General features: G+C 40.0%; 3 protein-coding genes and 1 pseudogene across 8 annotated transcripts; 1 reads left to right on the plus strand and 3 right to left on the minus strand.

The window, feature by feature from the left end:
- Positions 1 to 11,594: 11,594 nt before the first annotated feature.
- Positions 11,595 to 42,692, minus strand: Purg (purine rich element binding protein G). 3 transcript variants are annotated; one of them, XM_085680794.2, is made up of 3 exons: positions 42,610 to 42,692; positions 41,450 to 42,325; positions 11,595 to 12,369 (listed from the first exon to the last, which is right to left on the minus strand). In XM_085680794.2, exons 2-3 carry the CDS (start codon positions 42,317 to 42,319, stop codon positions 12,352 to 12,354), a joined length of 888 nt encoding a protein of 295 aa, XP_085536920.1. In that variant the 5' UTR covers positions 42,320 to 42,325; positions 42,610 to 42,692; the 3' UTR covers positions 11,595 to 12,351. The 3 variants fall into 3 exon arrangements, with proteins under 3 accessions (XP_085536920.1, XP_085536919.1, XP_085536917.1); XM_085680793.2 differs by having other exon boundaries at positions 11,595 to 12,501; XM_085680791.2 differs by having other exon boundaries at positions 11,595 to 42,325.
- Positions 42,693 to 43,172: 480 nt separating this feature from the next.
- On the plus strand, positions 43,173 to 144,324 carry Wrn (WRN RecQ like helicase). Of its 4 annotated transcripts, XM_048456539.3 has the most exons (35): positions 43,173 to 43,354; positions 43,512 to 43,556; positions 56,518 to 56,652; positions 57,251 to 57,363; positions 61,086 to 61,231; positions 61,713 to 61,861; positions 62,520 to 62,669; positions 63,265 to 63,334; positions 67,112 to 67,226; positions 73,158 to 73,584; positions 75,354 to 75,434; positions 77,086 to 77,224; positions 78,456 to 78,531; positions 79,937 to 80,004; positions 80,219 to 80,327; positions 81,104 to 81,172; positions 81,675 to 81,757; positions 87,218 to 87,324; positions 94,131 to 94,318; positions 96,891 to 97,065; positions 99,779 to 99,960; positions 103,773 to 103,874; positions 104,128 to 104,220; positions 107,697 to 107,838; positions 116,336 to 116,506; positions 116,582 to 116,679; positions 117,421 to 117,493; positions 118,205 to 118,275; positions 126,463 to 126,538; positions 126,712 to 126,824; positions 128,743 to 128,857; positions 130,075 to 130,206; positions 132,469 to 132,631; positions 139,231 to 139,433; positions 142,186 to 144,324. In XM_048456539.3, exons 3-35 carry the CDS (start codon positions 56,557 to 56,559, stop codon positions 142,303 to 142,305), a joined length of 4,215 nt encoding a protein of 1,404 aa, XP_048312496.3. In that variant the 5' UTR covers positions 43,173 to 43,354; positions 43,512 to 43,556; positions 56,518 to 56,556; the 3' UTR covers positions 142,306 to 144,324. The 4 variants fall into 4 exon arrangements, with proteins under 4 accessions (XP_048312496.3, XP_048312495.3, XP_048312497.3 ...); XM_048456538.3 differs by lacking the exon at positions 43,512 to 43,556; XM_048456540.3 differs by lacking the exon at positions 43,512 to 43,556 and having other exon boundaries at positions 67,115 to 67,226.
- LOC125414288 (meiotic nuclear division protein 1 homolog pseudogene) lies at positions 47,343 to 47,868 on the minus strand (annotated as a pseudogene).
- Positions 144,325 to 152,842: 8,518 nt separating the features above from the next.
- On the minus strand, positions 152,843 to 153,162 carry LOC125414295 (large ribosomal subunit protein eL38). The gene has a single exon (XM_048456146.3). The coding sequence runs from the start codon at positions 153,106 to 153,108 to the stop codon at positions 152,896 to 152,898; it is 213 nt and encodes a 70-aa protein (XP_048312103.2). The 5' UTR covers positions 153,109 to 153,162; the 3' UTR covers positions 152,843 to 152,895.
- Positions 153,163 to 288,358: the final 135,196 nt, after the last annotated feature.

The raw sequence follows: 288,358 nt of genomic DNA on the forward strand, positions 1-288,358 counted from the left end.
CATTGGATGATGAGAAAGGCCTGCCTCAGGGAAACTGAGTGCTGAGGAAAAGAGAAGCCTCTGTTCTTTTTTTTTTTTTTTTTCTCGAGACAGGGTTTCTCTGTGGTTTTGGAGCCTGTCCTGGAACTAGCTCTTGTAGACCAGGCTGGCCTCGAACTCACCTAGATCCGCCTGCCTCTGCCTCCCGAGTGCTGGGATTAAAGGCATGCGCCACCACAAGCCTCTGTTCTTAATTGCCTGGAACGACTTTGAAAGGTTCCGAAGGAGCGTGGATGAGCACTTTGGTGGTGTGTACGATTGTGGAATTAGAAAAAGAAAATGTGGCAAGGGGGTGGGGGTTGAGGGGAGGACTGAGAGCCTGAGTAAGTGACTTGATTTATTTGTAGCTTTCTTTGTGGCCATGATTTGAGGCAATAACACAATATGCGATCCCATGAAAACTCTTTCCGAATGAGCCACGCTCAGTTCCTCTTCTCTAAGACACCCACTGTTATGCTTCTTGTAAGCTCTTTCAGACATATTTTGTGTGTATAAAAACAAAAGTGAGTATGTAATCCATTTTGTTTTCTTTTCATGCAAATGGTATCATATTATGTGGAGAGAAGACACTGAAAATCTTCTGTAATCAATGTTATAAGTTTGTGGAAAATACATGGGTTGGTATTGAATATAATCAGATAAACAATAAAAGATCATCTATTTGTCATAGATTAGTTCCTCTGGGAAAAGACTCATGTGTGGGTTATTGTAGCTACTTAGGTTTTGAGCATCCTCAATCACATGATTTGAGGGCCAATATTGCAGTGAGCATTTCCTGTTAATCCACTTGTTCTTGTCACTCATAGCGTTCACAGTTGGGGGAAACCGATGATTGCTTTTGTCTTCCAGCACAGCACCTCCCAGCAATACACAAATTACCTGGTCAGGATGAAGCTTCCAGATCAGCACCAGCTTGATAGCTCTACATTTTATGCTTCAAGTATGTCATAGCTTTAGCAATAGGTATTTATTGTGAGGTTGTAGGGGTTAACCAAGAGAATTTGCCATACAACCTATAATATTTTATGGTCCATGGAGCCTTACTGGCCAACAACTACGTAAGTGGTAACCTATTCCTGGCATTAGGCTTTTCTATTTATTTTGTTAAACTGTGCTGACCTTACTAACCCCATTATAAGGTAATTCCATTTAACCATATATTTTAAATAAAAATGGAGTTGTATATTGCACACACACACACACACTTTAGGAAGCTTCTAACATAGCAGGTTTCCAAGTGATTGTGATTACAGGGAAATAGTGTCTTCTGGACACAGCAGGGCAGCTGCACATATAAACTTGCAGTGGTTATGACAGCAAGCACAGACTATGATGAAACCAGAGACTGGTCATTCATTTCCCGGCCACCTAGACACAAACAAGAGCTAGGGAGATGGCTCAGTTAGTTAAGCACTCCTGTGCAAGCCTGGGGACCTGAGTTCAAGTCCCAGAACAAATATAAAAAGGCCGGGTTTGGTAACAAGCCCAGCACTGGGAAACAGAGACAAGAAGATCTCCGTGGCTTGCTGGCCAGCAAGAAACATCTAGTCGATGAGAGAATCTGTCTCAAAAAATAAACCCATCAACAACAAAATAAAAACAAACAGATCCAGTGTATCCATATGGTAGAACGACACATCAATACAAAGGCATGAGATAGTGATACACATGACAGTATGGATGAATCTCAAAATAATTATAGTGAGTAAAAGGAATCAGGCAAAAACTGTTTTACGTGAATCAATTAATATAAAATTGTAGAAAATGTGTACTTATTTGATGCAAATTCATTGGATGGAAACGAGATTGACAGAGGATAGAAAGGAGGGGAGAAAAGAGAGAAGACTTTGTGCAGTGCTAATGGTTGAACTCAGAGCTCTGTGCATGCTAGACCAGTATTCTACCACTGAGTCCTGAAAGTCAAATCTTCAGGTGACAGATAGACATATTATTCGATTTTAATGGAGTTCTTGTGGTCACATACATAATAAAAAGTTATGAAAATGTACACCGGAACTACAGAGGGCTTTAAATGTTACTTTACACATCACTAAGGGTAGTTTAAACATATGTAACTTTTGATCAAATAACTCTAGTAGCAACATATGTGTGAAATGTTTACTCCATCTAGGCTAGCATTGTAAAAAATGTCTACCATAAGGCAACAATTAAATAAATTCTGATGCTTTCATGTAATAGTTTATTACTGATTTATTAAAATAGTTTATTAATATTTACACATAAAGATATTCAAGATATTTAAAACATGAAAGGTAATTTACTTGTTGGTGAGGACATAAAATGGTATGGCACTTGTAGATAACAGTTTGACTTTTCCTCAACATTGAACATGAAATTACTAAATTACCTCCAAATTCATGTTCTAGGTACACATCCACAAGTGTTGAAAACATATGTCTTTGTAAAAACTTGGACGTGAATTTCATAGCAGCATTAGTCAGAACTGCTCAACACGAAAGGAATCCAAATGTTTTACTGTTAAGTGAATGTACAAAATGTGGATTACACAATTACAGTGGATTATAGTTGACTGGGAGAGGGAAGAAACCCTGGGGCATTCTGGTTAGCATGGATTAAACTGAAACCGCAAGACATAAGAAAAGAGCTGGGCATGAATGCCATATATTATATGAGTCTACTGATATGAAACATACCTAGGGTCTTCTGAGGGTTGAATAGAATAGAGACCTGGAGGAAGTGGCACATGCCTTTAGTTTTAGCTCTTGGAAGGCAGGGGCAAGCAGATCTTTGAGTCAGAGGCCAGCCTGGTCTACAAAATGAGTTCCAGGACAGCCAGACTCCAAAGTGACTGCAGAGAATCCGCAGTGAGTTTGGATCCAGGGAAAGGAGTTGGAGTCTCACTCTGGACATAGTAAGACATCATATCTAACTCATACCATGTGCATTAGGCCTGATCATCTGACAAACAATGAAGAGCTCACTTGAGGTAGAGGAAGAGAATCCATTTCTCTCTAATATTATTTTATAATTCATCCTCAAAATGTTTTCATGATTTTCCATTTTATCTTGAGTTAGAATCCATACCCTCTTTCAGCTCCTCTGTGCTTATGGACTTGGGCCCCTGTAGAAGGAGACCTAAGGATTGGGCTCCAGATGAAGCCAGTTTATCCACAGTCCATGACACGCCAAACGGGGCTATGTAGGAAGTCATCTCCACTGTGAGCATCCTCAGCGGGTCAAGATTGCTTGGCTTTGCTTTGCTCTGACAGTCTTGTTAATTGAGCACTTAGTGTAAACAACACGGAGTCCTTGGACAGGTGTTTCATGGCAGCCTGTCACTGACAGGTAGATCATGGCTCAGTCTCTCTTGGTATTGGATGGACACAGCCTAGGGTTCCAAGAGAATGTGTTCCAGATGCAGTCTGGTGACTTACCTTCTCATTCATGTTTGCCACTCCCTTCTGCGATTGTGTTAACTAGACAAGTCCTTCCTTATTTGTCAATCACAGCGCAGACCTGCTTTCCTGGTCCAGGCTGCTGTAAAGATGGATAAGGACCCCGAAGCATACTGTTACCTATGGGACTGGTTTGTGTGTACATGCGACCACCCTCATTATCATTATGGATGGTGAGAGACATGTACATGAGCTCAATGAAGAATGTCATCACTGCTTACCAGGGTAGAGAGGGCATGGCATCAATCCAGCTGAGTCCATGGCTTGATACTGATGCCTTCTGAGAGATTTCAGTAAGTCTTTCTGTCACCATTAAATAAATACTTGGTTTGGTTGACAACAATGTGTATGTTTGTGCAGAGTGGTTTTGTGTTGCAGGGCTGTAATGTCTGTCGTGAGCTGAGTCTTGGCATGTAGACTGGTGTGGGTGCCATATAGCATGGTGGCCACATGAGAAAGCAGAGCCGATCTCTTTGCCTACCCTCTTTCATTTTTCTTTTTTTACTTTTGAGAATTTCATATACAAACAAAATATGATCACAGAGGCACAAATCTGCCATTATTCTCCCCTATGGCTCTCGGCCAACTGTTCCACAACATGCCTGCCTTCTAGATTCATCCAAATAAGTCCACTTAGTGCATGGGTATGAAGCCATTCACTGGAGGATGGGAAACCTACCAAGCCATAGCCTCAAAAAAGAATGGTTCTCCCTTCTAAAGCAACTATCCACTGCCAATAGCCCTTTAGTAAGGGGTGGGACTTGGACATCCTTTCACATCTGTTTTATTTTTATAGTTTAAGTTGCCTAGGCTGGCCTTGAACTAGAAATCCTCGTGATTCTGATTCCTGAGTAATTTGGATTATATATGCATACATTACCTGGGTTTGCTCACTTGGTGTGTGTGCGTGTGTGTGCACATGCAGGTGTGAGCACATAAGCTTTGCCCATTTTTTTTTTTTGAGAGTCAAAGTGCCCGTTCCTCAGTTGGGATAACTAATTAGTAGCTAGCTAGCTAACTAACTAACTAACTAACTAGTAACCAGTTACTAACAGCCATGTAAGTTAGGTTTCTCCCTTACTCATAGCCACAGGTAGCAGTTTTGCCAGGGATACTGTGGCATCAGAAATGGGATACCTCCTCAGAATCAAGGATTCATGTTTTAGAAGCCAGTTCCCTCTTGGCTCCCATGCTACCATAAATCACGCACACATGGAGTTGGCCTCACGCTTCTGCCGTGTAGTTTCCTGAAGGCCTGAGCTCTGTCCTGCTTCTTATGTCTCAAGTCATCCAGTATGTTTTCAGATCCATGGATAAAATGCTGGCATGCCACGCACAAAGAGGGACAGGATGTCCTACGATCTGGAACTCTAATGAATACACACATGCTCTGTGAACTATTAAACCTGGCACAGAAGGGAAAAGTCTGAGGTTCCTCCATGTCTTGTCTCCGTCATCGCCTCACCAGTTTTTACCTTCAGTAACCCTCTTACATACCTAATCCTATGCGTTGGTTACATACCACTGTAATACACATCTGAGGAAACAACTTAGAGGAGGATTTATTTTGGATCCCAGTTTGAGAGTTTTCATTGGTCCTGACTGGCTCCATGGCTTGGGAGAATACCTGGGCAGCAGGAACATGTCGAGTGGAGCTGTTCAACTCATGGTAGCAAGGAAAAATAGGAAAAGGGGTTTTCCAGAAGGTGCTTCAGCAGGAGACATCTCCTAAGAACCATCCCTAGTGACCTGCTTTCTCCTAGAACTTCCCAGAATAGAGCCACCACCGTGGTCTAAGCACCTAACATGGCTCTGTGATGACATTTCATAGTCAGAGCACAGCATCTGTCTTGGATTCGTTTCTCAGGTGACCTGACCTAACACAAGCTGTGCCAAGAATGTGCCGAGAAGACAGGTAGTTAGATGTTAACTTGAAATTTATTCACTAACTGTCCAGCAGGCAAAGAGGAGGGCAGCCTGGTTGACAGCTGGTAAATAAACAGTTCCTATCAAAAGGCAGTGAATCAAATACAAGAGCTTCCATTGACGGCAGACTTCAGAATGTAGCCTGGCGGGGAAGAAGGATGCAGATGTGCTAGCTGAGGCATCTGAAAGCTATGCAGTGGGAAATATCTTCAGAGATGACGGAGTTAGGCTTACAGCTGCCAAGCTGAACTCATGAGAGTGGAGGATAAAGAGGGTACTTACGCACCGACCTGGCGAGGCATGGTGTCTCCGGAGAGGCTTCCAAAGAAGTTCTTACCTTCGATGATGTGGCAGAGCAGACTGAACTGAGCAAGCCGAAGACCAGTTGGGATTGCAAAGATCTCTCGGTGTGTGGGTGTCCATCCGGGAACAGATGTTGGGACAAGGGGCAAAGAGATTATGGGATTCTGGGAAAACCCTGCTCTGAAAACTGAAAACTGATATGTAGATGGATGCCTTTGAATATGTATTCTAGGAAGACATACTCTGTTCTCCCCCCCACCCCCCGCCCCACTAAATCTCTTTGGCTTGTATGGTGTCTCCTCCCTCCTGGTAAATGTGAGTGCGTGTATTGTGCATGATGCTGCTCTCGATAACACAAAAAAGTAGCACATGCTTTCCTCAATAGCTTCCCTGCCTGGTTATCAAGGTTCATACTCAGTGAAGCCTGGGTGGGCACCTGCTGGAATCTGTTAAGGAAGGAGATGTTACAGTTAAGTTTCAAGAACCAGCTTCAAGCAGGGTGGCGTTGGCGCACGCCTTTAATCCCAGTACTCGGGAGGCAGAGGTTGGCGGATCTCTGTGAGTTCGAGGCTAGCCTGGTCTACAAAGCAAGTTCCAGGACAGCCAGAGTTAAACATTGGAACAGGGGAACCCTGTCTTGAAAAACAAAAAACCAAACCAAACAAAAAAAAGGAATCAGTTTCAAGAGTCAGCTATCCTGACAGGAGTTGAGGGAGTATCCTTTAGGCTGTATTTTTTGAGAGCTTGATTCCGTGTCCTGGAACTCAACTTTCTCAGGATCCAAATCCTATACCTCAGGGAACAGGGAAAACTAACTACCATGGCTTTAGCTAAATAAAGTCAACAGAAACACCTAGTGAAGGGGAGATTTTTGAGTTGCTCTCCAGAGGAAAAAATTCTGTATCCATTGTATCAATGGGGTTGTAGTGCGAGTAACACTGGCCAGAGGAACGGATGAGGAGGCTGAAGAAAATGAAGGTTCCAGAATGTACCCTATGGACGTTCAGAGCCCTGCCATGACAGTGAAGCTTTTGGGGGATTTGACAGTCAAAACCATGCCAGGACATCTTTAAAGAAAGGACAAATATGTGTATCCTGTGTCCCTCCTACACGAAGGAAGGTCAACCTGTGAAACCTCTTTGGATTGAAGGACAATATGGCCCACAAAAAAGAATATTTTTTGACCTATACCTATGTACTGTGTGATGGAGATATATAACTGCCAGTCTTTAGTAAGGCTCAGAGCAGGGCATGGTTGTGTGGCATGTACAACAGTCATATTGCTTAGGCCAGGTGCTTGAATACACCCAATGGCTTGGAGCTGTTGATGTAGAGAAAGGATGCAGTGGGCAAAACTGGAGCGATGGCAGGTTTTATGTAGAGAATCAGCTCCCAAAGTGCTGCCCCTGGGACTCTGGGATAAAACCATGCCAACCACTGTAGAGAAGAAACGGTAATGGAAATATTATCAAGCTTTGGCAGAGATAATGATTCTGGATTATGAGACCAGAACGGCCCATTATGGTTTGGAGTCTAATGAAGCTTCTAATTCAGAGCTGGACGCATGCAGTGGAAGTCCATGATCACATCCTGGTACATCCAATTATAAACCTGTGTAGGACCAGAGGCTATGACCATGTGGTATGAGCAGTCTGCCCAAATGGTCTCATCCTTATCACTGTTATACCTGTGGCTGTGTAAAAACTTCAAGTTAGGTATCTGGTCTTATGCTTTTTGTTTCCAGTTCCCAGATGCTGGCTAACAGCCGAGTTATCTGCTTAGGCACTTAAAAGGGGAGGGACCAGAAATTTGAGACATACTCGATTGCAAATGCACTATAACGAGTTTCATGTCATGTGTTGTCATGGAAGAGGCACGGAGCAACCGAGTAGACAATGTGGCTTGGCCAGCAGACCTGACTAACGCTGCCTCTGTTTACCTTAGAACTGACGCTGGAGCATGGTAGCAGAGATAGATCTCCCACAAGGGCATTTGCCTCATAGAATGCAGAAACGGCCTGGTGTTCAGTCATGCAATCTACAGTAGGAAATCTGAAATCTGAGGGATGGATTTCCTCACAGCAGTCATGGTCTCTTGTATGCATTGTCCAGATCTACAGCTCTACGTAGATGACCCACTGACCCAGCTGTCGTGTTCCAGAATCAGTCACCGGGTTGACACTGCCATGTGCTTCCCCTCAGTTGGTTTTTTTTTTTTTTTTGGACAAATGACTAAGTGTGATAGTGATGCTCGGCAGGGCTGTACCTGCAAGATGCTGACCTTTTCTAAAGGGTGGTTTTGCTTTAAACTCTCCCCACAGCTTGAATTAGATTTGCATAGAACTGCATTGCAGTTTAAGAAATGTGTTCCCTATCTTTTATGCTTTCTCCCCTGCCCTCTACGGTTTTTCTTCATAGGAGAAGGACCTTATTTATGGTCTGCCGGCTTTCCCATTAGTTCATTCTCACTGGCACTTCCCTTAATAAACAAAGCTCTTGTACAAATAACCTCATCTTGGCATCTGTACCTTGGAGGATCTGGACAAACACAGATGGCTTGGACATGTGCTGGTGGGTGTCTAGGAAGGAAGGGCAAATATGCCAATCCCGCACACTGAGTGTGGTCAGTTTGCAATGGCTGCCAGGAGCTGGGAATATAACTCAGTTTAGGCAGAGTGATTGCTTAGCATGCGTGAAGCCTTGGGTTCAATCCCCAGCACTGTATAAAGGCAGGGATGGTGCTGCATGCCTATACTGAGGAGATGGATGCAGAAAGTTCATCTAGATCAGAAGTTCAAGGTCGCACTGAGCGTGAGGTGGCCTGAGATAAATGAGACCCTGTTAATAGAAACACCAAAAGCAAAAGCCAAACCCAGGAAACAAATAAAAGGAAAGTGGGGGGCATGGTTAGAGAGCCACTGTATGTAAAACTTTTGTAATGGCGAAGGATATCCTTAATGACAGTGAATGATCAATGCTGATGGTTAATGAATAACACTTGCATTGAAAACTAAATAATATGTCATTAATTATTTATGAGCAATAGTAATGCTTAATGATAACCGTCAATTGTATCATATCATTAATGATCCTAAATGATACTGAATGAAGGAGATTATGTGACTGAATTATATAAGCCATAATAGCCCCACATTGGAAGATGCTAAGTCAATGGAATCTAGAAAAGAAAAATCAAAGTGTAAGGATTCATTAGTGTTCTTCCTCTTGAGCTAGAGGGGCTGTGCTCTGTTGTGAACTTCTTTGGAGGTTTGCCTCATGAAGCCATCAGGACAGGATGCTGTGTGTGAATATCACACATTCTCCTTTATACGAGTTTGTATTTGCCAAGGAACATCCTATGTATTTGAGCAGAATTTTCGACTGAAAAAAGAATATGCTGACCAACTGATTAAGAAATTCTAGTCTCTCTCGCATTCATTTATTTCCTTTAAAATGTAGTTTCTAAAATTAAAAAATAAGGCTTATCATAAAATAAAAATGACGAGGAGGAAAGCAAAATTCAACATCTGCTTCTTAGACACAGCTTTTTCTAATTTCCCCAGGAGTAACAATTTTTTGTTGTTGTAAATTACTTCCTTTCTTTACTGGATATGTGGCATTCAAAATATTTTCTTCACGACTTTGTTTAGAGGGACTTACTTATGCTTCATTTGGAATGAACTAACAAAACCGAGTTTTTAAATACACAAAGCTGGGAGCCAATCCCTCCATTCAGAAGCCACTTTTCATTGCATGTCATGTCTTTTGTTGAGTGTTTCATGGCATCAAACACCATGTTCTGTAAAAAGTGTAAGCTTTGTCTACCATTCACAGGCTACAAGACACCAATTTGCAAAGAATTATGTGTACTGTTGGGCTCCCTGCGCTCTGTGTTTTGTTCAGCCTGATGAAGTACCATTCGTTTCTGTATGAATTCTACCACATTTTACATCCACCTCCTCCTTCCAAGGATAAAGAAGAGTTCAAGGAAGATAGTCTTAGTTCTAAGTGTGAATCTGCACTTAGACCCACTGCAGCAGCATGATGTGATAACGAACACGGGACAAGTTTGCGATGACCTAGAGAGCCACATTGTTTCTTAAGACTATTGTCTCTTTTAAGACTCAAGACAATTCCTGATGTGAAAAATTAGTTTCCGAAAATGAATAAGCCTGGGCTTTCAGTGTTCAAAATTTAATAAGATTTTTCCTTAATGGAGAACATCTGAATTTTTTTTTCTCAAAAATGTTTCCCTGCAAGGATTTAGAGAAAAATAAATCTTGAGCTTTAAGATCTGCAATGCAATTATCACTTTGGGATCAGATAAAACGATGTCCCCAAATATTTTTGATGCCTATGGATAGACATGCAACTGTTAAATCCTTGAACCAGTGTTTTGCTTAGAGAGGGACTGATTTTTCTTTAAAAAATTATTTTAAGTCAGATGAGTTTTGTTCATTTGAATTAATTGTTTTGGGGTTCCGACGGTTGAATCTTAGGCCTCATCTGTGCTAGGCAAACACTCGACCACCAAGTAACATCTCCAGTCTTTCTTGGACTTTGAGGCATAGTCTTACTAAGTCAGAGCACCTCCCAAAGATGATAACTTTTTGATGGTGCGAACACTATAGTGAACAGTAGTACAGAAATCTAATTGACTTCAGGATTAAGGTTGGAAATCTTTTCATATAAAAAGCCCCCCCCCCCCAAAGAAATTTAGTCTGTGGGCTAAATTTACTCTTTCTTGAAGGTAGAATTAACTTTCATGTCAATGAGTATTACTAGAAATATTCTCCAAAATATTCGTATATACCCTTACTCCCTCTTCCATGAGAGCACCGTGGGATGATTGTGTAGCATACGCAATGAATGCTGTGCTGTGAAACAGAGGCTGTGATTTAGGAGCACAGTGTTTACTCAGGTAGTCATGTTTAGTTTCTGATGTCAGAAGCCAGATGAGAGCCAATAGCTATTTGAGATAAAATTAATGTGTAACAACAAACTTCAGCGGTATAGGAATGCCATTTCAGTTGCCAGACCTACTGACTAGATGATCTTTTTTTTTTTTTTTTTAATGTCAGTCAGTGACTGTGGGCAGAGAAGCTTTGGTAATTTGCTTCCATTTTGTTTTTCTTCAAAATTTAATATCCCCAGTGGTTAGGTAAGATACAAGGTTGTGGAATGCAAATCTGCATATGGCCTGCATATGGCTTTAGTATCAGATTTTATCTCTGGCCTGGGAGACACGTTCCCTGATTTCAGCAGCTTTCTCAGTATAGCTTGCAAAGTTTAACGTCTCATGAGACTGTCATCACGAGTGTCTCTATCATCCACTCTGAAGAACGATATCGCTTTGCTCTGAGAAGCTGTAGTTTCATCATTTCTGTCCTTATGGTCACAATCGGAGAATTAAATGTTCTTTCGGCCTCTTGCACTGCAGAAATCGAACCCGAGGCCTCATGAGTGCTACACAGGGGCTCTGCCACCGACCCACATTTCAATTCCCAAACCCTTAAATATGGCTTTGGAGAAGTGAGTTTTTTTAGTGTGGTCTGGGATGAAATCAAGATTTAGAAGGTGCACTCACTTTTCTGCAAATGTTTTCTTCTGGCTCAATTCAATGATCAATTGTCAATAAACCACTAAACCAGACAAAGGCACCATATTGGTACATAGATGCTCTTTTCAACATACTTTGAGGAATGACAGGGTTTGATTATATGTGCACTCTCTGAACATAGTTCTCAAAGTTAGACCGGCTGGATTTAAATTTCCAGAGACAACATAAACTTGCAGGCACAAATGAATAATGACATAAACACATGGCAAGACCATCATCTGGGACCCAGTGTGACTGAGGTGATTTCTGAAAAATTAGAATCCAAACCAATGACACATAGAAACCAGTTTATTGGATTGTCAATGATACTTTGAGACAAATTCAAGTTATTTTATTTACTTCATATAAACAGAGGAAGGGCGGGAAGTTTGAATTTCAAGCTTTGTTCGGCATGTATGCAGTTAGCATCCACAACAGCACCATTGAGTCATGGAGGAGTTAGCACCACAGGATTTTAGGACCTAACTGTGAACATGCATCACTGGGAAACTTGGAACATGAGAACTGAGTCAGTATGTGTTATGGTCCATTATAAACAATACAAGGCAATTTCCGACTTCTTTTCATACAGTACAATACAGTCACAATCGATGAGAACCTTTGAAATACGATACAGGACAAAAACACCTTGTACCCTGTTAACACTAAAGCAGTTACAGATTTTTTTAAAAAAATGTTTCTTATATGAGGCAGCGGATTGAAATGACCCCACCCCCGTCAAAATTTAAATTCATAGTTATATAGTTACATGGTCTCTTTAAGAAAGCATTTTCAAGTCTACCTGTCTTCTCCCTCAAAGCTGGCAAACAGCGATTTGGAAACTGAAAGGCTTAAAGAATTAAAGAAACAACCCCACCCACAGCAAACCCGACTGAGTCAAGAAGTCAGTCCTCCAGTGTGGTGGAGGGCTTTCTGCATAAGGTCAGTTTGAAAATGATGCCAATGGCGTTGAGACCTGTCTTCCCTTCCGTGCAGGAATGCCAAGTACAGAAGCCTTGCACTCATGATGAACTTCGGTTCATTTCTTTCACCGAATGCCTTTATTCTGGAGTGGAACATAAGGGATTTAGTCCTTAGTCCTCAACTGTTTTGTAGTATCCTAGGGCTGTTCCTTATGCTTGGTCTGACAACAGTGAAAAAGGCTGAGATTCTCTCTGGCTTTAGGGTAAGTTGTGAGCTAAAGAAAAAATATTAATTTAAATTTAGCGAGTAAGAAATTATAAAGGGAGTTCCACTATTTTCACAGTATAAACCCACTAGTAATGTCACTGAAAACCTTTCTGGTAGAAAGCATGTAACAAACCCTTCAGTTTTAGCCTAAGCGAATTTTGGCAAATGAAGATACTGTATAAGAAATGCGCAATAAGCATCAATACAGGTATATTCAGACCTCAGTGGACTGATGTCATAGAAAGTACGTTTTTACTTGCCAAGAGAAGAATATACCTGGGAATCTTTATGCAGACACAGGGCTCAATTATATATCTGCCCAACATGTAATCCTGGAATAGTGATAACAGGGTCATTAGGAAAATGTACTCAGTAACGGTATGGCAGCAATGTTCCGTGGTCTATAGTTAACAGTGAAACATGTCTGAAAATAGAATCAATACTGTATGGGAAGTTTACGATTCACCATTTCTATATTTGTAATACATGCGTTTGTTTTCCAGTTCTTAAAAAAATCCCACTAGGACCAACATCTTTCAGAACAACAATCTAACATTAAACAAACTTTCTAAGGAAAATTCTTAGCATCACAGAGTTTGGGAAAACCTGCTACTCAGCATCACAGAATACGCAATAGATCTACATTTAAGATTGTTCATGCCTTGACATTAACACACCTTTGGGTTAATAGATCTTATTTTAAAAAGAAAACAAAGACACAAACCAAACAATTGACACAGAATTTGTTTTTAGTCTCTCCTTGGTAAGGGAAGACCTGTTAAGCTTGACCCTTCTATATCACGAAATGATAACCTTGTCTGGGAAACATTTACATTTATTAAAATACTTAAAACTAGAGAGAGAGAAAAAGGGCTAAGTGTAGAAAGACTTAAAACAGGGTAATATCATGGAAAATGTTTCCTTAAAATGTTTAGGTGCACTGCTTTCAAATGAAATTGGAAAATATTAGCCTATCATTTTTACGTTGGCAGATGTCAGGGGATCAACATGGGGGCTTGATACTTTTGAGAAAAAAAAAACCTGTAAGTTTTTCTGCTGACTAAATTCATTGTATAAATTGACTACTGATTGGCCCAAGAGGAACCATTTATATACCAGCATGTTTACAGGAATGATTAAAATAAGGTAATTATCAAGTCTGGATGACTTGAACAAATAAGAAACAAAATGGATTCTTAATGCTTTACGGTTACATTGAAAAAGCTCAGTAAAAACAAAACAAAGTTATGATAGGCTAGTTTAATAGTTCAGATTGCCCTCTTATTTGGTAATTATTTCAAGATAAGGTAAAAATAATTAAAAAAGAATTAACCAATAAAAACTGTCTAATTTTTTTTTTTTTACTGAAAGTCTTTATATTTTACATGGTAATTTCAAATGACTGTATTTAGGCAGTTTTGCCATTTTCACATATACTTTTTTAAATATTTTCATTTCTGTATCATTCATTGTTTATACTATGTAACAATTTTCTGTTAAATTAAAATAGTTTACTTTATCACTTTATATTCTAAGTGGCTTTAGAAAAATGTATACCTAGGATAAATTTATAAAAGGATAACGACTATTTTAAGGGATTTTTAGACAAGTTCTATATAGATAAATAGTTCCAGATAATAAAGTGCCTTCTTTTTCCAGGTAATTTTTTTCACTAAAATATTTTAAGGCCTTGTAAGAAACCCAGCACTATCAGAAGTCTGATAGCAAATGGGGCTGCATTATTAATTAGCAATCTTTTTGTAGCTCTTATAACATTTAATCTTTCAATATAGATGGCAATTTTAACAATTATAAAAGCTATGAATTTGCATCAATTCTGAATGCATTTTGAAGGGAAGGGGAAATGTATAATTCCTAAGCGCCGTGATTTATTTGTAAGACTCAGAAGTTGTTAGTAGTCATTGAACCTCAAAAAAAAAAAAAATTCAACAGAATTTTCAAACTGTGGCAAATGAGGCCATTTTTTTTAAAAAAATTATTTGTTCACAGATTCTATTTTCCTTTATTTAAAATGACTGTGTAGCCTTAAGTGGGGAAGGCTAGAGAAGATCAATGGTAAATTATTCAGATATAGGCATGATAGATGCCTTCTATTGCAATATGTTTATGCATAATTTATGCTGATGCCAACCCCTAATGTTGCATTTATACCCACTTTGTTTATGACCCATTGGCATATCGCAGCAAAATGCCTGTGACTGAACAGAAGGTTATAGAGATAGGAGCCACAGCCACACAGAAATCCACTTACTATGCCTTATTCCCTTTGGGGGAATAAGGGTGTGCTGTAAGCACAACTATATCCTTGTTTGTGTGGGAAAATTTAGATTTTGGGATAATTTTTACCAAATTATCTTTGTTCAATAAACACTACTTTAAACGTTTGAATATTGTTTTAAAGACGGAGGGGGAGGGAGGAGGGTGAGTGAGGGAGCAGGAGGGGAATGGGAGGAGGGGAGGAAGTGTAAATTTTTGAATGGAAAAAATTAAAAAAAAGAATTTTAACAAGAAAATTGCTCATATTTAAGTCAGCACGAGAGCAAATGCTCACGACACCGAATGGTCATGGTTTTCCTGACCATCACTGGGTTCATTCAAACTGTTCTTTGAAGGTGTTGAGGTCAGGACACATGAAGAGAAAACTCAGTGGGAAAATAGTCTACGTGAGACATTCCACATCACAAACCGAACAGGAACTACCGGTAGGAACAAAGTGCTAGATTTAGTAAGAGTAATTCTAGGGTTAAAAAACTGTCAAAGTGGTATAAACCTTATAATTGCACATTCCTTTTTCAAAGTGCCACAAGTTACCATATATTTTTCTAAGATGCACACAATTCTACTTTTTCAAACTCTAAATACGTACACAGGTTCATCTTTTGCATACTAGTACAGTCTCACAAACGTCACGAATATAACCAGGAAAGGTGAACTATAACTGGAGAAAGCAGCATAGTGCTTTTAAGCGGTAACGGTTAAGAGCCCACATCTTTATGAGGATTCATGTCCAAGTGTAGTGAAAGCATTCCACAGACCCTGACGACCCCCGGAGAGCTTGTTCAGGCAAATGTTAGTAATACTCTGCCATGCGATGCACAGAAGTCTTACACTTTAAAAAACGTACCGGCTTAGCTATGTTTTTTTTGTCTATTTGACTACATATTATATTTACTATCTTCACTCAATGGAGCGACGGTATGAGCTAGTAACCAATTTGGAAAACAGTATTAAATACCGAGGTTTCCCATCTTAACTGTTCATTCCTATGAAGTACAGCAAAAATGTGTGGTATTGATCCTACATGACTCTATCGCTCTTATTTAAATAGAAACACTAAATGGAAGTGTATTTTAGGAGTTATATTTAGAAGTTATCTTTAGAAGAGACAAAATAAGGATAAAAGGACAATAGAGACCAAAGCACCAAAATATAGAACAGACCAAAGAATTGTGTGGAAGATCCCCATATTGCTGAATTTCCATTTCATTAGGTGAGAACTAAAGATGGTTCTTTGCCATGTAATAACTGTATTCATATAAAGTTCAAATGCCTGGCATGTATACAAATTTAAATTTTGAACATTTCTGAGTGTGATGAAATTTAAACTTGAAACCATTTCTCTGAAAACTGGGATAAAAATGCCACCACTCAGGGACAGTGAGACTGTGAACCCAGGGGCCATGAGTGCAGGGTACCTGGGTTCTCTGATGCCAGAGGCTAGCTGGGCAGAATGCTCCATTTCCAGTGAGAAGGTTAGCTAGAACATGGAAGTACTGCTGCAGCAATTAGGACTAGTTTATCATCACAGAACACCAAATGGCTCTCCAGAAGGATCCTTTCCTTTTTCTACAGTTTGCGAACCTCCTTCTACAGCAGTGCTTCTCAACCTTCCTAATGCTGCGCCCCTTTAATACAGTTCCCTATGCTGTGGTGACCCCCGACCATAAAATTATTTCGTTGCTACTTCATAACTGTAATTTTGCTACTGTTGTGAATCATAATGTAAATATCTGATATGCAGGATATTTGATATGTGACCTCTGTGAAAGGGTCACTAGACCCCCAAAGTGGTTGCAACCCACAGGCTGAGAACCACCGTTCCACAGTGTAAAAACGACTTAATAAAGGCGTCTGAAATAAAAACGCCCAGTTATATAAACGCTCCATCTTTTGTGGCTAGAGCATGGGACAGAAACTGATGTGGCAGTCTTCCAAGGAAGCTGACAAGACAGAAAGGAGCATGCATGATAAATCCTTGGTAACACTCTCCCTCCTCCACCAACCCTAGCTCAATACACTGACAAGTTAACCACAGGACAGGTAGATAGCCATCCTCAGAAGCTTCTCACAGCTTTTGAGCATAAAATTAATCTTTTTAATGTTAAGTAATGGATTTAGATAGTTTCAGCATTTAAAATTGGTTAGAGAAAGACTTATAAAACACTGAAATGCATGGAATTCTTAATCAAAATTGCAGACATGGAAACTCTACATTATATACAATATTCCAACTATATCTAGCTGATTAAACACTCCAAATAATTTCACACTGTGCAGATTTTCTTGCTAATAAATGCACTTTTTGACAGTTTAGGAGCTAGACAATTGTGTTTACCTAAAATATAGTTGGTGGTGGCAGTTCTATGCATTGCTAGAGATACTGACCATCTGCAAGAGACCATTCTTACTCCACTATTAAATCTCGTCTGTCTTTTCCTTAGCTGTTGTAGTTAGAGAACTCTCAGTTGTAAAATGCCTCACAACAGTTCTAGTATGCATTGTTCACTGTATCTGGTTGAGGCTGGCGACATTAATCAGTTGTGTGGGCGGTGGTTGAACTGCATAGAACTTGTAAGAGGGGAGCTTCTCTGCTCTGTAGGTAGTGACATGGTATCCATCACTCTATGCCAAGTATATTTTATGATATTTGGGGCTGAAGACTGTAGTAAGTTTTTTCTTTGTGGGACCAGCTCCCTAAATGACAACACAGACATTATTAATTATGAAAGCTTGGCCTTAACTTAGACTTTTCCCCAACTAGCTCTTATGACTTAATTAACCTGCTTTTATTAATCTATGTTTAGCCATATGGCCGGTTACCTCTCCTCTGTACTATATGCCTGACTTGCTCTGTGTCTTGATGGCATCCCTCTGCCTCTCTTCTTCCCAGAGTTCTCTCTCTCTCTAGAAATCCCACCTCTTCTCTCCTGCCTAGCTATTGACCATTCAGCTCTTTAGTAAACCAATCACAGCGACACATCTTTACACAGTGTAAAAGACAGGATCTTGCAGGTCTGCTCTAATAGTTAGACCTAACAGAAGGATTAGCTCATGGAATATACAAAATAAATACCCGCTGATTTAATGCATTTGAAACAGGACTGAGAAAAACGACAAATAACATTTATATGATGCTCTGTCTAGCACTGTCTCTCCATGAAGGGCTGTGCTGGCCTCCATCACAGTATGGTAGGCGGCACTGCCACTGACGAGCAGGGTAGGTCTACTCATTCTTACATCACTGTGACATAGCTCTTTGAAGGGTATTTACCGTACCAGTGACACCAGTAACTACAACCTCCCCTAAAACTTTGAACTACTCATCTTTATCTTTGCCAGGCCCAAAGGGGAGCTGCTGCACATAGCAGTCAATGCTTTCCTGATGCTAATTCTGACACAGAAGTGAATCAAGACAATAAGCCACACAGCTGCAGCCACTAGCATGCATGTGGAGGCTATCAGAAGGAACGGAGAGTCAGTTACATATCCACACGAGTTGGGATTGGAAGACTGTGGTTAAAGTGGGAAAGCCAAGGCCAGGAGAAGATCGTGCTCTCCTTGGACTGAGCAACTTCTGAGATTAGACTAGATGCCAACAGCCTTTCTTAGCTCTGAAGTTCTTTATGGTACTAACTGGTTCTTACACTGACAAAATGGGAATCTGGGTGGCACTCAAAAATGGTTTTTCTTCTCAAGGAACAAAAAAGCAAGTTAAGCCTCAAAAGTTTGATGGTTTGAAAGTTTCACCCAGCTCTGAGAATTAGACAGTTTCTTTCAATAAATCATCACTATACTTTCTTTGGTAGCAATTTTGAAAAAAGTATTTTAAATCCGGAATAATCATATTTAAGTTGCAATAGTATGTGCATACAATAATACTTTGTACTGTCAATAAAATTAGAATTTAGGAAGCTGCCCTCCTCCCACCATTTTCCACAAACTCACTGGCTGAAGACAGGTCATTTTCTGACCTCATTTTCCACTGTAAAGAGAGGAAGGTGAATCACCTCTTGTGAAAAATCAGAGTTGTGGTTTTAAATAAAATTAGTGGAAAGACTGCGGCTTTTGATGTTTAAGTTTGACTTTCTAACTTAAAATTACTCAGATGTACATAAAACCAGCATTTTTTTTTGTGACATCATGTTGACTGAGAAGCAGCAACAACAAAAAGGTAATAAAAACCTTAAAAATGAGAAGTCAATTCTTCTGGGTGAAGAGCATTAAACCTAGAGCCCTGCATGTGCTAAGCCCATGCACAACCACTGAGCCAACACTTGTAGCCCCATAAAAATCCGGTTTTTGCTCTCCAGAACCACAAGTAAAAGGAAGGTATTTACTATAATGCCAACTTCAAGCTATGCTGAGACTTCAAGTCCCTCAAGCAGTGTATATGCACCAAGACATGAAGTTTGTAATTCTCTCACCCATGAGCTCTTTACCTTTCTTCCATTAAGCTGATATCATTTCTCATATTCAAATGGGAATAGGGGTATATTCTCATTCTTTCCATCTGGCGAGAAATATTATTGGCAGCTAGTAAAAATTAATTATGACAACTAAAATGATGATGAACTGGTTAGATATTGCACAAAAGAAGTTAGCAGTCTGTAGAATTGAGGATACATCCTTGAGGCTTATTCTGATGGTTCTGGAAGTTTTCCTTACAGGTTAGAGGACACTAATGAGGCTCTCTTGGTAATTCAAATCTAACCAGCCTTTTAAAAATAAGAAATACAACGTAGGCCAAATTCTACACTAAAGTAGGTCACATTAAAGAGAAGCTTTATTTCAGTATTTTTGACATTATCAGACTTAAATATGGAGAGTGAAACCAGGAGAAGAATAAGTATGAGTGGGTAAGGAAGACAGCCAAGATGGCTCAGAAGGTAAAGGCACTTGTTGTACAAGCCTGGTGACCTGAGTTTGACCCCCCAGAGCAGAGGGGACTCTCTGCAGCTGTCCTCTGATCTGCACATGCGCACCCTGGCATGTGTGCCCACCTCCAGACATCATACACACATACACATGCATTTACAAAAGACCAAAGAGGGACTGTAGGGGTACTGAGTGCTAGGTAGGAATGTAAAAGGAATAAGAACACAAGTGGATATGAGATTTGGATAACTAAAATAACATTAAGTTTTATTAATATCCTCTTACCACTCTGGCTACTTTTTATCTCATTTGGGTACCTTTTCCCATGAACTGATATAAGCATTATGTTGCTATAAGACTCTTTTCTATTGCCAAATAATTATTTAAACATTGAAAATGATGTGTTATCCTTCTTGAATGGCTAGAGAGTACTGTTGTGTGTATGTGGTTGGTACATGACAACATGCTGGAATCCCGCTGTGCTCCTAGTGTTGAAGATGGAGGTAGTTAAGGATGCAGGGTGATATCAAATTCAGTTATTCACAGGACACAGATAAAACTCTCTTGCAAAAGACAACAGCGAGGAAAACTTTCACCCTTAGGTATACTGGAATATAGCATAGCATGCAGCATTTGCTCAAACTTACTGGCTGGCAAAACTCAGAATATCATTTGGATGTTTAGAAAAACCCAGGTGCAATCTTGATGCCCATCTTAATGTACCTACTCACCTCGGATTTATGTACCCTTTTCTTGGAATTACAGATCAAGCTGGATTTTTAACTATAAAGCCGAGCTTTCTGGTCCATGTTACATCATCTACAGTGTATAACAGCTACCTAGGCATCCCCACATCGATAAACAATGGAAGCATTCTGTCTATCAATTTTCTTCATAAGACAAAGTTAGGCCTAGGCTAGTATTGAACTTGCAATTCTCCTGCCTCAGCCTCCCAGGCACTAGGATTGCGGGTTTGCAGCACCAGGCCCAGCTCTAGTCCAGGGTGTGTTGATAAACTAGACGCTACAGTAAGAATCTCCTCCCTTGGGATTATCGCTAACATTTACTTTGTGAAACCACAGCACAGCTTTCAGTGAAGGAAACAGTTTGGTGGCCACTGTCATCGCTGATGGGTTCTCACCCACTTTCTCATTTTTAGTAGAATAACTCAAGCGTCCCAAAGAGTATTTCTTGATCCATACAGACCCAGTTAAAGTGGCAGAGGTGCCTGGAAGTTACAGGGACTGTCACTTACTATTGGACAGTATTTTCTCACCTTGTATTCTTATTAAATGTTTACTGTCAAGACATTAATAAATTAGATGCATAGCTCAGATTTGTTTTAAGAAGGTATCAGCAATACAAAGAAACTACTGTCAAACTCAACAACATGGATGGTCTCAAAGGCAAACGAAAGAAACCAAAATGAAAAAATATAAGCTAAGTTAAATAAAATTCTAGAATAAACAAATAATATGTGTCAAGTTAGATCAATGGATGCTTGTAGAAATTAGGAAGGGAAGTGGGCTGTGGGGATGGTGATTGGGAGTGAGAATACAGGAACGTCCTGGGTAATGGTAATCTCCATGTCCCCAGAGTCATGGAGTACTGACGGAAGGGTACAGCATTTGGCACCATGTCAATGCGCACACACACACACACACACACACACACACACACACACACACACACTCTATTCCATGTTAAAAAACCTTGGGATGCCAGTGGCTGGGTCCTAATTTATGACTACCTCACTATTATGATTTGCCCTGTGTTCATCAGTTTTAAAGAGGTTACTTTCTGAGTCAAATATCCAATGGATGATTAGTTTCCTAGAGAAATAACCTTATTACACTTTATGATTATTCTAAAAATAAAATAAAATTATATTAGTTCTGAGAAGAAAATGCTAATACACTGCGCAGAATTTTCTCAAAGTGACACCACATATTCATCTGTAAAGTAAAAACTGTAATCAAAAGCCAATCATTTCTCCAATTCATTCCTTTTGATAATTTCGACTACAACCTACCAAAGACTTAATGCTGCCCCACATCCACATGCCATACAAAGACATCTAACATAAAATCTTACCATTCATAATCACTCCACCCGAGAGTAGAGGGACAAAATGAAAAAGTTCAATGTCCCTGCATAATGAGGGCTATGGTAAGGGTGTGTTGGAAAAGTAAACGAATAACCCAATTTCCCTTAAACTGCCATTCCTACCTTGAAAAGTGGCTTCTTACTCCACATCACAAATTCTAATTGATTAACAGTGAAACTGCAAACATTAATTCATTTAAAACAAAAACAAACGAAGGCTGACTTTTCTAATCCACACTTATGATCATAGCCGTTAACAGAAGACTGTGTAAATACTAAGCTGATATAATAAACAATAAATTAGTAAGAAGATAATGCAGGTTCTTAGCTACAAAGTTTTCCTCCGACAGTTCAATGACACTAACAGCCCATGCACCTCTCAGAGGAAACACTCGACACTTGTGCAACCAACACAATGGACAGTCAGAGAAGATGGTTCCAGCAAACATTCCCGCTAGTTTTACAAATCTCTAAGTATCAAAAGAAAACAGGGCTCCTGCACAAGATAAAAGAAAAAAAAATACAGATCATATATCCAAGGGGAAGGGCAAGCCCGTGATCTGCACAGCGTCCTATGACAACCCCTGGGGCCACACTGTCGCTATTCCCTGTATCCCAAGACCCAGGAGTTTACACGTGGAAAGCGTCTCCCTTTCAAGGACTTAAAATGAGCCCACATATGCTCTTATCACTTTCTATTTTTTGGTTTGAGGTAGGGTCTTAACTTAGTAGCCAAGGCTGGCCTTGAACTAACTCACTCTGTGGCCTTAGCTGGACTAGCGGTCCTCCCTCTGTCTCCGGAGTGACTGAAGTCACAGGTAAAGATGAACACTGGCTAGTAGAGAAAACACTTTACAAGATCTAGGGCAAGTTTTGAAGTGAGTAGTTAAGTGGTTTTGAAGAAACCACGTAACATCTTTGAAATTTCTCCCTATCTTTTATGAGGGTAAAGGGCATTCCTTCAGAATGAATTCAAGAGGATGGCATATGCAGACATGGATGTCCAGTCACTATGGCTACCCATGCCAGGGTGAGGAAACATGCAAAGTAATTCTTTTAGTGCAGAGGCACCTCGTCTTCATGTGAACTACCCAGTGCTTGCCTTTTTATTAATGGAAACATTTTTTTTAAAATTTCTTAAAGAAATCTTATTCATTTTCTTAATGATGTTTTTGGATGAACAGGAAATTCTAATGGAGTCTTACGTATATATATTTTTTTCTTGTACAGTTAGCGCCTTTGGTTTTCTGCCAAGCAATTTTCACTTAAGTATCCATGCCCTTTTTACAAATAACTAAAACACTTCTAATATTAGAAGAAGCTCAGTTTTCCTTGCCACTGCTCCTGGGAGTTTTTGTGGTAACTGAGTGAGGCTGCCTCCCAATTCTGCATCATTTTGCTATACTTCCTGTGGAACCATGCACTTTTATGGGTTGGAAGAATTAATAATGTTGCTAACGTTTCTTAAGTGTCAACATGTGACAGAAATTTTGCTATGGTTCCATGTATCTTAGAATGTTTAGTTTTCTTAAGGAGGGTGTGGCTCACCAGCAGTTCTTGCCTTGGAACTGATACACGGCCACGGAGACAGAAGACAGTTCAAGACATCGTGGATAATCATCAAGTACAAACTGAATGCTGAATGAATATATTTTCAGAACACTAGTTTAGTAAAAATGTCCCAAATTATACATCTGATAGAATTCAGACTTCAAGCCAGGACTGGCTGCCACCAATGTCTGTACTATTTACTACGCTATACTAGTGCTTGAGGATTTAGGGAGACTTGGGACCTAGAAATATTAAAATCATTGCTATTGCATAAGAGCGGAGAAAGTAGATTATAATGATTTTTGTCTTATTCTTTTCATAGTAAAATGCAATTGTTGAATTTCTATTAAATTTCTTGATAATTCTAGTCATATACAGCATTTCAAAGTGCAATTTACATATATCATATTTAAATATATGATAATTTATAAATATATGATAATTTTTGTAGATTAGGCCAACCTGCACAGGGCCATAAATATAAGGTCAAAATAATCCAATTTGCATACAAAACATAGAAATTAAGATGGCTAATTCCTCAGTAATGCTACCCCTCTGGTAAACTGGGAATACCAAGGATGGGGTCATTGATTTTGTGGAACTTCCTATTCAAAGCTTTGATCACACTGTTATTATCCCTACTGAAATGGAGGTATTGCTATTGTGTTTCTTCCTTGTTCTGATGGAGACGGCACAAGGAACATGACTGACATCGTGCGTATGACTGAGGAAGTTGCAGTGTGCTGGACTCTTCACTGTGGACACTGGTGCAGGGGACAGAGAGGGGACAGATCTCAAGCTAGTCTGATCAAAATCTGACACATTACCTCCAAATAGATCTTTGAAAAAGCCTGCCTTTAACTTACAATATAGTCCCTTGTAAATCTCCTGTTCATAAGGGCACAGGGCCACAGCATGCATGAAGTCCTCAAAAATATATTAAAAAGCCAATAAATTAGACATGAAAAGTGAACATAGGGAAAAGATTCATTAGCTGATTTATGAGGCCTATGTGCAAAGGAGGAGGCTAAATCACAATGCAGTGCAAAGACAGTGAGTGATGAGGACAAGGAGGGATTAGGTGGCTCAGGCAGGGAGAGTAATGCTAACTTGAAGCTGGAAAGCCTGGCTACGGTGTTGAGAGGCCAGAATCCAGTTAAGTACTCTAGGTACTGACACAATCACCACAGCACCGAGTTGCTGTGTCTTCTACCAGGGCTCAAACCCCCCAAAGCTAGTGCAGACTTGAGCCTAAAGACCACGTGAAAGCAAGAAAAGCATCAACAAAGTTAACTTATTTCTAGCTTCTTTCCTTTTTTTTTTTTTTTTTTTTTTTTTTTGGTGATAGACTTTCATGTAGACTAGGCTGGCCATGAGCTTGTGTTCTCCCACCTCCACCTTTCTCTCAGGTGCTAGGATTATGGGCATGCACTAACACATCTGCTTAGAATGCAGTTTTAGCAACCCTTTAAATTAACTACAAAAACTGACCAATTTCTGTTTTCAAGTTTGCCATCTCAAATGTGGCTGTTAGTATGAAGGCTTTAATTCAGTGGACCCATTAACACCTTGTTACTTTAATATCAGGCAGGCTGGTGATTACTGCATGTCACGTCACCCGCCAGGACCTCAGCTTTGTGTGTCTAAGTAAGATTAGCAATATTCACCTAATTAAAATCAGTATAAAAGGAGGGCGAGTACGGGAACAAACTTTGAAAATGATTCCAAGTCATATATAAATGATAATTTAAAGTTCTGTATTCATTTAGCCTTAAACTTAATTAGAAAATATTTAATAGTTAATGAAGAGGCACAGGAAAATGTTCAGGATATATTAGTTTCTTATGCCACAAATAACTGAATATCTGAGTGGTTTGCACAGCAATGCTTCCATGTGAGAATTAGTGTATCTGCTGACAAATCAGGCTTGTTCCTGTTGGCTCATCAGTGACACAGCATAGTAAAGAATATTGGTGGATGTTTATAAATTCTATTACATGAACAGGAATCTGTGACTACCCAGTCAATGAACTAAAAACTAAAGTTAGGCAGAACACAAAAGCCCAAGGCAGGGAGAGTAACTATGGAATACATGTAACCACTTCTTGCCTTCCAACTACAGAAATCATGGCAGCATTGTATGATGAGACTTCATGGGGCTGCATGATCACCCCTCATGCTTGTGGTTCGGGAAGTCATTACCACTTGAACATAGTAGGCATGAGAGGGAACAGATTGTTATTTTCATCTTAGGGCAGCAAGAGAGACTTGGAATAGAATTACTGTTTAAAATAGTACTGTTGTATTTATTTGTTTGCATGAGTGGAATATATTTAGAGCACTGACAGAATGTAAACAATCGCATTTAAAGGATCAATTACTAAAAGTAAAATACAGCAAATTATGACTTCAAATACTCTTCTCATATGTATGGACACACTGCCTGGAACATGGCAGATAGAAGAAATATGTGTTGAAAGAAAATACAAAGTTGATTAGGCTCCAAAAGGTGTTTAGAATCAAGTAACATTGGACACGGCCCAAAAGTGTCTTAAGTTGAATTTAGAATGTGTAGGATACAGAAGACCCTCTATCAAATTGCACCTTAATTTGTGAGGCAACTCTGAAACAAGAATGACATAGTATTCCCTAGCAGGTTTTAAATGATCACTTTCATTACTGCTTGCCACCATTTAGAATTCTGTTAAGTACTGTGATTCCAAAGGCAGAAAAGGAACAGGAAGAAGAACAGTGGTGATTAAATGAAGAGAGATGATTTATGCAATCAGCACGGGGCAAGGTGTGGAGGGGAATGCAAAGGAGGAAGAAAGAGGCTCTTTGCATTTATATTCAAGTCAAGGAAATAAGAGTTTTCATATGGGAAACTAAGCTTAAAGTTTATTTAATCAAGATTTAGGTTACATGTCTAAAAATCTCATCAAACTATAAGAACTGCCTACTTAAAGCTTTTGTGTCTAGTTAAAATTTATATATGACCATCAACTAATTTCTGTGTTAGCTTCAACACACACACACACACACACACACACACACACACACACACACACACACAGAGCTAATCATGGGGACTAGGCAAATTAGAAGTGAAACTGTAAAACAGACTAACGAAATAAGAAGAAAGCTAATGATAGAAAGGCCAATAAATGTCAGATACAACAAAGAGTGGCCGGAGAAGATGGGGGCCAGAGAAGGAAGCTGAAGAGAGCGAAGAAGGTGATTGGCTCAAGGAATAGAGACATTAGAAGGGACTAGAGTCCTCTCAAGTGATGAGTGAGCAGACTGATGTTCCAGAGTTAGATGACTTGTCCTAAGCCCAGGCCCAGCTAGAAAGTCCAGATATAGCTCCAGGACATCGGGCTATCACTTCTATACAGCACTGTTGTACATCATGAATTCAAAGGCAAGATGAGGATTCTTTTAAATTCCACAAAGACTTAAAATAACAGTGGAAGTAATTAACACCTAAAATTCTTTGGCTTTCTTAAGTATAATATAAATACAGCATTTAGCATTTGTATGCACTTTAGTTTAAAGCTATGCTGTGTAACAAATTCACTAATAAAAAAATTCACTAATAGTAACTTATCATTGAGAATTAATTATTAAAAGTCTAGAGAATCAAGTTCTGTGTTTACCCAAGATTATTCTTTCCTATATAAAATGTAAGTTTCTACAAATAATATGTAGATTCTATAAGCCTAACATCAGATGCAAATATCTTAATGGAAGAACTGCTTGAACTGCACTGTGCTGTATCTTCAAATATAAGTTAGAGCCTTTAAAAAACATTGACTAATAAATGGTGACTAACAAATGGAATGACACATACTGACCTAATTGCTCATAAACTCCCTTGAATTACAAATATGGTTTATAATGCTTATAGAACAAGAATTCAAACTAACATTGTTCCCATAAGTGCCATGGGCATTCTATATCCTAAATAAATTTAGTATTATAATAAGGTAGGTAAATGATTTTAAAATGAAAGCGCAGAACTTGGGGACTTTCCAGGCTGGAATTCAATGTCGCCTACAAGTTCTTATTTGTAAAATATTAGCGATAATCCTTCATCAGAGACTACGAAGGGAGGGACGGCTAGATTGTGGGGCTGCTAGCTTGAACTCTGGAGGGTGTAGAGCACGAAAATGGAGCTCTGGGATTAGGTCTGCTAATAATATACAACACAGGAAGGCTGAAATAATGGGGGGAGCTCTGAAAAGGAAAGTAATTGCTTGCTTTGCTATAGAACCAGCCAGTTATAACACACCTCCCTAGTTAAATCCTTTTAAATTAATGAAAAAAAAATTCCTTAATGGGAAGAGAAAAGAGAAATACTTTGCTGAGTATTCTTATGGCCAGGGTCTCTGAGAATAATATTTGAGACCTTACTGTCAAAAAGTTCATTTTTATTTTATGCTGTTATTTTATACCCAAATATATTATTCCCATAATAGTTGTTTTATGCTAAACAGTTTCACCCTGTATTAAGCACAGATTTTCGAAATTATCTAATGAGTGTTAGTACTGTCAAGCTCTAGGAAAACCTCCAATCTGATACATGCATTGCTGGAAGAACATAAACCTCTGCTGCCCACTGGACAGAGCCACACAAAGTCTAGTATTTAAGCCTGGTGACTGCAGTTTCAATCTCGAACAAATAAATAAGCACAAAATGGCCACAAGTCCCCCAGTTCTCAGAATCAAAGCTTCCTCTCATTGGGAGAACTCCCAGGACAAAATACCCTCCACTCAGTGGCAAGTGTTATGTGGGCAATCTTCAGACGTGCACAATGGCTTTGCGCTTCCAATTCTTTTTGCGTGTTAGAACTGTAAGTATATAAGGTTCTTATTTGGTGCAAAATGACAATAACTATAAAACCATTATTGAGAGAAGAGGGGTTAAGAAGCTGTTTGCACATTTTTTAAAAAGCCTGTGAGGAAAACATGATAGGGCTGGACTAGGGAGAAGTGGGGGAGATTAACGGTACCGTTCAGTTTTTCCAGACAGAAATGTAGTTCAGATTGGCTCTGTACAAATAACACAATTGAACAGTTGAAAAATATTAAATGTCTAATTTTAAGATACGCATTTTTGAACACAGAAAAAAGCTACTACTGGAAATGAGGCATTCAAAAATATCCCCCAATTAAGGATTTTTTTTTTATTCCTAATATTTTAAGAGAAAACGCTGAAAAATTGTGTGAGACTTGGAGGGTCAAATTGTGAGAACCTGGAGAGACTTAATTCAGGCTGCTGAGAATTTCCGAAACGTTTGGGCTGTGAAACCTAGCGAGGATGCAACCAGTGGGAAGAAGGGAAGGGCTGCTGGAACTTGAGTTACAGGTGGGGAGGGGAAAGGAGGCTGACACTGGGGTCCTCAGGATTTACTGGCTATAACAAAAAGCTCGCTAATGTGACACCACAAACTTGGACACCAGGATTTACACCTTAGGTCTCATGTGTTTAAAGCAAGCAACAAATATTGCTTGTTAACACCGGTAAAAAAGATCACCATCTACAATGTCATGCTACAGTATTTGAATGTAAGCCATTTCAGCAAGAAAAATGAAATGAAAGTTTACAGTCTAAATTGATGGTAATAAACAGCTCTCAACTGGAGGTGGTGGCTGACACCTATATTTCTAGCATTCTGGAGGCAGAGACAGTGGGAGCAGGAGTTTAAGGCCAGCTAAAATTACCTAGATACTCATGGACAATATGAGACCTTGTCACAACAATCGCCACCCCTACCATTACCAAAAACACCACCACCCACACTAAGCTTCCAGATAACAAGATATGAACAAGACAATTAAAATGCCAATTTCAGAACTGCTCTACAACTAAATTATAATCCCTCGAGATGAGAAAGCAAATTGACCTTGTTAATAAACCATGTCACTAATGTCTGAGTATCACTGGACTAAAATCCTCCACTTTAGGGATTTTGAAATTTACTTGTGCATGTGTGCATGCATTATGTTATTGGATGACACCTTGCTGGGGTTGGATCTTTCCTTTTACCAGGTGGGTTCAGGCTTGGCACCAAGCACCCTTCCCTGCCGAGAAAATATATGCTGTTATTTTCATGGTGCTTAGGACTCTCCAGAAGCAAATACAAACGTAGCATTTAAGGGTATACTCTCTGACCTCATTATGGTACTGGCTTTTCTAGTTCCTTAGAGCACATGGATTCTGTGCTGCTTTGACGTTGGGATGAATGGCATATATTTGGCATGAATGTTCCCCCCCCCCCCCGCCTAGATACAGATTTCCAGGCTCAATACAACATTTTATGGCAGGTGATCAAATAAAACCACAAACAAGAAGAACCCTGTTTCTACTACTTCATCAAGAGCAAGGCACAGGGGCACAGGCTTGAAATGTATATGAATGCCAAAGCTATTTGTGTATAGATAACTTATAAGCAATTCATGTAATTAGTAAAGCCCAAGAAAAACTAGTTCTCCTTTAAAAACATTTTTTAGTGTTGGAGGTGGAAGCCAGCTTGCAGACACTAGGCAAATGCTCTATCACCGAGGTACCAGTGATACACACTAGTGTCTGTAGTTAGAAACAGGTGAAAGGGTATTGATTTGGATCATGTTTTCAGAACAATACTTGGCAATTTGATATTATATGCCTTTATTCAATTTGGCTAAATAACAGATTTGAATGCAAAAATCCTATGTATTATTCCTAATAAACTCTCAGGGTTGAAAAGACCTACATAACAACTCCTTCCTCTATGTATCCTATACCAAGTACCCACCTGGTCTGCTAATACAATCTCTACTAGGCTGGCAAACATGGAGTAAGTAAATTATTAAAAGTTAAGAATTTTAAGTGTTATTCATTTAATTATTTTATAATTTGCTTAATGAGTGCCCCAGGGGAACAATCTACATTGAAAGCAATGGGTCCAACTGTTCACTAAGTAGCATAAACTACGCTATATTGTTCCTCTAACTTGTAAATAAATACAGGGAAGCCTCAGAAAGATCGTGAAGATAGTGGTGTTTTAAAGGAAATGAGTTTATTTTGTCTCACGTATATATCTCAAGAAATAATCAGCATTTAAAGCCCTTAAGGATATTTACCTAACCCATAAATCATTCATATTACTTGATACACATTACAAAATGTAAAATTTGGAGACTAAAGTAATTTCTAGGTTCCTTCAGGTCTTAATATCTTACATTCAATAAGCTTGTAAGTAGTTTTTTGAGCAATCATTCATTTTCCTTTAGTAAGATTTATATGCCAGAATTACTTAATAAATTAAAAACATGCTTCAGTATCCATATATTTGCAAGGTGATCCTCATGTCTTTATAATTCATCCCTGCCAGATATATCCTGAGATAGCTGCTGAAGTGAGAGGGAATTGGAAAGGTCACTAAACGAAATGAGTATAAAAAGAGAATAATTTATCAAAACTCTTGTCAACTTATAAAATGTTGCTTTCTATTTGTGAATCTCTCAAGTCTGTATAAATAGCAGTGTTCTTCCTATCAGGATACTAGTTCTAAATTTGTCTACTACTATCTTTGTAGGTCAGACAGTCTCTCATCTATCACAGTAGTATTAATGCCTCAGATCCGTAGCAACTATTTTTCTGCGATGTGTTAGAAATGCAGTCTTAGACTTCTTATTCCATCACTCCCAGTGCACAGAGATGGAGGTGAGTATCAGCAGTCTGGTGTTTAACAAGCCTTAAACTTTTTGAAAACCATCCTCCTAAAACAATGGAGGAAAACAAGGGCCTGTCAATGGAGCACTGGTCTTGTTGGCAATTTCATGTGACAGGGACTGGAATCACGCAGCCAGGGTATGGAGGAAGGGTGAGCTGTCAGTCAGATGGCAGGAAAAAGTTGTAAGAAACAAGCAAACCTCTCAATAATATTGATAAGTTTTATTTTCAAACTAATTTAACATAACCAGTTATCTTCAGTCCATGAACATGAAACTGTGGCCCTATATAGTGAGCAGTGCCTTTTCTGTCCCTAGGGATAGAATCAGGATGATCCATCTATGGTCCCATCATCAGAACCCTTTAAACATTACTGATAATTACTTGAAATAGTCAACCAGGATTTGAAGTTCAGTCTATAATCTATTCTTAAGATCAAGTACGTTCTATTTATGAACAGCAACTTAAACCAAGTGAATAAACCTTCCTTTAAGATTGGTTAGATTAATAATCCCATTTATAGTTTTGGATAAAATAGTTCTCCATAATTTGAAACTAATTCATTCTGAGTGGGGACAGATTATGTTTTACTATAGTTGGTGTGTGTGTTTCTGAGAAAGTCTTACAGATAGCCTGGCCTAACTGAGCATAATCTTTGTTTTGGGTGTCAATTTGTTTGACAAATATACTAGTTGGGAAATATGGAGACAATTTTTAAATCTCTGGAAAATTATAAAAAAGATAATGATGTTATATAGATTACAAACCATATATATGAAGGGTACAGCAATGTAGTACACTGACTATTAGTACTAATACTGACGCCCACCTCCAGATTGGCCTAATTTGTTGTGTAGCCAAGAATGATCCAGAACTTTCTACTCATCCTAAATTATTAGCTAACTGTGGTAAGGATGCCAAGAGTGGCCAAGTGAAGGACTAGCCCTCCTTTCTTACAGTCCACATAGAGCTACGTTATTTCGAAAAGCAACTCTGGCCTTATTACGTTTTAGTTGAAAAAATAAATAGGGTGAAAGTAGGGCCATGGTGGTAGAAAGTCATGCATGCTCTTACTGAATTCCAGCCGGGTACAGTAAGTGGGAAGGGAAGATTACTGGCGAACTGAATTCTAGAAATCTTTTTATACCTGGTTATAACATGCTAAACTTTTTAGAGTACTTACTAAACAGCAATAGATCTCATCCTGTTAAGAGTTCTAGATTGTGAAATCATTGTTACAAATTTTACTGCCAGTGGAAGGGCGTAGAGGCTGATAAAGCAGGTTCTGAAGCAAATTAGCAAGAACATTCTGGATTTAGGTCCACGTTGTTTTCTTTATTCTTAGCTCATTATTGTATAGTTCTGATCCACTGTGAAGTTTTCACACTTCAAGCCTGTACTTTTAGGGAAAGTTGCTTGCTGTGTTTGGCAGTAGGCTGAAGGAAATCTCTACACAACGACAAATGCAAAGAACTAACAAACCACAATGCTCTCTCCTGTTCCACTGAGATTCCAAACGCCACCGAGAGGAGCAACTGAGAACCTCAAAAGATACCTCTATTTTGAGGAGAGGGAGGAGCAAAGAAAGACTTCTGTCTATAATAGTCAATTCACTCTACGGAATTTGTTCGAAACCAACCAGCTAAATTGCTACTGTCAACCACCACCAGGTCAAAGACGTGGAACTTTTTGCAAAAATAGAATTGTATGTGCACCAGTGTTTTTAAGACAATCAAAATATCTCTGTGTGTGTGCTCTTTAAAACACAAGGTTACTCCTAAATGCTGTCTCTGATAAATAGTCTATCAAGAAAGGCATCATTCTCTTAACATGGTTTTGGCAAGTGGTGGCACTGCAAAATGGAGGACTAGAGTGCCCGCAAAAATGCCCTTATGACCACAGCCTACCTACTCTCCACTCAGCAACCCTTGTATTTTCTCAAAGCTTAAACAGCAAATAAACCATTAGGATATTTAATTTTTTCACGCTCTAGCAAGCACAGACGTATACAAGAGGTCCATTCTGTTCCAGGTAAGGGTTCTTCCTTGGGTTCAAGATTGCTATTTGAAGGATAGTATTCAATATGGCCAAGGGACAGATGACCGAGGTCAGCACCCCACTCTCTGGGACACTATGATGACACGAGCCACATATGCTTAGCATTGTATTTTTGATCATTTCAGGGGTAGCATTTGGATGATGCTAGGTTTTAAGAATTACTTTGTCACGCTGAATTAAGAGATGACTATAGAATATATAGAAGAAACAAGCCACACTCCTTCAAAAATGAGACTTCACATTTAAAAATGCTCCCCTCAAAATATAAAGCAGAAGATAACAGTTGTATAAAGCGTAAGACAATGTAGTTGGTATCCAGCAACTGGTCTTAAGGGTCCAAGACAGGACTTGTATTTTGTGTGGCCAAGGAGATCCACAGATGCCACGTGACTGACACCACCGTGGCTTTTGGCTAATTTTCGCATCCTTCACACTCCACTGATGCAGATTTTAAGTTCAGGAGTGAACCCAACACAGTCTATTTTTTTTTCACATGAAGAATATACCTCACAGAAATTGAATTATTTCTCCAGGGCCAGCTCATGTATTACAGATTCAGGTCTTATGACTTTCTCAGTTCCTCTGTTCAGGGTTAAGTCGGGATTGGGAATAGTTTTCCTTATTCACATTAGATGGATTTCTTGTTATAGAAAAAAAAAGGGCTACTGTCTTTTAGTTTCTTTTCTTTTTGCTACTTTTATGCAACCTCATAAAATATTTACCCTTTGAACAACTCAAACTCTTAAGTATTGTAAGAAACTTTAACAGTCAGTTCCTTTGTTTTTGTTGTTGTTGTTTTACTCTTATTTCCTGAAACCCAGAAACTTTAAAGAATAGTAGTAAAAACAAAGTATAAGAGGGTAAAGTAAGAAGACACACAACTGCTATTGAGCGCCTGAGTCAATCTTAACAGAGACACTTTTATTTCAGCAAGCTATTTTCATCATGCTTGTATAAGGAAGTACCTTCCCTGCCGCAGTGACTACTGCGCTCAGTGTGCTGGTGGCTGTCACTGTATCCAACAAAAACGATTTTCACAGAGAAAACACAAACAAGATAAAATTTAAAAAGGATGATTTACCAAGAACATCAAGGGAACTCTGACTAGGAATCAAAAATTGCTAATAATTTTGCTCTAAATTTAAGCACAATGAATTTTTAAAAATGAATTTCCCTTTTTTTGGGTCTATTCTCTATGAATACTGAAAAATATGAACACACCATTGAAGTTTAAACAATTTATGAAGATCCTGGCCAGTTTTACAGATCCAACAAAGGATGGTGAATTAGTCATTAAATATGATGCAATTCTCTCATGATTTTAAAATATTTAAAAGATCATGTCTACTGACACCATATCTCTTTCCTGAACAGCAAATTATGCCGCCAACCACACAGATACTACTATGAGGTTTAAACCATGCCTTTCCACAGTTTTCATATTTTGTTCTCAGAAAGTTTGCCAATACCAATCTAGTAAAAGAACCCCTCCGGGGCTGAACGATAGCTCAGTGGTTAAGAGCACAGACTGCTCTTATTGCACAGATTGACCAGGGCTCAATTCTCAGCACCCACATGGCAGCTCACAATTGTCTGCAACTCCAGTTCCAGGGGATCTGACACCCTCACACAGCCATACATGCAGATAAAAACACCAATACACACAAAATAAAAATAAATAATTAAAAAAGAATCCCTCAATCCATGTTTAAGCTATAGTTCTAATTCTGTTAGATCTTTTACCCTGGCTGCTTTCACTTATAAAACGGAGGGGTTCAAGGGCAAAATATTTAATGTTTCAGGTTTTTCTTTCCTTTTCTGGGTAGTCAACAGAAGAGGAGAGGTCTGATAACACACACCTGATGAACAGGACTTCCGTTCCCCCTCCCCCCAGGAATGTGGAAGAGCTACTGAAGCAGCTCTAATACTTGCCACTTTCGTGCTTCCTTTTGTCTAACCTTCCCTTTCAACAGTTACATCTGCCACGTCACATTCGTCCAGCAGGTGACTTAGCTGTACTCACAGCCTCTTCCCGAGTTACCCCCTTTCCCCAAATCATCATAGTTCCAGGATTTCTGACAGACTCTAGGGCATTAAAAAACAAGGTTAAAAAAAAAAAACGGCCCAACTTTCTCAGGGTTGGGAATGTGGCTTAGTGGCAGAGTGCTTGCTCAGCATTGGCTTGGCCCTCAGGTCCCCAGACCCATCTCACACACATGCGCACACACACACACACACACACACACACCAAAACAAATTAAAGAAACAAACAGAAGAATTAGTGCTTTAAATGATTAGCAATAGTGCTGTTTCTTTGTGGAATCTTGGATTTGAAGAGCTGTTAAATCAACTTTATACCTTTCTTATACAGATAAATATTTCATGTTAATAACGCAAGGGATTTCAACAAAGCCATGACATAAAATCTTTCACGGCAGTTCTAAAGCTCATGTACTCATAATGACAAGGTCTTTGGATGAAAAACAGTAGCACAGTTAGTAAAAACCGAAAGCTATCATTTGTTAAAGCTTTTAAATATCAGTGCTTTTTATTAGAGAACATAGTTAACCTCACGCACCACTTGGCTATGTTATTTAATATCCAGATCCCCCAGAACTTAAGGAGAAAACAGCAATAGTTTTTGAGAGAGGAAAATAGGGTGATATGGAAGGTGAGGTGGTTAGGGACGGGGAAGAAAACTAGGATGTGAAACTGCATATTTGTACACTGAAAAATAAACACAGACATTTGTAATCTAAGTCAATATAATGGATTTACATACTATTTTCTTGATGTCTTTTCTGTATAACAAAAACTAAACGATGCGCTAACCAAATAAAACATGACATTTAGTAAAAAGAAAAAAAATTTCTTAAATGCCAGACCTAAAGTCGATACAGTCAGGTATGGAAGGTGCATATGTTTAAGCATTTAAAAAGAACATATGTACACACATGTTTGCACATGAGAACGACTCTTAAAGGACACACAAGAAATTGGTAACACTGGTTGCTACTTTTCGCTGCAGCTTACTATTATTTTAGAGACAGTTTCATGTAGCTCAGGCTATCCTAAGAGTTGCTAAGTAGCCGAGGATGGCCTTGAACTTTCTTCCTCCTGCCTCATCTCCCCAGTGTTGATCCATGTGACCCGTGGTGTGGCAATCAAACCCAGGGCTTTTCTCATTCTAGGCAAACATTGCATCAACTGAACTATATCCTCAGTCCCATAAACTTGGTACTATATGAATATTTTTCCTCATTAAAAATGTTAAAACTTATTAGTAAAATAAATTTAAATGACTGAAATGTCTCATCAGATTAGGAACAAAAACTGACTTTTTCCATTATACAAGAAAATAGTAAAAATCTCCTGTAAGATCTACCTATGCATATGTGACCATATTTCCTTTATGGCAGACATATTGTGATTTAAAAACCCAATTTTCATACAATATTGAATTGGGAAACACATTTTTCCTGTACTCCAGGACGACAATACTGTAGACTATATACGGTCTCAACAGTATGCTAATTCTGTATCACTTCCTTTGACGAGCTAGCCGCTAGCCACAATTTCTCCAAGAAGCCAAGACATTGCTAAGGAAACATCAGAAAGATTTCAATAAATAATTATCTGGCAATGACAAAATTTTTTATCTGTACCATTCTGGAGGCACAGAATTAATGTTAACTTCTTTTGACAAAACATCTTGCCAAAGATGTTTGATGTTTGGGTAAAGACAGATTTCAGACTAGGTGGCAACTCACCAAAGCCTTTACCTAAAATTTGGAAGAGGATTTTATGGTTTCAGTGAAAGACACTTGGAAGGAAGCAAGAAAAAAATTTACATAAAAATCTCATTTTTCAGAAAACCAGTTAAAATTCAAATGAAGCCTTGTTCATTTAAATATTAAATAAACTATAAAACAAATGTAAAGGAATGACAATAAATACATCAGTTTTCAATGGTTGCTGCTGATTAAAAATGACTATCTGAGAGTATAGCCCAATCCCATCCTCTTCAAATTGTGCAGCTCAGATAAATGTTTATTTTACTGAAAATATTTGCAAAATTACAATATAAATACATGATTATATTAAGATAAGATGACTATATATAATGTTTCTTATCTATAGATATAAAATGAATGCAATAAATATAGCACACTCTTGATGAATTGTTAGTACACAGTGTTTCTCAGTAAAGCACATACAACCTATTATTAAGCAACAATTATCTAGTTTTCAAATATACATCTTCAACTGTGTTCAGGGTAGAAGGATACACCAAATCCCCCAGTTCCCTTTTGAATTGGTGAAGGTCAATACTTTCGCAGATTTTAAAATATCCTATTTATTTAGCAACTTATAAAGCTCTTTATATTCCTTACTTGAAACTTTATTTCTTTAGTCTGGTGATTTTAAAACTCAGCTAACTGTACTTTTAATTCTAGCGCTGTCTCATGTACTGCTTTTTTATTAGTAACTTAAAACACATTTTAACAATGAAACAGAATCATTAAAAAAGTTATCTCGCCAGATTCCCCAATTTCATTTTTAGAGTATTATGGGAAGCCTCAAGCAGATATAGTCTGAACTGCAATACTAATCTGGATTCAGAATAGTTTGATATTATTCTAGTCCTTAATATAAATATGAAATCTACTTTAAAATTCCTGTTAAATGAGATACGTTTTAAAACCATCTTCCATCCTTCTCCATCACACCGACTTCATGGGAACCTGTTACAATAGTTCTTACACAAACATATGCATGCAAGAGATCACCCTACAGATTCTAACTACGTAGTTACTGAAACACATTCGGCCTGCCAAGTGGCATAAATGTACATCTTCTATATACAAAAGGTAAAGTGCATTATTAAATTAGTGAACTGACAGATTGTCTGCCTGGACCATATAGCTTTCAAATAGACAAATGTGAAATTCTCCCATTAGAGCCAATTATTTCAATTGGCTCTAAACAGCTTTTCCACCCTGTCATTTATTTATTTACTTATTTTTTGGCCATGCTCTTTAGTGCAAATAAGCTTGTGTTTGACTCAAGTTTAAGGGACATGGCAGTTTGGGGCTTTGAGAAGGAAAATAATATAATGTGGCAGAACTTGAATATCTTTATAATACATTGCATCTTTTGCATATAAGCAGCACGTTCGTGTTGCTTTCAATTGCTAGGAGCACACTGCCAACGACTGAGGAACCCGTTTCCAGATTTTATACTATTAGCTTATATCATTACAGTTTGAGTCTGTCCACATTATGCTCGATTACTATGTGCAAACATCATCAATGTTTTAGCATTATACAGTGAACTAGTAATTTTGGTTACTAACTTCAATGCTCTTTTTTTACTGCGAACATCCAGTTTCCTTAAGAGTTTAATGCCTTCAAGGCAAGGATCCTGTTATTTTGAAGAATAACCATGTACATTTGCAGCTCCATTTACGTTACAAATGACAATAAATAAAATTTATATTGCACAGATAAAAATAGTAGTAGCTTATACGATACATGGCAATACACATCCTAAATCCAGATGTTTGAACTGGATCACACTTAATTATGGCTAATGAACTCTTGGGAATTTTAAGTATCAAAAAAATCATACCATCATACCATTTTTCAATGAATATAATAACTACATAAAGACAAACAAAGGATTGGTAAAAGTCTTAGTGATTCTAAAGTGTGTTCAATTGCCAGTATATATGTATCTACCCAACTTGTAGCTTTGAGATGGCGAGGACTTTGAAGTATACATACAACATAGAAAACCTGGCTATTTAACTAGTTCTTTACTTAAATAATTAATGTGAAATGAAGCTAATAATATGTATATACAGTGAATTAAATATATTTATCTTCATGTCTGACGTAGTAATGTGTGTATGCATACATGTAGGTATATACACACTCAAACCTTATCAGACTAAAAATCAAAAAGAAATCAGTTGGTCCTAATGGATAGATATTTTAAAAAGGAAGATAAGATTTTAAGAGTGCATCCACTCACAGCAATAGTGATAGGAACAATTGAATAATGGAATCTTCACAGCTTCAGTTTGCCGAAATCTGACAGGTTGATTACTATTAATAGGCACTATGATGGGCAGCAATAACAATCAGTAGTACAGTAATTCAGGTGCACACCACTCCTTCATATATTCCACGCTACTTTTTAGCAAGCCTACATAATACGTTATTTTACAGTTAGGACTGCTTAAGAATCCTTGCTACTTTTATAGCCACAACACCCACCATGTGCTATTAACTTCAGAACTAACAGTATCTTCTAACCTTCAGGTGTTCCAAAGTGATCCAGATGGTCACGATGATAATGAACTGAGTGAGATTCCATCATAGTACTTCAAGAAATGTCAAATATAACCTGCAACCAACACCACTATGTGTGTCTGGGTTACTAGCTGCTTATTCTTCAGTAACGTAAACCAATGAAATCAATTTTCTTAATTCATTTCATAGTTTCCTTAGTGACCCAAGTGTAACATGCTTGGGAAAAAGTTCTGGAGGCAAAATTGTTAAAAATAAATCCTGAATTACTTAGAGTATAGAAAAGCCACGAGATGACCTCAATCCTTGCAGCCAGCTCTCATCAATGAGAACTGTATTTGGGGAGCTGAAATCAGTGTCTGTTTCTGAAAAATGATTATATGGACTTATGCTGGGGCAGTAACTGATCCCAGAACAAAACACAATTTCATTTAGAATAAAATGTAACCAGACAGATGAAATTTCAGTCGGATAATAAGGGGTGTTGGTACATGTATAGTCTATACCCACTTGTTTAAAAATTGCTTGAGTGTTTAAAAATTCAGGTGGCATTTTCTAGACAGTGATTTTTAATACAGACAAATGGATAAGTCTTGTATAGAATAAACCTCTTTAGGAATCCTAAGTAGGGAGCACCTTGGAAATTGCCTGAATTTTCCTTTGAAATGTTTAGAATCAATCTTATTTCCAAATATTGTATTTCCCAGACTGTAATTTTGTATTCTAAATGCTTTTTTGCTTTTTGTTTTTTTTTTCTTCTCAGCAAAAAAGGGTTTTTCTTCTGGAGTTAAAGTTTCTGTATCAATACCAGGTTTATACTGGAAGTTTGACACGGTCTTTAAGTGCAGCAAACGCTAAAGTGCTACTAAAATATATTAGGAGATGTATTTTTACATCACTCAGCTGTGCACCAACCCTATGAAATACATGAGTGGGAAGCATAAAATACAACACTTGAGAGTCCATGACAGAGTTTAAGGAAAAAAAACGACTGCAAATTACCATGAAAGGCTAAAACATCAAAATCTCCATAGCAAAGCCACTGGGTAAAGCCTCCCTCTCAACAGCGACAGAATCCTAATTCCCAAAACTTTGGAAAGTCAACAAAATACGTAGTATAGGAAACAAATGAGATTGTAACTAGCTTGGAATAATCCATTAAAACTTTTCCATGGCTTTGATATGGCAACTAAAACTGTAGGGTTACCACAAAATTTGAAATTATCGAACACTCTATATAGTAACTGTTAAGAAATATGATACCGTATTTTAAAGGTTTAATTATCTAGTAAGATTTGATCTTTTAGACTGGTGCTAGTTAATATTCAGTTACCCAGTGAACATACTCCTACTTGTACTTTCATAGACATATACTATACTTGAGGTCAATTTCTATTTCTGTGGTAACTGTCTACAGGTAAACTTCGCAGCTTCTAATGAAGCACAAGCGGGACTTCCTTTGGGGCGAGGGTTTGTTAAACAGAAAATTCACGCTTTTGATAGTAAGTATATGCATCATTTTCAGGGTCATGTCATAGTGCAATGTAAATCTCAGCTACGGTGTTTAAAGGTCAGAATGTCACACTTGGTGCTGATCTGCATACTTCAATCGTCTGGAGCAGTTGGAGCAGCTAAACTATTTAGCTCTGGGGAGGCTGGAATCCCCATGAGGGGTATAGTGAGCTATGGATAACATAACATGAGAATCAGACTTCTTGAAGTATAAACTAGTAGAGGTATTACTAATAACAAGGGGCCCAAAAAGAGGAAAAACTTCTTCAAATGATTACGGATCAGTACTCGTTAGCCAATTAGTGATTTTTAAATTTTGCCTGATGGAGTTCAATGTCACGCTAGTCGAGGCATTCTTGTTCTTCACCACTGGCCCTTCTGCCATCCATTCTCTTTTCTTTATGGCTGTTGCAAATTTTCCTCATCTCTTCTTCATACTTGATAAAATTCTCCCCAAACCTTGTCCAAGCTTTGAATGGAACAGTAATAGTATTACGGTAAGGTGGCCTCACCTCACTTACCTTCAGGAAAATTCCATATTTATTAGAGCCCACATCAAAGTAGAACCTTTTATTGTCCACTCTGAAAGAGGTCCCCTCGGGGAGGTCAAGGGGCTCGTCATCTCCACATCTTCGTTCTTCTATATCTCCTTCGCCATAGTCTTCAATCAGCTGAACCAAGGCATCGCGAAATTCAATCATTCCTTGTGCTGGGAGGACAATAGTCTGTTCCTGACCCAAACTGTGGCCAAAATAACCTATCATGCCAGTGCCCCGCATCATGGTTTGTCTAATCCTCAGGAAACGACCTCGCTGATTCTCCTTTAGGTCTAGGTAGTATTTCCTATTGTCCCTCTCTATATAGTCCGTTTTGAGGACACTGTGAGGATGCTCTTCGGACCCAACCGACACTGGTGGGGAGGGTGCAGAGTGCTTCTGCCGCCTCCTGGAGACTTGCTCTTTGCTCTGGCCATGCTCTTGCCTGTGGCCTTTCAGGCCCAGGTGGGCATAGTGTTCGATGAAGTCGCCTAGACAGTCCTTCAGCTCTGCGGCCACTGATAGGGAGAGGGTCAGTTTACTCTTTCTGATATTGTCCTGCCGGCCTCTCCCTATCCAGACTTCAGCTATCTTTAGGAAGCGGCCCCGGGAGCTTTGCTTCACGTCTAGGTAAAACCTCTTTTTCTGGATGTCCACGCGTTTGGAGGCCAGCTCCTGGATTTCGGATGCGCCTCCAGCCTGATTAGGGGTGGCTGACGCGGAGTAGTGGGGGTAGTGAGAGTGCTGGGCCTGGGGATAGAGTCTACTCTTGCTTAGGCCAGAGCCCCCTACATTCTTGCCTCCGCGGCCACGGCCGCCGCCACCGCCGCCTCCCCTTCGCCTGGCTCTTTCCATCTTCAGCTGCAAGTGACAAACAGACACACGGGGTGGGATGGGGGAGGGGTGTTGAGAACAATCGCAGACGCCCCTGGGTCCGCACTGCCCCCGCCGCCGCCGCCGCCCGGAACCCCCACTCCGGCCCGGCTCTCGCGCTCCGGCCTCGGCCGGCTCCGCACCGCACCGCACCGAACCGCACACGCAGCATCCCTCGGCCGCCCAGGGCCTCCCGTCCGAATCCCGCAAGCCGCCGGCCGCCCAGCTCGGGCTCGGCAGCCCCAGGGGTCCCCCAGCCAGTCGACACTCACATCATCTCCGTCACCGCCACTGATGCCCTTCACGACCACCGCCGCCGCCGCCAGCGCTCGGCCCCTCCGCCGCAGCCGCCGCCCCCCGCCTCCTTCCCCGCCGCCGCCGCCGCCGCCGCCGCGCGCTCTGCCCCCCGCCGGAGCAGCGGGGCAGGGGCATCGCCTGCGGCGCCCACCGCCGCCGCCGCGCCTCCTGCGGCCGCTGCCTGGATTCGGGCACCGGCCCGACGCCGCGGGGAGGGCGGGCAGGCGGGAGGGAGGCGGGGAGCTGCCGGCGGGGCCGGGCTGCGGACCCCGCCTCCCCAGCCGCGCTAGCGGAAAGAGGAGGGCTCGGGCTCTGCCTCCGGGCGCACCCTGACGGCAGCCAGCGCGCGGGGACCCGGCGTGCGTGAGAGCCGGCTGGAGAGGTGGCGGGAGCCTGTGACTTCCCGCGGCTCGCCCGCACCTGTTTCGGGACTACATTTCCCGGCGTGCCCAACGGCCGGCAGCTTTGAGCTTGCGCGCTGCGCTGGCCTACAAGAATGGCTGCGGCGGGAGGGCGGCGGGGCTCGGGAAAGCTGGGCGGGGCCGCGGGCAGAGTGCAGGGGAGGGCAGTCTTCAAGGCAGAAGTGCACCTTGGCGTCTGCTGGTGTAAAGTTAGTGTGTGCGGGGCCTCGCCCGCAGCCTGGGTTGTGGGCTTTGGTTCTCCACCTTCCATAAGTCATCTTGCTGAAGGAGAAGACCCATTGATGTGGCTGTTCTCAGGGTAACGTGCCTTCCACGCTTTTGCTTCTCCTCTCAGCGTACCCTGGGCTGTAACTACGCACCTTGCACCCTTGGTGGCCCTCTGGCCCCCAGGGCAGACCTCAGGGGTTCTGTTGGGGAGAGTCCTGGAAACGAAACCTGTCTCCTTTCTCCTTCAGATCCCGGGGAAAGGGGCCTCGGAGCCACAGGCCTCCTCTGATCCGGTCAGTTAGTAGACTTTCCCGCCCCTTCCGCCCGCTGCTTCTGCTGCTGCTGTTGCTGTTCCTGGAGCCCCTAGAGTCCGGCTTTCTGATGAGGGCTGATGCTGACAGAACTAAGTTAGAGGAAGCAACCGGCTCTCCACAATTGGGCAAATTGCCTTGGATCTCTTAAGTTCAAGTCATTGTACTTAATGGGTTATTTATTTATTTATTTATTTATGTCTTGTTCAATATGAGCTGTTCTCCGATAGAAGTGATGTGTAAAAACCCTGGAGAGCACTCTTTAGGATGCTAATTCAGAGTCCCCAAATTATAATACTTTAGGCTTTATTTTATTTGGATTTTTGTTGAGACAGGGTTTCTCTTTTTGTAGCCCCTTATACTTTCAGCCCAAGCTGTCCTCGAACTGAAGACAGGCCTGTCTACTCAGGGATGCCCTCCTGACCTTGTGTTAGAGGCTGCAAAGTCTGGATGGAATAGGGCAGTTGAGTACTTGATGTCGTTGAATTCTTGTCTTCCTTCCTTTTTTCTCTTGCCTTGAGGATGGAAGCCCCAAACTACTCACCTCTTTATTACAGCGCTCTGCTATAGACTGACATCCCAGTTCTGTGTGAATTAAGCATATCATTGTTGAACTCTGCTCAAGGCATTAGAGATAAATAAACAGGGAGAAAATTTATCCTTTTAGAGCTTAAATTTTAGTGGGAGGAGACATGCAAACGCAAAATGTCAAATGTAGTACGAAGAAAGTAAAAATGAAAGACAGAGGAATGAAGGCCAGTGGATGCTGGGAGCTATAGTTTCCTAATAGGTCCTCCCTGTGAAGGAAGTGAGGAAAAGAAAAGTGCAAACGCCGGAAGGAGGCCGCTTGTGGTTAAGATCAACCTAGAAGGACCTTTAAGGCAGAGAAAATGAGGCTGCTGGTTGAGACCAGAGAGTCTGTGCAGGGTTTGTTGACTGTATTTGTTGAGGAATTTGGTACATCATGCTGAAGAATTGGCAAGCTATTGGAGACCCTTCAGGGAAACAACTTTATTAGAATAATCCTTAAAACCACGCGGTGGTGGTGGTGGTGGTGGTGGTGCACGCCTTTAATCCCAGCACTCAGGGAGGCAGAGGCAGGCGGATCTCTGTGAGTTCGAGGCCCGCTGAATTACAGAGCGAGTTCCAGGACAGCCAGAGCTATACAGAGAAATCTGTTTTGAAAAATAAAAAGAATAATTGTAATACACACACGCACACTATAATTTGGCAGTTTAATAATGTAAATACAATTCAATGATGTTAACTACATTGTTCATGTGTAGATATCACCAGTATCTACTTCTAAAATATATTTTGTGTTGTTGTTGCTTTGGGTTCTTGTTTGTTTTCAGATGCTAAATCTCTTTTACTGAGCCACACCCTAGCCCTATTTCCAGAACTTTGTCTTCATCCTAAGCAGAAACTCGTTAACCATGAAGCAATAACTCCATTGCCTCATCTTCCCAGGCCCCAGGAATTTGCAGCATATCTTTTCTCTTATGAATCCACCCATTTCAGATAGTTTATGTAAATAGGACCATAAATGTTTGTCCTTTTGTTTCTGACAGATGAGGCTCAACATGTTTCAGGGTCTCTCTGCTGTGGTTTATAGCTGGCCTTAATTCCCATTTTAAGGGTGAATTCTATTTCATTATGTATATGTACCATATCTGCTTATTCTTTAAACTATTGATAGATAGGTTGTTTCCTCTTTTTATTGTGAATACTGCTGCTCTAAATGGTGTGTGCATATCTGTGTCCCTGTTTGACTTTTTTTGACATATGTCTGTATATGGGAATGGACTTTCTGCACTATATGATAAGACCAGAGGTTGATGTTGGCTATGATCCTCGATCCATTTTCACCCTAGCTTTTAAGACAGGGTCTTACGCTGTGCCTGGAGCTCACTAATTCAGCTAGCCTGATTAGCTAGCACGTGCTTGGAGCCCCTGGGCCCTGCCTCCCCTGCATCAGGATCACACATGGGCGCTCCCTTGTCTGATTTCTTACTTTATTTTTATGTGGGTATTCATGCTCTGACTGAAGTATTGGCTGAAGTATGTATTGCCCCAGCCCCTTGGTTCTTTTTGAGACAGGATCTTACTTGCCTTGGAACTAACTCACTAAGTAACCCAAGTTGGCCTTGACTAGTGACATTTACCCTTCCTCAGCCTCCCCAGTGTCCAGATTACAGGAATAAAGTGGCATTTTGGGCAGGAAATGTGCTATTAAGATGGAAGTGGAAGGCCAAAGTGAGATTGGGACTAGTTAAAAGTTCGCCAACAAGGCTTTCTTCCCATCTCTGCTGTCTTCTGTGTGCTGGCTTGACTTTCTGGCTTTTACCCCATGCAGGCTTCATTCATGGCAGCATAGTGGTTGTGGAAGGTCTCAGCTTTACATTTTCAAATAGAAGCATCACAGTAGGTCATTTTCTTAAGAGAGCAAGGCTATTCTTGTTAAAAATCGTCTTAGAAATCTCCAAAACTCTTCTTGTGTCTGTTTGGACTTGAATCGTGTATTTTGTTCTTAAACCTAATGCAGGCTATGGCTTTGGTCTCAGGCCCGAGTTTCCGAGGCAAGGGGAATGAGGGTCACCTTTTGGCCCACTGGGTCCACTACAGGGGCTGGCTTAGTAGGCAACTGTTCATTATCCGGAAATAAATTTATTGGTGTGATAAAGAGAGTCTAGTGCAGAATGGATGCTATCTAGGCAACTATGAATGTCCTCTTAAAAATGAGACCTATAAAATTTCATCTCAGGCTTTGTGAAGTAAGAGTAATAAATATAAGAAGAAAAGTAGACACCTAAGCAAGTTTTAAATGGACTTACTTGAAAACTTTCTCTGCTGTTTCCCAGTTTATAATGATTGATTTTAGCTGACTCGCTAAAGCTACTCACAGAACAGAGGAAATTCATTAAAAATAATGAATTATTTAGTTGGACGGTGAAATTCAGTTATAAAGTGTTTCCTTGTGCCATGGATTCAGCTCAGGTCAAGACATCTTCCTGGTTTATGGGCAGTGCAGCTCCTTAGCATTATATGGGAGAGAGAGGGGGAAGAGAGAGGAGGAGGGAGAGGGGGAGAGAGAGGAAAGGAAGAGAGGGAGGTGGAGGGCGAGCAGAGGAGAGGAGAGTCTTTTTCCTTTTTCTTTGTTGCTAGCCCTGTAATTTCGTTATCTTGTAATTGATTGATTTACATTTGTACCTTATTTTAGTTGGCCCTTATTAATACAAACCCATGTCTTATATAATATTTGACAGTTAGGAAATAGGCATCTCCAAAACCATCCTATTAGTACTCAGATTGCTTTGACTACCATGGTTGAGTGCCAGTAGGTAATTTTATTTAGATTTTCTTTTTTTAATTTGGACTGTTTGGAGGGAAATTGAGACTAACAAAATCTGTGATAGGTTAGTGAAAGTTTTAATATCTATTTAATTAAGGAACCTAATGAGAACTTTATTATAGATTTCTTGGTTGTTCTGTTTTCCTCATTCCTATCTCATTCTTATTTATATATCTTTAAAATAATCAGTAGGTTTGTATATATAAACATGTATATGCATACTAGTTGCTAGTAAGTGTAGCCAATGTGTACAGTCTCATTTTTTCTGAATATATGTAAATATAACAGAGTAAAAGAAATCAAGATCAGATTTTTTGTTTTTATCTATTTATTTTGTTTTTTCATTTTTATTTTTTAAATCAGCATATAATGCATTTGAATAAAGAGTTTTTGTGGTTCTCTTGCCTTTTGTCTTTTCAGCCCCTTTCTGCCTTTCTCGCCTCCAGACTCCTCCCCTCTCGCTCTCCATCCCGCCTTTTGTCTCCTTTCCATCCTTCCTCAGATTCTCTGTATTTTTCAACTTCTACCTTAAGATGATCCCTTTGGTTCCCGAAACGAAGAAAGTTCTTTTACAAGCACGGCTCGTTCTTCGGTCTCTTGCCGGCCAATCCTAGCTTTCTCGATGCTCTTCTGCAGGTTTGCAGGCTTCTGGTTTCCCTCCAGCAGCTGAGAGTTCAGAGCCTCCAGCTTGCGTGTCCTGGCATGAAGAGCTTTGCTTGTAAAAGCCCAGTAGAAATCGGAAGTTCCGATCCTCTCACAATCCACCATGCCATCGTCCACCTCTCTCTGAGGGACTTCCTTGACTGACATGGCAGTCATGCCTTTCTCTTTGGGAGCAATCTTCTCCAGGTCTTTTAGTTGGAATACATCTTTTGTCTCAGAAAACATCTCCATCATACAGGTCCTCTTTTCTTCCGCACTCAGTCCTTTTTTCTTTGACATGGTGCAAACCACCGCCTCCCGGTTTGACTCTGGCGCCGACAGCTGCCTCATTGAATTTTTTTTTTTTTTTTTTTTGGTGTGTGTGTGTGTTCCTTTCTGTATACATGAGCAGTTGGATGAGAATAAAACAATGATTTAAGATTGTAGTTGGAAGCTTCCTATGTAGAGTTTGGTCATATAGCACCATTGCCTTTATTGTCATCCTTGCACTGGTCTTCCTCATCCCAAATAGCCCTTCTATTTCTTGTCACTCTTTCTCTCTTCTAGATTCTGCATATGGGAGAAAAACACAATATCTGTCTTCTCTGATCTTAGTGCCATGTGACATGATTTTGTTGTTTTTTTTTGTGATTGAATTGTGCTACATTATGTGTATATTGACCACTGCGCTGGTTAGTTTTCTGTTACTTGTTTTGCTAGGGAGTCTCACTATTTAACCCTTGGCTGACTCAGAATCACTATGTAGACCACACTGGCCTTGAACTCGTAGAGATCTACCTGCCTCTGCCTTCCAAGTGCTGTAATTAATGGTATAAAGCTATAGCCATCTGGGAAGAGGGAACATTAGTTGAGGAATTGTTCCTATCAGATTGGCCTATGGGCAAGTCTGTGGAACATTTTTAAATTAATGATTGATGTGGGAAGGCCCAGTTCACTGAGTAGTGCCCCTCCTGGTCAGGTGGTCTTCTGGTGTGCTCAGAAAGCAGGCTGAGCAAGGCAGAGGGAGCAAGGCAGTGGGCAGAATTCCTCAGTGGTCTCTCCTTTCGTTCTTGTCTTGAGGGTCCCGCCTTGGCTTCCCTTGATAATGAACTGTAACCTATAAGGCAAATACACCCTTTTCCCCTCCAGGTTGCTTTTGGTCAGTGTTTCTCCATAGCCACAGAGAAGCAAACTAGGATGTTCTTTATCCATTTATTTGTTTATGGGTATCTAGGCTGATTCGATAACTTGGCTGTTGTGAATATTGTTATGATACACGTAAGTGTATAGTCTATTACATGTGGACTCTCGTTCCTTCAAGTATGTTTTAGGAGTGGTAGGGCTAGACCATATATTAGCTCTATTTTTAGGATTTTTTTCTTTTTGAGGAACCCCTGTACCAGTTTCCACTGTAGCTGCACTAATTCACATTCTCCCTATTTCAGTGACATACTGTTTGTTCATTCAAAAAAATATTCAATATCCACATGCTTGTATAGTTTCTGTAGTTAGTTTTGCTTTTGAGTTGTAGTTTTCTTCCATTATCTGAGTTATTTCAGTTGTTTTGTTATTTATTTAAATTTAAAGTCTGTTGTGGGGTTTCTATTGCTGTGAAGAGACACCATGACCATGACAACTCTTATAAAGGAAAACATTTCATTCTGGTAACATGTTTATAGTTCAGAGGTTTAGTCCATTATTATCATGGTGGGAAGCAAGGTAGGATGTAGGCAGACATGGTGCTAGAGAAGAAGGTGAGAGTTCTTACATTTTGACTCACAGGCAATTGTCTGAAACACTGGGTGTGGCTTGAGCATTTACGAGACCTCAAAGCCTACCTCCATAATGACATACTTCCTCCAACAAGGCCATACCCATTTCAACAAAACCACACCTCCTAATAATGCCTCTTCCTTTAGGAGCCATTTTCTTTCAAACCACCACAGAGTCTAAAATGTGATTTATTTTGAAGGTAGCTCATTAGACTGTTGAGTGAAATGTGTATTCTTTAGCTGTTAGTTTAAATATCCTATGGAAGTCTCTTCATTTGATCTGTGTCTCAGTTTCTTTGAAATTTCTTTGCTGATATTTTGGTCTGAATTATCTATCTTTTGATGAGAGTGGGGTATTAAAGTTATGCAGTCTGGATCTGGATGTGCTTAACCCATTATATCCAGTTGTGTGTATGTGTGTGTTCTGTGAGATTGGGCATATCAATGCTTTATACACACATACATATATTTATACACACACAATTAGAATCATTCTGTCTTCTTGGTGGACTTCCTTCTATATTACTATGTAGTGACCTTCTTTATGCCTTTTAATTTTGACTTGAAGTCTGCTTTGTCAGATGTGAGCATAGCTGTACCTGTTTGATTTGATTTTGGTTTCTGTTTGCTTAGAATATTGTTTCTCTATCCTTGCACTTATTTAAGTCTATTTATATATTTGCTAGTGAGATGAGTTTCTTGCAGACAGCAAACAGTTGCCTCACCCCAACCCCCACTCCCCCGAGCCTGGAAGATCAAATTCAGGGTGTTCTGTATGCTTGGCAGGCACTCTACTTACTGAGCTACATTCCTTCATTGATTCTGCGATTTTGCATGTTTTAGTTAGAGAGCTAAGATTATTTGTATTTAGAGTTATTATTTTAAGTAAATTTCTCTACTTCCTATATCAGACACTTACTTGTTTACTGGGGTAATAACATTTTATTCTTTTTCTTACTTTTACTTATTTAATTGATATTTATTTTAATTATCTGAGCTTTTGTGTTTATATATATCTTTTTCTTTTTTTGTATGTTGTATTCCTTATCTTTGTGATGCTTGTATAGTTATCTTAGTTTCTGCATATCATTGAAGAACTTTAAAGAATGATTTTGATGGTTAAAATACTAATCTTACAGGGCTTGATGTGTATATCAGTCTGTTATCTTCTAGCCTTTATGATTTTGGCTAAAAATCCAATTTTATTCTCATAGATTTGTCTTTGTAAGTAATTAGATGCTTCTCTTGTTCAGCTCCATCATTCCTTCTATTGTCCTTACTCTTGACATTTAACTTTAATGTGAAATAGAGATATTTCTGGTTGTATGTATTTGGGGTTCTACATGCCTTTTATACTTAAATGTGTATTTCTTTTTTTCTAGCTTTGGGGAGTTTTCTGTTACAATTTAATCAGTAGGTTTTATGTCTTTGTTCTTTCTTCTATATACCAGATTTGATCTCTTAATAGTGTGTCATTAGTCTTATAATCATGCTTACTACTTTTTATTTGTTGCTATCTGAATGTAATAAATTACTCAAACTTATTTTAACTTTCTAATGTTCTGCTTTGTATAGTTTATTTGTAATATATTCGGTTGTTCACTTGTATTTTTTTATTTAAGGTAAAGTTTTTAATTTTCAATTTTTTTCTTCTTTAAAATCTTTCTGCTGATTTTTGTTCAGATTGCCAAGTTTAGTTTCTAAGTCTTGAATTGGCATCTTTATTTTAGTCATGTGTTTATTGGGCTCATTGATGATTTTAGAACAGTGTTTTAAGTCATCAGCCATTTCTAACATTTCCGTATTTATGAGTGCAGTTATTACAGAATTAGGACATTTTGGAGGAGTCACATTCCTTGCCTTTTCATATCTCTTGTGTAACTGTGTTACAGTTTGCGTTAGATGGTGACAGTCACTTAATGAGCGCCCTTCTCTGTGAGCGCACACCTCTAGAAGTGCTGAGAGAGGGGAAAACACGCCACCATAACAACAACACTGAAGCAAAAAGCGGTGGCAGTTAAAAGACAACTGCTATGCTGGCAATAATCATGGAAAAGGAAGTGCAAAATCACATGGAATTAGCTGCAAAGTTTAAAATTTCCGAGAGGGCCTGTTGTGCTGCCTCATGCCTGTAATCTCAGTGTTTAAAAGGCTGAAACCGAAGGATCACTGTGGGTTCAAGGCAGTCCTGGGCTACACAGGGAATTCTATTGTAGCATGAGCTATAAAGTGAAACTGCTGAAAAGAAATCACTAAAAGAAAATTATTATTAATAAAATAATAAAGCAAAGGAACAGGCAACAAGGCTAAGTAAAAGGAAAAAAAATGAAGAGAAAAAATCAATATTCAGTTATGAAGTAGTGAAAAATATGTAAAAATTAAATAAAGATTTATAAAAAAAATAAAACATGAAAGAGCTTTTAAAAATAAAGGTGATACTAAAACTATTGTTAAAGAAAGGAACAAAGAGGCAAACAGAGAAGCTTGTGTTGAAACCCACCACGTCTAGATGAGTTGTGGATCCTCTTTGGGGGTCTATTTTCATTCCTTAATCTTCTCACTGTGGAGAGTGGTGCTGTATTGTTTGATAAGCGCTAGGCTGCCAGCCAGGAGTAACTTGTCAACTCCAAGACTGCATTCACTTTAAAGCTTATCTTATTTTATTTGCATGCCAAGAGCTGCTGAGGTCCTGGTGAGGCTTGGGGCCTAGGGTCCTCTGGGGTTGACAGTTGGGGCAAGGGCACAGAGCAGGGAATTTTGCAGTAGGAGAAGGAATCCGGGAGATCAGGCACTCAGTGTGTGAGTCTCCACACTGTTACATCATCCCCTCCCGTGCACCGCCTGGGAGAGGATAGGGCCTGGGCCAGGGCTCCTACACCCACCTAGCCGTTAACACACGTGCTAGTGAGGCAGCCTTAGAGGTCAAGCAATCCACAGCTAGGGCCTTTGACTTCTCAGCCTCTACCATAACCTACATGCTGTGTGGTTTGCTCTGTGCACATAGGGCAGGGAGGGCCTCTATCCACAGAGCTCTCCATAGTCTTGGTTACCTGCTGCTTAAACCGAGTGGGTCCAGTCCCTATCTGATTCATCTGTTTCCATGACTTCTTCTCTTTTTCATTTCCTACCCAGACATTGTGTGTGGTATGGTGTCCTCTGGCTCTTTGATCGGGGATTACTCCATGTTTTTAGGACGCAAGAGTAGCTCAGTACACACACACACACACACACACACACACACACACACACACACACACATGTATGTATATATACACACACACATACATACGCATATATGTATATTTCTTCTTCTTCTTCTTCTTCTTCTTCTTCTTCTTCTTCTTCTTCTTCTTCTTCTTCTTCTTCCTCTTCCTCTTCCTCTTCCTTCTCCTCCTCCTCCTCCTTCTTTCTTCCAATCTTTTTTCACTATACATACCAATCCAAGTTCCCACTCCTTTCCCTCCTCCAATTCCCTCCACATACCCTCACCCCACCCCCCATCCACTCCTCAGAGAAGGTAAGGCATATTGCTTTGGGGAAGGTCCAAGGCAATTCTTAAACTGAACAAAGATAACAGATTTCCAAAATAGTAGGATGCTCCTGCCACTTCAAGAGACTCTTGGATGCAGAACCATACATGGGGAGCAATACAATGAATTTCTTCTTCAGCCTGCTACACAACTGTCTCTGTCATACCAAATTTCTTGTTGGGCTTAAGGCTTGAGAGTACTGTGACTTTCTCCTGTGTCTAAGAACGCAAGTCTTTTGCCATGGGGCCATCTGCCTTACTCTGTGGGTACATCTTTGGTTTCCCTGTCACCTATCCTCCCAGGAAGCTGAGATTGGAGCTGTGGGTTATTTTTACTTTTCTCTGCATGGCCTTTCTGTTTCTCTGTTTTTTCTCTTTCCCCTACACCTCTCATGATTCCCAGTGTTCTCTCCTTCCATGGAACAGTCTGTCTTCCATCACCCTGACTCTTCACGCACAGTATTACACAAAGGTAGCGGCAATCTGCCTGGGACTCACCCCCAGAATTTGCCTGGAATCCTATACTCATAGAATCCCAGTCCTTACAAGAGATTCAAGTATACTGCAGGAGCTGAGACAGAAGAGCAGCAAAAGGCCATCACTGTTCATCAGCATTCTAGTGCACGCTCGACATGGTAGCACATACTTTCATACTTTCATTGCAGAACCTGGGAAGCGGAGGGTAGCAGGAACATCATGAGTTTGAAGCCAGACACAGAATCAAAAAGAAAAAAAAATACAGAAACCCAAAAGAAAACCAAAAACTCAAATATAACTAGAGTTTTTTTTTAAAAAAACTGACATCATGGCCAGGCAGTGGTGACGAATGCCTTTAATCCCAGCACTCAGAGGCAGAGGCAGGAGGATCTCTGTGAGTTCAAAGCCAGCCTGGTCTACAAGAGTGAGTTTCAGGACAGCCAGAGCTACACAGAGAAACTCTGCCTCAAAAAACAAAACAAATAAAAAACCAAAACAAACAACAAAACAAAAAGACCCATCTCAGTGGTAACACACACCTGTAAAAAAATCTGACATCATTTTTATTGGTGTTTATTAGCAGTGTGGTCAATAAAACTAATAGTATGTAAACTGGGCTTAGAGTTAGGGTGCTTGGCTAGCATGTCCTTTCACAGGTTCAATTTCCAGCTCTGAAAACAAAACTAAATACAAAATCCTCACCAGTCCCTGGATTTTGAGATACAATAAGATGACTAATGTAACAAAAGGGTGTAATTATATTTTGCAGTTGAGAAAATGAGAGTTTAGGAAAACAGTAGCTTGCTCAATGTCACATTAATATTATGCAATCATATGTTAAAGCATAACTTTCTTTTTTTAAAAAAATTATTTTTATTTTATTGGTGTTTTTCCTGCATATTTATCTGTGTGAGGTGTCAGGATCCCTGGCATTGGAGTTACAGACAGGTGTGAGCTGCCATGTGGGTGCTGGGAATTGAACCTAGGTTCTCTCGAAGAGCTTTCAGTGCTCTTAACTGTTGAGCCATCTCTCCAGCCCCCAAAGCATAACTTTCTAACATGATCCTTATACACATATAGAATAAACACAACCACATGTATTAATTTCATTAATGAGATCAGTATAATGAAATTGTTTCAGAAGGCAACAGAGATTACAAGTGGATAGAAAGCAGTATAGAATGAGATGTGTGGCTTTGGGTTATATTCTTGCATGGGACAGACTTCTGTTACACTTTCACCAGAAAAAGATTTAGAAGCTACCATGTACCTTTGCAGACTATGAGTTATGGAGCTGTGAGGCAATGGTCCAAGTGTATTCCGCAGGGAAATGATCCTAACGTGAAGTTGCTCTTATGTGGCATTGAAGGGCCCTTCTCTACTCGGTCTGTTCCATTTCACGTTCATTTTCTCAACACCAACCAATATCAGAGCCAGGTTCCTTCCCACTCTACCTCCTTGCTTCTTTACGTCATAATCTTCAGCATCTGCGCAGGCTTTTCTTTTTCAGAATCACTGCAAACTTACTGCCTCTAGTAAAATTTTCCTAAAGATCCATAGTGAGAAATTAAAATTATAGCATAAATATTCAAGTACTTTTTCCTAACATTTTGTTAGCTGATTTCAGAGTAATAAATATTTTTACATTAAGAAATGAGTATTTGCATATTTGACCAAAATAAAATTGAATCATCATAGGTAATTATTGAAACAATTTCCACATTAAGCAGTATAACTGCCTATCAGTTAATTGTTGAATATATTAGTTATTAATGTTATTTAGTAACAACTTTATCTTATACTAGAAATGATTATATTGGCCGCTTAACTTAATTAGCAGTTTCTCCCTTTTTTGATGCTATTAGAAAAAATTGGGATATCTTATTTAGTTTAGCCCTCAAGCAATTAGGCAAGGCAATTACCATGTTAACAGAAGGTGTTCATTTCCTTACCCTAGCTAAAGGTTTTAGGAACAAAGAAATCTCTCAGCTCATCCATTGAAACCCAACTTTCTCCTGAGACTGGCATTAAGTATCCATAATTCTCTAGAAGGTGGCTCAGTTCTGAAAGGAGGAAACTGCCCTGAGCTCTTTGTTATAGTGGGGTTGGAGTAAAATTCAGGTGATTCAAAGCTATCTCTTTTTAACTAGTTTGGAATGTGATCTTAACTTTTTTATATTTAAATTGAGAATTTTATAATGCATATAATGTGTTTTGATCAAATCTACCCTTCATTCTCCCTCCAAATCCCGCCCTTCCCCTTTCCCTTCCCGATTTCATGTGCTTCTTTTTCTCTTTCCTTCCTTTCTTTCCTTCTTTGTTTGTTTATTTCTCTTTCTTTGTTTCTCCTTCCTTCCTTCTTTTCTTTCTTTCAACACACCGAGTTTCCATTTTGCTGCCTATATATGCTGCTCCTAAATCTGAAGTGTTTCTGTGACTACCTAACACGACCTGATGTTTCCTCCCCACAGGACATTAGGTAATAGGAACTTAAGCCAAGGTTTGAGGAAGTTCCTGCTTGAGTTTAGTATAAAAACCAAGTAGGAACATGGATTCATTTCATTATTAAAAATAATACATTAGAATTTTCTCACTTGAAGTCTGGATTGTATTCTAGAGAATCCTCAAAAGTAGTAATAGATTAAGATAAATATTCCCAGAAACTCTTTTTATGGAGCTTCTTACCTCCTCAGCCAAGCACATACTGCAAGTCCTTAATATAGAAGAGCCGTCATGTCTTCAAAACTGATCTTCAAGTAGATTTGTGAGTCAATCTAACAGTTGTGCTCAGTCAACTTAGACCTTAGGGGAGATAATTATGCAGAAAATCAAACATGCTGAAAATATTAGGTACTTCATCTGCTCAGGGATTCTCTTCATTAAAGAGATAAAAGTTATTCTTTTGAGGGAACAAAGACATAGCAAATTAGAATTTTGAAACTGCTCCAGCCATAGAACTCAGTTACAGTGGCCAGTTTGTTTTAAAAAGAAGAAGTAATGCATAGTTAATAAACTTGGATTACTATATTTGTTCCTTTGTGATTCAAGTTCTGTTCTTGAGGCTGGGTGTTCTATCTTACACGAGGTGTGTACGTTTGTTTTGTTTTTCAGTCCTATGTGTGGGGGCAGTCTCTGAGCTTTCTGTCAATTGTTTGTCACATCTATTCATAGGTATTGCTTGTCGGGATTTGTAATGAGGGCATTTTAAAGATGAACGGAAATGAAATGGAAGCCGCATCACTGCAGAGGAGAGTTCCTGCATGGATGTCTGTGCAGGAGAAAATGTGCGCTGCAGAGGAGCAGAAGGTAGGTGTTTCGCTCATTACTCGCTCAGGTGGGAAATTTGGCTGAAATGTGGCTGTGCAGTGAGTCAGCATTGCTTTTAAGCTTCAGGTCATTGCTTAGGAAAACTTTCTGTTACGGTGTGAGTGAGTCCGGACAAAGTTGTTGAAAGGTAAATGGGACTCAATTTTATGTAAGTTTTTAAAATGACAATCCCTACTGTATATTTTCTCTCGCTATATCTAGCTTTCATGGTTGATATTGATTTATTCCAATTCATATAATAATTTTGACAGCATTAATGTTGGTGAATTTTAGTTCAGGTTCTTGGAGACTCAAGATCTGGTAATTTGCTAACATTTTAAGGCCACATTATTGCTTCTAGGATGTTAATGCAGTTATCAGAAAAAAAACAAGTAAATTAAATGTCTTTATGAGAAGAAGTTTAAACGTTTGAAGATATAATGGTATGGATGAATGATTCTACAGCTTTACCTTTGTTCCACTGACCTGTGGCTTCTTACTTTAGTGCTATGAATTTCTTCACGGGCTTTATTTCAGTGAAGGCTTCTATCTACTGTGATATTTATTTGTGCCTATTGTGAATTGTGCTTAACTCAAGGCCCGCATTCAGAAGAGTGTTCTTGAAGATGATCTTCCATTCTTAGAATTTACTGGATCCATTGTGTACAGTTATGAAGCTAGTGACTGCTCTTTCCTATCTGAGGATATTAGGTAAGGGATCTGAAATTCTTCTATTGAATTTAGACCCTTATAAGATACTTGTAAATAATAATGGGTGAAACTATGAGTGCCTAGTTTTACCATGCAAGCATGTTTCAGAAGTGTTTTTACATATGTCACATCTAAGTTTTACAATGCAAGCATGTTTCAGAGTATTTTTACATATGTCACATCTAAGTTTTACAATGTAAGTATGTTTCAGAAGTATTTTTATATGTCGTATTTAAGTTGCATTCTCCTTTTAAAATATAAGAAACTCATTAAATTAAATTAGTAAGCTACCTAGTTGTTAGTTACTAATCTTTTCTACTTTAAGTTTTGTTTCTTTTAGTGCTTGAGATGTAATGTGCAGTTAAAATATTGAACACTGTTTATCAATTTAGGGAAAAACAAAAGTATTATTTAACTTCTAACTATAGTTTTATATCTTACTAAAACATCAATATATTAAGTAATGGTTATGATTCTCTGTTTTATTTAAATTTTGTTTTTATTTTAACTTTTTAAAATGTGTTTAGATGCTTGGATTGCTGTATGTTTGCATGCCACATGTATATAGTGTTCATGGAGGCCAGAAGAGGGATTTGGAGCCCCTTGAACTGTAGTTACAGACAACTGTGAGGTGCCATTTGGGTGCTGGGAATTATGCCTAGGTCCTCAACCAGTTCTAAATGCTGAGCTATCTCTCAAGTCATTCTGTTTAGTTAGTGATAGTTACTCCAAATGGTCTGTAAAATGAGCATTAGAAATTACTGTTAGTACTTTTAAGAGTTGCCTGTCTTGGTACATAGTCTGGGGCTATAACAAAATTCTGTGGCCTGAGTAAATCATAAAAAACCCAAACATGTAGTAAATTTATAAGTAAATTTATTCCTTTCAGTTTTAGAGGCTGTAGAGTCCCAGAGAATGGGATTGACATCTGAAAGAGACCTTTGTACTGTATCTGTAATGTGGCAGAGAGCAAGAGGGGTTGAAATTAAGCCCATTCTTTGGATAGCTGCCTACTCTCCCCCCAAAAAATGTCTGTCTAGGAGGTAGAGACTTGAGGACCCAAACACTTCTTTTTATGCCTGCCCTCCCAGCAGTATTGCATTGAGGATCACATAATAACCATAGCTACTCATAGCCTAGCATCTTGTAAAACTGGGATACTGGAGTGATGCAGGTTAAGCCTCTTGAAGCAGTTAACATTGAGAAGTAGTGAGTTAGTTGAAATAATTGTACTGTCCTTCGATGTTTATCTATTTACATTTGGGTTTTACAAGGCGGAAGTAAATGAAGTTGTCAGTCAGTGTTCTCCTGGAGGTAAATGTAATCTAGAGGAGCGTTTAGGTGTCTTCTTCATTCCCACTCCAGGTATCTGGTTATTTCCAGGCCTCATTTTACTGAGTAAGATTAAACTCACAGGATAGGTCACTCCGTTATATATGGTTGCATAGTAACCTCATCATGCTACCTTTTGTCTCGTTATGGTATGTCAGATCTTGTCCTTTGGTTCTTTAGGGGACTAGAACTGATAGAGTGGATGCTTATATCTTAGGAGAGGGTTTCTCTGGTCCAACAATGATTACATCCCAACAGAAAGGCCAAGAATCTAATAGTTGTTCATTTCAGGAAGCTGGTTGTCTCAGCTGGTCTTCAGTCTAGATTAGAATCCTGAAGAAGTGGGTCCTAACACCAGTGAAGGAATGCCTCAGCAGTAAGATAGATGAACTAGCCAGCAAGAGTGAGAGTAAGCAGGCAAAAGCTGCCTTCTGCTATGTCCTTTTATGTAGGCTGCCTCTAGAAAGTATAACCAAGATTTAGGGTGAATCTTCTTCTTTTTTTTTTTCTTTCAAAAATTTACACTTCCTCCCCTCCTTCCATTCCTCTCCTGCTCCCCCATTCACTCTCCTTCCTCCTCCTCCCTCCTTAAGAGAGGGCAGGGAACCCTGCCCTGTGGGAAGTCCAAGGCCCTTCCCCCTACATCCAGGCCTAGGAAGCTGTGCATCCAAATAGACTAGGGTCCCCAAAAGCCAGTACATGCAGTAGAAACCAGTCCCAGTGCCTTTATCAATGTCTTCTCAGTCAGCCCGCATTGTCAGCCTCATTCAGAGAGTCTGGTTTGATCACATGCTCCTTCAGTCCTGGTCTAGCTGGATTTGGTGAGCTCCCATTAGAACAGGCACACTGTCTCAGTGGGTAGACCAAGCCCTCGTGGTCCTTATTTCCTTTCTCATCTTTTCCCTCCTTCTGCTCTTCAACTGGACCTTGGGAGCTCAGTCCCTTGCTCTGATGAGGGTCTCTGTCTCTATCTCCATCCGTCACTGAAAAAAAATTCTATGGTGATATTTGAGATAATCATCAGTGTGATAGTGAGGCAAGGCCAGTTCAGGCACCTTCTGTTCTGCTGCCCAAGGACCTAGCTGGGGACATCCCTGTGGATACCTGGGATCTCCTCTAGAGCCAGGTCTCTTTCCACCCCTAAAATGGCTCCCTTAATGTAGATATCTTCTTCCCTGCTCCTATAGCCGCCCTTCCTTCATCTCCACCCTCCCACTCCCCCAAGCTCTCCCCAGTCTTTCCCTTCTCCCTTCTCTCTCCCCTCTCCCCTTCCCACAACCATACCCCTACCCTTACCCTACCCCCATGCTCCCAACTTTTGCCTGGCAATCTTGTTTGCTTTCAATTTCCAGGAGGATCTATATGTTTTTCTTTGGGTTCTCCTTGTTATTTGGCTTCTCTAGGCTTGTGAACTATAGGCTTAATGTCCTTTGTTTATGGCTAGAGTCCACTAATGAGTGAGTACATACCATATTCGTCTTTTTGGGTCTGGGTTATGTCACTCAGGATAGTTTTTTTTTTTATTTCCATCGATTTGCATGCAAAATTCAAGATGTCATTGTTTTTTTTATCTCTGAGTATTACTCTAAGGGTGAATCTTCTCACATCAAATGACCCTATCAAGAAAGTCCCTCACAGATGGGTCCAGGGTTGGTGTTTTAGTTGTTTCCAAATGTAGTCAAGACTAGCTGAGGGTAGTAAGTTTAAGTGATTTATATAATTATATAATGTTTTGAAGCATTGAGTGCATTTTATTAAAGACAGACTTTGTTTTGCATTCCCTTTCATCTGGTCATTTTAAAGATTTTTGCATCAGGGGCTGGAGAGATGGCCCAGCAATTAAGAGCATTTACAGCGTCCATATTGGTGGCTCATAATTGTCTATGACTCCAGTTTCCATAGACACTTGTATCCATTTGCATATATGCACCCCTTCTTCATACATGCCTAACTAGAAAAATAAAAATCTTAAAAACTATTTTTACATCATGGCCAGTTAAATGGCTTATTGGTAATGGGGCCTCCCACTCAGCCTGAGGACCTGAGTTCCATCCCAGAGACACATGGTGGAAGGTGAGAACTGATTCTGAGTTCCACATGCATGGGCCCACCAAAAAAAATCTTAAAAAAAGCAAATAAATGTGTTTTTAGGTCATAGTGTTTCGACAATTTCATATGAAATACCTTTGTGTACTGAGGTTTGTGCGTATCCTGCTTGGGGTTCTTTTTTGCAGGTTTAATAATTTTCATTTTTTTCTCTATAGTACTCTCTGGTCATTGGTTTGTCCTTTAATTTGTGAAGGATGTTATTAGCTGTGGAAAAGTAAACCAAAGCAAAACAAAACAGCAAAAGCCCATGCAGTTAACCCTCACAACTTTTCCTTTGATAGCATGCGTCTGTCTGACGGAGATGTGGTTGGATTTGACATGGAATGGCCACCTGTATACAAACAAGGGAAGCAAAGCCGAGTTGCTGTGATTCAGCTGTGTGTGTCTGAGAGCAAATGTTACTTGTTTCACATTTCTTCTATGTCAGGTTGGTATCTGTTTTATTTTTATATGGCTGACAATAATATATCAACCATCTTACTGTAAAATTGTTCTTTCATTAAAAGGCCTTCCCTCATGATCTGGTGTTTACTTAAGTAATTATGTTTTACCTGACCTTTATATCTTTTTCCTGTGTTAGAGAATAGAGAACTGAAGTTTAGAGGTGTAACAATATATATTAGGTCTGACTAACTATCTATTTATATAATGACATATATATATATAGTCTAACAATAATAATTGGAGGTATAATAACAATAATTGTTAGTAGAGGTGGCACTCAACCTCATTTTTTCTAGTCGATTTTCAGTCAGGACTGCATTAGATAAGAAAGTAAAGAGTTAAGATGAATGTGAGTCTAAATTTAAGCTAAATATAAGCATCAGTTTAACATACATATAATATGCATAGGAATAGTAAATCCATTATAAATAACAGTGTTATAGAAATAATCAGTCATGTTTTAGTTTTCCCCCAGGGATTAAAAATGTTGCTAGAAAATAAATCAATTAAGAAGGCAGGCGTTGGAATTGAAGGAGACCAGTGGAAACTTCTGCGTGATTTTGACATCAAATTGGAGAGTTTTGTGGAGTTGACAGATATTGCCAATGAAAAGGTAGAAGTGATATCTGCATTATTTTAATGAACATGGTAACCTGAATTTCACAGAATATGCATTTTTTTTATATATTTTTTTCTACAAACATAATATAAGCTTCATGTTGATTTCGGTGGCAGTACACGAAGTTCAAGCTACGATAATGAAAACCTCCAGTTCTGATTTGTCCCAGCATGCACAGCAGCCTAACCAGTGTTCCTCCATCTTACCACAGCTCTCACTGAGCTCATGTGTCGGCACACGTGAACACTGTATTTCAAAGTCATTTATCCAGCTCTTTTGTGAAGAGGCCTGCAGTGCAGCTTCTGATATAGAGCTCTGCATGTCAGTTTGACTTTTAACACCATCACCTATATTCCAATATTAATAAATGAAATAATTAAGTGCTCATACTTAGCCAAGTATTCATTTGACCAGGAAGTCAAAAGTGTTCTAAACCATTCAGCTGCTTTCTAGGAATGGTATCTTTAAAGTTTAAGCATTTTAATTCCCACATTAGGGAATCTCAGAGTTAAATTCATAATGTAGACTATCAATGAGCTTTTAGTGATGGGAAGTTTGTTTATTGTGGTACTGGCCTGATTCTTTGGTGGTGCTTAGGCACAGCTGACATTAAAGGAGCATGTTTGCAACATTGCCTTTTCATTACTTCCAGCTGAAGTGTGCGGAGACTTGGAGCCTCAATGGCATGGTTAAACACATTTTAGGAAAACAGCTTCTGAAGGACAAGTCCATCCGCTGTAGTAACTGGAGCAATTTCCCCCTCACTGACGACCAGAAGCTGTATGCAGCTACTGATGCTTATGTATGTATCTAATGACCTTTAATTATAATGCCATTTTTTTTTATTTCTTGTACTGAATTGCTTTAGAGAAGTTTTACTGTGATAGTGTCATTAGCTAAAACATTTTATTTTAGTCTGGTATCAAAAATTGCCTAGGAATACATCAAGTGAAATTCTCCATGTTAATTACAAAGTACCAATTAATAGATTGTGTAGTGGTAGTTATGTTCACTGTCATGAAGCCGTAGTGATGTCCAATTTCTGTGTAAAAGAATGTGAACTTACTGAAATCATGAAAGGCTGAGGCTTAGCAGGCACGAATGGTTTGATGATGTATTTTGTATATAAGCAATTCTGAATAAGAAAAATCATAGGCTTTCTACATTTAAATTAGCCTTATTCCCTATACTTATATTTAAAATGTGGAAATTTAGAAAAATTGCCCCCAAATTTAGTTTCTGCTGTTCTTAGATGAATTTTATATTTATAATCTGTATATTCTGGAATCCATGATTGTATTGGAAGTTATTCTTATAGATTTTGCTAGAGAGATGACACACATATTTATTTTGGTTATCTTTAACTTGTACTTTGCTTTTCTGTTGCTTTTTTATAGGCTGGTCTTATCATCTATCAAAAATTAGAAAATTTGAGTGATACTGTGCAAGTGTTTGCTCTAAACAAAGGTGTGTTATGGCTCAAAGTAAAAGAGGAAATGTGAATTTGCTGTTTTGTGAGACTTGTTTCAAAAAGTCAATACATCTTTGCAAAGTATTATGCTGCTACTTAAATATCTGAATAGTATTGCCATGACAGTGAAATGCATCGGGATTAAGGACTGTACCTTGGTTTTGTTGTGTTGCTGCTGTTCAATCCCACAGACTTGATACTCACTGTTGTTGATAACAGTGAGCCAACCAGCTTCCTCTAGACTGGAAGCATACACATTCTTCCTGCAAATGGTTTAAAGTGTCTTAAATGTAATACTTTAGTGTGTATGAGATGTGCTAGAGCATTCTGATTTAAGTTGCTGTTTTCTTCATTCAACTTCATTGTCCTGGTCAGATGTTTTGATAGGGTAATGATTGCAGGAGTCAAGCAGCGGGGGGGCGGGGGGGAAGCATTAGCTTTTGCACTACATGGACTAGTAGTGGAATTTTCGTTCTCTTGTTTTTTCCCCCATGCTTGGAAAATGGATAATAGCAAGCTATCCATGGATTAGTTGTGAGCACTAAAGGGGTAGAGTATGCAAAGCCCCTCTGGTGATGGCCAGAGAGAATTGTTACGTAGATTGAGCATTCCTAATACATAATCTGAAATTGAACACTTTCTGAGCGATAACATAATTTACATATTCATTGGTATTTGAAAATATTTCCTGGAAAAGGTGATACTTGAAGGATACTTGAGGTAACGCCTGAAACAGGAACAGATGTTTGCTAACCAGAGCCAAAGGGAAAAGGGTAGACAGGTGCAGAGCGACAGGTAAGGTGTCTGTAACTTGTGCCGTATGGTGAACTGTTGACTAGGACTGTAATGTCGGAGAAGCAGAACAGTGAAAGAAGGCAGGCTGTGCTGGAGAGTCTACCTTCCTTCCAAAGAGCAAACTGAAGCTATGGTGGGAAGTGAAATGCATTGCATTTAAAACAGATTTACAAAACAAGCTCTAGAATAAAACAAACCAACAAAACAAGCCATAAAGAGAGAAAATGGATTGTAAAAGAAATGGGAACTTGAATTGATTATTTGTGTGGAGGTTTGACAGGAGTGAATAGTTTCAAAATATATTTAATGGAGATGCAGAGTCAACAGAATCTCAGGTAATGACAGTCATGTGCCAAGGTTTTGGCGGCCTGGCAGATTAAAACCCTGGGTAATTAAGAGCAGGCTTTAGGTGTGAAGTTTTATAGTTATTTTGAAATATGTTAAAGGGGAGAAATATCTCAGAGAGCAAGAGGGTGGTGGTCTGTGGACACCTTGATCTGTAGGTTGTACCACAGAGGACAGTTTGTTTGAGATAAAACACTAGGACTAAGGATCCTGAGAAACTCTTGGTGTCTATTCTTTGTGTGGAGAAGGGGACACTATAGCAGTTGCCCTAGGTGTGGAAAGAAATGAACAAGTACTGTATGCAGAAAGCCAGGGGAAGAATACATTTGAAATAGGAGGCTGTTATCAACTGTTTTGAATTTTGCTGAGATTTTGACAAACTGAGAGCCTACAATTAATCATCATTGACCACCTACTTCTAATACTTTAGTTGTGTTGGTGTTTTATGTGACAAAAGAGTATTGCATATAAAGGCTGTACTTTCAGAGCAAAAAGGGTCCAGAGGCTTTGGAAGTACAAAAATACTAGAAGCATAGCATGAATTGAGTAATATAATGATGTTGGTAGAAATTATGCTAAAATTATGTCAATCATACTAATCATATTACTTTGAATGATGGAGAAAGATAATCTAAGGAATATGATTTTAAGTGCATATAAATAATATTTTTTAGAAACTATTCACAAAGGAAAAATTCATTGATTCATATGGCATAGATTTGTCTAGTGTTTATTATTTATCAGTGTTTATTATGTATTGATTTCATTTGACAAGCAGGGGAAAATACAATATGGCTGTCTAAAGGAAGAGGTGTGAACACTTAGGTGAAAGTACAATGCTCCGAAGATAACTGCTTTCCTTGTGTAAGGGACAGAGAGTGTAACTGAAGAGGATGAGGAAGATTTCTAGCCAACAAGTCTGGAAAAGAAGCTTGGGTCAAGTTAGTTAGGGCATCCTATGTTGTGAATCCAACTTCATGTTTTTATACTAAAACAAAGAAAACAGAAACCCAATGATGGCCAATATATAACCCTTAGCTTAGGGGTGTGAAGCTATAGTTGGTTGTTTTTCACTCTTTTATTCTCTGGGGGCCCGCTACCCAGCTCCCATATAATCACACAGAGACTTATTCTTTCTTATGAATGCCCCGCCTTAGCTTTGCTTATTTCTAGCTAAGCTTTTCTTAACTTAAATGATCTCCTCTCCCCTTTGTCTCTAGGCTTTTATCTTTATCTTATATACCTTTCTTCACTTCTTACTCCATGGCAGGTGTATAGCTTTTCTAATTTCTTGATCATTCCTTCCTATATTTCTCCTCCTATTTATTCTCTTTGCCTGCCAGCCCTGCCTAATCTTTCTCCTGCTTTGCTGTTGGCTGTTCAGTCCTTTATTAAGCCAATCAGGTGTTTTAGACAGGCAAAGTAACACAAAGTGTTAAACAAATGAAACAAAAAAGAGCACAACACATCTTTGCATCATTAAAGAAATGTTCAACAGCATAAATAAAGGTAACAATTCATAAAATAATATTCCACAGCATGGAGCAGCAGAATAAAAGGATTCAGATTTTACCTTAAAAAGTTTTTTCTCACTCTTGAGAAAGAGGGTCAGGAAGTTAGATAGGGAAGTTAGGAAAGTATTTTAATTGTCCAGGAATAGAAGGTAATTGAATTTGGTGAATGAAGTATGGTGAAGAAGTGTAGACACAATAGGAATTTTGAGGGTACATACTGTGAAGAAATTTTAGATGAATTCTTAATAATGGACAGGGGGGAAGAAGAGACTGACAGCCGGGGTATTTTGATTGAATTCTTTGATGCCTGGTGGAGTTAGGTAGAGAACAAGGTTACATGAAAGTTATTTTTTGGTGAGAAGCGTCCAAATCGCAGCGTTGGCCCTGCAAAACTATAGGTGGTTTGGATACTCATGAACATCTGCGTTAGTTGCTTTCTGTTGCTTTGATAAAACACATGGCCAAAGGCGACCTTCAGGAATGAAGTTCATTTTGCCTTACAGTTCCAGAGGGATGAGAGTCTTCAAGAACAGGACAGAGGTGCAGCGTTAAACAGTAGGCATAGCATTGGGAGCGGGAAATGGTAGGCATGGCCCTCGGAGCAGGGAACGGTTAGATCACAAACAAAAAGAAAGTGTAGGCAGGCTTCTTGCTGTTGACTCAGAATGTCATATCAGATGGAGTGAAGTTGAGAGTCTAGAAGGTGGCCATAGATGTGAAAGGTTCAAATTTTTTTTTGCTGATGACTGATTAAGGCAATGAAGAGTGACTCCAAACAGTTTTAAGTCCCAGCTCACAGGGTATTACATTGATTTCTGAATCAGAGTAGTGTTAGTTGAGTTTAGAATCTCATTTCTCTTCACCTCTTTCTAGGTCAGTAAACTTTGAGTTTATAGTTTATAAATTTAGAATTATACTCTAAATTTTAAATAGCAAAAATTTGAAAAAGAAGTTTGAAAGTACAAGTGAGGAAAGTGATTTTGGGACTCAAGAAGGAAGTGTTTTCTTGGGTTCACTGTAGGGACTAGATTAAGATCTGGTACTAACGCTATTATGATGCAATTCACCAAAATTTCTGCTTTTTAATTTGAATATTAGTAGTGGTTTTTTTTTTTCTAGCAGAGGAAAGCCTTCCTAATGAGATGAAGAAAAAGCTGAACTCAATCTCTGAAGAAATGAAAGACCTGGCCACACATTTTCCTGTCACTTGTAGAAACTTGGAGACTCTACAGAGGTGAAATACTGTGCTTTTTAAAAATATTTATTTTATTTTTAAGTTTGTGTGTGTGTGTGCGTGCGTGTGCGTATATGCACGCTTGTCCATGTGAGTACTAGTGCCCGTGGAGGTCAGAGGTTTCAGATTGCCCCTGGATCTGGAGCTTCAGATAGTTGTGACCCACCTACACACCTTGTGTGTGCTAGGTACCAAACTCAGGTCCTCTGCAAGAGCAGAATGTGTTCTTAATCCCTGAGCCATGTGTCTAGACTCCAAACATACTACACACCACACAGAAAAGCTTTAGTTCTTTAACATGTGCTATTTGGTAACTGGAAAGCTAGCTCTCAAGTTTATATCAGCTGGTGTGTGTGCATTAAAACAAGTTCAGCTACATTGTGAGGTACAGCCTTGGTCACCTCTGGACCACAGCTTCTGTGTGCTGACTCCAAGGCAGTATATCTCAGAAGATTTCACCTCACTGATGCTGGTCTCTTCTGAACCACCACTATTTCTGAGCTCCAGCTGACCAGCATCCATTGTCCCAGTGCTGCAAAGGTTTCACGTTAGTGGTTCTTGCCTCTTGAAAAAGCACAGCTGCTTTTTCAGCTCCAGCTAACCAGAAAGATTCTCAACTCAAAACAGAGTCTGTAAGGATCTCTCCAACTTCCCTCTGGAACATTACAAGCTGGGTCTCTATAGTCTCCATTATTCTCAACATCCTTATCTTTCAAGTTCCCATAGAAAAGCTTGCCAAGCTTTGAACACTCATTGGCTTTTCTAGCCCAGAGTTTCAAAGTGCCTTCTCAGTCCTCCCCAAAACAAGATGTTTGGACTCTCATAGCAATACCCTACTCATGATACCAATTTCAATCACCTTTAATATGATTTTCTTAAACATGAATTCCTGATTTTACAGAAAACATGCTTTATATAAATTAGCTCTACCTGATAGTTTGCTTCATAACAGCCAGCTAAGTAGGCTTTATTAGCATCAAGAACTCAAAATAGAATAGTTTGAGGTTTATTGCAGAAAGGAAGGTTGTTTTTGTTTCCAAGGACCCTGATAGGATTGGTGTTATTTAGTATTGTTTAGTCGTTGACTTCAGTGTGTCTCTGCGGTTTTCCTGCAGTGGATTTGACTTTCTTCAGGGTGTTGAGCTTGTCTGCTGCTAACTGGTGAGCACTAGGATTCTTAAGGCAGGAAAAGTGTATGCTACCTTGTGTGCCTTCACACACCAGCTTTTAGTGTTAAAGTGCTTATGTCTTCCTCTGATATTGGTACAGGATAAATAAGACATTATAGTATTGTTAGCTGAACTGTGTCACTGTTGCTATAGCAACACATTTATTTCACAATTACATTTTATCATAACTGTTCCTACACATTTTTCATGCACATTGTTACATATGAACAGCTGTGTATATAGTAAGATTTATAAGATTGCCAGGCATGTTGATACATATATGTAATCTCTGTATTCAGGAGACTGAGGCAGGAGGATCACAAGATCAAGGCCAGTCTGACTAACAAAAAGCTTTATAACATTTTATTATTTTATAATAAGTCTGTTATTAGATTTCGAACTTAACTAAACAAATTTTAAGTTTTTAATATTATTTTTTGTGTATGGATGTTTTGCCTGCATATGTGTCCATGCACATATTGCGAGCCATGTTCCTGAGGAGTGCAGAGGAGGGTTGGAGCCCCTGGAACTGGAGTAACAGTTGACTGTGAGTTATCATTCTGGTGCCGGGACTCAAACCTAAATTTTCTGGAAGAGCATCCAGTGCTCTTAATTGCTTAACCATCTTTTCAGCCCTGACTTTAATTTTAATATTGATTTTGTTTGTGCTGTAATAGACTTTGACAGTTTAAGGTTGAGCCAAACTTTGGAGGGTTGTTAATTGTACAATTTTGTTTTGATTTTTGACAATTCCATATAATTTATTATGATCATATTTGCCCCCATTACACTCTCTTATCCCTGATACCTGCTGACTCACTTCTTCTTAAGTAGTTCCTTTTCTCCATCCATGTCTCGTGTGTGTGTGTGTGTGTGTGTGTGTGTGTGTGTGTGTGTGTGAGACACTCTGAATTTGATTAGGAGTATTTGTATGAGCATGGTTAGGAGGCTGTTGACTGGACATTGGCAACTTACCAGTGACTATACTGCTGCAGAGAATGCCTACTCCTTTCCAGGCAGCCATACACTGCAGAGCTCCTTAGGGGAGGATGGGGTCTCTAGTGAGGTTCCTCATCCATGGGGAATGTTGAAAGGCCCTGCCTTTTGCAGCTCCTATGCAGGTACCCACAGCGGCAGGCTGTGTGTTTATGATTGCAGTAGCCATGTCATATCCAGTAGGCCGTGTTTCTTACTATACTCCTCCACATCTCCTGACTCTTCCAGTCTTTCCATCCTTTCTGTGATGTTCCCTGGGCCTAGGAAGGAGCACCACAGAGGTCCTGCTTCAGGCTGAGCATACAGCAATCATTTATGCTCAGTACTTTGACTGTTGAGAATCTTCATTAGCCATCTCTCACTGCAAAAAGAAACTTCTCTGACCAAGCCTGAGAGCAGCACTATGATAAAAATATAAATATTTAGAAGGTAATATGTGCCTGTTTAGCAGGACGTCAACAGTAGGTCCCCCTGCTAAGACCCATGACCTCCCCAGTCAAAGGGTTTGGCCATGTTTACACCACCAGTCACATATTCCCTCCTGAAGATCCCGTCAGGATGCTGCTGGCCGCCCCACAACCGGTCATGTCACTATGTCAACAATAGGCACATCTTGCCTGGCAGGTTGGTTCTGTAGCATGGATGGCACACAGTTGGGTACACTTTGATGTTACCCCTCCTCCAACAGTTGGCATAATACCAATATCTCCAAGTATGAATACCAGCTGGCAGAATGAAGCCTCTAGTCAGTTCTAGCTTCATTTTTCTGTGTCTTGTAATAATGCAGTTTATAATGCGGAAACAATTCTTGGAACAGCTCACACATTGATAGTTTATTTTCATGGATGAGCTAAGTTTCATTTGCACCATTAACATAAAAATTTCCTTGAGGTACGTAAGCATTTCAGATTGTATAAATCATTGATTTAAATACTGAAAAATTAGAATACATATTCCAAAAGCTCTTTATAATAAAATGTATCTCTTTGCTTATGAAACTCCTTTGGCTCTCTCTAATTTCTTTGTTTATTATGTAATTTTTCTTTTCATAGTACTGAGGATTGAGCTTCAAGCCTTGTGCACTCCAGGCAAGCATCAGGGAGTTTTCATTAAACGTAGGCCTGCTGTTTGTCGTTCTGCACAGTGTTTCTTACTTAGGTTGCACTCAGAATGTGTTACCTCCAATTTCTAATTGTAGTTCCTTTAAAATTCAGATGGCTTAAAGTAATTTGAATACAGAGTCCTAAGAATTTTTATGTATTTTCTTATGAACTTTTGTATTATATTGACTATAGGTTATATTTTTATTTATTTTTTTATAACAATATTTTTTTAATCATTTTTCCCCCTTCCCCAACTCCTTCCAGGTCCTCATAACCTCCCTACCCACCCAACTTCAGGTTTGAATCCCTCCCTTTCAACAAACAAATAAACAAAAATCAAAGCAAACAACAACAGCAACAACAAAACTACGAGGAAAATAATAGCCAAACAAAATAAAACAAAAAGTCTACAGAAAAAGCATGGAGTTCATTTTGTGTTGGTCAACTAGTCCTAGGTTTGGGGCTTGCCCTGGAATGTCATTGACATGCGTGGTGACACTTTATTGGAGAAAACTGTTTTTTTTTTTTTTCTTTCCCAGTAGTCAGTATTAATTGCAAAGAATTTTTTGGTTGGGGGTGCAGAGATTTTGTCTCAATTGAACCTTTGCTATTTTTGTGCATGCTATCACACAGTCTCTGGGAGTTCCCATTTGCATCAGCCTTGTGATGGAAGACAGTGTTTGCATGTCCTTTTATTGTAGAATTTAGACCATTAATGCTGAGTTATCAATCAATGGACAGTTTTTTTAAATTTTATTATTTTGTGGTTATATTGTGGGTTTTTCACTTTTCTGATTTACTGTTCTGGTATTATTCCTTGCATTTTCTTGGGTGTGGTCAACCTTTTTAGACTAAAGTTTCTCTTCTAGTACTCTCTGTAGTGGTGGATTGGTAAATAGATATGCTTAATATTGGATTTATCGTGGATTTTTTGTCTCCATCTACTGTAGTTGATAGTTTTTCTGGGTATAGTAGTCTGGGCTGGCATTTGTGGTCTTTTGGAGCTTGTAGAACATCTGTCCAGGTCCTTTCTGGCTTTCAAAGTCTCCATTGAAGCCATTTTAATGTCTCTGCCTTTATATGCTATTTGCTCTTTTCTCCTTATAGCCTTTAATATTCTATCTTTCTTTTGTCTGCTTAGTATTTCAATTATGTGCTGTAGGGAAATTCTTTTCTAGTCCTGTCTATTTAAGTTTCTGTATGCTTCTTGTACTTTGTTATGCATTTTTCTTTCTTGACATTGGAGAAAATTTCTTGTATAATTTTGTTAAAATATTTTTTTGTCATTTTTTTCTAATTCCTCTATATTTTTTGTAAGTCTGGTCTTTTCATAGTATCCCAGGATTCCTGGATGTTTTGTGCCTGGATCTTTTTAGATTTAACATTTAACTGGACTGTCATTTCTTTGCCTTGTTTTCAGGACCTGAACTTCTTTCTTCCATGTCTTTTGATCTGTTGGTGAGGCTTACTTCTGATGTTTTTTGTTTTAATTATGGGTTTTCTGTGGTGATTCTATTTCTTTGTTAAATTCTAATTTCATTTCTTAATTTTTTTCTATGTAGTGTTTGTATTTCATGTACTGTTTTCTTTAAGGCATTTGTTTATATCCTCTTTAAGGTCCTTGAATAATTCATAATTGCTGTTTTGAAGTTCTTGTCTTGTGCTTTAGCTAAATTCCCTTTCTTGGTTCCTATTGTATTAGAGTTGCTGGCTTCTGGAGGAGGCATGTTATTTTTGCTGTTTACATTTGTGGGTTTTTTTGTTTTGTCTTGGGATCTAGGCTTCTGAGTTTGGCATGTTTCTTAGTGTAAATATCTGTCTCTGTTGGGTGGGTGCTCTGTTTTTTTGTTTCCTGCTCTGGTTCTTAGCCAAGTTTGATAACTGTGGGGTCCCTAATAGAGATTGTTCCTGGGAGTCAGCAGGTATCACAAAGCAGTGGAAAGGGGCTAGAAAGAAAGGCTGAAAGTCAAGTAGGCAGGCAAAGAACTAGGACCTAAGGTCCACACCAAGAGGCAGAGTCTTAAGGGGCTGAAGGTGGGCTGAGAGCAGGGGCTCCTGGGACTCTACAGTAGAACTAAGAGTAAGTCTGGAGAGATATAATGGAGGACAGAAAGGACAATAAAGATTGCTTCTAGCTTAGTGTGGCCGCTGGCAGTCCCTTGTATTGTGGTTCTGAGGGTTGATGGTTACCACATTGAATTGAGATGGGCTGGAAGGAAAGGTTGGAAGGGTTTGGGAAATGACTAAAGGACTCAGGGTCCACCATGAAACTTTTTTCCCCCAGAAATTTGCTATCTTTTCTTGTGTGTTTAGTTCAAAATTCAATGAAATAGTTTTTACTTTGTTGTTGTTGTGGCCATGTTCTATTGATGTACTTTATATTTCATTAAATTAATTATCAAAGAGAAAAAGAAAAAGCTGACACAAATGAGTTTGGGACCAAACTACTGACTCTTAGTGAATATGCAAGATGACTGCTAGGATCAGAAGTATCTAATTAGACAGGCAAGTAGACTGCTAATCCTATCTCATGTGGCCATGGGGAAACGAACAGTTTTAGATCAACGGGTCTTCTTTGTAAGCTTTTATTTAGCAAGAACCTTTAAAGCTTGTCTTCATGGTTTATAAAATTAAGCTTGAATAATGTTTCTTGAATTTTTTAGGGTTCCTATAATATTGAAGGATATTTCAGAAAATCTGTGTTCCTTGAGAAAGTTGCTATTTGACTCTGCAATCACTGACACTAAACTGAAGCAGGTCGGTAGTTCTAACCCGATGTCATCAGAGGATTCAGCTGCTGTGGGAGAACAAGAGAAACAAATTGGAGACCGTGGAACTTTTCATAAAATTAAAGAAGAGGCATGGGATCCAGAGCTTGACAGTCTAGTGAAACACAACGAAGTCAATGTGTTTAGAAATAGAGTGAAGCAAGAAGAAGGTGGCTTTGAAGATGAAGCAGAAGACAACCTGCTGGAAGGTGATGTGGAAAGAACTTGTTTGATGGCAGATATTTCAGAATATGAACTTCAGATTTTGAAACAACAGACTGAAGGAACAAAATGTAATGATGTTTCTCACCAACCTTCTGAGGTACTAAATCGAGAGGGAATAATATATCCATCAATAGCTGGCTTACTTTGTTGTATAAATTCACACACAGCACATACTTTAGGCTTTGTGGTGTGCATAGTGCCTGTTGCAACTGCTCAGTTCTGCTGTTGGATTGAAAAGTAACCATAGACACATGCAAAGAGCTGTGCACCTTCTGTGCTTCATTTAAACTTTACTTACAAACACAAACCAAGGGCCACCTTAACTCGTGAGACCCACTTAGTACAATAAATAGCATTGCATAGTTTAAAGAGTTTATATTGTCAAGAGAACATTTGTTGGAATTGCTGCTTGCTGTTTTACACTTTCTTTTCTTTTTTCTTCTTCTTCTTTTTTTCATAACAGGTAATAGCTTTTTGGTGGATTCTTCCTAAGTGTCTAGTTGTCCAGACTTGATTTGGGGAATAGGTTTTTTTCTACAAGCAGAAATTATTTGCTAGGGTGGAAGGTGGAAGGGTGTTTTATTTTAAAGGCATCTGTACTGTCCCCTGAAGAGTCAATGAGCTCTTGTTTCTTTCCTAATTTTCACTAGCTTACAAATTACTGGAGACATTCAGAATCTCTGGAGGTTTTGCAGTTTTTTGCAATAACAAATTTTATTTTAGATTTTGATGTGATTATATAGAATTATTTCTCCTAATTTCATTATAGAAATGGAAAGCGAATCTTAGTTATATTCCTTGGGTTTTATATTTTCTTCCAGTTGTTTCTGTTGAGCATGTAAATGTATGATGTTTTAAAAATTTCAAAATAATTTTATTCTAACCACTTGTGAGCCAGATTCTCTTTAGAAAATACTGACTCTGGCTGACATCTGCCTTATTCTAATTCTGTAGAAATTTTTCACTTTAATATTTTTATATAATAGAGAGTTATGGTCATGAGTTTGATTTGACTAATACTTTCATGTCAAGTATTACCATTTTATTATTTAAATTACTAGCATTATTTTTTATTTGTTTAAGACCCTATTTAGGAAGCAATAAAACCTTTCTTAGTTAAAAAATATATCTTAAAATCTTTTGATAACTTTAAATTAGCATATTAATTAAGACTATTTTCTTTTTCCCATTTTCAAATTAAATATTCAGCATTTAGGGATTTATTTCTACTCAATTTCTTTGTGTGTGTGTGTGTGTGTGTGTGTGTGTGTGTGTGTGTGTATGAGGTGGAGGGAGGATTCACATCTTTTTAGGCGTCTGATTTTTTGGGATTGCCAATATTGTAAATTCTTCATTTCCAAACATCAGCAACTGACCAAGTAAATAATATATCTGGTACTTTTTCAAATAGACTAATGCTGATTTATTTAAAAATAATATAATTATTATATATTAGTCTTTGGTATTTTTAAGTCATATATTAAAGAACAATTAATTTTCTTTGTACAGAGTTTTTCAACATTGTGTAGTTTTGTGTATTCAATAGATGGAGAGACTCAGTTTGACATTGATTGACCTTAGAACTTGCACTTTTGTTCTTATTTGGAGTGTAGATTTTATTTCATATCTGTTTATCTAACCTGCCTATCTTTTTAGCCATACAGCTTCTTTCTTTTTGGTTATATTTTAAAAGTCCCTCTTCTTCCTTTCCCTTTCCTTTGTCTCTCATCCTGTAAAGATATAATTATGCTTTATACATTTGCCTATTAAAGGAGAGGAAGATGTCTAAATACTTCTAGTGAATATGACAGAGGGTATAGAATTAGTTATACAGAAAATTAACCTTTGAAATACTTTTTTAAAAAGCATTTATCTCCCACTGATGATGAAAAAGATTCCTCTTATATAATTGAAAGTGATGAAGATTTGGAAATGGAGATGCTTAAGGTATGTTTGAACTTAAAAAGAAAATTACTCCAAGTTTTTTCTTTTAAAGAGCCTTTAAATAACTAAAATGTTTTCATTTCTAAATCAGATACTATTATAATGAATTCATACTCAATAATTTAATATTAGACAATATTTTTTCCAGTTTATCTTTCCTAATGTAAAATAGTGTCTTAGGTATAATGTCGTGAGTTCTCATGTATGCTCTGTGTTCCTTCTGTGTCTCTGGAATCAGAACAGTGACCAAGCACTTCAGCATGAAATTGGTTTCTTGTTCTTTGTGTACTTGCCACATTTTAGATGTTCTATTTTTACTAATTGAATCATTTACAGTTCCTGGTTTCTCTGACTATGGGATTTTAATACTAGTTACATGTAATTTTATAATGATTGTTTACTTTGTTGTGTTATCAAAGTTGAAGTATAAATTTGTGCATTTTCTATCCCTTACTAAACCTCCAGTTTATCAAGTGTCATGAATCAAATATGAACAGGAAAAACCAGGCTTAGAGAAAAGGGAAAGGCACAGTGTAGTTAAATCAAGTGACAAAAAAAGAAGAAAGAAATAAGAAAGGAAGAAATGAAAGTATGCTTTCTTATCTCTCAGTTTTAGCTTAGTTTGATTTTTATTTTTATGAAATGATAATGATGTTCTAGTTCTTTAGTTTTGAATCCTAGTAGTGACAATCACAGAGATAATAAAGATATGAATTCCTAATTAGCTTACAGATTTGAATCCTCCCTTTCCGTTGCTGCCCAGTGCTCCCATCAGAGTTCACCACAGAGCCTGGCTGCTTCCTCCCCCTTTCTGGGTGTCCTTTCTCTGGTCACTCTGTCCTAGTGCTGCAGGACATGCTACTCATTTTATACATTAAATAACCTCTGCTCTCCAAATGTAGTGGTAGAGCTAATGAAGCAGAATTACCTGGGCTTTTTTCATTTTCCTTTTATAGGATTGAAATATTATACTTTTAAAGCCATTCTTAGAGTCAAATTAAAAAAAGAAGCCTCATAAAAAGTGAAGATAAGAACTTTGATAAAAAAAAGAACTTTGATTAAATGAATCTTCTAATTTACTTCTTAGTAAAAGTTTTATATATAAAGTAATTTCAAATGTACTAATATTTTTGAAATAGGGAGAAAATATATGTCAAATAAAGAACTTTATTTTACATAAGGAGTATTTCTCTCCTTAAATTATTTGAATCTTTTTTTTGGATAATTCCAAAGCACATTTATTGCTTGCTTGTAATCTAAAAATGTGACTGACATGTAATATAGAGAAACATTATAAAAATAGCATTAAAATTTGTATTTTACCTCTTGGGAGTCTAAAACATTGAAGTTCAATAAGGAAAACTGTTTAAATTATGCAAATTTAAAATTTATGATAGATTTCCCAGGGGCAGTTCATTATATGCTATTAATGAACCTTGTTTATGCTGGCCGTGTTCCATCCTGGCCTTATGCCTTGAAGCCATTCTCCAGCACGTATTTATAGAGGAGCACACATGTTCTTTTGTGCTGTTGCTTGCACATCTGCCAGTTCTCAACAAAATTGTAGGCTTTGTTAATAACACTCTTTTTGTGCTCAGTAAAAAGATACGATATTGTCAGTGTTTTGCTTTTACAATTTCTTTTAAACTTTCAGTCTTTAGAAAACCTGAATAGTGACATGGTGGAGCCAACTCATTCTAGATGGTTAGAAATGGAAAGCCATCGGAGTCTTCCTCCCGAGGGGGAAGATGGAGACAGGAGTGAAGCCATTGAGGAGCAGTGGCAAGAGGAGGGTAAGAGTAGGCTGGAAACTTCTCACCTCTCACTGACCTAGGTTTCCTGCTGGTGTTTCAGTGATTTGAGTTAACGACTTGGTGGCATATAGTTACTTACTAGGTCAATATAGCAGCCCTTTAATTCCTTGGTACTCTTGTCTCTCAGGAAATTGGTGAATGAAACCTTTCATCCTTCCGTTATAGGTTGGTTTTGTCCTAGCGATAGTGGTGAAGTAGTTTACCAGCTGCTTGTATTGAGTACCATTGATCCGGTTATATGCAGTCTGTCCCCAGGAGCTGTTGTTAAGCAGGAGCCACACCAGAGAACTTTCTCATAGCGAAGGAGGCACCACTGAGTGTGCAAATGGTGCAATTATCATTTAAGTGTAAATAATCACAGTTTGTCAAATTGTAGAGTCTTCCCAACAAGTAGAACTCTCACTATACTCAGACTGTATTATTGTGTGAGAATGTGGAAATTTCAAGACATTTTGTAGGTAGAAGGTATTTATAAATATATTGCTAAAATATTTTCCTCTGCTTTCTTTAATGCAACATCTGTATGATTTTTCTTTCGAGAGTTGTTAAAGATGTGAGTTGTTAAAGATTTCATATGTCTAGTGCTAGCTTACTAGAGTCTGTGTGGGGCTTTGCATCTAAGGATGGACAGTGGTGGGCACTTTGGCAGAGCTAACATAGTCACGGTGTAGCGCAATTAAAAGTTTTGGCCAAAGATTTAGGTAGCTACATTTACCTAACTAAATTGGATAAGTAACTAAATTAGATCAGGGTAACTAAATTTAGGTAACTAGATTTAGTTTTAGACAACTAAAGTGAAGATTTGACTTTTTTATATACTTTATTTGGGATACTAATATAATTTATATTACCATGAATTGAAAATTGTTTTTGATATGAAATTTCTGTTGGCATATGGTTGCTTTGGTTTGGCTCACTCTAGATGCTAGATCTTGTAAGTGTATCTAATTGGAAAACGATGGGCATTTCCCCTCCAGAATTGGTAAAGTATGACCCATAAGTACAATTCTGATACTTTAATGGTAATGAAAGAACTTGCCTGGTCTTGTGACCAATACCTAGATGATCAAACTTGATTAGAATGGAAAGCATGTTACCTGTCACTGTGTTCTTTATAAGAAGCCAATGAAATGAAAATTTTCTGCCTCTTATATGATATATTTGTTTTTTGAACATAAATATCAGTTTTATTATTTTATTTGTTTTTAAGACCACTTATTGCCAGAACCCAATGCAAAGCAAATTAATTGCCTCAAGACCTACTTCGGCCATTCCAGTTTTAAACCGTGAGTGTGATCTCAATTAATTACATTATGTGCTTAACTTTTTGTTACCACGATAAAAATCTATTTCACAGTAACAACCTAACTTTACTGTAGTCATATGTGTCAAATGTATATTGTATGTGACACCAAAGTTATTTGAAGTATTAATTATAGAAGTTTCTTTGTTCTTTTAATAAGAAAGGAAGCATTGTTTTGTCTTTAACTGGGTGGTTCTATGTAGAGGCTACATAGTAAGAAATGAGTTTTCTATCATTGCTGATTTACCTCTCATTAAGTATAAAATTGGTGGGAATATCTTTCCTGTTTTCTGCAAGTGTCCCATAGCACCCTGTCCTAAATCTCTAGGAGAGCAATCTGAGGGACAGTGGTGTTTTCCTGTTTTAACATATCCAAATACCTGTGTTCCATCACTGCGAAGAGGCACCATGATCACGGCAACTCTTATAAAGGAAAATATTATTTGGGGTTGGCTTACTTGTTGAGAGGCTTAGTTCATTATTGTCATGTCAGGAAGCATGGTGGCATGTGGGTAGGTAGATATAGTGCTGATCATGTAGTTGTGAGTTCTACATCTGGGTCAGTAGGCAGCAGGAAGAGAAAGTGAGCCACTGGCCTTGGCTTGGGCTTCTGAAACCTTAAAGCCCATCCCCAGTAACACACTTCCTCCAACAAAGCCACACCTACTTCAACAAGGCCACATGTCCAAATCCTTTCAAATAATGCCACTCCCTATGAGCATATGGGAGCCATTTTCATCCAAACCACAACAAGGGCACAGTAAAAACTAGAAAAGTGAGATGATTAAAAAATGAGATTAGGAACAAGTAAATTTGAATAAGACCAGTAAGAAAGTAAAAATCTAGATTGAGTTTTGAGTATTTAAAATAGAATCCATTAAAGCATTTCTTCCTTTTTTAAAAAATTTAGTTTTTTAAAATTAAAATATATCCATGTACAGAAGGAACAAATAGATGCACAGAGAAGTGAGCTCTGGTAACTCAGCATGCTGGAATAGACAGCACTCAGATAAGAATAGGTTTGTCATCTGTATAAGCAGAAGGTCTCATCTCCAGTAGAGTTTCCCCTTGACTGTCACTTTGACACAGGTTTCTCATTTCACACCTACAACAGTGCTCTTACTTACTGTGAAATACTGGTTCTCCTGGGTCTATAGTATAAGGCTGGGAGCTTATTTTAGCCGTTAGGTGCATGGCATCTCCTCGTTAGTCAGTCAGTCTGAATGTGAGTGTGATAAATGGTGGCTTTTTTTGTCTAAAAGTTCTAGGATTTGCACATATTGACATAGGAAGCTCAAAAAAGTCTGAAAGAGTTGATTAGAGAGCAGAAGTTAAATAGGTCTGACATTGGATTGTTATGATAAAGCATTTTGCTTTTTACTTTCCAGGGTTCAGTGGAAAGTCATTCATTCTGTATTAGAAGAAAGAAGAGATAATGTTGTTGTCATGGCAACTGGTAAGTTACATTTAAAGTAAATAATTTAATCATTAAAAAATCATAAAGGCGTTTTTAATCTTTTACAAACTTAAATATAGGAGAGAGTGAACATGGCAAAGATTTTATATTTATGCATGGTTACCTTATAATCTATTTATTCTGTTATATAAGCTGTAAGAAGAAAGTAAAACATGAAGAGATTATTTTTATCTTGTGTATTATTTTTATAAAGGTTATGGGAAGAGTTTGTGCTTCCAGTACCCACCTGTTTATGCAGGCAAGATTGGCATTGTTATTTCACCTCTTATTTCTTTAATGGAAGACCAAGTTCTCCAGCTTGAGTAAGTAATGGTTTCAGTGCTACATCATCGCCTTTGATAAGCAAGCAAGGAAGCACATTTGAAGACTAGGTTTTACCATTCAGACTAAGCTGGCCTCAAAGCTCCCATTCTTCTTGGCTCAGTGCCCCCTTGCCTAGCTTTCTTCTTTGTTTGTTTGTTTATTGCGATAGATTCTTGCTGTTCATAGTCTAGGATGGTATCAGTCTGTCCTCTTGCATTGCCCTGCAACCATTGGGCACACAGAGCATGTCCTAACATACTTGGCTACATTTACTAGTAGCAAATGAAGTGTTAGTGGATGAGTTTATGTCCCTTCCTGAGTTCTCTGATTCAAGGCTACCAGATTGCTCTGATCATGTTTTAAAAAGATTTGTTGCTTTGTGCTAGTTTACTATGGCTTTTCCAGAACTTTTCTTTTGTTCTACTGTCTGGGCTCTTTAGCTTTATTGAGTTGTATTAAAAGAAATAATACTTTTAAAACTATGTTTTTATTAGTTCTTTGAAAATTCTATGCATGTTTTGACTATATTCATCCCTCCTCTAACTCTAAAGTTTACTTTTTAATCTATGAAAGACCTTTCAATTTCTTATTGAAAGACTTGCATTAAAAAGTTGCCTTTTCATTAGGCTCTTGAAGGAATATATCAAGTTAGCAAGACATGAAAAGAAAGAATATGAGAAAGAAGAGGAATGTGTATTATTACATCTCTTCTTTGAGAATGAAGTTAGTGTTTGTAATATGTGTATTGATGCAGAATATTTGTGTCTTTTTATAGACTCTCCAACATTCCAGCCTGTTTACTTGGATCAGCACAATCAAAAAATATTCTAGGAGATATTAAATTGTGAGTAATTTATATGATTTCAGATCACATTGTAAGATGTTTATAGTGTAAGACAATTTTGTGTACATTTTTATTTAAGGTATGAGTAAATTGTAACATATTTATATTTCCCCTTCCCTTTTTTCCTTCCAAACCTGCCCATATACCCCCTTCTGCTCTTTCACAAGTATAACTTCCCCACTAATTGTTGTTGCATGTATATAAATATATACAAAAAGTTTACAAAGACTTGATCATCTAGCTTGGGCATTTTGAGGGGGCGTGGACTATACTGTTAGATATCAGAATCTGGCTTGTAATACAACCTTTGTGGCGAATACTCCCTGACAGGAATTACTGCATTTTATTTTGATGAGTTGAAGATAAAGAACTTATACTCGTGACTGTGTGTGCATAACATTTCTTTGTCATGTATTTTGATTTTAATATGTTGCTCTTGCCTTGATTGCTGTCTTTATTGGGGTGTTTCCTTTTCTGTTTCTGTTTCGGTTTGTCTTTACAGAGGCAAATACAGGATCATATACATGACTCCAGAATTCTGTTCTGGTAACTTGGACCTACTCCAGCAACTTGACTCTAATATTGGTAAGTAACAAACTAGGACTTTTGTGAATACAAAGTAAACCCATGGATGAGACTAGATTCAGTAAGGTTGATTTCAGACATTTGCTCCTCTAGGAAATCTCTGATCCATTTTGTGTTTGCCCGTTTTATAGTACCCTATAACTCCTCATTCCATCGGGCCGTGGACTCCAGGGTTAGTGTTATATCTGTGTACATGCATGTATGTATCGCTTGTTACACTATAAACTGTTTAGAGACAAAAATACCGTTCTTCATTTCTGTTTTCTTAGTATAGGACTTGGCACATAGTTGTCTATTTCAGTGTGCCACTGAATGAGTGCTGAATCCTAGATTCTGGAATTTGTCTTGCTTCATCTGAGCCTAAATTAAATCATGAAAAAGTTCTTCATGCTTTTTTTTTTTTTTTTTTGAGCTACTCTTTATTGCCTTCTTCATCTGGGCTAAAGAGAGAGAAGGAGGAAGAGTGTCAAGTGCCCTCTGGTGGGGGTCTTACATTAATCTAGAGACTGGAAGATAAGAGTCTAATCTTCACCTCAACACTTACTCACTGTGAGGTGCAAATTTCAGTTCCTCTCCTATAAAATGATCTTAAGAAAGGAGCTATCTTACAACCACTGTTGAGAACATCATACAAAATGCATGTGCAAAGTAGCCTAGATTCGAGTTCTGTAATCTCTTTTATGCATGAGATATATCATAGTGTCTCAATATGAAAGTGACATCAGCCTTTAGGGTGGCAGAGCCTTCAGAAGACCTTTAAGTGTTCCAGGTTCCCTAGTGCCGTTATGTTGCATCGTGTTAAAACACTGCTTGTTGGAGCTGCATTTCTAGACCATCTCATAATGCTGAGCCAGGTTCTTCATTCTTGTTCGTAAGAATCACCCTTTGAACTTAAGAAAAATGTTGCTCAACATATAAATGGGAGTTTCTCCACCCCGTCTCACAACCACTTCTAAATAATCACTGAAGCTTAATATTAATTGCAAACTGTTGGCTGAGCAGCTCAGACTTATTATGCCATAGAAACTGTGGATATAGAATTGGTCAGGCACTGTGACTCTGTTTGTACTTAAGCACTTTCATTTTGTTTGTTTGGTGGTGGTTAGGTTCAGCTGAGAATTCCAAAGGAGACGAATGATGTCCATATTTGAAACCTTTATTTGAATTTTATCCGGCTTGTAGGATAAAATTGTTTCCCAACTTGTAGGATCTTTTTGAAGAATGAGGTATTAAGTAATTTTATATAGGCTATGTTTTCAGCATTGTACTGTGCTGGCTAGTTTTATGTCAACTTGGCACAGGCTAGAGTCATCAGAGGGGAGGGAACCCCAGGTGAGAAAATGCCTTCCTTGGATGTAGGCAAGTCTATAGAGCATTTTCTTAATTAGTGATTGTTTTGGGGAGGGCCCAGCCCACTGTGACTAGGGCCACTCCTGACCCTGTAGTTCTAGATTTTGTAAGAAAGCAGGCTGAGCAAACCGTGAGGAGCAAAGTCCGTAAGCAGCATCCTTCTGTGACCTCTGCATTAGCTCCTGCCTCCAGGTTCTTGCCCCAGGTTCTTTCAGTGATGAAGATGACATGGAAGTGTAAGCCAAATAAATCCTTCCTCCCCAAGTTTCCTTGATCATGGTGTTTTATCACAGGAGTAGTAACCCTGCCATGGACTTATAGGAATATATATTTATTTTTCTTTTTCTTAACAAATCTAGTGAAAACAAACTTTTATATTTTAGTATGTGATTAAAACCAACAAATAATGAGGGTATAAATTAACGTTTAAGTCAATGGTTCTCAACTTTCCTAATGGTGCAACTCCAATACCATTCCTCATGTTGTTGTAACCCCCAACCATAAAATTATTTTCATTGCTACTTCATAATTTTAATTTTGCTACTATAATATAAATAACTGTTTTCTTAGTGGTCTTTGGTGACCCCTGGGAAGGGGTTGTCTGGTCCTTAAAGTGATTGTGACCCACAGGTTGAGAACCACTAATTTAAGGACCTGTGTTATCAAAGTGTGCCTACACAATCTATTTAGCTCTTATTGGCATGTTTTTGCCTATAATGGAAAAAATTGAAATGTATCCTATTAAACTATAAAATTTCTTTAGAGCACTTCACTGTGTATTAAGCCCAATTACCTCATAAATCAATTTTATGGTTATATGTAGCCGAAAGTTTCTGTCCCTCCTGGTCCTGTAGCTGTTCAGTCCCAAGAAACACACAGAGGTTTATATTAATTACAAACTCTTTGACCTACTAGCTCTGGCTTATTATTAGCTAGCTTTTTCAACTTAAATTAACCCATAATTCTTATCTATTTTAGCCACATGGTTTGGTACTTTTTCTCAGTAAGTCATTTTTATCTTGCTTCCAATGTGTCTGGCTGATGACTGCATTTCTGCCTTTCCTCTTTCCAGGATTCTTCTAGTCTGGTTGCTCTGCCTATACTTTCTGCCTGGCTACTGGCCAGTCAGGATTTTATTAAACCAATACAAATGACAAATCTTTACAGTGTACAATGACATTATCTCACAGAAGTTATATCTAAAAAATTGGTATCCATGACTCTAGTATTCTGAGTATATTTTATGCCACCTTAGTACTTGTTTCAGTTTTATAATTATGTTAAATGAATAATTATTGTAAATTAATCAACATTGAATACTTTTTGCAAGCAATTAGAACTTTTTACTTTCTAACTGTTTATGCTGGGTAAATTGTGTATACTGCAGAGCTGAGGGTATAGCTCAGTGATAGTGCTTGCCTAGCATGCTCCTGAGTTCACACCTCATTATGTTTAACTTTTCTTTGTTTATTTGTTTCTTTGTTTATTTATTTGTGTGACTTGGAGAGCACAGAGACCTCTCCAAGTGCTGGGATTAAAGGCACATACTACCATCACCTGGCATGTTTAATTTTTTTTTAAATTAATTTTTATTATGTGTGTTGGAGTGTGTGTGTGGTCAGAGGATAGCTTGCAAGAGAAGGGGAGATGCCCCTTTCCTTCAGCCATGCTGGTTGCAGACATTATAAATTTGGGTTATTAGGTCTGAAGGGAAGGGCTTTCACACACTGAGGCCTCTTGTTCTCCCCAGACATTATATGCTTTGTTTATTGTGGTTTTCTTTTTCATTTTCTTTTTTTTTAAAGAAGGAAGTATTTGCTAGATATGGAAGTGTAATCTCAATTCCAGGAAGCTGATTCAAAAAGGTCAAGAGTTTGAGGGTAGTCTGAGCTCCCTTTTGTTTTAAAAACAAAAGCAAGCAAGAAAATAAACACACCCAAAACATGTGAATAAGTATTTTCATCATTAGAGTGGAGTTTTTTGCTTTTAATGGATGAAAATGTTTTCTTTAGGTGATATAGTAAAAGGATTAGGACAAATGAAAATTATTTTTGATATATTTCCTTTAGGCTTTTCTTGCAGGAAATTGTAAAATGCCTACAAAATGAATGTATCCAGGATATTATTTGTACAGTAGTCTGACATTTAAGTAATCAGATTTGTCATTTTTAGGTAAATGTTAAATTTTTTTTAAGGAGTCTGGATCTATAACAGAAATGGCAAACATACTTTTATATGGGGTTTTTTCCCAGCTGCACTTGTAATTGTCTTTTAACTTTGGAAATGAGACTTGAGTGACAGGTATACTTAAATGAAATATGTATAGGACCTGGGAAGACACTTGAACTTTTGCATTCCAAGTGAATGTTAGCCAAAGCTTAACTAACTGAACTAACTATGCAGGACAAAGTTCAACGCCATTAACAGCTTGTCAGATCTATATCTAAAGGCTTCTAATGCATTTAACTTAAAATCTAGTCATTTTAATTCCTAAAGTGAAAATAAGTGTGTGAGTAACTCTGGAATTTTCCCAACACTCATTGGTATTGCATATATATGTATTATAGATAAACACGCACACATATATACAAAGCAAAGAAGCATACACACGTGCACACACACTCAGGACTTCATTGTAGCTCATAATCTTAATGACTCGCCAGTCTTTCTTTTGTCTCCTCTTAAGAACTGTGAAATCTTTGAGGTCAGATGTATCTTAGTTATCTAGAAAAGGGTTAATTTAATAATTCCTTTAGACAGGGCCTCCTATAGCTCAGACAAATCTTGAACTCTCTTCGTGGCTGGAGACAGCCTTGAATCCCTGACGCTGGAATGTGCTACACATGCTGCTACATTGGCTCGTGAAAAGGCTTTCGATCATAATGGCCACGTAATGATAACAATGGTAGTATAGTTCTATTAAGCTCCAATTGATACCAGGCCTTATCTGCGTATTTTATGTGACTGTTCTAATTTCATCTTAGAGTAGAATAGTAAGAAGTGTTAGGTGCTATTACTTCCTACTGTGTATTATTTTAATTTAGGATGATGGTGATGATGACGATGATATGTCTGTATGTGTGAGTGTGCGTGCGTGTACAGATACCACAATATGTTTGTAGAGGTCAGAGTATAATTGGGAGTCAGTTCTTTCGTCCACTGTGGGTTCTCAGGGTTGAACTCAACTTGTCAGGCTCTCAAGACCTTTGCCCACTGAGCCGTCTCAGCAGCTCTATGTCGTTGTTTTGTGGAACCTGAGGACTGGAAAGATTTATAACTTGCTCGTGCTTTGTGCACAGCCAGTCTGATTGTAGAGCACAAGTTTGTAGTCATCTCCCTGAGAGAACATAATAGCAATTAGGAGAAAGTTGCTCTTCTCTTAATAGTATTAATTTGGTAATTAATGGAAAAGGCATTACTAGTCTATACTTTGAAATACCTGAAGATGTTTTGACAGGCACTATTGATCTTGTTTTAGTGTATGTATGGGGCAGAGGGAAGAGTTATATTTCTTGTTATCTACTTTGTACACAATGGGATTTAGCTCTTTCCATTCCATTTTATGTTCGACAGTGTGGATGTCGTCATGTCTTCATGCACTGGCCTTTCAGAGGAACTTCCTGCAATATGATATGTGCTCGATCATGGATAATGATGTATTTAATCTCAATAGAAATGTGCTGACTATTTATCTCTCTTGATAGCTAATCTATGAGATAAGATTAACATTATTGCCAAAGAGAAATAGAACAGTTCTTTTGAGCAGACATGGTTGCAGATTGTTTTGGAACAAAGCAATAGTAAGCAGTTCTTGTCTTTGAGGACTTGTGATGAAAGCTGAAGTATAGTATGTTGGTAAAATTAATATGTAAAGCTTCCTTTATTCTGTTCCCTTTTATTCATTTTTCTTCTTCTCTCCTAGTCTTACTTATGAGTTTTGATATTATCTAGTGTCATTTATGCTTCTTATCTGTGTGTGTGCCAAACACTTTGATTTGGGTTATACTTTCTATAAGGCATAAATTCTAATAGAAAAAAAGCAATATTGACTTAGATAGTGTTTTTTTTTCTTTTGAACCTTATTTTTCCGTGTATATTTTCTTTTTGTAGGGATCACACTTATTGCTGTGGATGAGGCTCACTGTATTTCTGAGTGGGGCCATGATTTTAGAAGTTCATTCAGGACCCTGGGCTGTCTTAAGACAGCGCTCCCACTGGTAAGCTTTACCTGATCCAATGGTTCCACCCCCATCCTAGGTGAGGTTTGAGCCCAGGGCTACTGTCTGGAAGTGCTTTTCAGACGGGGTAATGTCTGAACAGCGAATGACTGCTCTGTGAAAGAGAGGGTGTCAGATGTAAGCAGGAGAATGTCTTTGTTTTTAAATTCTAACGTTGGCTTCCTTTGGAGGTTGGCATGTGTCCTATTAAGGATGCTCTCTGACTGGAATGTGCAGCCTTTGACATTGAGCTATTCCATTGTCATCTGTGAAGTTCACTCCTAAGAACCATAAACGTGTATTATTAAAGCAAAAATTATCACAAAAATATCTCAGTGTTTATTTTGTGCTGTATTACATTCCTAGCTGTTAGGGTACAACTAGGATACTATTGGATGCTCCTTCCTGGGACAAGAGTTGGCAAACAAGTTTTGAAAATATCAGTTAAAACAGCAGTTATTACTCTTTAGTGACAGGGGACACAATTCCAAGAACCCCATTGGGTGCCTGGGTCTACCCCCTTGTTATAAATTAGACATAGTGGAAGAATTTAAAAAATGAATAGAAATGATGATATATTGTAATAATAATGTCCACAATCATTATTCTTGACCACGAGGATCATTGTTAAGTAGAATAAGGGGTACCCAGCCACAGGTGCTTCCTAACTTGACTGTTTGTCTGGTAAGTGAGATGTTAGTACGTGGCTAGCTGGTGAGGGACATGAATTGCGTGTGTCTTCTAGACTTGGAGAGAACAGAGTGACAACATTGGAAGCACAGTGCAAATGTCATCATGTTCCTCAGAGTGGTGAAGGGCTTAAGACATGAATTGTTTCCATTTAATGTGCCTAGACTATGGTTCACCACAGGACTCTGAACCATACAAGGCCAATGTGTAGGAGAGAAGAGGTATATAGAAATATATGTGGCTCTGAAATATATTTCTCTCATTTTCTTTTTTTAAACACTCCACAAAACTGTAGTTGCTCTGTGTTCCTCACTAGTGGGCCATTGTAAAATGGGCTGTGCACTATATCATCCTAGTCATCAGTTTGTAGAAAACATTTCGGTTGTTTCCTGGATTTAGGATATTGTGAATGGCGGTACTGTGAATATTTGTATATACCAGCAAGGTCCTTCAGTAGGTCAATGATTATATAGCTTGTGTACATAAGTTTTTAGTTTTCTGCAAGAAATGTCAGGGTTGTGGGTGTCGGGTCCCATGGGAAGTGCTTGTTTCATTTTTAGAAAGATCCACAGTATTCCTTTCCAGACTGGCTACAATGATTTGTCTCCACCCACCCTAGGAGTGTATGAGCAATAGTTTCTTCTCATCCTTGCACTGTTTTGTCTTACTACTATGTATTATTTTAGCAGTTATGATAGGAGTGGAGTGATAGTTTGTGTTTTCAATTTGCATTTCTCTAATAGCTTGTGGTTTTGAAGATCTTATTGCATGCTTCTTTACTGATTTGGTGAAATTCCTAGTTTAATTGGCTTGTGTTTTTAAACATTTTTTTTTCTGTTAAAGGTGTGTGAGAGAGAGATAGAAGGGAGAGAGAGAAAGGGAGGGGGGAGGGGAAAGAAATTTTCCCGCACCATGTTTGAATGTGTGTGTGTGTGTGTGTGTGTGTGTGTGTGGTGTACTCTACAGTGTAGCACCTGCAGAGCCCAGATGTTGATGGTGGCATCTTCCTCTGTTGTTCTCCACCTTATTTTATTTGAAGCAGAGTCTCTCACTAGTCAGGGAGCTCACCATTGTACTAGCAGGCTGGCCACCAAGCCCCTGGTTCTTTCTGCTCCTGAATACTGGGGTTATACGTGTGTGCTGTGTCTGGCTTTTGTGTCACGCTGGGGATATGCACTCAGGTCCTCATGCTCACTGAGCCATCTCCGCAGCCCTCTGTGAACTTAGAGAATTGTAAAAAACTGTTTATAGATGAGTCTTTGTTCAGATATTTAGCTTGTAAATATTTCTTTATAAGTTTTATTTTATCTTTCTTCAGTTTTACGTTGTCTTATTTTTCAAGGCAGGCTTGCTTTGTGTAGTCCTTGTTGTCCTGGAACTCACTTTATAGTTCATATTGGCCTTGAATTACAGAGATTCACCTACCTCTGCCTCCCAAGTACTGCGACTAAAGGTGTACACTACTATGCCTAGCTACATTGTCTTTTATAAAGAAAAAATTATAAATTTGTATGAAAATCAGAGTATTGATTTTTTTTCTTCATGAATTTTGTTCCTCAGTCTTAGATCTTGAAATTTTGCTCTTATGGTTTTTCCTAAAATGTGTATGTTGTGAATTTAGGTTTAAGAGGGTGCAGAGATGGCATCACGTTTCACAGTTAAATGGGTTAAACAGAGAAAAACACTGAATGTTGTTATCCTTTGATAAGGTTGTCTCAGTTTCACTAATCACTAATCTTACATATTAGTAGCAAATTGATATCTTTTTAAAATACTTCATTTTGTTTGGGTTTCTCATAAAGATTTGATTGAGCATTAATTAAGTAAGCAAAACAAATCATCAACAATAGCAAAAACTTAATGTTCCTGCTAGCATATATAATAGGAAGGAGAATAAAACTGATGTGGTTCAAGGTCTAAGTATGTGTCTGGCTTTGGGTCAGAAACTCTTGCCTCAGAAAACCTCAGGGACATTTGTCAAGATAGCCATTATTATCATCATATTTCTTCAGTTGTCACAGGATAGTGCATTTCCCTGGTTTTCTGGCTTTCCCACCATGCCCTTCTCAAGTCTCTTCTATTGGTTTGTACCTCCCCGTTTTATTAAGGTTAGTATGTCCAGTGCCTCACTCTTTCTTCTGTGTTCATCTTCATGATTGTCTAACATAGCATACAGATTTAAATACCATCCGTTGATGGAGAGCCCTCAACTTTACATCCCTGCCTTGGATCAATACCACCAAGATGTGACTGAGTTCCTCTCCACTCGCCAGCATTTGGTGCTGTCACTACATTGTGTGGCCTATTTCTTCTGTCACTTAGGCTACAACAGCCTCTTGGTTTCCATCTGCAGTGTGTTTCAGCACAGCAGTCAATGCCACACTTCTGAGTATCTCTAGTAGATTTGTGTCTTCTGGATGGTAACCACATCTCAGGAGTTTTATGTTAGCTAGTCTTTCATTTTCATGTCCCAGTGGTGGCATCAGATTATTAATGGAATCCATCACTGGATTAAATCGCTGGATCAGGTTAGAGCCGCCATGATCCAGTCACCTCTCAGTAGTTGGGTCTGTTTCACATGGATAAGACTATTTTTGTGTTTAAACTGTAACAAGAAGGAGTTTTTCTGTTTCTCTGGGTTTCTATAAGCAGGGGTAATACCTGACTTATAGCAGTTGGTCAATAATTACTTGGATAAATGAATGAATTCTGGTCAGAAAGCTTGGAATTAGTGAAGTAACTTTCCCACATAGGTAGTTATGAAAGAGTTGGGTGTTAAATAGCTGTGCCATAGTGTGCTGGGCTGATTTCAAAACAAGCGATCTGAAAGAGGCAAACCTGAAGTAGCGCATAGTCCGGCGAGGGAGCTGAGACAGACATGCGGGAAAGCAGAGGCAATAGAAACAAGTGCTGTATCATGCATAGAATGGTGCAGATCGTACAGAAAGATGACCACTGCAATAGCACAGCAGCACATAGAGGGGTAAGCGAAGGTGTTTCCATGGTGCAGGTTACTAGCCCCTGCTCTGAAGGTCTGGTCTCCAGTAATTTGGAATGGTTTCATGATGTAGAGAGAGCTACACAGTTGGAAGTCAGGAAGAGTGCTTTTGCTATCCTTCCCTAGGCCTTCGATGCTGGGATTGTGTTAAAGGAGGTTTAAATATTTTAAGCAGTTCTTGAATACTCTAAAGGTGGAATTAAATCTTTTATTATGTCTAGCTCTAGACATATGAGATCATTTTCAGTTCTTCCAGTGATTAAGCAGCATATTCCTTTAGCAGAGAATCCTGGCAGGTTCTTCCTCAAGGGCTGAGGATCCTTCTCTCCTTCAAAATATGCCTCCAACCAGGAGGAAGTGTTTTTGAAGTCCATGAGACACATTGGCTTGTCCCATTACGTTGTCCTAAGGATCCATTAAAAATATGAGCACACAGTAGACGCTGAGTAACTAGAACAAGAGCATAAATACCTAAAATCAGTGTGTGTTTTCCAGTGTGAACTAGTCACTTGATCCAATTTGGAAGCAGAATAGCCATATTTTTAACCTTTGTGTCATGGAGTGTATGATTAAGACCTGCCTAAATGTATGGTGACATAAGATTAATTTGTATTGTATTACTTTTTTTTTTGCTTATTTTGCCAGAAATTAGTGAAGAGACACTGATGATGGCAACTCTTATAAAGGAAAAAAAATTAATTGGGGCTGGCTTATAGTTCAAAGGTTTAGTCCATTGTTATCATAGCAGGAAGCATGGCAGTGTGCAGGCAGACATGCGGCTGGAGAAGTAGTTGAGAGTTCTACATCCAGATCGGAAGCAGCAGGAAGAGAGAGAGACACTGGGCCTGGCTTGAGCATCTGAAACCTCAAAGCCCACCCCAGTTGACACTCCCTCCATCAAGGCCACACCTTCTAAGAGTGCCTCCCCTGTGAGCCTATGGGGACATTTTCATTCAAACCACCATACCCGCCTAGCACATTTTGTCTCATTTGCTCCTTACAGCTTGATGCGATTGATACTATGATCACAGCCATTTTACAGAGGAGAAAGACTGCAGTTTAGGGCTATAGACAGCCGAGTGCCCCAGCTGATGAGCGACCGAAGCAGACTTGAGCTCTAGTACTCGGGCCCAGCTTAGGCTGCTCACTACCGTGCCTGCTTTTGTCTGATTTGTATGTATGATCATTCTCTTACTTTTAAAAACATGTTATCCACTCATACATTGTATTCCTTATAAGACAGCCTGGTCTCTTTTTAATAAAAGCACACCTTTGCTTCTTTTTAAAAATGGGCTATATCCTCAAAACTTCTATCTTTATCTTCATGTGTAGTTAAGAAAGGAGTTCGTTAGTACATTTATAAAGTGTTTGATTAAAAACCTTTATGGTGATAAAGTTCTTTGTACATGTAAGGTAAAAGCGTAAATTCATAGGAAATTGTAATGTTTCCTTTTTTAAATGTTAATTAAAGGTTTTCGTTTGTTTTTTGGTTGACTCTCACAGTGTGGCTGGGACCAGACTCCAACTTGCTGTCCTCCTCCCTCATCCTCCTGAGTGCTTGATTTACAGGCTGTGCCACCACACCTATAAGGTCCTCTAGATACTGGTCATTCCTTATTCTCAGACTCATGTTTGTTAGTGTTGTATATTAACACAGATATATCCATTTTAATGCTTGATTAAACAAACTAATTTCTTTGAAAATCGGGCTTTCTGTGACTTACTCACTAGCATATACATTCCCACTAGCAGAGAACAGTTCAATTATTAGTCTGAAATAAATGAAATTAATTTGGATTACGTTTTGAAGTGGTTTCACAAAATTTAATAATAAACAGTACAACAATGATTCCAATTGCTTGGTTTCATTGAATTAGTTTTATATGACTTCAGATTCGTTTTAATTCAATTAAGTTATTTTCATTTTAAGAGTAACTGTTTCTTTGTGGTGAGGCCCAAACCCAGGACTTTGTCCGTGCTGAACTAGCACTCTTCCCCTGAGCTCCCCTTCGGCCATTTAACTGTTCCTTTCTGTGTATGACTGAAAATAAGCTTTATTTTTCGTTTTGGAAACAGGGCTTCTCTGTGTAGCTTTGGAGCCTGCTTGGAATTTGGTCTATAGACCAGCCTGGCCTTGAACTCACAGAGATCCCCTGTTTCTGCCTGCTGAGTGCTGGGATTAAAGGTGTGCTCCAGCTGGCTAAGTTTTATTTTTCTAATCTCATGAAAATTAAGTAATACTTGAAACTTTATCTTAATCTATAGTATTTTTACTGGCAATATTTATTTTATATTGAACATTTTTAATTTTATTAATTTATATTTTCAGAATAATGGGTTTCATTATATCTCCATAACGTATTCATGGAACTTTGGTCACACTCATTCCCCAGGAAATTGTATTTTGCTTTAATTTTAAGTCAAATTGTATCCATATTTCTTTGCAAATTGGCAAACTGCACATGCATTTATACTTAGCTGCAAGATAAATGCTTAAATTAGTTTGTGAGGCAGTTACAATATATTTGAGTGATTAATTTTATGAGGATATTGTTTCCTCTATCTCCAACAGGTAAAAAAGCATTTTTAAAGAAAGTTGTATTCTTAGCAACAGAATGGCTAATGATTCAAAAATAAATTATAAGACAACCTATTTTTTCTGATAATGCAATGGTATCGTGGTTAATAGTGATAATGATAGTGATAAAATATGAGTCATTTTTTGCTCACCTACCTTTGAATTTCTGAAAGAAATACTAATTTTTTCTTGCTACCTTCTGTGCCTCCTGTCAAGAACTGCTAAACTGAGGATAAACTATGACTTGGTGTGGATTTACTGTTTAATTTACTAAGTAGGGATAATTTTCTCTTTTGAAAACATTTTTTTTTCTGTTTTACTCAGGGCATGTAGGTCAGTGGTAGAACACTCACATACCATGCCCAGGATCCTGGGTTTCGTCCCAAACATGATTAAAAAGAAATAAATATTTAAATAAGGCAATCATGTGAAAGTCTTGGTCATAGTTCCCGTGTTGTCGTGATTGTTGGTCTGTGAGAAGACAGTGGAAATCAATGGCTTCCTGTCACTTTAAGATCCGTTTATATTGTATTTTCCCAGGTTCCAGTCATCGCACTCTCTGCTACGGCGAGTTCTTCCATCCGGGAGGATGTCATACATTGCTTAAAGTTGAAAAACCCCCAGATCACCTGTACTGGATTTGATCGACCAAATCTGTACTTAGAAGTTGGCCGAAAAACAGGGAATATCCTTCAGGATCTAAAGCCATTTCTTGTCCAAAAGTCAAGGTAAAGATCTAATAGCAGACAAAATTCTTCTTAAATAAGTTACTTATTTTTTTAATATTTCTTATTTATATATGTTTAGTGTTTCAAGTTTTATGTAGCTTTGGTTTTAGATAACTGTAATATTACATAGCCAATTGAGTAGCCTAAGTGAAAGGACATTTAAAAATATTTTTATTCCTTGAGAATTCCGCAAAATGTATTTTTATCATAATTACCCTTTCTTACTTCCCCAGCTCCTCCCAGATCTCTCTGCTGCTCCCTAACTTCACACCCTCTTTCCTTTCCTTTAATAGTGCATCAGTTCTCATTTGGGCTAGCCATATGTTTCTAGGTAGGAGGCCATCCACAGGTCAGCTGGTTGGGAACTGTGTACACACTCAAAGAAAACCAGCCCTCCCTCTCAGATCCTGTCGCTGTTCGGAGTGCCTCAGTCTGGGATGGGGCTCGGAGCCCTTCTCAGGTCACACCAAGTGCTGAGCGGGTTGGTCCTATGCAGATAACCACAGCTTCTCTTGAGCTCAAGGGGGCAGTGGTCCTGTCATGTCCAGTAGACACTGCTTCATCCGTTTTTTCTGACCATTGCCTTTTGTAGTCCGTTTCTCCACTCTTCCATGATGTTCAAAGCGTCTATATTTTGTGGGAAGCAGTAGGTAGACAAGAACTAATTATTTTGATATTGTTCTTATTTTATACTATTATTTGAATAGGGCGTATGCTTTTAATAATTTACAGGTAAATGAACAAATAAGACATGAACTGTTCTTATGAGTTCTATTTACTTTACTAATTACAGACCCTACTGTAGATGGAGGCCACTCATTCATTTCCTGGCCACCCAGACCTGAAATAATAACACTGAAACTATACTAATTACAACACTGCTTGGTCAATGACTCTAGTGTATATCTAGCTAGCTCTTACCTCTTAACCCATTTCTATTAATCTGTGTATTGCCACATGGTTGTGGCCTACCTGGTAAGGTTCCGTCTGGTGTCCAGTGTCTGTCTCCTGTGGCAGCTACATGGCTTTTCCTTGACTCTGCCTACTCTCTATATCTTTTCCAGCCTGGCCATATTCTGGTAAGCCATTGACCAAAAGCAGCTTTTTTATTAACCAATGGCAACAAAACATATTTACAACATACAGAGGGGAATCGCATCACCCTACCTCTGTTGTAGGAACTTTTTTTTTTTAATAGTCTGCATGGAGTTTGTACTTGTTCCAAGGACTGTCCTAGGTGATTTATACAAGTGGGCTGGGCAAATCCTCTAACTGATGAGGAAGCTACCTGTGCCTTCATTTTACTGATGAAATTGTCCATTGAACTTCTAAGGTTTGTTTTGTTAAAATAAAAATATATTTATAAGCATAAAATATATTTATGTTTTATTTTGTATGCTAAGAACCTTTATAATGGCGTATTCTCTGACCTGCCTGCTGAGTGAGAAGTTGCTATTTTCATGATATGAAGTAGTCTGAGTAAAGTAAAAATAATTCTCTCCTATCAGTACAAACACAAAATAAATCCAGGTAAGGACTGAGAGTACTGTTAGTGTTCTCCACTTTCAGAAAGGCTAGAAGTGGAAAAGACAGACCTGAGGTTAAGGAAGCAATATTTCCTGTTGCGGATCCTAGGGAATAATTTAAGTAACAACTGTGTGATTGTTATTCAGAATAGAAAAGGAATGTAATTAATGTGTGTCTAGTGTTTTGCTACTCTAGCATCTCCTTGAATATGTTGTACTATACTTTCCTATTACAGTAAAGGGACAAGTTCTCTTGTCAAAGGCTTATTTTAAACTGGACATTTCTACAGTTATGTCACTACCTAACCCCTAATCTCTGGTCTTTTTTCACTACACATTATTCTCAATATCTATGGCTATTTCTCTTTATAGTGATCCTCTTCGTTCTTAGAGATATTTTTAAAAAGTGCCATCCCCCATCTTCTTTTGTGATGTTGCCTTTTCCCATTTTTCTGACATTGCTTGCCTTATAATATCTTATGCAAACACTTTCCTCTTGTTTTTATGTTAATTCCACTAATTTAGATTAATTTTTAGGTCAGACTACTGTTCTCTTTCCTAACACACCTATCTCCTTGGTGCTACCTGATATATTTCATAGATAACTTGCAGGCTTATCATCTGGAGACATATCTCTAAACTTTGGAGTAATATTTTATCTTTAAATCTTGCGTAATATTTTATGCAAGAATAAAGCTTTAGTTACCTCTTAAGGAAGTGAGGACGAATCTACTGCGCTGCCTTTGTAGAGGTATTTATATCATACCTTATAAGTTCTAAAATCAAGTTTTCTTCTAAAGCAGCCAGATTCTGATTTTAGCTCTGATTTGGGCCAATCTTGAATGCTAGAATTCTGAGTTCACACGGGTCATCTCCATGTTTGCTCACAATGTTGGGTTTCCGAGAGCTCCAGTGCTGACTTCCTGGCCTGCTGACTCCTTAGAGACTTAATAGAAAACAAAGATTTTGCAAGATAAATCCCAAACTACCCTGAAGCATATGTATAATACACATGTTTGCCTTCTCTGTCTCCACCCTCTCTGCAGTTCTGCCTGGGAATTTGAAGGTCCTACTATCATCTATTGTCCTTCCAGAAAAATGACAGAACAAGTAACTGCTGAACTTGGGAAGCTGAACTTAGCCTGCAGAGCATACCATGCAGGCTTGAACATTAATAAAAGGAAGGATGTTCATCATTGGTTCCTTAGAGATGAGATTCAGGTATGAGAACCAACTGTCTTTCTCTGATTTCTTTATAGGAAATAGACGTATCCATCAAATATTTACTCACCAGATTTTTCAAAGCTTCCAGCAAAGTCACACCAGCTATGAGTGTAGTTACTCTGATAAGGGTAATCAGTAGATAGTGAAAATAGGTGTAATAAACTACACAATTTAGTGTAAATAACAATTGCATCTATTACTGAGCAACACAGAGGAGAAACACTAACTCGGCCAAAGTAGGTTTTGTCATGAGCGTGACTGTCTAGGAATAGGAAACTCGAGGACAGTCTTAAGTTTGTCAGGTTAATAGATCGTAGGTAATGAGGGCAAAGGCATTGGCTGTGAACCGCAGGAAGGAGCAGCAGGTGCACAGGTGCTTGCCTCCCAGCTGACAGCACCGATTCTTGTCCTTACTCTTTCCAATGGTAGGAACAGCTCTTCTGCCTGCTTTTGGATTCTTGTCCACATTCACTAATATTTTTATTACTTCAGAGATAGGGCATTTTGTTGGACACATTTGGTTACTGCCTGGCTCGGTTATTTTTCTGTTACTGTGCTAAGGTACATGATGAAGGCAACTTACAGAAGAAACAGTTTACTGGGCTCATAGTTTGAGAGGTTGAGTCTGTGATCATCATGGTGACAAGCATGGCAGCCAGCAGGAAGGCATGTTTCTGGAGCAGTAGCTGAGAACTTACATCTTGATCCCTAAGCACCAGTCAGGGACAGCTAACTGTGATGACGTGGGCTTTTGAAATTCAGAACCTGCCGCAAAGCCTACCTCCCCCAATAAAACCACACCACCTAATTCTTTGCAAACAGTTCTGCCACCATCAATATTCAGTCACATGAACCTGTGAGGGCCATTCTCAGTCAAACCATACTGCCAATATATAACTTGATTGGAGCATTACGATCTTAAAAGATGGTTTAAAAATCTTCAGTGGTCCTTTCTAATGCAGGAAGTCACTAATTTGAGTCCATCTTGTAAAACGTAAAGTTTATATCAATAGTTGCATTCTAGTTAAACATTTGGTCGTGTTTTGTCTAACTGCTGGCCCTGTAGAATCCTTCCTGGCCATTAGTCAAAAGCTTCACATATGTTTTGAGACCTTTCCCTTTCTTAACATGGTGAAATACATGTTATCACTTGTGTACAATTGTTGGAGACTCTTGGAATTGGTTACTCTCTGTTAAGTGTTTATTGAGTGCCTGCTGAATCTGCCAGTGTAACAATTTGTAGTCATTTCTATCATTTTACAATGGCTTTTTATTCTATGACAGCCACAGAAGCTGGACTTTGTAGCTCTCCCTATGTTAAACTGATGTTTGGAATCATTTCCTATTAGATAAATTTTAGAAAAAATAGACTTTTCTTAATTTAGTATATACTCAGATCAAATCCCAAGTGCGTTTAGCTTTCCATTCTTTGTAACTGTTTGCTCTCAGATTTTTAGTTTTGTTCTTCCTATACTACAAGATACCTTTTCTTGAATGAAATTATGAATAACTTGTTTAGTAAAATAACTTTAATTTATACCTGAAAGTTTATAGGGGTAGTTTGAAAATCTGGTTAGTAGTTTAGTTGACATCAAATGAAAAAGTAATCTAGTTAAGGTTAGAATTTTATTGCTTATTAACTACTAGCTGTATCAAACTTGTTTTCTTTGCCAAAACTTTCACTTTCCACACTTGTGCCCTTATTACCATTTTCTCATCCTTATTTTGCATGTTTTAGTTTGATTTTCTAGATCCTTCCTTTCCTCATTTTCTGTCACTCTCCCTGCCCATCCTAGAACATGTTATTAACAATGCTTTAATTTTATCTGTACTTGCAGATAGTTCTGTTATGTCTTCAGTGTGAGAGACATCTTCCTGTCCCCTCTCCTAATCTGCCCCACTGACCCTGTAGGTATTTATTGCTCTATCTTGCCATAATTTGCTTACATTACTATCTTAATTTTTTGTTAGTTTTTATGATTCTCTATTTGACTCCCCACTTAAAATGTTGCAAGTTCTGCTGTCTTTCCTATGTGTTACTGCCCTTTCCTTCCCATGTCTGTGCATACCTAGACCCCTTTCCTTTCTGGTTGGTTTACATCATAATTTAGGTCAGCTGTTATATATTAACCTAAACATTTTATCTTTAATCCTTATATTGCTACATTTTTGCTTATTGTTTTGTATTCTTGTTATTAGAGATTTTTGTTTTCTGTGTACTTATCAGTAATTCTTCTGTGAGTTTTTTCCAAGCCATATAAATGCTGTTTTCCAAGGTTTATTCATATTATGTTGTTTGACAGTTTTATCTTCTTGGTATTATGCCCATCTAAAAGATGTAGCATCAACTGCATTTCACTCTACAGTCCGGAATGATGTAATTCTTAGAATAAGACGTTCTGTTATCAGATGAGGACACCTGAAACTTCATAATGATACACACGTTTTATTTACTGTAGCAACTGTTTCCCATAGCTGCAGTATCCAGAGAAGCCTCTTTATTGGCTGTTTCTCCCAGAGATGAGCAGAGATCACTCCTTATGATCACTCACCTCTATTTATCTGTATTTGGATAGATAATCTTTTGGTCTGTAAGTAATTGGCTGAAGTTATACTGAATTCAGTTTTGCATCATTGAAAAAACATTGTCTTATTTTTTAAGTTTTAGTTATGTTGAAATGTGATTTTCATTGTGTTATTGCATTCTCAGTGTGTTGTAGCTACTATAGCTTTTGGAATGGGCATTAATAAGGCCGACATTCGCAGAGTTATTCATTATGGCGCTCCTAAGGAAATGGAATCCTATTACCAGGAAATTGGTAGAGCTGGCCGGGATGGACTTCCGAGTTCTTGTCACGTACTCTGGGCTCCAGCAGACTTTAACCTAACTAGGTAAAAATGCTTATTGCTTTCACCTTACAAGTTTCTTTTTTACTTTCCAATAAAGTATTGGAGGTAGTGTCCAAATTTTGGGGGGAATCTGTGAGTATATTTAAAGGGGTCACAACTGAAAAGTAAGCTAAACTAACAGAACATCCATGAAGAGCACCGTGGTCTTCTCACATAGGGGATGAGCCATTTCTACCAATATCCAGTTAGCATTAGAAGCTGAGAAGGTCAGGACACCCCCTGGACATGTATCATAGGTCTTATGCATACTGTCATGTTGTGCAGCAGTGAGCAATGCCCGCCTTTTAAATAATGTGTCTCCAGATTTACTATTGTTTCCATGATTAGTCCCATAAGCACATGCTGTTGCTCAAAGACTGTGAAAATTGCCTTGTTGACTATATATGGATAATCATGTCCTAGTATATTGACAGAGTGCTATCATAAAATAGGAAGTGTTCACTGTTTAAATTTATGAAAAGGAAAACAACTTAAATACTAAGTAAGTTGTCACTTAAGTTCTGTCAGATTATATTTGAAAGAACAGCTTCAAGTTACAAAATCTTAGGGGCAATATTTACCTCTTTATCTATGGGGAACCAGGGAAAGAAGCCTGTACACCTCAACTACTGAGCCTGCTAACATTAAGGAGCTTTCAAATATTCTTCCAGGTTGATGAGTAAGTTAGGATCTTCAGTGGACACATTAGTTCATCTTAGTAGAATGATTGTTGAGCCTACTCAATGTTCATCTTCATCATAGAACATCTTCCTCTTAGAACACCATGTCCTGAGTGCCAAGGATACAAAGCTAAATAAAAGCAGGCATCATACCTGCTTTTGTAGGACTCCATATAGTTGAAGTGGGAGATCTTAACTAGAGAACTGTGTCTATACACATGCATAGTATTCTTTTTATTATTCTCATTTTATACTCGGAAGTGTTGATTTTTAATTTTTTTAAAAAGAGCATATAAATATATCTTTTTGTTCTTATTGTTTGTTTGTTTTAAGACAGAGTCTCACTCTGTAACGTTGGCTGGTCTGGAATATAGACCAAACTGGCCTTGAACTTGTAAACATTCCTCTTCTGGAATGCTAGAATTAAAGGTGGCCCAAATAATTTAATAAATGTATTTATCAGATTGTTAAGTGCTATGAAAGAAAGTTGCTTAGAGTGGAGTGTGCTGTTTACCAACTTGGAAAGTCAGGTGCTATTTCCCCGAAGAAGTGGCAGCTCAAGAGTTGGATTAGAGAAGTCAGAAGTTTTGTGATAAAATCTAAGGTCTTTCTTCTAGGAAAAATCAGTGTATTTTACTTTGTAAGATGTAAACTGAATTCTGGTTCCATGTAAGCAAGCGTTCTTAACCATTGAGCTGTCTCTCCAGGCTAGGCATCTCTGTCTTTATCAAGCCTTTTTGAAACTAATGTTAAATATGTTGGATAGAACACATCTGTGCAAGCTACTATTAAATTTGGAATATATCAAATAGCAGTTTGTTAATACCAGAACTTATTTTATTTGTACATTATGATAACATGCTGGAAACATTATAGGCCTAGGTTTTCTAATGCAAGCTCATCAATAGTTACAGTTCTGGTTTACTTGGGTTTTAAAAGGTGTGCTAAGAAGTTTATCTCATTGGGATTGATCAGGAAGTAGTAGTGGTGCCAGAACACCCATACAGTTGGCACTTATTAGCCAACTAATAATAATAATAGGTCTAGGACCCTGAAGATACCAAACCTCCCACCATGCTCAAGTCTCTTGTACAGAACAGCACAGCATTTGTGTACAGGCTGTGTATTCTCCTGTATTCTTTGTCTCTAGTTTGCATATATTATCTATTATAAAAATGATGGAGGAATTGTTTTATAATGAAATGTTTGGGAATAATGACAAGAAAAGTGTCTCAGCATGTTCAGTTCAGATGCATCCATCGCTAAGTCTGATAGGGGTTTCACTTGGGGCTAACCGAATCTCTAAGTGCTGAGTTAGTGGGTACAAAGGATGAGGTACTTGAACTTTTAGTACAGATAGAGTGCTCTGTGTCCATGACAAAGGGGCAAAAACTCTAGGGTAAGGATACAACAGAGTAGAGCAGGGGTTGAGGATGAAGTTGTACCGTCAAGATTTTGAACTTACATAAGAAAACAAAGGGTTTCTAGTGCTTAGCTGCAAGGGTTGCTGTGATTTATTAAAGTTTTAGGCTATCTTATGCTAAAATTCTGTGCCTGAGACAAGAAACTTGTCTAAATGATCATGCAGTGATTTCAGCTACCTCATGTTTGTTTATTTGTTTAATTCTGTGATGCTGGGTATCAAATCTGGACCTCACTCATTCTAGACAAGCATATGTAGGGCCACAGCCTCAGTCATTATTATGTAATTTTATATTCCTTGTTATGTGATTTTGTATTTCTTACTGCAGAGCCATAGCACAGGCAGTGTCCCAATGATTGTATTTACTATTTTTATGTTCATATCCAGTAGTTACTGCCATCTTTTGTTTCAAAGAGAACAATTTAGAGAATAATCTCAATCTAATGAATCCTTGACTATCTGCAACTGATTTCTCTTAATATTAATGAGTTTAGAATAGTTAAAATTTCTTTTTTGTGAAATAATATATTTCACAAAATATTATTTAGTAGTAGCAAAATAAAAATAATAAATATTTTGTTGAGTTTCCTTTTTTCAAATGAAATGAACATGGAAGAGATCATTTAAATATATTTAATCCCAATCCAAATGTACTAAGATACAGTTCTGAGTATAGACGTTTGTTTTTCTTGTTCATTCTATCTCAGAAGGATGGGGAAACTAAATAAAACTGTTTTTTTTTAAACTATGAGCTAGTAAGCGTGAGATTAAATAGTTTCATAGGAATCAGTGTTTTAAGTTTAAGGGATTTGGAGAAAGAATACATTATGAGTAGTGCCATCCATTGAAAACATAGTTTTGAATAATGGATCATTTTTATATTCAGACTTTCTAGAACCCCTTGAAAACTGTGTCAGATATTTTGAGTAATCAGAAGGCTGGGTATTGCAAACATTAATGAGTGTAGTCCATAATGATGAGGTTCAGCATTATCATATAGTTCTTATATATTAAATCAGAATTTCATATTGCAATATCTAAAAACCACTTCACACAGACTTTTTTTGATTCTTGGAAGGATGTGTAATACTGCCAGGAAGATTTCATCACCTGATATTTGAAATTCATGGAATCTGGTCACAGAAAGCTAGAAAGTAACCGTTGTGCCGAGCTGTAGCAGCACGGACTCTTGCAGATACAAACAAGCGTTCACAATCCAAAGCACACTCAGTGTTGTGGCCCAAAGATTAGTTGTAACTGTCTGAGGAAGAAACCTGATTCTAACACTTCCCTGTTGTTCTAAGTGCCCACTGTGCAGAGGGAAAGTGTAGGGCCGAGCTGTCCTCTGAAAGCCCGTGGGATAAAGGTTCATGCTGGAGTGATGAGCCGCCTCTCTCGGTGTTCCTTACATAGATGCTTTCAGTTTCTCATAAAACATCCATTAAGATAAAAGATACATTTCCTGTAAAATGTTCAGGGTCCATATATTAGAAAGTTCACTAGAAATCATGACATATGTGGTCTGTAAATCAAACTGAAAACCTTCAAAGTCATCGATGAAATTCTCTTGTCAGGGGGCATGACTGGGAAAAATACAGGCCATTCCTAGGGGGACAGAAATTGTGATGCAGTGGGGGATTCTGTGGGTTATAAAATTAAAATAACAAAATTGACAGGATAATTTAAAATGTCTTGTGATTTTTAATTTGCAGGCATCACTTTCTTGAGATACACAACGAAAAGTTCCGATTGTATAAATTAAAGATGCTAGTGAAAATGGAAAAATATCTTCATTCCAATCGATGCAGGCGAGAGTATGTATTACTTGTTTTATCGGTTAGAAGCATAGACCTTTAGATGCCACTTTAAAAAAGTTGGTTAAAGTGTTTTTAAAGAATATTTGCTGTATACATGCTGAATTTTAGGACGGGTTTATTTGTGTTTAAATAAATTGTTATGAAGTGATGGGGTCCCGAATAACTACAGTAATGGTGGTATGTAGCTCACTGGGTGGCGGGTTTAACATGTCCATATTTATTCTTTAATTTAAAACTTCCTCTTTGTCAGAATCATCTTGTCCCACTTTGAGGACAAACGACTACAAAAGGCCTCCTTGGACGTCATGGGGACCGAGAAGTGCTGTGACAACTGCAGGTCCAGGTAAACATTCCTTCTCGAGGAGCTTCCTGGAAGCTGTCTTCTCTTCCTCCTCAAATCATGCGTCCTTAAATTTCTATTGGCTAATAAGTAGTTTAGTTTTTAAAAATGGCATAGTTACTTTATTTAAAATAAAACAATGTAAAGAGGTTTACTTTTATACAATAAAGTCATAAAATAGTAAGCCTAGCTAGTCAACCGTTACATTTAAATATAAATAGCCTAAAATACTCATTAAAGGTATAAATTATCAAAATGTATTTCAAAAGATTACTATCCGATGTTTTCCATAAGGGCAAGTAAAGTTATTCAGATAGGTTAAAAATAACAAAATACAAAATACTGTGGAAATACTAATAAAAAGAACTTACGTTACTAATTTAGTATTGGCAGTGGGGACTTTGAACAAAGCATATTGTCTGAGATAAGGAAGGATGCTGGATAATGCAAATATGTCAGTTCTTCAGAGAAATGGCACCAAGGATAGAGCAAGAACATGAGCGAGGGTGTGCAGGAAGGGGAGAGGGCACAAGGGGAAAGGAGGATGAGAAAGAAAGAACAGAGAAGGGGGAGATATTGGACATTGTTGGCAAGTCTTAAAACTTACAGTGTAAGCCAGTGGTCTGGACACTACATCAGGCACGAGCTGATGTTACAGTGTTGAACAGAATTCCTTATACAGCAAGCCTGTTTTTGCTAAGACTTTCAACTCAAGAGAGTAATTATCGAGCATAGTTTTCTTATTTAAAGTCATCTGTTTATCAATGGTGTTCACATCTACAAATTACATTTGCCGTGGCATCCAGTTTATTGTCTGACCAAACAACTGAGCCCCATAGCATAGCCTCCTTGACACGTTAGCCATACAGCCCTGAAGTTATAATCCTACTTATGCACAGACCTCACTTAAGAACCTGCAGAACTAAAAGGGGGAACCCACAGGGGCATCTGGTGACATCAACTCCTGCTTACTAGTCACTAATAGCATTAGTGGACAAAAGTGGGTAAGGAATGCCAAGAGTGATGGGCATGCCTGTAGTCTCAGGACTCAGAGGTTCAGACAGGAAGACCAAGAGTCTGAGGCCCGCCTGCCTACAAGTGACTTCAAGATGAGCCTAGGTCCCACAGGGAGACTTGTGCCTTCACACACTGAGAGCAAAAGAAAAAGCAGGACTCAACCACAACCATGAGCCACCCCCAAAGCTCCAAAACTAACCCCCCACTAAGTTCATGAGGAGACAGAAGAAATGAAGAGGACTTCCAGCAAGCCAATTCTAATTAATTTCTTATGAGCATTTCACCCGTTCTTTTCAGGGGCAGTTGGAATACTTGGGCACATGTATTTTCCTCTGAATCATCCAACAAATCCTGACAAATGAAAATATTCTATTTGCATAAAGTATATATGTTTTTACTTTAATGGAGTTAAAATTAAGTTAGAAAGCAGCAGTGGGAAGAAAAGGGAACTCTCCAAACCCTTAGAAATAAAACAGTGTACTTCTAAATAATTTGTGAGTCAAAGTCATACAACAAATCAGAAGACGTTTTTGAACCATGTAATAAGAATATGAAATGTCTGGAATATAACTAGTATGATTCTGTCAAGATAATTTGTAGTGTTAAATGAAACATTTAGTAGTATACATTTTATACAAATAACTAAACATTTGTTTTAAGAAATAGGCAACTAAGCTGGACGGTGGTGGCGCATGCCTTTAATTCCAGCATTCGGGAGGCAGAGGCAGGTGGATCTCTGTGAGTTCGAGGCCAGTCTGGTCTACAAGAACTAGTTCCAGGACAGGCTCCAAAGCTACAGAGAAACCCTGTCTCAAAAAAAAAAACAACAAAAAAAAAACCAAAAAAAAAAAAAACAAACCAACAACAACAAAAAAAAGCAGACAATTAAGAGGAAACTCAACAGGAACTACATAATAAATATAGGTGCATAATTCAGTGAATAGAAAACAGAAGTGGTAGAGGAAATTCAGTGAACCCCAAAGTTCATTATTTATAAAAGTTAAAAAAGAACTTTTTACAAGACTGATAAAAAAAAGGGGGATCACGGATTATCAATATCAAACTGAAAGAATTTTACTGCAAACCCCATAGTCATGGGGACAAAGGGGACAAAGTCAGAGGGAGCAAAGAGAACTCTCTCAGTTTTCAGAAACTGAGTAACTCAAATCTTATGGGCCAGTTTCTCAATGTCCTCTAATGGGCAGTGTCCAGGCACAGGGAAATGCAGCCAGAATGCTCGTCTCACCACTATAAGGACTACTGACTTCCTGCTTTAAAACCCCTCTAGCCCACATAGCTTCAGTGACAAATTCTAGCACACGCTTAAGTGAAGCCATAGCCCAGTTCTACAGTGTGGTTCCACTAGCATCTTCTCTGAAAGACAGAACTGTAGGGAGGGTCAGCAGCTGGCAGAGGCTAAAAGCAGGGAGAACGGACTTGAGAGCAGTGCGCTGGCTGGGTCTTGATTGATGATTCTGCACATAGGGATATGCACAGCTTGACTGTATTCTACTATACAGAAAAGAAACACAAATGGTACATCTTTGACTTAGGTGTGTCTCTAGGTGCAGTAGCTATATGTCAGAGGCAGCATTTGGGGTTGGGTATAGAGTTTTAAAAACTTTTAGAAATTAGTGATAACCACAATATCATACATTTAAAGTGGTAAGATAAAGTATGGGTTATAGTTTATGGAAACTTTCTAACTTTAGACACTCTGAAGAGAAAGTCATATAGCATGGAGATAAATGAGAGAATAAACCTAAGCTGGGATTTTCTTCTTTAAATTCAAACAGAATGTTTTTTTATCTGGAATCTTGACTACATTCCCACTGCTATTTAAAGATATGTCTGATATGGAAAGTAGTTGATTTTGGTAATTTAGATATAATAGTTGATAGTCTCTGAGAATTTCTTTTGTTCTCAAGCTAAATAATTCTTATTTGCATTAATGATATTTTGCATCAACCTGGAGAGAAACTAATGAATTTAACTGGTAAACGTACCAGGATGACAAGTTCATAAGCTCCTGTGTTGTGTTTTAAAAATACGAGGTTTCAAGCTAGTATGTTGCTGCATAGCAATTTTTTTAGCTTAAAAACTTTTTTCATTAGCTTCCTTTTCTGGTGTAACTTAATACAAGCGTTCAGTATTTATATCATTGACTGTGTGGAGCTGCCTGAGCTGGGATCCTGCAGTGCTATTTTCTTGAGCCTGCTGTCTCCTGAATGCCTCCATGAAACTTAGGTTCTGGGTACAAGAAAGCACTCTCTGGAATGCTGTAATGTGATTTCTATGTTTTAGATAATGCCATGTGCTCTTGATTGTAATGAGCTTTACTTGTAGTTTCAGAAGCATTGGACACATTTGAGATATTTTTAACATGGTTCATCATTATATCTCTATTTCTAAAGGAACATGCTTTGTCTGTGATTTCTTAGTATGTTATTACTTTTCTTCAGATTGAGCCATTGCTATTCTACTAATGACACAGATGACACATTCCAAGACTTTGGTCCACAAGCCTTTCAGCTTCTCTCTGCTGTGGACGTCTTAGAGGAGAAGTTTGGAATTGGAATTCCTATTTTGTTTCTTCGAGGATCTGTAAGTGAATCTAATGACTCCGGTGACAGTTTCTGACTGTGCTTTCCGCTGCCGTGACTGTAACTCTGGCTTTAGATGACTTACTGGCAATTCAGAGTCATCTCGAGTTCCAGCTTAACCCTGCATTTATTGCTTTGAATAAATCCTGTATCCCATCAGATGCTGTTTTGCTGGTGGTGTTCAGCTGTGCACTGCAGACTGGAAATAATGTATTAGCTTACCATGCTACAATTGCATTAATCCCTAGACTGGTGTTTCTTAGGATAATTAAAGAAAGTTAACTTTCATTGTGTCAAGGGACTGGTAGAACAAAATTGTATCTTCTGGTGCCCAGGTATAATTGTGTTCTTTGTACAACATTTTAGTTTTGGGAATTATTTTGTAAGAGGCTGTGCTCAGTAACAGTATATGGCAGCATATTCTTGGCTCTGATTGTATTTCAAGTCAGAAGTATTTAACATTCCAAGAAGAGGATTTTGTTTATTTTGGTTCTTTATAAGTTGAATAACTGAGTTTAATTGAACTACTTTCTGTTTTGAGTGATTCATGCGCCCTCATTATGCTGGCAAATGTCAGCCACGAACATGCTTAAGACCCAATCCTCACACTTCCAGACCTGCTTTTCTCTAGTCCTTCTGCTTATATGGTAATTTTATTTCTGAATTAAAGTCTGTGAACTTAAGAACTATATATTAATATCACTTAAATAAACCAAGAGTAGAAGGCATGATACTTTGCAGAGATATCTCATGGATAAAAAATATGCTTTATAGTAAAAAAAAGTTCATTTTTATATAGAATTTTAAAATCCTTAAGGTAAACATTTTCTTGTTAAATAGTCAAGTGCTTCCTGTAGATGGTTTTACTTTTGCTTAGTATGTACTCTATGGAATTAGTTGTGAACTATTTTTAATGAAACACATTAAAACTTGTATTACCTTTCCAAATGTTGATGCTTTCAAGATAAAAGGGTTTTAAGATTTTGGTTTTAAATGGCAAATTTGCTTAAAAATTTTAGCAATAGAAGTGTTACCTAAGGAATGCTTACTTTTATCAGCTTTGCAGATCAGCTAAAATAAAACTAGACCTATACATTAATTTCTATCTTTGTCTTCTTTAAAACCTTATATCCAATGTGACTAATTTATAAAACTATCCTTGTTTTAATTTGGTATAATCTAGCTATATCCAATATCAATAAAGTTTATTTCTAGACAAACTTCAAGTGGTCACAAGAGGGATCGGGTTTCACTTATTATTGGAAAGCCAAGTCAGACCTCTCATACTGACAGTGCCTTCTGGGAGTCCTCAAATTAAGCAGCTCGCCCTCAGTGAAACTTTATACTACCCTTGCTAGCTAAAAGTGTAGAGCTTTGAAAAAGTGTCACTTAATGGAAATCTGTTAATGCTAACGATAGTGAGAACAAGGGGAGTCACCTGCTCCTGCATTCACTGATCCTGATATCTACTGGGATATTGTTGGAAAATTATAACTGTAATTCTCTCGAGAACTAAGCAAGTTGTTCCAATTTAGGACAAGTTAATACCTTTGTAGGTATTGTTAATATGTAAGATGATATACCCGCCAGTTTTGAAGTGACTTTGAAGAGATGATGTTTATGAACATACATATGTTTTCTGTAGGGCTTGATTCGGTCACTCATGTTTTTCTCAATTTTATGAACTCAGTTTATCTGTAAGTTTGTGAAGTGGAGTTTCAGTTTTTGTTTTAATGTGTCTCATTACGAAGTCACCAGTATTGCCTAGAGAACTTTGTTTTCACTGACTGAACAGCTCACTGTAAAAACCTCTCACATTGTTTGAACGTGTCAGAACATAGTCAGTGGCTGTAATTTAAAGAAAAACATGATCATTTACATACATAAGATTGGCATCTTTCTGAATGCCTTATCAAAGTGCTAGTTCTTATCACGGCCTCAGAATTAGATAACACTTAGACACTATTTTGGGATGTGTCTCTGTGTGTGTGTGTGTGTGTGTGTGTGTGTGTGTGCACGTGTGTGAATGCTCTCACCTGTGTGTGCACATGTGAACACCAGAGGTGGAATTTGAATATCTTCACCTGTTAACTCTTCTTATTTTTCTTTTGAGACAGTTTGCCAGTGAACCTGGAGCCCAGTGTTTTGGATAGACTGGTTTGCCTGGAGTCCTTGACATTGTCCCGACCCCAGTTCCTGCCACCCAGTGCTACAGCTGTAGACAATGCTACCACATGCACCCAGCTTGTTTTCTTAACTATTTTCGTTATCTTTTCAAGAGTTCATGCATGTATGCAATGTACTTTGATAATAACCACCCCCTCTCACACTATTCTCCCAACTCTTCCCAGATCCATCCCTCCACCTCTCCACCCCATCCCAACTTTATGCCCTTCCCAAACCCTGGTGATGAGTATGGTGTCGTCTACTGGCATGTGTCCAACCTACCAGGGCTACACTCTTAAAGAAGAATGTTTCTCTCCTTTCAAAGCTATCAGCTGTCAATAGGTGCTCAGTAGGGGCTCATGAACCTCTTTACCCCGTGCTGAAAATTGTACTAGCTTGATTGTGTGCAGATAACCACAGATGCTGTGAATTAATGGACACAGTGGTCTGTCATGCCCCAAAGACACTGTTTATTCCAATTCCAGTTCTGTGTGACCTCTGACTCTAACAATCTTTATACCCCCTTTTGGAATGAACCTGAAGCCTTGTAGGAAGGGGTGTAACATAGATGTCCCACTTGTGGATAAATGCTCTACAGACATGTGTTCTTTGTTCTTGGAGCAGTTGTGAGTTTCTGCATTAACACCATCCACTGCACTAAGAACCTCTGGAGGCTTGAGAGTGGCACTAACCTGTAGGTACAGGGATAGGAATTTAGAGGCGAGTTTTATTCTATGTCTGTTTAGCAAAATAATAGTAATAGATTCATCCCTGGGGCCTGTGAGCTCCCCAACCAAAGGTTCTGGTCAGATTTATCATGGATGTAGTTGCTCCTGTGGAGTGGTCATGGGAGTGGTAGGGAAAGGAAGATGCTTAAATCCTGTCAGAAAGTGCTTGGTTAACCCTCTAATATTCATGTCACTATTGTACCTTTGGGCATATCTGGACGTTCCAGATGTTAGTTTAGTGCACAGCATTAACACCTGTGTAGGACTTGACTTTTCTCCCTCTAGCAGGCTGCATAACACCTTCTAGTACTGTGAAAGCTACCCAGTAAAAAGGAAGCTTCCTGGTCAGTACCGGCTTGACTTCTCTGTGTCCTGTGGCCAAAGCACAAGTGTCTTTAGCAATGCAGCCTTACACCCAAGTTCTGGTGGGAAACTAAGAGTGGCAGTGGCCTGTATTGTATGGGGATCTATAGGACAAACTGAGCAATAGTTTGAGAGGAGGTATCCCACACGTGACACTGGGCTCTTTGGTTGGTGACCTGTGGCTTCCTTAAGTAGATTATCCCTTGTGTAGGGTAACTTCAGTTAATCTCTGTTATATAAGTGTGTGTGTGTGTGTGTGTGTGTGTGTGTGTGTGTGTAGGAAGCTTATAAGATAGTAAGTTTTGATATGGGCTTTTAAAACAACCTTTAGTGTTACCTTTCTCCCCACCTACTCCCTTCCCCCACCCCTACTAATGAGCCCTCTCTAGTTTCTTGGATTCTACAGATGTCCAAATGAAACACACTATTCTAAATGTTCACTAGTGGGATCCACTTGTAAGTGAGACTGTAATTTGATCATAACCACCTTCCACTATTCTCCCAACTCTTTCCAGATCCAACTCTCCACCTCTCCACCTCATCCCAACTTTATGCCCTCCTCCCACCTTGGTGATGGGTATGGGGTCGTCTGCTGGAATGTGCTCAACCTACCAGGGGCTACACCCTTAAAGAAGTTTAACACCAGTTTTCACTCCCACAAGTAGTACACAAGGGTTCCCCAGATCATTGTCTGCATTTCTTGTCCTTTTTTTTTTTTTAAAAAAAATCTTATCTTCAAAGTAGTTTCAACTTGAATTTTTGATGGCCAAGGATAGTAAACATTTTAAAAAACATTTCCTAGCCATTTGTATTTCTTCTGAAAATTCTAGTTAGTTCTGTTACCTACTTTTGGTTTGCTTTCGTGGTGTTTAATTTTTGAAATCTTTGTATATTCCCTATACACCCTCTGTCAGATGCGTGGCTGGTATTTCCATTCTATAGGCTGCTTCTTCAGTTGAGTAACTGTTTCTTTTGTAGTGCAGTCTTTTTATTTCATGAAATCTTACTTGTTGATTAGTGATCCTGTTTTCTAGATGACTGGGGTCCTTTTCGGAAAGTCTTTTCCTGAGTTTGTATTCTCACGTGTACTCCATACTCTTTCTTGTAGACGTTTCAGGATTTCAGTATAGCACTGAGACATTTGATTTGTTTGCAATTGATTGCCATATCTACTCTCTATGTCGGAGTTGGGGACACAAACTCAGGTCCTCATATTTAGACATCAAGTCCTTTATCCACTGAGTCCAGAGATTTGACCTATGCGGCTGTTAGAAATGTTGGTAGATTTATGCATGTGTTCATGTGTGCTTGTGTCATGTAAGTATGTCTATATGTATGCATTTTAGCGACAAGATCATGCTCAGATTGGCCCTTGTGATTCTCCTGTCTAAACCTCCTGGGCATGTGGATGTAGGCATGGGCTACCACAGTCAGTTGTAACTGGTGGTAGTTTTATTCACTGTCCAAATGTTTAAAATTATATGACAGGAGAGGGCTGTGCATTTTACTATTCTAGATGAATTATTTCATATGATTGAAATATATCACTGTGTGTTGGGTCTATTTAATACTGAATGTTTGTCTATAATGCACAAGGCCCTTGGTTCCCACAGAATTACCTACTGAACCGCTGAAATGTAAGCTGCGAATGTCTTTGGATTATAGGAACTGGAAAGAATGAGGAATGTTGGGGGAGGAAGAGTTAGCTAGAAACTTAACCCTTCTTGAGTTATTGAACATCTATTTTTATGTAAGGCACTACATGTATTTTGTAGAGCCTAGAGTACTGAACGAGATGAGGGTCAACACCTAGTGTAGATGGTGTTGCTTGGGAGAAAATAAGTATAACCTGGTACAGAAAGAGACACCAGACACATGGATGGTTGGGAACTATTGCTGAAGTCGGAAGAGATCCTGCATAGGGGAGTCAGGGAATTTGTGAAGGGGGAAACAGGAAGTTTCTGTCTTGTGAGGCTGTAGGAAGAATATAGTTGATGTAGAGATTTGAACAAGAAAAGAGAGAAGAATGATAAAAGATAATGCTATTCCCAACAAGAAGCAATTTGGTATTTGAGGAAGTTAATTTGGAGAAGTAGCATTTTTTCTCCCCTGTTTTCTGTTGTATCAGATGCTAGTGCAAAGGTTTTCTCTGCAGCTGCCCACTCCTTGGGTGGGGTGCCCTGGTCATCAGCTCTCTTTATTCTAGCTTTTATCATCAGTTCTTGGCTTTTGCACTCTGTAATAAGTCCACTTGTTGAACCTTATTTTTTTTTTTCAAGTCGAGTTTTAAAGTTAAAGAACAGTATGAAAATTTCCTTTGCAAGATTACATTCCCTAGAGTATATACTCTCAGGGCTAAAGATGACAAAATAGATACTATATTTTATCTCTGATGAGTAGTTTTGGTTATCCAGTGGATAACTTGGAAAATTAACTAGAACATTTTGTTTTGTTTTGTTTTTTGAAACAGAATTTCTCTGTATAGCATAGCACTCTGGCTGTCCTAGAACTAGCTCTTGTAGACTAGAATGGCCTTGAACTCATGGAGATTCTCCTGCCTCTGCCTCCCTAGTGCTGGCATTAAAGGTGTGCACCACCATCATCCAGTTTAACTAGAACATTTATGCAGTTAATGCAGATTTCTTGCTCAGGGTCAGATGTCATTAAGTATTTGTTTAAATTTTTATTGTGGTCGTGGGGAGGTGGCTTAGTGATTAAGAGCACTTTCTGCCCTTGCATAGGACCTGGATTGAGTAGCTAGTACCCACATGGCAACTCATAATCTTCTGTAAGAGGAATCTGATGCATTTGTCTGGCTTCCATAAGCACTGCATGCACATGGTGTACATATGTACATACATACATACATGCATGCATGCATGCATACATACAGGCAAATGCTGATACAAATAAAACAAAGAATAAATATTTTTTTTCCGATTTATCGATAACGATCTATTTATCGTTGTCGCCAGGCGGGATTCGAACCCGGAACCTCTGGCACTAGGGCAGAGCGTTAGGTGCTCCTAGCTGCTGAGCCACGGCTCAAGCTGATAAGAATAAATATTTTTAACAATCTTTATTATGGTGTTTTGAAACAGGTTGCTCAGTTTAGTTTGAGCTTCTAGCTGTACCAGGAGTGGGATTGTTTTAAAACAAAGATGTAACATATCAAGGAATAAAGAGACTTTGGTCTATGCCTGGTGGTTACCATGGAAACATGGTTACATAAATGTATTTACACAGTAAATTTATAGTACACCGTATTCACAATGGTTATTGATCATAAAGGGAAAAGATTTTTTTTTTTTTTTGCTGATCAGGAAAAACCTCATTACTTCATCCCACTAAATATGTACATTCAATTTAGTTTTTTTCCACTTAGGAAGAAAAAAGGCTAGAATAATCAATCATCTTTAGTGTTGATAACTAGTAATGCTAGTTAGGCACCTTAATCCTTTTGGTGTTAACTGTAAACAATAGAATCTCCTACTACAAAGTTAAGCCCCAGCAGCTCTTCATGGCTAATCAGGGAAACCTGATTGCATATAGAGGGAGAATATTGTGGACTACATGTATACCAAAATGGCTGCTATCGTCAAACAAAGTAACATCTTTTCCACAGTTTTGCTGTTTATTTGGCATGGGCAGAAACACATTCTTTTGTCAGAGGCGGTTACAGTACACTTCAATAGTTGTAGTCTCCATGTTGTGTATTAGTGCTTAAAACAAATTCAGCCGGCATGCATGTGGCTTGAGAAATTTACTTAGAATGACCACAATGAGGTTCGGCATCCATGAGGATTTTTAGTAAGTAAAGAGTGCCATGTCCACCTACATTAATTGCTTTTCTCATCGTGATGACCAGATGCCTGGTAGAAGTAACTTAAGGGAGAAGTTTATTTTGGGGTCATGGTTCAAGGGATATAGTCCTTTTGGTAAAGGAGGCATAGATTAATATTAATTTGTCCATAATATTGGGAATGTACAACTGACTGTATCACCGTAGCTTATCGGAAGCAGAAGAACTCGGGCTGGAAGCAATGGCAGGCTGGAAGTTTTGCCAGGCTGTAACGTCTCAGAGATCTGCCACCAGTGATCCATTTCACCAGCCATGCCTCCATCTCCAAAGATTCTACAGCCTCTCAAAGGAGTATCTCCAGCTGAGGACCAATTTTTCAAATGTATAAGCCTGTGAGCGATGATTCTATGTTGAAATTCCAACACTGCTGGGTCACAATTATGTGCAACCCTCTGTAATCATGCGTGCTTGCACATATTGTACGGGAGTGGGCTTTGTCTCCCATCCTGCCTGTACTTGTCATGCAAATGATAACATCTGATTAGCAGAACTCAGATCACGGTCAGAATTCTGGATGAAGCTAGGAATGTTTGTGACTTTCCAGTTGGGTGATAGAGGGCACAGTAGATGGCGGTTGTAATGACAGATGGATTTTAATCCATCACAGTCCCCTCAGTGACATCATATATACGTAATTTTCTGTGGTGCTGTGTGACGTACACTGCCCTGCACAGTTAAAGTAGTTAAATGGATAGAAGGAGTGAAATTGGCAGTAAGAGCTTGCATGGAAGAGACAAGTACTTTATAGTGGAGTCGCCTCTGTTCCAGGGCAGGAAACTTGCCTATGACAACTCATGTTTCTAGAACTTAACGGCTAAAGAGTCTCTCCTAAGACTTCCACCGGCTCTCAGAAGAAGTATCACCACTCCAAGATCAATGATTTGGCACGCACTGTTTGTGTAGGCGTTTCAGGTGGTCAGCATTAAGTAGACTTTGTAATGTGCTAGGAACACAGGCACACTGAGAAGTAACCACACAGTGAGAAATAACCTCGCAGGGGAACCCACGGATTTTTGCCCGACTGTCTGGTCATATTTTCTTTTATCACTCCTGTTCTAAAATTGTGGCCGTTTTTAGACACTGTTGCTCAGAGTTTAGAGTCATAGCAAAGATGAAATATTCCAGACATACCCAAACCCATCCACTGGGAAGTGCATCTGAATTATGTGAGGATTTTTCCATATTTAAGACAGAATACTATTTTCATTACACATTCGTCAATTGAGTGTTCAGAACCTAAAGGAGGGACATAAAAATCCAAGAGGTTTAAAAGCTGAAATTTATTTTTAAACCCAAAGAATTGCTAGGTAGGCTTTTTTGCTTTATATGACCCGTTTATTTGAATGTGTATTTTTAGACCCTTTATTTTTCGATTTCAGAATTCTCAGCGTCTTGCCGATAAATATCGCTGTCACCAGCTTTTTGGCGCTGGCAAAGACCGAGCGGAGAGCTGGTGGAAGGCCCTTTCTCACCATCTCATAGCTGAAGGATTATTGGTAGAAGTTCCCAGGCAAAACAAGTTTGTAAAGACTTGCTCCCTCACAAAAAAGGTAAACAGCACAGAGATCTACCCGTTTGTCTCAGTCCCTCCCACGGAGCATTAAGATTCTTCTTGTCTTTGATAGGGTAGAAAATGGCTTTGCGAAGCCAGTACGCAGTCTCCTCCGAGTCTCATCCTTCAAGCTAATGAAGAGATGTGTCCAAGGAAGGTTCTGCTGCCAAGGTTCTTCTTTTCTTTTTTCCTTCAGTTTTCCCCCCATTAACTTGAAATCTTCTGGTTTCACTTAAGTGAGTCAAATTCTAGTGGTTTATAGACACTGTACAGGGAAAATCAGTTGTCTCACGGAGTGTGAGTGGTAGAAGGGAGTGCGAGGGAAGGGTAGGCTATAGAACACTTTCATGGAGGATGTCAGGTATCTGACTGCAATCCGTAGGAAGCTGCTTTCAGATAAAAGAGCTTCTGTAAGGAATTTTCCTTACAGAAGAAATCGGGCTTGAGGAAATCCTACTTTCACCTTCCGTAACTGACGCTGTGCAATGTTGCGTGGTGCAAAGGGGAAAGGGACTTGGAAATGCACTTCTGTGCTTTTGTACATACTGCTGTTATATTGATGCTACGAATTACAGCCCCCCCATGGCCATATAGAATAAAAGGAAGAACAAGCAAGTTCTCTTGCCTATTGCTTAAGGCAACACGGGGTGAGGATAAGGAACTGGTGAATCACCTCCCTAGTGTTCGTGTAGGAGGTGGTATGCCTGTGCCTGCCTTTCAGTATCCGCGCAAGTGTTAGTGATCACGTGTCAGGGTGGTTTTTTTTTTTTTCTGAATCTCTTTTATCTGGGAAATCAGTGTTTTAAAAATATAGATTCTTAAAGGGTGATATAATCTCTAAGAGTAGAATGATGACTCATGAATTGTTTGATTACATTTTAACTTAGATGTTTTAATTTTACCATTTTTCAGTTCTACTCCTCTATCTTCAGAAATGAAGCAACATTCTTCTGATCTCAAGCCAATTGGATTAACTGCTGAGCAGGTTTGTTTTCAAGGTGGTTCTTAGTATTTCATTCATGGATGCAGCTCCTGGTTTAAAATCCTATATTTGCATTGCTGCTAGTTAGAACAGCACATAGAAAAAGCATAAACTACAGAGAGAAATTATGCAGCTAGAATAAAAATATGATATGACTTCTTGGGTTAATGGAGAAGTAGAAGTATTTTACAAAGTAATTTATTTTTCTTCTAATGTTTATTTTATAAATAATTTGTCTTGAGGCTTTTAATATATGATGATACTTACTGGTAATAAATAAACCTGTTTCCTAAATAATCTCACTAAAGCCCCACACCCATCCCATCTGCTAATGGACACATAAGTACTTTTTTCTTTTGCTAGTCTCTCAGTAACTACTACAGATTCTTTATGCATAGGCTGTCCTTAGCTAATTAGATCATGGTGATGGGCAAGTGGTGAATTAATTCTCCTAGTGTCCACTCCTGCTTGTTAGTGTCGACATGGAGTGGAATCCCCCTGTAACTCGGGCTTTTGTGTCTTCGGACTGTCTTTGGATCTCTCTCGTTAAACTGCCTTTAAAGTCTCCAGAGGTGGTGACTTGACAGCTTATTCCTTTGAAGACTTGCTTACTTAATTGTTATTGTGGGTTTTTTTTTTAAAAAAACTTCTTTTCTTTGTATTTAAATGCTTTTTAAAATTTCTTTTTGATGGACTTTATTTGTGGAAAAATAGTCTAATTTGGAGAGAATGTATTCATACAAAGCATCTGAGAAATCTTCTGGGAGTGACATTCCTAAAAAAAGGTACAGAGTTCCAATTTTAATATTTTATATTTGATAATATTACTGATACTACTATTTTCTTTTCTTTGCTAAAGAAAAATGACTATTAGTTGTTGGGTTGTTTTATTGCAAAAACAGGTGAAATCAGAACACAGTCTCTGTGGATCGAGAATGAGTAAAACAGACAAGTGGGAAGTTCGGGTAGTCGTTCATGCTTCTTAGGCATCTCCGTTCCCAGTGCATTTGATACACCATTTGCGAGGTGGCCACAATTATTCTCATTCTGAAGTCAAATATATCAAGGGTCAGGCCATTAACCTGTTTGTGAATATATTGCTAATGACATTACTGGCCCATATCTATATTTGCCCACCTCTAGCTTTTAAACACTCTTACTATGTATTTGGGAATACATATTCCCAACCCATTTTCAAATAAAAGTATTATAGTAATAAGACTGGAAATGTAAAAATTGTTAGAGAATAAAGCTAAAATGCCCATTGTAGTTTTAATTTGTTGTTTTCTCGTGCTGGGGAAGGAGCCCAGGACCTGCTTGTTCTAGATAAGCCCTCCATCACTGCGCTACAAACCCAGCCGTTCATACTTTTAATCATACTGTGTGACTTGCTGATATAATAGAAGTATGGGAACTGTATAGAATCTAATATCCTGTCTGAGAACCAGATAAGAGAAGTATCATGACTTATATTATATACAAAGGTCAAATGAACTGTATTTATATTCATATGAGGTTAAAGTAAACATGCTGTAAGACCCACACACTTTCTATCTTCAATCATTTATATAACACTCCTTTGGATCTGACAGAACATCTATCACAGTATTAATTTCCTTATCATAAGCAATTTCTTTTTTGTTTGACTGTTGACATGCAATTACTAAAGTTTTATTTAGGTAGTTTGAGAAGTATGTATGACAGTGTCCATCCAGTATCATGAAGCATTTCTACATTGAAGTGTTAACTGTGTTTTCACATGGCTGCTTTGTAATGCAGGCACCATTTGAGGCCCCAGGATTCAGAGGGAATTACAGTGTTGTTACCACACTCCCCCAGTGGGATGTCCAGAGAAAGGCACATAAAACTACAAAACTACAGTCCATGGGACTGGAGAGTGGACTAGTGGTTTAGAGCACTGTGGCTCTTGCGAGGACCAGGGTTCAGTTCCCAGCACCCCTATGGTGGCTGGCAACTGTTGGTAGATACAGTTGCAGGCAATCTGATGCCTTCTTCTAACCTCTGTGGGCACTAGACACACACATGGTGCACATACATACATACTCGCAGGCAAAACCTTAGTTAAATATAAAAACGTGTGTTATTACTACACAGCTCAGCAGTGGCTTAGAGATTCCTTAGTAAGTAAGAGCAGTCAACTGAAGCTGGAGAAGTAAATACAGGCCAGAATGTCTAGGTCCTGCTAAGTACTCAGGCCAATCTGAAGGCAGCTGAGAGCTAAGACATGTCTTCAGTAAGCTAGCAGTGACATATGAACACGGGCTGCAGACTGTTCTGTAAAGGGTCAGGCTTTGAGGTCAAAACTTCCTTTGCAATGGTTCTGCCTCGCAGTTGCCATCAAAGCAGTCATAGATAATTTAAAAGGCAATAAATGGGCTATGTTTTTGGAAAACATGAATTACAGACATTGGAGCTTTAAGTTTGTGTAACCTAACATGCTGTAAAATATTCTTCTCTTGATCTTTATTCTTTACCTTTAAGTCTAAGTAAAATAAATGGTTTTTTTGTAGTGATCCCTGGGGTGATAATTTTTTGATCATTTCTGTGAAGAATAGATTGTACAGAGCTCAGAATTGTGGTGAAAACACAAACAGGGAAGTTAACTTCAGTGTTTTTACAAGAGGCAATGGTACTAGAGAGGAGGAATGTGGCGGTGGGCACAGAGGAAAGAAAAACAATAGTCTCGTAAATCAGGAAATAGAGTGTTAGGACTCTGTGATTGAAAAGACAGTGAGTTAAGGAAAGGGAGATCTTGAAGGTGTTTTTTAGTACTGGATGATAATGTTGTCTTTCTTTTCAGTGGGCAGCATAAGAAATTGTTTGAAGGGATTTAGACACTTAGGAATTAAGGTTAAAAAAGAAGAGTTTAGGGATATATTGAGTTTGGGATACCTATGGAATAGTTCAGAAAATCATTTTAGAATATAGACTTAGCATACAAGAGTAAGCAGAAAGGTAACATATCTACAACTCTGTGTGTGTGTGTGTGTGTGTGTGTGTGTGTGTGTTTTTCCATGTTCCTGTGGGAGGAAAATTCACATGTGTGCATGCTCATGTTGAAGCTGGAGGACAACTTTGGGTATCATTGCTTAGGACCCATCCACTTTGTTTTTTTCAATTCTCTCTCTGGCCTGTGGCTAATCAAGTAGGCTAGGCTGTTTGTTTGGCTAGTGAGTTCCAGGGACCCACTTGTCTCTATCTCCCCAGTGCCAGGATAATAAAGTACACCACCACGCATGGCCTTCACAGTGCGTAGATTCTGAGGATCAAACTCAATCATCATGCTTACATGACCAGCATCAGCTATGCTCTCTTCCCAGCGCCTCCATTAATACGTGATAATACAGTTAAGTGTTCATTAAATAGTGCATATTAAGTCAGTTGATAAATTGAGGCTTATAACAAGCAGAACAGCCCATGCCCTCCCTCCCTCCCTAAATTTGTACTCTTCTATACTAGCAATCATTCTCAAATCTTCTAACTGATCTCTCTGGAGTTTGCAACCCCTTTTCTAAATGGCACACTTTTGAACACTAGGTTTTAATTTATCGATTATATAATAGGTGGTTGACTTTTTATTATGGTGAGTTTCTCTTTCCTCAGTTCCTTAAACACAATATTTGTCATTATTCTTTTTATAATTTTGTAATCATACAAATATTACAAATAGAATACTAAAACTGTGTTACTTTGACTGACACTGTTTTTATCTTTTTGTTTTTTCCTAGACAGGGTTCCTATGTGTAGCTCTGGCTGTCTCAGAACTTGCTCTGTAGACCAGGCTGGCCTCAAACTCACAGAGATCTGCCTGCCTCTGCCTCCTGAGTGCTGGGATTAAAGGCGTATGCCACCACTGCCTGGTGTATCTTTCTTGATATTAATAAGTGTCTCTCTTTAGTTTTTCTTTTTCTGTTTTTTTTTTCTGGGTGGTGTTGTTGCACACCTTTAATCCCATTACTCGGGAGGCAGATCTCTGTGAGCTCGAGGCCAGCCTGGTCTACACAGCAAGTTTCAGGACAGACTCCAAAGCTATAGAGAAGCCCTGTCTCAAAAAACCAAATAATAATAATAGTGCTGTTTTTTTTTTGAGGTGGCTTTAGGTTTTACTCATTTCTCTTCTCTTTAACCCCCTTTTGTCTGTCTGCTTTCTTGCAGCTTCCTTTTATCTGCTCTCATTTAGGGAAGATTGGAGTTTTGCAATCAGATTTTTATTTCTAAAAACTATTGTTCACTATCACCTCTCAGCCTCTCAGTTACAGTCACATGTAAAATTATTCCTGCTTCTTTAACAATGTGGCACTTGAAGGACGAGGTGTCTGCTCTTAACTGATGGTTTTCTGTAGTCACTTCGACCTTTTCTTTGTGTGCTTGTAATAATCATACACAACACTTTTAGATTAGGTTTTGTTTGGAATACAAATAAATGAGTTTTCTTAGGTTATTTTTGTACCTGCATCGTGTACTTCATTGTTTTTTACCTGCTCCACTTCCTCCATGCCTCCTCCCTCTACCCACTCCACTTCTTCCATACTTCCTCTCTCACCCGCTCCACTTCTTCCATACTTCCTTCCTTTCTTGCTAGACCCCTTCATCTTCCCTAGGATTCTTCCTGCTTTCCTGACAGTTGGATCCCATTGTTTACTGCCCCTCATCTTTCAGACCCTTGCCCCTGTTCTCATAGTGCCTTACTTTTGTTACACACACACACACACACACACACACACACACACACAGAGACAGAGAGAGAGAGATCTCAATCTGCATATGAGAGAAAATGTAAATAACACATTTATCACGATAAGTCTGGCTTATTTTGCTCAGCATAATCATCCCTAGTTTTATCCATTGTCCTGTGAATGTCATAATTGCATTCCTTACAGCTGAATAAAACTGCATTGTATACATGTATCTCATTTTCTTTATCCGTTCAATGTTGATAGACATCTAGTTTGATTCCATAGGCTGGCTTTTGTGAATAGTGAAGCCAAGAAAAAGGATGGACAGGTGTCTTTGTAGTATGATGATTTAGAGTTCTTTGAGTATATATCCCAAAGCTGTATCATATGATAGTTCTATTTTTTTGAGAAATATTCATACTGATATCCACAGTGGCTGCATTTATGTTCTCATAAGCAGTGAATATGGCTTTCTTTATTCCCACATCTTTGTCTGCATTGGTTGTTTGTTTCTTTGATGATGCCCATTCTGCTGGAGTGAGATGATATATCAGAACAGTTTTTTTTTCTGATGGCTGAGGATGTTGAACATTTCTTTCTAAATATTTATTTGCCATTTCTATTTTAACCCTTTGAGATCTGTCTTTTCAGTTCATTGGCTTACTTCCCTATTGATTTTTGGATTTTTGGTATTTTATTTTGAGAATTATTTATGTATTCTAGATAGTAAGTCACTGTTAAATATAATAATTGCAGGTTTCTTTTTACATTGGTAATTGCTCCCTTTGCTTTACCTCATGTGTAGTTGTGTCCTGCTCTGTGGAGTCTTTGCCTGTGTCTCTACCTCAAAGTATTTTCTTATAGCAATTTCAGAATTTTACGTCTATTAAAGGTGCCCTTTAATCCCAGTATTTGGGAGGGAGGCAGAGGCAGGCAGATCTCAGTGAGTTTGAGACCAGCCTGGTCTACAAAGTGAGTTCCAGGACAGCCAAGATTGCTGCACAGAGAAACCCTGTCTCAGAAAAAAAAAATTGTGCAGGGTCAGAAATACAGACATATTTTCATTCTTTCCATATCTAAATCTTTATTTGTATCTACCTATATCTGTTTTTTCTAGCATCCTTTGTTGTTTTTCTCTACTGTATATTTTCGAAGCCTTTATTAAAAATCAAATACCTACAGCTGTGATTTTATCTCTGCCACTCTATTTCCTTGGTCCCTGTGTCTACTTTTGTGTCAGTGCCCTCTTTGATTTTGTTTTGTTTTTTACTGTACCTGTGTAGTATAATTTGAGATAAGTTATTGTAATGTCTCCAATTTGCCTTCTGCTATTTGGAGTTATTTGTGCTGCTCTCTGAATTTTATGATTTTTCTCTTTCTATGAAGAGCATATTTTGAATTTTGATGGAGATTATGTTGAATCTTAGGTGTTTCTGTAATTTAGCTATTGTCACCATATTTTGCCATTCTGTGTATATTGCAGATGTTTCCATTTTCTAATGTCTTCAACATTTTTCTTCAAAGTTTAAAGTTGCAGAAGGCTTTTACTTCTTTGGTAGGTTTATTCCTAGCCTTTGAGCAACTGTGAGTGAGGCCCTCCTACCCCCAGCTTCTTAATTAAGTTCTTTATTTGAGGTGTAGGGAAGGTAATGGCTTTAGTGTGTTCATTTCACAACATACTTCATTGTTGAAAAAGTGTTTATCAGGTTTGAGAGTTCTCTGGTAGAATTATTAGGGTCTCTTAAGAATAGGATCGTATCATAATTTTTTTCTTTCCTATTTGTATCCCTTTGTTTCTTTCTCTTATCTAACTTAGCCTTTCAGCACTATATTGAATAAGAATGAAGAAAGTAGGAACTTTGTCTCTTTCCTGATTCTAGAGGAAATCTGTTAATTTTTCCTCATTTATTATAATGTTGACATTAGGTTTACAGTGTGTAGCCTTCATTATGTTGAGGTATGTTCCTTCTATTTGTTATTTCTTCAGGGCTTTTTTCATGATGGGCTGTTGGTGGCTTTTTCTGTATACATCAGGATGATCATGTGTCCTGAAGAGCATCCTTGTGTCTTTATATATTCTGTTTTGCATATATTGGACCATCATTGTAGCCCTGAAATGTAACCCTGGTATATGACCTTGTGTATTCTTTTTTTTAAAAAATATTTATTTATTTATTATGTATACAATATTCTTTCTGTCTCTGTATATGCCTGCAGGCCAGAAGAAGGCGCCAGACCTCATTACGGATGGTTGTGAGCCACCATGTGGTTGCTGGGAATTGAACTCAGGACCTTTGGAAGAGCAGGCAATGCTCTTAACCACTGAGCCATCTCTCCAGCCCCGACCTTGTGTATTCTTGAAATTTGTTTGCAAGTTTATTTTTGTATTTATACTCAATTCACAGACTCTCTCAGTCTCTGCCTCTCTGTCCTGTCTCTGTCTCTGTGTGTCTTTCTATCCCTGTGTGTTTCTTTCTCTCTCTTTGCCATTCTCTCTGTGTGTGTGTGCACAAACATATGTATACACATACACACACCCTTGTCTTTTATCCTACATGGTAGGGTCATGTTAGCATCATAAAATGAGTTTGGTAGTGTTATTTCTCTTTATATTGTATAAAACAAAGCTTTGATGTTTGTTTGTTTTAGATTTTGTAGAATTTAGCAGTGACTCTACCTGCTCCTGGGATTTTCTTTGATAGAAGATTGCGTTCATTATTTTCCATATTTCTGGGACAAAATACCTAACAACAGCAACTTAGGGAAGTCAGAGTTTATGTTGGGGCTCATTTTGAGGATATCCTCTATCGTGTGGGAAACTCATGGTAGTAGACCCTAGGGCAGTTGATCTGACCTGTAGTCAGATAGCAGGGGAAATGAATGTTCATATTCCGTTTCTTTCTCCCTCCCTCCCTTCCTTTCTTTATATAGTCTGGGATCCCAGTCCATTGGATGGTGCCCCCATATTCCAGTGGATCTTCCCACTCCACTTAACCTAGTCTCTAAGTGAATACCCAAAGGCTTGTCTCCCACGTAGCTCTAGATCCTGTCAAGTTCCCAGTCACCATCACAGAGGTTATTAGAGCTTCAGTTGTGCTGCCTTTTATAGCACATTTTTATTGAACCTTTTCTGTCTACACTTCTGTTAATGATGTCACTCAGAAATTTTCAAAAAAATAGGATAGTAGAATTTTGGTTTACTAAAAGTCACTATGCTAATAGCCTGTCCTTTTGAAGATTCGATGAAAACCAAGGTAAAAGTTGAAGTGGGCCAATGAGATGACCGAGGGATAAGGCGTGACATACAAGCCTGATGTCCTGAGCTTGGTTCCTGATGACCACAGAAGTGGAGAGGGAACTGGCTCCCCATGCTCTCTTCAAACCTATGTGCATGCACGGTAGTACGTGTGCACGTGTACACAATAAAGAAAATAATGCAAATAAAAGAACAGTTATAATTTTCTTAATTAATTCAATATCTCTTTGGGTTGCCTATGTTTTGTTAGGTGCAAGTCGATTTGATAAATGTCAGGTGCAATAGGATCTGATAAATGTGGGAATGAATTCTTACTTTATACTGTAATTTATGAATTCTTGGAAAAAAGAAATTTACAAACGTTTCTAGAATCCTAAATACATTTAGTTTCTTATTTTCAAGAAGTAGGAACTTAAAATCTGACATCATTTATAGAAGTCTATCTAATACAATTTCATTTTTACAGCTTTTCTTATTTGTAATTAGCCTATGAGTGAAAAGTTCTTCTCATGAGATATCTGGTTTGCCTCCTAGTACATTTCCTTTCTGATAATTTCATACATTCTCTACAGCTTTTGAAAATTCAAAACAAAATTGTATCTTTTTCATATATTTGCTTGTTTGATTTTGAAAAAAAATCTTAATAACTATTAATTCTTTGCTGTCGTTGCTTGCTAACCAGCGTCAGTGATTTCACAGCAAGAACAGACTATTTTCCCATTGATTAAAAAGCATTTTCTTCTCTGTGGATAAACAGTGCATGGTTGCAAAGGAAGACTGGTAGATGCTTCCCTTGAGCTGCTGTGAAAGAACTAAGAGACACTTTCAACTGTAGCATTATCGTGCATTATTTCATCCAAAAGGCTGAAAGTTGAGGCTGTTGCAATTGAAGCACAAATTGTCTTACTTATATTGTGAAGAATAAATGTTAGTTTTAGAAAGATTCTTATTTGATGTATGGAATAAAAAGTAAATGAGGGAAGAAGAAAAGTATATTCATTTTCTTTTAAATATTTTAGTGTTGGGACGCAATCACCAGGAAAATCTTACAGCTCCTCACAACCCATCATTTCAGCCCAAGAGCTGGACACAAGGGTAAGACTTCTCTGACATGGTGACTAACTCAGGAGTGGGTGGCCAGCAATCTAGGCTGGGCATCCGCTGGTCTCCTCTTAAGGAAGAAAGTGGTGCCTGGAATTCTAAAAGTAAAGGCAACTTCTTTCTTACCGCATTTTTAAAAGCCCCTTTGTTTCTTTGTTTCTTTCTAGACTGTATTATATGCCAAGTTGGTAGAAGCGAGACAGAAACATGCTAATAAAATGGATGTGCCTCCGGCTATTCTGGCAACAAACAAGATTCTACTAGATATGGCCAAAATGAGGTAAACTGTTTATGTCTCAATCTCTCTCATATAATATATTTCTAAAAGGTATTATTGCTAGGTAACAGTATGACCATGACTTAAGCCTGCGATGTGACTGTCACATGCCCCATGCTGCTGCCCTGATCTTAGGTGCCTTTAGTTCCTTGTCTCCATGTGAGTAAATCATATTCAATATTTATAAAACCAAATCTGTCACAACTCACCCTCTGTACCCAGTGGTCACCCGAACCCTTCTTCTTTCTATATTTCCAAGTTTTTAGTTATACTGTGATGTTCCTAATGCCATAGCCTTTCCTTGTATTCTGCTATCCAGGCCTTCCCAGACTTGCTTTACCACCGAAGCCCCTCTCCTGACCACTCCCTCACATCTGATATGCTAATAACAAATTAATTACATGATCTTGACTTCCTGGGCTTCGAATTCAAGTCCTTCTATTTGTTGACTTAAAACTGCTTTTTCATTTCAGTACAGAATCTGGAATGGTTTCTGTGACCTGAATTGCTTACTGTTTCTAGGCAGTGTCCCCTTCCTTTCCCTTCATGTGTGTTGTTTCTACCTCACAGTTCTTCAAGGTCTGGCTGAATTGTTGTTTCCTCCATGGTGTCTCCCATTGTGTTAATCAGCCAATTCCTCTCCCTTGAATTATCAGGGCCTTTCAGGTGACTGTTAAAGGTACTTCTATGGTGAAGGCTGCTTCATTTACTTTTCTGTATAATTAGTTGTAAACATATATCACACATCAGAACTTAAACTCTGTGACTAAGATTACCAATTTCCTACCTCATTGTGACTTTGATATCACCTAGCAAGAAACACAAGGGGTTCAGCTAGTTCTAAATAAGTTAGAACTTATTTCCAAAGTATTGTCTATCGGTTCCTTTAAAAAATTTGTTTCTGTGGCTGGAGAAATGGCTCAGAAGTTAAGAGCACTGGCTGTTCTTCCAGAGGTCCTGAGTTCAGTTTTCAGCAACCACATGGTAGCTCACAACCATCTATAATGAGATCTGGTGCCCTCTTCTGGTGTGCAGGCATATGTGCAGGCAGAACATTGTATACATAATAAATAAATAAATAAGATTGTTTCTGTTCTTAAATTTCACTTAATAGGAATAACTTTAATGCAGGATGTTCTAATGATAACACACAGTAACTCACATGTTAGTATTTTGTTAAGTAAATAAATACAGATTCTAAGATGATTCTTTACTCTGCAGAGGTGGTACTTATGGGGCAAGAATAATCATTGGTGGATTTTAGGAAGGAGACATCATGTAGTCTTTGATATACTGGACATAGCTGAAAAAAATGATCTCTATGATTCTAAGGGTATTGTTTAGGTTTAAAGGTACAGCATAGAGATTATAGAATAATAAGGACATTTAGTATGTAAATGTTCTAATTAGCAGCATGGACTTAAAGCAGACCTGTAACTCAAGAAACAAAGACTCAAGCGCATTGAGTTAAAGGCCTGGTGAGCCAGTTTGCTGTTACCAGAGACATTTCACAGGGAAGAAATATGAATGAGACTTTCTTCTGAGTTTCTTAGCCTTTCTTACTGTCCCCATTCAGAGCCTCATGGTTTTCATTTCTGAGAGTAATATGGTAACCAAGTGGAAACTGGGTTTTAGCTTATTTGTTTCTAATAATGGCTTGTTCACTACTTAATACCTGCACTGAGTTTTTGTGATGCTAGAAGTGAAGTGGTGCTTTCATTTGTTGATTGTTTATATAGCAGATCTATAGGTGAAGAAAGGGGTTATGTGGCATGACCATCTGTAGAAAGCTCTGGTTTTGATTGCAGAAATGTATACAGTTATCGAGTACTGTGTGAGACTGAGCATCAGCTGTATTCTTGGAGTGATTCTGTCTCAGTGACTTCTTCACAGTTCTTCCTTCCTCTTTTGTAAACAACAGACCAACTACTGTTGAAAATGTGAAACAGATCGATGGGGTCTCCGAAGGCAAAGCTGCTCTCTTGGCCCCTCTGTTGGAAGTCATCAAACATTTCTGTCAAGTGAACAGTGTTCAGGTAAAACCCTCGAGTTACAGCAGCTTTTAGAGCAAACACTTTTGACCATGTCAGAAGCAACACTTTCTCCTTTATGTGCGTTTCTACCTGGACACGTAGAAAGTGAGCTCAGGCTGTTTTATGTCAGTGGTTATAGTAACATGTTCTTCTGGATAGTTCATGAGAAACTATATCTAAGAGGGTTTTTAAAATATATCTTTTAAACATTTTATTATTTTTAATTGTGTGTGTGTGTGTGAGGATCCATCTGATTTGGTGCTCGAAATAAAACTCAAGTCCTCTAAAGAACAGCGCATGCTCTTACCCACCAAGCCATCTGTCCAGCCCTCTGTCTAAGGTTTCATATGGAACTTAAAGGCCAGAGCTCTAGTTGGGATGTATGTTTTACAACTAATTATTTAATGTTTGAGCATAAGTGCATGTATATGGATATACATAAATATATACATATATAGTTATATGTTGGAGGGAGACCACTCGTTCATCCTGGCTGCCTGGCTAGCTTAGACCCAAAATAATCACACAGAAATCATATTATTTAAATCACTGCTTGGCCCATTAGTTCTAGCTTCTTATTAGGTAACTCTTACATATTAATTTAACCCATTTCTATTAATCTGTGTATCACCACGTGTGTGTGGCTTACCAGGTAAAGTTCCCAGCATCTATCTCTGACGGCTCCATGGCTGCTCTCCAACTCTGCCTTCCTCCTTCCATGCTATAGGTCAAGCCAGTTTTCTTTATTCATTAACCAATAAAATCAATACATAGGCAGAAGGACCTCCCACACCAGTTATATACATATACCAGTATAGTGAGGGTATCTTTTCCTATGATGCGTGTGTGTCTGCCCATTGTGTGATTATAGCATGCAAACTTGTATATTCATTCTGTTCAGTGTTCATTTCCAGAGGATTAGGGAATTAATTTAGAGATATTAATTAGAACATTATATAGCTCTTACATATTCTTTCTTATGAGCCAAAGAGGAAATGAGAAGGTTTGTTGCATGCTTTTTAGCTTATTTAACCTTTTAAATCGACATGTAAAAAGTTCAACACCTTTTTGCATTACCCATGGAAACTTCGTTATTTAGAGATTTTGTGTTGTGTTCCTGTAATGCCTCACAGACAAATGTTGATCATTATGATGACTGATGGTATTATTACATCTGTCATGCTATTGTTATTATTTGTGCTGCATCTGAAATCCTGTAGACAGACCTCTTTTCGACTACAAAACCTCAAGAGGACCAGAAGAAAAGTCAGGAAGTGAAAAATGGAGAAAGCTCACTCTCCCAGTCTGTGGCTGTTACGTACGCTTTATTCCAGGAGAATAAAATGTCCTTGGTAAGTGTGCCTTCAGTGAGTTTACACTTGTGTTTGCTCAGCCGTTTAGTATTGAAGCTGGGACTTGGGGTTTGCTACTTCTTGGCATCCAATGAGTCTCATCTTTGATTTTCTGTCTCTGTCAGGTAACAGCATCTAGTCTTGTGTGACCACGGTTATTTTAACAGAGACTGTCTCACAGTTAGGGAGAACACAGCAGTAGCTCAGAGCAAGTGCTGCAGAAGCATTTATAACCAGTTTAAAACTATCAGTGTATATATTATAAGAAACATGAAACTAAAATATGACCAAATCATACCCAATATAGATACATCATTCTTTATATCATTAACTGTGAAATATGAGAAGTTTTGTATTGTGAATGTCTGTAGGCTTCAGTCTCTTGCGCCTTTACTTACCACCATGTGGGAGCCCCTGGGCTCTATCCAAGCACTGCCAGAGAAAATAAATCCTCTAAGTTAGACAGAAACAAAGCACAAAGCTGTGAAAGCGTGATGTGCACACTGTTTTTGAAAGATATTCAGAGATCCGAAAATAACTTTCTAAGAAGTTGTTTTCCATTCTGTGTCTTCCAGCATGCATTACTCCATTTTTTCCTCCACAACTATGTTGGCCACTCTTTTTACAATCTTATTACTGTGAAAAATGATCATAGTTAATATTTCTTCCTTGTTCTAACATAGTCTTTATGGCTCTTGAGTTTTTATTCTGTAAGATGGAGAGTATGCCACTAGAACAGGGCAGTATGAGACCCCTGCCCTGCATCCTTGACCTCTCTGATATTTAACTGATTTGCAGCAGCTCATGTGGGTCAGGGCCTGCTTTTCCTGTCTGCCATGCATCAGGACACACTTTATTTATCTTATGGTCGGATAGAAAGAAGGATGCACAGGCCTTGACGTAGAATATCAAGGTAGTCAAGTTCCTCACTTAAAATTAGAAAAACCACTAGCCAAGAAACCAAGATTCCATTAGCTACTTTTTAAATAAAATACATGGTTCATAGGAATTTAAGTTGAATCTTACATAAATGTTATTGTGTACTTGTTGAATATACTGTATATGTATGATTTGACCATGAATATACAGTAACTGAATATAGTTGCCAAGAAAGTTTGGAATGGGCCCCAGATTTTGTGAATAAAGTATATTCTGGTACTCAGTAATAATATATAAAATATATTACATTTTATGATTAATTATGTGATGAATGAAATATCTTTTATTTATGTCTTATGGTATTATGAAGTGTTTGATTTTGAAAAATGATTGTTGATTATCTATACCTCCCTGGAGTCTTAAGAGGGTCTTGCTAGTTAACCACAAAATTAAATGCATCTGAGGACTAATTAGTGATGAGCAATAATACAATTAGTTGGAGGTAATTTGATGCCTAGTATCAAATAACCCCGATATTATACACACATGGAACATACTTTTTAATGGAGATAGTGGAAATTTAATGAAAGCAATTCAACACCTACTTGTGAAGGATGAAAATAGTGCCCTAGATGGTTTGCTCTGTGAATGAATAAACATTCACACATACAGTCTAAATACAGACTTTGTAAATGTAGTGAAAGAAATATCATGACTGTTAGCATAATTGAGTACCAATGCTTTTTGTTTAAAGAAACATTTTTAGCTAATACAAATTTTAAGTGTATTTGGAACCACATATGTTTCAAAATCTTTATAGAATCATTTTCCAAAATTGATCATTATTATCTTAAGTTTAGTAGTATGATAAGGGTGAACAAGCATTCTTATTAAATTATAGCTATTGCTTTATGAACAGAGCCTATTTAAAACACTGAAGTCTTCTCAGTACCCTTCTAAAGAGAGTTTCTGCAGTCTTGCACCATCGCTGAGCACTGAGGGGTTGTCTTCTTGGAAATTCATGTAGCCAAAGCACCTTGTCCAATCTCTAGAGCATTACAGTACAGCTTTCTATGTTTTCAAAGGACTGAAACAGTTATCAAACTTATCATAAAGTGGCCGATGGCCAGCACCATCAGCTTTGTGAATACAGCGGGAAGGTGGGGGATTGAATTTTTGGCTAAAGTTGGTTGATTTTGTTTTAATCGGTATACAGAGTAGAATCTGTGGTGATCTATGTATAGTAGTTTTAAAGAAATACTTAAAATGAAAATTTTGTCCACTGCTTATTTCTCGGTGAATAGTTGCTGCCTGAAGATAGTTTCTTTCCGTGAGATGCGGAAGAAGTTCTAACTCACTGGTTCTTTTGCTATTTCCCCGCAGCACAGCATAGCCGAGAATAGGCTTCTGCCTCTCACAGCAATTGGCATGCACTTAGCCCAGGCAGCGAAAGCTGGCTATCCCCTGGATATGGAGCGAGCTGGCCTGACCCCAGAGGTTCAGAAGATTATTACTGATGTTATCCGAAACCCTCCCATCAACTCAGGTGATGAGCGCAGCCCTTTCTGCAGCCTAATGACCCAAGTCAACTCAGAGGAAGTAAACAAGTGATTTCTCAGAGTTTCTTACTAACAGCCCTCACCCTTTGCTGTGGTGAAACTTTACTTTGGTAGCTTTTTTATTTTAGGAAAAAAAGAATTATTCCTCAACAGGAAGTATACTGCAAATTTCTTTTCAGATTATAATCTTCCCATCATGTCCAAATCAGGCATGTTTTTACTACATTTTCCTTGTGTTCCTTTCCAGCAGCTGAGCGACTCTCATTTTCCCAAATGTCTGCCATTGGTTTCTCTCTGTAACCAGCCGTCAGTGGCATCAGTCCCTGACACAAGCTCTGTGGAGTCTTGGCCACACTTGATAGGCAGCTTGCCAGTTAAGAGTGCTGCTCTTCCAGAAGATGGAGGTTTGATTCTAGCACCCACATGGTGATCCACAACCACATGTAACTCCAGTTCCGGAGGATCTGAACCCCCTTCTGACCTCTGTTGGGACCAGGCACACATATGTTGCATAGACATACATGCAGGCAAAGCATCCATATCAAGTAAAAAAGCATTTGTTCTAGTCCCGCTGAGGAACCTCAGCTGTACCACGGAGCTCAGTCCCCTACTTGCCTTGCAGAGATATTTAAGAAGTGATGCATTTTTATTACAGAAGTAAAGTTAAGGCACATTAGAGAATTTTCCTCTTAAATTCACGAATATATGGTCAGAATGTTAATACATCTGATTTCTAGATTTTATGTCTGTTAGACTAGAGTAGTGGTCATCCTAGAAACAAGCAAACAAAACTTACCTGCAAAGCTGATAAATTCTTACTTTTTATTCCTTGAAATTCTTTCTCATGTGGAGACAACTCGAGTTGTGTCCCTCACCCCAAGGATTTGTAAAGTGATAAAGCAACAGAATTGCTTAGTGAGAGTCTTTCTCAAATATAGTCTAGCTATAATTTGATTTTCTGTACATATCTGTGTATAGAGAAAGCACGTCTAGACATGTAAGTCTAATACTTGTTAATGAATTGCTATTTTTGGAACTTGGTCAATATAGATCTGCTAAGGTTAAATTTCAGTTTGTAAATTTTAAGACCCAAGGGCCAGATATAGACTTTGTGGTAAAATGTCTAAGGTAACTCAGTTGTGAGTCATCCTAAGAGAAAGTAATGACTTCCTGACACTGGTAGCCAGTCTGTTAGACATGAAGGCAGAGGGAGGAGACCAGCGTTTGCCATGCAGGATTACAGTAAGGTGATATCAATCCTGTCCACTGCAAAATGACACATTGTTTTCGGGAAAGCTAAGGACTGGGATTTCTGCTAGAAATACATTGTCTCTTGGGACTCAGGCACATTTTGATAACATGTTTGGGCAGTGTTATGTAGCTTTTTTTTTTTTTTTTTTTTTTTTTTTTTACAAAAAATAAAATATTGGCAATCATGTTTGCTGCTGATTGGCTGCCTTCCCGAAACCATGGACTGACGGATGGTGTTAGCCTAGACAGGTAGATGCAAAGGCTTTGGCAGTGACACACTAGTGAGTCAGTCTTACCTCTGACAGTTCATGGTCGTGACCCAAACCTCAGGACTCAGTTTTTTCATGTATGAAACAGAAAAGAATACTATTTTTATCTTTTACAGAAGTGTGAGAAATACATGGGCTACCAGACAGAGAGCCTTGAGGCATGGTAAATAGTGAATCGTGGCATTAGTGAAGGATGGTGGTGATCGAAGTAAATGATAATATCTAAGAACATTCTAAAAATGTCCTTTAAGTCTCATTACTTTTATATTTCATCTTTTTGATAGTTAATTAAGAATCTATGAAGTTGGAGCGCGAGAGATGACTGTGGATAAGAGCACTTGCTGCGTTTGCCGAGGACCCAGGTTGGGTTCTCAGCATCCACATGGTGATCTCAAATGTCTGTAACTCCAGTTCCAGGGGATATGATGCCCTGCTCTGACCTATGCAGGCATTGTGCACACACATAGTGCAATACATACATTCAGGCAAAGCAGTCATACACATAAAATACAAATAGATCTTGAAAAATATATATGAAGTTAATAAGTAAGTGTATATAAAGGAAGATTTCAAAAATCACATAATCACTCTTCAGTATTGATTGTCTCTACAGGGATATAAAAGTCTGTAGATGTCCAAGACTCTTCTATAGTAACATTCAACATGCATGTAACACGTATTCTGTATACTTTAAATCACATTATATTATATATAATATGTAGCTATTGCACTATTAAATGTCTTGTCAGTTGCAATGTATTGTTTGAGAAATAGTAAGGAGAATGTGTGTGCATGTTTAGTACAGTTGCTGGTTTTTGTTTGTTTTGAGACAAGGTCTTGCTGTGTAATCTAGGCTGACCTTGAACTCACATCCTCCTGACTAAGTCTTCTGAGGGCTGGGACTGTAGGCATGTATCACCATACCCAGTCCGTGGTTGGTGAAACCAGGATATGGAACCTGTGACTTTTTAAAAGAGCCAATAGGTAACAATGATAAATTGTATTTTATAGAAGCGTGTGAGTTTGAGAATTCTACAAACTATAGTGGTCTTTTGCATATTTATATACTAAATAATTGAGCAATATTCTTGAATAACAACAACAGGGCTGTTCTAACCTCAACTCATTGCTGTGTATCTAAGAAACTGTCTGATTTGGCGGTGGTAAAGAGTTAAGTTGCTGGTAAGTTATGTGATTATAAAGTTATAGAACTTTTGACTAAGAAGCAAGAGTAGAAATCTTTTTCTCTTTTGCACTCCCAAGCGGTTTTGCGGCCTGTTGGGGACTTAGGGAGTTGCAAAAGTAGTTTTAGTGTCATGTATAGGATTGATGATTCGCCAAGTTTTAATTTTTACTATGCCATTTTAAGTCATACTACCAAATAACTTAAAATTAATTCAAAAGTTATCAAAATAAAATGTAACTTGCAATTTTTATTAAGATTCAGGTTTATTAAGTCTCCTGTTTGACTAAAGTGAATTAATTTTATTTCCTTTATATATTTTCTAATGTCTTTAAATATTGTCTGCCATAACTAGTGTCCTCTATAGTCTGAGCTTAGTAATATCAATTTCTGGTGTTAGATAATTAATATTTAAATCAATTTTTATCTTTGAGAATTTCATATACAAATACTGTATTTGCATCACTTCCACTCCCCCCCCCCCGTGCAATTCATTGCCATTTCCTCCATCCCATCTCAAATTCAGGACCTCTTCTTTCATTATTGTTGTTCATGTGCACACATGCACACTCGCGAGCGCATCACACACACACACACACACACACACACCATAGACACAGAATCTACTGAGTTCATTTAATATTCTCAGTGTGCATATGTGTAAGGAGAGCCAACTTGATAACTTTTTAAACGAATTCATTATTTTTTTTGCTTTTCTTAAAAGTCTTTATTATTAAAATGATGTGTAAATTTCTGTTAAAAAGATAAAAATGTAAATGGCATGCTCCATATGAGAAGTTTTGCTTTTTTTTAATAGAATAAAATTTTGTTTAGATAGTGTGTTTGACTTAGAAAAATTCATTATTTTAATGAACAAGCTTGTTTGAAATTTAAATTGTGCACAATCCTAAACTGATTTTTTTCTGTATTTTTATAATATAATATAATATTAACTCAAAAACAGAGTAACTGTGAATTGAAATATTATTTTTGTGCACTCTTGTTTCCCATCTAGATTTTCATTCTGTAACTTTGTGTTTTTATAATTCTGTGATTTTTGTTAATTTGTCTATATGTCTATAATTTTAAACTTCTTTTTTTTTACACTGAGTATTTTAACTATACTTATAAATTAAGTCAGTTATTTAATGAGGTACCTAGATAATACTCAGAATAATCTCTCCCATTCTTTATGTGCATGGAACTGGAAAATTAAGGGTAGCTTCTAAGGGACCTTCCACTAAGGGGTAACATGATCTCTTTTAAAGCACTGAAGGAGCACAGCTCGTGCTGTGAAGTGGAAGTCGGTAGATTCGAAACTGCAAGTGACAAGCCGAAGTGCAGGCTGACTTCAGGAAAGTCATATCTTAAAGATAGAGCATGCACAAGTGTGTGACATAGCACTGATGTCTAGATCCATACAGACCCTCTACATAATATCACTGTTGGTGGTTAACCTAGAAGCAAATGTTTGTGTACTATAATCTTTTTAAACATTTTTTAATTTTAGAAGTTAATTTTATTCAAAAATGAAGTAAGTTTATTTTAAAATAATCTTAGTATAACATTATAGTTCAATAGCTTTATGATTTTCTAAAAAATAGTTTGAATACTCTACTTCCACCATAAAATTAAGGATGTGTATTTTCATTATCTAATGTTAATAACTCACAGAAGAAAATGAATATAATATAGTATTGTTGTATTAATTGATTGAAATGTGGGAAAATTCAGTGATTTCTCCAGAACAGCATTACCCAATAGAAATATAATGCTAACTACAAGGACAGCTTAATTTTCCAATATCTACATTAAAAACAGAATGGATACAATTATTTTTCATAACAGTTTAGTCTGTCCTGTATACTAAAATATAATTTCAATGTTCAATTAATCTAAAGTTCTTAGCAAGCTTTTTTACAGTTTTTTCTCTACTAAGCCTTTTCAGGCATGCAATTATATTTATAACATGCCTTCTGATGCTAACGTTTAATTAGAAATACTTAGCCAGTGTGCTGGTTCATGTGTACAATCCCAGAGCCCAAGAAATGGAACTAAAGAGCATTGGTAGCTCAAGGTCTTTAATATCTACACAGTGAGTTCATGGCCAGCCTGAGCTAGATGAGAAAATAGCAGCATCAAAAAAAAAAAAAAAAAAAAAAAGTGATCAAACCACAGTGTATCTAACCTGCGAACCAGCAACCCCACCTCCAGCAGCCCAGAGATATGGAAAAAATACATGTACTATGATGTTCATCAGAACATAGTTTTAAAGAAAAATTGAAGACGGGGTGCTCACAGTCGAGCCAGCTACATGCAGAGAGCAGAGTGCTCACCCGCGGCAGTAGAGCTGGTGGGTTTCGTGATCATTAGAATGGTGCATTGACCCCAGGAATACGATTGTAATTGGGTTCATAGGATAAACTCATTAATCTCAGTACATATTTAGTGCATAGTCCTTTCTACGACTATGCCTAACACAAGTCTTACATTCTAAACCTGTAATTTATATAAGTAGCCAACCTCACTACTTTTTGTTAGGTGTATATAATTTTTATCTGTGCCTTAAGAAAAAATTGCCATTTTGGATGAGTCCTTGAGTAGCAAGTCACAGTCTTTGGGAGAAAAGAAAAAAAAAAAAAAACTTGAAAATATCAATATTTTAAATTCATGTTTTCAAGGTATCATTAAAAAATATTTGGCTTCTGATCACAAAGTTGAATTAAGTGTCAGGAATGCTTGATGTATTTTATAAAGTGGATGAATACATAGGTTCTAGGTTGCTTAATTCACTGGTGGTTGACAGTGACGATGACTATGGCGTGGAAAGGAAAGGGTGCTCCAGCGAGAGTCCTCCGTCATCTGTAGTCGGCCCTCCATGGTGCACACATGTGAATGACTGATACAACACGCGTTAATCGTGTTGCCACAACACATGCAAGCTCCTTGAAGCAAAATCCTGTGTCAGGGCTCTGTCACGGGGTGTTCTGTTCTGTATATATAGCAGTGTTGACCTTGAGCACTGCACATCTCCAATTCTTCATTAAAGCAATGTGGTGAACATAGTCTCCTGGGAAATTCACCTAGGATAAGCATTTTATGTAAATGGTGTGGTTTGTTATGCTATATATTGTTGATGTAATTATCCTAGGATATTATTTACAAGTGTCAATTACTTATATTTTAAGAATGTTTTGTTTTGTTTTTTGAGACAGGGTTTCTCTCTGTAACAGCCTTGGTTGTCCTGGAACTCACCCTGTAGACCAGGCTGGCCTTAAATTCACATAGATCCACCTGCCTCTGCCTCCTGAGTGCTGGAATTAAAGATGTGCGCCACCACGCCCGGCAAGAGTAATTTTTAAAAGAACTAATTTATTGTTTGTGTGTGTGTGCCCATGTGCATGTCTCTGCAGAGAGTATCAGATTCCCTGCAGCTAGAGCTACAGGTGGTTGTTAACTCTGGATGTGAGTGCTGGAAAGCGAACTTGGGTCCTCTGTCAGAGGGTGTGCTCTTGCCTGCTGAGTATCTCTCCAGGCCCAAGAATACATTTTTAAGGGAAATAAATTTGTAATCAACATTTGGAAATTGAAGCACAGTTTCCTTTAACGAAGGTCTGCGCGTGGTTGTTGTTACTCTCAGGGAGCCTACGAAAGACTGCTTACAGAATCCTTAATATTGACCTGTCCTTGAGCTAAGTTTGGATGGAGTCATGAGGAGGATCCAGAAGGTTACCCCATTTTCCTTAACGCTGTTACCATGTGAAAGACAGAAATTTTCTTGCGCAATATTCTTCCCTCCCATATAGTGTTTCATCATTTTCACCTGTAGTTTTCTAAACATTCTGCTTAACTTTTGTTGGTTTGGTTTTCTTATCTTTTCCAGATATGTATAAAGTTAAACTCATTAGAATGTTAGTTCCTGAGAACATTGACACGTACCTTATCCACATGGTGATTGAGATCCTTGAGAGTGCTGACAGCGGAAGCCAGCCTTCCTGTGACCCCAGCAGGAAGAGGTGTTTGCCCAGCTCTGAAGAGAGCAGTGTGAGCGTTAAGAAAAGCAAGGACGTGGTCACTGACGCCAAGGTATTTATTACACATTTACATGTTTACAAAGTGTCACCTTGTTCACCTTGCATGCTCAGTGGATACATTTTGATCTGTTGTAATATATAAATCTGTGTGTGCTATTCCCTTTGCTTTTCAAAATACGATGTGAGAAAAGCTGTTTTTAAAAGATAGTAAAGCAAGTATAATTTATTGTTCAGAATCACAGCTTAAATTTTACCTGTATTGTCTTTGTGATCTGGAGACAATAAACCTCATTCCAGAGATGTAGTTAATGGAGTTAGCTTTGTGTAGCATGGCTTCGTATGTGGTTTATGGACGTGAAGACAAACTTGACTATAAATGCTTCCCGCTGGCTGAGCTGCCATCCGTGTACTCTGGTGTGAAGATTGTACTCTGCATGTTGATAGTTACGGTCATGAGCATAACACGGGGGTCTTTTGCATAGTTAGAAAAAGTCCACATTCACTGTTATTTTAGATGATATTAAAAAATGATGTCTGTGCTATATGGCAGATGGTACCAGAGAAGAATCATTCTCTGGGGTGACTATATGCAGCGCACAACGCCTGCTGCGCTCTGTGTGCTACCATACAGTTCCCGAGCTCTGGGCAAGGGGCTGGAGGTTGAAATACACAAACACACACAGACAGAGAGACAGAGACACAGACCTCTAGTCACTGGTAAGAAGCCCTTTATTCAATAGCACCATGGAGGCTTATATACCCAACAGTCAGGTGGGCCAACAGGTGAAAACCTTATCCTCTGATCCTCAAGGCCAAGGCAACACGTGCTCGTGAAGCAGAGCTGGTAAACAACTTTGACACAGCTTTCAGTAACTCAGATCAGAAGGAAAGTAAAGCTCTCTAGCAGGGAAGAGCAGCTGGAGGCCAGGACTCCAAATGGTCCCAACAACTATACATTTGCAGGTGTGATGTAGTGATAGTAATTGCTGAGCTTTTAATAACTCACTAAGTGTTTCAGTTCTCCATGGCAAGCTTGCAGTGGTGGCTTGTAGTTAAAATTGAGATAGAAACGAGACTCCACGCTTTAGCACTGCGGTAATCTTTGTAGGGTTTCCAGCACTGGGCTCTCACTCTTCTCAATAGTGTCAAAATAAAGGGAGCTGATACTTTAAAAAAAATTACACTGGTCTTTTAAAATTCTTTACTTTAGTTAGCATTGTGTATTATCTTGTTTTCTTAATTATAAGATGTTAATATCTTAATATTCAATATGAAATTTCAGTATACAATTTCTTTTCCTAATTTTTTCCTTTAACTGTGAATATTTTGAAACCTTTTAAAGACAGAAAGCAGAATAAACTATAGCAAGTAATTGATAAAGCATATAAAGTTATCATTCTTAAAATGGTGTAAGTTATACACTATGCACATTTAACTTAAACAAAGCTGCCGTATTACAGAAGCCTTCAAATACTTCCAGTAAGTAAATTAACTTGGCTAAATTCTGAGTAGTGTTCTTATTAGCATGATTTCTGCCTTAAGACTAAGACTCAGCTTCGTGCTCATATTTGTACCATTGTAGGCTTGTAGAGCACTCCCTACTTCAAGTAGTAATTTTTGTTTGATTTATCATGTGTGGGTGGTGTGGCACAAAACATTCCTTTTATGTTATTAAATGTTTTTTTAAGGGACTTTTAACCAGGTCCTAAGGATTTTGGTAGATGAGACACTAAAATCATATGCAAAGCAGTATGCATGTGTGTACTTGTTCTTTTTCTGAGAAGGAGATCTACAGTCGTCAGGAAATTCTTAAATTATTCTATGAAGCAAAGACTTTATTCAGTGAGTGTTTTTGAGTGCTTGCTGCTTCTTGGCCACTGCAAGGAGCTGAACAATTACTGAGTCAGTCTCCTGGCCTCCTGCCACCACGGATGTCAGTACCTGTTTTCTTTTTCATGTGCTAAATAAACTTTCTGTGTGCACATGTATATACATCCTCCTCGGGGCATCACAGTCATCATCCTTTAGAGTTTTTGTTTTTATTGTTTTCTGTAGAAGCTCTTGGACTTGGGACCTTGTGCATGCCAGATGAGTGTTTAACACTGAATCCTTTAAATTCGCCACTTTGCTCAACCCAAAATAACTGTGTCGTGCTGTGTAGATCAGAAATAATGTTCAGTTTTTACATGGCAAATGAGTGCCTGAACTTGAGTATCTTGAAAGTCAATACTGAAGCCAGTGGGATGGTCAGTGGGCAAAGGCTTTCGAGGCCGGCGGTTGAGTTTGATTCCTAGAACCCGTATGAAAATGGCAGATCCAGTGGCATGCATTTGTGATCGCGGTATGCCTATGGCCATAGGGAGGTGGAGACAAGGAAAATGCCTGAAGCTTGTAGGCTAGCTAGCGTGGAGTCCACAATATGGCAGAAACAATAAGAGAGGCTGTTCTGCAACATTCTAGAAAGATCAGAAGGGAGCCTTGAATGATGCCTCTGACTTCCACATGGCCATTGTAGTCGATGTAGCATGTACACGTAGACACATACACACACTAATAATAATAATAATAACAAATCATCTTTAAAGTGGATGATATTGGGATTATAAGTAAATGCTTAAGGGAATGATAGATTTTTCTCTTTTATTTATTTATTAGATTTTTCAACCCCAAAAGGATTCTCTAGATGTTTCTATTTCACTTTGCTTGGTTGAGGAGAGTTGTTCAGGATGTCCGAGTTGTTTTTTACAGCTCTTATGCTTTTTTTCAGTTGTATGAATATTTCTTTGTGTTTCTGTTCTCTGTAGATGTCATCTGAAACGTCAAAAAGAAAATTACCTGAGTGGTTTGCCAAAGGAAATGTGTCCTCAGCTGATACTGGCAGCTCATCAATGGCCAAGACCAAAAAGAAAGGTCTTTTTAGTTAGGAGACAGCTGCAGACCAACTTGTGTGTCCTGCTGTCCTTGTTCCTGTAAAGAATGCAAAGAAATATTTTAACCTTAAAATTTCTTAAGGGTCAAAGTAAAACTCACTTAAGTATTGAGCACTGAGTCTTTAATCTCCCATCCACAGTTGAGGTGAGGCATCTGAATCGTCAAAGACCCCGAGTACAAGCTGGAGCCTCGATGTTGGTTCCCTTCAGAACCCTAGGTCTCATGTGCAGTCTCTCTCCTCCCCTGGTGATGGACGAGGGGAATGTAGGCTGTGTCTCTGACCTAGAGAGCGGGCTAGTAGTTGTATACTGACTGAGAGGAAGCAGTCTTGAGTTGCCAGATGGTGTCCTGTGAATGTACGCCAGCAGGCTTGTTTTACAGATTGTCTTTACTTTCTGTGTGCACTGCCAGATGATGCCAGTGCACCACACATTGGCTTCTGTTTAAATGGAGTGGGGAGTGTTGGAAGGGCTCCAGTTACAAAGGCAACTAAATGCTATGCATCTTCCACACAATGTGTATTATTTTTCAAGTAAAGCAATGTCTTCCATACTGAATATTAAATATATTTAATTTTCATTTATTTATTTACGATGAGTACCTTCAATGTTTGAAGATGCCAAAAATGAATATGTCTTATGTTTCACAAAGAACTTAAAAATTTAAAACTCAGCTCTGTTCTGTGTAAACTTTTGTTATTTAACTTTAAGCAGTTTACCATATGGCTTATTTCTTTTTAACCTTTGATTAATTTTTTGTAAATAGAAATGGACTGTTATTAATACAGAAGAAATACATGCTTGAATTCAGAGTAGCTGGGGGGGGAAGCCACCCAGGGTTCCACTGGGAGATAATCAAAGCCGCTTTTTGTAACCTGCCAGAATTTTATATGTGTATTTTCTTAACTTGTTACACCTATAATATGTGGATGAATTTTATCATAAAACATTCAGATTATACTTAAACATAAAATCCCCATGTTCTCATTTTCTGCTTCCTATTACAGACAGTAGCTCCCATTAAGTTTGCCATGGACATTCTCTAGATACTTCTATATTTCTGTGCCTTAATGTGCTTCTACAACATATGAGTTGGTGTTCTCTATGACCTCAAGCTTCATGCTGGATATAGTGGCCATCTGTAGGAAAATACCTGCTTAATTATTTGAATTATGAGTTGAATTGGACAGTTTTTTAATGGAACTGAAAAACAAAATTTGCTGTCAAAAATTTTAGACCTGATTATTTAGCAGATTTTTCCTCAAGACTGAATGAAGTTAGCCTATTCCTTTAAAGAAAATTACTTACTAACATTTATTCTCAGTGATAAAACTGAAATCTCTAGTAGAACTTAGAATATTGGTGAACTCAAGCCCTTCACTGGGAACCTGGGCAGCTTTCCTTGACATGAAGACTTTTCTAATGAGATGGATAAAATCAACACTTGATTTTTTTTGATGCTATCTAAAGTTTTTTTTTTTTAAATCTAGAACATCTAAGTAATCTAAGAAATCAGTGTTACATGGATGACTGAGACATGATGTAATATAGAGATACATTGTTTAACAGACCTGATGGAGGCAGAAAAGGGACCAGTAAATCTCAGTGTAACCAAGAATGAAAAGTGATGGCTGTAGTTTCCTATTACACGGCAGGAATAATCATTAAAACTCTGCAGTTGGTATAGCTGCAAAGAAGATTCTCTACTGTTATTTAAAAAGCTATGAAAATATCCAGTCTTTTCCAACTGCATATTTGTATGAACTTGGGTTTTCCTCACATACCTCAGGCAAAGTAGAGTTTCCAAACATACCGAATGTAGAAGGCCAGGACCCCAGCCTCTTCTCCTAAGCTCATCTACACAATCAGAACGTTTACAGAAATGGAACAGTGACGTCCTTGTCAAGTTTTGATGAAAATACCCCTTTAAAACAAACAGTATTTATGTTAAAATGTAATTGGTTTACTATGGCTGTTTTTAAATGAATCAATAAATCTTTGGAAAAAGTCTCAGATCTGAGACTATTTCTGTGTATATGAGTGTATACTGAGTAACTGCAGAAACCAGGAAAGTCTCAGATCTGAGAATATTTCTGTGTATATGAGTGTATACTGAGTAACTGCAGAAACCAGGAAAGTCAAAAGCAAGCTTGAGGGCACTGAAGAAGGAGCATGCGGGCAGGGCTAGGAGTGGGTGTGGGGTAGAAGAAGACAGGTGCTGTGAAGGGCAGTGGGAAGAACGAGGCAGGGACTTTAACTGCTGAGGGAGAGGAAAAGCAATACAGAGGAAGAGGGAAGGAGGAGGCGAAACTAACACTAACGATGTCTGAAAAGCCATAGGGAAGCAAGACTTTATGTTTATTTAAACGTATTGGGCTTGGTTTGGTTTCTTCACATGGTCTCAATATAGCCTTGTTCAGCTTGGAGCTCACTATGTTCAGCTGGCCTAGATCTCTCTCTCTCTCTCTCTCTCTCTCTCTCTCTCTCTCTCTGTACACGTGTGTGTGTGTGTGTGTGTGTGTGTGTGTGTGTGTGTGTGTGTGTGTGTGTGTATGGTTTAAATAAAATTATGCTATCTCGGGTGATAATGCTCCTCCCCTCAGGAACAAGAGACTACTTATAAAACCCCCAGTGTTAAGCATGAGAAGCCTCCCTTCAAGTTGTTGGACAATGAAGTCCAAGCAACTCCCTGATCAATACAGGCTATTGCCTTCGCTATCAGTTGCCTCCGGGAACTTGAAGGTAAGAGCCTGCTGCTGGAGATACTGCACATGCTGGGCACGGGATTTAGAGAAACCACACTGGAACTGACATGGAAGCTCCTCCCTGGGGACTAGCTCTCCTAGCACTGAAAGGCGCAGTGCAAACTGTCAAGAATGAAAAGCAATCAGTAATCCTGTCCAGCTGTGAAGCCTGTGAATCATGGCTATGACCAGTATGACAAGATACCTCCAAGGTACAGTAGTGGCATTTCTATCTCAGGGGTAACCAACAGCTGTCTAAGGGGCTTACAGCCACTTAGTTGGAGGGAATTCACATCCAGTACTATAAACCCACAGCTAGCTGTCTAAGGGCCTTACAGCCCACTTAGTTGGAGGGAATCCATATCCAGTACTATAAACCCAGCCAACTACCATGGCTGATGAGCTCATGGATCCTAGAGGAGTGCCTACCCCCACTGCTTTCCTAAACCAGGACACTTTCTAACTCCACCCAGAATGCTTAGTCTTTCATCCAGAGAAGTGCAGCTCTCACCCCTCATCAGCATAGTGTCCTTTTGCAGCAGACAGAGACCATTACAGAAATCCCCAACTGGCTGACGACTGTGGCTCCCACCCCAGCAGTGCCCAGTACCCTAACGACTGCGACTCCCACCCCAGCACTGCCCAGTACCCTAAAGTCTGTGGCTCCCACCCCAGCACCGCCCAGTACCCTAAAGTCTGTGGCTCCCACCCCAGCACTGCCTAGTACCCTAACGACTGTGGCTTCCACCCCAGCACCGCCCAGTACCCTAATGACTGTGACTCCCACCCCAGCACGACCCAGTACACTAACTAACGACTGTGGCTCCCATCCCAGGCATTGCCACAACAAAACAATATCTTGCCTGAATTATTTAACATTGTAATGCACTGCAGTGCAGTCTCTTTTACCTGTTCCAATTTATGAAAGTGTACCACATCCCATTTCCAATGTATTAGAAGTTGTGCCCAATTGTTTGTGTATGATGTCCCACTAGAATATAAATTCGACAGGAGGAGGAGCAATTTTTGTCTGTATTGTCCATGGCTATGTCTGCCACCTAGAAAATAGTAATACCAGGCAGGAAACCAGAAAACGCTGAATGAATGAATGAATGGGAGTATCCACATGCTATAGGATCTACCCGGAGCCGTGTCAGCTGGGGCGACATCTGGGCCCTTAGTCATCTCTACAATTCTGCTAGTCCTAGGTCTTACTTCTGTTGAGATAGCTGGGTTACGTCTGGTCTCAAATCACACGGACCACAAAAGCTTCCATTTGTAACCCTAGCCATCAGCAACACATAAAGTTCATAGCTCTGCTATTTATTAGCTAGGTGATTGGGCAAGTTACTTAGAAACATCAAGCCTCATTGAACTCCACACTAATGTTGAGAGTCAGATCTGGGCATAGTAAACTATGCATGCAATACCAGCACTTGGGAGGTGGATGCAGGAGGATGCAGGGTGCAGCGAAATGACCCGACTGTGGTGAGACCCTGCCTCAAACAGATAAGCAAACAGTTTGTCCCTGTTGCAGTTTTTCCTCCCTAACTGCAGAAGCATCTACGAGAGAAGACAGCGTCTGGGTATCCAGAGTCGGGCAGCCTGTCTCACAGACACTACTGCTGGACCTCCCCATGGTCCTGTTTCCGGTTCCTGTCTCGTTGTGCTCGGCTGGAGATCTGTGCCGGCAGCCTGAAGTGGACTCCTGTTTCAAGGCAGATTTTTGGCTCTTAGTTGATTTAATGCATTTAGTGAGTACTTGCTGTCTGCAGAGTGTAGTTCTGGAGCCCGGGACACCGTGACCAAAGGAAAAGCAATATATGGCTCCCCTTAAAGAGGGTAAGGAGGGGTTGTGGGGCGGGTAATAGCGTAGTGGGTGGAGACACTACAGAGCTGTGAGAATTGACTGACTTGTGATTCCAGCCTTGAGCACATGGATCCACCATAAGACTCTTCTTATGATCACTGTGTAAAAGAGGAAGCAGACTTGGAGCATTTGGAGAACAGAATGGCCTTGTGACCAGTAAACAGTAGCCATTGACACCCTTCCTACAGGCAAGCTGCAGGAGAAAACAATCAGGAGATTAGGAGGCCGCCTAATGGCTTGATGTAAGTGGATTAGTTAGACAGTTTGGACATTTAGGGGCACTCAGCTAGATTTCTCAGTGTACCAAGGTAATGTTTCTGTTTAATCATAACAACAAAAAAAGAGAGAGGGATGGATATTGTGGAAGGAGTTATCAAAATAATCAGTAATTGGTTTCCATGGAATATTCTGGTTCATGAAGTAGATCTCAATTAATTCTCAGTCTGAAATATACGTTTAATTCTCCCAAGTCTTATCCTAGCTGATTATGGATATTTAAACTAAGACAGAATGTTGACTAAGACAGGAGGAGAGGGTCTTGAAACCCCCCTACCCTCAAACGCTCTTAGTTTTGGTAGGAGTAATTTATAATTTTCTTTGACTTGCTTGAGTTTTATACTATTTTAAGCATCCTTTAAGAGCATGTGAGCCCATGTTGTGTTATTTATTTGCTTTGGCTTATTTTCACACTGGCAAACCGATCTAGCATTTTACCACACTGGTTCAAGACCACCATCTGCTGGTCAAAATTGGCAATTTCAGGTAATATGGTTGATAGGGTTTTAATTGGTTTGGGTCAATCCACTTAGCAATGTAGTCACTTATCTAGTACTAGTACAAAACTGAAAACCAAGAGGGAAAGATGGGCATGGTGTATACCTTTCTGCCTTGGAACAATGGGGACTCAAAAAATTTTAAATTTATAGCCTGCCGTAGGCAGTTCAACACTCACTGAAGAACGAATGTGACAACCAGCACAGAGGAAATGGGTCTGTGCTCGGAACCTGGGCTGGCTCGTTTGGATATGGAAATGGAGTAGAGAAACATGGAAGCCCTCAGAGTCTTGACTGAATAGACATAAATGCAAAAAAACATACACAGACTAGACAACTTGTTCACAGTACATAGTGGCTCTGGACAAGAGAAAGAGAGAGAGAGAGAGAGAGAGAGAGAGAGAGAGAGAGAGAGAGAGAGGATCTGTCCCATCTGAGGAAGTAAGGACTGTCCAAGTATGAAATAGGGAGGCATTTCAGGAACAGCCAGCCAATTTGCACACACACGGTATTGAGAGTGACAAGATGTGCCATTTTCCCAGAGACTGAAGTGTAAGGTGGGCTGTGCCTGGTTGGAAATCGGCAAGCAAACCCCGGGTGTGCTGGGTCAGGGAACTGGCTCCAGCCGCTCTTTAGCCCTTTTTCTTTTCCCTCCACTGTTTTGATGATTTCTTTTACTCACTGCAAGCCGTTTGAGATGCTTTGGAGGAGATGCCCCCCATAAGTCCCCGGCATTTAAATCCTTGCTGCCTGGGAGGCTTAGGAGACATAGCATTCCTGGACAGGGGGCGTCACTGAGGGCAGGCTTTGAGTGTTCAAAAGACTTCCGCCATTTTTGTGAGCTCTTTGCTGCTCTAGGTGCCTGTTGCTCTCCGCTATCATGGAATAATATATTATCCTTTCGGAGGTTTAAGTCCCCAACAAACCCTTCATTTTCTAAGTTACATTGGTCATGGGTTTTTAGTAGAGCAACAGGAAAGTAACTAATATGTCCTCCTTGTCCACACTTTAAGTCCACCAGCTACACGTCTCTCTCTGTTCTTCAAATCATGGTTCGGCTATGGTGAGATGGCTTAGATTGCCTGCTGTCAAACTCCTGGAAGGAGAGAACTGGCTCCTGTAGGTTATCATCTGACCTCCACACATAATTATGGCATTGTGCTACCCTCCTCCCCCAAATGAATAAAATGGAAAAATAAAAATTGTAAAGCACAGTTTAACAAGGAAAACTTTACTGTTGTTTTCATATAGTGAAGGTACTGTATTAAAATTTTTACTTCTCTTACAATACCTGATGGAAGACTTAAAAGGGAGACTTACTGTCTCGTGGTTTCAGAGGGTTTTAGCTCTATTTGTTTTTTTCCCCCCGGTCATTTCTGTTGCTGCGATCAACACTCCAACAAAAGCAACTTAGAGGAGAAAGGGTTCATTTTGGTTCACAATTCCAGATTTTCGTCCATCACAGGACGAAGGGAGGTGGCAGGAACTTGAGAGAGTCGTCCCATCACACCCATGGTCAAGAGCAGTGAGCACATGCAGCCTGCTTGCTCGCTCGCTTGCTTACCTGCCCTCAGCTTGACTTCTCTGCTCTTCTACAGTTTAGGACCCTTGCTAGGGAATGGTGCTGCCCACAGTGGGAGGAGTCTTCCCACATCAATTAAGTTATGGAGTTTGCAGAAAAATGTTAAGGGGAAATGGCAGATGCCATAATGAAACCCACTACCTTGTAACTTAGGGTTCCAACACTGAGATGGGGAGGCGGACACAAGCTCCACCACCTACCAAGAAGCTATTGGCAGTTTGGTATCTGCTGGCAAAGGAAAAATTAGTCTTCTTCAATAGAGTCTCATTGACTCTAACCATACTTTAGGGCAGACCCTGTGCTCAGGAGTGACCTGTGCTTAGATGACCAACACAAAATTAACAATGGTATTTCTGTAGACTTTTTGTCTTATGTTGCTTTTCTTGGACAGTTTTTGTCTTGTTGATCTTTTACTTGTATGTTTTGGTTTCCAGTTTTGTGGTGTGTGTGTGTGTATGTGTGTGTGTGTGTACATGAGTTTCTTGTTATTTGTTGCTGTCTTTTAAAGAGAAACAAGGGGCATGGAGTAGAGTTGGTGGGGGGAAGGGTAGGAAAATTTGGGAAGAGTTGGGGAAGGAGCAAAGTGTGATCAGAATATAATGTATGAATTTTTTTTTGTCAATGACAATACAAAGGAAGAAAGACTGGTCTTCCTAAGGATCAGCGGATTAAACCATCACTGGCATTATGAATTCCTTAAAAATGTTGATGCTGATTATGGCAGTGTCGTTTGCTTGTTGCCTTTGTTTACAAGAAACAGTGTTACATATTTCACTCATTTTATATTGCTTTCCTTTTTATTACATTTATAATAAAAGCATACCTTTGCAGGCTGACTGAAGGTGTCCTCAGGTTTACCTGCTGTCACTCAGCTCAGACAGGTGAAAACAGAAGGAAGGGGGCCAGCTTGGCCCTCACAGTCTAGGCTGAATAAAACCATCCATAGACCTGCCCGATGAACAAATATATATAATATGTGTGTGTGTGTGTGTGTGTGTGTGTGTGTGTGTGTGTGTGTATGCTGAAGAGATGAGAGAAAGAGCAGAATGGTCAGGTGCTATAGAAAAAGGCGGAACTGAAGAAGCGAGGGTGGCAAAGAACAGGCTGATGTGGGTGGTCTGCTTGCCACCCAATGCCAGGATGACATCCAGGCCCAGACTTCTGCCAGGGACCATGTCTGGGTCTGTGGTCCTACTGTAGCTGGGGTCTGTGTTGATATCCGTGACCCATGTGGCAACCACCAAGAGCCACAGGTTTCCTGGGGTCTGAGCTGACATCTACAGCCATGTTGGTGTTCAATGACCAAGTAGCCACCAGGACCATGCCAATCTTAGTGGGCTGCTACATGGGGCCATGGTGTCATTAGGCCCTGGTCTGCTGCCAAGGGCCATGTTTGGGTCCATGGCCCTACAGCATCAAGGGTCTGAGTTGATATTCGTGGCTCCTGTCACCACCGAGGGCTGTGCAAATTCCTGGGATCTGGTCAGCCACCTGAGAACATGTTGGGGTCCACAGGTCATGCTGCCACCAGGGCCAAACTGATCTGAGCGACCTGTGATGGCACCAGTACCACGGTGACATCCAGGCCCGGGTTGCTGCTAAGGGTCTGTTGTCCCACTGCAGCTGGGAGTTGATGTCCATGGTCCATGTTACCACAGGGGGCTGTAGGAACCATGTGTGGTTTTATAATTATGCCTAAATTAATTTTTAAAAGGAAGGAAAAAAATTTACCTGCTGTTATGAAAAACTACACAATCCTTTAGAAGAAAAAGAATAAAACATTGATTGCACCCTTCCTTTTGGGTACTGGCTTTATTCTTATGCCAAACAATCTTGATAACCCCAGACTAGAATTGAATCAGTATTTGAATTCCTTATGGTGGAATTCTTTAGTGGTTGGCTTTTTGTGTGTGCACCCCCCCCCCCCCCCACACACTCAAAGACACACAAATAAAGGTACATCCTGGACTTAGGCTGGTGTCTCTGCCTATTAAGATTCAAGAATTCGGGCCCTGTCTTTATTGAGAATTTACTGCAGTGCTCACCTGTAGGAAAAAATCAGAACAAGATAGAGGTAATTATTGATTTGTGGAGAAATAAAAAGTGAATGCTTCTGGTTCTAAGGCTACCCTTGGCTTGCCAATAATTGATTTTGTTTCTGAGAATAACTAGAGGGAATTTAAAGCAGTGTGCTCTTATGGATTTTCTTTTGCCAGTTGTTCTGCTTAATGCGCCTTCTTTGCATCGACAGAGCACCCCAGGGCTTTAGGAGGCTCTAAGCCTCAGGTAATTATCATTGTGCCCACATTCATGGGGAGACAGTGCTGTTTACTCTGGGTCAAGTTCCTTGAGCCACAGTGAAGCTGAAACCAGCAGAAATCTAATTCTAACTCAGCTGGTTCTTTGGGCAGAGTGGAATTGCACATACTTCTCTGCCTTCATGTGGAAATCTTCCTTAGATTTCACTCATTAATCTCACTCATAGTGAGACAGTCCCATGGCTACGCACAGTTCTTAGGGACTTCTTGAATTTTCTTCCCTGCTGCCCCCACCACAGCCCAAAGCCTCACAGGCAGAATGAGAGCAGTGCTCATCCTTGTTTAATTTTATGATTATTTCTAGTGTCCAAATCTACTGCCTTGAAGGAAGAAGTACATTTATGGGGCGAGCATGTCCTTAAATATCATTCTGCTTAGATACAACCTATATGCAGGCTGCTTACTTCCAGTTGGATAACTATAATCCCAATTGAATTACAAGTCATTAGAGAGGACCCTTCTTTCCTCCCTCTGTCCTTCCCTTCTTTTCTTCCTTTTCCTCCCTTCCAAAGTCCATCCATCTTATCTCTCTCTTTCTCTAAGGCCTTATACATGCTAGGCGATTGTCTTAGAAATATTGCTATGATAAAACAACCAAAAGCAACCTGCAGAAGAGAGGGTTTATTTGGCTTTGGAATATAGTGTATCATCAGGGAACCAAGGCAAAAACTGAAGGTAGAAATTGGCAGGCAGGAACTGAATCAGAGACCATGGAGGAAGGTTGCTTATTGGCTTGCTCAGCCTGCTTTTTTGTATCACCCAGGACACCTACCTAGGGTGTCACTGTCCTCAGTGAGCCAGGGCCTCCTCTCTATATCAAACATTAATCAAGAAAATACCTACAGATTTGCCTACAGGCAATCTGATGTAATCAATGTCTGAATCGAGGTTTGCTTTTCCTGGATAACTCAATTAAGGAGTTACCACAGATCCACACTTTTTTCCCTAGTTTAATTTCTAACTGTGAAAAGAACCAAAGCAGTTAGACAGCCCTGACCTTCATAACTTAGCCAAACTATTTCTTCCCATGTTTATCATGGCAGGACATGTCAGCAGAGGCCATTCCAGTTGCTGTAATGGACTCACTCATCTTCACTGCAAACCTACCATGCCAACACTCCCATTGGGCACATGGTCGTGAGATGGCACTGTAACCGTCCCTTCTGTACACGGATTGGCATTTAATTTTCATTGTTTGTAGGGCTAGCCTTTATGTCCTTGCGGTCATCAGCAAAGCTCACATCTTTTTTTTTTTTTATCTTTTAGAGTTTTTAATAGTCAAACACAGAGGTCTGCTTCATTTCAGCTCCTTTACTGCCGAGCCAGGGGGCAGGGACTGTTTCAACTTCTCGGCTTTCTCCTTGTCTGTGATGACCAGGGTGTAAAGGTACCTGCTGCAGCGAACCTTGAACTTCACATTATCCTTGTTCTTCTTGATCTTGACAGATTTGGCATCCTTTCGCCGGGCCGTGAGCAGGAAGTCCTTGATTTCCTCAATTTTCCGAGGCATGGTGACGGGCGCTCGGCGCTGGAGACCGTACAGCGGTGAGAACCGAAAAGAATGGAAAAAGCAGCTCACATCTTTTTGAACTGGAGAACATCAACTGTGCTTGCTTAGAGCCTGCTGGCAGAAGTTGGACATAAAGCTGGCACCTTAATGTGGTGGCAGGTATTTTCCAGATGTTGCGAAGGTTGTATTCTTTTCACTCTTCTCCGGTTGGTGTTTGTTGTTCTGTAATTCAGTACAAAGGTTAGGCCTCATGTCTCTGATTCTCTGCTCTGGAACACATGCTCTGGTTTCTCTCCGGTTCCTTCTTCAACATTCTTACTTGGTTATTTCCTGTTCTCCCTCTGGGTACTTCCTGTTCTCCCTCTGGGTACTTCCTATTTTCTCTCTGCATACTTCCTATTCTCCCTTTGGTGTCACCACAATGTGGGAACAACAAATACTCCAAAATGCACAGAAGTACGGGCAGGCGTACAATGGAGTATGTGAGGGACCCCACAAGAAAACTGTAGCAAGGTGGAGAGGTGAGTAATGAGTGCTCAGAAATAAATAGTAGATAATAAAAAAGGAAAGAGAAAGGTAGGCAAAAATAGATTTTGGGCACTAGCTGTTCAAGTTGATTCCAACTTGGTCAATGAAAGGCAGGAAGAGGGATCCTGGAGTTAAACTATCCTAAACTGCGCATGTCTTGAAGGGAGATCAGTTGATACTTACAGAGAAGGTGGTTTGATGCCATAATAAATAGTCTTTCATAACGTCACCGCCACAGCACACAGAGCCCATATACTGTACTCTCAGGCAGACCGAACCTCCCACCTTCCCTTCTAGGTAGGTCAGGGGGCACCAGCTGTAGAAGGGAAGTGATGTGACCAACTTCAGGTTTGACCACACAGAACTTCTTTTTGCTTGTCCAGCCCTTACCTTTCTACATAGATTCTGGTAGCCATTTGTTCCTTGCGGTGTGACTGCCCCTCATTTCTGACACACTTTGGACCAAAGAAATGAATCTTTTTGTTACAGGCATATTAGAACTTAGCATCACGGCCTCACCTAGTGTCTCTCAATTCCTGCACACTCTACCATGAGTAGATGCATGGTACTTTTAGAACAATTGAGAAATTTGCATTTTGAGTTGGTAGCACTAACTTAGTCAATGACACTATAGCTACTATTATCACCTCTGGAGATGCATTTTTTCCTCATCTTCCATTGGCCAGGCCCATTCCATTCAAATGTCATGACAAATTTCGATCCTCAGCTAGTGATTTCGGCCGGTCCTATGTAATATTTATAATTCACTTTAAATGTAAAAGAGCCTTCAACACCCTCTGCGTACACATCCATCTTTCCTTTCATTTTCTCTCGTGTTTCTTTGATAATTCCTCAAGGTCCAGTGAAATCTGCTCTCTTAACCTCCACCGTAACCTTTCCTTGTTTCTTTGAAAAATATTGTGCACGGCCGTTTGTGTAGTTTTCACCATGGGTTCACAGGTCACCAGAACCAAATGTAAATGAGAAAAAGAGAAACTGCAGGAGGGTTGGAAGGCCCTGCTGGTCAGAGGTTGAGGTCTATCATGACCTAGCAGCTTTCTCCCAAGCTCAGAAACACAAGGACTCCCTCCCGGGCAGCGGGACTTCTGGCTCTCTAGTTGCCTTTCTCTAGAGAATGTCTCCCGGCCCGGAGGACCTTATCTGAAAGCTGTCTCTAAGCCTGGAAGCCTGATTTATCTTTAGGGTGATGCTTGGTACAGTATGTTGCTAGAAGTCTTTTCCCTGCTGCACATATGGTAACTAAGACTTGTACTAGTGGTGTAGGAGGCTCTTCTGTATTTGTGTTGCTTTCATTGGTTAATAAAGAAACTGCTTTGAGTCTGGTGATAGGGAAAAACTTAGGTAGACAGGGAGACAGAACTGAATTCTGGGAGGAAGAAAGCAGAGTCAGAGAGAGACGCCATGGAGCTCCTGTCTGAGACGGACACTGGTTAGAATCTTGCTGGTAAGCCACAGTCATGTGGCAATACACAGATTTAATAGAAATGGGTTAAATCAACATGTGAGAGTTAGTCAATGGGAGGCTAGAGCTAATGGCCAAGCAGTGATTTAATTAATACAATTTCTGTGTGATTATTTTGGGTGTAAATTGGCTGGGCAGCCAGGACGAAAAGCAGGCCCTCTTTCTTTGCAACATACCAGGAGCTCTGCTGTAGGATCCTGCTGCCATATACAAGGTCTTATGTTAGGAATGTGCCACTTAATGCAGTTTCAGGGTTTGTCCCCAGGCTTCCAATCCTATATATTCCTTATACTCTGTAATAAGTTGAGCTGATTAACCAAAGTCACCTCCCAGACAGCTTTCTCTGTCGTACCCATAGCCATCCAAACCCTGTTCCCCACTTCTACTCTCTCCACCCTCGTGGACCAGTGCAGCCAAACCCAAGGAAGAAGCAGAACCACACAGTAGGATAACATCACAGGGTGCATGCTGGGTATAGCTTTGGTGCTGTGCTAGGTCATTGGCTGGAGGGCATGGGGCAGACTGCTGGGCCAACTCTCACTGTTGTTTTTTAGGAAAATATTTCAGAAGCAGGTGGGTTATAACAAATCAGTGATGGGCTTGACAATGGGATATTATAAAGAACATTGTATAGCTATTTGTTAGAGATTTCCAATCAAGCTATTTAGATGCTAAAATAGAACAGCCATTCTCTGAGGACTAAGAGTCATACAGCTATGGCAACTAGCTCTCTGACTGTTAGTAAAGATGAACTTTTATCCTCCGCCCATTAAATCGTGACCAGAAACCAAGCTTTGGATCAGTACTGAGTGGTAGAACTGTAACATTACTTTCTTAGAAAATGAGATTGGAAGCTATTCTAAATTCAGGGAAGTGATTTTCACTTTGGGAAAGGTGCATATACTTTACTAGAGAGTTGAGCTAGGAATGGCCAAATGACGGATTTAGAGGACTTGAAGATTTTCTCCCCATGAATTAACTAAAATTCAATCTTATTGCTTCACTTTTATTAAATAAAAAACTGAGGAGCTTTCCCAACTCTGAAACAAATGGACAATGAATCCCAAGGGTCTACACAGTGTAGCACAGCTGGGTAGTCTTAGGCTACCCACATGATTGCGAAGAAGGCAGCTGGAGTGAAGGACTGCTTGCCCTAGCCAAACTCTCCAAGATGCGGGAGTCTACACTGCAGCACTCACTGAGGAAATAGTCACAGCACATTTTGTCTGGCATTGCATGTCTGCCTGTCATCAAAATCTTCAGCACTAACATACATTCCTCACCAGAGAAAATTTTTTCTTTCTTTCTTCTCTATATTTAAAAATGTGTTTGTGTTGATGTCTTAATATATGAAACAAAGCTCATAAAAGCTAAATTTATTGTTTAATTTTCAGGAATCAAAGGGTTACTATTTTAACAATAACTATGCCATTCTATTAGGCAAAACTGTTATGTAGTAAAATATTAAGGGAAATAAGTTTTGAACAGTCTATCATAACTGCCAAATTAAAGTAATAAAGCAGGGAATGTGACAAAGACATTTGATAAAACTCTACTATTTTCTTTTAACCTATGGTCTTGACTCTTCATTATTTTCTTTGAATATTTATTGTATATTTATAAACGATTTATTTTTATGTTGTGCATATGAATGTTTCCTCTGCTTGTATGCATTTGTACCATGTACATTTCTAGTGCTCACAGAGGCCGGAAGAGGGAACTGAATCCCCTAAAACTGGAATTAAAGACAGTTGTGAGCTGTCATGTGAGTGCTGGGGACTGCACCCGGACTCTTCAAGCACACCAAGTGCTCTCACACAGAGTCGTTTCTTCGACTCCTTCATGTAGTTCTTCTTTTGAAAATAATGTTTCTGTTAATTCTTCGAGAATTTAATAAAATGTGTTTCAGTTGTATGTATACCTCTCCCCTTTATGTATTTCTTGATTCCGCTGCATTAGTTACTTTTCTGTGGTTATGATAAAATAGCTTGACAGAAGCAACTAGGTGGAGAAAGGGCTTATTTTGTGTTTCAGTTTCAGAAGGAAGCAGTCTGTCATTGTGGGCAGGACATGCAGCAGGCAAGGAAGGCGTAGGGGCAGAATCTGGAGGGTGATGTTTCCTTCAAACTCAGAGATCACAAAAGTAAATAGGAAGTTAGGTTTGGTTATAAAGCCAGCCCCGGTCATCCACTTCCCCAGTCAGGCCCCACCATCTTTCCAAACAATACTACCAGCTGGGGACCAAGTGTTCAGACACATGATTCTATCGAGGATGGTTTACATTTAAACTACAATAAGCTCCCTGCCAACTCCCATTTTGTAAGATGGGGATTTGATGCTTTTGGACTACTTATTCCTCCATAAGTACAATATCTTGTTATACTACTTTTGTTATATATTTGATAAATCAATATTTATGTTTCTTATAACCATGCAACATTACCCATAGTTGAAGTATGTGTACTAAATTGTCATTTCTTTTAATTTCCCCACTGTGGGTTAAATAGAGCATTTGCTTTTAATTTTATAGCTTTTTTAAAAAACTTATCTATTGATTTAGTCTCAAACCAAGTCTTTCAGAAACAGAAACCACACAATTCATTAAAATATACTGGATCGTCTCCTCCCCCACCTTTTTTCCTTTCCTCCCTCCCTTATTTCCTCGCATCTTTCCCCTCCATTCCTCTCTTCCTTTTCTTTTTCTTTCTCTCCCTCTCTCTGTCAGTCTTTTCCATTTTCATGACACTCTTCTGTCCTGAGTTCTTCCATCCTTCTATGGATCAACTCTAGAAGAAGATTTATGGTTATATTAGTGTCCTTCTGGACTTTCCCGTGACCTCATGGTCCAAATTTTAGTCTTTCTTCATTTGCTTCCATATTTGGACAAGCATATTCCCCCACAAACTTGTTTGTAAAAAAAAAAGATGCATGGTAAACAAGTTTGTGAGATTTTATGTTTGATTTTCATTCTATTTTTACACTTGAATGATTTTTAGCTATGTATTAATCCTTTCTTGCTACCAAAACAATATAACAGGCAGAGGGACTCACAAATGTGGAGGGAAATTTGACAGAACAGTGAAACTCTGAGAATGTGTTGATAAAATTATCCTTGGATCAGGGGTGAAGCCAGTGACTAGTTGACAGAAATTATCTGTAGAGAGGACAGGGGAACCAGGAATACAGATGGGGAGACTCATAGGAAGGAGTAGGGAGGGACTTAGTTTATTTGTCTTTTTGGTTTGGGAAGAGTGGAGAGACAATTTTCTTGCTGCATCTCCAGCCAAAAAGGAAGGTCAGCTGGTTGCTTTTTTTCGGTCTCTCTGAGCTAGCAGGTTTTCACACCAACATCTGATTCTCGGATCTTTATTGACAAATAGAACAATAGAGTCTTAGTTAAAACCTACATTTGGTGGCCAGGCCACCGTCCAAGCAGCAGGGTACTGACTGTGGGGCTTCGGTGGGGAGTTGGGGGAAGAGACAGATGGCAGTTAAAATGTCAGAAGGTAGAGGTGCGGCCACTAAGCCAACAGAAAAACAACTCAAGCAACAGGCACTTTCCTCGTGGGTCTGGAGACTGGGAAGTCCCAGGTCAAGATGTGTTTGGTTCAGTTTCTGGTAAGAGTTTAACTCCTGGTTATCCATGGCCACCTTCCTGCTATTTTCTCTCGGAACCTTTCCTTGGTGCATGGGTGTAGTGGCATTTCATTTGTATTTTAATTAATAAAACTTGCCCGAAGATCAGAAAAGTGAAGCAGCCACACTGGCCGGCCTTATAGGCCCGGCAGCAATGACCCACTCCTTTAATCCCAGTAGCTACACTAACTTGCCATAGAATCCAGGAGGTAGTGATGCATGCCCTTAATCCTAGAACTAGAGAGAATTATAAAATGGGAGGACACAGCTCTCAGTCTGAGTCTCACTCTGAGGTTTCCTGGAGGCAGGATCACCATTTTTGGACTGAGGTCAAGGTAAGAGTCAGTGGCTGGCTTCTTTGCTTTTCTTGTCTTCAGGTTGAAACCCAATATCTGTCTCTGAGTTTTATTTTTATTTGTGTATTTTTAATTTTTTTGTTTTGTTTTTTTGAGACAGGGTTTCTCTGTAGCTTTGGAGCCTGTCCTGGAACTAGCTCTTGTAGACCAGGCTGACCTCAAACTCACAAGGATCCGCCTGCCTCTGCCTCCTGAGTGCTGGGATTAAAGGCGCGCGCCACCACTGCCGGTTTTAAATGCACTTTTCAATTCACTGTGTTGTTCAGTTTCTTAAATGGAGAAATCAGTCTCTGAAACAGAGAAATCTCTCTCTCAAAACAATTCCTCACTTCCTTATCTAAATATCTTGATTTGATCATTTAATCTTCCCACTGAATTTGATCTCCTAGATTCCATTTCTCTGTTCTACTTCCAGCTTCTCTGTTGACTGTTGATATCACCACACACAGTTATGAGGCAAGACACTAGAGGTATACCATTTCCCCTCTACTACACAAGAGCAATTACCTCTGATTACATTTACTAATAAGAATAAAAAAATTGTAAGTACATGCTAATTACAAGAAGCTGTGTGCATTTGGAAAGATGGCACATTGGAACTCCAGCAGTGACTGGCAGTGCCATCTGCTACTATATGTGATATCTGTGTTCAACTTTGTGTCTTACCTTGGTTTTGCACTGGGGAAATGCAGGCGTTTAATGATGTGTTATTAGGAAATATGATCCTTGGCATTGGAAGCAGTAAAACTCATAAAATCAAACAAGTGCAATTCATGGGTCCCAGGGACCAAGAAGAGGTTCTTAATTTTTGTGGACAGAGTTTCAGTCTTGCAAGAGGAAGATGTTCTGGATACTAGTTGTACCACTTGACTTTATGTAATGCCACTGAACTGTGCACATGCAATTGGGTTAAACAGTACATTGTGTGCTATAATTTCATCATCATAATCCCAGAGAATAGGAGAGAGACAGAGAGACAGAGATAGAGACAGCGAGAAACAGAGAGAGACTACTCAGTCGTTCAATGACATTACCAATGCTGCAATTACTTAACTAGTGTTTTTGGTTTACTATCTTGAAAAGACTGAGGCATTTTTAGATGCTTCCACTGTTCCTTTTCCACTCCCATAGTCCTCACTTAACAGATCAGCAATCAAAGTGGGGATCCTACCAGTGACAAAGTGTATTTTATCCCCACTCTACTTTCTAGAATTAAGGATGCAAGCATAGATAGGGTTAGGCTTCTGGGACTGTTGGACCCAAGAGAAATCCATGTAGTCTAAGATGGTTTATCTAAACCTTGACCTCCTATGCTGGTTAGTTTTTGTCTAGTTTTGGCACAAACTAGAGTCACTTAGGAACTGAGTCGCCTTCAATTGCGGAATTAATTCTATCAGACTTACCTGCGGGCAGGTGGGACATTTTTTGATTGATGTGGAAGAGCTCAACCCACTGTGGGAGGTGCTACCACTGCACAGGTGGTCCTAGGCTGTATAAGAAAGCAACTTGAGCAACCTAGCAAGCAGTGTTCCTCCAGGTTTCTGCTTGAGTTCCTGTCCCAATGGGCTGTGATTGGGATATATAAACCAGATAAACCTTTTCCTCCCCAAGTTGGTTTTTACGTCTTCCTTGCAGACACAGAATGTTTCAGCTTTGAACGTTAAGCTTGCTTCTTCTAGCCTGCCTGCCCATTTTGGTGTCAGGGATCCCATGATCAACTGGCAAGCTCACCGAGTCTTCTGAGCCTCAAGGTTCTCCTATAGCTTTTTATTTATCTTGGTTAATTAGTTACTTATCTTCCCAAAGATCCATGTGGTAAAGACTTGGCTTTCTGTATGGTCCATTGGGAAAGTGGTGGAACTTTAGGAGGAGAGGCTATCGGAAGTCTCAGGTCACTGGAGGTTCCTTGAGGGGTTAATAGGACCTTACCTCTGTCATCTTTCTTTTTTTGTTTCCTGGTCAGGAGATGAGCAATTCTGCTTCCACATTAACTACCCACCGCAATGTGTTTTTAACCTTATCATAAATCCCCAAACATCAGGCCAGCAGATCATGGACGAAAATCTCCAAAAGTATGAATCATAATAAATAATCCATCTCTCTTTATAAGCTGACTATCTCAGGAATTTGTGCCAGTAACAATGGTTGGCTCAGTCTATAGTGACGGCATGTTTCTGTGCTGTACCGTGGTCGTTGCCTCCCACTCGCTGTGATGGTAAAGGCTGCCTGTTCTCTGCTATTCTGAGGTTTCATTTTCTCTGATGAAATGAGAGGGTGTGACTGTGGCTCTCTCCTGCTTATAAGGACAGTTAACATAGTCAACACCGCTGATTAAAGGTGCTGGGTGCTTTCCTTCACCAACAGATGCTCTTCTTACCAATGAGTGTTCTCAGGCTGTTTGAGCAGGTTGGCTCGGGTGTGCCCATCTCCATCTCCCCAAGCTTTCAGGCTCCTTTGCTCTATAGGAAACCAGCGAGTTTTTGGCATTTTGACCTTATTGACTGCTTGTTACTGTTGGGTTCAGGTTTCAGCTAACCAGTCCAGTATCCTACTAACCTCATTCCCTGATGCCAAAGCCAGTTCATTAAAATCCTAATTCTTGTGTTCCAGTGAGTCTATAACAATGCCTTCAGTCTGATTAAACTCTGTTTTCAACTCGCCTGGTGTCCCATTCTTCACACACATATTCCTTTAAGTCCTGGAGCAGGCCTAGCATTTCTTTATTTGGCTGCCAGCATCAAACTTCCCTCAGGACCTTGGAGACAAGAGAAGGTTGAAGGATGCACAGAATCCAAGGAGAAGCAGCATCCAATTTTGAGACAATTACTCCAGGTGTGGTTAGAGAAAAGTTATTGTTTTGTTTCTTATTTCTTATTCTTTTTGTTTTGTCTTTTAAGAAAAGTATGTTTCCCCCAGAAGGAGAGAAGGGAAATAGTGGTTCCATTTCATGGAAGGTTTGAAACAAGTTTTGGTGTTTGACCTCCCAATAAACCTCTCTTTCTTCGTATGGAGTAGTCCAGTTGCGTGATGCCCTTGCTTACATGGTTGTAAAATGAAGGAAATCACCATTCTGCTTCTGCTCAGAAAGGATGCTTTGGGAGCATAGTTAGGAGGTTACTTTGGGTCACACTTGGACCTTGGTTTGGCCCAGATGATTATTTCTTAAAAATGCAGTGTCTGGAGCTGCCTCGCTACTCCCCACAATGACCACAGCCGTGGGTTCCGAATATGTCACACACTTGGACAGGCAGGGAAGCGCTGGCCCTCCCTCTTTCTAGGGCTGTAATTAGCCTGGTCTTTTCTGCCTTTTGTCACGGTAAATGGTGCCTGCCAGTGTTTTGCCTGCGCTTAAACTGTGAAATGAATGACGCACTCCTTTTTCCCAGGAAGAAATTGAACTTTCTGGAGGGACCATCTTGCTCCTCTGGCTCACAGTGAAATCCACCTTTATTTCCGAATGGCTCACTCTTTTCAGTGAGTTCCCACTTCCTGGGGGACAGCAGCCCTCTGCTTGCTTAAGCCTTGTTTTTAGGGGGAGGTTGTGAATGGATTTCTCCGGTTTGCCAGGACTCTTAAGTAGCTGGTCTAACATTCTTGTGGGTCTTGGTAGGTAGCCAGCTTCTCCATCTATCAAACCCACCCATTGTTCAAGAGCCTGCTTGTTCCAGTCTAATCTAATGCTCCCCAAGGAAAGCCACAAAGAAAAGAACGAGAGAAGAGCCTGTCTGCAGAACAAAATCCTTCAGCGCGCCTCCTGGGACCACCAGAAGTCTCATTTCCCAAGGATTTTGGGACTTTTCTCTCTTCGGACCTACATTGCAGTTTCTGGATTGATTTACTAGCAAGGCCTCGGCCAGATGTCAAACTCCTTGGGCCATTTGCTTTCGGTTTCAGTGTGCACCTCACCTTGCAGAATAAGGCTTTATAGTCTGTAACCACGTGTGGTTTGAGGTCACCTTCAGCTTCCCTGTTTTTCCAGATCACTGGCAGTGGTGGCAATAACGAAAGCAGGAGCCTGTCCCTCATGACGGTGATCTAAAAGAACTCAAAGTAACATTAGCGATTCAAAAGCCTACACAAAAGCCTGGACAAACTTCCCAAGGATCTTATTTTGAAGAAATTACAGAAAGTAACAAGAAAATAGGCAGTCTTAGGCCTTCCTGCCTCACCTTTTCCAGCAACATGTGGTATTCTATCCTTCATGCCTGCCATGATGTCTCCTTGGCACTTCTTCGCATCGAGTGTTATTGTTTTAGGGCATCTACTGTTGCAATAATACTGTAGCATGGTATTTTATACCACAGGTAATTTATGAGAAGGCTCAATTGACTCACTGTTATGGTCCAAGACCAAGACCAGCTGGGTGATATTTGGTAATAACCTTCTTGCTGGAACCATCCCAAGGTGGCACAGGGCATCCCATGGTGAGAGACAGACAACATGCATGTATGTCCTTTCATGCTCTTTTGAAGCCACTGGTATTTGGTCATGAGGCTCCAGCTGAATGACTTTATCTAATTCTAACAACTTCCCAAGGATTCCGCCCTCAACATCATAGCCGTGTTATTTCCACACTCTTGATACTTCACAATACGGAGGTTGAACTTGAGTTTCAGAGAGACATGCCATATTCCAACACAGCAGCAGCCCCGAGGAAACCCTCCAGAGTAACTGTTTATTGTAGTCTTGGTTGTAAGGAGCAGAGTTTCTGATAATTTCTTACATCTTAAAAAAAAAAAACCACAAGATTTTCTCTGAGAGCAATTCAAAGCTCTGAGGAGCCTGAGGATGATAGATGTGGATTTTCTTTTGTTGTCAGAGACCCTGATTCATGATTACTTGTTATTTGTTTCTGGTGAGATAAGCATGTTTCACTTAGCTGAAGATAAATAAGGAAACTTATCCAAGGGTAAGTTAGGGACATGCCTGCATTACAAACGGTAGGCTTTACCAAAGGCAAACTTCTCTTGTGCGACTCCCTGAGATGGTTTAGTTCTTTGGAACTTGACTTAGATGCGCACCCAGGGAATGCTTTACTGTGGTACTCACTTTGTAGATGGGAAAGCATGCAATGTACTTTTGAGGCCAAACAGAAAAGACGCCATCAGGATTCAAGTGTTGGTGTCAGTGTTTCATGCCCCAGCCTGTGACACCAAAAGCAGAGTTACACTCGACATTTAGCAAGTTGTAAAGGAATGATTTTCTTCCTTCATTCCCCAAACGATGATATTATTGCTACAAACAGGCTTGAAGATCCTACTTCCAGATGGGAGTGGTGGTACAATCTGTACTTAAGGCTTGGGAAGTTGAAGTGAGAGGAAGGTGAACTTGAGGACATCCTGGGCTAATGCAGCAGGATCTTGAGGATATCCTGGGCTAATACAGCAGGATCTTGAGGATATCCTGGGCTAATACAGCAGGAGCTTGCCATAAAATAAGCACCATTAATAGCCAAACAACAACAAAACAAGAAAGAAGAAAAAGGAAAGAAAGAAAGAAGGAAGGAAGGAAGGAAGGAAGAAAGGAAGGAAAAAGACAGACAAACAGATGGAAAGAAAGAGGAAGAGTAGAACAAAAATTTCTACTGGTAAAGTATGGTTGGTTAAGATGTGAGAGCTGTAAAGTCCTGGGTGTTGTATTAGTTCTTTTTTACTTATTGCTATAAATAGCTACCTGGCCTGAAAAGCTTAAAGCAGAAAGGATTTACTGGGTCTCCCAGTTTGGGGAGGTGTCTTAAGTTCATCTCTGGCCGCAGAGTCAGAAGCATGCGGCAAGAACCCACGATGCAACTGCAGTCAGGAAGCAGAGGGAGGTGAATGTTGGTGTTCAAGTTGTCCCCCTTCCCTCTTTTATTCAGTTTGGGACCCCAGGCAAAGAGAAGGTACCACCCACATTCAAGATGAATCTTTCCTTCTCAAGTAAACAGCTCTAGAAATGCCCTCAGGAATATGCCCAAAGCTGTGTTTCCTAGGTGATTCTAAATTCAGTTAAGCCAGCAGTGAAGACTAATCATTATGGATCCACCCAGTATAGGCAGAATTTTTCAATGGGATTGCTGGCTCTCCAGTCCCTGACACAGAGACTTATTAATTACAAATGTTTGACTTGTAGCTTAGGCTTATTACTAACTAGCTCTTACAGCTTAAGTTAACCCATATATCTTATCTACACTCTATCACATGGTAGTACCTTTTTCTAGCATGGCATGTTCATCTCCTGTTTCCTCTACATTTGGTTGGTGACTCTGCCCTCCTTCTTCCTCTATGCTCTCCTGCCTAATCTCGTCCTGTCTAGCTATTGGCCAGTTAGCTCGTTATTAAACCAATGGGAGTAATACATCTTTACAGTGTACAAAAGGATTATTCCAAAGCCACCCAGTGTCAACTTGACATCCAAATATGGAACTTTTAACTATAACTTAACTCTACTCTTTGCCAAAGGCTTATTGTCCCCACATCAGTACAAAATACATTTAATTACATTGAAAGATTTCTAAAAGTATAGAGCCATCTGTATCAGCATGGGTCTCCTCACCCCAGTTAAAGCTCTCTCTATAAATACCCTCACTGATGTCACCATGTGTATTCTAGACGATTTTAAATCAACTCGAGTTGACAATGGAGATCAGCTATGACAGAAGTGTTACCTTCAAGTGGCTGGCAGGATTCCATTGATATCTGCATATCCATTATGGAAAACGTGAAAAGAGCGCAACTGTAAGAAGGTAGCAGGCAAAAGGCAGATCACAGTTACTACTCTGTAGATATGACAGTTGCTCCCTTGCTATTGAACAAGTAATAGGAAAGGTGTTGACAGGGTTGCTATTCGGTGAGGTAGAGGGTTTGTCTTACGTCAGTCTTGGCTATCCACGCTTCTCAGGCTCCGAGAAGTGATCTGCATTTTTATTGTCCTATGTCTCAGAGGACAAGCTTCCATTTGACCCCTGTTCTAATGGCTGTCCTTACCAATGGCTTCATCCCATATGGAGGAGACTATTACGCCTGTCTTGGAGTTCCTGTGGGAGTTCCAGGGAAATGATGAAAGATGTTCAGAGCTAATGGAAATCTTTTCTGGTTGTGGTATTTTTAGACCGGCAAAGAAACAATCTAGGACAAGGAATTGAAGAAACATTGGTTACATGAAAGAATTTGCCCTGATTTATAGATGAACAGAAAACTGACTTGAACATTCATCGAGGTTAACAAAACCAGTACCTCCAATGTTACAGAAAGAAATAGAGTAAAAATCTCACTGCTCCTTGCCACAAAACCCAAAACAGGTTTGCATAATTATCAGAGGCTAAAATGCCAATTGCTATCATGAAAGTATAAAAATGAAATTTCTGGTAGCATTTAAGTGTATCACAGCTACGTGGGTAAGGGAGTGTGTGTCTGTTATGTACTGTGAATAGACTCTGATAACTGTATTTGGATGTTCTCCGGGTAGAATTTTGTGATGCTGTTGATTGTCTTTTCATTCCTTAGTGGTGATATGCTTGCTCCTTTCATAAGGAATTATGGCTTAATCCCTAACTCTATGTGTGAGTTAAATGTACTATTAACCTTGCATTGTAGAGTTAGGTCCAACAAAGTTAAGTCCAACAGAAGTCCCTAATAGCTTTTTTCCCTGACAGCTCCTTTGATGCCTGAACTGAGTGACAGTGTGGTGTTCATGTCCAGGACTCACAGTTCAGTGATACCTAGTCCTTCATCAGAGGAGTGAGTATTCTCACCAAGGTAGGGGAGCTGGAAAGGTCAAAGAAGCTTTGTGGTTTGAGGTGATACGAAGACATTAATGCATCCTTGTGTGGAACACATAGAAACAGTCTGGCTATTTGAAGTTATGCCCTCTGGGCTGAACTGTGGAGGGAAAGGATGGGACTGAAGGTAACTGATCTAATGAAATGAATAATCCCAAGACTGAAAAGCACAGTTATGAAAGAATTATTGTTCTGTTTGGGTTTGGATCTGGAACATCTACCAAAGGCCCAGCTGTTAAATGCTTTGCATTGATCTTAGTGTTATTAGAAGATAGTGGAAATCTAAAAGAGGTGGAGCCTTGTGGAAGATCTTACATTATGCACATTACATAATGCACATTAGAGGCATTTCCTTGAGGGAGATTATGGGACATTGGTTCCTTCCTCTCTCTTTGTGTGTATCCCAGAGCAAGATGCATAAGGTAAGCAGCTCATTATGTCCTGAGCTTCCCACAGGACCCAGTGTGCAGCTGGTCCTGTAGATAGAGGACCACAACATTCAAAACTGAGCCCAAGTAGAACTTTCATTTTTTAAAAGTTGATTTGTAGTGTGGTAGCATGTGTTTAGAATCTCAGCACTGTGAAGGATGAGGCAGGAGAATTATGAGTTTGAGCCTATCCTGGTTTATGTGTGTGACCCTGTCCCCCCCGCCCCAAAAGAAAAAAAGAAAAAGAAAGAAAGAAAAGAAAAGTAAATCATTATGGGCATTTTGTTACAGTAACAGAGGGCTGGCTTACACAACATTGGATTTTTGTGATTTTTTTTTTAAGGAGTCATATGGGTGATCCTCAAGCAATGGAGCTCTTTCTATATGTAAAACACTTTGCTCAAAGATAGCAGTCACAGGCAAGGTTCAGGCATGACACTGATTCTGCATTCGAGGAGCGACAGTACATATGTTCTTAAGGGATAAATTGTAGTTCTAGGACACACACGTACACACACACATGTATACAGACATACACCACATTCACCCATACAATCTCATATACACCCCCAAACAAAACAAAACTAACACTTCTAGCCCTTGAGGGGCTGAGGCAGGAGAATCAAGACTTTAAAACCAACCTTGGTTGCGTAGTGAGTTTGAGAACTGATTGGAATGCATGAGACACTGTCTCAAAAAACAAGCCAAACCAACCTCCCCACAAACATCCCCCAACAAACCAACCAAAATTAAACAAAATAAATATTCTTCCCATTTTTTTTTCTGTACAAAAACTGGTTCTCACATAGCCCATATGTTTTTCCCGATTCCACACATATTTTGTGTTATGTGTTAAAACATTCAACAATCATTGAAGTTTTCTGATTACTTAATATTGAAGTAAAAAAGTAAGTTTATTTGAACAATTCTAAACCTCTAAACTTAGAAGGAAATTGAAGGGCCTAGCTTAGTCACTGTCCCATTGCTGTGAAAAGACACCACGGCCAAGGCAAGTCTTATAGAGGGAAACACAAACTGGGGCTTCTCAGTTTCAGAGGCTTAGTCCATTATCATCACGGCAGCAAGTGCTGGCAGGAATGGCGTGGTGCTGGTGAGGTAGCTGAAAGCTTTATTCTTTTCTTTGGGCAGAGAGAGAAAGAGAGAGAGAGAGAGAGAGAGAGAGAGAGACAGAGAGACAGAGACACACAGATACACACATACACACACACAGAGACAGAGACATACACACAGATTTGGGCTTTTGGAATCTCAAAGCCCACCCCAGTGACATACTTTCTCCAACAAGGCCACACCTCCTCTACTTAATCCTTCTCAAATAGTGCCACTCCCTGATGACTAAGCATTCAAAAATACAAACCCATGGGAGACATTCTTATCAAACCACCACATGCGCACATGTGGAATTTAGGTGACTTCATCAGATTTGTCCCAAAACTCAAGGAAGAGCAGAAGGGCTTAAAAATTAGGTTTTAGGCATGACCTTACACTATAAATAGTTGAGATGCAAAGGAAAAAACAAAGAATGGCTGCTAGTTATGCAAAGGGAAGAGATTTTTCTTAATGGAGAAAGGTTGGGATCTTAGGGCTCAATCAGATGCATATGGAATATGTTCCATTCATATTCCCTTAGGAATGGGGCTTGGAAGGTGTCCTGGTCTGCTTATTATTGCTGTGATAAAGACCATGGCCTAAAGTGATTCCCAGAGGGAAGGGTTTATTTCAACTTACAGTTTTCAGGATAGTCCATCCTGAAGAGAATGGAACCTGGAAGCAGGAACTGAAGTGGTGGCCATGGGGGAATATTGCTTACTGGCTTGTTCTCCTTAACTTGCTCAGCCTGCTTTCTTAGACAACCCAGGACCACGTTTCCAGGGTTGACAGCATCCACAGTGGGCTGTGCCCACCCTCATATCAGTCATTAATCAAGACATTGCCAGACAGACCTATGGGCCAACCTTATGGAAGCTTTCTCAATTGAAAGTTTCTCTTCCCAAAGGACTATAACTCATGTTAAGCTGGTAGAAACAAGTTGGGAAAGAAGGGAAACTTAGGACTGATAATAGATTCTGGTGAGAACAGCCAGTCTATATACATCATTGTTTTTGTTTGATTTTTGAATAAGTTATACAAAAAGAGACCAGAAAAGAAGGTCAGAGGGTGTGGTGGTTTGAAAAAAAAAATGGCCCTCAAAGGGAGTGGCTCTATTAGGAGGTGTGGCCTTGTTGGAGGAAGAGTGTCACTGTGGGGGTGGGCTTTGAGTTCTCTTTTACTCAAGCTTCCCTCCGTGTGACAGTCAGTCGACTTCCTATTGCCTGTAAGATGTAGCACTCTCAGCTCCAGCACCATGTCTGCTGGCACACTGCCATGCTCCTCTTCATGATCATAATGAACTGAACCTCTGAAACTGTAAGCGAACCACCTTCATCAATTTTTAAGTGTTGCAGTGGCCATAGTGTGGCTTTGCTTCACAGCAATAGTAACCCCTAACTAAGACAGAGGGAAAATGGACATCAAAGCCTTTAAACTCTATAGAATGCATGCAGGGAAGGAGGTATGGGTAAGATGTGAGGACTGGACCATGGCCCCTGCAAATCCCTATTTTTACTATAAGATATACAGAAGCACTTCAAGTTGACCTGGGAGCATGTTCGATACACTTAGTATTTTTTTTGGCAAAGACAACATATAATCACACATTAGCTTTTCCCTCTTTTTCTTTTCAGGCAAGGCCTCCCTAGGCAGCACAGGCCTGAACTCATGACTGCCCACATATTGGGATTACAGACGTGTGCCTCTGTGCCTGCTTACAGTTAGGTTTTTGATACTTTATTTCTCCTGATGTAATTCAGGATGGATTTTAAATGTAAGGTTTAGAGAAGGTCATTTGTTTGGCACACCTTTAAGGAGGGCTGGCTCTTTATGTTTTCGAAATGTGCCCAGGCTGGGACCTTTTGCTTATGTGGGGTGATTTTTGGGTAATGGTGTCAGCAGAGTCTTGGGTGGGTGATTTAACTCGGAGGTGATGAAGAACTTATTCTTGGGATTTCATGCTGTAGCTACGGAAGGAGGAACTGGACTTCGTCTAGTATTTTCATGAAACGCTCAGTCTAAAAGCAAGGATTGTGAGAACTCTGGAGGGGCTCTCAACAGTTTAGGATCAGTCACTCAGCTCTATTATAGGAGAGTATTTTATTTCTGGAGTCTAATTTTCCCTAGACAGTTACTATTCATACTTCTGCAATTTAGTGCATTTTTCTATTACTGCTGAAGGATTTGGGGATTCAAAAATGTCCTTTGTGTTCCTTGCACATTTTTTTTTTATTCTGCCAGGTGTATTACATTGTATGACTGGGCATAATTTGAACTGGAAAGTAGGTAGAGAGTGAATGTTGGCTCAGGGTGTAGTTTGAGCTTGAAGTTATTTTAGTAAATGTTCAGTTTCGGCTATTTCAGAGCCTTTGGGCATAAAAGTCTTATCCACGTGAGCCCAAGAAGTATATAGAAGACGCATGATAAATAACAATGGAAGCTCATGAAAAAGGCAGCCAGTCTTCCTGATAGTCTAGTTTTCTTCCTCTGAGAGAGGCAGACAGACAGACAGACAGACACACACATACACACACACACAGATTCACAACAAACTTAGAGCTTGGAGGTAATATTAAAGGGTGTGAGTGTGTGTGTGTGTGTGTGTGTGTGTGTCTTAGCTTGATTTCTATTGCTGTGGTAAACACCAGGAACAAAAGCAACCTGGAGAAGAAAGGATTTCCTTGTCTTACACATCCAGATCATAGTCCACTGAGGGACGCCAAGGCAGGAACCTAGAGGCGGGAACTGAAGCAGAGGCCATGGAGGATTACTGTTTCCTGCTTTCTCCTCATTGGTTGCTCAGCTTATTTGTTTATACAGCCCAGGACCACTCGCCCAGGTGTGGCCCTGTCCTCCATGAACTTGGCCCTCTAACATCAACCAATCAAGAAAAAGGCCCCCCGAAGACTTGCCTGTAGGACAGTTTTATGAAACCTTTTTCTCAATGGAGAATCCCTTTGTCCGGATGACCCTAGCAATGTCAATTTGACAACACCAAGAAAAACCAAAAGGGAAAACATGTAGCCAGTACAGTGTCTACAGAGAGGTAGTTTGGGTGTGGATGGTAAATGGAAGCCATTTTATTTTTGCTCTTGCGAAGTGAGCTTCTTCCTGTTTTTCTTCCTTTAAGGGAAGGCTCATTTGTTGGCTGAGCCCAGCTTTTCTGTCAGGAAGGATTCGTCTGCTAGAGGCTGCTATTTGAACCCAGTACGGTTTGTGTCCCTTTCTGTATGCCGTCCTGTTAGACTTGGTGCGTCTCAGCTTTGTGCGAGCGGCAGGTGTCCCCGGCTCTCCAGCGTCTCAGTGTTCACACAGTAGGTAGCTGAGTCAGGTCAGATCTCTGCCATGACTTTCATAGGCTATGTAGAGGTGATCATTATAGCTAATAATTTAGCCAGGTGTGGCGATACATGTCTCTAACTTCAGTGCTTGGGAGGCTGAGGAAGAAGGATCACAAGTTTGGAGAAGGCCTGGGCTACAGAGTGAGTATCTGCCTCTTAAAAAATTGTGTTGACAGTTTGGTTCTGTGTCACGAGCCTTTCTGGAAAAATAGTACAGGGCCAGGCCAGGACCACTGCCTTTTATAGGTGTCCCAGCCCTAGAGGAAGTGTGGCTTAACAGGCTGCTGCTTTTGCTCACAAAGCAAGACCTGAGCAGGCGCACTCCAGAAAGCTCTAAGAGAAGAAAGAGAAGAATGAAATGCAGTCCATGCTCCCCAAGTCATTTGCTCTGTCTAGTGGTGATTCTCTGCTGCTACCAGAAAACAGAGGAAGACTAGCATTATTACCCCACTCAGGAATCTGGCAACAGACGACTTCCTATTGGTCAGCTTTAAGTGACCTCACTCTTAGGAATCTGGTGACAGGTGACTTTCTATTGGCCAGATTTAAGTGACATCACCCTTGGGAATCTGGTGACAGGTGACTTTTTATTGGCCAGATTTAAGTGACATCACTCCTAGGGATCTGGTGACAGGTGACTTTTTACTGGCCAGATTTAAGTGACATCACTCTTGGGAATCTGGGCAACAGGTGGCTTCCTCTTGGGTAAGGAGCAGTTTCCGTTCTTGGTACTTCAATGGCAGACAAACTGCTCTGTTGGTCCTGCTTAAAGTTGGCAGAAGAAGGTTTCTGCCATTCATAGAGGCAGAAAATGAAAATACAGGACGCTGATAGGAGGAGGCCTGAGGAAGCAGTTCTTATGCAACCCACTTATTGCTTCCTGATAACTCTAGAAGCTATCAATCATTGGGATGACAGGTTTTCACCGCTGTCTTTGCGTTCTGACTTTTCTCATGTTCATGTATTTGTTTCTATTAAGAATAGGCCCTGGTCTTTGACCACAAAATTACACAAATAACTTTATTACATTACTTACTAAATTTGAAATGTATCTTCTTGTCAAATTATATTCACATTTTATCTTCAGTATTTATATTACTCTAGAGAGGCCTGTCCTCACTCACATATCTGTACGTGTCTCTGTGCTGACACACATTGGCCACACACGCACACAGGTTAACTTCATGGGTATTTACATCTATGGCTTCATTCTGTTCTTTGGTCCAATTTATCCTTGTGGTAAGTTTCTACCTCAAACTATACCAAGTGTCCTTCTAATGTAGCTTGCTAAAAATGCTTGAAAGAGGTGGCCCGAACGACTTGGGAGGAAGTCACTTACTGCAAGCTTAGTGAATTGAGTTCAGACTCCCACATATGTGTCCACATAAAGGTGGGGGAGATGACCGACTCTACAGAGCTGTCCTCTGACCTCCACACGTGTTGCTGTGGGATACACACACACACACACACACACACACACACACACGACAGAGAGACAGACACACAAGAGACAGAGACACAGGCACACACACAAAATTGAGTGAATAAGCAAGCGAGAGAGTCAGAGAGAATACACTTTAAAAATACGTGTAAGAAACCAGAGAGAGTAGAGTGGAGGAATGCAGATGGAAAAGAAGAGGGACAGAAAAATCAGCTAGGGCTGTAGTGGCAGTGGCCACAGTGAGGACTGGAAATACAGGAGTCACACTCGAGTGGTGATCTGGGTGGACTTAAGATATGAGGACCGTGTGTGCCCATGTCTGGACAATGTGTCTGTCCAGAAGATGAACTGCGTTGCTGGGTGAACATGTACCAGAGAAAGAACTCTTTTTAGGGAAAGATGGGTTTGGGAGCCAATACTCCCTGTGTGTTTTGAAGGAAGCAGGTTGACTGAGAGGCAGATGCTCAACTGGTCCCTTAGATGGGGGTGGAGGCCGGCCGCAGGTAGGGAGTTTTGGGACTTTGCAGGCTCCTGAAAAGGTCGACAGGGCAGAAAAGGAAGCAAAGGGGGCCCACCAAACCTTTACCAAGCTACAGTTCTAATTACTATGCACCCGCCTTCTCAACTGAGAAAGTTAAAGGCAAGCTGAAGTTTCTGGATAATTTCTTGTGATTAGCAATCGCACCCTCGTCTGTTGCTGAAGTTCCTACCTTAGCCACTAGATGGCAGGCCCAGTTCACAGAAATATACAAAGTCACACAGGGAGGAAATTGTTATTGATGCCAAAGATTGTGTCCAGAAGTGAGAGGCTAGGCACCTTAAATAATTACCCTTTTATTGTATAAAATTTAATTTGAGTATAAAATATTTGATATATATTGTATATCATAAACACAATGCCGTTTTTGTCCCCATTCCTTAAATACTCTTAATACTCTTGATTTGAGACAGTAATCAAGGAAGATTAACTTAGACACGTGCCAAATAACCACAGTGGCCCATTTCTCTATTTCAACAGCACAAGTGTTTTTTTTTTCTTTTTTCTTTTTTTTTGAGGACCCATACAGCTAACAGAAGTCTTAGCTTTGGAGTTGGTGGATGGGTGGGAGGGTAGCTGGATTCGGGATAGACTGCTGTCGGCATTCGACCCAGACAACTGCTGACACTTCTTAGATCTGGGGCTCTTCATCCTAAAGTGACATCGTGTTCTTACTCCGACTGCAGCGCTAATGAAAGGATGCAGTATTGGGGACTTGGAGTTTTAGGAAGTACATGTGAAGACGAAGTCCCGGAAGTAGAAAAAGCAGAAGAAATGTGTCGAAGGCCGCCATTGTCGGAAGACAACCTTTTAGGTTGTCGTCGGGAATGCTGAAAAAGAAATCCCAGAGAAAATAGCACAGCAAGTTGCGGCTGGCGCAGTGTATAAAGGCTGAGCAGAACGGCTCGGTTCACGTTTCAGTGTTATTTCAGTGGGGAGTACTGGGGAGTTGATGAAGCCTGAGGTAGAAGGATCTTTCTTTCTTTCTTTCCTTCTTTCTTTCTTTCTTTCTTTCTTTCTTTCTTTCTTTCTTTCTTTCTTTCTTTCTTTCTTCCTTCCTTCCTTCCTTCCTTCCTTCCTTCCTTCCTTCCTCCCTCTCTCTCTCTCTCTCTCTCTCTCTCTCTCTCTCTTTCTCTCTCTCTCTCTTTCTTTCTTTCTTTTAAAGATTTATTTATTTCCTTCTAGAGGACCGAGGTTCAAATTCTAGCACCCACATGGCAGCTCACAACTGTCTGTAACTCCAGCTCGAGGGGATCTGACAGCCTCACACCAATGCAGATAAAATTAAAAATAATTAATTTAAAAAGATTTATTTATTTTATGTATGAGTGTTCTATCTGCATGGATAACTTTATGCCAGAAGAGGGCATCAGATCCTACTATAGATGGTTGTGAGCCACCATGTGGTTGCTAGGAATTGAACTCAAGACCTCTGGAAGGGCAGCCAGTGCTCTTAACTGCTTTGCCCTAAAATCAAAACAAACTATGTCTATATGTGTGTTAAAAAATAGCTACTTAAATGATCAGTTATTCAAATGCAGAGCAACAATTGGATATCAATATAATGTATTATTATTTACATATATATATATATATATATATATATATATATATAAAATCATTCATCGATTTATCACCCATCTGCTTGTCTGTCACCTGCCTACTTATCTATGGAAGGTAAGATAGATAAATTATTTTAAGGAAATGGCCTCCTGTGATTTGGGGGATCTATCGCGTCTCTGAATCTGTATTCTACATTGGAAGGTTGTTATCAAGAACTGATATTACACGTGTTGGTTAATATTGTCAACTTGACAGGATCTAGTATCACCCAGAAGATAAGCCTCCAAACACACCTGTAAGGGATTATGTAGATTAAGGAAATAGGGCTGGGAAGACTCACCTTAATTGTGGGGGAGGGACATCATTCTGGGCACTGAGGTCCCTGGACTGAGTAAAAAAACAAAAGCCAGCATAAGACTAGAACTCATTGCTCTTTACTTCCTGACGGTGGGTGCAATGTGACCAGCTGCCTTACAGCCCTGATCGTGACTCCCTCATTCCCACAATGGACTGTACTTGGCAACCATGTACAATAAACTCTTCTTCCTTTACATTGCTTTCATCAGGGCATTCTATCACAATAAGAGGAAATGCCAAGTAATGTGCTATAGTTCGAATACCAAGGCCAGCTACTGCACTGCTTGCTCTAGCTCGGTGTGGGGATCCTGTCCTTTGTTCTCTTGAGGTCCTCAGCTAACTGGATGACAATCAGCAGCAATAGGGAAGGCAATTTGGTGTAATAATATTGGTGTAAATTAATTTTTATCTAAAACACCTACAAAAGCCAACCAGAATAATGTTTAACCAAATGTTTGGGCTCCATAGCCCAGCCAAGTTGACAAAGTTAATCATCACATTGGTGAAACTCTTTGTCTCTGTGTTTAATTTATGTTACTTCTAAGAAAAAAATGAGTTAAGTTTTGTTTATGTTTATTTTCCAAGAGTTTCAATTCTTGTCTCTTATGTGGAATATTTAACCAGAAAAAAATTGTTGTAACTACTTAGATAGGTATGGTTACATCTATTATCCTGTTTGTTTTATATTTTACTAATTCATCCTAAGGTGTTTCTCAATTCCCGCCCTGGCATGTGTGTCAATTGATGGCATCTCAGCTTTGTTTGAACATGGGCTTATTGAATTTTCACCCTTGGAAGGTAATTTTACTGTGTTTGTTGCATTTGGCGTCAGGTCTAAGCCTCATTGTTCAGTTTCAAAATTCTATTTGAACTGAGCTAGTTGTCAGTTACAGTATCTCCCCTCTTGTCTTGTTAAGTTTAATATACCAGCCATACTATTTTAAACCTTGTTTTTTTTTTTTTTAAATTTCAGTATGTGGACTCCTATTGATGTGTTTTTTCCAATTTACAGATGATTGCTTTTGATATCTTGTAGTTTTAGACAGAATGTAGTATGTAGTAGATACAAAATAGAATGAGAAGTTGAAATTCTGGACAATGCCATCTTTTTGCTAGGGGTTAAAATTTTTTCTTCTGGAAGACAGTTAGGCTGGAAGTGAAAGACTTTAGCACTATCTGATCTTGGCATGTTTCAGGGATCAGCGTGACTCTTTGCTGGTACTATTCTGTCTTTGTTGCTTCTCTCAGAAGAGGGAAAGGCTGTTTGAGTGGAGCCAGGTTCTTTTCAAAGACTAGCTGGCCTGTAGTGGGCCATGTCTTCACTTCCAGACCCACTATTTTGGACTAAGGACTGTTCTTACACAGTGGCTTCTGTTCAATTATACTTTACCTCCTTAGCTGTGATCAGGGTAGAGGGACCATGTTGATTAAGTTAAATCAGTCACATCCCTTCTGTGGGCATGGACTCGTGTTGAGGTCCAGCCTTGATATGGTTCACACGTTGCAGAGAAGGGATGTGTGGATTAGAAAAATTAGGTAGGAGGAACAGAGATACGAGAGAAATACAGAGACATAGGATAGAACTGGAAGGGTGATCAGTGAATACTGACTATGCCCCCATATACTTTCCATATGCTTATACACCCCAATCCCAAAAGGAGGGGAAGAAAGCAATAGACTGTTTTAACACGACACAAAGAACAAACAGAACACTTATTTGCTCCAATACTAGAAATAAAATCAAGCAACTATATCCTGAGTTTAAGCATTCTGTTGTTTAGGCAGGACATGCAGCGACTACATCTTAGACACCTTGACTAACTATCTTGTAGGCAGCCACTCCCCAGGTCAAACCTCCTGTCACATCCTTGAAGGAGCAGGAATAGACTTGAATTCTCTGACCTTTGGTCAAGGTGGAGCAGATCCACCTGTATGGGTCGACTTAATATCCTAGGTCAGGATATCTTGTTTGTAGCCATTCCTTAAGTCAGACCTCTTGTCAATAACCTTGAAAGAGTAAGAGTAGGTTCAAGCTCTCTGACGTTCAGTCAAGGTGGAGTGGACCCACTTCTGGGGCCCCCAGAGACTGGATCCATTTCAATAAACTCACAATAAAAACAACTTCCTAGAAGCTGGAGTAAAATTATGATAGGAACCACTGAGTCTAAGAGACCCTGGCAAACAGACCAGGGTGCTTTGATGAGGCCTGTAAAAAAATTGTAGAGACAGAGGAAGGAGGATTTTGAGGTAAAGAGGCTCTTCGGCAGCTGTTTGCTGAGTAGGCGTAAGAATTTCAAGGGTAGAACTGTAACCTTCCTAATACGTTGACTGTAAAGAACATTCAGCTAAAACTTGGGAAATAAATTCTAGGCCACTTTACCACTGTCCAATATATAAAATGGAACAAGGCCCATCTATCTCAACGTGTAAAGTCATAGCACAGAGAATGAGTAGGGATAAATCTGACTTCTCAGACCCTGCCAATATATTCTGCTTCTGTGTTTGCTATGAATCTGATGGTATCCACCTAAGCAGAATAACTTGCTATTTGACACTCTTCATAATTTATTCTTTAGCTAAAATATAGTTTCAATATTTCCAGTTTTATTCTTTTATAGGTGGGAGTTAATATTCAAATGTATTTTTTCTTAATTTTAAATTTTTGAAAAAACAGCAATCACTGTCTTACAAAACATCTTTAAGTAAGAATAATGACTACATATTTCACCTTTTAAAAAACTTATTTTACTCTCTTCCTCCCCTTCCACACATGTGTGGTGATGGTGGTGGTGGTAGTGGTGGTGTGTGTGGTGGGTATATTTATGTGTGGAGATTATAAAAAGGAGTCAGATCCTCTAGAGCTGGAGTTACAGATGGTTGTGCACCAGCTGACATAGGTGTAGGGAACCCAACTGAAAGACCCTCTGGAAGAGCAGGCTATGACTCCAGTGCACACAAATCTCATTTTTAGAAGACAATCACCAGGAGGAACTTCATATTGGCAAACAGTAGTGTGACCAGTTTTTCTAGGAATTTGAAATTATAAAGAAAAGTGAAATGATGAATAAAGAACTTTATGTACATCATAAAATTGTAGAACAATCCTGGGTGGTGGTGGCGCACACCTTTAATCTAAGTACTTGGAAGGCAGAGGTAGGCTGATGTCAGTGAGTTCGAGGCTAACCTGATCTATAAAGTGAGTTCCAAAATTATTACAAAGAGAAGATCTGTCTCAAAAAAACAAAACAAGAAAACTTATAGAATATAGAACATTAGGATTTAGCTGATGTTTGGAAGGGTGTGGTAAGGAGAAATCTAATATGGTCCCCAAATCTCATAGACTGTGATGTACCCATAACCCCCCCCATTATTCAGTTAATCACTAGTGTAACCACTACTTAGTTATTTTTTAAAAAATTTAATTAAGTTTTCTAGGCAGTTGACCTCAAAATAGATTATGTTGTTGGGTCTCACCTAATAACCTGAACCCGTTGAATCTGGGTCAGAGGTAGGAAGAAAAAAATTGGAATGAGAATTTCTTAGTTACTGACTCGAAGATGAGCGATACGGTGTGAGAAGACATGTGAGCGGCTTTGTGGAGATGAAAACAATCCCTGACTAATAACCGGCAGGGAAACAGACGCTGTTCCCACAGCTATAAGTAACTGAACTCCGACAAAGTACACGAGAACTTGGGAGATGAAATAGTTTGCTCAGAGTGCCATAACAAGAATTGGAGATCTCTATCAGGTTCTTCCCCTTGGAGATCGGGAGGGATCAAGGAGACAAGGAGAATACGGCCCGCAGAATCAATCAAGTAGGGCTCATAGAGGCTCTGAAGAGGCAATCAGGGAGCCTGCATGGGTCTGTGCTAGGTCCTCTGCATATACGCTATAGTTGTTGTTAGTTTGGAGTTTTTGTGGGACTCCTAACAGAGGGAATGGGGTGTCTCTGACTCTTTCACCCACCCTTGGGACCATTTTCCTCCTACTGGGTTACCTTGCCCAGCCTTGATATGAGAATTTGTGCCTTGTCTTACTGTGTCTGGTTATACAGTGTTCTGTGGATATCCTTGGGAGGTCTGTTCCTTTATTTGAAGGGAAACAGGGAGGAGTGGATCTGGGGGAGAGGAAAGATGTGGGAGGATGACTGGGAGGAGTGGAAGGAGGGGAAACTGCTGTTAGGACCTGTGTGTGACAACAACAGCAACAACAACAAACAAACAAACAAAGAAGCAAAAATGACGAAAGGCTGGACTACTGTTATAGTTTGGATTCTGAATGTCCCCCTAAAACTCGTATGTGGAAGATTTCCTTTTCAGGGCAGAGATGCTGAGAGGTGGGGCCATCAGAGGGGGCTCATCTGTGATCTCATCTGTTGATGGAATCCTGGCTTGATGGAGTAATGGGAGGAGGTGGGAACTTCTGGGGAAAGGGTCCTGTTAAGGAAAGCAGGTCCCTGGAGATGGTCTCTTGAACATTTCCCCACATCTCTCCTCCACTCCCATTGTCCTTCCATCTCTACTTTCTGGTTGATATGAAGCGAACAATTTTGTTCAGCTATGTGTTCCTTCCACGGTATTCTATCTCATTGCAGAGCCACAATGGAGCCAAGTGACCTTCGAACCCATCAGCCCAAATAAACTTTCCTCATCAAATTGATTTATTAGCCTCCTCGTAATGTAGCCAGTTGGGTTTCATCCCAGACAACAAACAAACAAACAAACAGCAAACAACTGACTAGCGCCTCTTTGCCTCCAAACCCCCTTCATTCTGTTTCTAGATCTTTGCATGCAGGTCTCAGGAAAGCATCCCTGACCTATTTGCATAAGTCTCTAAGACTCAGTAAATCCCAGCACCATTTCCCTGGTGCTTCTAGCAGGTTCTGCGGTTGGGTTTATTCTTATGCTCCGTGCTTCACAGACCGCTTTCATTTGCCTCGCTTACAACACTTGTTAAAAAAGCTAATTCCTGGCCCCGCCACGAGAGACTGACTCAGTAGGGGAGGCTGATGCAGATAGAGTTGCAGAAGTACCGCCGCACACTTGGTGCCACAGCCTGTGCCCTCTCCTGCTTGCCGGCTCCTCAGGGGGGATCGGGAACATCTGTTCATCGTTCTATGCATAATAGACCATAGCAAAATTTTGATTACCTCATTCCCACAAGACTCCAGTGAGACGGTTTATCTTATCATTATTGGAGACTATCCAGTATTAAGAACCTTAGATTCTTATCTCAGCACATTGTCTGACTTCCCGAGGCCACCCTTCCATCGTTCATTCCCTTCTACTTGCTTAGGCCAAGGCCAGTGCTACTGAAGAAGAAAGGCTATCTTCGTGATGAAGATTCCTCTCTTGATCATTACTATTTACGGTCCCAACACTTTGAATTTAAAGTATATTACTACAAAAGATTTATATTTCTTATCAGGGTCAAGGATTCAGATTTTTTCCATACTTCTCTAGAAATGAAAGTCACCACCATTTTGACTTATTCTCACTAAGGGGTCTAGCTTGACTGATTCGAGTTTTGCCTTGTCTGTCCTTAGTTGGATTCCCAGTCACTTGATTTGATGGAGCTATAAAATTATGTTTTCTTTGGTCAAGATACTTCTTGTCGATCTGGACGCAGGGTTGCTCCAAGTTCATTGGTCATTTGTTGATATCATGTGACATAGTTATGAACCTCTGGCATCTTAATGCTGTAGTACTCTTTGGGACCAGGGATGATCTTCCTTGAGTGGAGGGATCACTCTCCTGTACGCTTTTCTTTTTCTAAGTACATTCACACTTGAAGTGGATTTAACAAGATCGCTTTTGTAGTGTGTGTCACGCTTGATCGTGCACACATGCGCTTATGTGCACATCTACATGGGTATGTGTAGGCACATTTGTGGAGACCCGAAACTGGTGTAGTATCATCTTCTGTTACTTTCTACTTTATGTTTTGAGACAGGGTCTCTTAATAAACCTCTAGTTCATAGATTCATGTAGATTTAATGGACAGGAAGCCCTAGAGTTCCTCCTGTCTCTAACTTCCCAGTTCTGGCAATATAAGTATGTACTGCCACACCTCACACCTGCATTTTTCCGTGTGTGTGTGTGTGTGTGTGCTGGATATTCAAATTTAGAACCTCGTGATTATATGGCAATCATGTTACTGATTGAGCTACCCTCTTAGATCCCTAATTAGCATTCAAACACTTAAATGGAGTGGGTGGAGCAATAGCTATCATGCAGAGTGACAGTCAACTGCTTATTCCTAGATGTTGCGGACTGACCAAACACATGATCAGTTCTCTCTGACCTCTCAGTGTAGTGTTTTAGACTCTGTCAACATGGCTGGCTTTCAGAGATTAGAGGCTTTAAAGCATTAGGTGGATCCCACTGTTGGCAAATTCTATTAGCGATGCTCCGCAGCGTCAAGAAATAGAAAGTATACTCTAGGCTCTTGGTTGCTCAGTGGTGCAAGCTGACTAGAGTCCGAAGCTTTGCCAGCTCATGTCTGCTCTGCCTCCGGCAATGGAAGAGCTTTTACCAGAAGAGCAGAGGAGACTGCACAGTGCAGCAAACGTTCTGGTAGTTGGCAATGATGGAGAGAAGGCAGCTTACTCCTGACAATGAATTAAGGCATTGGTTCTCAACCTTCCTAATGCTGCGACCCTTTAACACAGTTTCTCATGTTGTGGTGGTCCTCAACCATAAAATTACTTTTGTTGCTACTTTATAACTATAATTTTGCTATTATGAATTGAATGTAAGCATCTGTGATTTTAATTGTTTTAGGCGACCCCTGTGAAAGGGTTGTTTGACCCACCCAAAGGGCAGAGACCTATAGGTTGAGAACCACTGAATTAATTTTTTGTGTGTGCTAGGCTCCATGTAGCTCTGGCTGTTCTGGAGCTTGTTCTGTATCTCAGGCTGTCCTGGAACTCACAGAGATGCACCTGCCTCTGCTTCCTGAGTACTGGGATTAAAGGTGTGTGCCACCACACTCAGTCTGATGATCCATCACTCCTGGACCAGTCTTCCTCTATCTACTAATTTTGGAGAGAAGTCTGTCATGTGATTTTATGGTAAGATTTATTATTTTAGCTGTTTGCAATGAGTTTCATATTCAGGTAAAATTGGGTCAGTCAAGACATCCCTGTGGACAGACTTTGGTCTTTGAGGCTACCAATCCAGGAAGATCTATGAGAGGTAGAAAATTATATGATCTTTTCCTGCTTTTCTTTTCAATATAACACAGAACTCTCCTGTGGCCAGATATGCAGGTTCCTCTCTTACACTGGGGTTATCTACAACTTAATTCTGACATTACCTGCAATTAGGTCAGATACTACAGGGCAAGGGCCCCACCATCTCACTAGGTTGTCCTTATTTCAGATGCCAGCTGCAAATCTGAATCTCAAGAATTAGAGACAAGTGGCTAAATTGAGGGTTCACATGTATCCTGGTAAGTTGTTGTTTTAAGCATCAACTTGACACAAGCTAGAGTTATCTGAGACGAGAGAATCTCGGCTGAGAAAATGCCTCCCCAAGATTGGCCTGCAGGCAAGTCTGTAGTGCATTTTCTAGCGGTTAATGTGGGAGAGCTCAGCCAATTGTAGGTAGTGACGCCCCTGCAGGGGTAGTCTTGGGGTATATAAGAAAGCAAACTGAGCAAGCCATGACGGGCATGCCAGGAAGCCATGGCCCCTGCATCAGCTCCTGCCCCCAGGTCCCTGCCTTGTGTTCCTGCCCTGACTTTCCTGGCTGATGGACTACACAGTTGTGAGATGAAATGAACCCTCTCCTCCCCACATTGTTTTGGTCATTGTTTTTTATCACAGCAATAGCAACTCCAATGTAGACAACGCGAATCCTTCCTGTCGTTAGTCACTGTCTAAAGCCCCAGGAAAGACTTTACTTACATTGCCAATTGATTATGGATTTAAAAGAATACAAAATGATCAGCTAGATGAAGAGTGTTCAGCACCAGAACCTTGGTCTCCATGGAGTCTGAGTGCACAACCCTCTTGGGCCTGTGGACAAATTCACCAGCCCGGAAGTTCTCCAGATCTGTCCTTTTGTTCTCAGGGGAGGCTTCAGAGTGTGTATATGATTAAATCCTTGGTCATTGGCGAGCAGTCTCAGTCAGCCCAAGTGCTGGGGTGCAGTGGTGTTGAATGATCCAATCCTCTAATCCCATGGAGCTGGCCTGCATTCTGGGGTTGGGTATGCTGTACCTCCAGAGGACTAAAGCCGTAGGGGCAAGAGACCATGGACTGAAGCTTCTGAAATCAGCAGTCACAGTGAACCTCTCCTCTCTTTATGCAGCTCTGTCACAGGTATTTGGTGTAGAAATATAACGCTGAGTAACTAACACAGCCACATCTACTCCTGCCAGGAGTGCTGGCTTATCATAGCTCACAGTCTTTGTGTTCTTTGGGGCTTGTGGGCTGAACAAAGGTGCCTCTCCAAAAGTAATCCTTCTGCTGTATGTGTGTGTGTGTGTGTGTGTGTGTGTGTGTGTATGCACGTGCGTGTGCGTGCAGTCTCCATTCAGTTAGGTCAGTGCAGGGGCTCTCAGGCCGCGATAACTTGCCTCGATTTGGAACAGTTTACCTTAATTTGTCCTAGGACTGGATCCTTTAGGAATCCTTTGAGGATTCCATGAGTTTCTTAGGCACTTGTTGATTTGGAGTTTTGTAGATCAGGGTAGACAGTAAGAGATGTTACTGAGCCATGATCCAGGACGGGTGAAGGGCAGCTGACATCACATGGCTGTTAGGAATAAAATGCGGGCAATTGTTGTTACAAGCAGCATCTGAAAGGTGTCCAGGTGGGCTAGAACTATGGAAATAATTAATAGCACATATTCTTATGGGTTTGGTATAATAGGAAATCAGCAAAACATTATCTCCCTATGTGGTTTACTCCGGGAACCCAGAACAAGAAATAAGGAATTATACTCTGAGATCTGGCCTAACAAACACTTTGAGACAGATCTGTATGATGTTCCATAAGGTGCAAATCTGGACTGATCCTGAGACAGGAGTGATACCCAGAAGTAGGCCCAATGCCCATGACTGGTGGGGGAGCACATGCAGACACTGCATCAGTGCCTATTTTTCCTTCCCTTTTAGACACCTCTTGTTTAATATCTGATTTCAGTTTAGTGGACCAGCTCCAGCCTACTCTGTTCCCACCCAACTTTTGTCTCACTTCTTTTTGATGGACTTTCTCAAAGAACACAAATTGTCCTGGACATGGGGCTCTCCCCAAGTGCTGGGATTATTCTAGGTTGCTTTTATGTTCCTTCGCTATTTTCTGTTTTCATGTGATGCCTTATCTCTTTCCTTCTTTCTTAGCCCCCCTTCTATTTATATTTCTATTTTCTATTATTCTCTGTGGCTCATATACCAATTATTAACATTGCTTTCCTTACTTCTCTTCCATTTCACTCATGGTCTTGCCCTTAGTAATGATTAGCTTAGTATACGCAATACCATTCTTATTCTTTTATGATCCAAGTTATTGGAGTTGAAGGGGTGATTCCTGTGGTGCCAAGAATTGAACTTGGGGTCTTGTACATGCTAGGTAATGCTCTACTGCTGAGTTATGTAGTGAGGAGCTGCGGTCAGGCCTGCTTTTCATCCCACCCGGCTCCCGCACAGCTAGCTTAGGCCCGGAAATAACGACACACAAATTGTAATCACTTAAACACTGCCTGGCCCATTATCTCTAGAGAGTTAGTTACTGACTAACTCTCACATCTTGATTAACCCATTTCTAATAATCTGTGTAGCACCACGAGGTGGTGGCTTACCGGGAAAGATTCAGCATGTCTGACCTGGTGGCTGGCTCCATGGCGTCTGCCTCATTGCCCTCTTCCCAGCATTCTGTTCTGTTTACTCCGCCTACCTAATTTTCTGTCCTATCAAAGGGCCAAGGCAGTCTCTTTATTAACCAATGAAAATAACACGTAGACAGAAGGCCCACCTACATCAGAGTTACAATGTAGGTCTGGAGTTGTTTTAATTTGTGATTACTCTCTTTCATAGCAGCCATATCCAGTGGCTGGAGTTGCTTCCGTGGCTTCTGTTCTACTCTTTGAATAGGGCTGCAGATAGAGACTGGCACTCTGAGCATATGGGCTGGTTGCTAATCTGCTTAGCTAAACACCCAGTGTAGAGGGAAGAAATGATATCTCAGTCCTACTATAACCTAGTCCTACTTAAGTATAGCAAGCTTCCCTGAAATAATAGAGGTGACTGAAAAAATATCTAACCAATAGGCCTAATCTAAGGTGTACAAATCTCAGTGTAGAAACACAATCAGCAGATTCATAAAGGACACACAGGTTGCTGCACACACTCAAAGAGAACACAAACAGCTGAATCAAAGAAGTAAGTCAGTTGTTGACAGAGGTTTCTGTCCTGCCCAGTCTCACAGCAGTTCAGTCCCAAAGAAATACAGAGAGGTCTATATTAATTATAAATGGATTGGCCTATTAGCTCAGGCGTCTTATTAATTCTTTCTTACATCTTAAATTAGCCCATAATTCTTGTCTGTGTTAGCCATATGGCTTGGTACATTTATCAGTGAGGCATTCTTATTTTGCTTCCTCTGTGTCTGGGTGACAACTGTAGACTGACCGTACCTCTTCCCAGAATTCTCATGTTCTCATTGCCCTGCCTCTACTTCCTGCCTGATCATCCCACCTATATGTCCTGCCTGGCAACATCTTATTAATATACAAGTAACAAATCTTTACAGGGTACCAGACCATTGTCCCACAGCACTTTCTCCCCCCCCCACCCCAGAACTCTGTATCTAATCTTCTTTGTTTAGCTTTTTTCTTTCCAGACTATTATCCATAACAACTTGTAACCAACACTCCAAACAAAGAAAAGCATCCATAATCCATTTTTTTTGGAGGGGGTAATGCGGGCACAGCTTTCTAGGCTACTTCCTACTGATTGGGGATGATAATGATCTTATGGGGACCTAAATATTTAGAATTATGATCAAGTCCTGGCTGGATTAACCTGTGAGGCTTGGCCATCTTAGCCAGCAGTCTCGAAACTGTTCTGGATGTAGAACTCCAGAACATCTGGACCATCCACTCCTATTGGAGATTTCTCAGAAGGTCTTCGTTTTTCTTAGCCCAGAATGAATCCACAGTCTCTCATTTCCTGTGGAAACAAAAGCAAAACCCTCTTTTCCAAAGTAACATATCTTTTGACTTAAATTTTGACATCAAAGCTTTTTAAAAAAAATATATTATTTTATATTTAATATATAATTGTTATATTAGTCCAGAAGCATTTGTAAATAAATGTCTTCTAGTAGCTTTTGTCCTTCCTCAGCCATCAAATCACTTAAAGATATCACAATAACACACAATATCCAGACTCTCTGTATATTTTCCATCTTCATGTGACTTTATTTTACACTCTATTTCTTTTATTTTTATTTTTTATTTTTGGTGTTTTGAGACTAGGTTTCTCTGTATATCTTTGGCTGTCCTGGCAGTCACTCTATAGACCAACTTGTCCTTGAACTCACAGAGATAGATCTACGTGCCTCTGCCTCCCAAGTGTGCCACCACACCCGCCTACTCTCTTTCTTTCTTTTCTATTTTAAGGACTTTATTCTTTTTCTTTTCCCTCCCAAGCCTAGATATACTCTTAAACACATTGTTTTAATCCATTTAGAGGTTTTCTTCATATGAATCTATGTTTACTGTATATCTCTCTTTTTCTGACCATATGAGTCTTTAATTCTGTGGCTTTGTTGACTGGTCCACCCCATTCCTTAGCTTTCTGAGAATCTAGCCTCATGGCAGAGGAACCAGCTGGAGCCATGTTTATTGCCACAACTCTGTGGAGTTTCAAGGTCCGTGCTGCCACCAAGAAGCATGCTGCACGCTATTCATAAACACCATTTAAGTGTTTTGTGGCTGAGTCTCTTAAAAGGGCTACAAGTTTTTTCAGCTAAAGCTGAGTCAAAAAGCCTCTCTTAAATGAGACACTCTTGCCTCTAGCAAAGAGAGCTCACCTGAGAAAATGCTGCCACCAAGAAGCCATGTTTAACTCTGTTCTTTTTGTGTCTAGAATTCCTTCCCAAACTCTCTCAGGTTTTAAGTGGATTTATCAGACCACGCTGGTGTCATTTGTTGACAGAGGTTTCTGTCTCACCTGGTCTCACAGCCATTCAGTCCCAAAGAAACACACAGAGGTCTACATTAGTTATAAACTGGTTGGCCTATTAGCTCAGACTTCTTAATAACTCTTACATCTTACATCTTAACCTATAATTCTTGTCTTTGTTGGCCACATGGCTTGGTACCTTTATCAGTGAGGTGTTCTTAGTCAGTATAGAACATGAAAGAACTTAATAAAGAGATAGACATACTGAAAAAGATCAAATTGAAATTTTGTAGCTGAAAAGCTAACAAAATAAAAACATGTGCAGAAAGCCTCACCAATAGGATGGGTAAAGTGAAAGAAAGGATCTGAGGGCCTGAAGACAAAGCAGAGGAACTAGACCATTCAGACAATGACAAACGTAAGATAAGAACATCTGCACATAACATCTAAAAACCACGGGGCATGATGATCGGAGGATGGGATCCACAAATCATAGACATAGAAGAGAGAGAATAAGTTCAAACTGTAGAAAATAAATAAATAAATAATAAAGCAAAATGTTCAACTTATAGGAAAAGGGCTGGTTATTTCAACAAGGAGGCATTTGGAGTGTCATACAGATAAGACTAGAGAAGAACTTCACATCATGTTATAGTTTAAACAAGAATCATACAGAACAACAAAATACTGAATATTGCCATTGAGAAGCACCACATCACATGTAAAGGCAAACTCAGAAGAATGATATCAGATTCCTCAGAAACTCCAAAATCCAGGAGGGCATTTCATTGAAATGGGACAATTCATTTCAAACTCTGTAATATTGTAGCGACTAACACAGATTATTATTTACAGCAAAGCTACCTTTTCTTAAGCGAACGTAAGTATCCCAAGATATACACAAACTAAAGGAATTCATGACTAGGAAGCCATCACTGTAGAAGACACCTGCAGAATCCTCCACACTGAAGAGAAAGAGAAACACACCCATGAGAACCACAGAAAAGGAGAAACAACAGTAGATCTGTGGCTAAGCAAATAAAGACTAGGGAAGGACGAAACGAAAGCAATTAAACACATTCACCGATAACTGCAAATGTTAGCGGCCTCAATTGCCAACAGACATAGACTACAAGGAGATTGGATGGCCAAAGGACTCACCTGTTTGCTGCGTATAAGAAACTTTCCCCAACACAAGGACAAGCAGACAGAAAAAGCCAGAAAGGACCAGGAAAGAAAGCAGCTGTGATGGTACTAATATTTGACCAAATAGTCCTTAAACTGAATTTAGTGATAAGAGATAAATTTATTTTGGTTAAAGGGGCAATCCATTAAGTTGCTGTTACAATTCCACACATGTGCATCGAGCAGTGATGCATCTAATTTCATAAGCCGAACAGTCCTGGGGGTGAGTGCACAGACTGATCTTGCAGTAATGGATGTTTTCAATATCCTGCTTTCACCAGTTGAGAGGTTATCTTGGCAAAAACCTTAACAGAAATACCCAGAGTCAAATGACATTATAAATTAAAAAGATGTAACAGACTTATCTAGAACTTTCCACCTTAGCATTGCAGAATACACACTATTCCCAGCAACCAGAAGAATGTTTTCCAAAATAAGTCACATTTTAGGTCACAATGCAAATCTCACCAGATACAGGAAAGTGGAAATAATTTTACCAGTTCATGGAGGAATAAAACTAGAAATCAACAGCAAAAGAAACTGTGTAATATACACAATGATTGTAAATCAGGAGGGAAATATTAAAAACCCCCAGAATCTAGTGAAATAAAAACACAATGTTTCATTACCTGTGGGCGACAGTGGAAACTATTCTAAGGTATAAACGCCTACGTTAAAAACCAGAGAAATTTCAAGTAAATAACTTCATGGTGTACCTCAAGGCCTTAGTAAACCAAGAACAGGACAAACTAAAATTCATTACACAGAAGAAATAATAAAGATCAAGGCAAAAATTAATGATAAGAAATGAGTATAACAATTATAATACAAGAACCAATAAAGCAACGAGTTTGTTCTTGGAAAAGATAAACATGATCGACAAAATCATTGTACACTAACAACGATGGTCGGTTCTCCTTGTCAACTGGACACAACCCAGTTTTATCTCTTCATGGTAAAAATACTGAATTATCTGGGGATGGTGGAGTTTTCCCTGACACTTTGACAAAATACCTGGTGAAAGCATATTAAGGAGGGGTGACTGTGATGCCTCCGAGTTTGAATGGTGGCGTATGGGCTGTCAGGGTACAAAGAATCAACCCACAGTGCCCTTTAGCTGTTCAGAGTTCCCCCCTCAAATTCTTCTCTTCCTGCTCCTACTTCTTCCTTCTCCTCCTCCCCTTCTTTCTTGAGACAGCATTTTTATGTAGCTCTGGCTGTCCTGGAACTCACTATATAGAGCAGATTGGCCTCAAACTCACAGAGATCCACCTGCCTCTGCCTCCTTCAAGTGCTAGGATTAGAGGCCCGCGCCACCAAGCCTGGCTTTAAATTTTTAATTAGAAGGAATATCAACCTAAATAATCAGTGAGATCAAGACAAAGTCACAGCAGCTATGGAGTGGAGCTGATGTGAACCTAGGAGATGAGCTATGTGTGCTGAGGATGCAGAGCTGGAGCCACTGCCAAGCCCCTTGGACATCATGAGTGAGTCCCAGATGTCAAGCATTTAACTCTTTGCACTGTTAGACCTTGGTTTTGCTTTGAAATGATTGTGACTGTGCCCTGGTTATTGCCTCTCAGGCAAAAGAGTATGTTACTTATAATTGGTTTTACGGGATTCCACAGTTAAGAGACTTTGAACTTTTAAAATGATTTTGGAGTTTTAGGGAGACTTTGGAATTTTTAGAGAGGCTTTGGATATTTTAGAGTCCAAACTTCTAAAGAGACTTTGGATGCTTTTAAGAGGTTCAACCTTTAAGGTGTTTGAATTTTTAAAGACTGTAGGATTTAAAATTTGACATTTAAAAGTTGCTTTATACTATGATATTAATATTAACATACTATGTTGGGGACAAATGAGGAAAGAAAGTTTCTAGTTTAATACTGTTGTGTTTGTAAGGCAAGTTGACAAGGAGTCAATTTTACTGTCTAGTTTTATGTAAATTTTGCGCAAGCTAGACTTATTTGGGAGGAGGAACTCTCAATTAAGAAGATTAGATTGGCCTGTAGCAAAGTCTGTAGTGCATTTTCTTAATTAGTGATGGATGTGGGAAGGCCCAGCCCATTGTGGGTCGTGTCATCCCTGGGCTGGTGGTCCTGGGTCTATGAGAGAGCAGGCAGAGAAAGCCATTAGAAGTAAGTTAGTAAGTTGCATTCTTCTATGACATCTGTATCAGTTCCTGCCTCTAGGCTCCTGTATTTAGTTCCTGCCCTGAATTTCCAGGGTGATGGGCTATAAGATATAAGATGAAATAAATCCTCCCCTTTTGATCATGGTATTTTGTCACAGCAATAGAAACTCCAACTGAGATACTAAAAATATAAGAAAGAAATGTAATCACAGTCATGCTTTGTGTACTTCTAATGGTGGAAATGCTAAATCTTTGTTTAACTTACAGTCAAATGTTACAAATTTAATATATTAGCTTATGCTAATTCCTGGCTTAATTTATTGTTCTGTCTATAAAAGGATGGTGTAGGAGAAGGGAACATGGAGGTGGGGCAGAAATGGCTGCTCTCATGATAAACTTTGTGTTATTGTTAGATCACTTTAATTCTATTTATGTATTGTTTAGATAAAAATAATTATAAACAAAAAAGCCAAAAGCACCAAAATTTCAGCAGAAGAAAAAAGTGAAACTAACCACACAGTGGCTATCTCCTTACATAGTATCTCTTTCAGTTTCTTGCACCTTTAACATTGTAGCCATGATATTAGAATTGACCATCTCAAGAGGAGAGAAGGGGATAAGATACAGATAGGGACAAGGATGGAGAGTAGAAGGAGAGGACCCCAGAAACGCGAGGTGAAGACAAGAGTGTGTGTTAAACTAAGGTAGGAATTGTTAAGTGAGTCACACAAGGTCAAGGGAGAAGCCTTGTCCGAGTCTCGCTCTTCTTCAAGGACGGCCTTCCCCAACCCTCCCACATCCAGCTCACCTTCCCATTTCTGTCTTGGGAAGGTGTCATATCATTTACTTGCCTAGTGCCTTGCACCTGCCTCTCATAAAGAACTTACCATGTTGTGCTGGGTCCTTACTGTTTGTTTCTTTGCTTTCAAAATTTTGATTACCATTGCATTAATTGTTCCTATTAATGGTTTTTTTTTTCTGTAGCGTTGATTCACAGTAGCAAGGATGGGGAATCAACCTAGGAGCCCATCAACATAAAAATGGGTAAGAAAAACACGGTATGTTTGCACAGTAGACTGTTATTTGTCTATAAAGAATGAAGTCTTGTCAATAGAATGGGCAGAACTGCAGTACATATTAAGTGAAAAACCTTAGGAGTAATTTCTCTTGTGTTCTCACAATTCTAAGCTTACTGAAAAATGAAAACCTATCGAGAGAGAGAGAGAGAGAGAGAGAGAGAGAGAGAGATAAAGAAATAGAGATAGAGATGGGTCAGTGGATAAAAACATTGGCTGCTCTTCCAGAAGATAGAGGTTTGACTTCCAGCACCCTCATGGCAGCTCACAACCATCCTAAGTTCAGTTCCAGGGGATCTGAAACCTTCTTCCCACCTCCCCACAGGCACACACATGATGCAGATACATATGTGCAGCCCAAATACTTATATACATAAAAATAAGTAAAAGCTTAAAAAGAAATAGTATCTTTAGTCATAGCTAAATTTTATAAAATTGATTCTTTCATATATTCAATTTTGCATGCAGCTTTTTCTTGAAAGCTTTCTGACTGAAGATGGAGTGCAAGCAGTTGTTGTGGTACATACCTGTAATCTCAGTGCTCAGGAGGTAGAGGCAAGAGATCATAAGTTAGAGGCCAGCCAGAAGTTCCTGTTTTAGAAAAAAACTCATAGTGTATGTATGTGTGTGTGTGTGTGTGTGCGCGCGCGCGTGCACGCACGCATGCGGGGGGAGGGGGATGTGCATCTTCCTCATTTTGAAATGGAAACATTATAGAAATACAGATTTCAGAAGGTCACTGTTCATTATCAGTTCTTGAATCTGCATATACATATTATGAGTTTATTTGTCTGCAGTTTGATTTAGACATAACACTTGTGGTGGTTTGAAAGAAAATGTCCCCCAAAGGGAGTGGCTCTATTAGGAGGTGTGGTCTTGTTGGAGGAAGTGTGTCATTGTAGGGGCGGGCTTTGAGGTCTCTTATGCTCAAGCTTCCCGCAGTGTGACACTCATTCAGCTTCCTGTTGTGTGGCTGATGTAGCACTCTCAGCTCCAGCACCATGTCTGCCTTCACCTGCCATGCTCATTATCATCATTCATGATGATAATGGAATGAACCTCCGAAACTGTAAGCAAGTCACCCTCAATTAAATGTTTTCTTTGTAAGGATTGCCATGGTCATGGTGTCTTTTTACAGCAGTAGAGACCCTAAGTCACTCATTTTGTCTTAGGGTTCTATGGCTGTGAAGAGACCCCAAGACTATGGCAACTTTTATAAAGGAAAACATTTAATTTGGGCTGGCTTACAGTTCAGAGGTTTAGTCCATTATTGTCATGGCAGGAAACATGGCGGCATGCAGGCAGATACGGTGCTGGAGAAGGAGATGAGAGTTCTACATCTTGATCCCCAGGCAGCAAAAGTGAATGTCACACTAGACCTGGTTTGAGCATTTTAGACCTCAAAGCCTGCCTCCTAGTGATGTACTTCCTCCAACAAGGCCACACTTCCTAATAGTGGTGCTCCCTCTGAGTTTATGGGGACCATTTTTATATGAATCAACATACATACTCAGTAGTTGCATGATATAATAATTTGTAATACCCAATATTCATTATTATTTGAAATTAGTCTATGCCCATTTCTAGCTATTTAAACATATTTACTTCTTTTACTCTAGATTACTAGAAACACACCATTTGATTACAATCTTTACTTTGAAGACAATTCATAATCCTGTATTGCTTGGACAAATTTAATCATTTTTTATATCTGTGAACAATAAAAAAGCTTTTATCATAAAAATTTAGTATTTTAAATAATCTACAAATTTGTTAAGTGAACTTTTATTTCCTCATTATTCATATTTTGTTGGGCATAATGGACATGCTACATTTTTTTTGTGTACTTTTTCTGGATGTATTTTTTCATGTCCTTAGTATAGTCCTAACTTTCTCACTTTTTTTCTAAATGTGAAAAAAGCATTCTATTTTATTGTGCACTTATTTATTTCTTCCATCCTCTATTTTGATTTTTAAATAAATCAACTTGATTGAAATACATAATAGAAGTGAGATGGATGTGGCAACATGGTTGGAACTGGAGGAGGTCATTATGTTTGTAAAGAATAAGTCAGGTGTAGAGTGATAGATGCCACCTGTTTCCACAGAGATTGAGAGTAGAGTGATGGTTAGCGGAAGACTGGAAAGTTGAGAGGCAGGGGTGGGGAAACGTTGACCCACAGATTCTAAGTCGTAGCTAGTAGAAATAAGGTCTGGTGCTCCTGTAGACAGTAGAGATTACAAAGCAGTGGGGTCATGACCCCTTTGGGGTTAAATGACCCTTTCTCAGAGTTCACTTAAGACCATCAAGAAACACAGACATTTACATTACGATTCATCACAACAGCAAAATCACAGTTAAGAAGCAGCAACACAAATAATCTTATGGTTGGGGGTCAGTACAACTGGAGGAACTGTATTAAAGGGCCGCAGCATTAGGAAGATTGAAAGCCACTGCTGTAGACCATGGTAAGGTATTGCATATTTCAAAGAATGAGGGAGGAAGGATTGTCAGTACTTTCACCTTGAAGAAATAATAACAGTTTGAGAGGAGATAGACACATGGATCCTGCTTTGAACATGGCTAAGACTTTATTGCTGAAGACATCACATCTTTTGCATACAAGACTTGCAGGAATCGAGCTGGTATTGGCAGCCTCCTCCCTGAGGACTGATTATCATTATTGAAAGATGTTATGCAAATTATCAAGGGAGAAAACTAACAAATTGTTTTACACAGCAGTAAAGCCTGAAAACAATGACCACCTTGGCAAAAGATCTCCACTAGTACAATAGTGGCACTAATGTCTTGGGTGGTAACCAATAGTTGTCTAATTGTATTTAAGGTCCACTCAATAGGAGGCAGCTCATGTCTGGTACTATCAACATAACCAAGAACCTGTAACTGGAGGGGTCATAGATCCTAAAGGAGAACCTGCTTTTGCCATTTTACTAAATTAATGTGCCTTCCAGCTACATTCTAAATATTTATGTTTGTACTCACAAATAAGTGTGGCTCTCACTTCTCATTAAAGAAGCCTTTTCTTTTTTCTTATTCAGCAGACAGAGTCTGCTCCAGAGAGCCATAATTTGTCAAAAGGTAGAGAATAAATGTTCAAATCCTTAATTGGTGCATCTACAACATTACCCCTCTACCTAAGGCTTAGAGAACATTGTGGGAGAGGGCGGCAGAAAGCAATAAGAACCAGAGAACCAAGATACTTGCTTCTAGATAGTATTTTCTAGACACAACAGGAAAGCTGTATCCATGAAATCTCAACTGCATGGTTACCTAAAAACCTGAACAATGACAACACCAGTCAGCTTTCCAGCTTCACAATACCTCATCCTTAGATGAAAAGCTGTAGGCAATCAGTGGATCCTGAGGGAGGTTCAGTTTTCTCTAGGGACAAGCCTCCTAGTGGTTTATATAATTCTAAGTGGTTAGCCTTAAGCACATGTATATGGATGGTGCTACTTAGACTAAGAGAGTTGAATACATACAGATGTAACAGTAATAAACAAGAGGTTCAAGATGGGGTGGGGAGCATGGGAGGAACTGGAGAGGGAGAAGAAATGGTAAAAATGATCTAAATACAGTATTCACATATGAAATTCTCAAAATAAAGATTAAAGAAGAAATTGTTTGCTCCTGAAGTTCAAACATTAGCATTATTTGTTTGCCAGTGGACAGCTGGAGATTCTATCTTTACTCTGAATCTGTCCATGTTTGAGAATCATTTGAGTCCATTTAAAGTAAGGCGACTGTTTATTTAGGATTTTCTAGAGGAACAGAACCAAGGGGATGAATGTACAACACATAAACACGAATTTATTGTTAGTTTTACTAGAGAAACTGGGAAACTGATAGCTACTTGGTCCTTTTGGCTAGTACCCAACGATCATAACAGTTCCACAATAGCTCTATCTGTCTATCTCTCTGTCTCTCTGTCTATGTCTCTCTGTCTCTCTCTGTAACATGAGAGGGCCTGCTTGTTTGTGTTTCTGTCCTGCCCAGTTCCCCCAGCTGTTTAGTCCCAGAAAAAAATCACACTGAGATCTCTATAAGTTATAAAGCTGATTGGTCCATAAGGTCAGGCTTTCCACTGGCTAACTCTCATATCTTGATTAACCCATTTTTATGATCTATGTTAGCCATGTGGCTCAGTATCTTTTTCAGCTGGGGCAGGTCACATCCTGCTGCTTCGAAGATCTGGGCAGGAGTGGGAGAATCAGCTTCCTCCTCCCTAGAATTCCTCCTGCTCTCCTTGCATCATTTCCACTTCCTGTCTGGGTTTCCCACCTACAGCTCCTGCCTGGCCAATCAGCGTTTATTTAAAACATGATTGACAGAATACAGACAATTCTCCCGCACCATCTCTCTCTCTCTCTCTCTCTCTCTCTCTCTCTCTCTCTCTCTCTCTCTCTCTCTCACACACACACACACACACACACACACACACACACACTGTGGAATTTATTGGAATGACTTATAGTCTGCAGTCCAGCAAACCCAGCAATGATTATCTGTCAATGGAAAGTTCAAGAATCTAGTGGTTGTTCAGTCTCACGAGGCTGGATGTCTCAACTGGTCTTCTGTATGTGCTAGTATCCCAGAGAAGTAGGCTCTGATGCCAGTGAAGGAATAGATGTGGTAGCAAGGTAAGGGCAAGAAGGCAAAGACTGAAAGCTTCCTTCTTCCATGTCCTTATATAGACTTCCAGCAGGAGGTGTGGTCCAGATTAAAGATGTGTCTTCCCACCTCAAGATCTGGATCAAAGGCCTATTTCTCTTCGCCTTAAAATCCGGATCAAAGGCATCCATCTTTCTGCCTCAAAGGTTTGAACTAGAAGTGGATTCATCCTCTTCAAACCAAGCAGAAACTCTCTCACAGGTGTGCCCTCCATTTTTGGATTGTAGTTCATTCCAGATATAGTCAAGATGACAACCAAGAATAGCCATCACAAAGGCCGAGCAAGCAAAAGGCAAAATGCTCTCCCTTCAGCCATGTTCTTTTGTATATGTGCTGCTACCAGAACACAGCACCCACAGTCAGGGTGGGGCTTCCCACATCAATCAAGGCAGACAGGACACTTCCTCAGGTGATGATTATAATTTGTGGCAAGTTGACATTAAAACCAACCATAAAATGCCAACATAGTTCACCCAAATATAGCATATACTTTCCATTAAAAATTAATGGGGGAACAAAAAAAATCACCCAAGCTGCATTGGTGATGTGCATTGACTTATCATATTGAAGGAATAAATAGTTCAGTATGTCACAGACAAGACCCCCAAAACCTTACAGAACTAGTTTCTGTTTTTACATTTTCCTGATTGGCATGCATGCCTCTGAGTATTTGCTATGGAATCCCCACCTGGGAGGTTCAATGAGCATGACGTCACTGTAGCTACCTATCAAGATATCAAATTTGCTGAAACTGTTGAGTTTAGAGATGTGAAATGTCATTGTGTCCAAAGTTTGGAAAGTTGGGCTCCTGACCCTGCCAAATGCACAGAAATACTTGCAGTGTCTTTAGTCTTGTGGCTAGATTAAAGAGCCGTTCCCAGAACAGTGTTTGTCACTAGCAATAACTTTGTTGCTTTTTAACTGTGATTTGATTTAAATAAAGAGACACATGTGCAGTAGCCTCTCCAATTAAAGTCATCACCTGATTGAGTTATCAGTGATTTAGTGCCATCTCCATGCTCCAGTTGTCTTCTGGCATACATCAAGGGGTAAATCAAACGAGTGTATGACAGGAGTCCCCAGTCCTGTATCTTTCAAGTTGTTAATGGCAGCGTTAAGTCCACGCTTTTATGTAAATACATGATACTACTTGTGATGGCTAATTTTATGTCAACTTACACCAGAGTCATCTGAGAGGAGGAAACCCCAGTTGAGAAAATGCTTCCATAAGATTGGGCTATAGACCATTTTCTTAATTCGTGCTTGATGGCATAAGGCTCTGCCTGTAGCTGATGGAGCCATCCCTAGACTGGTGGTCATAGATTGTATAAGGAAGCAGTATGAGCAAGTCATTAGGAGTAATCCAGTAAGCAGCACCCCTCCATGACCTCGACATCAGCTTCTGCCTCCAGGTTCCTGCCCTGTTTGAATTACTGTCCTGACTTCCTTTAGTGATGAACTACAATGTGTAAGCCACATAACCTCTTTCCTCCCCAACTTGTTTTTCTTTTTCTTTTTTTTCCCCAACTTGTTTTTCTGTCAGGATGTTTCATCACAGCAATAGAAATCCTAAATCAGACACCAATTTTTAGTTTAATGTGTTGGTGAGGAGAGGGAGCCCTGGTAACCCTTAATTTTATAAGAACATTTATCAAATGGATCAGGAAGCAATTGTGGGTATTCTATCAGTTGATTCCTATAGGGAGGAAAGGAACCCGGGAGTGAATGTGTAAAGAGAAGATGAAGTACTGAGTGAGTGTGTATTATCTACATGAGTGTGGCTCATGGGTATTTGGCAATGTGCCCTGCCCCCATTCCAGGGATGAGGCAAAGCCTTCCTCTGGTAAGAGTTTTCATTACTGGCAGTGTGTCCATGAAGTAGCATCTTCAGCCTCCTCCTCCTGATAGTTACAGCCCGAGACTGCTCAGATATAGATACTATACTAAGACTCCTCTAGTTTATGCTGTACATAACGTGACAAGGTTCTGGGTCACTGAATGCTGTTCTGTTAGAGTGTGCATGGCCCACCTGACCTCAGGTTTTCTGTATAAATGTCTGTGTGTCTGTCCTTTCTTCATTCCCTCACCACCATAGTCAGGTTTCTGGAACCAACCTAGCAGGGGTGTAGTAGATTCCTGTGTTTTCGTGTCATACACATAGAAACAAGGAAGGCATTTCTGAAATAGGTTCAGCATCCCAATAGACTGACCAGACGGCAGACTTAGATCATAACTCGGCACCTGAATTTTCTAAACTCTCACTTTGACCCGAGGTTGGATAAGTGTGTTCTAGGTTTAGGTATCCTTACATCAGAACCAGTGTAGAAGACTCAATAATCATAAATATGTCCATTATAGCCCATATATATGTGGTTTCTTGATTGGTGGCTATTTTGGTGATAAAAAGACCCTTTTAGTTAATAAGTTGAGTCAGTTAGATAGAAATATAGAAAAATGGATTTTGATTGCCATTTCATATAATGTAGAACATTAGGCTCCAGACAAATCATAGAACTTGATATCTCAGGGAAAACAATATTTTTAGAAAAATGTGGAGGATATTAATAAGGTGAGAGGGGAAACTAAAAAATAGAAGAGTGTTTTAATATGGGCAAAAATTATTTTAACATATACACCCCTGTTTACTCATTAAACATGAAAGCAACGATATATGATGCAAGTCACACAAGGCCTCAAACATATTTCTTGCATTCTTCCCAATAGTACTTGGTAGAATCACCATCAAGATATAAAGAAAGAGAAGAACATGGAAAACAGCAAACAAAAGGCTCAACACAAGGAGAGCATCGTTGAAAACCCCAGCACGGTTGTGAGGAGAGGTCACCAGACCGCTGTTACGTGTTCGACATAGTATGCCTGCAGTGGGACCGACGCTGATGGAGACTGTTGGCATGACGGACATGTATCTGAGAGGATGAAGCTGCTGAGGTACCTGGAATGATGGGTACGAGATGAGAGGGGGCAGAACTTCACGTGATAATTTGACATGATCTAGATTCACCTCGGAGACAAGCTTCCAGGCACACCTGTGCAGAATTGTGTATTAGATTAGCTTCTGGGCATAACCTGGACTGAGGCTCTATATCAAGAACAAAGGAGAAAGTGAGCTAAGCAGTAATATTCCTCAATTTCTACTTTCTGGCTGTGGGTACAATGCGATCGATTATCTGACTTATCCTTTTGGTTCCACGATTTCCCTACAATGACAGTTTACAGCCTTAAACTGTGAACCCAAATCGCTCTTTCCTTCCTTAAGCTGCTCTGGGAAGTTTTGTCCCAGAAATCAGACAAGTAACTAATACACTAGATAATCTCACAGTAATAGGATGGAAGGCAGGAAATATATCCTTGCCTGTGTGTAGTAGGGGGGCTGCTTGTTCGTTTCCTGGCTGCCCAGGCTCCCAAAATAACCACACAGAAACTGTATTAATTAAATCACTGCATACCACCTGTGGTTACTCAAGGAGGGAAGAACTTCGGCCTCAACTCTGATGTAGGTAGTTCTTAATAGTGAACAATAAAAACGTGAATTCCCTCCTTTGGAGTGGACTTGAAGTACAATTAGACAGTTTTGGGTTACCCCCAAGATGTAACTGTCACTGTTGCACTGTTGGGGATATCTTACCATGTTGGTCATTGTTGTGGCTCATAGACTTTGCCACTGGACTATTTGATTATTTTTCTGATACTCCGAAAGTTAGTCCCCAGGGAGGAGGGTTCCATCTTAATTCCTCCTGGGAGAACCTTTATTCACATCATGAACCAGGAAACAGAGCTACTGAGAGACCTAAATTCCATGTGCTCCCTTAGATGTACCTCCAGTGACCTGAAGTCTTCCCAGAAGGCTCCAGTTCTTAAAATTAGACAGCACATCCTAGCACTGCCCACCTTCAGAACACGGGCAGTTGGAGGACATTCACCATATTCAAGCCACAGCAATAGCCCTCAGAGAAATGCAGATTAAGATGTCAAATGATGCTAACACACATATTAGCATTGCTAAATTGAAGAAGTCCATTTAGGTCAAGCGCTGTCAAGGATAGGGCTAACAGAACACTTGTACAATGCTAATGGGAATGTAATTGGTACCCTCCACTTTTGGAAATTGTTTGAAAGTATTTGCTTAAACAATATGTTTGTGTCCCATGACAGTAATTGGTATATACTCCAAAATGTGCACACATTTTCCTCTAAAGACAGGAAAATGACAATAATCACGGGAAATCAGTGAGTAGATAAGACGTTTGAATTCTGAGTGGACCACTACCACCCAACATACCCAGCTCCTCTGTGTGAGTCTCTTTGAACTTCCATTTCAAAACTTAATACATTTTTACTATATACCACACCTTAAATTTTTTTTTTGTTATGATCTGTCCTTTCAGAGAGTAGTTGTGTTTCTTGTCTTATGGCAGAAATCAAAAACTTAAACTTGAGACTCCAGCAATTACTGAATTTGTCTCCTGAATCCTGTAGTGGGTGACTTTCATACATCTGCTCTTATCTTGGCCCTTCCAAAGCAAAATCTCTTTTATGGTCTTGCTTTACTTTTCCCCAGAACATCCTTGCCTTTTTTTTCCCCAGTAAAATTTCCTCAAATCCCTTCAGATCTATTCTATAGCAACATGATAGTATGTGGAGATGGCTCTTGCCCCCTTGGTTTATCGATAGAATCCCCCTAGGAGCTAACATATACATACTTGGTTTTCTGCCAAGAGACATCATCGACCACTGCTAAACCCTTTGATACATTCGACATATATGCAGAGCACCCTTCAGGTCCCAGGACGAGCGGTCCCACAGCTGGATGTATAAACGTTTTGCTCACTCATCCCATCCTACCTCTGTAGGAGGAGGGGGCCACTTGTTTTTCTCGGCCTCCTGGCAAGCTTACACCTGAAATAACCACACAGAAATTGTATTAATTAAAACACTGCTTGGCCATTAGCTCTAACTTCTTGTTGACTAACTCTTTTTTTTTTTTTTTTAGTAAATTTTATTAAATTATAAAAGTTTCCATTTCCACCCCCCCTCCCAACACCCTCCCACTCCCCCTACTCCCCCTCCTCCTCCCTCTTCGTCCCCCAGGGCAGTCAGGGTTTCCTGCCCTGTGGGAAGTTCCAGTTCCTTCCCCCTCCCTCCAGGTCCAGGAAGGTGAGTGTCCAAACAGACTGGATCCCCAAAATCCATTATATGTAGAGGAAACAGGTCCCAGTGTCATAGTCAATGGCTTTTCAGAAAGACTTCGGGTCAGCCACAGTCAGAGAATCCGGCCAAATTCGGAGAGTCTGGTTAGATCACGTCCTCTTTCAGTCCCAGTCCAACTGGCCTTGGTAAACTCTCATCAGATCCGTTCCCTTGTATCAGTGGGTGATAGCATCCCTCGCAGTACTGATTTCGTTTTTCATGTTCTTCCTCCTTCTGCTCCTCATCTGGACCTCGGGGGGCTCAGTCCGGTGCTGCAATATGGGTCACCGACTGTATCGCCGTCCTTCGTCAGATGCAGGATCTATGGTGATAAGCAAAATATACATCAGTATGGACATGGGCCACGGCCTATTCAGGCACCCACTCCTCTGTCCAGAGAGCAATCTGGGGGATCTCTCCTTGGACCTGGGATCCCATATATAATCAAGTCTCCTGTAAACCCTAAAATGGGTCCCTTAGTTGAAATATAATCTTCCCTGATCCCATATTCATCCTTCCTCCCTCCCCCCCCATCCCAGGCCACCAAGCTTTCCCCTTTCTTCCCCTACTCCCTTCTCTCTAACCTTCTCCCCTTCCATCGACCCTCCCTCCCCCCCATGCACCCGAGGTTACCTGGGACTCTTGTCTATTTCCTACCTCCTGGTGGATAGCTAAATAATCTTCATCAGGTTCATCTTCTTATTTAGCTTCTCTAGGATCACGAATAATAGGCTCAAAGACCTTTAATTATGGTTAGAATCCACTTATGAGTGAATACATACCGTGTTCCTCTTTTTGGGTCTGGCTTACCTCACTCAGTAAAGCGTTTTCAATTTCCATCCATTTGCATGCAAAATTCAAGATGTCATTGTTTTTTACCGCTGAGTAAAACTCTAATGTGTATATGTTCCACACCTTTATTAACCATTCTTCTATTGAGGGGCACCTAGGCTGTTTCCAGGTTCTGGATATTACAAATAGTGCTGCTATGAACATAGTAGAACAAATGCTTTTGTAGTATGATCGGGAATCTTTAGGGTATATTCCCAAGAGTGGAATTGCTGGGTCCTGAGGTAGGTTGACTCCCAGTTTCCTGAGAAACCGCCACACTGATTTCCACAGTGGCTGCACGAGTTTGCATTCCCACCAACAATGGATGAGTGTTCCCCTCACCCCACATCCTCTCCAGCATAGGATATCATTGGTGTTTTTGACTTTAGCTATTCTGACAGGTGTAAGATGGTATCTCAAAGTGGTTTTGATTTGCATTTCCCTGATCGCTAAGGAGGTTGAGCATGACCTTAAGTGTCTTCTGGCCATTCGAAGTTCATCTGTTGTGAATTCTCTGTTAAGTTCAGTACCCCATTTTTTAATTGGGTTAATTAGAGTTTTAGTGCCTAGTTTCTTGAGTTCTTTGTATATTTTGGAGATCAGACCTTTGTCTGATGAGGGGTTGGTGAAGATCTTCTCCCAGTCAGAAGGCAGCCTTTTTGTCCTACTGACAGTGTCCTTTGCTTTACAGAAGCTTCCCAGTTTCAGTAGATCCCATTTATTCATTGTTTCTCTTATTGTCTGTGCTGCTGGGGTCTTGCTTAGGAAGAGGCCTCCTGTGCCTAAATCTTGTAGACTACTTCCCACTTTCTCTTCTATCAGGTTCAAAGTGGACGGATTAATGTTGATGTCTTTAATCCATTTGGACTTGATTTTTGTGCATGGTGATAGATATGGATCTACTTTCATTTTTTTACAGGTTGACATCCAGTTATGCCAGCACCATTTGTTAAAGATGCTTTCCTTCTTCCATTGTATACCTTTAGCTCCCTTGTCGAAAATTAGGTGTTCATAAGTTTGTGGGTTAATATCTGGGTCTTCTATTCGATTCCATAGGTCGACTTCTCTGTTCTTATGCCAATACCAAGCTGTTTTCAATACTGTAGCTCTATAATAGAGTTTGAAGTCAGGGATGGTAATGCCTCCAGAAGTTCTTTTATTATATAAGATTGTTTTGGCTATCCTGGGTTTTTTGTTTTGCCATATAAACTTGATTATTGTTCTCTCAAGGTCTGTGAAGAAGTTTGATGGGATTTTGATGGGGATTGCATTGAATCTATAGATTGCTTTTGGTAGAATTGCCATTTTTACTATGTTGATTCTCCCAATCCAAGAGCAGGGGAGGTCTTTCCATTTTCTGGTATCCTCCTCAATTTCTTTCTTCAAAGACTTAAAGTTTTTGTCAAATAGGTCTTTCACTTCCTTGGTTAGAGTAACCCCAAGATATTTTATGCTATTTGTGGCTATCATGAAAGGTGATGCTTCTCTGATTTCCCTCTCTGCTTCTTTATCCTTTGTGTATAGGAGGGCCACTGATTTTTTGGAGTTGATCTTGTATCCTGCCACGTTACTAAAGGTGTTTATCAGCTGTAGGAGTTCTTTGGTAGAGTTTTTGGGGTCCCTTATGTAAACTATCATATCGTCAGCAAATAACGAAAGTTTAACTTCATCCTTTCCAATTCGAATCCCCTTGATCTCCTTATGTTGTCTTATTGCTATTGCTAGAACTTCAAGCACTATATTGAAGAGGTATGGAGAGAGTGGACAGCCTTGTCGCGTTCCTGATTTTAGTGGAAAGGCTTTGAGTTTCTCTCCATTCAGTTTGATGTTAGCTGTCGGCTTGCTGTATATTGCTTTTATTATATTTAGGTATGATCCTTGTATCCCCAGTCTCTCCAACACCTTTATCATAAATGGGTGTTGAATTTTGTCAAATGCTTTTTCAGCATCTAGTGAGATGATCATATGGTTTTTTTCTTTCAGTTTATTTATATGATGGATTACATTGATAGATTTGCGTATGTTGAACCAGCCCTGCATCTCTGGAATGAAGCCGACTTGATCATAATGGATAATTTTTCTAATGTGCTCTTGGATTCGGTTTGCCAGTATTTTATTGAGAATTTTCGCGTCGATGTTCATGAGTGAGATTGGCCTGTAATTCTCTTTCTTGGTTGTGTCTTTGTGTGGTTTTGGTATTAGGGTAACTGTAGCTTCATAAAAGGAGTTAGGCAATGACTCTTCTGTTTCTATATTGTGGAATACGTTAAGGAGTATAGGTATTAGCTCTTCCTGGAAGTTCTGGTAGAATTCTGCATTGAAACCATCTGGTCCTGGGCTTTTTTTGGTAGGGAGATTTTTGATAACAGCTTCTAATTCTTCGCGACTAACAGGTCTATTTAGATTGTTCACCTGTTCTTGGTTCAACTTTGGTATATGGTACTTATCTAAAAAAATGTCCATTTTTTTTACATTTTCCAACTTTGTGGCATATAAACTTTCATAGTAAGATCTAATGATTCTCTGAATTTCCTCTGTGTCTGTGGTTATGTCCCCCTTTTCATTTCTGATCTTATTAATTTGCATGTTCTCTCTCTGCCGTTTGATTAACTTGGCTAGGGGTTTGTCAATCTTGTTGATTTTCTCCAAGAACCAGCTTTTTGATTCATTGATTCTTTGGATTGTTTTCTGTGTTTCTATTTTGTTGATTTCAGCCCTCAGTTTGATTATTTCCAGTCTTCTAGACCTCCTGGGTGAATCAGCTTCTTTTTTTCTAGATCTTTCAATTGTGCTGTTAATTCTCCAATGTGTGCTTTCTCCGCTTTCTTTAATTGGGCACTTAGTGCTATGAACTTTCCTCTTAGCACTGCTTTCATAGTGTCCCATAGGTTTGAGTATGCTGTGTCTTTGTTTTCATTAAATTCAAGGAAGAGTTTAATTTCTTTCTTTATTTCTTCCTTGACCCAGGGGTGATTTAGTAGTTGACTGTTCAGTTTCCATGAGTTTGTTGGCTTCCTGGGGGGAGCATTGTTGTTGAATTCTAATTTTAGTCCATGGTGATCTGACAAGACACAGGTAGTTACTAATATTTTTTTGTATCTGTGGAAGTTTACTTTGTTACCGAGTATGTGGTCAATTTTCGAGAAGGTTCCATGAGCTGCAGAGAAAAAGGTATATTCTTTCCTATTTGGGTGGAGTGTTCTATAGATGTCTGTTAAGTCCATTTGATTCAATACCTCCAATAGGTCTCTCAATTCTCTGTTTGGTTTCTGTCTGATTGACCTTTCCATTGGTGAGAGAGGAGTGTTGAAGTCTCCTACTATTAGTGTGTGTGGTTTGATGACCGCCTTGAGTTCTAGAAGAGTTTCTTTTACATATGTGGGTGCCTTTATATTAGGAGCATAGATATTCAGGATTGATACTTCCTCCTGATGAATTGTTCCTGTTATGAGTATGAAATGTCCATCTCCATTTCTTCTGATTGATTTTAGTTTGAAGTCGATTTTGTTAGATATTAGAATGGCCACGCCCGCTTGTTTCTTAGGTCCATTTGCTTGGAAAACCTTTTCCCAACCCTTTACTCTGAGTAGGTGTCTGTCTTTGTGGTTGAGGTGTGTTTCTTGTAAACAGCAGAATGTTGGATCCTGTTTTCGTATCCAATCTCTAAGTCTGTGCCTCTTTATAGGTGAATTGAGTCCATTGATATTCAGTGATATTAATGACCAGTGGTTGTTGACTCTGGTCATTTTTTTTTTTGTTAGGTAGTAGAGTATATGTGTTTTTCTTCTTTAATTTGTGCTTGTGAATGGTCGCTAGATGTTTGAGTTATTGTAGGCCGTGTTGGGAATGTTGGATTCCTTCGGTAGTGATTTTCCTTCTAATATTCTCTGTAAGGCTGGATTAGTAGCTACGTATTGTTTAAATTTGTTTTTATCCTGGAATATTTTGTTTTCTCCGTTGATAGTGAACAGTAGCTTGGCAGGGTATATTAGTCTGGGTTTGCATCCATGGTCTCTTAGTTTCTGCAGTACCTCTATCCAGGATCTTCTGGCTTTCATGGTTTCCATAGAGAAATCCGGTGTAAGCCTGATAGGTTTACCTTTATAAGTTACTTGACCTTTTTCCTTTGCAGCTCTTAAAATTTTTTCTTTAATATTTATGTTTTGTGTTTTGATTATTATATGACGTGGGGATGTTTTTTTCTGATCCAATCTATTCGGTGTTCTGTATGCTTCTTGAACCTTCATAGGAATATCGTTCTTTAGGTTGGGAAAGTTTTCTTCTATAATTTTGTTGAATATATTTTCTGGGCCTTTGATCTGCAGTTCCTCTCCTTCTTCAATCCCTATTATTCTTAGATTTGGTTTTTTTATTGTGTCCCAGATTTCCTGAATGTTTTGTGAAGAGAATTTGTTGGATTTGCCGTTTTCTCTGACCAGAGCATTTATTTTCTCTATGGTATCTTCAGAATCTGAGATTCGTTCTTCTATCTCTTGTATTCTATTGGTTATGCTTGATTCTGTAGTCTCCGCTCGTTTACCTAGGTTTTCCATATCCAGCCGGTTCTCGTTTTGTGTTTTCTTCATTGCCTCCATTTCAGTTTTCAATTCTTGGACTGTTTCCTTTACTTGTTTGATTGTTTTTTCTTGGTTTCTCAGGGTATCACTCACGGATTTACTTATTTCTTCAAACTTTTTGTTATATTTCTCATCCATTTCTATACTCATTTCTTCAAACTTTTTGTTATACTTCTCGACCAGTTCCTTAAAGGAGTTATTCATATCCTGTTTAAGGGACTCTATTGCTTTCATAATGGCACTTTTTTCCACTTCATCTGGGTTAGAGTGCTCAAATCCTTCTGTTGTAGGGTCGTTGGGATCTGATATTTTCATGTTGTTTTTCAGATTGTTGGAGGAGGTCTTGCCTTGGCGTCTGCCCATCTCTTCGATCCAATGCTCTCTATTGGAACTTCTGGTATCGGGTCAGGTTCCCTTGTTGGGCAGGGAGTTCACTGATAGAATGCCTACCTTTCCCCAGGCAGGGTATTGAAGCACAGGCACTCCCTCTTTCCGGGATGCCCCTACAGAGCAGGCCCAGTGTGCAAGGCAGCTGAACTGGGGAAATTTTATGGCCTCAGTGGGAGGGGAGAAATATAGAAATTTGTACCTGGATGGAAGCTGGGATGGCAGGCGGGAGAGCCTAGCAGTGTGGACACAGCACTGCAAGCTGACCTGGGAGTCTATGGGGTCGGGGAAAGTCCTAGCTCCTCCTCGCTGGGCCCCTGCCGCGGGCCCGAATCAACTCACCACTCCGAAGGCCCTCTGGATGGAAGCTGGGATGGCTGGCGGGAAGCTAGCAGGGTGGAGCAGGTAGAGCAGGCTGACCTGGGGGTCTATGGGGTCGGGGAAAGTCCTAGCTCCCCCTCGCCGGGCCCCTGCCGTGGCCCGAATCAACTCACCACTCAGAAGGCCCTCTGGATGGAAGCTGGGATGGCTGGCAGGAAGCTAGCAGGGTGGAGCCAGCAGGGCAGGCTGACCTGGGAGTCTATGGGGTCGGGGAAAGTCCTAGCTTCCCCTCGCTGGGGCCCCTGCCGTGGCCCGAATCAACTCACCACTCGGGAAGGCCCTCTGGATGGAAGCTGGGATGGCTGGCGGGAAGCTAGCAGGGTGGAGCCAGCAGGGCAGGCTGACCTGGGTGTCTATGGGGTCGGGGAAAGTCCTAGCTCCCCCTCGCCGGGGCCCCTGCCGTGGCCCGAATCAACTCACCACTCGGAAGGCCCTCTGGATGGAAGCTGGGATGGCTGGCGGGAAGCTAGCAGGGTGGAGCCAGCAGGGCAGGCTGACCTGGGTGTCTATGGGGTCGGGGAAAGTCCTAGCTCCCCCTCGCCGGGGCCCCTGCCGTGGCCCGAATCAACTGACCACTCAGAAGACCCTCTGGATGGAAGCTGGGATGGCTGGCGGGAAGCTAGCAGGGTGGAGCCAGCAGGGCAGGCTGACCTTGGAGTCTATGGGGTCGGGGAAAGTCCTAGCTCCCCCTCGCCGGGCCCCTGCTGTGGCCCGAATCAACTCACCACTCGGAAGGCCCTCTGGATGGAAGCTGGGATGGCTGGCGGGAAGCTAGCAGGGTGGAGCCAGCAGGGCAGGCTGACCTGGGAGTCTATGGGGTCGGGGAAAGTCCTAGCTCCTCCTTGCTGGGCCCCTGCCGCGGGCCCGAATCAACTCACCACTCCGAAGGCCCTCTGGATGGAAGCTGGGATGGCTGGCGGGAAGCTAGCAGGGTGGAGCAGGTAGAGCAGGCTGACCTGGGGGTCTATGGGGTCGGGGAAAGTCCTAGCTCCCCCTCGCCGGGGCCCCTGCCGTGGCCCGAATCAACTCACCACTCGGAAGGCCCTCTGGATGGAAGCTGGGATGGCTGGCGGGAAGCTAGCAGGGTGGAGCCAGCAGGGCAGGCTGACCTGGGAGTCTATGGGGTCGGGGAAAGTCCTAGCTCCCCCTCGCCGGGGCCCCTGCCGTGGCCCGAATCAACTCACCACTCGGAAGGCCCTCTGGATGGAAGCTGGGATGGCTGGCGGGAAGTTAGCAGGGTGGAGCCAGCAGGGCAGGCTGACCTGGGTGTCTATGGGGTCGGGGAAAGTCCTAGCTCCCCCTCGCCGGGGCCCCTGCCATGGCCCGAATCAACTCACCACTCCGAAGGCCCTCTGGATGGAAGCTGGGATGGCTGGCGGGAAGCTAGCAGGGTGGAGCCAGCAGGGCAGGCTGACCTGGGAGTCTATGGGGTCGGGGAAAGTCCTAGCTCCCCCTCGCCGGGCCCCTGCTGTGGCCCGAATCAACTCACCACTCGGAAGGCCCTCTGGATGGAAGCTGGGATGGCTGGCGGGAAGCTAGCAGGGTGGAGCCAGCAGGGCAGGCTGACCTGGGTGTCTATGGGGTCGGGGAAAGTCCTAGCTCCCCCTCGCCGGGGCCCCTGCCGTGGCCCGAATCAACTCACCACTCGGAAGGCCCTCTGGATGGAAGCTGGGATGGCTGGCGGGAAGCTAGCAGGGTGGAGCCAGCAGGGCAGGCTGACCTGGGAGTCTATGGGGTCGGGGAAAGTCCTAGCTCCCCCTCGCCGGGCCCCTGCCGTGGCCCGAATCAACTCACCACTCGGAAGGCCCTCTGGATGGAAGCTGGGATCTGTTGACTAACTCTTACATATTAGTTTAATCCATCTCCATTAATCTGTGTATCACCACGTGACAGTGGCTTATCGGAGATTCTAACCGGCATCTACCTCAGGCGGAGGATCCATGGCTTCTCTGATTCTGCCCTTCTCCCTCCCAGCATTCAGTTCTATTTTCTCCACCTACCTAAGTTCTGCCCTATCAACTAGGCCAAGGCAGTTTCTTTATTCATTAACCAATGAAAGCAACATGCAAACAGAAGGAACTGCTACACCATACCTCTTCCTGCGACATGCACATCGAGCTCAGCGAGTAAGTTGAACACCGATGTCCCCACAGTCACGCTACTCTCGAATGCGCATAACCTTAGGTCTTTTCCTGTCCCCTCTCTCAAGGCAGTGGGACCTGGAAGAATGGAGCCCACAGACGAGGTGGATTGACATCTCATGCAATTGCCAACTTTATTCAGAGCCTTAGACAACTTATAGTGAGGGTTAAAAAAGGTCACCCGAGCAAAGTTCTCATGAGTTTAAATTGTAGGCAAACCCAAGGACAAGCTGCATGTGGCAAAAACATGTCTGTCCATAGAGTCCAATAAAGGATGGGTAAATAATTGGGCAGCATTCACAAGCAATAATGAATTATACGAAGTAAACTCACCCCATTTGCTACTCCTTGGGAAGAACACGAGAACATATTCCAATAGTATGCGTTTTGAAGAGACCGAGTTCATAAGATCCTTGCCTTATTTTCTAGGAGTGCTCTTACAAGCACTTGGAATTCTCCTCATCTGACTCCATGCCTGGACCATGTTTCAACACTATACCCTTTATTTTGTGGCTTTGGAGGACTATCATTTTTCTAGCCCTTAATTTCTCTCTGCTAGTCCTAGTGGGTGGCTCTCCTTGGGTGGTACCATTTTTCTATTGCTTCATATCAAAAGTGAAGAGAGAACCAAGAAGCTATTTTGAGATTAAAAACGTGGATTGTTGGCTGTGTTCATGGCTCATTTCTGTTTACCAACTTCACAACGTGTGGTGTGCCACCTCATAGTTAGGTAAATATTTAAATTTGGAAATTTTGAGAGCATTATTTTGAAATGCAAATATTATTCTGCTTTTTTTTCCTTAATTATCTGTCAGTGTAATAATAATCCCATTGTTGTTCGGGAATATAAGAGACTGGGGTAATTTGAAAGATTAATAAATAATAAAGTATCTCAGTAGAAAGTTGTAACCATTTTTGCTCCCAGAAGATGATCCATTCGGGTTCTGTTCCATTACAGTCTGATTTTCACTCATGCTTAGACCAAAGGGTCATATTTGCTGTTCACTGCTTTTAGGGGCTGATCTCAGGCCTCAGAGGTGGTTTGGTGCATACGATCTCTTAATTTTCACACTCTTTAAAGAGACTGTTGTGATCAGATGTGATTGTTAAACTGGTGACTGGATGGACACAGGCTAGAAGCACCCGGGAAGACATCTCAATGAGGCATTGTCTAGACCAGGTTGGCCTGCCGGGTTTGACTGGGTTGCCTTAACTAGTATGGAAAGAGTCAGAGTGAAAGTGGGGGTCACCACTCCTTGGTTTGGGGCCCTGGACTGTATAAGAGGAGAGAAAGCTAGCTGAGTGTCAGACACGCATGCATCATTTCCTTTTGCTGCTGACGGAATTTGCGATGCGACCAGCTGTCTCCAGCTGCGGTGACTTCCCCACAGCGACAGACTGTAAGATGGAATTGTGAGCTAACACCCACCCTCTCTCTACTAAGCTGCTTTTTATTGGAATAATTTTTGTCACCACAGCAGAAATCTAATCGACAGTGGGCCTAGGAACGGTGGTGAAATGTGTCCTCAGTGTCGCGTCGCGCAGTTTCCACAGGGACCCATCCTTGTCTTTTCTCTTCCGCCTTTGTCTCAGGAAGTGTGAGGTAGTAGGAGTTCCTCTGCCAGGAACACTGAGCCATTTCAGCGCTGGCGTTTGGAGCTTGGTGTTCTCTGGGGCTAGGCTTGTTACCATCTGTTACCAGACCTGCTGCTGTTTAGAAGAGTAGTTTCTTCTCTCCCTCTGGGCCCATCCAACCTCCGGGTCCTGGATTCTGGGATTCGGTGTCTTCAATGAGATGAAATGGGTACTGTGGTCTGGATGTTTCTGGCTTTCTCATCTAAAGGAACAGTCTTATCAGAGAAACTTCCAGGCCTTACGTACTTCATGATTTCCAAATCGCTGTTGGGTACCCTGGTGGTCAGAAACTTTTCATGTTGAGGGACCATATGGTACTCATTTTGGGCTTCACATTTCGCGGAACCTCTGCCCATGACTCTTGGATCATTTTAGTTCTACGTTTCCCATTTGCCCTGGGTTTGAGAAAGCAATACAGTAATCAGCAGAAACAGAACCCCGGCTCTTTCTCAGTGCGGGAGCTCAGTGAAGTATCACGGTGATGTTGGAAGACCATTCGGAAACCATTCTTCCGCTCTCGTATTTGTATCTTGACCCCTGGACCACTTAAGGTGATTCCGAGGGCTGCATTTCCAGCCCGTGAATACGTACTAGAAACGGAGACAAGACACCCTCCAGGAACAACAGATGCCTCCGAATGGTACTCATCACCCGTCCAATCGTTGCCTCTGAGGGCAAGGGGCCAACACCCTGTGCTTTTCTTTAGATGAAGCTTTTGCTGTTTGAGGTGTAGGGAGGAGTGTATTTGCTGATAGCCAGGGATGTTCAGCCTATTTTTCAAGCTTGAGCAAACACAGCCTTAAGTTGGGCCACGCTCGGTTGATTTATGACTCAGGAATGCTAAATTCCCACACTGGAATCTGACCAGCGGTTACATTGTTCTGTACCCTGCCTGCTGCTTCCTACATAGATAATTACCAGAGGCTAATTTACAGATGCCAGCAGGAACGGAAATGGAGTGAATGGCTGCCCACAGCGCCAGGAATTGAATTTTATCAGGAGTCACAGAGAACCATGTTTGTTCTCAAAGGAAAAAAAATTCGAGAAGTGTGACTAGTTAAGAACTCTGGCAACAAAATGAGTTATCCAAAGAGAGGGGCAGGGTTTAAAGTATTGTTTGAGAACTGCACAATCTGGATTAAAACCCACATTTCCTCACTTCATAGGTAGATACCTTCGTGATTTTTTAAAAAAATCTCTGTAAAGTCTCAATTCCCCAACAGCATCATCAAAATAATAGTCAAATACTCAAAGTTGTGATAACTGTATTAAAAAATGCACACCTCTATCTCAGTGTCTGGGACCTTAACGGCCTATAAAAACCCTCACTAAGTTCAAGTTTATACCTCATGTCTAGTGGTTATCCTAAATATTGTCCTTTGCTCAGCTCCCTTGAATATTTTATTTATTTGTCCAAAGTTATTGGCGGTTTTTGTGAGCTTGCTTGCCTTACAGAATACAAAATGGAGGTTTGTAACTTTCAGTGAATGGCCCAAGGTTAGGTAGTAATGGAAGTAGAACTGAAATATTTTTTTCTTTTAAGATGGCTTTTACTGTTTGACAGTTTCATGAACATATGTAATGACTCTTAGAATCCTTTCCACCTCCACCCCCTTCCTCCCCCCCCACCCCCCCCGCCCCACCTCCTCTGCCTTGTCCTGCTGGGGGCCCCCTCTCAGCAAATCATCTCCTCCTGCTATGTCTCCTTGCGAGTGGCTCACTGGGCTTAATTATAGCTTCTTGCCTGAGCATGGGCGAAAGGTTATTTACTGGAGTAAGGGTAACTCATCAGTGGCTGCACACTGAAGGAAATGACACTCCCTCCCCAGTAGCCATTAACTGCCAACTGTCCATTGCGGGAAGCTCATGGTATGGGCCCCTCCCACATCTGTGAGGGGATGTCGAGGGGGCTGTCTTGTGCAGGTTGTGTGAAGATAACCACAACCGCAGCGAGTTCATGAGTGTCTCGAACATCTTTGCTCTGCACCTCCCATCCTTTGACTCTCTTCTATAACATTCCCTGAGTCGTGATGGGGGTGATACAGCTATCCCATTTAGGACTGAAGACGCCACCATCATTTTTTAGCAACACTTCAGCCTGTCCCAGGTTTCTTCACTAACTGCTCCCTCCTGAAGTAAGCTCCTTGAATGAAGGCTTGACACAGCAATAATCTCTGGTGTATAAAACATGAGTACTTAGAAGGCAGCTCGACAGTACGACCATCTGGCAAAACATTAGTAGTGGCCTCCCCCAGGGACTAGGATCTCCAAAATCACGGACTCTCTGTCAGGTTTGTAGGAACAGGCATGAGTTCCCTTCTGTGGAGCAAAACTCAAATCCAATCAAAAAGTTGCTGGTTATCTCCCCAACAGTCATGTGACTGTTGGACCACAGGGCACATCTTGTCTGGCAGTTCACTTGTAACTTGCAGGACTCAGGCCGGGGAAGCCTGTTGGTCAGTCTTCTCCTCTAGCAGCCTGCACAGTACCTTATAGAACTATGAAGCCTAACCAACAGGGAAGGAGCTTCCAAATCAGTTCATGTAGCCTAACCAATAGGGAAAAAGATTCCAACTCAGTTCATGTTTGATTTCTTTATGTCCTGTGACCGAAGCATGCAGTGTCTTAAGCAAAACAAGCTTACCATCAAGTTCTGGTGAGTGGCCAAGAGCAATGGCAGGATCTTGTCTTGTCTGGGTAGTACGTGGGGACCCCTTAGACAATAACTTGCAGGGAGGTGTCCAACATCTGGTACTAGTAATTTTGTTTAATAGCCTCTGGCTTCTGGGATGAGCATTATCCATCCATGAAAGACACTTCCATCCAAACTCTCTTATATTTTTACATAAGCTTATAAAACAGTGGATTTCCATATGACTTTTTTCATATGTCATTAGTTTTGGTTACCTTCCCCTCCTCCCTGTTCCTCTTCCCTGTTCTCCCACAGACCTTTCTGCTTAAACCTCCCCACCCCTCCCAATTTTCTTGCTCTCTACTTTCATGATGTATGGGTTCTTCTATCCCCTCTCCCTTAAGGCTGCTTTCCTTCTACCCTCACTCCAGTGTCTCTCCAGCTTTCTGGTCTTTCCCAGCATTCAATGTTAAATGTTGAATTTGTAGTTAGCATCTGTTGTAGTGGTTTGAATGAGCTTGGCATCTCCATGTTCAATGAGTTGTGTAGGTGTTGTCTTTATCAACATGGCCTTATTGCCAGTTTGTGAAGAGCCACAAGAAAGCCTTGCCAACAACCTGGGTTGTTTGTGGGGGGCAGTTACTATGAGTCCCCTTTGGTATCCAACTCCATTAAATGTACCCCATTCCTGGTACCAGAAGCTTCATTTGGTGACAAGGGGTGGTTAATTGGGGTTCTGTCCCTTTTGTTATTTGGCAATTCCATTTAAAACAACATCATATATACATATCTGCCATATTAGGCTTCCATACTACCCTTTAAATGGCCCTTATTTTATCTGTCCCACTCCATATTCCCTACACTTGACCCTTTCCTCACCCTCCCTGTTTGATCCTCCCATTCCAGTTCCTACCCTCTCATCCATCTATCTGTAACTATCTATTTTATTTCTCTTTTCTAGGGAGATCCAACCCTCCCCCTAGTCCTTACCGTATATCTAACCTCTGGGGTTATTTGGATTATAGTTTGCTTATCAATGACTTAACAGCTAACATTCACATATAAGCAGATGCACACCATATTTGTCTTTCTGTGTCTGTTACCTCATTCAAAATGATTTTTCTAGTTTCAGCCATTAACTTGTGGTTTCATTTTTTAAAAAAATTGTCGAGTAATATTTCATTGTAAAGCTTCTGAAATTGTTACACTGATTTGCATAATGGCTGTACAAGTTTGCACTCCTACCAGCAATAGATGAGTCTTCTTAGTCCGCATCCTGAGATACCATTTATTTTATTGATCTTGGCCATTCTGATGGATGTAAATGGAGGCTGTTCTTTGTTTCCCAGCTACCCAAACCCAGATAATCACACAGAAACTATATGAATTACAACACTGCTTGGCCAATGGCTTAGGCATATTTCTAGTTAGCTCTTATATCTTAAATTATCCCATTTCTTTTAATCTATATATTGCCACAAGGCTGTGGCTTACTGGTAAGTTTCCGGCCTGGTGTCTTTCTCCTTCAGAAGCTACATGGCATCTCCTTGACTTTGCCTACTCTTTCTTTCTATCTCTATTCAGATTTCCCACCTGGGTATATTCTGCCCTGCCATAGATCAAAGCAAATTCTTTATTAACATATTAGAACAAAACATATTCACAGCATACAGAAGGGAAATATCACATCTTCCCTTTTCTGTTTAGATAAAAGGAAGGTTTTAACTTTAACATAGTAAAATTGCACATAACAAAACAGATATCAAGCAAGAATTACTGTAACAATATTTAGTCCATTTACATTTGGCAAATTAAGAAATATACTCTGTCATCTATCCTATCTTTGTGGGTCGAAAATTTTATATCTAATTTATCTTTTATCATAACTAAGGAAAATTATAATAAAGCGATCTGTCTTCAATTCCATCAAAGACACCAGAAGGATATAATATCACCTAAGTGAACAGGAAGTGCATTGTAAGCAAATTCCAAAACTCTAGAATTGACGGAGATATCATGCTGCCTAGACAGTCACCCAAAGTTCTTCCGTAATGTTGGGGCATCCATCTTTAGCCTACAGGCCCATAGTATCTCGCAGACTTTTCCTTGAACTTTTTCTGTCAACAAACCACATTTGTTGACAGAGGTTTCTGTCCTGTCTGGTCCTGCAGCTATTCGGTCCCAAAGAAACACACAGTGATCTACATAAGTTATAAAAAGATTGGTCTCTTAGCTCAGGCTTCTCATTAATTCTTTCTTACATATTAAATTAGCCCGTAATTCTTGTCTGTGTTAGCTATGTGGCTTGGTACCTTTTATAAGCGAGGTATTCTCATCTTGCTTCCTTTGTGTCTGGGTGATGACTGCAGACTGAATCGTTCCTCTTCCTAGAATTCTCCTGTTCTCGTCACCCTGCCTCTACTTCCTGCCTTGTCATCCCACCTATACTTCCTTCCTGGCTACTGGCCAATCAGCCTTTTATTAACATACAAGTAACAAATCTTTACAGGGTACAAGACCATTGTCCCACATCACACATTACCCTGGAAGGAACCCACAGGTTCTTATATTCTGTGGAAACGAAAGCAGAACCCTTTTCCCAACCTTTTTGGGAACCCTTTTGGGTCTAACATATCCTTAGACCCAAATTTTGCAGTGAAGATATCTTTACGTTAGTTGAACTTAGTAGCCCCCAGATCAAATGTCCCTCTACAGTCAAAAAAATTAAAGAAAACACAATAATATACATAATCCAGACTCTCTGTGTATTTTCCATCTTTATGAGGCTTATTTTTCTTTACTCCTTAAATTTATGACTGTCTGTACTCTTTTGTATGACTTTTACTGTCTATACTCTTTTTCCTTTCCCTCCCAAGCCTACATACATTTTTTTAAAATATACTGTGACCCGTTCAAAGGTTTATTTTTGTCTGAATCTGTCGTTATTGTATATCTGTAATCATTTTCTGATCAGGAGAGCCTTTTTTTGAAAAGCTAAATGGGCATGGCTAGGACCAAATCCATGGCCCTGCCTGTTGGCTCCGCTTGGTCCTTCATGGCATAGCCATGCTCACTGCCTCTGTAAGCCATGGTCACCACCCCAGCTCCAGGGACGTAGGGTATCTATGTCATCGTTAAGCAATTTGTAACATGCTGCTCACAGACACCATTTAACTGCACCAGCACGGACCAGGAAGCCAGCTCTTAAAGGAGCCATTTATTTTTTGCTGCTAAGGCTGAGTCGGGAAGCCTTCTCTTAAAGGAATCTCACCTCTGCTAACCTCTAACAAATGAGCCCACCTGCAGAAAATGCTGCTACCAAGAAGCCATGCTTAAGCTTAAAGCTATTCTTTTGTGTCTAGAATTCCTCCCCAAGCTCTCAGATTTTATATGGATGTAGTTGGCCCATGTTGGTGCCAGATGGTTATAAGATGAAATGTTAAAGCTGTTTGGATTTGCATTTCTTCGATAACTGTGGATGCTGAACATTTCTTTAAAAGTGTTTCTTAGCCATTTGAATCTTCTCTCTTGAGAAATCTTTACTTGTTTTCGTTATATCTACTTTTTTGAGTTCTTTATATAGTTGGGATATTAGCCCTGTATTGGATGCATGGTTGGTAAAATATTTTCCCATTTTGTAGGTCACTGCTTTATCCAAGTGATGGTGGCCTTTGCTGTGCAGAAGCTGTTCGGTTTCATGAGGCCCCGTTTATTAATTGTTGATCTTAGTGTCTGTGCTATTAATATTTTACTCAGAAAGTCTTTTCCTGCAATAAGTTTAAGGCTATTCCTCACTCACTCTTCCATCATATTCAGTGTACCTGGCCTTATGTTGGGATCTTTGATCCATTTGGAGTTGAGTCTTGTGCAGCGACAAATGTGGATTTATTTGCACTCTTCTTTATGTAGTCATCCAGTTGCACCTTTGTTGAAGATGCTGCCAATGATATAAGTTTTGACAATATTGTTAATTAGAATTAAAGGCAGATGTATGATTGTGATTATTGTCAAGACTTATCTGTAAACACCATTGTGATATGCATTTGATGGCCAGTGCAGAGTACCTCAAGAAATTACAACACACTGTCATTGGAGAAGTTGGCCCATAGGGTTTAGAACTTGGACAAAAGATAAAAGCAAATGATAAACCAGCTATGCAAGTAGCAAAGTGTGCAAATAAATTCCTCTCCTTCCCAGTGAAGAACTACATAGGTGAATTTACTTATATCTGAGAACAATACTTCAAAACCAGACATTTATATTTTTCTCCTTAATAAATGGACAATCTCAAAGTGGGTAATTCTCTTTAATGTGAGATACTATTGCATAAAAGAAATTGTGGCCGGGTGGTGGTGGCACTTGGGAGGCGGAGGCAGGTGGATCTCTGTGAGTTTGAGGCCAGCCTGGTCTATAAGAGCTAGTTCCAGGACAGGCTCTAAAGCTACAGAGAAACCTTGTCTCAAAACACACACACACACACACACACACACACACACACACACACACACACACACACGAAAGAATGTATGAGTACCCTGAATTAGGCAGTTGACTTAAGCAATACCTTTCTATATTAAAGCTCACTATATTTTATCCATATAACATTGCAGTTAAATAAGCAGGTTGTATAGGCAGACAGATTTGCTTTGATTTTGTCCTTTACTGTGTGACCTTCAAGAGATCCTTAGCCCTCTAGGCCTCTGTTTGAAATCAGTGATTCTCAGAAATCAAAGGACATTTGACAATGCCTGTAGATATGTGTGTGTGTGTGTGTGTGCGCGCGCGTGCGCATGCATGTGTGCATGTGTGTATGTATTTATTCATCTTGAGGGTGGGTAGGAGGAAGGGAAATATATGTGATTTAAAGTGATCAGAAGTCAGCATTAGATGTCTCCCTCTATTGTTCTCCACGTTATTATTTTTGAGATAGTTTCTCACTGAACCTGGAGTTCACCATTGTCTAGACTAGCTGGCCAGCAAGTGTTCCCTCTGAATTCACATCCTACCTTCACCCCAGGGTGGGGGCTATAGAGATGAAATCACCATACTTGACTTTTATGTGGGTCCTGGGGATCTGGATTCAGGTCCTTATGCTTGTGTGACAAGCACTTAAGAGACTAAGACATCTTCCTAATCCCTTAAGAAACTGCATTGTCGCAGCAATAAAATTTCTATTGGTATCTAGTGGGTAGTCTTGGAATGTACAGGATGGCCCCACAGCAACGTTATGGCCCAAACTGTCAGTGGTTCTGCTGTCAATGGACTTTTATCACCTGTCCTTTTCAATTGATAAAATTTACTCAAAGCAGTATACTTAATCTAAAAAAATAAATACAGTCATTACACTTAAATTAGAGGTAGGATTGAGCACCACCGAAAGCAAAGTGAATATCCATTTTATGCTAGACAGTTACAGATTCTGATACATTGACTAAATTTTCTAGTTAGTAGTTGTTAACATAGTTAACATTAGGATACTACTAGTTATCTTACCATAGACTAGTAAATGGTTTTCTCTGATTAGTTACTCTGTAGTGTGTTTGTGCGTTTACTCTTTCTTTGTTAACTACTATGTGCTTTGGGTTTAAGAATATGCTCACTATTAGGACTCAATAACTGAAACATTACAAGTTCCCAAAGAAACAGTAAATATCAAATAGATAAAATCAATGCAGATCATATTATGTTCACCAAACAAACGGACGCCCTGGAGGGAACACAGAGAGAAATGAGCAACGGGGCAAAGCTGTGATGCTGAAAGCAGCTAAACAAAATATTATAAAAGGAGCGTTGACAGTCATCAGGCAAGTTGTGTGACTGTGAAGTCAGCTGCATCATAGCTCCTGTTCTCAGTAGGAGGCCCTGCTGGTGCATGGGGAGAATGTTGCTTACGCTGAGGCTCACAGACCCCAGTGTACGGGGAGAATGATTTAATATGTGCTCCGGAAAGTCAATTTCTCTTAATGAGGGTGGATGTAGTTTAGGCACAACTACATTAAATTCATATTTTTTTTAATAGTAACATAACAATGAAGCTGATTATGCCATACATTTGCTTTATAACTTTTAGTGGAGTGCTTTACCATTCAAATTAAACTAAATCCAACTTTGTGGGAGTGTGTGTATATGTATGTGTGTGCGTGCACATGCATGTGTACATGTGCATGTGAATGCACGTGTGTGTGCTTGTGCCTGTATTTGAGATTAAGCCAGGACCTCATGAATGATAAGCCTGCACTCTACCGCTGAGTTGTGTCCCCTTAGCTCCCCAATCCTTGGCAGAACCTAAATAGTTGATAGCTGTAGAAGATGAACACATACCACTGGCTTCTACCTATTGCTGCCCTTCAGTTTGCGCTTTCTGGGGGGAGTTTTCAGATCTTCAAGTCTCTACAGGTCACATTCCTTTTTCTCTCTGTCTCCTCCCCATGGTTTTACTGTCTCCATTTGGAATGTTCTTCACCCTTGTCCCTATGTCTCCTGGCAGACACACCCATCTCATCCCCAGCTTCTGCTTCTTCAGCGTCTACATTTGTGTCTTGTCTCATTGTTAATTTTTAGTTCTCAAGTGTCTCAGTAAGGCCACTTAAATTCCCAAATAAAAATCTATATTCTCAAAACAAAACGAAACTGTTTGCAACACAGCCCTGAGCATTTTCTCAGTGGTGTGTTGTCTCTATTTATACTGCACGGGGAGGATTCACTGTCTACTGAACCATAGACTTTCACTCATACCCTGGGTTTTTCACGGCCTATGCTGGTTTACAGCTGAGCGGAGCCACACAAACAATAATAGGAAAACAAATGGAATCGATAAGAAATGAAAATGAAGGAGGCAGAGTGCACGACTGAGTTCAGACCCTGTGACTAGTCCACGTGGCAGCTTTGATTATTCGCCTCCAGCTTTGTAAGATGGCCGAGGGCTGATCTCTTTCCATGTGTGACCCTGGCTGCCATAGCTTAATCAGTGTATTTGTGCCGTTATCATCTCTAAGCGAATTACTCTGGCATTAAAAAACAGTCTTTCATAAATGAAATATAATCTACCTCTCTAGAATAATACTTGGACTGCCTCTTTAGAATGTTAAAACATAAAAATAATTTTAACCCATGGTGCTTAGGAGGCTGTGCTGACAACCCACCTTGTGATAGCAGGAGTCCATTTTGGCTTGAATTCTGACTTCTCTGAATTTTTCAGTGGTACTGTTAGAAAGCAACCTATACTACTATGTCGAATTGTCATTGACTCTTTCTTTAAATATAGGAGGTTTATGAACAAATTCCAATGCTGTTTGAATTTTATTTTATTTGAATAAAATAAGACATTAGACTGCATAGATAGATTATGATAGTTAAAGATGCATGCTAGAGCAGTAGTTCTCAACTTGTGGGTCGCGACCCCTTTGGGGGCCAAATGACCCTTTCCCAGGGATCATATATCAGATATCCTGAATATCACAAATTTATATCATGATTTATAACAGTAGTAAATTTACAGTTGTGGAGTAACGATGAACCACTTTTATGCTGGTGTGGGGGGAGTCACCACAGCATAAGGAACAGTAGTAAAAGATGGCAGCCTTAGAACGGTTGAGAACTGCTCTAGAGGTTAGAACAAGATAAGGAAGTAAACCTTTCATACAGTGGAGAGATGCATCAGAAACATGAATGCTGAAGGCTGCCCATTTTTGAAAGGTAAAATACGGAATATTAGAGATAGCCTACATGGAAGCCAGGCCGAAGAGATGGCTCGGTGGTTAAGAAAACGGCCTCCTCTCCCAGAGGTTTAATTCCTCTCCCAAATTCTAATCCCAGAAACCACATGGTGGCTCACAACCATGTGTAAGGAGATCTGGTGCCCACTTGAGGAAGAGACCTGGTCAGTTGTTCTCATCAATTTAGACCATGAAACCCAAAATGGACAAGTTCAGCAGAACCACCATATACAGGCTGTCCAGGCAAGCGTCAGCATTTCTAGGGCATAAATTTCAAAATTTCAGTTTCATTCTTGGAAGTCAACTGTGCACTTTAGTCATTAGCCATGTTCACTGTAGGTGGAGACTGTTCTTTCGTTCCCAGCCGCCCACACCAGAAATAATCACTCAGAAACTATATTAATTAAATCACTGCTTGGCCTATTAGCTTATGCATATTTCTGGCTAACTTTTACATCTTAAATTAACCCATTTCCATTATTTTATATTTTTACCTCGAGTCTCAGGGCCTACCGGCAAGTTTCCAACTGGCAGCGAGTATCTTTCTCCTCTGGTGGCTACGTGGTGTCTCACTGACTCCGCCTTCTTTCTCCCAGCATTCAGTTTAGTTTTCCTGCCTACCTCTATTCTGCTAAGCCACTGGCTGAAACATATTTATCCATTAACCAATAAAAGCAACACCCATACAGAAGGACCTCCCACACCAGTTCACTAATAATTCTGTTCCTTTCTATGTACATTCTAGAAACTTAAGTTAGGTATGGCTACGTTTTTTGACTTGACCGATAGAAAGAATATAAATGACAGAGGGGATTTTCTAGACAGAAAAGCTTTTAGAACCAGAGTGAACTTCCCCAAACTTCAGTTTCCACGGCACCTGACTGTGCATGCTCCTCATGGTGGGCTTCTAGCAGCATCTCTGCAACTGTCAGGGATGATGAGCAAGGTGTGTTGAATAGTCAACCTCTTTCCTTTTAGTCGCGTGACTCTGGAATTACTGGCTGTAACAGAGTAAGCAAGACTACTTCATCAACAGAGTGGGCTATTGGTACCTCAGTCAGATCAAAAATTCAGAACGCCAGAAAAGACCATTTGTGATTTATTGGAAGCCATGGGGAAACTAGATAGGGAACAGTGAACAAATGCCAGAGGTGTGATTCTGTGTCCTATCGTTTGAATGAAAAGAGAGTCAAATTACTTAAATTTTTTCCTACTAGTTAATAATTGCTTAGAATAATTAATTATACATTTATTAATTTACAAAACATAAATATCATAACCCCGTGTTTGACTCCTAATAAGTCCCCCAAGTTCTCAGACTCCTTGATTAGGAATGTCCAAATACTTGAAATATGTTAACCCTAGATTCTACAGAATGGTTCTAGTGGAATACATTTTAAAAAACTATCGCCAAATTCTAGCTTTGAAACATGATGTTTACGAATTTTGGACTTTGACTTATAGATTCGAATAAAAAGCACATTTGAGTGCTGGAGAGATGGCTCAATGTTTAAGAACTTGCAGAAGACCTGGGTTCCTGTCCCAGTCCCCACATGGCAGCTCACAGCTGCCTGTAACTCTAGCTTCAGGGGACCCAATGCTGTTTCTGGGTTCTTTGGGTACTAGGCTCACACATGACGCAATACATATGTGCAGGCCAAATATTCATACGCATAAAAATACTAAAAATACATTTGGACACACAGGTACATTGCACATTTCGTTGTGGGCAAAGACCTTTTTAAAGGGGCTTTTACTTGTTTATTTATGTACTTAGCGGTACTGGAGGTTGTGCAGGGGGCCTTGTGTATGTAAGGCAAGCACTCTTGTACTGAGCCACATCTTTTAGCTTATCTGTTTCTGACCGCTACAGTTTGCTCTAAAATGTTTTGAGTATTTAAATACTCAGAATTAAATAAACTGACAAATAGCAGCTGTTGTAGCAATAAAAGGAGATGTGGAAACTACATCAAAATCACAGTGTCAAAGAACAAAGATTTTTACCTTTTGTAAAAAGGAAGGGGTAGCATACGTCCATGCTCAAGAAGACAGCTAGTTGCTTGAGCTCATTTGGAGTAAACTTCTTAAGGCACGGAGAACACCATTTTGTTTACTATTGCAGTTTCAAGAGTTCAGAGAAACACACTGGTAGCCAAGAGGGTTGGCGGGGTTTCAGAATGGAAGCTACCAGTATCATTGTCATTCAGCTGCGGAAGCTGCTCGACTCAAAGAAAGAAGTGTACTCACTGTGAACAAGAGCCTTCACTATCAGTAACACCGGACTGGCTGTGAGCTTGAGAGAAACACCCAGTGGTTGGTAGTCCTACTGTATGAGAAGAGCCAACGTGATTTCTCTGCCAATATAGTCATTCATAAATAGTTTTAGCTTAGTTTACGCTGGAGTTCTACGTATCACTGGATGCTTTACATTTTAGTTATCATGTTTTCCATATTTTTGAGGAACCGTCGGCAAAAAGGATGCTGTGTACTCAAGGTGAACTACCTGTGTTACAGGTGGATGCTGCGGTATGGTCATGCCGACTGTTGCTACTGTGTGGTCACCTTAGAGCTTAGAAAATTTCAAGTACGCAAAGAGCTTCAAAAAGAGTTACACTAGGACATGAGCAATGGATATGACAAATCTTTCCAAAGATTGCATGAAATAATTACAATTATTGGAAAAAAGAATTTACGGGGCTAGAAAAATAGAGATAAAATATTGGGCAACAATTGAGAAGTCGGAAAGGGGAACTGGAGTGAAAAATGCTCTAGGGCTCTCATCTTATTTAGTATTGATTGCATTTGGACTTTGCAAATTTAATCAAGAATATTAAAATCTTTAGGGTAATTAGGTAAAAAAGAAATATAGTGAAACAGTTTCCAAAGTTATAAAAGGAAAAATATGGGAAAGCAAAATTAAAACCCTTAGTCTATCCAAAAATGGCTAGAAGGAGTTGGTGTAAGTCCACTGGGGTGAGGCAACCTAAATTAAACCTAAATACAACATACAATTGGCCTGTGGGTCTTTTTCTAATCTGTGTGTCCTTTTCTTGACTAATTATTGATTATTGACCCCCAGGCTGGTGGTCCTGATGTATAAGAAAGCAGATTGATGGAGATAAGGGGAACAAGCCACTAAGGAGTGTTCCTCTACGGTCTCTGCTTGAGTTCTGCCTCCAGGGTCCTACCTTGTTTAACTATGCTCTGATGTGGAAGCCCAGTAAACTTTTCCCTCCCCAAGTTACTTTGGGTCATGATGTCAATCACAGCAACAGAAAGCAAACAAAAACCATAGACTAAGTACTTTTTAAAACAGATGCAAAGCATTTTTAGAGATAAAGACCATCTTCACTGATTAAGTTTCAGACCACTAAGTAGATGTAACCACCCATTTTAATGTTCCTAACACCACAAATTTGAAATCTATGAAACAAAACATATGCATTGTGATAAGAAATGAAAAAAATACGCAGTCATAGTGAGTATTTTTTAACAGATTTCTTTATCTAATGTCAAACACAACATTGGTGAAAATATAAATGACTTAAACTATGTAATTGTTATAACTTTTAAAATGTCAATGGCTCCAGACAATCTAGGTTTACTTTTTGTTTAAATAAATAGTCTAACACAGGTGTTCCTAATTGGTAGGCAGGCATGTGGAGGTTCTGTCCAATATAGTCATACAGAGACCCAGGACAACAGATGGCCTAACATGTGATTTCTAAGACCATACTGAGTATCAAACTCTGGCCAGCAGACAAGGAGAGAAGTACAAGAGATCTCCCGGGGAGTTTATATGAGAATGGGTTGAAAGTGGTTTATTTCACTTTTGTCTACATTCGTTTGCCAGAGCTCACACATACCGCTACAACCAATTGCAAGGAAGGCTGAGAAACGCATGCCTGTCTAGGCGTAAGAACAACATTTTCAATAGGCAAATTACATTTTGTGTAGAATATTCATTCAAAGAGTTAAGAAATAAAAGAAAGATGGTGTCTTGCATAATAGCAACAAGTGTGTGGAGGGCTAGAAATAATTCTAATAAAAGATACACGGTTTTCTTAGGAGACTTTTAGAGAACTTATACACAGAAAGATAAATTATGCTTATAGAAGCATCTGTTCTCCCTCAAATAATACATGGGATCAGTAGAGGAAACTGAGGAAAAACGGTCCCCATTGGAGTTTCTGTAGAATTTGACAAACTGACTGCAAAATTTGTCTGAAAGCTCAAAGAGTGCAGAAAAGTCAAGATCCTCCCTGAAGAAGATGAATCGGATAGTGGTGGGTGTTGGTGATGACATTGGGGACAGCAAAAACTGGCCAGACTGGAAGCAAGATTAGTTAAACTCACACAAATAGCATTACATTGATAGAAGTTCAAAGCCAGACCATAGTGTATTAGGAAATCTGATTTATGACAGAGCCACCACTGGGTATTAAGCACCACTATGCACGGTGCTGCAACAGTCTCCTGGGAGGGAAGACAGGGATGGAGATTTGAAAACACTTTCACAGAAATTGACCAGAACCAGACACGAATCATAGGCAGAACTCTGAAAGTCAGTACTTAAAATACTCAGAGGCAAATAAAAGAGGCCATCTCTGTGATCTTTGAGTAAGGAAAGGGCTTAATAAGGCAACAGAGAAAAAGACTGAAGCATTGTGTGTAAGTTATATGAAATTAACATTAAAACAAAGCTTGTGCTCATCAGAAGATACCTAATGGTGAAAATAAAATAAAGATTTTAAGTGATAAATTAGAAGAAAAACTTTCTACACATATTAATAGCACATAGTTACTCGATAATATGTGAGAAAAATAAGTGATCTAAAATAGGCAAAATATCTACATGGCCAACTTATAGAAGAGGAAATGTGTACGGAGAGTATCTGTGAGATATTTGTATCCGTAGCTAAGACTCAAGATGTTTAAGCCTAGTTTTCTTCTTAAAAACATTGCTTCCACTGCTGCACAGCACCGGTCTGGTCTCCTTCATTAACGTTTCCACCTTTCTCGTACACTGCTTGGCATACAATCCAGTGAGGGAAATGTGATTTGTATCATCTCCGCTGGCTGCAGACCTGCTTCAGACACCGTTCGCCACTCAGGCCCATTTCCTAATTTTACCTTTCTCGCAACTGAATGAGTCATGCTTGCCAGCTTGACGGTAGACAAAAGAGGAAATTGGTCAGTTTTTTTTTTTTTTTTTTTTTTTTTGTTGCTGTTGTTTAAAGAATCATTAGGTTTAGGGCTAGAGAGATGTCTCAGCCATTAAAGGCTTGGCTCACAATAAAAAAAAAATCCGCAGGTTTTACTGCACCTTCTGAGCTATCTGGTTTTTAACAATAGGAAGAGGGACTGAGGTTAAGAGAGCTCCGTGGCTTTGACTATTGATCCATGCCCCGGGTCTCTGATGCACAGTTGCACTACTGTTCCCAGAAACTGCTTTCCTGTTCTGCCCTTTGTCATTTTCTATCATCAGTTCACTTACAAATACTTGAAGTTTTGACACAAACTCGGCACCATGGAGACGCTGGGCTTTTATTGTCCAGGGTAAAATGTTCTGACTTACCAGTGAAAAGAAACAACATCTTCATCTTTGCATATTCAGAGCGTCCAAGCCCCTGGAACACAGAACCCCCTGCCTTTGCTGGCAGTTCCTCATCCCCACCTGCTTTAGCTGTATGTTGTCACTACAGAGTCAAGAGAGATACAATTGTTTTAAAGAGGGAAGTGCAATGAGATCATGGGGAAGCTTGAGGAAGACAGCAAGATGCTGTCATGCAAGATCTAAAACCTAGTTTGGACAAGGCTTAGTTCTTTCTTCCTTTTAAAATGTCACATGATTTCTGCTTGTACTTACCACTTTTCTGTTGCTTCTACCAAATCCCCTGACGTGGAGAACTTAAAGGAGGGAGATTTGTTTTTCTCATGGTTTCAGAAGGTTCAGTCCATGTTCCTTTTATCCCATATGCTCGGACAGGACATCATGAGAAGAGCATGGGGTGGAGAAAGCTGAGCAGGGGGCAGGGAACTAGGAAGTAGCCAGAGGTAAGCATGCCTTTCCAGGGATACCACTGCTCTGTAATCATAGAGGATTTCAGTGTCAGACTTTTAGTATATCTGATAAAATATCAAAATGCCCCCAAACAATAGCAAAAGTACAACAATAACAAAACAACAAAACACACCTCCTAGCAACAATAACAATACTTCTAACATCAATACCCAGTAACAATATATTGTCCCTCTCTTAACAACCGAACACTCCTGCCCTCAACAACAAAACCCACTTAGACATTTGAACAGCACTTCTGTCTAGGTGGGGTGGTTGCTTCATTTTCTGTTTCTTTAAGAAATGTGAAAAATGATACCAGACGATAAATGTGCTCCAGTTCCTACTAGGTGACCCTGTGTAAATATCGTAGGCGGCTTGTTATGACATGGTCTGGAACTTTAGAAAGCAAATCCCAGTTTCTGTATTGGCTCAAATTTAGATGCTCAAAACCTCAGCGTTTCAATGTCTCAGAACGTTTGCTGCTTCCTGGTGCCATTTACTGCCTGTTTGGAATTTATCTCCCATTCTTAAGCTTGAGGTTTGAGAGTGTCAATAAAGGAAGAAAGAAATACTGTGAAGAAATAAGAGTAACTCATGTGATTTAACTACTGCCATTAATGGAATTACGGCGATCACATGATGATATTGCTGTCATTACACCCCTTTGTGAACAAAGGCTTTATGAAGTGGAATCTGATCCTCAGTGGTTATTGCTCACATTCCTCAGGGATGCGGGGAACTCTGGGGACTTTTAATAACCTTCATCACTCTCTAATTCAGATGTTTATACCTGGATACCAGTAAAATGCATCGGTGGAGACCCCAGCAGCAAAGGTATAAAACCTTTGATTTACAGTGTTGGGGCTGTCCGGAGTGAAGTTGTTTTTCCATTGTGGGTTAGCATGGGGCGGGGGGAGGGGTTGGGGTGGGTAGGAGAGACAAGAGAACTCATCATTGGTAGGAGAGAGGTTTGAGCTTTTTTCATTTCCAAGGTAGATCAATTTTCATTTATTAGTAATATAATAGTATGTCATTATGCATCGCTTAAGTGGAGGATAAATAATTCTTTTTTGTGTTGTGGGTATTCCATGGTGCTTTGTTAAACAAATAACTTCTGAAGAAGCCTGAGCTTAGGACTTGACTATAAGTTGTGTCTCCTGACATTTTTTTTTTTTATTTTTGGATATGCTCAGAGGAAAGGAGGTGGTAAAAAAGAAAATACAATGGTAATCTTTCCCCCGCATTGGCTAGGAAGCACCAGTGTCCAAAGCCTTCAATACATGAAGTCTTCTCAGTAACACAGTTAATTAGGAGAGAGGATACTGGGAATGATGACCTTTCTACAATGACAGAACAAGACGAAGATGAAATTGGTTTGAAGTTGAAAAAGAAAAAGGATAAAAAACATAAATAATGAGATTCATTAGACAGTCTAAGGTTGCTGTAGAAGGTGACTTTTTCCTTCACTAATGATTAAAAGGTTCTTAGCAGTTCCTAGAAATGGTTCAATTCAGTGCCTAATGGATTGGTTCCCAAGATCTAGAGAATCTTGGAAGGTAGAAGATATCACAAAATAAATGTTTATTGCTCTCCAAAATCGAGGTGTCAAAACCCAATCGTCAATGTATAGGTATGAAGAGGTTATGCTATTGGGAGGGGATTAGGTCATAGGGTGGATTCCCTATGAACAGGATTAGTGCCCTTATGAAATAAGCCAGAGGGAGACATCCCTTCTTTTCTTCCATAAGAAGAAACAACAGAAAGAAGATATGAACCGAGGCAGGCCTTCACCAGACATCAATTCTACTAGAGCTTTGATTTGGGATTTTCTAACGTCCATAAATGTGAGCAATGAATCTTTGTTGTTTAAAAGGAGCTCTGTCAGTAGTGTTTGGTTAAAGCAGCCTGAAGGGCATAAGAAAGGGAGAATGGGGTAATTCCCGTGATCTAGTTTAGAAAAGTGGACATGTGCAGACAGTCCGTCTCACTTTACAGAGACATGAGAAAATGAGCAGTCAGAGGACCTGGATTCAGACTTTATGTCATCTAGTTTACAAGGAATTTATCTCCTTTCTCTGGTCCTGCATGACTCCGTTTTTTAGTTCAGACCCAGGGAAGCAACTTGGGATGAATATTGAGAAGGGTCCTGTGGTCATATCACTTTCAGTGGGCAGAAAGACTTGGTTGATGAAAAGGAAGGGCAGTGGCGCTTCAGGATGAGCCCATTGCCTAGGGATGATCTAACTTCTCCTGCCAAAGGCCAGAGAGTAAGTATTTCAGGCTTTCTAGGGTCTATCATCATTCCTCAACTCCCTCCACAGTACCATTGTGTATGACAGGAGTCACAGGTCATGAAAACTACTCTCATTAGGAAACATGGAAGCGGCTGCATTCCAGAAAAGCTTTATTTACAATATCAGGGGCCAGGATAGATTGGAATAGGAAGTCTTAGTGCTGCAACCTCTGTCTTATGTATTATTAACCTCATATCACCCGAGTCAGACTTACTCACTTCATACTAACACAGAGATAAAAACAACACTTTCTTGGCATCCTGTGTAGACACTTCCTCCAGTATTGAATGCATGGTGCTTTTTCCAGTCAAATTTGACTGACAGCACAGTACCCCTGGGGGGAAATGCTGCAGAGGGAAGAAGGGCATGGTAAAAACTGATACGTCATCAAAGGAAATAGCATCCTAGAACCCGAAATGCATATGTGCAGCGCTCCATTGGAAACCAACTTCTGGGGAGTTGTCAGAGCATAAAATAAGAGAAGATAAATGAGACTCAAGGTACAGTTCGGCAGAGGCAGGATGAAAGAAATTAATTCTGGGGTAGTTTATGGCACTCAGACTTCAATATTTTGCTCAGAAATCAGTGTATCTTGACAAAGATACTTATGCATTGTATTGGATCTGGTCTTTATTGCTCAAGTATGTTAGAAATGCTACAATCAGAATAAAACGATTTCAATTATAACAATGCCAGCTATTTTTCTGCCTTTCAGATTCTGCCATGTCATACTTGCGTAGGTCCGGCCCTGAGCAGACTGGTATAGAGAGAGCGTTTTCTAGATAGGAAATTCTAATCCATTTCTGGTTAAAAGGAAACTCTATTTTTTTTTTTGCCAACACAATCATGCATTCCGGCCTAAGTATGAGCCAAACCAATACCTTCCTATGTTATAAGATTTGTGCAAGGTAGCCCGATCTATAGAAAAAGCATCCTTTAAATGTACTAAAAGGCATGCAGTTTCCCAAATTAGAATGTTTTAAAGTATTGAAAATTATGCAACAACTATAGGAAAAATCTTCTAGCTTTTTGCTGAGAACAGGACTAAAGATATAATTACGTGTTCAACGTGTCAGTTGCAAGAGAGTTGCCAAGATTCCTTTTTGAAAGGCTAAGACTCCCAATTTCATGATGAGTGGTATTCAGGGTCTTTGGTGCTACTGTTTTTACAGAATGATCTTTCCAGTTGCCATAATTCACAGGTGGAAAATAGAAATCGTTCTGATCTGAAGGATGCATTTGGAACTAATATGGAGAACATGCACAGTAAAGGAAGCGTGATTGAATACCGTGGAAATATGACAGAGTTCAATTTCTTAGATGGCTCAGACATATGTGATAATTTTCTGTATTTACTTAGAATTGAAAGTAGTAGGGAAAGGAATTCAGAATCCTTGGTTTTGCTGCTAGTAGGGAAAAATGACAACCACCAACACCTGTTTCTAATGCTAACATGGTTTCCAGCCAATTACAAGATAGGGTTGCCAATTTCCTTACCAGGGTGTTTCTCTTCCCCAGAAGATCTCCCCACTCCTCCCTTTCAGTGGTGAAGAAGCTTGGGTTACAAGTACTGGCACACGTGTCCTCTGCTGCTCTTACAAAGCCGTGGCTCTTACAAAGCCGTGGCTCATCTCTAGATTTTGGTATCATGTCTTCATATTTTACTGAAGAGACTGTGACTCATTTTTTCTCCCCGAGCTCTCTTTTCTCTGTATGTTTAGAACCACCTTCTTACCCAAATATTCTTCCCAGGCCCCAGCTTTGATCCCCGACATCAAGGCTCAACATAGAATAGTTTTGTTCAGGCCTTGGATAGACAACCGTTGACAATTATGCCGACATTCCTACCCCAATGCAGCTAATACGCATCTGCCCATAGTGTTCCTAAAGATTTATCCCTTCTGAAGGCACCAGCTGGGAAGTAGAGTTAAGTTACTCTACTTGACCTGCTCCCCCTCCTCTCCGCTTAGTTAGTGTCCCATTGCTGTGAAAAGACACCATGACCAAGGCAGCTTATAAAATGAAGTATGTGGTTGAGGGATTGCTTATAGTCTCAAAAGGCTGGTCCATGATGATCTTGTCAGAAAGCATGGCAGTAGGCAGGCAGGCAGGCATGGTGGTGGGGAGTAGCTGAGAGCTTACATCTCATCTACAAGCTGGCTACAGAAAGGCAGCCGACTGGGCCTGGCATAGGCTTTTGAAACCTCAAAGCCCACTCCCTGGAACACACCTCCTCTAACAAGTCCTCAGCTCCCAATCCTAAACAGTCTGCCAAACAGGAAGCAAATATTCAAATATTCGTTGGGGCCATTTTTGTTCAAATCACCACACCTTTTCAAGTCGCTTTTTAAACTTTTATATTCTTAAAGTTCCCTTCTCTTCAGGCCTGAAAGCTAGAGCCCTAGGGTTGATGATGCTGGATTCTGAGTGAGCTTGACATAATCCTAGTCTTCATTTCTACCCTTAGAGTTTACTTCCTCCTCCTCCTTCTCCTCCTCCTCCTCCTCCTTCTCTTAATGAGACAGGGTTTCTCTTTGGAGTTTGTCCTGGAACTAGTTCACCAGGCTGGCCTTGAACTCATAGAGATCCATCTGCCTCTGCCTCCCGAGTGCTGGAATCAAAGGCGTGCACCACCATGATCCAACGAGAGTTTACTTTCTGTTCCTTATGTTAGGATTCTACTTCCCCTTTGTACTTGGTTTTATAGTAACTTTTGATGTTCTTTCGTTTACTTAATTCTCATAAATTGTAGACCTAAATTGGTCAGCTCTCTTGGTTGCCTGGGACTGTCCTGGTTTTAAAATGGAAGGTTAGGAAATTTCCTCTATCTCAGGCAGATTGGGACGGTTGTCACCTTACCAGTGCTAAATTAATTTCACAACTAAGCATTATGGGCCAAACTGCTTCAGGGGAAGGAAAAATAGGTTACCTAGGGAGAAATCACATAAAAAAGTACTCAGCTGAAAAATATTTTTTTTTTATTATAGAAATAATAGTAGAAAGCTTGTTTCTACCTAGCAACTAACTTGTTGGAAAGGAGCTGATGTCACTGCAGAAGGATTAGAAGCTAAAGACTGGTCTGCTGAAAAGAAAATAGTGCCACATTTCTGAAAACTTTCCTCTTGTTACAGAAGTTTACAGTCTAGACCTCCTATCAAATTCAAAAGTTTGAGCAATGTGAGTCATTTAAAAAACAATTTGATGGAAAAATAGCTTTGAAATGGAACTTTGAAGTTAAGTCTCAAGCATCAACATCCAAATGGATATTTACATTGTGATATGCAAAATTGTACCTGCTAAGTTTAACAATTATAACAACGTTTGTAATAGAATTTTAGAGATGAGGAAAGAAAGCTACTGTCAGACACTCGAAACCATCCCTGGCTTTGTGAAACCTAATGAAGTTCAGGCTACTTATCCCGGGCGTAGACATGACTGCTCTTTGAGTTAGTAAGGGCAATAGTCGGCTTTGAATTCTTACAGAGGACAGTTGCATTCCATCAGACCAGGGAGGATGGAGCCCAGGTGAGAGGGCATGGGTACTGAGGGGAGGATGCTGAGCAGGTGGGCAGTAATTCTGTAGTAAAGAAGCTGGGTTCAGAGAACAGGGCAGGGTTCAAAACAGGTAGAGATCAGTAGAATCGAAGTGAATCAGTTAGCTCAGTAGAAGTTAGATCCTGAAATGAGTGCAGGGGTTAAAATGTGATGACTAAGAGATCATTGGGGGACGCAGTGACCTTCTGGAGCATCACCGACTTGGGGTCAGGTACAAAGCTGCGAACACCTACTGTGTTATCCGTCAACTTTCCTCACGACAGCAGACAGCACAATACCCAAGGTCATTAATTTACAAAAATGTTTATTTTGGCTCCCAGGCTTGGAGGCTTCAGCCCAGGATTAGTTTTCCTCATTGCTTTGGGGCTTGTGGTGAGGAAGCACATTATGGCAGGGAACACCTTATCTCCAAGAAACAAAAGAGACAAAGTGTAGCAGGCTGGGGACCCGTAATCTCTTTCATGGACAAAGCCTCTTTAACCTAAGTCCAATAGACTCCAGCTCTTAAAGTTTTCAGATCTCCCAGTAGTGCCATGGGAATCGGTAGGGACAGGCAAAGACCTGGTCTATAACTTGCAAAGTGATAGATAGTCAGCTTTCCAAGTATAAATACTGTTTGTCTAGATGTTTGGATAGAGCCTCAGGATGGACAGATTTTGAGGAGCAGGGGAAGGACTAGCGAGCAGGATTGCAGACAGCTGCCAGAGCGGGTTAGAACGTTCTGAGAGGCTGCCTGAGCCACCACGAGCCTTATTCATCAGGATATGATTGAAAGATGAGTTCAAGGGCTGCTGCAGATCTGTTCATCCACATACTTGTTTTTAATAAATATTCGTTGATTTTTTTCTCTATTATTTGTGCTGGATGTGAGAAATTCATTGGTGAAAATAATTGGAGTTGGAGCAAACTGAAGAGAGACTTTTCTTCAGTGCTGAGTCAGAAACATCCGCAAACACTTGACTCTGTGATGGGGATCCAGAGGGCCCAGGAGGGCATGTTAGAAGTGCACCGGTTAATCTAGACTGGAGTGTCACACGGGACTTTCCGCTGCTAGAACCGTCTCATTTTGTGGGGCAAGAACAGAAAGGTTGAGTAAGTTACTCACTTCGAGCTTAAGTCTTTCGCAGTGAGGAACACTGACCTGTCCTTACTAAACAAAACCTGGCCAAATTCTAGATATGCGAAGTGGCTCCGGCATCTTCCTTCGCCTGGATAGTCTCGTCTCTTCCCAAAGTCTCCTGGTGATGTCAACACGTTCAGCTGACACACAAGCTCGCTTCACACCTGCCCTCAGGATTACCTTACCTGTCCTGTCTGAACAGGGATTCTAGTCCTGTAGCATACGACACATGTCATGTCTTCCTCATACCTTTCTGAGTTGCTGACAACATGGAATGGCATGCTTCATCCAGATCACTGCTTGTGAGTGCCCCTTATACAATCATCTTCCATCTGCTTCATGTACTGTGGTACAGCTTTAATTGAACATACCACACTTGCTTTTGTGTCTGCCATACATCCAATGTACTGCTAAGTTTCCAAGATAAACCTCTGAGTTATTGTTTATATTAGAAAAGCAACGAAAAAGCTAGAATTTGAAAAGCGTCGCTCAGTTTTATGCATAGATTGGGAAGCAGAGAGGTCATGACCCGACTTCCATACAGTAACCCCCATTAAGAAATTAAATCACCTACAGAACGTTGTGCTAAGCGCTCTGGTTGTCTTAGGTGAGAGTGATAAGGGAAGGACGTAACATTCCTTCTCTCCGACTACAAAAGCTATTTAATGAAACAAGCATGCAGTCCTGGAAATATGAGACCTATGATTAGATTTCTGTTCTGCCACCTTGATCTCGAGCAAGTCACTCGACCTTTGGCGACCTCCGAAAATTGCTCGCGAGTCCCAAGTATGTTCAGGCTGCGGCGATGACGGAATAGGAAGCCAACGGACAGTAGCAGGACACAGGGCCTGCAGCAGAATGGGCGCTTCCTCGTGGTTCCTGGATTCAGGGATGCCAGCAGCTGCACAGGCCGCAAAGGAGCCCAAACGGCTCACCAGATAATGTGTAATCGAGTGCTAAATTGTGTGGAACACAGCGGAGGGAGCCACGGAGGCTTATTCATGAGTTGGCGTGATAACAAATTAGCTGTCATACTGGGGTAATGAATTTCACATGGACTCAGTCACAGAGTTCAGCCATCCGGGCTGAATCCATAATTAGAGTTTTTTTTTATATATAAGATTAAAAAGTATTTACATATTTTTTTCTGACTTTAAAGTGATGTGGAAGAACCGTAGAAAGAAGTGAGCCAAACAAATATGTATAATCAAATTGAGTACATGATTAGTCTTTAGAAATAACCACTATTAATATTTTCAAATATATCCATAGTCTATGTTGATCATGCTTGAGTCTTACAAAAAGATTTCTTCTTTTTTATTTGTATGTGTGTGTGTTTGAGTTTATGTGTATCATGTGTGCACAGGCCAGGGGAGGCCAGAAGAGGGTGTCAGATCTCCTGCAACTGGAGTTAAAGGAAGTTGTGAGTTGCTATGGGAACCAGTCCTCTGTGAGAGGGACCAACACTCTTCATCACTGAGCCATTCCTCCAGCCCCATCACACCTTCTATAAATATCTAGCTTCATGCTAACTTGCATTGTGTGGCAAGAAATTTATCACTATATTTTAACTTCTTAGAAAATAAAATTTTCTACAAGGTGTGAAATACAGTATTTCATTATGGATGAATGACATTGTGTTCTTATCTTCTTATTTGTTAAAACCTTCCCCCCACCAAGAAGAAAAAAACTTTTCCTTTCTCTCTTTTAACATTTCTGAGATGGAACTTTTACTTTTTCACTTTGGCATGATAGTTTTAGATTAGAATCCTGGGGAAGGACTTAGACCATAAGTTCAAAGTGTATGACTATTTAGGGTTCCTAATATGAAATTCCCAGTTGCTTTGCTGAGAAATTTTTCCAGTGAATGTCAGTTTGTAAACAGGTCCACCTCGCCCATCCACCCAGAAATGCAGAGCTGTAACTGACTTCTCCCCTGGTGATATGGCAAGCAAGAAGTATCTAGAGGAGCAGAATGTGCTCCAAAGGAGCTTGTGGGTAGAAGTCAGGCCACGGGAATACACTCTTCTGTGTTTCTGCTTGTAACTGTCGTGCATGAAATACTGAGACCTTGGCCTCTCCTGTCTCTCTTCTCCAAGATGCTGGAAAGGGAACAGCTTTGTTTTTCCATGGCCTATGCCTTAGAGATCCCTGAAATAAAAACGCCTCTGATCTGCCAGCCTCTGGCCCAAGGACAGACAGTTCCTGGAATGCTGGGAGCTGTTGTTTGTGGGAGACAAACAGCCACATGTTTTTCACTCCCGTAAACAAGTTTGTTTGACCCATCAGACAGGATGTTCTTGATCATATGTGGGTGGAAGATACATAGGCAGGAAATAGTCAGTATATGTGCTTGCCCCTGATTGGACCTGATGGCAAAAGCAATGAATTATGGGTTTTCCTTCTTAAGCCCTTGCCATACTTGATTCTGAGTCATTTTTCAGTTACCTGGTTATGGATCTGGCTAGAGCCCATTCATGTGGCCAGTATTTAATTAAAGCTTGCTTCAAATTTGCCTTTAAACTGTAGTAGTGGTCTTATTCTCAATTGGGTGGCATTCATACTACCATGACGGTCTTGGGTGCTGCAGGCCCTAAAGCAACGGGGCCAAGTTCAACAGAGCCATGTAACTGCATGAAGTCCGGAGTGACGGTGCCTAGGCCGGAAGTAACCTTTTGTAAATAGTCAGAGGTCATTCTCTGAGGTTTATGGAGCTTCATGGAGCCTTTGCATAACTTAGTCTGGAGACAGGAAGTCTGGTCTGGCTGACGATTGGTTAGGTAATGGTTCTTCGCAAAGAAGAGATTTTGGTTACTCGCTACAAGTGCCTTTTGTGTAACGATAAAGAGGCTTCTCCAGAGCTCCAGACCTTCAGACTCTTCCACTGTTGCTGCTGAGGAAGCCTCAAAACATCCTGCAGGGTCTCTGTTTCTTCAACTGACATGCATAACTCAGAAGGACACCAAGAGGCCATGGGTCACTGATATCAGGAACTGAACTAGTCCTTTCTGCTAGGAAAGTTGCTCATCTCGGGCATTAGTCACAATGAAAGCATTCTGCATGCGTGAAGATTTTATATGCTGCATGGCTAGGTATAGCGCTCTGCAAATGTCTGTTGGATCCTGTGGGTACAATACAATCTATTGTTACTCTATTTCTTTTTTGTATTATGTTAGTATAGATTCCTATAAACTGATTTTGTATACTATGTACATGAAATATTATTTTCCAACTTTTTACTTTCAGCCTATTTGTGTTTTCGATCTAAAGTGAGTCTCTGGTTAATAAAATGCAGTTGGACATAATTTTATGTTCTATTAATCACTGTTCTTTTTGTAGTGGGGTAGAGAGAACTCAAGGTCTAACAAGTCCCTGGCTAGGCAGATATTCTACTACCGAAGTACTCTAACAGTCATGGGTTCTGTCTTGGAAAAGAGAATTAATCCACTGACATTTAAAGTAATTATAGCCTGGAAGGAAGTATTTTGTCACTTTGTTACTCATTTTCTATGTGGTTTATAGTTTTTTAAAAATATCTTATTTATTACAGCGTCATCTTCAGACATACACATACACACACATACACACACACAGTGAAATGGTTAAACTGCTTCCTCATTTCTTTTGGTGTATTTTCTATAGCTATTTTCTTCGTAGTTACTATGGGAATTATATTTTATTTCCTAAATTTATAGCATTCTGTTTTAAATATATAGCCATTTTAACTTCAGTAGCATACAAAATCTCTGCTCCTTTACAGGCCCGTGTATTCCTTTCAATTGTTGAAGCAAAAAAATATTTATCCTTATTTATTTATTGGGTGCCATAAAACATGAAATAGCAGTATATCAAAATATGTTATCTTCGGCACACATCTAGGCACGCTGATACTTTTTGACTAGTATTTGTTCTCTTTAAATAGATTACCTCCCCTAAACAGGTTGACAATAAGATTGGTTATAAATTATTGCTGTGGCAATTATCCAATTATTATTGAGATCTTTATTTTTTGCTCATGTCTTTGAATTACTGTCTAATGTCCCTTTCTTTCAACTGGTAGTATGACCCTCTCGTGTATTTTTATTTTTTTTTTATTTTTTTATTTTTTTAGTAAATTTTATTAAATTATAAAAGTTTCCATTTCCGCCCCCCCCTCCCAACACCCTCCCACTCCCCCCACTCCCCCCCTCCTTCCCCTCCGTCCCCCAGGGCAGTCAGGGTTTCCTGCCCTGTGGGAAGCTCCAGCTCCCTCCCCCTCCCTCCAGGTCCAGGAAGGCGAGCGTCCAAACAGACTGGATCCCCAAAATCCAGCATATGCAGAGGAAACAGGTCCCAGTGTCATAGTCAATGGCTTTTCAGAAAGACCCCGGGCCAGCCACAGTCAGAGAATCCGGCCAAATTCCGAGAATCTGGCTAGATCACGTCCTCGTTCAGTCCCAGTCCGACTGGCCCTGGTAAATTCTCATCAGATCCGTTCCCTTGTATCAGTGGGTGATAGCATCCCTCGCAGTACTGATTTCGTCTTTCATGTTCCTCCTCCTTCTGCTCCCCCTCCGGACCTCGGGGGGCTCAATCCGTTGCTCCAATGTGGGCCTCCGACTGCATAGCCGTCCTTCGCCAGACGAAGGATCTATGGTGATAAGCAAAATATACATCAGTATGGTCATGGGCCACGGCCGGTTCAGGCACCCTCTCCTCTGTCCAGAGAGCAATCTGGGGGATTTCTCCTTGGACCTGGGATCCCATATATAATCAAGTCTCCTGTAAACCCTAAAATGGCTCCCTTAGTTGAAATATATTGTTCCCTGATCCCATATTCATCCTACCTCCCTCCCCCCCCATCCCCGGCCACCAAGATTTCCCCGTTCCTCCCCTACTCCCTTCTCTCTAGCCCTCTCCCCCTCCATCGACCCTCCCACCCCCCCATGCACCCGAGGTTACCTGGGACTCTTGTCTATTTCCTACCTCCTGGTGGATAGCTAAATAATCTTCATCAGGTTCATCTTCTTATTTAGCTTCTCTAGGATCACGAATAATAGGCTCAAAGACCTTTAATTATGGTTAGAATCCACTTATGAGTGAATACATACCGTATTCCTCTTTTTGGGTCTGGCTTACCTCACTCAGTAAAGCGTTTTCTATTTCCATCCATTTGCATGCAAAATTCAAGATGTCATTGTTTTTAACCGCCGAGTAAAACTCTAATGTATATATGTTCCACACCTTTTTTAACCATTCTTCTATTGAGGGGCACCTAGGTTGTTTCCATGTTCTGGCTATTACAAATAGTGCAGCTATGAACATAGTTGAACAAATGCTTTTGTAGTATGTTAGGGAATCTTTAGGGTATATTCCCAAGAGTGGTATTGCTGGGTCCTGAGGGAGGTTGACTCCCAGTTTCCTGAGAAACCGCCACACTGATTTCCACAGTGGCTGCACGAGTTTGCATTCCCACCAACAATGGATGAGTGTTCCCCTCACCCCACATCCTCTCCAGCATAGGCTATCGTTGGTGTTTTTGACTTTAGCTATTCTGACAGGTGTAAGATGGTATCTCAAAGTGGTTTTGATTTGCATTTCCCTGATTGCTAAGGAGGTTGAGCATGACCTTAAGTGTCTTCTGGCCATTCGAAGTTCATCTGTTGTGAATTCTCTGTTAAGTTCAGTACCCCCATTTTTTAATTGGGTTAATTAGAGTTTTAGTGCCTAGTTTCTTGAGTTCTTTGTATATTTTGGAGATCAGACCTTTGTCTGATGAGGGGTTGGTGAAGATCTTCTCCCAGTCAGAAGGCAGCCTTTTTGTCCTACTGACAGTGTCCTTTGCTTTACAGAAGCTTCCCAGTTTCAGTAGATCCCATTTATTCATTGTTTCTCTTATTGTCTATGCTGCTGGGGTCCTACTTAGGAAGAGGCCTCCTGTGCCTAAATCTTGTAGACTACTTCCCACTTTCTCTTCTATCAGGTTCAAAGTGGACGGATTAATGTTGATGTCTTTAATCCATTTGGACTTGATTTTTGTGCATGGTGATAGATATGGATCTACTTTCATTTTTTTACAGGTTGACATCCAGTTATGCCAGCACCATTTGTTAAAGATGCTTTCCTTCTTCCATTGTATACCTTTAGCTCCCTTGTCGAAAATTAGGTGTTCATAAGTTTGTGGGTTAATATCTGGGTCTTCTATTCGATTCCATAGGTCGACTTCTCTGTTCTTATGCCAATACCAAGCTGTTTTCAATACTGTAGCTCTATAATAGAGTTTGAAGTCAGGGATGGTAATGCCTCCAGAAGTTCTTTTATTGTATAAGATTGTTTTGGCTATCCTGGGTTTTTTGTTCAGCCATATAAACTTGATTATTGTTCTCTCAAGGTCTGTGAAGAAGTTTGATGGGATTTTGATGGGGATTGCATTGAATCTATAGATTGCTTTTGGTAGAATTGCCATTTTTACTATGTTGATTCTCCCAATCCAAGAGCAGGGGAGGTCTTTCCATTTTCTGGTATCCTCCTCAATTTCTTTCTTCAAAGACTTAAAGTTTTTGTCAAATAGGTCTTTCACTTCCTTGGTTAGAGTAACCCCAAGATATTTTATGCTATTTGTGGCTATCATGAAAGGTGATGCTTCTCTCATTTCCCTCTCTGCTTCTTTATCCTTTGTGTATAGGAGGGCCACTGATTTTTTGGAGTTGATCTTGTATCCTGCCATGTTACTAAAGGTGTTTATCAGCTGTAGGAGTTCTTTGGTAGAGTTTTTGGGGTCGCTTATGTACACTATCATATCGTCAGCAAATAACGAAAGTTTAACTTCATCCTTTCCAATTCGAATCCCCGTGATCCCCTTATGTTGTCTTATTGCTATTGCTAGAACTTCAAGCACTATATTGAAGAGGTATGGAGAGAGTGGACAGCCTTGTCGCGTTCCTGATTTTAGTGGAAAGGCTTTGAGTTTCTCTCCATTCAGTTTGATGTTAGCTGTCGGCTTGCTGTATATTGCTTTTATTATATTTAGGTATGATCCTTGTATCCCCAGTCTCTCCAACACCTTTATCATAAATGGGTGTTGAATTTTGTCAAATGCTTTTTCAGCATCTAGTGAGATGATCATATGGTTTTTTTCTTTCAGTTTATTTATATGATGGATTACATTGATAGATTTGCGTATGTTGAACCAGCCCTGCATCTCTGGAATGAAGCCGACTTGATCATAATGGATAATTTTTCTAATGTGCTCTTGGATTCGGTTTGCCAGTATTTTATTGAGAATTTTCGCGTCGATGTTCATGAGTGAGATTGGCCTGTAATTCTCTTTCTTGGTTGTGTCTTTGTGTCGTTTTGGTATTAGGGTAACTTTAGCTTCATAAAAGGAGTTAGGCAGTGACTCTTCTGTTTCTATATTGTGGAATACGTTAAGGAGTATAGGTATTAGCTCTTCCTGGAAGTTCTGGTAGAATTCTGCATTGAAACCATCTGGTCCTGGGCTTTTTTTGGTAGGGAGATTTTTGATAACAGCTTCTAACTCTTCGCGACTAACAGGTCTATTTAGATTGTTCACCTGTTCTTGGTTCAACTTTGGTATATGGTATTTATCTAAAAAAATGTCCATTTCTTTTACATTTTCCAACTTTGTGGCATATAAACTTTCATAGTAAGATCTAATGATTCTCTGAATTTCCTCTGTGTCTGTGGTTATGTCCCCCTTTTCATTTCTGATCTTATTAATTTGCATGTTCTCTCTCTGCCGTTTGATTAACTTGGCTAGGGGTTTGTCAATCTTGTTGATTTTCTCCAAGAACCAGCTTTTTGATTCATTGATTCTTTGGATTGTTTTCTGTGTTTCTATTTTGTTGATTTCAGCCCTCAGTTTGATTATTTCCAGTCTTCTAGACCTCCTGGGTGAATCAGCTTCTTTTTTTTCTAGATCTTTCAAGTGTGCTGTTAAGTCTCCAATGTGTGCTTTCTCTGCTTTCTTTAATTGGGCACTTAGTGCTATGAACTTTCCTCTTAGCACTGCTTTCATAGTGTCCCATAGGTTTGAGTATGTTGTGTCTTTGTTTTCATTAAATTCAAGGAAGAGATTAATTTCTTTCTTTATTTCTTCCTTGACCCAGGGGTGATTTAGTAGTTGACTGTTCAGTTTCCATGAGTTTGTTGGCTTCCTGGGGGGAGCATTGTTGTTGAATTCTAATTTTAGTCCATGGTGATCTGACAAGACACAGGTAGTTACTAATATTTTTCTGTATCTGTGGAAGTTTGCTTTGTTACCGAGTATGTGGTCAATTTTTGAGAAGGTTCCATGAGCTGCAGAGAAAAAGGTATATTCTTTCCTATTTGGGTGGAGTGTTCTATAGATGTCTGTTAAGTCCATTTGATTCAATACCTCCAATAGGTCTCTCAATTCTCTGTTTGGTTTCTGTCTGATTGACCTTTCCATTGGTGAGAGAGGAGTGTTGAAGTCTCCTACTATTAGTGTGTGTGGTTTGATGACCGCCTTGAGTTCTAGAAGAGTTTCTTTTACATATGTGGGTGCCTTTATATTAGGAGCATAGATATTCAGGATTGAGACTTCCTCCTGATGAATTGTTCCAGTTATGAGTATGAAATGTCCATCTCCATTTCTTCTGATTGATTTTAGTTTGAAGTCGATTTTGTTAGATATTAGAATGGCCACGCCCGCTTGTTTCTTAGGTCCATTTGCTTGGAAAACCTTTTCCCAACCCTTTACTCTGAGTAAGTGTCTGTCTTTGTGGTTGAGGTGTGTTTCTTGTAAACAGCAGAATGTTGGATCCTGTTTTCGTATCCAATCTCTAAGTCTGTGCCTCTTTATAGGTGAATTGAGTCCATTGATATTAAGTGATATTAATGACCAGTGGTTGTTGACTCCGGTCATTTTTTTTTTTTAAGTAGTAGAGTGTATGTGTTTTTCTTCTTTGATTTGTGCTTGTGAATGGTCGCTAGATGTTCGAGTTATTGTAGATCGTGTTGGGAATGTTGGATTCCTTCGGTAGTGATTTTCCTTCTAATATTCTCTGTAAGGCTGGATTAGTAGTTACGTATTGTTTAAATTTGTTTTTATCCTGGAATATTTTGTTTTCTCCGTTGATAGTGAACAATAGCTTGGCTGTGTATAGTAGTCTGGGTTTGCATCCATGGTCTCTTAGTTTCTGCAGTACCTCTATCCAGGATCTTCTGGCTTTCATGGTTTCCATAGAGAAATCCGGTGTAAGCCTGATAGGTTTACCTTTATAAGTTACTTGACCTTTTTCCTTTGCAGCTCTTAAAATTTTTTCTTTAATATTTATGTTTTGTGTTTTGATTATTATATGGCGCGGGGATGTTTTTTTCTGATCCAATCTATTCGGTGTTCTGTATGCTTCTTGAACCTTCATAGGAATATCGTTCTTTAGGTTGGGAAAGTTTTCTTCTATAATTTTGTTGAATATATTTTCTGGGCCTTCGATCTGCAGTTCTTCTCCTTCTTCAATCCCTATTATTCTTAGATTTGGTTTTTTTTATTGTGTCCCAGATTTCCTGAATGTTTTGTGAAGAGAATTTGTTGGATTTGCCGTTTTCTCTGACCAGAGCATTTATTTTCTCTATGGTATCTTCAGAATCTGAGATTCGTTCTTCTATCTCTTGTATTCTATTGGTTATGCTTGATTCTGTAGTCTCCGCTCGTTTACCTAGGTTTTCCATATCCAGCCGGTTCTCGTTTTGTGTTTTCTTCATTGCCTCCATTTCAGTTTTCAATTCTTGGACTGTTTCCTTTACTTGTTTGATTGTTTTTTCTTGGTTTCTCAGGGTATCACTCACGGATTTACTTATTTCTTCAAACTTTTTGTTATATTTCTCATCCATTTCTATACTCATTTCTTCAAACTTTTTGTTATACTTCTCGACCAGTTCCTTAAGGGAGTTATTCATATCCTGTTTAAGGGACTCTATTGCTTTCATAATGGCACTTTTTTCCACTTCATCTGGGTTAGAGTGTTCAAATCCTTCTGTTGTAGGGTCATTGGGATCTGATATTTTCATGTTGTTTTTCAGATTGTTGGAGGAGGTCTTGCCTTGGCGTCTGCCCATCTCTTCGATCAAATGCTCTCTATTGGAACTTCTGGTATCGGGTCAGGTTCCCTTGTTGGGCAGGGAGTTCACTGATAGAATGCCTACCTTTCCCCAAGCAGGGTATTGAACCACAGGCACTGCCTCTTTCCGGGATGCCCCTATAGAGCAGGCCCAGTGTGCAAGGCAGCTGAGCTGGGGAAATTTTATGGGCTCAGTGGGAGGGGAGAAATATAGAAATTTGTACCTGGATGGAAGCTGGGATGGCAGGTGGGAGAGCCTAGCAGGGTGGAAACAGCACTGCAGGCTGACCTGGGAGTCTATGGGGTCGGGGAGAGTCCTAGCTTCCCCTCGCCGGGCCCCTGTCGTGGGCCCGATTCAACTCACCACTCCGAAGGCCCTCTGGATGGAAGCTGGGATGGCTGGCGGGGAAGCTAGCAGGGTGGAGCCAGCAGAGCAGGCTGACCTGGGAGTCTATGGGGTCGGGGAGAGTCCTAGCTCCCCCTCGCTGGGCCCGCGGGGACCCGAATCAACTCACCACTCCGAAGGCCCTCTGGATAGAAGCTGGGATGGCTGGCGGGGAAGCTAGCAGGGTGGAGCCAGCAGAGCAGGCTGACCTGGGAGTCTATGGGGTCGGGGAGAGTCCTAGCTCCCCCTCGCAGGGCCTGCGGGGGCCCGAATCAACTCACCACTCCGAAGGCCCTCTGGATGGAAGCTGGGATGGCTGGCGGGGAAGCTAGCAGGGTGGAGCCAGCAGAGCAGGCTGACCTGGGAGTCTATGGGGTCGGGGAGAGTCCTAGCTTCCCCTCGCCGTGCCCCTGTCGTGGGCCCGATTCAACTCACCACTCCAAAGGCCCTCTGGATGGAAGCTGGGATCCTCTCGTGTATTTTTAGAAGGGCGTGTATAGTCGCAATAAATCCCCCTAGCTTTTGTTTATTTAGAGACGGTTCAATTTCTCCTTTGGTTTTGAAGGCTTGAGTTGAATATATGGCTCTTGGTAGACACTGTATTTTCTTTGAGCTTTTAAAATATATTGTCTAATTGCCTTTTCATTCCCCAAGTTTCTTTTGTTTTTTAAACATTTTTTTTTAAATTGCATTTTATTTATTGAGTTTTATGTCATGTGGAGGTCAGAGGACAAGCTGCTACGAAGCGGGGTAACTGCGACAAACTCAGCAGTCACGAAGGCCTTTGTCTGATAAGGCTTTACTTGCTGCTTGTTAAGTTTCTGATGAGAAATGTGTTTGGGTCTCTTTCTGCAGGATCCTATGTATGCCATGGGTAATCTCTTCCTCACTGACTTCAAAATCCTCTCTTAATGAGACGCCCTATGGTTCCCTTTGAGGCTCTCTCTCGGAGTTTGTGGAATTGCTTGGAATTTTATAACCTTGCCTTTCAAGTTTGAGAGACTTCCAATCATATTTCAGCAGTCTCTCTTCTCTTTCTGGAGTCCTCAGAGCACCCATGCTGGTTCCTCTGACGATGTTCGCATGCCCTCCCTGCTCTGTATACCTGCCTTCAACCTTGTTTCTGCTCCTCCTACACAACAATTTCTGTTGTGGTCTGCTCACCTTCACTGATTCCTTTTTGGCCTGGACAAAGCTGCCCTGGAGACCCTTTCTAGCTTCAGAATTTCTTGTAGGATCTAGAAAAATCTCCTTGTTATTAGTATTTCCACCCATCCATGTGGAAATTTCTTACCAGCTTTCACATCCCCCCCTTAGTGATGCGAAACTTTCTTTTTGTCTGTCTCCTCGGTCGTTTTCGGAGTCTACACTTTTCTGTGCATGTATGTGATCACTTTCTAGCTTCTCCAAGACATTAGAGATGAAGAGTTCTTAAACATGGCAAACGAATTTACTTTTTTCATTTTTTCTGTAATGGCCGATTGTTAAAAGAAGAAAAATAGAAAAATGAAAGTCAGAAGAAAAAAAAGACTCTATCCTTGTGAATACCCTGGAAGTTATTTTAGCCGGATGGGGAGGAGCTTGCATCAAGGGGAGGAGCTTGTGTCAAGAGGTGGAGCCTGGGGCAAGGCAGAGGTACAGCAGCAGTGGGGCTTCCTGGCTTCTACCCACACCTCTCGGATCAGAAGCCATTTTCAGAGGTCAGAACCTGAGTCCTCGCTGTCTGCGTCACAGCCTTTGTTTTCTACCCTGGACCCTGCTCCCGCTCCGGGGCTGTTCTCAGACTGAGCTTGATCAGACAGTACGCTAGTCCACAGTCTGTACAGGTGTCCTAGAATTTTCCCAGCACCGGTAGATTCCGGTGTGGTACAGTAGCTGCCGCAGGCAGCTGTTTCTGGCGCTGTTGTAGAGGAGGGAGATAGATGAGCATTGCTTCCTGTTCTGTATTTTCTCTGACCATCAGTTATCTAAACTTATTTAAAAACAAAAATAAGGAAAGCTTATTTTGTTTTCATCTTTGTTATCCATGCATAATACCGCGATTAGAGAAAAAAATAAAATGTTTTCTTATTGAAATAGCCATTGACATTGCTCTATTGAAATCCAGTCTATATTTTAAATACACCTGGGGCCAATTTGATTTTCATTTATTTTTATATTACTTCTGTTTTGTAAAGCTGGACATGTGAAATCATTATAAACCATAAATCATTTGGATGTAGGTTTGCTCTCATTAACTTTTCTTCATATATAGCAAACCATTTCCATCTAAGACTTTTTTATATACATTGTTTTTTTTTTTTTGCAATAGCCGACTTTATTTAGAGCATCAGACAGTTTATACTCTGAGGGTTAAGAAGAATCATCTAAATAAAGCTTGCAATCACAAGGACTGGTCACATGAGGCAAAAGCATGTGTTTTCATAGAGGCATATAAACAATCACAATAACCAGTTGTAATGAATGTTCTGAAGTGAGCCCACTCCTGTCAGCTCGCTACACCTGGGTGGGATGTGGTTGTGCTTTCCAAGAACAACTCATGCTATGAAGGAACAGAGGTTCCGAGACTCTTGTCTGGTTGACTTGGGGTTTTCTCACAAGCACTCAGAATTCCCCTCACACAGCTCTATTCTTCCGACAATATTCTGACAATATATCATTGCATTTTGTTACAACACCTAGTTGTCCCACCTCCCTTCTAAATCCTTATTTGTCCCCCTAGTACCCCCAAATAGTCTTCCCCTTTTTTTTGTATTTATTTACTTATTTTTGTTTGTTACATCCTGATGGTAGTTTTTCTCCTTCCTCCTCTCCTCCCAGTCTTCACCGCTTCTCCCCTTTCACCACTCCCCCCATCCATTCTTCCTCAGTTTCTCTTCAGATAAGGGAAGGCCTCCCATGAATGGCCTATCAAGCAGCAGTGAGACTAGGCACCTCCGCTCTTTATTAAGGTTGAACAAGGTAGTCTGGTGGGAGGAAAGGGTCCCCAAACCAGGCAGCAGAGTCAGAGGCAGCCCCTGCTCCAACTGTTGAGTATCGCTCTTTCATTAGACCTTTATACTTTTATTGTGGGTACGTCTCAAGATGTGCTATGATGAAATTAAAAAGCCTTTGAACTGTATAGGAAATACCTACCTGAGTGGTGAGGCAGCCTATAGAATGGAAGAAAATATTTTCTAAATATGCCTCTGACAGAAGATTAATGTCTAGAATATATAGACACTCACAAAACTAAACAGTGTGAACTCAACAATGGCAATGCTGAAAATAAATGAGCTCATGGAACCACCGCACAGCTCTCCAAACATAAGTGGGCCATAAACATACGAATACGTCTTCAACCTCACTAGCCAATAAATAGGCAAATGAATGAGAGGAAGTGCAGAGATGTGAAATATTTTAGAAATGCAAACGTCAGCAGTTCCTTTCTCAGCCATTATGCAGTGTTATCCTCCTCATGCTGCTCCAAAATGAAAGTTTGAATTATAATATTTTTTCATGAAAGTGTAACTGTTATAAAAGTTGCCTTATTATAAATTCGTCACTAAATGTTTAGTTTATTAAGTAGCAATAAACATTGGGAAGGCGAGTGTGGTGACTCACACCTATAAACACATAATAGGGAGGCTGAGATAGGAACATAGCCATGAGTTTGAGGCTAGTCTAGGCTACACAGTCTGTTCCAGGTCAACCTAGACTAAGTGACATGATCACAACCAACCAACCAAACAAACAAACCAGAATGAGCAAGATGAACATTTGTTCCATGTAGTGCCAACAACTCTATAAGAGAAAAAAAATGCCATACAGAACACCCATTTTTGAATTAAAATAAAATTCCAAGAAAGACAAATACTAAATCACAGTGCTTTATATGTTCCTCTGAGTTTATGGACAAGAACACATTTCAGGTAATTTGGGTGTTTCTATGCTGGGACACAAGGCTCCTTTGTGCAATGGAATAACATGGGATCATGTGTCAGTAATGAAATAAAACATATGCAATAGTGTGAGCCATTCACCTAAGGGTAAACTGAATTTTAATGGATTAAAGTAACTTACTTTTTAAATAAAATATTGTTAATTTTTGGGACCCACTTTATCCAAATAAAACAACAACCAAACTCAAATCCTCTTGTTTCTCTTCTTTGTAATCGTATCTAATTTGGCTTTGCTACAGTAAGATGAAGAGTCAACTTAAGTGAATGATACAGGGAATTCTTTTTTACATACAAGACTGATGCATCTATATCTGCCAGCCACTGGACTAGAGTCTGCTCAGAGAAAGAAATGCCAGCCCTTCAGCTGGACCACACTGTGTGGAAAAGGAGAGTGATTCGTGCTTGATCCTAGCTGTTTCAGAGGCTGAGAAGGATGTGAGAGTGGGGAGCGGGAGAGGGGCTCGTTCTCCCAGCTACCACTGCTGCCTTGTTCAGAAGCACAATGGGAAAGTCCTGGCGTCACCTTAAGTCCTTAAAAGACCTTCCTCTCACTTTCTGGTTCTGCTCTAGAATTGAATTGGAACAACTTTGTGATTTGCCAAGGAGTGAATGAAAATGAGGGTTGTTTCCAAGGTTAGACCCCCCCCCCAGTGATGTTTTCTAGGTTAACCCCCCAGCACTCCCTCCCCAACCACGAAGACACCAGCTGTAATCACTGACTAGTCCAGATTTGCTTCAGCATGGCTTTTTCTGAATTTCCCACCAGTGGTACTGTTAATGTTCTTAGGGAATAATTGGAAAAAGTAAGATTATTTTTTTCCTGAAAGAGAGGACCTTACACTTTTGTTTAAGGACACAGTTTCCTTTGCTGATACTGACTTACCCTTGGATCCACATGCTTGTTTTGCAGCGTCCCCCAGGGAGATCAAAAGTTACTTTCATGAAGGTAGGAACCAAGGTGGGAGAAAGGAAGGAGGTGGACTTTGTTCTGCACAGATTCAGTGTAGGAAGCCTCCGTGAGCTGAAACGTCTCAGTCAGGATGGAGAACGGGATGCAGTGGATGCTGCTTGATTTCTATGGAAAGGGGGCGGGATCCAAGGTGCAATAAGTGGATATGTCAGGGGGTTCCGTGACAAGACTAGTGGATGTTAGTTGTGGATACTGTCAGGGGAATGGCCCTCCATGCATCAGATGCTGGAAAAAGATATTAAAACATGAAGTAGTTGCAAGGTTTCTGGAGGGTAGGTTGAGGCTTGAATTCTGTTCTAGGTTCTTGCATTGATTTCATGAGTCTGGTCTAAATGGCTTCTCTGGTGAATTCAGTGACAACGCAGAGCTTTGGGATATATCCCCTACTTTCTGGTTGCAAGAGATTTTTGTTTTGGTTTTACCTCAAAGTTCTCGGGTCTCTACAACAGCGTAAGGGCCCACTTTTCTCCGGTGTGGTCACTGATGGAACGGCACAGGATCGCCTAGTCTTACATTAGCCAGAAAATTGTGGCAGCTTTGCCGATGGAAGCTTCTCCCCAGACATGGTGATTATTGGCTGAGAGAAGTAGTTTTGAGCTCTCAGGAACTGAATAAACCTGCAGGGAAGTTGTTAGCTGATGACGGTTGTGGGGGCAGAAACAGCAGTCAGGGCTGGTGTGGTTGTTTGCAACTAAAAGCGCTGATTCTAGAGTGTGTCAGGTCAAGATGTCACAAGAAATGAAAGGATGCTAAGGTGATGGATTTGATTTGATCACCATGCAAAGTACTCATGAATCAACACATCACATACGATAAATACGTATAACCTTTAAATGTCAATTGATAGTAAAAATTAAAAAAAACCCACAAAAATGTTTGATTATTTTAAAAAGAGAAACTGATTATTCAATGTTTGTCATTTATGGACGTTTTACTAAGGCAGTGTTTTTCAAGCGTTAAACATCTTAGAACATCTTTATAGTCTTAAAGACAGTTGAGGGTCTCTGAGAGTTTTTGTTTGCATAGTTTGTAAATCAATATTTACTATGCTGAAAGGAACACTTATAAACAAAATGTTTTCTCTGTGGGTGGTGGTGGCACACGCCCTTAATCCTAGCACTTGGAGGCGTAGGCAGGCAGATCTCTGCGTTCAAGGTCAGCCTGGTCCACAGAGAGAGTTTCAGGACAGCCAGGGCTACACAGAGAAATACTGCCTTGGAAAATTAAAAAAAAGTATCATTAGTTTATTTAAACACTTTAATAAAGTTAATATATGCAATTATAAATATTATTTTGTAAAATTCATTATAAAAAACTTCTCAAAAAACACACACTGAGGAAATTAACTGGACCCAAAGTCTAGACATCCAGATGAACTTCTGCAAGGTTAGAATAGTAAATAATCTTCTCTTCAAGCAAAAATCTCTACTGTCAGAACAAAAAGAGTGAATGGGATAGCATTGTTTGTTCTTTCAAGTCTTTCAAATTTCTCAGTACAAGACAGCTGGTTTCTCTGGCGGTAAGTTCTGATTGAATTATAAGAAGACAATGTGTGTTCATTGAGCTTAAAGGCAAAAATTTTTCCTATTTCATTGTTTCTCTTACTCTCCAATTACAAATTTTATTATTATGACTTAATTTTAAGCTTGATGTGCTTATATGAAGAAAACAGTTTATAAAACTAAGCCCAGTGAAAAATAAAATGAAGTTCTATGATCACTTACATGAAAAAGACATAAAGGACTACATCATATGACACAGTTTTCTTCCCAGAATAGATTAGTTGTATGTTGTAGAAGAGATATTATTAAATAATGCATATTTCTATTTATAAATAAGATTGAGATTATAAATTAAGGATTTGTAATACATATACAACCTAATAATCCAAATAAATAATAACTTGGTAGATATAAGTACATCTTATCACACATAATTTTTGAAATATCATGTCATATTTGGCAAAATACCAGATGTACTAGACTGATTGATTGATAGTCACCGAGGGCCTGATATGGGGAAGACATGCCAGATGGGCACAGAGTACTTTATGAATATCAGTGTATGTATACCAAGGTATATGTTCTTCTTTGGAAGAACAGAACTGAGAGAATGAATACATCTATCTATATATGTAGAGGGATTTGTTGGAGTGGTTTACAAGCTGTCATCCAGCTAGTCCGACGATGGCTATCAGTGGGAGGCCCAAGGATCCAGTAATTGTTCAGTCCATGACGCTGGATGTCTCTGCTGGTCTTCAGTATAAGCTGGAATTCTGAAGAAGATGCTCCAAAGCCAGCGAAGGGATGGACTCGCCCGTGAGACTAGAACAAGCAGGCAAAGAGAGCAAGCTTCCTTCTTCCCTGTCCTTTGTGTAGGCTTCCAGCAGAAGGTGTGGCCCAGATTAAAGGTGGATCTTTCCACCTCAAAAGATCTGGGTTCAAAGAGGGTCTTTTCATATCAAGTGAGTTAATCGAGAAAAAAATCTTTGGGGTGTGCCCAGATGCTTAGGTTATAATTAATTCCAGATGTAGTCATTGTGGCATATTATTTTAACTAGGCAAAGCTGTGTTACCTTTGTTTATGCTGAGAAATGACTTTAACTGCATAAAGCTGTGTTACTTTTGTTTATGTTGCATTTGCTTAACTGTGTAAAGATGTGTTGAATCTGTAGCACCTTGCCTGGTTTAATCAGTAGCCAGGATGAGAGAGAGGATAGGCAGGGTTGGCAGGGAGAGAGAATAAATAGGAGGAGAAATAAGAGGAGAAAGGAGAGGAGAGAAGGAGGGAGATGCCCGGGGCCAGCTAATTAAGCAGCTGCCAGTCAGCAGTCACAAGGAGCAATGAAAGTAAGTTATACAGAAGGAAAGAAAAGTAAAAGCCCCGAGGCAAAATGTAAATAAAGAGAAACAGGTTAATTTATGTTAAAAGAGGTAGCCAGAAATGAGCTTAAACTAGGCTCGGCATTCATAACTAGTAATAAGTCTCCATGTCAGGATTTGGGAGCTGGTTAGTGGCCCCAAAGAAAAAGCCCAGTACATGTTGAGTGGACAGCCAAGATCAGCCATTACAGCACACTAGTTCTTTAGGTTGTAGAGATTTTGAGAGCGGAAAAAAGGGGCTGTTTCTCAACTGTGTGTTCTTAATACACATTTGGTAAGTGTGCGAGTTACTGTGTAGGTGAGGCATTAAGTGAATGAGCAAACAATGAAGTAAAAACTGTAGTCCCACCATCAGAGACATCTAATGTGTCTGTGTGGACGCATGAGCATGTACACACGTGTAGAGAGGGCCATAGGAGGATAGAATTGATACAGAGTCCCTCCTCTGAAGGGAGGACTCTCTTGAAGCCAGAAAATTAAAAAAATAAAAAGTTTTCAAGGATGACACAGTGTGTGATACCTTCCATTTTTTTCCCATCTCCCCATTCCTCATCTCTGCTTAACACATGCCCATCCCCCAGCCCAAATATCCCCCCTTTTACTTTAAAATCATGAGCATCCATTCACCCTCCCTACTGCTGGTCCTTAAATTACTGTCTTTACTTCTCACGGGTCCTTACCCAGTTTCGTGGCATCTCCCCCACTCATTCCCACACAGATACACACATGAAGACTAGAAGTTTATATGAGAGGACATATGCTGTCTGTCATTCCAAGACTGGTCTGCCTCCCTGGGTGTATTTTCTCATTCCATCTGTTTTCCTATAAAGTTTACATTTTCATTTTTTACGACTAAACAAAATGTTCACTATTCCTTCGTCAGCTGATGGGTGTCGGGTTATCTCATTTTAATGCTGGGTGAAGGCAGCAGCAATGACTATGCATGAAGACATGTGTATATAGTACGAAGTAGAGTCCTTAGGGTCTATCTCTAGAGCTGTCTCCAAGAGTGGGATGGCTAGGCTATGTGGTACTTCTGTTTTTAGCGTTTTGTTTTGGGGAACCTCAGCACTGGTTCATATAGAGGCTGTATCCCCCACCTACAGGGAATTACGGGGTTCCATCCTTACCCTCTGCCTAGTGTTTGTTATCATTTGTTTTACTTATGACAGCCATTGCCACAGTGGTGAGGTGAAATCTCAGTCGTTTTAATTTGACTTTCCCTGATGGTGAAGGATGTTTAACACTTTAAAACATTTTATTGTCTAGTATTGCTTTTCTTTTCTTTCTTTTTATTTTTTTTTTTGAAAACTCACTGCTCAGTTTACTTGCCGATTTATTTTTTAAATTGAGTTGTTTTCTTGCTTAGGTTTTTTGAGTTCTTTGTACAGTCTAAGTAACAGTTCTCTGTCGGATGTATAGCTGATAAGGATCTTCTACCATTCTGCAGGATGTATCTTCACCCTTTCTCAAGGAGAAGACAGAATATGCAAGTTTGGAGACAAGGTAGGGGAATTGGAACATTCCAACAAGGACAAGATAAATTAATAAGGTGACTTTATATAATTAATGAATGGCTCCTAAGAGATTCAGGGCACTGCAAAAGACCAAATCTCTGCACCACATTACATATTTATGTTTTATTTCTTTCTATTTGTCTCTCGCTGTCCCCACCCCCAACAGTGTTTCACTATGCTGCCCATTTTGGATCTGATCCCTTAGAGTTAAATGATATTTCTGTCTCAACCTCCTATAGAGACTATAGACTATAGCGAGGCCACTGTGCCTAGCTCATAAATGAGAATTTCATACATTTTCAGATAGCTGTAGATGTTTCTCTTTGACATTCTCTAATAATTTGATGAGTTATTATTTATTTAAAATTAGCTGCAAATAGACTCTATTATGTTTTACTCTGAGTAATTCTTTATTAGTACCAGACTTTCCAACACTATCTCTGTACCATTTAGGAGACACTGATTTACTGGTGGTACAGATCAAACTGGAGATATTTTTATCCTAAGATGGTGTGGGAGAATTGTCTGTATTCTGTCAGTCATATTTTAATAAAACGCTGATTGGCCAGGCAGGCAGGATAGGCGGGAAAGCCAGACAGGAAGTAGAGGTGGAGCAAAGAGACTGGGAGTATTCTGGGAAGCAGGAAGCTCCCTCTGCAGTTCTGCCCAGACCACTGGAGAGAAAAGATGTAAGCTGCCCCGCTGGAAAAGGTACCAAGCCATATGACTAATATAGATAAGGATAATGGGGTAACATAAATTATAAGAGCTAATAAGTAGCCTGACCTAATGGGCCAATCAGTTTTATAACTTATGGTGATCTCTGTGTGATTTTTCTTTGGGATATGCTGGTTGTGGGGTACCGTGTGGGACAGAAACCCCAACAAGCCGGCCCTCATGTTACACTAAGATAGGAATCGCATTTATTATAATCAACGCTGTTCTTTTAAAAGTCACGTTTGGGAACTGTTTAAACTCATTATGGTGGGTGCATGTTTTGCCTGATAATTTTTGTTATAAATATCAAATTTTCCTAGCAACAAACATTTCCCTCAAAGAAAAGACTTTTATCATTTCTTTTTGAGAAAATACCTTGAAAAGTTGATCTAACAATTATTATTTGTCCGTTAGTCATTTTTTGTCCAGTTTTAAAAATAACTGTCCGGGAAGAATTAGCGAGTGGGGTCACGGCTTTAATTGCACAATGCTTTGTCTCCATCTACACACGGAGCAGCCCAAGAGTGCTACATGTACTGCCAGTCTTGGCACATAGCGTGCTAAGTTGTGCTCAAGGGCTTAGAATTAATAAGATTAAAAGTATTGCATCATCAAGGACATTTCTATATGAAACTGGAACTTGGTTTTCCTACAAAGGCTTGCTGGTAAAGAGTACAAACGACAGGAAGCATTTGGTACCACACTCTGATTTCTATGTGTTGGTAAAGAATAAAATGACACGGAGGAGTTTATTAGACACTGATGGTTTTATCCACCATTGCTTTTGTACCCTCAATGGACATGCCAACACAGTTTTAAAGGAAAATGATATCAGTGTTATGAAAAAATAGTTTTGACCTTTGAACTCCTTGAAAGTGCTTTTACAAAATCTCCTGGAGTTCATCTGGACTCTAGGGGCTCTGGGAGCCACATTCTGGGAACTGCTGCTCTGGAGGCTAAATATGGTTTTCATAGCAACTGATCCTTAAACTTTTGTGTCTGTCACATTTTTCAATTACTGACAATTGGATGACACCAGTGAAGGGATTTAGAAGTAAATCCAGAGTTTTCACAAACCAATATGTATTGATCAGTTAAAAGAGATTCTGAGCTCAGATCGATTCCTTCAGGATTGTAAGTCTTGATCTTCCCTAAACTCTGCTGTGTAGTTGTAAGTCAGAATCATGTCAGGGGCTTAATGATGGGGCACATGGCACCACTGACACATGAGTGAGGTCGTCTTCCAGTGCGAGATGGAGCCCAAGCCCCAAACACACATTTTATATCGATTCAGTGTATGCTTTCAGGGGCGGGAAGAAAGGGCAGAAGACGTACCAAAAGTGTGATTTTGTACTATGACATCTATCAAAAAAATATGAACAATTAGAATATGTAGACAATTACAGTACAGTCAAGGGAAAATTCTCTAAATTCCAAGAAGGCTTAAGCCTAATAGTAAACAACAACAACAACAACAACAACAACAATAACAAACCTGACTGGGTAGTTAGGATATGGAGGGAGATTTATCTCACTAAGAACTTCATTCTTATTCATAAGGTAAGCCACATAGCAAACAAACACCCAAAACCTAGACTCTTTGGGAGAGGCAGTGTTAGAAATTGAACTCAGAGCCTCATGTTCTCTCTCTTTTGGCTGTGATAATTTGTCACAACAGTAGAAACCCTAGGAAACTATATATCCTGATTTTTATCAGAATAGCTCTACTTAGTGTCTTTACTTGGCTATTGTTTTAAGAGCTCCCCCTGCCAAAATTATTCTGAAGGGTGAATGATTTGGTATAATTCTCATGACTGATCTAGAGAAAGACATCATAGATGTGTCAGAATGTTAATTGGCAAAATAATCAATCCCAGTCATATTATTAATTTATGCTTTTCTGTAACAGAAGCCAGGAAGAAAAGACTCATGATTCTCATGCTTGAAGCTTCTCGTGCAGCTACGATTGATTGCGCTATATAATTTTGGTCATGGAAAATTTTCTGGCAACGTTTTTTTTGGGGGAGGGGGAGTTGGGGATTCAAGACAGGGTTTTTCTGTAGTTTTTGGAGTCTGTCCTGGAACTAGCTCTTGTAGACCAATCTGGCCTTGAACTCACAGAGATCCACCTGCCTCTGCCTCCCAAGTGCTGGGAATAAAGGCATGAGCCACCACTGTCCAGCTCTGTCAAAGTTTACAGATACATTAGAACTGAATTCTCTTTTTGTTTGACTGCCTAGACTTGTAGCAATCACCGTGGACCTCTAAAGAGTTCAAAGAAACTTTAAAGACCCCAACTCTCAGGATATTGAGCTGCTGGTCAGACATCAGCAATTGATTATCTGGAAAGAGATTGTTTCTGTTGTTTCTTTTGCTGTCCGAAAGCTGAAATTATTTCATTTGATACAGTGGATAATTTTCTTTTCTTGTTTTATTTTTATTCAATCGCTTGTGTCAGGTCTGGATAATCAGTGGCTGGAATGCTAGCGCCCTTTGCCACACAAAATTACTCCTTTTCCTTTCTACCATTCATGGGTCCCATGTATACAAATCAAACTATAAGGTGATTGAAAGACCAAAGAGAAGTTGAAGAATGAGGGAACCAGAGTGAGGCTACAAGCTTTTCTTCTTTAGTCAGTTCTTATTTTAGAGACACAGCATTTATTTTCTGAGAACTCCAAGGGCTGTGCATTTGGTCAGGGCTGTTCATTTTTCATCTTCTACGCTAATTTCTTAAGGGAGAGGAAGATAAATCTGAGTGTCACTGGGATGCAGATGAAGTTGAGGACCGCAGTTACTAATATCGTGTTTTCCACAGACCTATTCGGCTGTTCTATCAAAGGAGGAAAACTGTGTATGAAATGATGTCTTCCTTTTCTAGGACTTGAAAGACCCCAAATCAGCATTCCCTAACGAAAGTGGCATGAAAAGACTAGGACCCGTCCCAGTCACCCCACGGTGTTGGCAAATCTGATAACTGCAGAGTCCAGGTGCTATGTATCTCAATGTAGTGTCACCAAGGAGACAGATTCCAATCACTCGGGCCCTGAAACATTTTAAGTATTGTCAACTAACCCCAAACAGAATCCACTCAGACCTTGCAAAAACCAAGAATGCTATTTTCTTGAAGCATAAATGGAGAAAAAAAGTAATTTCTGGAATCAGAGAAGTACTTTGCAATATAGTTTGCCTTCCTGAGGTTCATCGTCTCAGAGCCTAGAAATGGGCCATTCAAGAGAATCTATTTTATTCTGTTTCTCCCAAAGGATTTGTATTGTCTCTTCCTAGTTACTTTACTTGGCACACACTAGGAACTTGAGAGGGACTCACCAGTGCTTTCCCTGAGTTTGCTCTGGTTACTCTGATATGATTTGTCAAAATCATGATAAAATTATTCCAGACTTCATCTCTGAGTTCTAGCTTGAATTGTTGGTAAGCCAGCAAAAGAGATAGGACTTACATACTTTTTTTTTTTTTTTTAGAAAAAAAAAAACAACAACTCGTTTTTGTGACGTTGGGGATGGAATCTAGGGCCTTGTTCATACATGCTAGACGGGTGCTCTACCACCAAGCTATATCCCCAGGGACTCCTTCCCATTTTAACATAAAAGCTGCTGAACCTGAAAAAAAAAAAAAAGAAAGTCATGAATTTGCCCTTAGACAATTTTAATTTCAATACATGGATGAATTCCCTGGATAAAGGTCTAGTTCTCTATGAAGTTTATTGTATAAAATGGATGTGAGAACCTGCAAGGTGTTTTGGATCCGATCATGGAAGAGGAAGCTCACTTAGCCCAAGGTGCCTCTCGACTCATCTTTCTCAATGTTGACTCTTCCTTTCAGAAAGAGATTTCCAAGTCATTCGCAGAAGCACATCCCTACGAGAATCTATTTTTCTATTTAGTTAAAGGAGAATAAAACATTTACAATTCCGGGTGTTCTCTGATGTGGCAGTGCAATTACTCTATGCACATTGCAGACTGCCAGCCCATGAAGGTTCAAAATGAAACTGACTTGACAATATCTAACCAAATATCAGAGGGGAGCAGGCTCATCACAAAAACAAAGCCAGGTCTTATTTTAGCAGCCAGCTCAGCAGGGGCAAGGAGATAAATTACTTGGAGTTTTGTTTTGGGATAAAAACAAACACGTGTTTTATTGGATTTTGCAGACTGAAAATGGTGTTCCAACAAACTTCTTAGTTTATAGCCAATTTCTAACATTTGCTGAATGTCTATAAATTCTCTGATCATTAGGGGATAATTATTTTCTGTATGGCAGATGGAGCTCTGTCATCCTTATGGCCTTCAATAAGAAATGACACCATTTCTTAATAAAAACAAATTTATTTGGTACAATTTCTAACACAGCTATGTTGTTGCTTTCTGAAGATCTAAAAATTATTCTCTGTTTTTTTGTTTGGGAATCAATTTGCCTAATTGTGAGGTGGGTTGACATCTTCCTGGAACTCTGCTTAGAGAGACAACATGAGATGAAATATCACTTAAACTATAGGAAGTTGCCTTTCAAGCATGTCTCCTTTTATTCTTCTATCCTGCCACGTGGGTCCCTGGAGGAAGTCAGGAATAGGTGGATTTCATTGAGCTAGTTTCTTAATGGTAATAAAAGTTAAGACCCACTAGCAGATGGTCTAGAATGAGGGTAAAGATTCAAAAAGGCAGAATGTGTTCATGGGTACCCAACGGCTAACACTGTTCTGTGGCGAGTCCTGAAGACACACAGTTTGATCTTGTAGAAATAAGGAAGACATTGGTGGGAAATGTGCTACTATCATAGCGAAGCTGAAAGCTCTTAATGAGGCTGATGGTTGGACAGAGAGTGGTGGGGACTGCCCAGTGTCAAGACAGAGATTTCCTTTGCCTATTACCGTTTCCCAATTCCCTTTGCCCTCCATTATCTGGCGGTTTCTGTTTGAACCTGAAGGAACTCTGAGTGATCCAGAGTGAGGTTAGAGATCTACTAGTTAGTTCCCTACCCATGTGCCCACCTCTAGGTTCCTGTCAGAGACACTGGGTCTTCTGCCTGATTCTGTGTGAGATTCACAACCCACGGTCTATAACCTGATCCAGTTTTTACCTCAATTTCTGGGCTTTCGTTAAGACTCACAGGAATTGTAAGACTTGCAGTGTGAGGTCAGAGATCTGTAATCCAGTATTCTAATCCTTTGTCTGATTCAAACCCCTTCTGGGACTTGCAGGAACTCCTACCATGAGGTCTGAGACCCCACACTCTTATTTCCATGTGTATTTCTACAGTGTGACTTTAGCCTGCTTGACATTTTCAATATGAAAACTAGATTAAACCATGTCTATTCTGTGCTATATTGAACTAGGCTTGACTCACTGTGGGCCCACATTTTCCTATCAACTGTTTTGTTTCCCTTTGAATCTTTTCACACCATGGCTATGTGTTGCCACAATATTCCTGCACTGTAAGGTAGGCATGCATGTTTCAAGATTACCTCAGACATTATTGTCAGGAGAGTACCCTGAGTAGCTTCTGAATTGTGGTTATTACAGTCATGAGAAGGAACCAGGGGGCAGGAGAAATCTAAGTCTTTATCAGTCGTTACAGCAACTCCATGAATTCAGTCATACCCTGCGAACTTGGAGTAAGCAATGCATTGTGTCATCTGCCTCCTATCGCTTGCCACCTTGACCCTTGCTTAACCTCGTCCTCTGCACATGGACCAAAGCCAGCATCCGAGATGAGTAAACAGCTTCAAGAAAATCACGAACCAAGTGTGGACCCAGACCACAGGTGGGAACGAGAAAGAAGATTGCTGCAGAATCAGGAAGCCCCTGAAACCTCAGACGAATAAAACATTCATGCAGCAGCAGCACTTGGGATAGACGAATTCTGTATTTCATAGGAGTTTCCTTCAAAATCAGTAACTGGGATGGATTTTGGAGGAAACTTTCCTACTACCCTTTCCTTATACTGCATACTCACACACATAAACACACACAAACACACACACATAAACACACACAAACACACATACAACATACATAAGTATACGCAAGCACACATTCACATACAAACATGCAAAATATACAAACAAACACATACACACATATATGAACACTTATATACAAGAACACAAACACACACACACACAAATACACTAACACAACATTCATATCATATTCTATCAATTGTCTAGGACATTCCAGTATTTATCTCCCTGGTTTTGTTAGGTCAGAGCTCTCTAACCAAATGAGGACTTTGGGTTGAACATGGCAAAATGTAGATGAAAGATATGGCTGGCTTATTGCAAGGGTGCAAAGAGTTTGGACACATTAGGATATGGTCCTTGGCTTGTTTGTGCCTGTAGTTTGTGACTTACAAAGAACCCCCCAAGGTTTTTGGTCATACTGAATGTGGTATGTTTGAGGTCTATTCTGGCTCACAGGCAGTGGTTTTTGTATTTGCAAATGGAGAATAGTGTTTTAGTTTTTTTTTTTTTTTGTGCCTCCAGAGCCTGTCTGACTCTTTTTTTTTTTTGTAAATTTTATTAAATTATAAAAGTTTCCATTTCCGCCCCCCCCTCCCAACACCCTCCCACTCCCCCCACTCCCCCCCTCCTTCCCCTCCGTCCCCCAGGGCAGTCAGGGTTTCCTGCCCTGTGGGAAGCTCCAGCTCCCTCCCCCTCCCTCCAGGTCCAGGAAGGCGAGCGTCCAAACAGACTGGATCCCCAAAATCCAGCATATGCAGAGGAAACAGGTCCCAGTGTCATAGTCAATGGCTTTTCAGAAAGACCCCGGGCCAGCCACAGTTAGAGAATCCGGCCAAATTCCGAGAATCTGGCTAGATCACGTCCTCGTTCAGTCCCAGTCCGACTGGCCCTGGTAAATTCTCATCAGATCCGTTCCCTTGTATCAGAGGGTGATAGCATCCCTCGCAGTACTGATTTCGTCTTTCATGTTCCTCCTCCTTCTGCTCCCCCTCCGGACCTCGGGGGGCTCAATCCGTTGCTCCAATGTGGGCCTCCGACTGCATAGCCGTCCTTCGCCAGACGAAGGATCTATGGTGATAAGCAAAATATACATCAGTATGATCATGGGCCACGGCCGGTTCAGGCACCCTCTCCTCTGTCCAGAGAGCAATCTGGGGGATTTCTCCTTGGACCTGGGATCCCATATATAATCAAGTCTCCTGTAAACCCTAAAATGGCTCCCTTAGTTGAAATATATTGTTCCCTGATCCCATATTCATTCTACCTCCCTCCCCCCCCATCCCCGGCCACCAAGCTTTCCCCGTTCCTCCCCTACTCCCTTCTCTCTAGCCCTCTCCCCCTCCATCGACCCTCCCACCCCCCCATGCACCCGAGGTTACCTGGAACTCTTGTCTATTTCCTACCTCCTGGCGGATAGCTAAATAATCTTCATCAGGTTCATCTTCTTATTTAGCTTCTCTAGGATCACGAATAATAGGCTCAAAAAGCCCAAAAACTTCTGTTGTAACCACTATAAAGTCATAAGACCCAACTCTTAGGGTGTATGTAAAGGTTTTTATCATTTTATTCTTAGACATCTGTGAAGCGATGCTTATATTTATATATGACTCCCTTCAAATTCTCTTCTCCTCATTTTTAGGGACTAATCATTTTGCCATGGTAAGATGGAATTGTCTGACAATGGAATTTGTTTAAGTAAAGTGAAAATAGGCATTATGTTATACTGATCATTTGTCCTATTCTTGTTGTGTGGTTTGAATGAAATGTCTCCCAGAAGTTCATATGTTTGGACACTTGGTTTCTAGTTGGTTATACTCTTTTGGAATGTTGTAGAACATTTAGGAAGTATGGCATTGCTGTAAGAAGAGTCACTGAGGCAAGTCCTGAGGTGGCATAGCCTACCCCCACTTCTTGTTCACCCTCTACTTCATGACCATGAATATCATGTGACCATGTTCCTTATACTTCTGCCCCATGCTGTAATAGACTCTGTCTCTTAAAACTGTGAGCCAACGTAACCATTTCTCCCTTCAGTTCCTTCCTGTGAGGTATTGAGTTATAGGAACAAGACCTGACATTAACAGCGGCATTTTGGAGCATTTCCATCATGGCAGGGACTTTGGGAAATTTCCAACTATATCATCTCACTTTTTAGAACTGGGAGTGGATACTTTATCTTACAGACAAGTAAATATAATTTTAATAAAGACCAACAATACTAATCAAGGTCAAATTATAAGTGTCTGAGCAAATCTTAAGTGCAGAGATGTCTGATGTCAGTGTCTGTACTATTTCCAGTATAAAATGTTGCATCTTAAGACTCTAAGTTTTAAATTTTATTACAAGTCTGTGAGTCACTGTATCAATGACAAAGGTGAAAGAGTCTGGATTTTGGCTCTTTTTCCTTCTGAACCATGGCCAGTCTACATTTCTAAGCCTTGGTGGCAATAATTTACAGCTTGGTCAGAGAGCTCTGGCTGATAGATTATACAAAGAGGAAATACACATACAGGCTTCAGGTAGGATCTACACATTCTTTTCCACAAGTCCTTTGCATTTCTTGTCCATCTTCCATGGGATGAGAGCACTCAGAGCAACCTTGAAAGTCAGGCAAACCATTTGTAGACGACGGCATACCAGCTGTCTACCTGAGGGCCGAATGATCCAAATGGAACACGATTCTGTGTTGGCAGAATATTGGTGTGAGAGGTCAGCGTTGTGAGTGAACTTTGGAATTTCTAAGGTAGAAAATTGCCTTAGTTCATCTTTGGCTGCTATTTATAAGGTACAGATGTTTATTTTTCCCAGGGTTGCACAGGCTGAGAAGTCTAAGCGAATGAGATGCTTGATGCGCTGTAACATGATGAACGTTACATGTGAAACATGCTTACATGTCAAGACACAGGTGTGCTAGCTTGGCTCGTTCTTTTTTAAAACAATGAATTATTTAATTTTTGAAATGATAATATAATGACATAACTTCCCCTTCCTTTTCTTCCTGCCCTCTCATCCTCTCTGCTCTCTCTCTCTCTCTCTCTCTCTCTCTCTCTCTCTCCCTCAAATTCATAGCCTCTTTTTTTTGGTTTTACATACACACACATTTTACATATATATGCTTTATACATATATGTTTTACACACACATGCACACGTACATATATATTCCTAAATATAGAAATACAACATGCTCCATCTGTGTACTGTTACTTGGATGCATAATTTCAGGGCTGACCACTGGGTGTTGGATAGCTAGCCGGTGGACTTTTCCGCTGTTTCTCCAGCTCTCAGCATTCCTTAGTTGCCTGTGGTTTGTTGTCTAGGATTGAGATTTTGTGAGCTTCTCCTCTCTGTGTAGCAAGTTTATTGGCACTATCCTTGTTCCAATCTTGTCAGGCAGCCATGTAATTGAGACCATGGATGTAGCATGTCTGGAATTTCTAGGAGACAGTCTCATAGCAAACTTCCTCTTCTGACCTTTCTAACCTTTCTGCCCAGAAAATATAACTTTAAACAGGTTAGCAATAACAAGATTCTGATTCTGATTATTCTGGTTATATATTTAATTATGCAGATGCTCACTGATAAAACCATGGGTTCAATCTGCCACACAGCACAAAATCAGGCATGGTGGCACAAACATGAAATCCTACCACTTGGGAGCTGGAGGCAGAAGGATCAGGAGTTCATTGTCATCCTTGGCTTCATGTAAATTAGAGGCTAGCTTAGGCTACATGGGACCCTGTCTCTAGCGGAAAATTCATTGAGTATCTGCTATATAGCTAGAACTACTTTGCTTTTTTAAAAAAAAACACAAAAGAAACAAAGTTCATTCATGGTTAAGTTCCCTTCTGTCTAATTTCTGTTATTTTTATTTGAACCATTTCACTGCTCCTTAGCAGATAAAAAAAGAAAGAAATAAAAAGAAAGCAAGGAAAAGAGATGAATTTCAAAGAAGTGGACTGTTTTTAAGTTTTGAAAAATGATTGAAATTTTTGGCTAAAATTGATCACTAAATTACAGTAGATTTATTAACTCTCTTTCCTTTCTGATGAAAGTAGACTGGTGTACTTGGATGAGAAATTACTTGTACAAACACGGAGTAGACCTCATCTTATTCTCTTTAGGGTGGAATGTTCTCAGGTGCAGGTCTGGAGAGAAATGTAATGGTACAGGAATCTTTGAACAAAGTAAGGTTTTAAATGCGGGCAGTTATTTGCTCATACATATGACAATCCTCATAGAGTTCTTTTCCAGCTACCTCGGTAAATGAATTGTATAATTATCCTCAAAGTCTCAGCTATAGAAAATATAACCCGATACAGCTAAGGGTTGTTTTATTTGATTTTCTACTGAATCACAAACACCAAGGACATCTTGATCATTTTAAGCCTGGTTGTCTAAATGCCTTCCAGTCAAAGAGCTATTTTACAGCATTGATTTACTTCTGAACATGCTGTGAAGTGTGTGTGTGTGTGTGTGTGTGTGTGTGTGTGTGTGCACGCGCATGTGCTTAAAGGTAGGGAAAGGGAGGAAGGAATAAAGGAGGAAGAAGTACAATGGATTTACTACAGCAAAGTAAGAACGTCAATGATTTCCTTAACACCAAAAAGGAATTATGCTCAGACATCTACTTGAACAAGGCCAACAGTACCAAATTATAGAGATAACTCCATAGTGTGAATCATAAAAAATGCATGTCGTCATTATTTTACTATAGGCAAGACAAATATCACAAACAAATCATTGGGTCAAAGGAGTCTCAACAGAGATTTTAGAACTACAGCATGATAGAAGACCTCTTTATTCAGGTCACTAACCAATGGAAATAACTAGGCATGTACGATCCATCCTTACCCACGTCTCATCACTAGAAATTAAGGATTCTATTAGCAAGGCCTATGAACATCCATTTTATGGAGTTGGCAGGGACTACTCTAGGGCAAATGGATACATTTAGTTCTTGTTTTTTTTTGTCAAAGATTAAGTTATAAAAAAGATGTATTTCAAGTTTATATATATTGGTGTTGTATCTACATGCATGTCTGTGCACCACTTGTATGCAATGTCCATGAAGGCCAGAAGAGGGTGCTAGACCCACTGGAACTGGAGTTGCAGATGGTTATGTGCCACCATAAGGTGCTGGGTTCTAAACCCAGGTATTACAGCCAATGTTCCTACCCTGGAAATGGCTACACATTTATGTATTAGAGTCCACAGATTGGGTGCCGAGGGATTTACCTAACAGAGTCTTTGTAGCCAGTATTCTAGACAATGTCTTCCACAATCTGTTTCTCACGTGGGTTGAGGGAATGGTATAAGACTTAGACTTAACAGACCTGTCTACAGAGATGAAGGGTCTGCATCTGAACAGAAACTTAAGCCAGGGTCTGAGGACATTAGAGGGAGGAACAGAGAAGATTTAGAGGGGATAGTACAATAATAAGACACATCTCACTGTGCACTGAGGCATATGCTCTCAAAAACACACAAAGCAAAAGTCAGCATGATAGAAACACATGGCAAGTTCATGACTTGCAGACATACAGAAGCAAGAAGAAACTCAAAACTCAGAAATGTAAGTTTAGTCATAGAAGTGCACTGGTTCTCAACATGTGGGTCATGACCCTCCTTTGGGGGGGGTTAAACAAATCTTTCACGAGGATCACGTATCAGATATTCTGGATATCAGATATTTTTTATTATGATTCAAAACAGTGACAAAGTTACACTTATGAGGTAACAAAGATAATGTTATGGTTGGGGTCACCACAACACGAGGAACTGTATTACAGGGCTGCAGCACTAGGAAGGTCGAGAACCACTGGAAAGGTATCTTCCATTTCTTTCAAGAGAAGTCAGTTTGTGTCTCTAGGAAAAAAAACTGAAATTATTTGAAAATTAAGAATATGAAAACACAGAAGTTAAGCTTAAAAAAGGTAAATTGGTAAACTGAAAATATATTTGTTATCTGAATGAAAGAAATGCCTCTATGTTTGTTGTCCCCCTGGATAAACTCCAAGAGGAGACGAGAGTTTAAATGATAAATAAATGAACATTCTTCTAAGAGATGGAAATTTTTGTTATTGGATGTAATTCACCGATGGGAGATGTCTCCTGTAGTTAGAAGTTAGTGGAACGGGAAAACGATCCTGGGTTGACCTGATTGAAAGCGAAGCTGGACCCATAAAGCGTCATTGTTAGGTTTGGCCATCCTTTTCTCTAGGCCTCTTGCGTCCTGACTGTGTCTCTGATTATCAATAGGAAAGGTCCAGCCCAGTACTTCTCGACTTCATTTGTGTAGTGGCACATTTTTTGTGTGTCATAATTTTTGGCACTCAAAAAACACTAATAGTAAACAAGCCAGGAATAATTGCCGCGCAAATAGCACTAGTGAATAACAGGGTGTCTCTCTTTGACAAATGCTGTACCATCCCACACGTCAGTCTTTCACACTACCCCTTTAAAAAAATAACCCTCAGAGGCAGGACCACACCATTAGAAGGCAAAATCCCATTAACTCCTGATTCCTGCCCACGTTCTCTTTGACACTGCCTTGGTGTGGTGCTGTTCTCCAAGGCGCTTACACTCAGCTTAGCATCTCTACTGCCTGTCTTGTTACCTGCTTATCCTAGCATTACATTAAAAAAAAAGACAGCATCCTGTCAAAGTACATCATCACTGTAGCAAAAAAAAGTCCAAGTTTCTAAGAACAAGTATATAATGCAGCAGGGGCTCGAAGGTCGCTGTTCTAAATGCATGCTTCTCACCCAAACATAAACAAATATGAACTTCAGCAGAGGAAAAAACTTGAACGTCGCTAGGGATCAGGAACTCGAGGTTTTAGAGGGGTATCATTAGCGTATATCTCACTTCCCAAAGAAGGTATCTTTGTATGTATTGGCCTCCTGGTGTCAGAGCTAAGGACTGCTCCATACATCTCCATGGCACAGAAGACGGAACAGGGCCCACATCTCAGGCAGTCCAGCCTAGAGCTGTGGTTCTGAACACGGAACAAAAGACAGAACAGGGCCACCTCAAGCTACATATTTAAATCCTCCCTTTAAAAAGGATTTAATACTGAACCACAATTCACAGATGGAATAAAATGTCCCATGGTGTGATTATAAAATAACGAAAGTGTGTAATTCAGTCACGAGAACTGAAGAGACCTTCCAAGGCTCCTCCAAGGGCCTCTATGACAGAGGGGTCCAGTGAAATGAGGAAAAAAATAAGTTTATTGCTATTTGCTTAGTTTCATTTTGGTTCGTGTTCTTGGTCTTATGAGAGAGAATTTATGGTCGAGGGGCTTGGGACAACCTTAATTAGCTCTGCGGATCAGAGGATGCTGGACAGAGACCCATGGAGCACAGAAGGATGCCAGCACAAAAACAAGATATGCTCAGCCCCTGGGAGAAACTGAGGAATGGATTCTCTTCAGCGTGCAGAGGCTCCGGACAGGTCCAGTCTCAACACAACTGTGTCCTCCCTTACAGTTTAGGATGCGCATCATTTACAAGCAGCTTAGAATGTCTGGAAAATCCCGATCATAGAAGAGAAGGGATGTGGGGAAGAACCTGTTCTTTCTGGTTCCCTGAGATATTGAGTCTCCATATCCAGTTACTACTGAGGACCAGTGGCTCCAAACCAGGACCCGCCTGCCGTGGACCAGCAGAAGTGGGTATGTTTTTAGATTCACTGGGCAGAGCCAATATTGGAGGGGCTCTGGTAAGGGTCAGGAATGGGGCCATGGTTGACTGTTCTTCATTTGTAGCTGAAATAATTATGCATATGGCTCACGGGAACCCAGTTCTGCATGTTCCTGGGTTCACACAGTGTTCAGGCTAGCCCTATTTTTTTTTAAATTATGGCTGAAGTAACAAACCTAACTTCTGTATAATTTCATTATAGAAACTGTGTTTTAAGGACAGCAAAATGACTCAGAGGGTAAAGACCCTCGCCACCAAGCCTGACAGCCTAAGTTCAGTGTACACACACACACACACACACACACACACACATGAATACATTAATAATTATAAATAAACATTTGTAAAAAAGACTGGAGTTAACTAATAGGACCTGTAAGCTCCACCTTAGATTGCTTTCCTGAGAAACCACGTGCTTTTCCCAATCTTCAGACTCACTGAGACAGACACCAGCATGATAGGGAAGTTTGCTTCCAAGTTCTGTGCTGCTTTGGCAGGGCAACCTATAGGAATTTTTTTCTTTCTGCTCCAGCCAATGACAGACCATTTCCTAGGTGTCACTCTGTCTTGGTATTTATGTCATGGGTTATAGTGCCCTGGGGCAAAGTAGCCTTGAAAAGTCCCATAAAGGATAATTTGCTAAAGTTACATGGTTATTTCATTGATGGGGGAATTTATAAGGACTAAAGCTGTGACAACAATATAGTTGCTTTATGCAATAATTCCGCACTGCCGGGAGCATCTAAACTGGGGTTTGCATGAAGGGCTCTGTATTAGGTGGCGTGTGGTCCCAGCTGGAATTCAGGCTGAGTCATGTTGGGCTACCTGGGTGCTGTGGGATATTTGTACTCTGTGTGAAGATGTATTGTTGTGATAAAAAGCTGAACGGTCAATAGTTAGGCAGTAGGTATAGCTGGGGAGAGAAAGAGAGAGAGAAAGAGAGAGAGAGAGAGAGAGAGAGAGAGAGAGAGAGAGAGAGAGAGAGACAAGAGAGTGAGAGGGGAAAGAAGAAGGGAGGGAGAGAGAGAGAGAGAGGGAGAGAGAGAGAGAGAGAGAGAGAGAGAGAGAGAGAGAGAGAGAGAGAGAACACAGAAGAAGAAGAATGACAGAGTCACCAGCTAGTCACCTGGGAGCCACTGAAGAGGTTGGACATACAATATGGAGTAGAGATAACCTAGTCACAGGACAGAGCATAGATGAATAGAAACAGGTTAATTTAAATGATAAGAGCTAGTTGGAGAAAACCTAAGCTAATAATAAAAAATAAGTCCTCATGTCATTATTGTGAGCTGGTGGTCTGACAAGAAAACTTGTTACACCTGGGCAATTATTAGTGCTATTTGTTCAACTGGGCCTCAGTTTCCCCAAATATGAGATACAAATAATAGTATATACTCTGTCTACATTAATTACACACTTGATTCAATGATACGGGGGTATATTTTTAAAATGACAGACATACATTTATAAACTAAATGGGTAAATGCAGTTTCACAACTAATACTTCACAAAACAGCACAATACAAAAGAACTTTCTTTGGCAACAAAAATGCCCTGTATGTGTGCTGCCTGGTACAGGGTAGCTACTGAGCAATTGAAATGTGGCGAATGTAATTTAGAAAGTCAAGTTTCATCTTCAGTAATATAGCAGGATACAAGATTAAGTTAAAAAAATGAGTAACTCTCCTTTATACAGATTATAAATGGGCTGAGAAGGAAATCAGAGAAACATCACCCTTCACAATAGCCACAAACAACATAAAATATCATGGGTAACTCTAACCAAACAAGTGGAAGACCTGTATGACAAGAACGCTAAATCTTTGAAGAAAGAAATTGAAGAAGATACCAGAAAATGGAAAGATCTCCCATGCTCTTGGGTAGATAGAATTAACATAGTAAAAATGGCAATCTTACCAAAAGCGATCTACAGATTCTATACAATGCCCATCAAAATCCCAGCAAAATTCTTCACAGATCTCCAAAGAACAATACTTAACTTCACATGGAAAAACAAAACAAAATTAAACAAAACAGGATAGCCAAAACAATTTTGTACAAAAAGAAATTTCTAGAGGCATCACAATCCCTGATTTCAAACTCTACTATAGAACTACAGTAATGAAAACAGCCTGGTATTGGCATAAAAACAGACAGGAGGACTAATGGAATCTAAATGAAGACCTGGATATCAGTCCACACACCTACGAACACCTGATTTTTAACAAAGAAGCTAAAAGTATAAAATGGAAAAAAGAAAGTCTATTCAACAAATGGTGTTGGCATAACTGGATATCAACATGTAGAAGAATGAAAATAGACCCATATCTATGACCATGCATAAAATTCAAGTCAAAATGGATCAAAGACCTTAACCACACTGAACCTCATAGAAGAGAAAGTGGAAAGTACACTTTAATGCATTGGCACAGGAGACCACTTCCTAAATGTAACCCCAGTAGCATAGATGCTGAGAGCAACAACTAATAAATTCAACCTCCTGAAACTGAGAGGCTTCTGTAAAGCAAAGGACATGGTCAACAAGACAAAATGGCAACCTACAGAATGGGAAAAGATCGTTACCAACCTCACATCTGACAGAGGACTGATTTCCAAAATATACAAAGAACTCAAGAAACTTGACATCAACAGAACAAATAATCCAATAAAAAATGGGGTACAGACCTAAAAAGAGAACTTTAAACAGATGAAACTCAAATGGCTGAAAGACACTTAAGGAAATGCTCAACATCCTTAGTCATCAGAGAAATGCAAAGCAAAACAACTCTGAGATTCCATCTTATACCTTCCAGAATGGCCAAGATCAAAAACACCAATGACAACTTAAACTGAAGGGTATATTGGGTAAGGGGAACACTCCTGCATTGTTGGTGGGAGTTCAAACTTGTACAGTTCTTTGGAAACTAGAATGGTGATTTCTCAGAAAATTAGGAAACAACCTACCTCAAGATCCAGCAATACCACTCTTGGGCATATACCCAAAGGATGCTCAATCATACCACAAGGAAATGTGCTCAGCTATGTTCATAGCAGCATTATTCATAATAGCCAGAACCTGGAAAGAACCTAAATGCCCCGCAACTGAAGAATGGATAAAGAAAATGTGGTATATGTACACAGTGGAATACTACTCAGTGGTAAAATATAATGACATCTTGAAATTTGTCAAACGGTAAATGGATGGATCTTGAAAACATCATATTGAGTGAGTAACCCAGACCCAGAAAGACAAAGATAATACATACTCACTCATAAGTGGCTTTTAGACATAAAGCAAAGAAAACCAGCCTACAAATCACAATCCCAGAGAGCCTAGACAACAATGAGGACCCTAAGAGAGACATACATGGATCTAATCTATATGGGAAGTAGAAAAAGACATGATTTCCTGAGTAAATTGGGAGCATGGAGGTCATAGGAGAGGGGAGGAAGGGAGGGAAGCAGAGAAAACTGTATAGTTCAATAAAAACAATAAAAAAAGAAAGTCAAGGTTCTCTTTTCTTTAATATCACTTTAGAATCTTAATGACCCATAGTAAGTGAACCAGCGGATACAGATAAAGACTAGTGTCATCTGTTGTTTGAGCTTGCTCAACATTCATTTTGTATTTCTCCAACAGTAGCACCTAATAGTGCCTAGGTTTCCCTTTAATGGAGTTATGGTTTGAATGTGAGATGTCTCCCTCGGACTCATGTTTCAACAACGCTTGTTTCCTGAAAAGAGTGATATCTGGGAACTTTCATGAGAAGGTTCCTGACAGAAACAGGTCACTAAAGCAGGACCTTTTGACTATGCAATTCAACCCTTGACTTCTCTCTTTCCTGGCCCAACATATGAGCAATCTCAGTCTCTCACTTCTGCCAGGAACAGTGCTGCTCAACGTGTTGTGTGGACTGAAAACCTATGAAGCTGTAAGTTAGATTAAACCCTTCCACCTTTGTATTGCTTCGGTCGTGTATTTTGGTCACAACCATGTCAAACTAACACAAAAGGATCATCTCTCATTGACTGTGTGCAGTCTTTGGAGACATGATACCTTACTCCAGAGACTATAGGTGCCTGACCCTGCTGAGGCTAGAGACCCACCTTCCCTGCCATGACTTTGAATTCTGAGTTCAGTTTACAGGGACTGGGAGCAAACAAAACTGAGTGGGGCTGGTTCTGATCAAGGATGGTGGCACCTCCGAGTCTCCTGCTGGCACCAGGTTCTTTGTTTTCAAAGCCCCGTTATTTGACCACCATTTCTTTGAAGACTGCCTCATTTTACAGGCATCCCATGGCACATGTGCTTGCGTGTGTGCATGTATGTGTGTGTGTGTGTGTGTGTGTGCGTGTGCGTGTGTGTGTGATTAATCTCTAGATTTATTCAACTCTATTTAAGTAAAATGTTAGGTGTTTCTTTTGTCTTTTGGTGTAGAAATACCCCCTTAAAGTAAATTATATAGACACATTGGCAGAAATGATTATGCTTAAAATTTCCCCAGGTCCCACATTCTTTTCAGTGCTTCCCCATTTTTTTTGGTAAGGTTCAGTGATTTCTGCTGTTTTCAGTTTCATTACATCTTTGCCAGAAATCCCCCCAGTGGCTTCCTGTCTCATGCAAAGTAAAACATCTTCAGGAAATTCTCACAGAATTAATAAAAAGTTTTAGAGTGGGGAGGGATAACTGAACCCCTCAGGTTTTACAGACAGTATCTGTAGATTGAGAGAGTCACACAGGACATCCACGGTGATCCCACTAGAGTGAGCTGTGGGCCATAAGGGTGAAATGAGACTTTCTCAACTAGGCTATGGTTTGGCAAATCCCCCAGCTTCAGAATACGTAGTTGCAGCTAATACATGTGCTCTTCTTTGGCAAATAAACCATAAAATAAAGGAAGTTATCACAGTGATTGTGCTGTCAATATCTCAAAGTATAATTTTATTTTATTGGGATAAAAAATTAGATCTAGAGGAACAGTAGCTAGTCACGTACCAAGCAATTAATGAGCAGTCTTGTGCATGTAAATAAGAAATATTTATACAAAAAATTAATGGTCTAAGAACATGAGTAAAATTACTTGTCTTAAAAAAGGGGGTGATCTGCCGGGACCTGTAGGGATGACCCCGCCCCAGCACACCTGATGTGTTCTGCAGATTTCTTCTGACACACGTCCCTGAACTCTCACCCTTGATCGCCCACTGTAGCAGCTGGCCTAATAAGCCAACCATGGTCCTTCTACCCGCTCTTTCTCCACTTTGGGTTTTCCTCCATGGCTATCTTCAAGGTCATTCCCTGACTTTATTCAGTCACCTTCTGAGTGTTCCTATGCCTTCTTCCTCAGCTCCTCCCTCTAGATCCCCATTTTTGTTACATTTTCTTCCTACCAAGCATACTATAAAATTATTTTCCTTATCATTTTCTCCCTTCCTCTTGACTCCAAACCTCTGGTGAGTACAGAACCCTGTGTTTTTTCTTTGCTGTGTTCTTTACAACTTAGACCAGTACCCTAAGAGGCACTCAACAAATGTATTCCAAATGAACCAATCTTCCCCAACCTGCATAGATTTCCCCCCCCCCCCATTTCTATATCTTTTCTTCTTCAGACTTTGTCTTTCTATTTCTTCTCCTTGGCAAATCTGCCAACCTAAAAAGGATGCCCTACCTGTAAACTGCTTTAGTCTAGATTATAATGAAATGCTTTTTATATTCAACACATTCAATTAATGTTGTTGAGTCTCTTTTAAGTTCCTGGCTCTATTTTAAATGCCAGGATGTGGTGGCTTCTGTTGGTGTCTTTGGCTATATCCCTTGACCCAGATAACTGTACTTGCAGGTATAAGTACCAAATCCCTGAACTTTGGGCAGTCTTCCACTTTATCTAACTTCTGGGTCTTTCTTATCAGTCAGTAGCCTTTGTCTGGCATTAGCAGACCTTGCTAATATAACCATAAATATGAGATAATACCATTTGCTCAAGGGAGACAGAGTGGGTAGGAAAATGTCCTGTCTTCACGTCACCTCATAGGACACACACCTTCATCAAGGATTCCAAGCCATAAGCGCCTTTAGGAGAAACCTTTCACCATATTCCCGCATCAGCCCTGTTCTCTTTGTCTACCTCACATGGCCATTTCTTCACCTGAAGTTCTTAGGATTATCGCCCAGCTGGGCTCTCTGCCCCTAACTCCATCTCTCAGATAGTCAGGAATAGAGATAGAAAAGGACAGGACTACTACGCACAACTTGCTTCACCCAGGGTGATCAGAAGATACAGGATGCTAGGAAGTTTGTGGGGCCCTCTGACTAAGCAGAGATTATATCCATGCCCTGAGAAATAGCTTGTGATGTGAGAGGCAGCTGAATGTTGAAACAGGGGAGGTTTTCTGGCCCACCCTGCAACTTTGACCTAGACTTAATGCAGCGATGCATTTGCACAGGACTGGTCGTTCATTTTATGTTGCCTTAACAAAATGCCCAAGATCGAGTCACTTACAAGGCAAAGAGTATTGTTAATCCCATGGTTCTGAAGGCTGGCAAGTCCAAGACTAGGTAGCCATGTCTGTCAAATGTCTTATTGGCTGCAGCCTACAATGGGAAGGCAGAGGCAATGGGCACACTTAGACAGTGAGCTCATGCACAAGAGGGATTGATGAGGTACTAGGGTGTCCTTATAGAACTGGCCTTAGTTACACCTAACTGATTCTTGTGGGACCCACCTAGATACCTCAGCAGGGTGAAGCTCCACCAAATCTCAACGATGTTCCATCGGGAAGAATCAGATCTCGTGATGAATTTTAATAGAAGCTAACTGCATCATGTTCAAACTGTAACACTGTCCACAAGTACGGTGGTACTTGAGAGAGTGCAAGTCGCCTTCCTCCGTCATCTTCTGCGTTCATGTATCCTTGAAGGATGTCCTTTACTCTTTGTCCTTGTTCTCTTTCCTTCTTCCCTCACTTCTTAGTGTGTCTCCAGAAAAATAAAACCCAGAAGGATGAAGAGACTGGGAATCTAAGTTTCCATCACTGCAGAGGATGCTCACAGAGGGATGGGTGGCTCAACCATGATTCCCACCCCAGGTTGAGTACACACTGGCTTAGAAGAACAACTAGATCATTCAGAGCACATCCGAGTGGAGTTTGCCAGCAATGACATAATCACTGGATGACAGCAAGCCTAGCCCAGTATGCACAGCTGCTACTAACTACAAAATGAAGTTGAGATTGATTGATTATCATATCACAGGTCATAAATCCCAATTTCAATTAACATGCAAAAGAGAAGCAGTTATCCTGTTTGGAACTTCAAAAGAAAGTTGTTTTTTTTTTACATAGAATTTATTCTTTTATTTTTGTTTCCCTAGCATTCTAGATAGATGAGAACACAGGCTTCAATTTATTTGGCACTCCCTCCCCTCCCTTTCCCTCCCCTCTCCTCTTCTCTCCTCTCCTCCTCTCTTCCTCCCCCTCTTCTGCTTTCTCTTTCTCTCTCTCTCTCTCTCTCTCTCTCTCTCTCTCTCTCTTTCTCTCCCTCCCTCTCTCTCTCTCTCTCTCTCTCTCTCTCTCTCTCTGTGTGTGTGTGTGTGTGTGTGTGTGTATGTGTCTCAGTCCAGTACTGATGGTTTAAGTGATTAATACATCAGAAATTCAGGATCTAATGCAAAGCAGTCATTGCAAACAATGGTCCAGGAGCCCTAGCACCATGATGAGATGTCTCATAGCCAGTGAGATGCTACAAGGAACAACATTAAGAACATTAAGCAGCATAATCCTGGGCCCCACTCATATTTCACTGAAGCATACTAATACATCAGTGCTCCCAAAGGATTTTTTGAGAAGACCCTATTGCTAACATTATATTGCAATGCATCCTTACATTCTTATGTTTAATGTCGTCTTTATAGTCTCCTTGAGTGATGCTCACTCAGAAAGCATTACTCCAGTATTGGGTATTCTAGGCATCTTTGCACATGTCTTTATGTCCTAGATCTCTCAGTTATATGAATCTGATTGCTTTCAAACTTCACAAGAATGATGTTATGGTTTGCTAAGCGCACTGGATGTTTGTCGATAACTTCCATGTATTGTTTGTCAACTTTGCTCTGTAAATCATATCCTCATATGTGTGTGTGTTGCATGTGCACATGTGTAAGCATGTAAACATATCTGTATACATATGTATTGGGTGCACTTGGCCACTGCGTGCACAGGTCAGAGGTCAACATTGCTATCTTCTTCTGTTACTCTCCACTTCATTTTTTTTTTTTTGTGGCAGGGTCTGTCAGTGAACTCAAAGCCTATTGATCAGGCAGGCTGACTGGCCATCAATTCCCTGAGATGTGCCTGACTTTACCCTACCACAACTCTAACATTGGCATTAGAGATGCATGCTACCATGCCCAACTCTTTATGAGTAGTGGGACTCCAAACTCATGCTTGGACAAAAGCACTGTACCAACTGAACCATTTCATTTTCAGGAAACTCTCCCATTGTATGCAAAGATGGAGTGGAATCTGCTTTCCTAACTGGTGGTGGACTTACGATGATGTGGGGATACCCAATTGCATGGAATTCCTATGATTATATGGGGATACCCAACTGGATGAAGGCTCTATGATGATGTGGGAGAATGTTGCAAGGCTGCCTGGCTAGTTTACACCCGAAATAACCACACAGAAACTGTATTAATTAAAACACTGCTTGGCCATTAGCTCTAACTTCTTATTGGCTAACTCTTACATGTTAGTTTAACCCATCTCTGTTAATCTGTGTATTGCCATGTGGCAGTGGCTTACCGGAGATTCTAACCAGAGTCCATCTCCAGTAGAGGATCTATGGCTTCTCTCTGACTCTGTTTTCTTCCTCCCAGAATTCAGTTGTCTCCCTTGCCTACCTAAGTTCTGTCCTATCAACGAAGCCAAGGTAGTTTCTTTTCTTTATTCATTTACCAATGAAAGCGACACACAAACAGAAGGGACTTCTACAGCATTGGGATGCCCAACTGGATGCAGGCCCTAAGATGATGCGGGGATAGACAACTAGATGCAGGCCCTATGATGATGCAGGGATAGACAACTGGATGCAGGGATGTTGCTCACAATCATGAGCCCAGACTTCATCTCCACACAGAAAAGGTAAAACTGTACATCCATGGCAACTTTTCCCTGTTATAAAATTTAGATAATAAATAAATCAATACTTCTATGTTTATGCTTATTAATTTTAAATAGATTGTAGATACAAAATACAAATTGTTCTTTGTGATCAGTAAGCTTTGCTTCTGAATTGTGAACTGGAAGTTTTTCTCTATAGGATCAGTTCCCCACAAACCAGTTGTGGTTGAGAGTTGGGAAACTGTTTAACTCTTTCAGCACAGTGGCCATCTTTTTGGAATTTGGAATTAAAATGAACTCGATTTCCCTGTAGCTTATAGATTAAGCTTCTAAAAACCACTATATCAAGGCTAATTATTTCCAAACACAACCTTGAATCTAGAGATCAACCCAATGAGTGACAAATGTTTTCAACTCAAGTTGACTTAGCCATGGAGAGGTCCCCGATGCTTAACATATGACAAAACATGACAATGAAGACTTATGAATGAGTATGTGTGTATTCACGTGTACTGCATGCTACATCATTGTAGTAAAGTCACAATCTTTCTGGCTGTGCAACAAGGTTTGATTCTCCCCTCTCACTTCTAGTAGGTCATTTCCTGTGGCAGCTGCTTCTGTCCTCCAACAAACACCTTATTCATTACTACTTGTTAAGTCTCTGAGTCACGTGGTACCATATGACCCCAGATTCTTGTAAATCTCCTCTGATTTTTTTTCTTTTAAATTCTCCAAGTAGCAGTCAGAGCAGCACGAATACCGCCTGCTGCCACACTGTTGTTTTCTGTTATTTATGATTGCTATTATTGTCAGTATTTATAGCAATCATTAGGCAACAGGCATTTTGGCAGTCTCAGCCAGCAATCTGTCACAATCCTCCTTGGTTGAAAAACTGGAAAGGACACTAGAGGCTACACAGCACCCAGATAGTTTATGTTAAGAATGATGCAATCCTCTCTTGAGAGCCGATGAGGTCTGAGCGGGGAAGGGGACAAGAAGTGACGAATATCTGACATTGTCTCCAAACCTTAGAAGTCAGAGCATCAGAGATGAAAAAGGAACCGGTCACAGCAGACTCTGAATCCAAGGAAGGACTTCAAAGGCTGCCTGCACCCAGAGCCGAAACAAAAGATTCCTTTCCTCACAGCAAACAACAAAATTAGATATGCCAAAGAAGGTTTGTTTTCATTTTGAGGCCAGAAGCAACTCCAGCTCCTTGGTCCCAATTTAGCATTCACAGCACCAAACCCACGCCTGCCCTATGACTCAGAAACTAATAAAAGGAAGACTTCATCTGGTCAAGAACATAACTGCCCAAGCCGAAAGGCATTGCGCCAGACACAGCAATTAGCTTCACAGGTTAATTTGAATGATTATCAATTTATGGGCAGTATCTTTCAGGAATACAAATCCTTAGATCTTACCTGAACAGTGGTCCATCTTCCTCTTGGCCCCAACACCAATAGATGGGAAAATGGAATAAACCGTTCGCTGCCCTGGGGTTGCGACGAGTGTGATATTAATGTTACTACAACCTCTTACGTTTGAAGATAGATGCCGTTGCCTTTTCCAAAGTGCCTTTAATATATTATCTCATTTGAGTTTTATGAGAACTCCCTGCATTATATTTTATTTTCAGGAGCATGAGATAATGCCTCCAGAAGAAGATAACACTTTAGTAGGCTACACATCTCTGATCTACCCTGACTTCTGCTTGGCGCCACTCAGTCACTCCTACCAACCACGCCTTCTCAACCACGATGCACTGCATTTGTCTGACTTGTGAGCCAGAAAAAAGACCTCCCCCTTCAGTTGCTTCTCAGATATTTGGTCGTAGCGATGAGAAAAGTAGTTAATACACCTGCGCACGTTCTCTCCACCTCTCCAAAAGGAGATCTGATCACCACGACTGCTAAGCAAATGGGGGAGGACAGCACTGGAAGATGGAAGCCCTGAATGGAAGAATAAGTCACACCCCAGACTCAATGTAGGAAGAGAGCAAATTCCATCAGGCCATGCAAAACAGCATGCAACTTAAAACTTAGAGTTTGTTTCTAGAGTTGGCTATTTAATATATCAAGCCATGGATGACCACAGGCAACAAAAGTTATTCAAGGATAAACCTCGGTGTGGGGGGAGGGATTGTTGTACGTTTCCAGATCTCTGTAGGGTCCTTCCTACGGCTATGTAGTTTCTCACCCAGTGTACCAGGCTATGAGTGATACAATTCCAGGACACAGATTTCTAAAGTTGAGACTTGAGTTCCGATTTGGTCTTTCTCTTATCAAGCAAGATATTGGGAATCTGTGGCATGCAGGGACAGTGCAATTAACCAAGTTATCAGCTGTGACTGGTCATAATGAAATGTTAGTTGAAGCAAGAACTTGGAAGTCTCAGTGTCGCTGAGCTTGACAATTCTGGACAGCTGCCCTAACAGCGACCTCCATCTTTGATGTGGGGTTGTTTCACCAGAATAGACTGTACCACTTACAGAAAGACAATGATTAACTCTGTTACTTTACTCAATTCGTGGCAGTCTTAGATGAACTTTGGTTTTCTTGTAGCACTGGGACTGACATTTTTAAAAGTAAAATTCAAAAATTAATTGCAAGAGGCTGTGTTGTATCAATTGAATTTAATCTGGTGGATTATGTCCATTTTAGGACTTAATTAAGAATTATTGATATTCTGAAGTTATAATAGAAAAAATAAAAAAAAACTGGTCGAACATAGAAACTGGGGTCTTGATTCCTCTAAGTTACTCTGAGTTTTTAAGAATAAGTATGGCTTCCATTAGGCTCCAGAATTCTCTATGGTTTGAGCCAAACCTACCATCTTTGCCTGGCATCACAGTCTCACTTCACCTCTTTCTCCTCTCAACCAGTTTGCCCAGGGATTCTCCTGATTTCATTAACCTCCGGATCCTTCCTCCCAGGGTGATTCTGGTGAACTCAACCTTTCAGAAATTCGTATATTGTCATTTTCCCTAATATGTTAAAGTGAATCTTGGTCCCAAAATCAGAATAATTGCCATTTCTGTCAATGTTCCAAAGCAAGAGACCTCTGGATAAAAATAAGACACAGAGTAATTAATAATAGCAGTACTCACAGAGGTAACTTTCTAGAAACACAAATATCTGGAAAAGAGAAAATAAAGCTTTGAGATCAATTATTTTTCCAGACACTTTAGGACTTAAATGGGAGAATTAACTTTTGGCTTCAAAATTTACTTACTTGGCTACATCTAAAAAGACTCAGCTCTCTGGCTCAGTGTTTTGAGTTCTAAAAAGGTCTGTCAATGCTGTCAAGAGACAAGATGCAGCAGGATAATCAACTTTATTCAACCAGCTTGTGTGGGGCTGATTTTCTTCCTATCACAAATAGCTTGTTCACTTGACACTGAATGACGAGCCTGTTCCTGGGAACTTGGCACTGTGAAATTCAATGTCTTTTTAAATAAATTCATTAAGTTTATATTTCTATCTGAATGTAGATAAAGACCTCAATTTTTATTGGGTAATCTCCGTAGAGTTTAAAGTACTTAATTTTAATGTAAAATAGAGTATCTAATATTCATTTGTTTACTTTTGTGGAAGATACAATGAATTATTTAGAAATCTGTGGAAAGAACAAATACTTTTAAGTTAGAAAATGGTTTCCAAAGAAGGTCTTTTAAATTATCCAAAATTGGGTTGGATGTGGTAATCCCAGCATTCAGGAGGCAGAGGCAGACAGATCTGTCAGTTAGAGGCCAACCTGTCTACATAGCAAGTTTTGGATTAGTCAAGGCTACACAGTGAGACCCTGTCTCCAAAAATTCATCATCATCCCTATCATCATCACCATCATCATCATCACCTTCATCATCATTACCATCATCCTCAACACCACCATCATTATCATCACCATCATCATCATAATCACCACCACCATCATCATTACCATCACCTTCATCAACATCATCACCATCATCATCACCACCATAAGCATCATCACCACCATCATCACCATCATCATCACCATCATCATCATCATTTCCATCGCCATTATCAAATCACAAGATCATCTCATGACGGCTTCTGATCTCCAGCCTAGTGATTTATGCCCCACTTTAATGCCATGAGCAATGTGTCTTTATTTTTATAACTACTAACACATATTAATCACACAAATTAGGGACTTTCACCATAATTAATGCACATGAGCAAGTTTTATATCTTTGGTCAACCAAGTGAGCTGGACATTTTTATGGAATTTTCATGGGTTTAATATCAAGGCAGGGCTAATAGCACTAAACAATTTACCACTGACCTGCATCTCCAATAGATCTTTATCTATTCACTCTTCGTGTTTTGAGACACAGACTCACTACGTTGCTCAGGCTAGCCATCAACTGTCTTCCAGTTCTGGCCGTAAAGCTGGAATGCCTATGCCTCATCCTTTCAAGTAGCTGGGATTACAGATCTGTGCCACAGGGCCTGACTTACTTCACTTAGCATGATGTACTTAGGTTCTATCCACTTTGCTTCAAATAATAGGATATTGTTCTTTTGATGGCTAAATAGTATGCCATTGTGTATATATATATATATCACTTTTCTCCATTATCACCATTTCTATGCCAATGAGTACCAAGATTGATTCAATACCTTAGCTAGTATGAGTAGTGCAGAAACAAGCTTGGATATGGAATTGATATCCTACCACAGTTTCTTTTGGATTTACACCTAGGAGTGGGTTAACATATTAATAGTTACTCAAATACATTTAGGCAGAAAGCATAAGATCTAGTATATTATAGAAAAGCAGGGTGACTATAATTCATAACAGTCCAGTATATATTTTATAAATCACTAAAGGAGTGGAGCTCAAAGGCTTCAAACACAAAAGAGTGATACACAATAGGGGCTGGGTAGACCAGCAATGGCAGTTTGCTTGTTGGAGAGGCAGAGTGCTTGGAAGCTCTGTTTAAGAATCTGGGTGTCTGAGTGCCCTCAATATCTCACTGAAAGCACACATGCCCATATCCACATACTACTGCTGCTATCCTAGGCAACCCCGCCTAGCACGCTGACTCAAATACGATTCAGACTGGATTTGACCCAATCTGTGCCCAGAATTCAGAAACTACATTTTCACAGATAGATGATCTATAAAAAATGATAAAAAATTAAATACAATATAAATTACTTAACTATGAAAAGTCCCAGAGGTCCCTATCATATGAAGTCATTATATCCTTCACGGGTAAAGACAGTCATGTGCATGCTCTCCATGAGTTGCTCTGTTCCCTCTTGGGTACCCTCCCCATTCACAGACTATCACCATGACTACAGATGCACTGGCTGGTTTAGAAGTGACAATGAGACCCGTGAGTGTGGCAACTGTCAGAACGTCTTCACGTGCATAGTAAGTGGAACAATTCATCTACTTACATGCTTCTAGACTGTTCACAAAAGCATCATTTTTGACATATAGCTTTGAAAAGGAATTATTTCTACCAAAATATCTGATAGAGAGTTACAGATGAAGTAAACATCATCGTGGTCCAGAACCTGCAAGGTCAGCAGTGAAGCTTTCGCATAAATACCAGATAGGAAGATTGGACAGAGACTATGAAATCCAAAATATCACTGAAGTTATGCTTTTTATGATGATAGCTGGACCGACATTTATAGATGTTTTAAGTGCTTGAAGAAATAGTTTATAAAATTATATTTTCATCCTTTGTCTCTTTCTTTATATCACCTTAGTATTTTATAATTAAATAGTTAGGAAGAGTAAATGTCCAAGAATGTAATTTGCAAGGGATCATTTAGTTAGTCAGTGGCTGTTCTCGATATTTCTGTTGCCTTCCAAATCCATTCATCACTCTTGCTTACCTAACTGTGCACTGGGCAGCTGGCCTCCACCTAGTGCATAAACTGATTTCTTTTGTCCTCTAGCATCTTCTGGATTGAGTCAAGGTAAGACAACAGGAAATTGTAAGGCAGGAGAAGATGAAAGTAATGAAGGCAATTCCTGACCTGGTTCCTTTCCTGCTTTGCCACAGGAAGACAGTGATTATTTTCTTCTCCTGGAGTTGGCAAATGAGGGGAGAAAAAGATCTCAACTTCCTGTCATGATGCCCTTGGCCATACTTCAGCCATGGCCCGTCACTCTTCTGTTTCTGGCAGCCATTCCCGTTCCTTGCCAGTTTTGACAGAGTGTAGCTGTCCAGTATGGATGGTGCTAAGAAGACTTTTCAAGTTTTGGCTTTACTCTTTTTATTCACCGGGAGCCTTGCCTTATACATGTTGAGGGAGAGCCATGAATGGAACCCAGGCTTGATGGCGATGTGGTCAGGGCTCTTCCCACTGGCCCGCACTGTGTCTGCCTGCGTGTCCGCCTTTCTTAACATTCACGCTGACTTTATTAAAAGGAAAATGTTCCAGACTACCAGGGCTCTCAAAATTGGCAGAGATTTTGGTTGTAAACAATTCAGAGAAGGGTTATAGGTGTATGGGGGCAACAAGCGAAGCACCAGGCAAGTTCGTTTGTCAGAGAGAGCCTAAAGAAGAAACAGGCAGTTAATAGGCAGCCACCAGAAAAACAGCATATTGCTTCTAGCAGACATCCATTGGAGGAGGGGTGAGTGTGCTCCTGGCCCGAGGGCTTTGGCTAGGAGGAATTCAGACTTTCCCCGCCCCCCTCGACTTCCTGGTCACCCTGTAAGAGAAATAAGAGAATTATTGGAGGTATTGAATCAAATGGACTTAACAGACATCTATAGAACATTCCACCAAAATAGGAAAGAATATACCTTCTTCTCTGCAGCTCATGGAACCTTCTCAAAAATTGACCACATACTTGGTAACAAAGCAAACTTCCACAGATACAAAAAAAATATTAGTAACCACCTGTGTCTTGTCAGACCACCATGGATTAAAGTTAGAATTCAACAACAGTGCTACCCCCAGGAAGCCAACAAACTCATGGAAGTTGAACAGTCAACTACTGAATCACCCCTGGGTCAAGGAAGAAATAAAGAAAGAAATTAAAGTCTTCCTTGAATTTAATGAAAATAAAGACACAACATACTCAAACATATGGGACACTATGAAAGCAGTGCTAAGAGGAAAGTTCATAGCACTAAGTGCCCAATTAAAGAAAGCGGAGAAAGCACACATTGGAGACTTAACAGCACACTTGAAAGATCTAGAAAAAAAGAAGCTGATTCACCCAGGAGGTCTAGAAGACTTGAAATAATCAAACTGAGGGCTGAAATCAACAAAATAGAAACACAGAAAACAATCCAAAGAATCAATGAATCAAAAAGCTGGTTCTTGGAGAAAATCAACAAGATTGACAAACCCCTATCCAAATTAATCAAACGGCAGAGAGAGAACATGCAAATTAATAAGATCAGAAATGAAAAGGGGGACATAACCACAGACACAGAGGAAATTCAGGGAATCATTAGATCTTACTACGAAAGTTTATATGCCACAAAGTTGAAAAACGTAAAAGATATGGACATTTTTTTAGATAAGTACCATATACCAAAGTTGAACCAAGACCAGGTCAACAATCTAAATAGACCTGTTAGTCGTGAAGAATTAGAAGTTGTTATCAAAAATCTCCCTACCAAAAAAAGCCCAGGACCAGATGGTTTCAATGCAGAATTCTACCAGAACTTCCAGGAAGAGCTAATACCTATACTCCTTAATGTATTTCACAATATAGAAACAGAAGAATCATTGTCAAACTCTTTTTATGAAGCTACAGTTACCCTGATACCAAAACCACACAAAGACACAACCAAGAAAGAGAATTACAGACCAATCTCACTCATGAACATTGATGCAAAAATACTCAATAAAATACTGGCAAACCAAATCCAAGAACACATTAGAAAAATTATCCATTATGATCAAGTGGGCTTCATCCCAGAGATGCAGAGCTGGTTCAACATACGCAAATCTATCAATGTAATCCATCATATAAATAAACTGAAAGAAAAAAACCATATGATCATTTCATTGGATGCTGAAAAAGCATTTGACAAAATTCAACACCCCTTTATGATAAAAGTGTTGCAGAGATTGGGTATACGAGGATCATACCTAAATATAATAAAAGCAATATATAGCAAGCCGACAGCTAACATCAAATTGAACAGAGAGAAACTCAAAGCCATTCCACTAAAATCAGGAACACGACAAGGCTGTCCACTCTCTCCATACCTCTTCAATATAGTGCTTGAAGTTCTAGCAATAGCAATAAGACAACATAAGGGGATTAAGGGGATTCGAATTGGAAAGGAAGAAGTTAAACTTTCGTTATTTGCAGACGATATGATAGTGTACATAAGCGACCCCAAAAACTCTACCAAAGAACTCCTACAGTTGATAAACACCTTTAGTAATGTGGCAGGATACAAGATCAACTCCAAAAAATCGGTTGCCCTCCTATACACAAAGGATGAAGAAGCAGAGAGGGAAATCAGAGAAACATCACCTTTCATGATAGCCACAAATAGCATAAAATATCTTGGGGTAACTCTGACCAAGGAAGTGAACGACCTATTTGACAAGAACTTTAAGTCCTTGAAGAAAGAAATTGAGGAGGATACCAGAAAATGGAAAAACCTCCCCTGCTCTTGGATTGGGAGAATCAACATAGTAAAAATGCCAATTCTACCAAAAGCAATCTATAGATTCAATGCAATTCCCATCAAAATCCCATCAAACTTCTTCACAGGCCTTGAGAGAACAATAATCAAGTTTATATGGCTGAACAAAAAACCCAGGATAGCCAAAACAATCTTATACAATAAAGGAACTTCTGGAGGCATCACCATCCCTGACTTCAAACTCTATTACAGAGCAACAGTTTTGAAAACAGCTTGGTATTGGCATAACAACAGAGAAGTCGAACTATGGAATCGAATAGAAGACCCGGATATTAACCCACAAACTTATGAACACCTGATTTTCGACAAGGGAGCTAAAGGTATACAATGGAAGAAGGAAAGCATCTTTAACAAATGGTGCCGACATAACTGGATGTCAACCTGTAGAAGAATGAAAGTAGATCCATATCTATCACCATGCACAAAACTCAGGTCCAAATGGATTAAAGACATCAACATTAATCTGTCCACTTTGAACCTGATAGAAGAGAAAGTGGGAAGTAGTCTACAAGATACAGGCACAGGAGACCACTTCCTAAGCAGAACCCCAGGAGCACAGACAATAAGAGAATCAATGAAGAAATGGGACCTACTGAAATTGAGAAACTTCTGTAAAGCAAAGGACACTGTCAGTAAGACAAAAAGGCTGCCTTCTGACTGGGAGAAGATCTTCACAAACCCCTCATCAGACAAAGGTCTGATCTCCAAAATATACAAAGAACTCAAGAAACTAGACACTAAAACTCTAATTAACCCAATTAAAAAATGGGGTACTGAACTGAACAGAGAATTCACAACAGATGAACTTCGAATGGCCAAAAGGTACTTAAGGTCATGCTCAACCTCCTTAGTGATCAGGGAAATGCAAATCAAAACAACTTTGAGATATCATCTTACACCTGTCAGAATAGCCAAACTCAAAAACACCAATGATAGCCTATGCTGGAGAGGATGTGGAATGAGGGGAACACTCATCC

The sequence above is a fragment of the Myodes glareolus genome, chromosome 23, assembly GCF_982192425.1.
Source record: "Myodes glareolus chromosome 23, mMyoGla1.1, whole genome shotgun sequence".
Taxonomy (NCBI): Eukaryota; Metazoa; Chordata; class Mammalia; order Rodentia; family Cricetidae; genus Myodes; species Myodes glareolus.

Excerpts from the sequence above, each read along its gene's own strand:
- Wrn (XM_048456539.3), top strand. The coding sequence starts at position 56,557 with ATGAACGGAAATGAAATGGAAGCCGCATCACTGCAGAGGAGAGTTCCT. Across the intron at positions 116,507-116,581 it reads CTTGCTCCCTCACAAAAAAG|GGTAGAAAATGGCTTTGCGA; the intron begins GTAAACAGCACA and ends TGTCTTTGATAG. Across the intron at positions 130,207-132,468 it reads AGGAGAATAAAATGTCCTTG|CACAGCATAGCCGAGAATAG; the intron begins GTAAGTGTGCCT and ends ATTTCCCCGCAG.
- LOC125414295 (XM_048456146.3), bottom strand. The coding sequence starts at position 153,108 with ATGCCTCGGAAAATTGAGGAAATCAAGGACTTCCTGCTCACGGCCCGG.
- Purg (XM_085680791.2), bottom strand. The coding sequence starts at position 42,319 with ATGGAAAGAGCCAGGCGAAGGGGAGGCGGCGGTGGCGGCGGCCGTGGC.